Genomic DNA, 288,358 nt, shown 5'->3' with positions numbered 1-288,358 from the left:
ATAACAATCACAAAGGCCAACAGTGATAGAAAAAAACTGTTGTTGATGAGTTCGATGTTCACCTCTCCCTGAGTTGCTAAGCGGTGAGCTCAAATTTCTATCTCGTTAAATTTTACCTTGATAGAATTTCCATCCTCTCCTCCAAGCATCCCCTGTCTCTCAGTTTCATCATGAATATGGTGGATGAAGGAAACACATTTTCTGAATTGAATACAGACAGAGTATTTTGTATTTCTAACTGTACTTCTTACTTATGCACAAGAGCATGGCTAAAAAGCAGAAGTTCTAAATAGAGATTCTAAGGGATTGACAAGCTGTTTACTTTCTCATGTCATCAATTATTATGGCCAATAAATCAATCGGACTGATTGGCTCCCTACAGCACTGTGTAGCATGCATTTCTTCATACATTGATCTACTACCATTTATTGTGACTCTTTAATGATCATTGGCCAGTTTCCAGTACACAGTGAACTGGCAATGCTTCAAAAGTCAACTAGAATAAAATCTTCCTGTTTCCATATTTTTAAATTACTAATTCATTCACTTAACTAAGATCACTACCGTTTCTAACCTTTATTCTAAGCACTGTTCTAGGCTTGTAGTAATTATATCACAGTCCTTGCTTTCATGACAATACATGAATAATTATTATTTGAGCTAGTGTTTACAAAACATTGCACAAGAAGCGCGGTAAAATGTCACAGAGATACAGAAGTAGGAATAAGTGCTCCCATCTGAGAAGATTAGGGAATGTTTCATCGAGGACTTAGTATCTGAGCTTATCTGTAAGAGTATGTAGGTTTTGAACAGATGAGATTAAGAGATGATGGAAGGACACTCCTAGCAAATGGAGTAGCATGGCAAAGTATATGAATATTTAAAAAAAAAAATAAAAAGGCAAGTGGCCTTTTGACTGATGGGTGGGGTACTTAAAGACAGATAGAATAAAATGTAATTTTGGAAATGCAGGTTTGAAATAAGTCAGGGAAAATTTGAATGCCAGCCTAAAAGTTTCAGATTTCCTTTTGCAATCTGTCCAGCAAATAAAATAAACTTTGAAATTTTATTTACTTAAATTCTGACTAAATATGTCCCATTTATTCTATCTGAAAGAATTTCTCACTTGCAAGAAAAAATGTTTTCAAAATCCACAGATTTAATGTTCTACAATATCAATTGAGTGATTTTTTTTAATAAATTGAAATTTTTCGTTTTCACTAAGTACATTATATGTTAGAGAGCGACACCTAATGGTAATATGTTATTTTACAGCTAATTCTATGATTCAGGAAAGATTGGAGAGTCCTCCCAGAAGGGAGACTTCCCAGGACTACTGTAAGGGCTGTGATGGACACTAAGGGCAGTAAGAAGAGATGGCAGGTGATTGGGAAGGGCCCCAAATTTCCTGAATTACCAAGTTCCAACAGGACACCAATTATCAGTTGGCATGTGGGACCCTCCATGCCTGTGTTTCCTGCATCTGCCAGGTGATGACAAGCCTAAAGTATTATTAACTAAGGATAGTATAAGAGTGAAAAATGCGCACCTATCTAATACTAGGTTCTTCAGATCCCCAGGAATTATAATGTATACACAGCAACAAGACAAACCCCAAATGTCCAAATGTTTGTTTAACGCCACACATAAACCGTAAAAATTTATAGGAACAGTCTTACATTCTACTACTGGTGTCTTTCTGAAAAAAGGAGGTAACATCACAAAGTGTCATAAAACGCCTTCAGCCCCCTGAAGTTATTCTTGCGCCACCTCCAGTTCAAATGCCATGGCAGCATCTGCCCTATCCGTGGTCATGGGTTTATGCTGGAGGACCTTCTCTTTTGCTTACATCCTGCAAATAGAGTGGGGGATGATCCAGACTAGGGTAGAGTCTCTGGAGCACGTTGGGGGAACAAATCCAACCCATTAAAAAAAAAGTCACGCAATGACTACAATAACTTTCAATGCACACATTCTCTTGCTCAGCCTCTAATACTGGAAAGCTTAGAAAGAAAACGTTCCGTTGTTTCAATGAACAGGAACTTAGCTCTCACTTACCCTCTGCCTGTGTTTAGTATGAAGACCAGTCATCACTCTAACCAACTGGGACTCCGGGCTGCAATCCATAAACGCTGGACTAGAGAAGAAAAAGTAAAAGTTAGCACAGAACACCTAGGTCATTTCAGGTCCTCCGTTTGTCAACAACACAGCCGTCTGCTCACATCTTCAAGTAGTACAAAAAAGAAAGCCAAAATAATCCAATTTGCTTATATGATTCTAACTGGGTACACTTCATTTCAGCTTTTAGCTCAGGTTTTATCATTTTAGCTCCCACCATGACTTTGAATTATATTTCTATTAGGATACAAGTTTGTGTATATAATTTATTTTCCTAAATGGCATTAATTTAATGCCATGTATTGAATATCTGTTATGTGCCATCACAGAATTATGTACAAGGAAAAAGGCTGACAAAAAACAAGTAACCTTTGTTTCCAACATCAAGTGTTTGTTTTTCCTCTACATATGCATCCTAAGAAAATATTCTTAGGCACATCAGGTTTACTCAAGTCTCTTAGCTTAACTCAGCTAGATTTATATTATATAATGGCTAAAATAGACTTCAAAAATTTTCAATTCCTATTCTTGTTCAAACTGTAATCTCCCAAGAACTTATGAAACATTGGAGGAAGAGACGGATGTTCAAATATACAGGGACTATCCTAAGACATGTACATTGGCTGGCAATGCAAATAGAAATATTATTGTGGAATCTGGAGGGATTCAATGAGAGTGATCAGGGTATATAGGCCCCACCTGCCTTTTCCAGGCCCCAGAGGCGGGGGGCAACCAGTATGGATGGAAGGACCTGATGTTTCCCAAGGTGGCCCTGCATGCTAACGGCCCTGCCAGGACAGGCTCCTTGGTGCATTGTAAACAGAACAGCGGGCAGGATAAGTGCTCCCAGGAGATGCCTACCAGCCACCCCAACACAGGGTTCTTTCCAGCTGGTTGGAAGCCTGCCTCTGTGACAAGATAAATCCTAAAGGGACTGATTCTCCCTTCATCTCTCCTGCTTCCCCCACCTCCAGCAGAATAATATTTCTAGCGAGAATCACAGATAGTAATGCCTTTTGTCCACAAGTTTATTAATTTATTTTAGTATGAACACCCCAAGCCCGATTTGCATTCTCCTTTAAAACCACAGCTTGGGCAACATCGCTTGTAAAATTAGATAACAAACAGCTACATAAAGTCTAAACCACAAGAATACCACTTGTGTACAAGAACTTTCCAACTTTTCTTGGCCACTTTGCAGTGCATGAATTTCTTGAAACAACGTATAGCATATTTTTAAACCAAATCTGAACTTCTCTTTCGATTCATGAATTTAGCCCATTCACATCTTACGTGAAAGAAAATATACATACCTTAACCCCGTTTGTTGATTTTAGGTTTACTCTTTATTATTCTTTATTGTTGTATATCCCTCTGTTCATAGTGGCCTCCAGACACACACTCTAGAGCAGCACCATCCAATAGGACATTCTGTGATGAGGGAAATGTTCTCTCTCTGCGCTACCCAATTCAGTAACCCCCAGCCACACAAGGCTATTGGGCACTTGAAATGTGGTTAGTACAACTGAGGGACTGGAATTTGTATTTAATTTAATTTTAGTTATCTTAAATTTAAATGGTCACATGTGGCCAGTGGCTACTGCATTGGACAGTGTAACCTAGAAGCTTTTGTCAGGCTGGGATGCTGGGAGAGGAGGGTCCCCACTTGACCCACAGGAGCCAGGAGCCTGAGGCTGGCATGTCTGAGTCCAGCCTGCTTTGTCAGCAATTCCAGAGCAAAGGAGGGCCCAGGTAGCGGAGAGGAGAAGAAAATCGCCATCTTAAACGGGCTCTGGGTCAGCTCTCCAGGTGTCTTTTGCCTCTCTGCAGACTACTGGCCTCAAGAGCATCGAAATGTCTCATCTCCAGGACTCTGAAGTTTTCCACAACACCAGGAAGCCCTCTCAGGTATTCAGGGATCTCTACCTGATGTCTTAATGAAGATCATGGGTAGCCAGTCCCCTTCCTCTTGCATACTTGGTTTCCTGCTCTGGTTTCTGGCCCTAGACTTAGAACCGTGGCTCTCAAACTTAAGGAGACAGTGGGATCAGGCAGTTCATCGGGAACCACACACAGCAAGTAGACAGGCCAGCTCCTTTTCAAGAGGGTCCAGAGGCTTCCACTTGCTGGGCCCTGAAGAAGCCACAAAAATCTGCCATTTCACCATAGGCTTTGAGGAGAGACTAGCCCTCTCCGTTTCTGTGTCTCTCAACTCTTCACAGCAGCACAGGGGATTAGCGGCCCAGGGGTTCTCCCAAGTTTCCTCCTTTAGTTGTTATAATGTTCCAGAAGGACGTGGGAATGGGGGCTGTCAAGCCTGTCATATTCCAAGAAACTCCTCCGGCAAATTCTCTGAGAAAATGTTGCATCATTGTCCTAACTACCTTCCAAATGAATAACTAAGGAGTTGGAAATGCTAGACAATTTCAGCCTGGGTCCCAGAAGCCTGTTCACCCACATTTGGATGGCACTTCTCTAAAACTTAGCTCTTCCTACATTCTACTTTAGGCAATCTTTCCCACCTCTAACTACTGACCATACTCTGTCCTCTGTGGCAGCTCCCCTCCTGCCCTTCTTCTTCGTTTTTTGTTTTTGGAATATACCTTACATAGTATTAACATTTTAGAACTATAAGGAGACTAAATATCTTCTAGTCTAAGCCCCTAAATTTACAGGTGAGGAAAAAAGAATCACAGGAAGGACAAATAGAAGGCACGCATGCTGTCACTTTCCCTTCCTCTCCTATACCATGGCAGAGATCACTAATCAATTAAAGAAATCTTTTGGACTGGCCTCCAAATCTTTCTCAACAGAATACTCCAGGCAGCCTCTTCATATTTAATTATGAACATGATTGGCATCATACGTTAAGCCCATTTGCCAATCCAGTGTTAAATGATGTCAAAGTAATCTGTGGCAAAACTAAGACTGAGGTCTGAAGCCATGTCCCCTGTTTCTCAGGCCACTGACCTTTCTACTACTTCACAGTGCTGTGCTTATGTTCAAATGTCATGCTTTACATCCTCCCAGCAACCCTTCATTTGGGTTTAAGTTTTCCAAAAACCATCTAATCATGTTGTTTGTCTTTTAACTTATTCTTCTTGAATAAGGAATACATTTACAGGGCTTAAAAATCAAAGTTTGGGATTAGCAAATGCAAACTATTATATATAGAATGGATAAACAACAAGGTCCTACTGTATAGCACAAGGAACTTTATTCAATATCCTGTTATAAACCATAACGGAAAAGAATTTTTAAAATACAAAAAAAAAAAAATCAAAGTACTATAAAGGTGTGTCCCGAGAAGTCGTGCTCCTACCCCATTCCCACACACACCATCCGTCCACTTTTATTAGTTCCTCATTTATCCTTCCAGGGTTTCTTTGTGCAAATACAAGCAAATCAAATATATATTCTAATTTTCTGCCCTGGTTACACACAAAAGGTAGCATATTATATAAAATTTTAGCACTTTGCTTTTTTTTAAGTTAATATATTCTGGAAATGGATCTTCCTCATTATTCAGCAGGTACAAAATCATGTTACCTTTGATATTTAGCTCTTTCAAACCAGATGCAATCTGCAAGACATGTCTTCTTAAGCCCTGATTTTGTCCTCTCTGAGCTGTGATGCCACTGTTTGGGCAGTTAACGTCTAAGCAGCCCTTTTTACATAAGTTTAAAGATTATTCATGATCCTCCTCAGAACACAGGTCAACTTTTTCTATTATCCAGCAGTTATGGCCAACAGTTTTATTTTAAAATAAACTTTATTACAACCACCACTCTTTTGAGAAACATTTTTTAAAGGCATGGAGGCACACATAAAGTATCATAATGGCATTGATAAGAGTTCAGTATTTTGGAGTTGCCAGGTAGAAACCTGGAGGCTTCAGAATTGATTTTAAGGATGGAGGCCTGGTTATTACACGTCTGCTCCTAAAACTGCTGTCAGTTCCACTCTCAGAAGGCCCAAGGCTTCTCTGGCATACAGGTCCTTGGTAGAGCCCCTTTAGATCTGTGGCTGCTCTAAAATTGACCCACTAGACCGAGCTCTGATGAAGTGGACCCCAAAGTGTCCACCCATATTCTTTTGTCAACTGCCCTGAGTGAGCGCGCCTGATCTATCAGAGGAAAGTGTAGAGTCTTCGGTCCATGCAGCATACTTGCATTTTCTGATCTTTATTACCTTCTATATAGGTACAAATCACTTGTGCATTTTTCAGTTCCTTTCAATTGCCCTGATCATAGAGAATGACCCCTCCTTAGAAAGCCAGCATCTATTTGGGAAAATAAATGCTGGGGACATTATACAAAGCAAAGAAACAGATGTAAGGATATATATCCTCATTTCCTTCACAACACTTCTTGGATGGCCAATTTCTTTGAACAAAGGCTAAGAAAACAATTCAGGCACAGCGTGGATGGAGATAAAGAATAACAAGACCTTGTAGCTTGGATTATTGATGCCAGAGAGGTGGAGATATCACATGGAGATTGTTTTGCCTCTTTCCTACCACTGCTCCCCAGAGAGAGACAATCTGGGAGCCCCGTGAAGAGAGCACACCAGGCACCCTGCAGGGCCCCAGGACGGAGCAGACACCAACAAGTCAGTCTAAATGCTAGACAAAAACATTAGCCTTAATAGCATTAATTAGTAATTTATTTCTTCCTCATGTAGCCAAGCACTTAATAATATGAATCTTGGGAGGTAGCTGAGTAATAAGTCACTGCTGGACAACCCATCTTGACTTTAGAAGTTGCTCTTGTTTTTTACCTTACCCTCAAGTGTTATCATTAGGTTTTAAGTAAAACCGATTCTCTTAATCATCCCCAATCTCCTCACCCCTTCTTCACTAGAATAATATCATCAACAGGCTGCACAAATTGGGCATCTGAGATTTAGCTGGATTAGTAACACCTCAAAAGATCATTTATGGCTGTAGCAATCAACCTCCAATTTCATCTAATTAGAGAGCAAGATTATTTCCCTAAATCCTCACTAATATTTTGAGTTAACAAACAAGGAAGCAATCCTGATAAAGAGAATAAATGAGTTTCATAAAGCCACCGCTTTTTTGCTCCCTCTTCAATAACCTGACCACTATGCCCCATGTACAAATATAAGTGTCAAGAACAGAATACATAAGCATTCGTCACAACAGTCATTAGCCAAGAAACCTCCAAAGAAAATCCCCTGAATCAGAAGCATTTTAACTCTGGGGCTGCCATCCACCAAGAACAACGCTACTGCTTTTATGCTTAAATTCTTAAACACTCAGGGACAGAGACAAATCTTGCTTGGTCCCTCATCATGAGAGTACTTAAGTATTTACTAAAGCTAATTTCTCCCAATAAATTATAGCTCATTCCCCAAAGATGTTATTTCTCAAAGACACTGTGAAGCATTTAAAAAGATGAGGATGTGGCAATCTGACTAAGCCTGCTCTAGCTTGGTAAATGACAACTTTTTTCATCTGAGACAACTATAGCCTATGTCTATTTTGAGCACACATAAGGATATTAAAATGAATGTAAAATTGGATGGAATGTTGGCAAGCGTGCCCCATGGGTAACAAGATGAGAAATAACATAGCAAATACACAGAACAGGGCGTAGAGAAGAACTGGCTGAAAAGAAGAGAAGGAAATAAATAGAAGACAGAAGAAGGGTTAAAGGGGGAGAGAGAGCCTGCTGACGTTGCCTTGACAAAGAGTGTGTGGCCACTTTTGTGCTCCACGAGGGGATCTGGTAGGTCAGAACTTGGGCTGATTGACTAAGTGTCCTGTAAATGTGCCTGGCTTTGTCCCAAAGCTCTTAATGCACAGTGACCCTGGCAGGGTCATTCTATACCTCGGCTTACTTGGCAACATTATTCTGGAAGATAAAGGGAGAGGTTGTATTGGGGAAGCAATAAGAAACCGGGTGTCCAGTGGGATATTGGGGAATTCTGGTTTTCTCCTTCCTCAACAGAAGAAGTTCAGGCAGGGTCCCTTAACATTTGCCCTCAGCAAAATTAAATGTGTCACCCACTCCTGCCATTTGTAATCAAAGGAGTACAATGGGCAGAGTTTGCAACTTGCTTTCTGGAAACTTTAAAATGTCTAGTAATTTATTTTAAAGTTAATCACTCACTTGCAGGTGTGCAAACTTACACTTCCTAGAAATCTGGAAAGCCAACTAAACCCCTTGATTTTCTGAGGACCAATAGTATAGCTTATTAAGGCAAATGTCAACAAAGCAAAGAGAGCCTGCCCATTGTTTTCCCACTCCCCATAAGTGCAAATAGCACCCCTGTGGGAGTCTGGAGACCTGTTTATTTTTCAGCTGACAAAGGTGAAAGCTATTAAGTGGTGGAGTCCGCTCTGAGCTCCATTGTATCGGATTCAGTTGTGTCCCACACTTGTTCCCTGACCTCTAAACCACACATCAGCCAGTCCTTTGTACCCTGATTAATTACCGAACGAATATTTTTCAAACTTCACAGATATCCGAGAAATGCCAACATGCTAAAGAGCAAGTCAAAGGGTCCCGGCTTCTGCGGATGGGCTGCCTACCTTGTGTGAAGCCATCCCCACCGTGGTGGAACTGAGGACCCTTTTAATAGCTAACATTTATTAAGCACTAAACTATGTGCCAGTGTTCTGAACACTGTCTGTGAATCAACTCATTTATTACTCACAACTACTCTGAGAAGTAGTTGTCCCATTTTGCAGATAAGAACACTGATCCCTAGAAAGGTTAAGTGGCCCAAGGCCTCACCACAAGTGGCTGGGGGATGCCTGAATATAAACTGTGGCTCCAAACTGTACCTCCCTCTGTGAGACCAAGCCACCATCTCCCTATCTTCTCTCACTCCTTTTTTAAGGCTGCTGATATTTTTCTTTAAGGTCATACCCCCAAATGCTTAGTTTAGAAACGTTCAAATATGTTTTATCATTGCCATCTTCTACTAAATTTGTACTTTTTCCCAAATATTATCGTGTCTTTCCAGTATTTTGATTTTTACTTAAAAAAAAAAAAAAAATACCCAGGTCGTATACTATAGAATCCCTTTCCTTCCAACCACAGCCTGTGCAATCAAATTTAACCCCAGAGACAACCAGGGCTAACAGCGTGAGGTGTGTATATGTGTACCCCCTATGTATTTATTGTATTGTATCTAGGCACCATATGTATGTATATATGAACTTAAATACATACACAAACACATTTACCCTTTTTAACATAAAGGGATTATACCCAAGATATAGTTCTGCAACTTGCTATTATCAATAAACAAGAGCTCTTGAAGCTCTTTCAATGCCTATGCATATAGATATGTCATTCTTCTAAGAGATGCAAATAGTCAAATGTCACCTTGACCGAGGGTATCCCTGGCCGTCCTATACAAAATAGCACCCCACCCACCTCTGTCATTCTCGTGCCTTACTTTGCTTTATTTTCTTCTCAGCTTTTATCAACCCCAGACACGTATTTATTTGTTTACTGTCTCCCTCCACTAAAAGGTAACCTTTATGAGACAGGACTTCGTTTTTTTACTGGTGTATTCCCAGCCCATAGAGCAGTGCTTGCACCTCTGAGGTGCTCAAAACATATTTTTTTCAGTGAATACTGTTGAGATTACCCTTCAAAAAGACTTTATTGATTTACATAATCACAATAGTGTATGCGTGCCCACTGACCCACACCCTCACTAACATTGCATATTATAGGACATTTAAATTTTTGTTAATCCAAGAGCTCATTTTAATCTACATTCCCTGAGAATTTGTTGAGTAAATTACCTGCTTAAATACTTTTATTCAATGTTTCTGATGAACCTAGGGGCAGGACAAGAATAAAGACGCAGACGTAGAGAATGGACTTGAGGACACGGGGAGGGGGAAGGGTAAGCTGGGACGAAGTGAGAGAGTGGCATGGACATATACACACAACCAAATGTAAAATAGATAGCTAGTGGGAAGCAGCCACATAGCAAAGGGAGACCAGCTCGGTGCTCTGTGACCACCTAGAGGGGTGGGATAGGGAGGGTGGGAGGGAGACGCAAGAGGGACGGGATATGGGGATATATGTATACGTATAGCTGATTCACTTTGTTATAAAGCAGAAACTAACACACCATTGTAAAGCAATTAAACTCCAATAAAGATGCTAAAAAAAATAATAAATAAATACGTTTTTTCTCTTTGGCAGTTGGATTTGATTTCTTCTTACCTACTTGTAGGAGCTCTTTATACCTGCTGGGCACCAATCCTTTGTATTTTATGAGCTGAAAATATTTTGTCCTATTCTGGCACTTGTGTGCCACTGGTTAGGCATGGAAGCTTTAACTGGCTCCTCAGGGAGTCCCGCTACTGGGTGGAGACCAGAAGTCCTATGGACTAAACATCATCGTGAACTGGCTTGTTCCAGATGACCTGGGCTTTCCAGAACCATTCAGTCAGCAGCTACCATTCACTGAACCCTACTCTGAATAAAAAAGATTCCCAAGATTGTGCCTCCTACAAAGCCTTGCCAGAGAGCACAGTGTTGAATCAGCTGCTGTCAGGCGCTCATCAGGTCAAGCTAAAACATTTAAGGAATATTGCTGGAGGACACGCTGCCCATCTAGGCCTTTGTATATTCTATCCAGCCTAATTATCGGAGAGCTGAATTCTTGGCCTCTGCTCTCTTGGAGTCACACTAGCTGACCTCCACTTATCCAGCTAGCTGGTTAACAGATGTCCCTCATTCCCTCTGAAAATGCACCAAGGAGAGCCCAGGGCCAGCTGAATGCTAGCAGCTAGCAAATCCGAGCATTTCTGTCTCCCCAGTTATTTGCTTGCCAAGACTCAGTTGTGTTTTTTCTCAAATCTATTTATACTATTTAATTTTGTTACTATAATTTATAATTTGGTTAAATATTATATAAAGTAATCAAAATGTGGGTGAAAAGAGATTAGTTGTTTCTGTGAAAACCTAGTTGATTGCTTTGGATACTCTCAGTAAATTAGGTGCTAAAAATTGCTGTCACACTATATTTATATGAGACAACTGCAAAAAAAAAAAAACAATGGGAAATTTCCAAAAATGTGGAAATTTAGAATCATTCCTCCTTCAGACTGGATAGTAAAGAAAAGGCCCAGGCTCTACATCAAAAGCCAGCTCAACGACTGCACCTTTAGTTGTAATAAAATGAATGTCACAGGCATGAATTTTTTTATGATTTTCTGCTTTAATACACTTTTATAGTAGCTGATCCTACCCAAATAGTACTCTGCAGATGGCAGCGGCGGCAGCGGCAGTGGAAGCTTATTACAAATGCAGGTCATCAGGCTGGCCCCAGACTTGCTGATTCAGGACCTACATTTTAACAAGTTCCTCAGGTGACTGAGCATGTTGCACTTTGAAAAGCACCAATCTACAGAGTGTGTTCCCTCTGATTTTATCAGGGATATTAAAATAAATCTATGCAGTTGAGGAATTTTCTAGATATTACTCAGCCCATGTCAAAATGTCTTTTAAATTTGGTGGTAGGAAAAGTTTCTTCCTCACAGACAGTAGTAATTATAATATCAATCTTACTTTCCTTTTCGTTTTGACCACAAGGAAACTCATAAGCAGAGTTTTTACTCTGCTATGTCATCTGTTCTTCTTATTTTAATTGGTACTTCCCCTAGTGTGATAGCTGTTATTTATGCTTTGTTATTTCATTGCTTTATGTTTCTTGAAATTTACTTACTTTAGTGTCTTCCCTAACATCATTTACAGAGAAAAGTAGGGAGGTTAAGAGATAAACCCTCCTCAGTCTAGCACTGTCAGTCTAGTCAGAATTTAATCTGACTCCACCCACATCCCTGACCTCAGCTCCTGCTTCCGCCCACATGGACATCAACCTCTCTCCTTTACTCAAACATCCTTTTGCTTTTTTCCTGAACTCTTGATCTCTCAGAGTTCAGCCCAAATTATATCTCCTTTTTTTAAGGTTTTCCCTGATCATTCTGGAGCAAAAGTCCGTTCCCCATTAAACTCCAAAAGCACTCTGTTGGTACCACCCCTCCAAATACAAATTCACATTTAGGCAAGTATTGAGTCCAACTGCGTACGTGGCTTGCAAGAGCACTCTGAGGGGAGGGAACATGTGTCATTTGGGTACCTGCTGCACAGTAAATGCTATATTAATGAATGAATAAATAAATGTGTAATGGAATGAATTAAGTACATATGATGAGAGTTTCACTTGTTTTAAATTCAAAAAAAAAAAAAAAAAAGATTCGGCACAGGTAGCCACCGACCTGGTCAGTAAAATAACACATTATTTTTACATTTTCTGCTTTACTCATCATTCGAAGAAAGTCATAACCCAGAATTTGGTTGGGGGGTCTGAAAATTTTACTCTAAACATGTGAGACGACGTGTATGATGTGAACTTTAACTCAAGACAATGGGATGTTAGGATGTGTGGTAGGGTGGGTCAGATGTCAGATGTCCATGTACAATTTGGACGGGTGATAGAACATATTTCCATCTTTACACAAACAACACTGCTCACCTGGGGCTTCTGGAACGATTTCTAAAGACTCACAGGTCTTTAGCCTTTTAAGGTCAAAAGCTCCCCACAGACTGTCTCACAAGGATCTGCAGGGGAACATGGTCACATTGACTTTGGTGGCTGAGAGACAGTGCAACACAGCAGCAGACAGACAGCCTGGCACACAGCCAGCCAAGAAAATGGAACATCTGTGTGTGAGCAAACAAATACCACCGACCTTGAGCTAAAGGAATGAACCTCTGGCAGGGAACATTAAAAGGCTCAGACTCCCTAAGCAGAGAACGAACTTCACTCCCGTGTACGTGCAGGGGAATGGCTCATGCCACATTCACTCGCCTGGCACACAGCAGTAAATCAACGAGGCCAATTTTGTAATTAGGAGACACAGAGGACAATAAAATTTACCAATTCTCTCACCTTCCATTGAGATCAGTACTGTCTGACAGAAATGTAAGGCAAGCTATGAATGTAATTTTAAATGTTCAGAAAAAAGTTTAAAAGAAATAAGTGAAATTAATTTTAATAATATGCTAAAAATAGTAATAATAAGCTATGTTTAACCCAATGTACATGAACTGTTAGCATTCCAATATGTAATCAATATTTTAAAAATTATTGATGAGACACATTACATCCACTTCACATACTAGGTCTGTGAAATACACCATCTCATTTTGGACTAGCCACATTTGAAGTGAACAGTAGGCACCTGTAGCTAGTGGTTACGATATTGGACAGTGCAGACTTTAGATACTGAAAACACAAAAGTGGTAAAGGAAGCATCCATAAATAATGGGAAAGGTCCTGGCTTTGTAGACCAAGGCACCAAGCTACATTTCTACTCCTTGGCTTACTAGCTAGCTCTTGGCACAAGAGAGGCCATGTAACCTCTCCCAGCCTCTCCACATTAGGGAAATGTTGGTAAGTAATCTCTACCTTCAAGTTGTAGGGATGAATGTATGAAGAGTTCCTAGCAGGATATGGGCCCCATAGGACACTCAGTAAGTGACAATGGATATGATAATATATCCAGAGAGAAGGACTCCAGTGCTAGCTGTGAGAAATCCCTCTGAAGGGTGTGAAATCCTTGTGATTTTCCTGGTTTAAAATCACAGTAATAGAAGAGAAAGAGGACAGTTTCGTTCTATTTTTTTCTAATTTTACAGTACATTATTCCAATAGATTGTATTCGTTTTATGAAAATACACAGATTGGAGAAAACCACATGTTTTGTTATCATCTTTAAATCAAGGAGTCAAAACATTTTGAATGTGCAACAAATCAGTATTTAGAGAAGTTAGAAGATAAATACCTTTCACCAAGGAATGTTTCACCTCATACCATCACTCACACAAAATGATTTCATGATCAAGAACTTTGAAAGAAAGTGGCTAGTGTCAAACAGCTAAGCAGATACCTGAAAATGTTTTCAGACTTCTGTAGTGACCTGGGGCCCAGGTCACTACAGAATTTAACATCTCATGTGCTTAAGTGTCCCTTTCTCTTCTGTCACCAGTGGGTGTAGCTGGGGTCTTGGGAACCCAGTCTACATTTTTGCTGTATTAAAAAGTATTGATCGTATTGGAAAATATCTCAGAAGAAAAGGAAATGAGATTAGGCATTCAACAAGTAGGAAGTTGTTCTAGAAGCAGAGTTGCTTTACATAGATATCAATGGGAAAAAAAAAAAGACTGTCAAGAGACAAATTGTGAAGAGACAATTTCCTGGCCTTAAGCAAAAGGAGAATAGGATCAGTTAGGTAGGTGGAAGCAGGGCTTGGGAGATATAGGAATTCACAGTCTTCCAGAAAAATCTAAAGTCAAAATAATTACTAGAGAGACTAGGAAAGAATATACATTATGATATAAAGACACAGGGTGCAGGGGGCAATGTCTCAAATCACTGTGCAGGAGGAAAAGGGATTGGTTTTCGATGGACAAGCAGAGCAGCAAAGTAAGAGTATGAAGCTAGAAGGGAGATACCAGAGTGACTTCCTGGAGTGCAAGAATAATTAGAAGACAAGAATAATTTCTCCTTTCAGAACAGAACTACAGTTTCAGAGATGCACCAGTAAGAAGCTGGGTCAAAGTCACTGCAGCCCTTAGAGAGGTCAGATGTGAACTGTGGCAAACTGCTTCCATGTGGAAGGAGAAAGAAGGGCTGGGGCACTCTGGAGGCTGAGGGGACAGAAAGAAATCCTGTGTGGTAGAAAGCAGAGAGCAATCTCACTTACAAAAATATTCAGGACAGGATTCTTTTTAGGTTGACATTGTTAACTGTAATTATTAACCATCTTTTACATTCCCCCCTGCCTCTAACTTTCCACCCTTTACCTTTTCTTTTTTCCTTTATGGTTGCCATTGACAACAATTTAAGAAGAACTAGCTCTTGCCTCCTAAGAAGGAAATTCTACAGAACCAACCTATCAAGTGGTTAGATTAGAAGGTACTGCTGGTGGGAAAAAGAGACATTTTGGGAAAATGCTTTTTATTTAGCAAATTTGAAAATAGTACTTCTATAAGAATGATTATTTCCCACATGTTTTTTTTCTTTAGAAAGTTTTCAACTGACACAAATTTTCCAGAAGACTTGTAAAAGTTGTTAGCCAGGTTCAGAACAAGTTTCACCACATGGCTTCTTGAGGTCAAAAGCAGTAATGTGTGACTCTTACAAAGGAACTCCTCTTTCCTCATGTTGTTTGGCCACAGTTTTGTGCCTCTACAGCCCCACAGGGTAAAGCCAAGATAAACTCTCCACATAGTCTCACTCTGCCGTGGTTTACAATCTACACTTACTACAGTGTCAAGCATTTCAAAATTGCTCTGGGTCTTGTTGGCAAGTTATTATCAACCAGGAAGTCTGGAATTAGTAGAGGAAGGCACCACCTAAAGCAGTGGCTTTTAAACCTTTTTCTTACCTCAACCCACAGTACAAAATAATTTTTATATCATGACCCTGCACACACATACATAAAATACACAAAAATATACATAAACTGAATCAAGAGAATCATGAAACTATACTTTATTACCCTAGATGCACTCTGAAATTTCAATCCCAGCTCTATTTCATCCAAAAATAAATAAAACAAACTTGCTGCTGCACACTATAACTCATTACTGTCCATTAATGAGTCCTAACCCTGTTTGAAAAACACTAACCTAAAGGCTTTCCACAATCTGGCCCCATCTCCCTATCTTGTATGAGTTCCCATTTCTCCTAACACAGATTTTAAAATAATATAGCAGTTTTCTTTTATTGTGTACCTATAATGTGACTATGTGTATAATATCTCTATTACTAACAACCCTGTGATAAGAGTATTGATTTCCTCCCAATAGACAGATGAAGAAACTGAGACTCAGAGAAGTTGATCAAGCAAGTAAGTGACTGAACTAGAACTTGAACTAAATGGGTGTAACCCTGGAGCCCCTTCTTTTTCCACTAGAACACATTGGCCTCCAAGTGGGCATGACTCCTTATTGCCCCTCCACTCGCTCTGCCTGGAGCCCACCCATGTTCATGCTGTTCCCCTAACTGGAAGGCCCTTCCAGCCTCTGCTTCTAGCAATTCACCCATGCCTACTGGTATTTCTGGACCCAGCTCAAACCATGCTTTTTCCAAGAAACTACCCAGATGATGTTGACCCTTGTTCTCCTTCCTTCTCACTCTGGGAGGCAGGAAATCTTAGAGGTCAGAGCTGAAGCACAGGAACCAGAATGCAAGTTTTGAGTGTTAGTTCAGCCGTATACAGTCTGGTGATGGTGTTAAACTTCTGTGTCTCCATTTCCTCTTCTGAAAATGGAGATAATAATTGCTCCTACCCCGGAGGATTGTTGCCAGGATAAATAAGTTAATAGACATAGAGGAATTCGTACAGAAGCTGGTACATAGTAGGTGATTAATAAATGTTAGTATTCAGTTGTACCATAATGAAACGTCATCAGATCCTGTCCTATCCCTTAATGTTGCCCAATATGTATGTAGCTTATTTCTTTGACTAGAATGTAAACTCTTCTTGAGCGGGACTGTATCACATTTATATTTATAGAAGTACCCCAGAGTTACACAGTACCAGGCATGCCATATGCATTTAACAAATATCAGATTTAGGAATTACAAAACTGGCAATGCCAGATGAAGAACTTTTTTTTTAGCAAAAGAACAGCTGAGGAAGACCTGCTAGCCTTCACTTTTCTGAAGGTAAGTATTAGTTACCATTGGAGATGATTTTGTTTTGGGAAATTCCTCAGGATGGTTTTTAAGTCCCACACATAGAAGTGCTCTGAGGCCATCTGTGGTGCAGATGCCGCTCTGTACTCTGTTTAGTGACAAAGCAGATATAAATTTCATAGATTATGTACTGAGACTGATGTTATTTTAGTTCTTGAGCTTTTATTTCCACTTAAGTTTACTTAGTCTCTTCAAATTTAATGCTGTCATTCTAAATATGATTCTCTCTCTCTCTCACTTCCCTTTCTTTCCTCCTTCACCAGGACAGTCTAAGTTCCTAAGCCCAACCAGAGCAAGGCTGGAGTGAGAAATAGGCCAATAAAGTCTGCAGATTTTTTTCCAGCTCTGGGCATTTAACGAGGCTGTGAACACGGCTCTCAGAGGTTGGTCTGTTACATGCACCGCTGCAGAAAATGGGACATTTTAAACTCACTCGATATAGCCACTTTCTTTGTCCCTGGTTTTCTTTTTAAGCTCACCCAGGTCTATTCATTCCGCAAAAACCTCTGCCCCCCACAGTAAGTACCTTGCAGTAAAGAAGAGACAGTTGGAGCAAAGGCAAAGACCTCCAGCCTGGCTGACTTTTGCCACCATTTATAATGAGAACACATTTTTTTTTCTTGTACACAGAACACAAAACAGCAAACACACACACAAAAAAAGGCAGAGAGACAAATCTCACAGGAAAATTCATCCAGAACATCTAAGGAAAATCACATATTTTACTGTATTTGTTACCTTTTCCAGGAAGTGAAAGTGTGAGAGCCCTTAGACATCTGCCTTCAGGGAAAACATTTCTGTTCCACTAGAAATGCCCTTACTGATTTTGATGGCACCCAAACACCGGTCTCCCTTCTAGAACTTCACCTGGTAAACGGTGATCTTCAGGATGTGGTTCTGCACTCTTGCTCCCACATTTGCTGGTCTTGTTCAAGGAAGATTGGTGGGTGAAAAGGAAATACAGAGAGAAATGACAGCTCCCTGGAAGCGGCATTTTTTTTTTTTCTAGAAAGTGACTTGAATAGGCCTCAGCTGAGGAATAAATCCTCCCCAAACTCTACCTGCTCTATTGAGGGTTCGTACAAAGTTCTAGAAGAGCCTGGACACTCACTGGATGCTTAGAATTCTTGGTGTTACAACCTGTCATTGTACGATTTCACTACAGAATCCCTCAGTGTGTTATACGGCATGTGCTTATGTTGGCACAAATAGAAAAGTATAAATCAGTGTGCAATCAGCCAGGTCTGAGGATTTTGCAGCCTCCTTTGGAATACTGGTAGCACACTAACATTGCAAAATCAGATTCTTGGCTTCAGCCCAGAGCAATAGGTGCTGGTGTGGTCAGGGTAGTGCTTTAGCACTCAGGTTTATGTGAGTTTGGAGAAACTTCTTTTCAGAACTACATACCCACTTCGGTTTTTGTACTGAGACTTGTTCTCCCAGGCTCCTTGGGACACTTCTGAAGACCACATCTGCTACCCCCAGCCATGAGCTCAAGTGATCAGTCAATATGGCCCGCTGGAGCCCGGGCTTGGCTGCCCATGGAGCTTATGACAAAGACAGACAGTAAGTACTGCAGAGCAGTGTCATTCATGTAAAATAAATAGTTCTGTTAAGAAATCTTAAACAATGAATTTCAATAAGTAAATAATTTTTCAATAATAGCAGAATACAGAACCAAAGCAAACAAAACTTAGTTGCAGAGTAAAATCTTTCTGACTCGTACCAGCTTCATTTTGACTCCCCTTTCTCACAAACTCCACATAGTTATTTTAAAAGCAATTCCATTTCTACTAATTGGTTAACGTTATCTTTCTTCTACGCTGCTGAAAGCTATAGCATCAGAAGGGCCTACTAGTCAGTTTTCAGAGTTTCTACATAATCCACGTGCTCCTTCTAGAATAGTATGAGTACTTCCTCCTGAAGTAAAACTTTGTTGAGCAACATCATACTTCTGAGATTCTTCTTGTCAAAGCAGAACTCTCCCTTTGAACTTCCCTTTCCAGTAATTCTAGTCAGGGATGAACTGACATCAGTGTCTGTTTCTAAGCCTAAAGAAAGATATCCTTAACCTTTACACACCAGAGGCTTATTTTCAAAGAATAAGCATCATTTCATATGGAGTCAGAATACACCGTGGGAAAACAACTTCAGGGAGACTACATCGAACCCCTCAATGAAGCTTTGGAGCAGGGGGCTGGCTAGGAGAGAAAAGGCAAGGACCTATTTCAGGGAGTTGACAGACGGAAGATGGGCAGGCACAGCCTGTAGGCCTGTGCTGAGGGAGAGTGAGGAAGGAGGAGACGTGGGTGGCCCCCCATCTCACTGGGTGCAGTGCGATATGTCTGTCCCAGAACTTGGGCCTGAGCAGTTCACTCCCTGAGAGAGTCACCACAATGAGATGAGGAGAAGGAAAGAGCGAGAGAGTGATAAGCCATCCCAAGGGCACAGAGCCTACACTCAACACCTCCCCGCAGTGGTGCCATGGCCCAGAGATTCAGGGTCAGCTTCAGTCTGTATAAACAACAGCAGGTTGGTGAGAACAGAAAGATCATATGATGTCATTCCCCTGAGTTTAACTCTCCAGTGTCTCCCATTGTGCTAATGATAAATCACCAACTAAGTTCCAGGAGCTTTTAAACCCTGCAGCTCGGGCCTCGACATACCTCACAGGTCCCCTCTCGGGAGACTCTCCCTCTCCAGTCTTGTGCTGCAGCCACAGTCACCTTCTTGGTGCTGTCACGCTTCTCCTGCTCCTCTCAGAACCGTCTCTGTCTAAAATGCTCTTCCCCCCACTCCTCACCAATGCCGGTATCCTTTAAGTGTCATTTATTTCATGGAAGTCAACCGATCTTCCATCACCCTACACTTTCTCTTTCAGCCCTTGATACAATTTTATTAAACCACAATTTGTTTAATGGCTGTCTTTTGACTTAGACTGGAAGATCAGTGAAAATAGGAATCATATCTGCCACTAATTCTCAGCATCTAACACTCATAGCGGGTGCTTGGTAAATGTTTGCTGACTGAATGCCTGAGAATAAATGACGTTGAGCAGGAGAACATGGGAGAGACTTCAGTTAATAACATGTTCTTTTTCTGGCATTCTGAAACTCCCCCCCCCCCAGATTAGTGCTTCCTAAGTACCCATTCAGTTATACGCAGAGATTTTATAAATTATAAACAAAATAGATCTTTTAAGAACTTATAGAATAATTTTAGTCTATCTTCAAAGCCAAAATATGACATTTCTATTAATAACTGTGGGAGGAAAGAGGAAAATACGCAGAAGGATTAAGATACTGTAGCACAATTCATGTGCTATGCCTTTCCACCATTTGATTTAATGGATTAATTTTAATTTAATTTTAAAATTTAGAATTCCAATTACGCTACTTTCTGTTCTCTGTTATTATAGGCAGTTGTTCTGGCATAAATGGAGCAGAAAAAGTATCTGGGCAAGAATTGACTATTACCAGGTAACAGGACTGGAACAGGTATTAGAGTGATCAGAGATAATTACCAAATAGGTAAGATTGATCTCAATTCTTTCCTGAAGTGTAGTTGAGTTTGATCTAGTGCTTCTCCAAATTTCGTGTGCACACAAATCACTTGGGGATCTAGCTAAGCTGCAGATTCTTATTCAGTAAATGTGGAGTGAGGCCCAATATTCTGCATTTCTAACAAGCTCCTAGGTAATGTCTACACTGTTAGTTCAAAGATCACAGTTGAAGAAGCAAGGAAGGGCCTAGAACAAACTGGACTGGTCAACACAGATTGGCACAGGTCAGAGGGCACATTAGTGCCCTGAAGGAAAGGATTTTCTTCACTTAGAGGCCAAAGTGCTAAAGGTAACATACTTCATTAAGAGCCTGGCGGGACCCAGAGCTAAAGGGTGAACAGTAAACACCAGTCGTCGCCAGCAGGGGGCAGCAGAGTGCAGGGTAAATTGCAGAGGACTCCTCCCACCGCCCCCCCCCCACCTCAACAGGCCAAACACCCCTGAGGGTAATTATAATAAAGCTCAGAACAGTACCTGGATAAGAGGGCAGTTGGAAAAGCAAGACACCAAGAAAATCAGCAGCATGGAGGGAGATGCTCACATAGGCCAGAATAAACTCGCAGGAGGGAACACTTTGCAGCAGTGGAAAGCACACCCGTCATGAGATCGGGAGACCCAAGATCCAGTATGGAAACGGCGCAGTGCCTTTGGGCCAGCTCTCACGCCCCCTCAGCCTTGATTTCCTCCGCAGGAAACCAGGAAAAAGTGCAAAGGGTGATCTCGAACGGGCGTTTCCAACCTTCACATCCTGTGACCCGGGCTTCTGGTTCTGGCTTTGAGAAAACTGAAAGGATCCCTATCCTTTAGGCAACGGGTTGGGAGTCAGAGGGAGGCAGAGCCCCAGAGAGCCAGCTGTTCACTCTGCTGGGTGAGGCCCAACAGGGCGTGTGGATGGGCAGTGAAGCTGTTCGGTCTGCAAGCGGGGGCTCCGCGGCAGCTGTGGGGGGTTTTGTTTTTGTTTTTAATCTGTTAAAGATTACGCGCAAACTGGTTAAAAAGTAAATAGGCCTGAAAGGCTTATAACCGAAACAAGCCTCTCATCCCCCTTATCCTCCTCATCCTTTTGCTTGGAAGCAACGTCTTTGAATCCTTTCCGTTTCCTCTTCAGTTTGCCTCCATATTTCCAAATAATATGTATAATATAATCCTACTACTTGATCCAGTAGCTACTGGCTTTTTACTCCAGTGGATCAGGAATTAATTCAATCACACCATCTCTTCCCTTCATTATTCTCCAAATATCATTTTTCTTGTTTTTTGGATCATGTCTATATTTGTCACCAGCAAAGACCATTAGCAATTCTGGGGAACTAAAAATAGAATCTGGGTAATAAAACAAAGTCTAACCTTCTTTTCCTTTGCGCTTCCTCTCGTTTCACTTGTTCATAGGGGGCCTCGCAAAGAAGCCTCGCACCCAGCCCTTCAGACCAGAGTTCCTAGTCCAAACAGCCGCAACTGAGACTTCAGCCCTGCGGACGGACGGTGTGCAGAAGCCCCGCGCTCCACGCTCAGTTCCAAATGGCGGCAGCGGGCCGTGTGCAGAGACGCCGCACCTGCGCTGTGATCTGGAGGCTGAGGAGCGCGCCGGCCCTGGACCCGGAAGCGCTCCGCTGCCGCCACGCCCCGCCCCACGCCGTGGAGAACCCTGTAAAGCAGCCCCGCCCTCAGTCTACGGGTAGAGCATGTGCTCTAGAGCCTGAGCTCAGGACCCTCCGTTCTCTGATCAACGAATAAAGCTTTCCTTTGCTTCTGAACCAAACTTGGTCTCGTTCTGTCGGCTCCAGCGACACCAGGTAGAAGGACCCTTGTTGGGGCCCCGACTCAAAAGGGTTGGTAACATAGTCACTGTTTCTATTATTATGACTATGTAAATATTATTCAAGGAACATACTATGTTAAGGACAATGATATACTGTGATTATATTTAGCTTCTTGTACAACCTTCTGTTTATTCTGGAATTAATAATTGTCTTATTTTTTTAGTTGCTTAGTTTACTTTGACCATTTGACTAAATTTTGCACACACCCCGGCACCTCTATAAAATGTCCCTTCCAAAGACAGTTTTCCACAAAGGAGAATTTGTCAGATTATTCTGTTTCACATTTTGTTGTTGGATCCTGCTTCTTGGATTCCTGTGTTTGGGGGGGGGTTTGTTTTGTTTTGTTTTGTTTTTTCCTCATTTTAGTGGAGCATATCCTCCAGTAACATCCAATACCCTTATGTCAATGCCTCTTTGGTTGTTGTGGTTGTGGTTGTCTAAGGTACATTCTCTAGTAGATTCCTCAGGAAGAACTCACGGAACCAATGCTTCCTGAGTTTCGGCATGGTCATGACAGCGGGTCTGAATGCTGTATTTTGTTTGGCTGGATTTTCCTTAGCTTACATTTTCCTTCCTTGAGTATCCTAATTATGTTATCCCATTGTTTTCTGGCATAACACATTGCTCTCGAATGGTCTGATAAAAATTGATTTTCTTTACTTAACACATGAATTGTCTTTTAACCTGGATACCTTGAAGATTTTGTCCTTTTATCTCTTTCAAGTCCCATATGTTTACTAGACTATGTATCCAGGTTGGCCTTTTGGGGGTCAGTTTTCCCAAGTTTTCTCTTTTAATCTGAGGCTTGAAATCATCTTTGATTTCAGGAAAGTTTTCTTGAATTATAAACTTTAACATTTGTTGTACTGCAGTTATTTGGTTTTCTTCTTTGAGGATTCCTGCCATATGTATATTGGATCTTCTTTGCTAATCCTTCTATCACTAACTCTCAAATTCTGTTTCTTCAGTTCTGCTTGATTTTTAAAAGTTTTCCTTTTCCCCTCTTCTATTTCTCTAAGGCAATATCCATTGCGTTTATTTTCTTTTGTTTTCCTCCTAGTTTCTTCATTTCTAAAATTCTTTTTCTTTTCTTTTTACTTATTTTGTGAATTCTGTTGTTAAATTTAATGGGACATTTAAATGTCCCTTTCTCCAGTATCTCCTGAGTCTTTCTAATTCTGATTTCTGTTGTTCTCTCATAATTTCTATCAATTTCTTTTAGCTTGTTTTGAAATATTAGTTTACAATTGTCATCTGCTTTGGGAATATTTTTGTCATCTGGGAATATTTTTCTAGAATCTTTCATTGAATGGGGATGTTATTCTACTTCTTATTCTCCTTTTTTAAATAACTCTGTATTGATTCACTCACAATCCTTTTCTGTTGCTCATTTTTCAGACGGAGGGGTTTTACTATACTTTTAGGAAGGAGAGGTGAGTGGATAGCTTTTCCAGTTTCATAGCACTAGGATTCCCTCTTGTGTTGTTTTTGAAGAGATAAATATTTACATGGCCTTGAGCTTTCTGAGATGTGCCTTCTGTTACCCTCTCCCCTCTTCATCAGAACTTCTCATTCCTTTTCCATCATTATTTCTATTCTCAATTGGATTCTACTTCCAGCAGTTTCTCCTCAGTGCAGATCTTTGCCTGCACTAAGAAGGGACCTTTTGGTTTTTTGTTTCTAGAGTTGGCAGTACCCAGATTACCCCAAGTTCTCTCTCATTAACTGTAGTCTCCAGCTCTAGTCACAGATTTAACTCAGATTTGGGTACGGAAACTCTAAACACTGTGGTCTTTTGACCACATCTCACTGTAAGCCAGAAAGTGTGTGCTGGTTCCACACTGCTTGTACTACATTCCACTCCCAGGGTTTCCTAAGTATGTGTCACTTTCAGAGGCAAAGTCTGAAAGGATTTGGGGAAAGTGACAATAGCATAATTTATGAAACCCCTTCAATCCCTCTCCATATAAGAACTGACAGAGCAACTATTAACCTTGAGTTTTTCTTTTTCCAGTATTATTTTTTAAATTGGCTACTTACTGGATCCATGATTTTGGCTTTTCTCTCCTAGTTGTTCTGTCCGAGACCTGAGTTTGAGGTGAGCCTATGATCTCGGGCTTACACAATCCACTCTTTCATCATTTGTAAATAGGACCAAGAATAATACCAGAGTTATCAGAATAAGATGAGATGATGTGGAAGTTGACACTTATGAAATTGCCCATGGTTTAACCTGACATGTAAAAAAAAATTATAAACTGTAAAATGATATGCCATCGTTAGTTATTTCAAACTAGATTTATGTAATATGTGAAAACCTATAATTTTATGTTTAACCACATTGTTAGCACCTAATATGCTTTTTTTTTCTTTTCTTTTCTTTCTTTTTTCTGTCTCTTCCCAACGGAATATTGCTTCGTAAAGAGTAAAGATTTTTATCTGGTTTCTTCGGTGCCATATCCTCACTGCAGAGTCCGGTGCCTGGCACATCATAGGCACTCCGTAAATACTTGATGAATGAATGAATGAATTGTGCTAACTTTGCCTTAAAACATATTGTAAAGGATAAAACGAATGGGCAAAAAATAAATTATTATTAGGCCGTTGTTGAATTGGGCCTGTGGAACATGCTCTGACAAACTTTTCCTTCCGCGTCTCCGTTTGCTTTGCATTCTTGCCAAAAAATAACATTGGTCCCTGCTGTGGAGCAGGGACGAGGCAACACCCAGGGCAGCGCCAGAAAGGGCTACTGCTCCCAGCCTCCACCCTCCCGTCCAAAATACAAAAAGCCTGAAACAATGTGGAGAATAGCTGGGCTGAGAACAAGGGGCAGTTCTGTCCCTCTCTCGCTGGCGTTTATGCAAGGAAGGCTGGCAGTCTGTTTTTAAGCAAATAGACTTGCTTTAATGGAGCAATCTGTCAAAATAAGCCGGACTGCTTAGAGGGGGCCGAAAAGGTGCAGCTTCCGTCTCCCATGGGAGCTATTTATTTGAGGAGGATGACAAATGAGAGCGAGGCAGAAGCCTGCGGTAATGACACTCAAAGCAAGAAAAATAATAGCGTGTGGCTTAGACTGGGCTCATCTTCACTCGATGTATAGATGGGTTTTGTGTGTTTAAAGAGCCAGCCCTTTCCATTTGCATCTCAAACACACCCGCCGAGGAGCAGACAACGCAGAGGCATTACCGGGCAGCTAGCTTCTGGTTCGAGGGTTTTGTGAGAACAGGGGAGGTAACAAAGAACAGATTAATGAGCAAAAGTTTAGTCTCTACAGGTTTTCTGCCTCTTTACTAATGGAGGGGTGACAAAACCACTAATTTGCTTCATCGCCACACAGTACTTAATAAATAACATGTTTACATCGTGAGATATATGGGGTTGGACACGGTGCAGAGGGGCGTGGAGGGAAGAAATTACCAGATACTCGCATGAAGACTCATATTTTGGACTTTACTCATAATATTCGCTGCTTGTGAAATGACACAGTGAGAGGGCCAGGTGTAGTTTAACCCTTTTAGTTTGTGCCAGAACCTTGAATTCTTTGGAAAGAAGAAAAGGATTTATTGTGAACTGCAAACGCTTTAATCAAGTGGCTTTCTTCACATACCATGAAAGCATTTTGAAACATTCAAGTAGAAAAAAAAAAAAAAAAAAAATCCCTATTTTCTGAAAATATAACCTCTTAAACACCAAGGACGGGGCCAGACCAAGTCCCATCAAGTAACAAGGCACAATAAGAAGCTTAAAATAGGTAAGGATTAAGTTACATTTGTATGAATAAGCTCATTTTTGTTGTTCTGGTCTCAATCCTTAAATGATCCTATCTCGTGCATGGAAGGTGTCTCCTCATTAAATGATACATTACTATTCTCAGTGTGGGTCCCAGTGAGACCCACAATGTCCCCAGGGCTCACCAACCTTTGGAAATAACTACATCAATAGCAATAATTCAGAGTTTGCGTGCCCATTGTCCCCAGCTGGAGGGCCCTCCCCTCACCCCAGCCAGGTGCTCTTGAGACGCCCTGGACGCATCTCACGTGCAGATGCGACGTCTGCACCTGCTCCCTCCACGTGAGCACAGGTGCTGCCCCACTACTGGCACGTTCTGAGGGGAAGCCATTCCCAAACGCCGTTCTTGTCCCAGGGCTATCCCCAGTCTCCCAGATCTGCAAGGCACACCAGCTGCCAAAAGCTGCACAGCCCCTTCGGGCCTCTCAGGGCCACTCATGCCAGCTCCATGTCCCACTTTGTTTCTTGGGCCTTGAAACAGACTGACTTGTGCCCCCCATTTCACAAAATCTTTCATGAAAACACCTTCATCGCTTCTACCTTCTGCCTCTCTCTCTACCTGTCTCAGATACAGACCAAGGCCCCGGAAATGGAATAAATACCCCTCCTCCAGCACCCAAAGGAGCACAGGTGTCCTCCTTCCAAGAAATATTAACATCCCCTATGCAAATTAACTCCTTCAGGGCCTTCCCTCCCATTTGACAAACATGCCAAGATACACTTGAACCTTAACAGGAGAGTGTCTAATCCTGCCTCTGTCTCTCACACTCAGGCACCAGGTCCTATAAATGAATTTCTCCTTTGTAAAACTTCACCCTGACCTTCCTTTCCTTCTCATCTGCCACCATCTTCATTCAAGCTTCTTATTTCTTTACTGCCGGCTGACCTCAGAAGTTCACTAATCGGAATCACTTTGCTAATTCATCCTAAAAGCCGCTTCCAAAACAAAAATCCTTAGACTCTGTCTTGAGAACATAAACTTCTTGCTGTAGTTTCTGACTTTCCATTGGCTGTATGAATCAGGTCTGTTACAGAAAGAGTGCTAGCCTTGGAATCAGTTACCGTGGGTTCAAATCTTAGTTCTACGCTTGAATAACTTTTGTAACTTTAATTGCTTAAAGCCTAAATGTCATCATCTATAAAATGTGATATTAATATCTGCTTCGTAGGGTTATTGTAAGGAAAAATTAAATAATGAATGTAAAGTGTTTTTTTAATGTGAAGAACAATGTTATGAAAATTCAAGCACTTCCCCTTGGAACTAAAGTCCTCCATAAGCTGGCCACCACCCACTTTTTCAACCTTTTCTCCAGTTAATCCCATTTCCAGCCCTCCTTCCTGGACTTATCAATCTGGTTCTTGCCCTTCAAACACGTGTTTCACTTCCAAATAATGCTACTTGTTATACTAGATAAACCAAATGTCAGTGGCTTAATACAAGAGAAGTTTATTGCTTGCTCACTTAAAATCCAAAACAGGTATTCCTACTCGGCAGGTGGTTCTCCTCCAAATGATGATTCGGGGATTCAGGATCCTTCCATCTTGTGGCCCTACCATCCTTAACATGTAGTTTCCAGGGTCACTCCAAAAGGAGAGAGACCAGGGAGACTCACACAGGGAGCTTATTATGGGTCAGGCCTGGAGGAGGCACATAGCAGAGCTGAGTCACATAACAGCATCTAATATAATTGCAAAGGGTGTCCAGAAAGAGGAGGACACAGGTTTGGTGAACAGCTGGCTACTCTGTGCTACCACCACAGACGTATGTATTTTCCGGACTGTATTCCCCAGATACATCCTTCAAAAACCAGCTCAGGCCTCGCTTAATTCATGAAGTCCTTTTGGAGCAATCTGGCTGATGATCTTATTCTCTGAACTCAAACTCCTAGCATATATTGACTATACCAGCCTTTGACTCCTTGGCCTCTTTTTTGTTAAATCACATAAACTTATATCAAGTCTCTTTCTTCTTAAACTTGGAGACATTTAAATCTGATAGCGCCCTCCTTGATGGAACATTTCCTACATCCATCGACATCCGTCATTTCAGACCTTCTCCTGCCTCCTGTGAGTTCTAGTCATGGTTCAGTGCTTTTTTCCACTGAATAATTGTGAGAGTCCCCCAAAGAATGATTCTTCTGATGAGAGTGGCTGGGAGGCTGCAGTCAGGCCCCAAACCTCAACCTCAAATCCAGAAGGCATTGGCTGGGGAAAAAGCTGACTTCAGCTTAGAGATCTTCCAACGTTTCTAAAGCCTCTTCAGCTGTTAAGTAGAGTTTTTCGATGTTAACAATTCAGACAAAAAACATGATAGAGTAGAATTTATACTTGTTTTTAGCCAAGAATCCATGGTAAGAATTGGGTCGTACTGGCTATAGAGATGTAGTAATAATAGGAGTTAAGTATTTAAGTGACATTGGGAATAGTAGAAGATGAAAAAATGTCTCTGTTCACTTTTTATAGTGTTCATTAGGCAGACATACATAGTCAGCCATGTAATCCATTTTCTCCCTCGAGATGGCAACATGTGTTCTATTCGCTCCTGTCTGTTCTTCATTGCTTTGGGGAACAAATAAGACTCTATGAGATGAAAATATGGGTATAATTTGGAGATGGAAGAAAATCAAGAAGCTGGATTCAACAGTAATTGCTTACAGGAATTTAAAATATGAAAAACAATTTACCAGGATTCCAAAAACCCACTGCAATTGTAAGATAACTTTCAGTTCCCTCTCCTCTCCTCCTCAGATGCCTGGCTCTCACAGGACAGTTTGGGCATCACTAGAGTCTGAAATCTCTATAGAGAAGCCCAAAAGGTAGAGAGTGATCACTGCTCTCCAACCACCTCAGCAGCACAGTGTGAAGCCTGCATGCTCTGGGCAAAGAAGCTGCCTCAGTCCATCGTTTTGAACCGAGACAAACCTCGCTTCTCGTTCCGCTGTTGACGGCAGGGAACGGTGTAAAGACTCCTTCACATTTATTCATGCAGCTCCACTCCTGCCCCGTTGATGTTCCTAAGCAGATGTACAAGTGCCCGATGACAATTAACTGATGATTCATCCTTCAGGACGCCTGCTAAGGCAGGCTGCCTGGCTGTGAGTGAAAACATACTTCTGCAGTAGCTAATCTTTCCCTTTGGTCGAGGACCAAGTCAGACTAGGCATGGCTTTGAAGTTATTTCTGTCTCAGTGGATTAGAGGTATCAAAAGAAGCAGCTCCACAAACCTTTAACAAATATTTACAGTTCTGCACTAAACAACCTCCACCGTTCCTTAACCTTTACTGTCTTGTGAAATGCTTGCCAACTTCCCTGCCAAACACATACACTTGACAGAGTAGGAGAGAGGGCAGCAGCTCAAAGAAAATGAAGTGCAAATCGGTAAGGGATCCACTGTCTTTGCTGTGGAGGAGAACGAGGCCCTTTTGTGCTGACCTACCTGCAGAGGGGGACTCCCTTCCCCTGTCCCCTCCCCCATGAGGGGTACTCCTCCACCCCTGATAGCTCACCTTCTCAACCAGGGTGTTGAAGAGACATGTTCTGTATTCAGCTCACTGAGGTCGTGGGACTGTCCTGAACCCAAAGTTTCCAAATGTGCCAAAGGATGGCTGTAGCCAATGCAGGAAGGACACAAAACAATAGGTTAAACCCCAGAGGAGGCTGCTGGTGTTTCGGTCATTTAGAGGACTGCCACACTTCGCATAGTTTATAGTAAGTCTCCCTCCTCAGAGGTTTTGCAATGAAACTGATCATCATAGAATTCTCTAGTTGCTTCTAAAACGCTGTAGGGATTCGTTAAATAGATGACTGATGTGTTTTCTATTTTTAAGACTCCTTACTGTGAGCACAAAAATCTCATAACAAAAAGAGGTGGATAATTATTTTTAAAAAAGGATAAATGAAAGGAGCTGGCAGGCAGGATACCATGTCTATGGGGTGGAGAAGAGCAGCAGGCCAGCCCCTGCCTCTTCTCTGTCCTGACTTCTCGGGGGGCCACTGCATCTTACCCCTGGAGTCAGGCCCATGATAAGGCACATAAAGGAGACTCATAGCAGGGTCCAAATTGGTGAGGTCCCCCAAGGGGTTTCAATCAGCAACAGAGGTCCGTGGCAGAGAATCTACCAAAGGAAGCTTTAGCGGAACAGCAGCTGCCGACATAAGAGCCACCGAGGTTTGTTCATGAATCTCCCTGACATAGTACTCAGGGACCCCCCCCAGAACTTACTGTGAGACTCTGAGGGGACCTAAATAGAAGCCCGCAGCAGTGATGGAGGCAAGGGTCAAAAGTATGTGCTATACGGTTAACAGGACCACCAGCGGTTACCTCTGGCTAGATGCAGATGAACTCAGAGATATAGTGGCTAGGGTCGTGGTTAGGCATTTCATTCATTCGTTCACTCATTCATTCATTCAACAAATGTTTATATTTCAAGACACTGGGTTAAGTGCTTTGCAAAACAAAATTACACATTGGTTTTGCCATCTAAAAGCTTGCACTAATCGCTACTACAAGTACACAAATATCCATAACACAGGTTAGGAGTGGGTCATTATATAGTCACAGATAAAGTCTGCACTGGCCAGGTGGAAGAGAGTGATGATTTCTGTGTCGGGAGAATTTGGAAAGATTTTGTATAGGAGCTAAGGGTTGAGGTAAAATTAGTGTGTGCAAAGGTGATGCAGAACGTATTCTCAAAGAGAAATAGTCTGAGTGATGGTATTGAGAAGGGAAAGGTTGCACATGCTTAAAAATAAAAGTAGGTTGTTCCGTTGTCTGGGCAATAGTGTACAGGAAAGGAAATAGTGGGAAACATGGTCAGAAAAGTGGGATAGTCAGGAAATGGAGGGCTGAGTGCACCAGGTCAAGGAGTCTGATCTTCTGTATAAAGTGATGGGAAGTCATTTCAAGATTCCTTGGCAGAGGAGAGACTTGATGATTACTTCTGGAAAATTAATCTTTGTTTAACAGCCAAGAAAACTCTTGTATACAGGGACAGGTTTATGATCGAACTTTACAGTAACTCCTGTTACAATAAGACTCAGTATCGTAAACAAGCAGGAAGATCGTTCATCAGTTTTCAATCCTAAACTTATGTTTTCCTACTGCCCAGAACACTGTTACAGGTTACCCACTTTCTGCATGCTCAGGGAGTGAAAACTCGTAAATAATAGCTTATGTCAATCATAATTAGTAAGGTCTGTCTGCTGGAGAGAGGGGCAGGGCAGACACAGTGAATAGCTAATTATTATATAAAAATGACTAACCCATGCTTACCAACAAGGGGCACATCCTCCAGGAAGTCTTTCTGGTTGCCCCACAATCTCTCCTCACCTCGGACAGATTTGGGGGGGAGCTTCTTTCATAGTCCACAATCCCCAGGTATGTATTCTTAATATCTCAAATAACTTACAAAGTCATTAATGCACAACTACATTCCTGAAAATTGGTGAAAACATCTTTTTTTCTACAGGGATATTTTCCTTGTTAATTATGTAAAAATAACAGGAATAGCCCATAGACATTGAGAGTCTTATTCTGAGGCATTAAATATAGCATAAACTCAATATACTTTATTTCACACATTTTAAGAATATGAAATGGGAACAATGGTCATAACTCCATGAAATCTAGTCATCACCTGTTGGTTGTAATCAAAATAATCTCTATTTATAGAAAATGCTTCCATGACTCCTGCAGCAGTTCATGAATATTTGCTTTTAATTTCAGAATTGCTTTACAGTTTCAAAATTTAAAAGACTTAAAAATTCAATGTTGGGCTTCCCTGGTGGCGCAGTGGTTGAGAATCTGCCTGCCAATGCAGGGGACACGGGTTCGAGCCCTGGTCTGGGAAGATCCCACATGCCGCGGAGCAGCTGGGCCCGTGAGCCACAATTACTGAGCCTGCGCGTCTGGAGCCTGTGCTCCGCAACAAGAGAGGCCGCGACAGTGAGAGGCCCGCGCACCGCGATGAAGAGTGGCCCCCGCTTGCCACAACTAGAGAAAGCCTTTGCACAGAAACGAAGACCCAACACAGCCATAAAAATAAATAAATTAAAAATAAAAATTAGTCAAATTGCCTTTAAAAAAAAAAAAATTCAATGTAAAGTTTTCTCTCTTTTCAAAAAGGTAGAAAATACATCTTTATTAGCAAAATTAGAAAAAATATATAAGCAAATTAAAGAAAAATCTTTAGTCCCTTAATCCCACCATTCAAAGATAATGACTATTAATACAATGTTGTACGTATTCCTCTGGATAGTTATGTAAACAGGAGCACATTACCTTGTAGTTGTATATTGAGCAATATATTGTGAGCACCTTTCTATGGAAAAAAATTCAGCTATGATACACAGTAGTTTTTAATAGAGAAATAACATTTTATTGTATAAATAGACCATAATTCATTTAACCTATATGCTCTTGTAGATTTAGTGTTTTCAATTTTTTCATTTTAAAAGCAGAACTTTTATGAGCATGCTATCTAAATATTTACTTACATTTCTAATCACTTCTTATGACACGTTTATAGAAGTCTAATTTCTAGGTCAAGGGATAGGCATATTTTAAAGGGTTTTGATGAGTACTGACAAATCATACAGAAAAGTTAGACCAATTTAATTTCCCTCCTGCAATGAATGAAAGTGGCCATTTTCTTGAACACTGGATATTATTATATTTTATTATTTGCGTATTTAAATATTTTATAATGCATGTTACTCATGTGATTTCTTCCCTTTTGAGTTATGTTCTTCGTCCATTTTAAACTTCGTATGTTTGGGTTTTTTCCTTTTTCGGGGAAAGGGGACTCATATGTTTAACAAGTATTTATATATATTGCAAATATATTTTTAATGTTTTGTTTTATCATTTTTGTAGTATTTTTGATATAGAGTCATTTAAATTTGTACATGGTCATATCTATCCACCTTTTGCTTTCATGATTTCTGGATTGTTGTCAGATATAGAAAATCTAGCACACTCAAGTTTACGTAAATATTTATCAAATTTTTATACTATTCTTATGAATTTATGTTTGATGTTTAAATATCTTTAATCCATTTGGAATTTATTTTGGAACGTGGTGGCAAAGCAGTGGTTTGTCCCCGTGTGTTTTGCAAGTAGTTAGCCAGTTGTCCGAACATTATTTGGTAAACATTTCATTCCCCCGTTTAATTATATATCACATTTTTATAGATGAATGGACCAGTTTGAGGACTTTCTATTTTTTCTTTTTCTTTTCAATTTTCTCTATTTTATTTTACCTTTATAACACCTTGTAATATCTGGCATGGTATGGTGAGAGCCTCATGATTGGTTTGTTTTGTTCAAATAGAAATTGTGCTAGTCTCACCTATTTATCCTTTAACAATTTTCAAGATGTTATGAAAATTTTAAACCACTTTAAAAGGCGTATAGAATAATTAAATGAACATTCATGTACCTAACACACATCTTAAGACTCTTTTGAGTTTATTTATATCCTTACTATGTATGTCAATATATATACTTGTTTAACATTGATAGTGTTCAATATTGTTTGTGAAGTTTGCAACTGATATATATGTAGCTCTAGTCTTTCATTTTCATTGTTTCCTAATATTCCATTGTATGAATGGGATGTATCATTTAAATTATTTATGCATTACCTTGTAAATAAAGTTTTATGTGGTTTCTTTTGCTATGAACAATCTTGTCCCTGTCTCCACATATATATGTAGGTATTTCTTGACAATATATACTGATAAGTAGAATTGCTGAGTTGTGGCATGTATATTCTTCAATTTATACTCGGTGTTCTTCTGTTGCTGTCCAGAGTGGTTATACATTTACTTTGCTACTAGCAGTGTATAAGAGTTCCCATTGCTCCACAACCTCACAGATTTTAGTGTTTTCAAGCTTTTAAACTTTCACCAACCTGATCAATTTATTTTTCCAGATGAACTTTAGAACTGTGTTGTTCTATGACATTGGAGGCAAGAATATACAATGGAATGAGAACCTACTGGGTAGCTCAGGGAACTCTACTCAGTGCTCTGTGGTGACCTAAATGGGAAGGAAATCCAAAAAAGAGGCGATATATGTATACGTATAGTTGAATCACTTTGCTGTACAGTAGAAACTAACACAACATTGTGTTTCTCCAAAGAAGACATACAGATGGCCAACAGGCACATGAAAAGATGCTCAACATAGCAAGTTATTAGAGAAATGCAAGTCAAAACTGCAATGAGTTATCACCTCACACTGGTCAGAATGGCCATCATCAAAAAATCTACGAACAATAAATGCTGGAGAGGGTGTGGCGAAAAGGGAACCCACCTACACTGTTGGTGGGAATTTAAACTGGTACAGTCACTATGGAGGTTCCTTAAAAAACTAAAAATAGAGCCTACCATATGATCCAGCAATCCCACTCCTGGGCATATATCAGGAGAAAATCATAATTCAAAAGGATACACATGCCCCATTGTTCATTGCAGCACTATTTACAATAGCCAGAACATGGAAGCAACCTAAATGTCCATCGACAGAGAAATGGATAAAGAAGATGTGGTACATATATACAATGCAATATTACTCAACCATAAAAAAGAACGAAATAATGCCATTTTCAGTGACATGGATGGACCTAGAGATTGTCATACTGAGTTAAGTAAGTTAGACAAAGACAAATATCATACATCGTATATATGTGGAATCTTAAAAAATGGTACAAATGAACTTATTTACAAAACAGAAATGGAGTCACAGATGTAGAAAACAAACTTATGGTTATCAAGGGGGAGGGGGGAAGGGATAAATTGGGAGACTGGGATTGACATATACACACTATTTTATATATATAAAATAGATAACTAACAAGAACCTACTGTATGAAACAGGGAACTCTATTCAGTACTCTGTAATGACCTATATGGGAATAGAATCTAAAAAAGAGTGGATATATGGATATGTATAAATGACTCACTTTGTTGTACAGCAGAAACTAACACAACATTGTAAATCTACACTTCAATAAAAAAATAACTTAAAAAATAACAGTGTTGTTAAGTTCTAATAGAATTTGTAACTTCATGTATTTGGAAAAATTAGCACACACACACATAATATATTATATGAACTCTGCTTACCTCAGAGCATGATTTTTCTTTCCAATATTTTCTTTTGCCTCTTTGTAGTTTTACACTTTTTCATAGTCGTGAACATTGCTTAAGATAATTCATATGCATTGCATATTCTGTTGCTATTGTGAATGAACTCTTTTTTTCAAAAGTTGATTTTTTAAGCCAAAAATTTACTTTATTCTTTTACTGACTTTGAATATAAGTAGATTAGTGCCCCCCAAAAGATGGAAAATATGTTAAGAACAAATAACTGAGCATATCATAGCATTATCTAAAATGTCAAATAAAAGGTCAGCATTGAAATTAAATTTCAATACCATTATAAACACTGCTGGTCCCCTTCATTTGATCTGCACCACTCTCCAGAAGCCTGATTTTTTTAAAAGTCACTTTCAATGACTCCTCCTCCTAACAGGCTGATACAATGAGGTGATCTAGAATTCATCACATGGAAGAGTGGGCAGAGGGTAGGCAATTCCTTTGGGATCCTCCTGCCCAGGACACTTTGCAACACCTTACTAAGTTTCACTAGCAGTTGTAAGGACAGTGCTTAACCATTAGCTTTAACCATATGCGCAAAACTCAATGACATAAGAGAAGGTAGGCATAAGAATGGGGTCTCCTATCTCAATGCTCCTCCCTTGGTCTCTGAGCACCCATCTCTTCATCAATAGAAGTTATCTACTATGGACCAAGGGTTGGGTCTGATGCTGCTAGAGGGAGAGAATATGAAAAGATCCTAAGACATGGTTTCTGGCCTCAAAGAGTATACAGCCTAGCTGAAAAGAGAACCAATGTGCATGCAGAATTCAGTTCAGTACCCCTAAAGAGTACTCTCATTTTTTTCTATAGTACTCTTAGCTGCATCCAATTATAGAGATAGACAGATCATAGATAGATAGATAGATAGATAGGTAGACAGATAGATAGATAAATAGACAGATAGATAGATAGATAGATAGATAGATAGATAAAGATAGACATATATAAAATAGTTGGGGTATTTTAGTTTCTATGTCACCCTGTGAATTGGAACAATGGAAAATATTCTTTTAATATCACGACTGGAAAGATGACCTAATTTAATGCTGCTGCATCTCAACAGTCACGGCCAGGTACAAAGGATATCATTATTTCTCTTGGGGCTCTGAGTATGTTCCTCCTGCCATCACCACCCACTGGCCCCCAGCTGTGGGTTGTCCTGGACTACAGCACTTTTCTCCCCACCTGGGGGAGATATTATGTTGAGTGCCCAGCTCTGTTTAAGCAATCTCTGGTGTGAAACAGTAAACTCACTTACATCTCAGAACTTTGAAAGGTGTAGAAAAAAAGTCCAGAACCCTGTGTACCTGGGATTAATTTTACCTGTCTTCAAAAAAAAAAATAGTCCCTCCCTCTAGTCTCTGCTTTAGAATGACTTGGCGTAACATCTAGTGGGAGAGAGATTAGTCTGTTCATTTGTCTTGCATTAGGGTGCACATCATTAAACACCTAAATACAAGATTAAAAGTAAATTGCAAGCTATTTTGATTCTTCAGAGGGAATTAATAGTATCACATTCCTTAATCTTTTGTAGAGGATTGACAAAGTAGTTTCATAAATATGATCTCTAATTCCCACAACAACCCAGCTGGGTAGGCTGAGCAGGTTAACTACTACCCCCATCAAATCCATAGAGCTTAAGGCTAGAAGAGACTTGAAGACCCTATCCTGAAAACAGGTTCAGTGCAGCTGAGTTGACACAACTAGTAGAGATGGGACTAGAAAACCTAGTTCTGACAACCAGATCCATTGCCTTTTTACTACACCATGATGCCTCATCTATCTCAAGTAGAGAAGGATGAAAGTGGTCACTTAGTCTGTAGATGACTGCAATGGAAGGAAGGAGGGCAAGGTGCTCAAGAGTTTCAATAGTAGAATGTCTCTATGATCACATCACCTGAGATCCCCACATTCAAGATTATGGGAGTGTGAGGCATAGAACCCCTTAAACCTCCTGTGGTTTGTGTTCCAATGTTACAACTGATGCAGAAGTGAAAAGCCCCACTTCAGCTTCTCCAACTCCAAGGAAACATTGCTTTCCAGTCAATGCATCCCACCTGGCTTTCTCAGGGGATGTCTAGGTCTGGAATTTCAGAATCTCTGAGAAGGAAGGTAATTTCTAAGACTGACTAAGATACACAGGGCCCAAACTTAGTCCAAAACCTTCAAACCCCATTAGAACAAATTCTACCTAGAATGGAACCAAATTTTACATTCCCCCCACCCCCCCAGAACCAAAGCCATGGAAGAATAACAAAGCCAGAGCAAGAATAACTTTCCAGGCCCTGCCTCCTTGAACTAACCCTTGTGTGAGCCCATAGATGTACTGACAAAACTAGACATGCTGGGAAGGAGGTGAGAGACCATTTATTTTAACTGGGGACCCCTGTGTCTACCTTCATAGCAATCAGCTGACATGGGAGATGCAAAGGTGAGACAGGTTGCCCAAGGACTGTACGGCAACCTCCTTCCCTTCGTGAGGCGGGGTAGTGTGTGGCCTCATAGCTAAGCTCTTTATTTGGCAAGCCACCAGGCATTTGGGACAGACAACTGGATCACCATGCCCCCGTGACATCAATACTGTTCAGACACCAGAGCGAGTAAGACAGGAATTTGATCCAAAGATTGGTTTTGGAGAACCATACTCAGACTAGAAGGCTGAGCCTCTGAAAAAGATCTGTCTCGCCAGCTGGCCAAAATAAATACGTGCAAAAATAAAAGAAAAGGGGAGAAAAGCAAATTATGAGTAGTTTTTCCAGACATGCAATTCTAAACCTAAGTCCAGATATGCACTTTAGAAAAAAAAAAGTGCCCTAGTCTTTTGAACTACTTCATCTCTGGGAACAAATTTATTTTACTTTAAATTTGCTTTGATTTAGAAAACAAACATAGAGTGAGATCAAGGAACTTATATGCATTTATGCAGAAGTTTATTATTATGAATATTATAGCACATTAATACAAGACTGAAATGCACATCACTTGATCACTACTGATATGAAACATATTAATACATGACTACTTTCCATATCCTGGCAGTAAACCCTGACTTTTTGCTGTGAACACTGAAATCCATGTTCACATTTTAAATTCTATTTTTTGTTTTGAGAGGTCAAATTTCCCCCCAATATTAAGTTTACTTATTTCTACAAATATGCATCAAATGCCTTCTTCATGCTATGCAATCCATTACTGAATTCAGGACTTCTTGTTTTTTATATTGAGGAGAGGAAGGAAAGAAAGAAAGTGAAGTTTCCCATGGGAAAATATAACTTATTAGAGACTTGACTGTTTACATTGCTAATTTTCATGTAACTTAGAAAAGTACATATCAAATTTGGAGATGTTTTAATTCTCCCATTAAGAAGAGATGGGTATTATTTTGTTCTGCTCATAATGACCATGGTCATATTATATTTTGAAAGGTAGCACACATTGGTTGTTTTCAATCCCACAGTCTCAAGTAAAGACAACATCAGTGAAACAAAATTATTATGAATAATATATTAACTATTATGTGCTACAAGTTTAACAGCAATAATATAACTAGTCAGTAGACCGTTTAAAAGTAAAGTCTTCAATGGTAAAGAAATAATTCATTCAAATACTATAATATTATATAAAATGGAAAAAGATATTTTTATAATTAACTGTTATATTCCCTTGTTCTAATATCCTCAGGCCTGGGAGAGCAGAATCTTTACAACCGGTATTACAATCCATATCCTAAATAGCTTTTTAATGACACTGTTCTTCTTTGGTTAAATTATGTCACATAAAACCTCCCAGAGAAATGAAAAGGAACACAATAATGAACAAGACATATAAAGTTCCCACACTTCTTCAACAGCCTTGCTGATCTGCTCATGCATTACTGAGCAGACTTTCAGAGCAGCCACTCTGACCCTACTAATGAACATCTTTTGAGAATCACAACTGTCATTAAAGGAAAGAGACCTTATTAACCAAGAAAGTTCACATCCCACATAAGCCTTGCACATTAAATGTTGCATAATCTGTTCACAAGGGAGCAGGAAAGATCAATATTTTATGTACAATAATCTCAAATAAGCTTAAATGAATGTTTTTGTATTTGGATAATAGTGACATACTTTGAACCCTAAATTATGAGTAAACATTTTAATACAAAGCACCTAAACACTTTCCGTTACTTTGGACAATTTATTTAAAATTGTTTTTATGCCTTTGATGCCTAACCCATTTATACCTGAGTTATACTGTAAGTGAAAGTCAAAGAGAAGACACCTTTATTATTATGACAGGTTACTGTTTAACACCAAATTTCTGCATCTAAATAGCTAAAAAAATCTTGTTCTGAAAACTCTCTAATCAAAGAAATGTGGATAATAGAAGATGAATAACAACAAAAACATTCAAAAGCAAATCCACTCATGTTGTATTGATGTTGCATCTATATGCTTCATGTGTTTAATTACATCTTAATATGTACTTAGCCACATCAATGATGTGTAGTTTTGTGGTAAATCTCAGATTCATTACTTTTCTTTAATTCTTTGTGGTAATTCTCAGATTCATTACTTTTCTGTGTGTCGAGCACAATATGAAGCCCATTTAATAAGAACCTTTGATGATGGTTACAAACCCATAGTAGAACTCCCAGTTACCACAAGAGTATCTTGTTTAAAAAAAAACCTTTTTAAAACAAACTTACAATCACCAATAACGAAAATTCCAGCACTGACTTGTCACTATTTTTTAAGTACCCTTTTTTCAGTCAGAAGGAAATTCTGTAATCCAGTGCTTCTCAAACTTGAATGCACAGACAAAACACCTATCTATTCTGATTCTTATTCTGGTTCTGGGGTGAGGCCCAAGATTCTGTGTTTCTCACATACTCCCAGGTGAGACCAATGCTGTTGGTCCAGGAACCACAGTTTGTGTAGCCAGAGTAGAGGATTAGTTCTAGGAAACCAGTAAAAAGCCTCAGCACCCTACTACAGCGTTCCTTGGATTTTATTAAGTTTTACTATAAAGATGCTCATCCCAAACACGACCTACCTTCTCAGCTAAATTAAAGAATGATTGTCACTGCTGTGAAGACAGATACTTCAAATGGAAAATATAAAGCATAAACAGGCTAGCTCTGACTTAAAGGAATTAAATTTATCCTTCTCCCACTGAAACATTCATTCATTAATCAAACATCTGTTGCATATCAAGAAAGTACCCCCCTGTGAAGCAAAACAGAATAAGAAAGGTCACAAACCTCATATTTAAGGAGTTTGCTGTATGGTAGGAAAGATGAAACATCTTCCCCCAAAACACAAATAAGTGTATCCCCAGGAGGAAAGGAGTCAGTCAGTGTCCTCAAACAGGTGAAAAGCAGGGGCTGGGGAGGGTCTGAAGAGAGAGATGCATTCATAGTTGTGTGAACCAAGCCTTCCTGAAGGGAGTGGGAGTCACCCTCTGAAGCATGAGCTGGGTTGAACCTGCAGAGATGGAAAGTGAGCAGTGGTCCCCACAGAAGTACAGAGAGAAATTTCAGGGCTTTTGCTAACATTTTAATTTCTACAACCAAAATGCTTAATATTTAACATTTGAGAGCAAGTCATGAAGTTGGAAACCCACTGGACTAGACCTTCTTTGCTTCAGTATGGATAGAAATCTCTCAGGAGCTTATTGAAATGCAGAGTCCTTGGTTCCTTCCTAGAGAACCTGTTTTACTACAATTGAGATAAGGCCTGAAATATGCATTTTTAATAAGCATTCTAGCCTATGCTGACCCAGGTGGACCACAGACCCCATTTTGAGAAACCGTGAGTTCGAGTATGGTCTCAGGACAGGAGATGAAAGAAAGAAAAAGGGATGTGAAGAGAGTCAACAAAAACAGTTAGGAAAAGAAGAAAAAGAAAAGAAAACAGCTCTGTGTTTATCAGTATGAAAGCAGCCAGTAAGGAAAAGGTTTAATTCTGAATGCTCTGGAAAGAAAATGAGATCCAGAAGGCTGATACCTAAGTAACTCACACATTTCATAAAGTTTGATGGACAGTTCCACCAGGATTTTTCATTAGCCATAAACAATTCCTCTTTTATAACACAGGTCTCCGGGTATGACTCCTCTTGGCATTACAGGTGTAGAGAAATCACTTGAGTTCTCCCCTACCCGATGCCCAAGAATTCGATAAGCCATTGCCATTTTTAAAAGACTGTCATTTATTGCTTTTGGGTCACAGGAGAGCTGAATGGCAGAAATTACTCTTAAAGCCTTGTCCTGTTTAGAGAGTTAGGTCACATTAGCCATTTCCTCTCAGAGGGTCCTTCCGTTATCCCGTAAACTTCCAGGGATAAATCTCAGAGAGTCTTAGTATCCAGAAAATAAAGTTCTGGCTCAGTAGAAACTACAACCCTATAGCATAGTGAGGAAAATTACTAGGTTTTGAGGTTAAATTTTATCCTTTAATCTTCCTCATTTTAAGACAAAATTGAATTGCTTACTTTGGGTCTAGGTTATTGTAAACAGAAGATAAAACGTGGAGTTCCTGAAGTCCTCAAGGAACCGCATAATTTCTGGGTTGCCAAGAGATTGAGTTTCCAGGGCATAGATCTCCCTGAAACCTGCAGGCTGCTGACAGGCAACTCCTTTGCAGATGACGGGGCCTCAGTATCTGTCCTCCCTCACACAGCTTAAAATCAGAGGAAAGAGTAAAAGCCCTGGAGTCAGATTGTTCAACCCCTTAATTGATGTGTAACTTTAAGCAAATTACCTAATCTCCCTCTGCTTCAGTTTTCTCATCTATACAATGGGCATGTTAATCATAATAACTGTATGGGGTGGTTGCAATAATTAAAGAGCTAATACATGTACAGCATTTAGAAAAGATCTTGACACAGTAAGCACTTACGTGTTTTTATTATTCCACATATTTTACCTGGCACAGAATGGATCCAAGTAGATACGAAGATGGCACTTAAAATATTAAATAAAAACACATGTATCATTGAATGTACTTTGAGAAATGGATTACTCTTCATCAGGTTAGTCAAAAATGCATTAAACAAACAAACAAAACTCAAAAAAGAGGAGCTTCAGCCTTTTTTATCTGGCTTTCATAGGTATTTCCGTTTCAAAGTATTCCAGAAACACCGTTTCTCAAATTTCTCAGGTTGCCTGGGTTTGTATTATGGCTCCTCCATTAACTGTGGGACCTCTGTGAGCCACCTAATCTTTCGGGACCCAAGTTTCCCCATCTGTAAAATGGGCTCATGGGCACCCACTGTGGAGGGAGTGTCAGGAGTAACGTTGCTGTGTTGCTGTGCTCTGGAGGCTGCTTCTGTGTCTCGGTTCCCAGCAACGGAGGAGAGTGAATGCTGACCCCTACTGGTCTGTGACACATCCCGAAGCATCCACCCAAAAGGGAGAAATGTCTCCAAAGTCTTATGTTTTACTGTTAAGATTCGTGTGAATTTTTAAAGTTCTATTCCATGACATTGCTGTACCTTTTTATGTCTAAATTGCTTTCCAGTTAAATTACTTAAATTTCTCCTTCCTCTCTCCCTCTGACACTCCTCCAGTAAAATTAATATGCATTGGCTACCCACTTATTTCCCTAGTGGTTAAGACATCCCAGGTTCAGAAACCCGAGAGGAAAGTTCTATTCAAAAACCACATTTCGAACTTCCAGGAGAGTGAACATAGGCAGATGCTGCAAGAGTGATGCCCTCAGAGAGAGATGGAAGCTTCCAGCCCTTTCCCTGTGTGCCTTGCCTTGTGCGTCTCTCCCATCTGGCTGTTCCCTGAGTTATATCCGTTGTAAGAAACAGCACACAGTGAATGGTGCTTTTGAGCGCCATCTGTGATTACCGCTCACAACTTTTCCAGGGACACTTTCTTAAAAGAACCAGCAAGCATCCAGTTTACTGAGATATAATCCCAGATTCATGGAGTTGTTGCAGACCAGATACCTCTTGTCTCACTAAGACTGGCCGTGTGGCTGACAGGGTCTTGGTGCTCCGGCCGGGTGTCAGACCTGAGCCTCGGAAGTGGCAGAGCTGAGTTCACGACACTGGACCACCAGAGACCTCCCGGCTCCACATAATATAAATCGGCGAAAGCTCTCCCAGAGATCTCCATCTCAACGCTAAGACCCAGCTCCACTCAACGACCAGCAAGCTACAGTGCTGGACACCATATGCCAAACAACTAGCAAGACAGGAACACAACCCCACCCATTAGCAGAGCGGCTGCCTAAAATCATAATAAGATCACAGACACCCCAGAACACACCACCGGACATGGTCCTGCCCACCAGAAAGACAAGATCCAGCCTCATCCACCAGAACACAGGCACCAGTCCCCTCCACCAGGAAGCCTACACAAACCACTGAACCAAATGAAGCAACTGACAATCTCCAAAATTTACAAGCAGCTCATGCAGCTCAATATCAAAAAAACAAACAACCCAACAAAAATGGGCAGAAGACCTAAATAGACATTTCTCCAAAGAAGATATACAGATTGCTCAACATCAGTAATCATTAGAGAAATGCAAATCAAAACTACAATGAGGTATCACCTCACACCGGTCAGAATGGCCATCATCAAAAAATCTAGAAACAATAAATGCTGGAAAGGGTGTGGAGAAAAGGGAACCCTCTTGCACTGTTGGTGGGAATGTGAACTGATACAGCCACTATGGAGAACAGTATGGAGGTTCCTTAAAAAACTAAAAATAGAACTACCATACGACCCAACAATCCCACTACTGGGCATATACCCTGAGAAAACCATAATTCAAGAAGAGTCATGTACCACAATGTTCACTGTAGCTCTATTTACAATAGCCAGGACATGGAAGCAACCTAAGTGTCCATCGACAGATGAATGGATAAAGAGGATGTGGCACATATATACAATGGAATATTATTACTCAGCCATAAAAAGAAACGAAATTGAGTTATATGTAGTGAGGTGGATGGACCTAGAGTCTGTCACACAGAGTGAAGTAAGTCAGAAAGAGAAAAATAAATAACGTACACTAACACATATATATGGAATCTAAAAAAAAAAAAAAAGGGTTCTGAAGAACCTAGGGGCAGGACAGGAATAAAGACGCAGACGTAGAGAATGGACTTGAGGACACGGGGAGGAGGAAGGGTAAGCTGGGACGAAGTGAGAGAGTGGCACGGACATATATACACTACCAAATGTAAAATAGATAGCTAGTGGGAAGCAGCCACATAGCACGGAGAGATCAGCTCAGCGCTTTGTGACCACCTAAAGGGGTGGGATAGGGAAGGTGGGAGGGAGACACAAGAGGGAGGAGATATGGGGATATATGTATATGTATAGCTGATTCACTTTGTTATAAAGCAGAAACTAACATACCATTGTAAAGCAATTATACTCCAATAAAGATGTTAAAAAAAAAAAGCAAACCACATTTCCAAAACCAAACTATACTGAAAAGTTGAGCATATTAAGCTATTTTCTGGATTGCCAAGGACTTTCAAACATTTTTCCCCCATCTTGTCCACTCACCATCAAAGATCCAATACAGTAAACACACAGCATGGGAATTGAAAGCAGGAGATGCAATACTAGAGAAGCCAGGTTTTGGTGGAGATGAGAATACACTGCAGAGCTATTACACAGCTCATACATTATTCAGGGTAAATTACACCCTGAAAAATTGTGTTGAGATGTCTCCCACATTTCAAAGGCATAGAGTGGTACTATAGAATTCATAAATTTCCTGAATAGGGCTCCAAGACTTTAATAAACTCATTGTTCTATCATTTTTAGGAAAGAAGACCTCATCTCTAGTTTTTGTGTAATAAATCACCTTAACTTAGACACTAAAATTCTTATCCTGGTCTTCAAATTCAAAAGAGAGATTCGTTCCTAGCTTATAAAGCAAACACACCTAAATGGTGGTCTCCCAGTCTGATAAATTCAGATTATTGTGATTTATAACAATTTTTTAAAAAACACTTACTACTGTGTAACAGTCATAATGCCGTAAAATATTAAGTTAAACTCCCAGTTACTTTTTCTTTTTTCAAATATAAGTCAAGCTAAGTTGATTTATAGGTCTCCTATGGGAAGATTATAGAAAAAAAAGAAATGTTTCATGTAACATAACTAGGGATCTATTCCTTACGTCTATGAACCACATAAGTAAAAATCATACTTTAAAGTGTCAAATAGGGGACTTCCCTGGTGGCGTAGTGGTTAAGAATCCGCCTGCCAATGCAGGGGACACAGGTTCGAGCCCTGGTCTGGGAAGATCCCACATGCCAAGGAGCAACTAAGTCCGTGAGCCACAACTACTGAGCCTGCACTCTAGAGCCCGTGAGCCACAGCTACTGAGCCCACGCACCACAACTACTGAAGCCCACGCGCCTAGAGCCTGCACTCCGCAACAAGAGAAGCCACCGCAATGAGAAGCCCGTGCACCACAACGAAGAGTAGCCCCCACTTGCCGCAACTAGAGAAAGCCCATGCGCAGCAATGAAGTCCCATAGCAGCCAAAAATAAAGAAATAAATAAAGTTTATATTTAAAAAGTGTCAAATAATAAAAAATATATATGTAACAATAAATGGAATTGTCTAACCTATTAATCAATTGAAGTAAGATTAAGGAGCATTTTAATATTTGAAATGTAAATGATGCTTCTTCCACTTAGAGATTTATTTCTTTTAAGTTATAAAATTTATGGTTATAAAATTACAAGTATCATCAGAATAAATCACTGGTCTCTTAAGATCCATTTCTCTATTAAAATTTGTGTCATGAAGTTGATACACATGTTGAAGCAAAGTTTTCAGTGGGTTTTTTTTCTTCTCATCAGAGGCTTTGGAGATGTTTCTACTTTCAGAGAAGAGATCTAAAGTAAAGCAAAATCACCACATGAGTACCTGCAAACTAATATCTTCTCCTTTTGCAAGTAAATTAAAGTTGCAGTGCTGAGAAGATAAATGACCTCAACTCACTCACACAGGTTTGGACAGCAAATTTTATATTTTCCTTGGAAATTTAAGTGACTATGACCTTACCGTATGTACCGTAGAAAAAGATTTTTTTTAAGACTAAGTTTTTCCAAAGAGATGGTGATGGTGCAAACATGGACCTCAAATGCTTTGTGGGCAGGACCTGCCTGAACCAGTTGGACCTCTAAAGAGGGCCTGCAGGCCAGATCTAGCTTGAAGTTCACTGTAGGCACCCAGGGAAGAAGGCAATGTGCATATTTTACGGTCATAAATATTGCCTCAAATAAGCTATTTAACTAAGGGGGTGGGGGAGATTATTTTATATTTTTCCTATTATAGAGCCAAGACACGTTCAATGATTTAAAAGTGAATACATCAGAAAATGCAGAAGCATCAAAACTAAAAAATCAAACTGAGCTTCTCTTAAACCTCTCACACACCCTTTACCAACAAACCCTAAACCAGCAATCTCATTCTCCACAGGTACTAACTGTTATAGGCTGGTGTATTAAAATCATTTAAGGCTTTTAAAAAAGATATAATGGGTATATTCTTTATAAGTTTAATTTTACAATAAAGTGGAATTATACTATAAATATTGTTCTAGGGCTTCCCTGGTGGCGCAGTGGTTGAGAATCTGCCTGCTAATGCAGGGGACACGGGTTCGAGCCCTGGTCTGGGAAGATCCCACATGCCACGGAGCAGCTGGGCCCGTGAGCCACAACTACTGAGCCTGCGCATCTGGAGCCTGTGCCCCGCAACGGGAGGGGCCGCGATAGTGAAAGGCCCGCGCACCGCGATGAAGAGCGGTCCCCGCACCGCGATGAAGAGTGGCCCCCGCTCGCCGCAACTAGAGAAAGCCCTCGCATGAACTGAAGACCCAACACAGCCAAAAATAAATAAATAAATAAAGTAGCTATAAAAAAAAAATTAAAAAAAAAAAAATATTGTTCTACATAATGAAAATCAAATTATCACTAAAGGTTTCCGGGCTAGCATAGAATCAGAAAGAAGAGAAGTAGCTGGATTACCTTAATGGTTTAGTGGATTAAAACTATGACAATGGTATGACCCATTTACTTTATGGGGATGAACTAACAAGAAGTCAAAAGATCAGAATGTTCCTATCCACTCTTTGGAACACCAGTTCAGCAGATAGAGCCAGGAACATGCATATAAATGTTTGCACTCTGACCATTCCCTGCCCCAATTTTAGGTACAGTATACACCATGGCCCCTTGATTACTGCAAGATTTCTTTTTTTAAATAGGAATAATTAAAAATTTGTTATAGTCTCTTATTCACTATACTTGATTGGGTTACGGCTTGATTATGTCATAGCATCATCCAATTATAAAAAATTACAATGATTAGCCTGAGATGTTAACACATCATGATTTCAGACATTTCACCCTCATCACCTTGACAGCTACCTACTTGTTATTTTTACAGCAGACTGATCTCATTCATTACATCTTGGTTTTTCCTAATTTCATTTTCTAAGGTATTCATCTTATAGTTCTAAGGGTGCTGTGTGTGTGTGTGTGTGTGTGTGTAAGTTAGACACTGTGAAAGCTATGTGGCTGCTAAGAACCTCTCTACTCACAGGAGATATTAAATAAGAATAGCACTGAGGATGAGTGCTGTCATTGCTTTGACCTTTGAAGAGTCTGTGCCTAGAATCTCACAGGATGCTCACTTTATCAGAGAAATGAATAGTAAAACATATATCTGTAGTGTGTTGGGTCATAATGTCCTGCATTATGAGTGTCCAGACTTGCATTTTATTTAAGTAAATACATCAAATATTTATGAAGCCCCAGCTATGTGCCAGGAACTGTGACAAGCATTGGTGATACCATGGTGAACAGGATAGACCTAATCCTTGCCCTCGAAGTTTCTAGTCTAGTGCGGAAGACAGCCATTAAACAAGGATATACAGATTTGAAGGGTAATCCAAAAGAGTAGGTAGCAGTGCTGTGGAAGTGTAGAGGAAAAAGACCTAAGCCACCCTCCTAGGGAGAGGAAGATATCTCTTCCTGAGAATAAATTAGCCAGGTAAAGATGGGTGAAGAGAAGAAGACAAGTTGAACATTGGGATCTCATAGTAGATGGTCAAAGTGCCTGCTATTTTTGGAAATCAGTGATTCTCAGGCATTGACAAACAAAACATTTTTATGCCACTGGAGAACCTCTAGGAATGAGATCTTGTTACAACACGCTAAGAAGGTAGACCGAGACTCTCACAGCTCAAGGATATTGCTTCTAGCTCCAAGCTGCCTGTCCAGGCACAAATCAACTTCTCTTCTTGCTCATTGAGGAGGCATTATATGTTTTTCCCTCCCTCAATGTGATTTCTCTTCCAGCTACACCCATCTAGCAGAGACACTATAGAGCACAATGTTTCCTAAAATGTGATATGAGGAACACTGGTATAAAAAGATTACTTTAGGTAGAACAAGGACAAACTTATTAATAGTTATGCATTTATTTTTACAAATTCCTTCTCTCTAAATAAATTCAATTAATACTAGCAAGTCAACTTAAAGAAATATATTGAATAAATAAAAATGAAACTACATTTGGATAACATCATTATACTCGGGGTGCTTTAAACCAATTATTTAACCTTTCTGTACCTCATATTTTTCTTCTGTAAAATGAGAATAATAAGACTGTCTCAAGTATAATGGTGAAATGAAAATGTCCTTAAGCCATAGGTGAGTTTCTGGTACTTAGTAGATTTTTAGCAAATGAAGTTTTCTTTTTCTTCCCTTTCTTGCTGCCTACATACTGACCTTTCTACTGTCATTCCTATCTGGTCTGTACTATTAAAGATAAAATGTAAAATGTTGCCCATTGACTATTTCAAATTAAAAGCTCAAGATAATCTTACTACTATCATGCATTTATCTAAGGCTAGGCTAGATACATAGATACTTAGACATAGACATAAATAAATACACATATATGCCAGTACAAAAGAAGTGTTAAAGACTGGAAATCCCTTTTTTGCACTAATAATCATTAGGCAGACAGAGAGCTTTAATGTCATCATGATAAAGGTTATTTAATAGACTATGAGTTCATCTTGTTTTATTTCTCTTTAGGTGAAAAGGAGGAGGAGCAGAGGCTTTTAAACTAGAATAGAGGTTGACTTTCAGCTCCACCATTTACTAGCTGTGTGACACTGATCATATAACTGGACCCTTCTGAGCCTCAGTTTCCTCATCTTATGATACCTGCTACCTTACAAGACATGGGTAAAGAAGTAGAGACAATGAATGTGAGGCAGAGAACACTATACCTTGCCTGGTCTGGCTTAGCCTATGTGTGGACCGAGAGAAGGGCCTCAGGTGGAAAGTTGTAGGTTCTTGCAAGAGGTTGGGGGTCAGTACAGACAGAAACTGTGGGTACCCAAGGGATGTGGGCCCAGGGTCACGTAGCATTTTGGCATGTTAGATATGATTTGCTCCATTACGCTATCATGGCCCTTGGTTTGTATCATTCCTGCCTCTTGTTATAAGTATTTGTATGTTATCAGGAAAAAAATATTAAATTACTAATTGTCTTAGCATGGGTTGTCCCAGAAAGCAGAGCCAGAGGAAAACGTTTCTGGGCAATGACTTTATCACGAAGTGCAAACCGAAAAAATCAGGAGCAGTAATAAAAGGGAGCAAAGCAGGGAAGCCAAAAGCACCAGTACAAGATACATCTCGAAGCTGGCCACCAGTACGTGTGAACTGATTGCTTGATCTCCCAGGACCATCCTCCAGGAGGCTGTATAAACCGAGTGTCTCAGGACACTCCACCAAGAGATGGAAAAGAGCCTGTCTACTAGTTCCTTTCTCTCATCATCAAAAGTTCATTTGACAGGGACTTGGGTCCCCTGCACATCCGCCAGGCACGTGGCTGGGCACTACCGCAGCAGGTGACACCTCAGCTTTAAAAGAGATGCCCAGCGCTGTAGGTGAGAGATGTGTGGCTGGAGCACAAGATGAGCGTCTGTCTGTGGGTGCATGAGGTTGGCCTGAATCTCATCTGTGGCTGGGCTGGGACTAAAGGTTCTGGAGACGAGTGAGAATGAGTCGTATTAAAGGTGTCTGAATCACCAACTGAAATAACTTACTAGGCACGACCCAGTCCTTACGTGGACCCACATATCATGCTAAGAAAACTATCCTGAAAGAGTGTGAAGCATCCCCACAGTGGCTTACGAATAAAAATCAGCTTTGTATTGTGAAAATCTGGTACATCAAACTGAAAACAAAGGAAACTGAGTAGATAGGGGTATTTTTTCCACAATGCCTCATCTCAGTGAAAACAGGTCTCTGAGGAGCTGGAGATGTACTGGAAGAATGAAACGAAGAAGGAAAATAAACTGAGTGAAGCAGATCTAAATGTGTTTACAAGTCAGGAAATCTTGTTACCATCAGTGAGATAAAGGAAAGGGGTTCTCTGGTTCACCAAAGAGATACCCTATTAAGAATTTTTACCGTACGACCCAGCAATCCCACTACTGGGCATATACCCTGAGAAAACCATAATTCAAAAAGAGTCATGTACCACAATGTTCATTGCAGCTCTATTTACAATAGCCAGGACATGGAAGCAACCTAATTGTCCATCGACAGATGAATGGATAAAGAAGATGTGGCACATATATGCAATGGAATATTACTCAGCCATAAAAAGGAATGAAATTGAGTTATTTGTAGTGAGGTGGATGGACCTAGAGTCTGTCATACAGAGTGAAGTAAGTCAGAAAGAGAAAAACAAATACCGTATGCTAACACATATATATGGAATCTAAAAAAAAAAAAAAGGTTCTGAAGAACTTAGGGGCAGGACAGGAAAAAAGACACAGACGTAGAGAATGGACTTGAGGACATGGGAAGGGGGAAGGGTAAGCTGGGACGAAGTGAGAGAGTGGCATGGACATATATACACTACCAAATGTAAAATAGATAGCTAGTGGGAAGCAGCCGCATAGCACAGGGAGATCAGCTCGGTGCTTTGTGACCACCTAGAGGGTTGGGATAGGGAGGGTAGGAGGGAGACGCAAGAGGGAGGAGATATGGGGATATATGTTTATGCATAGCTGATTCACTTTGTTATAAAGCAGAAACTAACACACCATTGTAAAGCAATTATACTCCAATAAAGATGTTAAAAAAAAAGAAATTTTAGCTGTTTTAATGTATTTCTACTCATCAAGTTCTATGATGCACTAATTATAAGTGTATGCAGATTTTTTTATATACTTTTATGACATGTGCATTAAAGAGGCAGAGGCATCTCAAGGAAAGCAGACGCTCAAAATCTTTATAGGTGCTGTTTTGGAAAGGAGGCAACATGAAAAAAAGGGACGTGTTTATCTGTTGGAAAAACATGAGTAGCAGGAAGAATACAGACCTGTGTAGATACTGTTCAAAGGAGGAGAGAGGATATGTGCTTGACTTCAATTTCTTTTTAGTCATCAGCTCTCTATTTTTTTTAATCTGGATACTGTTGATTACATTTAGGTATTGATGAAAATGTCAATGAGACTTTTTCTAAAATCACGCAGTATTATTTTAAAAGGAATTAATTTACTTTAAAGACAATATTTGGTGTTAATATGTCCCTTGAGAAACATTCTCATTTAAATTCTACACCTTGTGAAGAAATTCAATTATTGAGTTGTTCCAAATCTGCAGAAAATGATCTGAAAGTTTTATAATTAATATATAACAAAAAGGTGTTACTAAAATGCATTAAAGAATTATATAAAAGACTAAACATAAAGAACAAAACAATGAAGATAGTGCAAACTTTTTTTAAAGCAACAAATACGTTTCAATTTCTGGAAGAACAGCTGTGTAAACTGCTACAGAATCCATGGTCTATGTAGTCATACCACTGAGGCACGTTCTTGAAGATCAAGGGCTTTGTTATAGTCAGCCACAGCTTCCTCAATCAGACCTATTTTACCACGAACTTCTGCTCTAAGATTATATACTAGAGCATCATTAGGTTTCAAAGATAGCGCTGTAAAAGAAAAAAATTTCAAGATATGTTTTATGCTAGCACTCAAAAAGACTCATTTTTTTAAATCAAAATTTTATAATATAAGAACTTTAGCATTACCTATTTGAAAACATTTTCCCTCATATGTACCTAATTATTTAGTTAAATTTAAAACATTGACTCTTTCTAAGAAAATTAACTTGGGAAAACACAGTACAATGTCTTTTTTGAAAGGCTGGCAATGTTTATGTATGGTTTCCCTAATAATTTTCTATGTCTTAGCTTACCAATGCTGTAAGTTATTACATAAAGGAATCCATACTGATTACATTAAAGATATGATATATAAAACCATTAATTCTAATGTTAGTTTATCTAGGCAAATAGACCTGATGATTTTCTTCTTTTGTCATCTAAAAACAAACAAATCAACCATTGTAATATTACTCAAGACATTACAAAAAAATATACCTTTACTTAGGTCTTCTTCAGCTAGTTCATATTGCTTTAAACAACAGTAGAAGTATGCTCTGTTTAAATATACTGCAGCCCAAAATGGACAACTTTCAACTACATATGCAAAGTCTTCTTTTGCTTCTTCATATCTCTTTAATACTGTATTTGCAATAGCTCGATTCATGGTAGCACATTCATTTTCTGGATCAAACTTTAAAGCCTTTGAGAAATAGTCACTAGCCTATAAAAATGTGAAGATAATGATAATCTGAATATATTTTAATTGGCAGCTATACAGCAACTTGAAACACCTTTAATATAAAACTAAGGCCAGTGGCACACTGAGGAGATAGTGGAAGCATTTCATCCCAGATACAGATGATAAGGAGGTGCCAGCATTTGTAGAGAATGTAAAAGACAGTAATAAAGCCAACCAATAGTTGGTCTGCTTTTTGTTATCACCATGTGTCAGCAGTTTTAGACAGTGTCAGAGATAAAATACTCTCTGCTGAGGTGAAATGTTCCACTACCACCTCCCCCCCACCCACACACAAATCTCACATCCCTGTACAGCACTAGAAAAAAGTAAAATATAAGTTAGAAAAGAAGGTCACACAGGAGGATGAAATATAAGTTCGAAAATTAACATTTTTCATATAAAAGCAGAGTAAGGGCTAAAGAGAGAAGTGAATTTTGAAAATAAAGTTCTAAACCATACCAAAAAGAGATTAAAAACTCCGTTATACTATGAAAAGCTATAAGGAAGAAAGAGAGAAGATTAAAATCAGCTTGTCAAGAAGATCAAAAACTCTAGATGATTTACAACTCGTCATCAAGCCGGAAGGGACCCTCCAAAGTGTGGTCCATTGACTAGGTGTTGGGGTCTTGATTAACAATAAGTTAGAAAATTTTAAAAAACAGGTCCTTCATCACCGATTAGACACCCTACTACTCAAGGTAGGAATCTCATCTCTAACTCTGTGATGGATGGAAAATGTGCCTCCTACTTTAAAACTTCCCTAAAGGAAAAGCCGTTTTTAACAATATGGCTTGCTGCCTCCAATTCCTTACCACTCGACTTTTCCCCAGTACAGCACAGTCTGGGTTCTATCTACCTCCCCCTAGCCCATGAGGTCTGCTCTTGCTAAGGCTGAAGATGTCATCAAGCCCAGTAGGCATTTTCTAGTCCTTTCTTTCCATGGCATTTCTGTGGCACAGATGCTCTTGGTCTCTCCTTCCCTCTTAAAACTCTCTCTGTCCTTGAGACAGGGTGTCTCCCTAGTTTTTCCCCTACCTCTCTGATCATTTTCTATCAGTCTTCTTCATGGAACTATTTTTCTCTATATTTCCCAGGGATGTGTTCTCAGTTCACTTCCATTGTGGGTGAAGTGAAACATTGAGAGCATGGTGGCCAGGAGCCCAGAGCATGGGGCCAGATTTCTAGGTTCAAACTCTGGTTCTACCACTTATTAGCTCTATGTCCTTGGGTGAGTAACTAAAACACTCTGACTCGATTTTTCTCGTCTATAAAATGGAGGCAACAAATCGAACCCTACTTTCAGTGCTGCTATGAGGATTAAGTGACCTGACAGGTAAAGTACTGAGAACAATATGCAGAATATAGTAAGGACTCAGTCAATTTTTATTGATACATCATTTTTTTTTTGCCAGTGTCTACAAATGGAGAGACTTCATAGCCCTCAGGTAATACTCCATGAATTTTACTGCCTGAGACGTTTGAGAAGCAATTAGATCAAGATTGTGTAACCCATCTCATCCCAGAATGGGAGCTATTCTATGCTGTAGTTACGTGCAATTTAAGGATCCCTTAAGATGGCAGCAGAATTGACATCCCTCTGTGAAGAGCTTAAATTAAAGAGAATTCACTCCTGAACAGGAGGCTGGACTCACAGTCATTATAAATGAGGCAAGGGAATGGTTCGAAGCAGAGCCAAGACTTCCTTCAAAAATTAATTTGTTTCACTTTAATTCACCAGTAAATGATCAATAAAGGTTACACAATTCTACATCACAAAAGCATGACTTGCAATCAGGTAGAAGCAAATGCCTACCTCAGCTAAAATAAATGAACTTAGTAAAACACAATAGTATGGTTAACTTTGAACAGTGTAACTTTCTATTACAGCTTTGAAAACATATTACTTAGAAAATGAAAGCCTATAAATTTAATGAGGTTACTTGAAGAACAGGAGTATTAACTATGAAGTAGTTAGAGGCCAAAGACGCCTACCACAATAGATGGCCTTGATTTAACAACTGGTCTAATGCCCTCATATCTGTAATTACTTAGAAAGCAGATCCAGGTATTTTTTAAAAGGCACCTGTAATTCATGACACATGCATGTAGCTCATCCAATTGTGGTTTAAAACCATTAAGTCACTAACCAACCATAAAAGAAGCCAGAACACATACATGTTTTAACCCTTTAGAGATTATCTGGTCTGTTGAGGGACCCTTCCTCCTCGCCCTAAATCTTCTTTCCATACATCAGAAACAAAGGGGGAGGGGGAGGATGGGCCGGAAATAGAAGAATTTGCTCCACAAAGAAGCATAGAGCACGCCAAAATAGCTGAATAACTACTCTCAAAGTCTGCTTGTCTCTGAAGGGAGCACATACTGCAAAGCCCGAGTATCCAGTATATCAAGACAGAGAACGGAATACATTTTAGATCAAATATTTGCCCAGCTGATGTGTCCCCAGCTTGGAGGAGAAAGAGCCATACTTAAAAAAAAAAAAAAAAAAAATCAAAGATCAAACTTCACTTTAGATCTAACCAAATAGTTTTATACATGATGTCCATAGAGTGATTAAGGACAAATAAGTTTAAATGTGAGGGTCTCCCTCTCATGTGGGCCTTAAACACTGATAGAAACAGAAAATTGCCCTGGGCACTGTGTTTGTCTAATGCTCGTTAACTAACTCTACAATGCAGAGAAACAGTGCCAAGACCCAGCCAGAGAGTGGTCTGAGCTTGAGGACGTTTAAGGCAACTGACCCTGGCCTGTCAGCCTAGGAAAACATTAGCCACCGAGCTGTCTGAGGTCTGAGCTATGACAATCTCATTCATGCCTTATATAATAATACCTTTGATAATTCTCTGTCCCAGCAGCTAGCTTCACCACTGAGGTCAACCAGCCTCATCACAGGGGTCAGCAAGCTAACTGATCTAACTTGGGAAACAGCTGAACTAAGGCAATGGCAGTAGAAATAGAATGGAAAGAGCATATCTGAGAAAAAAACTAAGAAGGAAATTTACAGGATTAGATGACTGATTAGATGAAGAAGTTGAGGAAGAGAAAGTTACAATTGATGCTAATATTTTTACTCAGGTGACTCCATGGAATGACATCTTGAATTGAGACAGGGTTTATACAAAGAAGAGCTGGACAGGGCGTAGAGGATAGAGAGATTAATTCAGTTTTGGCTCTCGTGCACTTGTAAAACATCCAGTTTTAGCAACTGGTGATAAATATGGGTTAGGAGCTCAGAAGAAAGGTGGAGGCTGGCATGTAGTATAAGCCATGGGTATAGATGGGCTTTCTGAGTAAGGAAATATGGAGAGAAGAGAAAGCAGTGTGATTCCTGGCATTAAAAAGCTTAATTGGAATGAGGAGATAAGAGACTAACACACAGAAACAATTGTGGAGTGACAGGAAGCCGTACTGAATCTGTATAGAAATAATTATACACAAAGCCGTATGGAGTCAAGATCTCACTTTAAATTGAACCACAACCTCAAGTGAGAACTTGAAGTTGTCTGGTGGTTCTACTATACTTCCCTAGAACGTTCACCCTACCGCTCTCTAAAACAATTATTTCACATTTTCTCTTTTCTCTTCAAAACTGTTAGCCATACTCTCCCCCTTTTTACCTGTCCACCCTCACTCTTAACTGGTAACTGGTACTCATATTCCATGGAAAAATATGTAATCATTTAAGAGAAATACTACTATCAAAATCTACCTATCTATAGCCAGCTGTGCCCCAACTCTCTGCCTTCCCTCATGACATAATGGATAGTGTGTCCTGCTCCCTTCAAAGGCCACCCCTGGAACTTCCAAACTTTAACCCCATCAAATCCTCAAAGATTTTGATCCTAATTATCCCTGCCACTCTGCCCTGCACCAACAATTTCTCCCTTTCTACTAGATCCTTTCATTAACACAGGAGCATGAATCAGCATCCCTCATATTTTAAAAAATTAAAAATACAAACACCTTACTCCACTCTAGCCACCACCCCCATTTCACTACTTCTCTTCACAGAAGAATTCTTCAACTAGTTGAACTGTCTCTAATTCTTCACTTCACATTTTCTCCACAACCCTTTCCGCTCAAGGCTCTGATGCCACCGCGACTCCAACAATGTTCTTGCCAAAGTCATCCATGACTTTCTCCATCCTCCCCTTCCTTGACTTCTCAGCAGCATTTGACACAGGACACATTTCCCTTCTTAAAGTACTTTATTCTTGAGGTGATATCATGCTCTCCTGCTTTCCTTCCCAACATCCTGACTGGATACTCCCCACTCGGTCTATACTCTGGAGTCTCCTCTCTGCTTCACTTCTAAACATTGGTATTGCCCCAGGGCTTGCTCCTTAAACCCTTTCTCTCCATCTATACTATTCACCCAGGTAGTCTCATATAGTCCCACACTATGCTAGTACTGATATAATGACGCTTAAATAAGATGGTATTAGATGTTTGTCACTACTAATATTGTTTATTTTCTATTTCTTCCTCCAGTAAAATGTAAGCTACATCATAAAAGAAGTCTTCCTTATCTTGTTTAGCTCTGTATCCTCGGGGTCTTAATTCCTAGCACATGGCAGGTACATTATAAATATAAGGAGATTGAAAGAATGAAGAACTAAGTAGAATCAGGAAATATCTGCTCAGCTTTTCCAGCAAACTACAGACAAGGACTTTAGCCTCTTGGTAGATAAAGGTGCCCCAAAGATCATTCTTAAGGGGCATGGTGACAGTATCGGGTGTTAGAGGAGAACACAGAGGTTACAGATCTCAGAAAATGCAAGCAATAAAAACAACTTTTTAAAATGAGTATGTTATCTTAGAAGCAAGGACTGTGAAAAGTTCTGAGAAACACAGAGCTTGTGGTAGAAGCCTTCCCAAACCAGGCTAGGCTAGAAAGGACATACTGTAAAGTCCTTTGCAATAGCATCAGTGGTAGCTCAACTCGGAAAGTTACCAGGGCCTATCACCCTATCTCTCACAAGAAAATCTGCTATTAGTCCAGGAAAAAAAAAAATTATCTCATTCAAATATAAGGAACAGAAAAGTAATTTGCCTGCCTTCATTGTAAAACATAAAGATAAAAAAGTAAGAGCTTAATTTTTGGAAAGATCATAAAAACTGACCAGAAAAAAAGTATTCCGACAATGTAGATAAAAATTATAATGTAACATTATAAAATAAACTAGAAAAAAACTGTTAAGGAAGAAACTGCATTTAAGAAATAAATAAATAAATAATAAAGGATCTTAGAAAAAGAGGTGGCCAGGAAGATATGTCATGGAAATGGGACAGAACTAAAAAAAAAGTTTTAAAGAAACCTGAATCATAAGGTCAATAAGGGGATAATAGAAAACACAGTAAAAATTTAGGAGATGCAAAAGAAAATGAAACAGATATTAAAAGATAAAAAACATTTGAAAAAAATAATTGGCATATAGGAGTCAAAAGACATCCTATTTATAATCATTGGTATTCATCCCCAATGAAGAAAATCAAAACAATGAAACAGAGAAAATTATTTACACTGAATTCAACAAAGATTTTCTGAAATCTACATATTGAAAATGTGCACTCTGTACTTGATAACTTTGACCCCAAGAGCTTAACTCTAACACATACTTTTTTTAAGTAAAAAAACTTTTCACTTAAACTAAATAAATAAATAAAATAAAATAAAATAAAAACTTTGGTTATCCTGACAATAAGAAGTCACCAATAACGAAAATCAGGTTTGCATCAGGCTTTTGACACCAACATATGCAACACCAAAAAAATAGTGAAACAACACTTACAAATCACTCAAGGAAAGAAAAAATGAGTCAAGGACTCTAAACCCAGACATGCTGTCGTAAGATATAAAGGCTGCAGGCTAACAGCTGTGAACATGAAACAATTCAAGGAATATTGTTCTCGTGAACCCTTTCTCAGGACTCTACTAGAAGACTACTTTCAGACCACCAAGAAATGATTGGTTAGGAGGGAAACTTTGGCAAAAAGCCTGGTGATGAGACTTAAATATATTTAACTGAAGAACTAAGACTAAACGTGAAATAAAGGTAACAAAATAGTATGCAAATATTAAATACTCTGGCAGTGTAGGAATAACGAAAACACAACAAAATGGAAGAATACAGAGAGAGTGGAAAGCAAGCTGACAGAACAAGCTCAAGCATATTTAAGGATATAAATATAAACATTTTTCAAAAGAGTATACTATTAACTAAAATTGACTAATAGATGAGAGGGAGAAATAAGGGAGGAAGAGATTAAAGGGTCATTTTATTGTTCTTCATAGTAGAGAACTAAAGAAATAAGGAAGTAAGGGTACAAAGGTATTTTTATAAAGGTCATCACTAAAGCAAACTGTAAATCTTCCTAAATATTAGAAAAATTCTGAAATTTTTAAATAAAACAGACCACAGAATAAAATATTTTAAATACATGTAAACAGAAAATATGATGTAAAATAACAGAACTAAGACCAAACATATTGACCATGCCAAAATGTCAATGGGATATAACCCACCTATTAAAAGATAAATATTTTCAGGGGCTTCCCTGGTGGCGCAGTGGTTGAGAATCTGCCTGCCAATAATGCAGGGGACACGGGTTCGAGCCCTGGTCTGGGAAGATCCCACATGCCGCGGAGCAACTGGGCCCGTGAGCCACAATTACTGAGCCTGCGCTTCTGGAGCCTGTGCTCCGCAACAAGAGAGGCCGCGATAGTGAGAGGCCCGCGCACCGCGATGAAGAGTGGCCCCCGCTTGCCACAACTAGAGAAAGCCCTCGCACAGAAACGAGGACCCAACACAGCCATAAATAAATAAATAAATAAACAAATACTTAAAAAAAAAAAAATGGCTCCCATGTATCCATATTAAACTGCCCTTTAAAAAAAAAAAAAAAAAAGATAAATATTTTCAAATTGTCATCTAAAACAAAATCCAGCTCTATGCTGTATAAAAGAGACACAGCTAAAACAAAAGATTCTAAACACTGAAAATAAAAGGAAGGAGAAAGGACTATCAGGCAAAAGCAAACCAAATGAAATCAGAGGTCAGGATCTTCACATCAGATAAAGGAGAATTTATTCCAAAGAGAAACAAAGGAAAGCATTTGTAACGCTGAAGACTACAATTCACAATGCATATGTAATATGTATGAACATCTATACATGAAATAGCAGCAATTTTCATAAAGCAGAAATTACAAGAGATGTAAAGAAAACTATATAGGGCCACACTAATTATAGGATACTTGAATAAACCTTTCTCTGTCCAAGATAAACCAAATTAAAAAAAAAAAAGTATGGATATAGACTAATTATACTCGAATATTAGAAAATATAAAAGCCCTTCCTCCTGAACATTTTAAGTGCCCTATTAATTTATTCTATAGTCAAAGGAGAAATAAACTTTCAAGTGCAATGTTTTGGGAAAACAAAAATAAAAACATTAAAGACCAAAATACAAGGGATACTGCTGAAAACAGTACTTGGGGAAAAGGCATAACCTTAACAATTTATCACAATATAAATGAAAGGGTGACAATAAATGAATTAAGCTTCTGACTCAAAAAGACAAGGAACAAAATAAAATTGAAGATAAAGAACAAAAGAGTGAATATAGATTTAAAAAAACACAAAAAATAGCGTTTGAGTCATGCAATGCATTACAGTTCAAATAAAATAAATTCAAAATATAAAAAATATCATCTAATAACCCAGCACTTTCATTTCAGCCGTTATGAATTGAGGTCCAAAAAGATTTAGTTGTCATGAAAACCAGAACTAACACACATATCTCCTTACTCCAGTCAAGTGCTCATGTGACTGAAACTTAGAAAAGGTAGAAATTAAGACGAGTTAGATAATCACATCATGAAAGAGAGTCTGGAAGGAAATCTGAGATTTGGCTAAGTGGGGGCAAAGAGCAGAGGATTCCAGGCTGGAAGCTGGTGACAATGGATAGCAAGGCGACTGCCGGCACTCAGAGAAGTCCAAAACAATGTTTACTGGACGAGTGCTGAGTGGCTGATGATAATGAGGAGAAAAAATCCATAGAGGTGTAAACATTTAATAAATAATTATAAACATTTTTATGAAAGAGAAAAAAAATTTTGAAGAGCTAATGAACAAATTAGCCTGACATATAAGGATTGCATTTTGAAACTATATGTAGCAGAGAAAGCATTTACGGTCAAAAAGAAAATGTTAAGGAAAATTCACATTACCTGGGAAAACTGCCTGTGGTGAAAGTAGATATTTCCTGCATTAAAGTAAGCCAGCGAGTACGTGGGGTTTAGAGAAATTGCTGCTTGATAGTCTCTCATTGCGTTCTGTTGTTGACCCATAAACTCATGAATCACACCGCGATTTGTTAGGAATTCTGCTCTAGTATTGATCTGCAATATAATAGTATGAGTATTTAGCATCTGGGAATAGTACTTATCTCCAATTTCATGTCTGCAAAAATGGACGTTATGAAATCTCTTTGTGGGAAACTAGTAATTTTACAGGGCAGGTGAAACCCCATTAGAGCAAATATTTTGAGAAACAACTCCAAATGAAGTTGGTTCAGGGTCAACACTTTGTTGATTTGGTTGCAATAAAACAAATAATATTAGTGCTCTACTCAGTTCCTTTCCAAAGAATAGATGCAAGGGGGGAAAAGCTCATCTCTTTAGCTCTGTTAAGCTGGAGAAGAAATTAAATAGTTAACATGTTTATTTGTCCTATGTAGTAGCAATTATCTTTCAGGTCTTTCCTTTTTCTCATCTCAAAGATTACAACATCTACCTAAATTTACAGAAAAAGAATTCGAAATCTAGAAGAAAAAAGGCAGATTTTCTGTCACTGCATTTTTTATTTGCCATTTCACTACAGAAGAAGCTGGGGATTTACACTATTCTTTCTTTAGTTCCTTCAAACCCAGAACGTTATTTTATTTTTTGCATTCATTTTTTATTACACAATAATACTGATGTATCATGAAACTATACATTTGCATTTACTGAGAGGAATCAACATTTCTTAGGAATTTGTTTTTAAATTTTTTAAATGCATTAGGTTATAAAACTGGTAAGCTATAATAACTCTTCAGGAATCTCCTGGGGAAAAAATACAAATATTATTTTCTCTACAAGTCACTTTTAGAAAGCAACAGAGAACTTCTTATTTGATCTTATTCACTGATGATGTTAATTTAATGCTAATGATAATATAATCTGAGTGGATTTTTACCTTTATGGCAGCATTTATATCCTGAATTGCAGCAAAATTATCACCCATCTGAAGAGAGACCACAGCTCTTCCTTCATAGGCTAGGTAGCTCTTCGGATCAACTTCTATGGCAATGGTAAAGTGGTTCCAAGCTTTCTGGAATTTTCCTTGGGCCTAAAATAATTTTCCATTTACACCAAGTAGGAAATTGTCCATATCATGACAAATGTTTATGATTCTAACTTAATCAAATAAATCCTTTAGTAAGGGTATATTTATATTGTGCTTAATCTAAGATATTTTAAACAAGGAAGTAGGCTGTACTGTGAGTGCATTCAATTGACTGATTACCTCTGAGCATTTATGCTGAAATTTTAATTAACTGAAATAAATCTAATTGTCAGAGTCATCTCTTACACCAGTCTTGGACAACATAAAATCTTGACCACGACGGGAAACACCAATGCTTCTGATAATCACCACAAATTTTACATTGAGCTCTGCACACACAGGCAGGAATTGTCTATTTGCTTGGCATTGAATCTCCAGTTATACATACTATACATAATAAAATAAATATGTGTTGAATAAGTAAATGAATAAACTAATGGTGTAAAACCTATTTGATAAATTGTACCAGCATCACACATTCCATGAAAACTGCATGCAAATCTACCAAGCAGGTGTTTATACCAACCTTAGCACCAACTGGAAGAAAAGAAAGAAGGTTAGGAGAGGATACTTAACAGAATGATGTCAGAGTATTTCCTAGAGAAGGCCATTTGGCAACTAAATACCTCATCACAGGAAGGCAGTGAGTTGATAAATTCAGCACAGTCCAGGGACTGTCCTTTATTCCTGTGGGTTCAAAATCCCAACTTGCCAGAGCCTCAGAAGCGGACTCTCACATAAACCAAGCAAAGCCCAGTGACTCTTGCATAAAACTAACATGAAATATAACTAATAAGTTAACTAGACATTGTTCTTTAACCAGTAAAGCTTCTCCCTCACAGTAAATTATGTGGAAACCAACATCATCACCACATGTTCATTTGATAAACAAGGAATTGAACTTGTCTGTTCCTGACAACAATTGTTTTGCTCACTTCCATAACTCTAGTGCTAGGCACATAGTAGGGGTATCTGTTTTCATATTTGCCCAACAAATGGTCACTCTTCCCCCAAACAGGATTTGATGGGCCTCTCTAACTCTCCTTTTTCAGTCCTTCCTTTCCTGATTCAAGTCTTCCTCACACTAATGTGTTTTTCAATCCTCTTTCAGGTTGATATATATCAGTGAGATCTTCATAAAACACAAATCTGATGTCACTACTCTGGTGAGTGACATTCACATTTTTAACTGACCTGGACCATTTAAAAAGACCTTCACCTCCAGTCATTATTCAATTCAGTCTCATCCCATACCACTCTCCCCTTGTCCATAACATTCCATCCCCTTGAGCCCTCTGTCTCTTTCTCACAAGACTTTATAACAGGTTGTTCCCTCTCTCTGGAACACCGTGTTCTAAGCCCTAACTCCTAGTCCTAATTACTAGTCTTTCACACCTCAGTTTAAATGTTAATTTCTCAAAAAGCCTTCCCTCACCCCTAAAATGAAGCTAGGTTCCCTTGTTATAAGTTGTCCTAAAACCCATCCTTTTTCTTTGTTGCACTTATCCTGAATAGAATTAAATAATTATTAATAAGACTGCTTGGTGCTTATCTCTCCAGTAGGTAGTAAACTCTACAGGAAGAACCAGTGTATTTTGGGCACTGCTGTATCACTAGGCCTAGATCAGTTCCTGTCCTATACTAGGTGCTCAGTAAATCCTTGTTGAATGCAATGAATGATGCTGTCAACACATTTCTTTTGATTGCAGTAAATTCTAGCTGTTTTAGGAGTCACCCTGTCTCTAAATTGACTTTGCAAATTTCTACTGTGATCAAATAATGGCTAATTTTATGTTTAACACTCAGAAGGCAATCTTACTTCCCTTATTAACCAGTTCTTGGGCATACCTCACTATAACCAAACCCACAACCACCTCCAATATTATTAATCTTACTTTTAAGTAAGTAAGTAAGTGAATAATCAATATTATTCACTTACTTTTAAATGAAAAAAAATTCAACTTTAATGACAGATTATTAATAGGAATTTCTGCAAATTACCGTAATTTAAACATACTTTGGACCACTGTTTAAATTTTTTAACATTAAAAGGGATAAAAAGATTATTCCTTTCCTTTTCATGGAAAATGTAACACATCTAGCACTTTATTCCACGAATACCACTACATCTTTTGTTAGCGCAAATAGCTCGGTGAGCGCATGGGTCAGGTCAGAGTGTCCCAGAGATCACTCAGAGACCTGCTTGACAACACAACAGAGCAACACCCTTCCAACTTGCTGGAAGGACAAATGCCTGGTCTCTTGCCTTCCGGTACGTTCTAATTCACTGCCATGTGGAAGATGACCTGAATTCAGAAATCCATATACAGTGGTTGTCTGATCCATCGCATAGATCATACATTGTTTATTCCCTTTAGCTTTTCACTGATTTAATAGGCCAAAACCTATGGAGCCCAGGTATAAGCTAGTGAAACAAATTTTAGCCAGGTTCTTATACGTGAAACTCATCAGGCAAGTCTTTAAAGTTGTCTATAAGTGTGGTAGGTATAAGGGGGTGAGGTAGAAAGGGGTGCAGGCGTTAAGGAAACTCAAGTTCAGAAGATCCTCATCTCACTGTCACACCAGGTCTCTGGGTATGCTCTCCAGGCAGGCTCCCTGTAACTCACCAAACCCCTGCTTCTCACTGCTGCTCTGAATACGAATAAGAAAAGAAAGGTAAAATGTTCATAGCCAAAGAAATATCATGTATCCCCATCACCACTAAAAGGCCAAATATACTCTTTTTCTTGTCCAAAGGTGCTTTCGTGGTAAAATGTTGTTATACAGTATTACCTGCAAATTATAGCCTAAACAAATTCTGGCTTTTGTACAGACTGGATTAAAATGCAGTGCTTTCAGAAAGTCCTTCTGTGCTTGTTTGATGGCCTCATCATGTCCATATTCCATGTAAGAATTTCCCCGTCCAATGTAAGCATCCAGAAAACATGGATCAATTTTAACAGCCCAGGTAAAGAAATTGACAGCTTCTTCAAACTCTTTATTTCTGAAAATAAATTAAAATATTGATGCTTTCTGGTGAATAATCTAACTGCTTTCCTGTATATAACCTCTTCATAAAGAAATGCATTGACCTTAAAAAAACTTAATTTTTATTATTTTTTATAATCATAAGAACTAATTGTGTAAGTCCATATGACCTGAGGAAGCCTGATGGATTCTTTAAAGATATTGGTAAAAGGAAAGAGGGGAGGTAAGAGACATTTTTATAGCAGAGTATGCTGGGATGACATGCTAGAGTTCTTTTTCAGAATTATAAAAATCTGAATGGCATTCTTGAACCTGTTTTTAACAGTTATCAGTGGCCAGTATAGAAAAATATATGCTATTATTGATAAAATACACTATTTAAATCAGATTAAAATAAATTCATTGTTATTTATTTAATATGTCCTTTATAATGAAAGGAGCTAAATTTTTATCACATGGGAGTTCTTACTTCAGATCTTCTATAAAGGCAGCCCATTTCATTTTGGACACCAAGAGAGGAGGGGAGAAAAAGAAGTAAAATGCATTTTATTTATTAACTTGTGAATATATGTGACTAAATGATAACTCTGTCTCTCTATCTTCCTTAATTAGTCTCCTATGGTGAGGAGAGGGTTGTTGAAGGAATCGAATATTCCCATGTCCATGGGTATATAAAGTCACTTTTCCACTTCACATGCATATCTAATAATTATTTTTAATCTCAATTAATATGGAGAGTCTAGAATTTTTTTAATAGAATGAAGGCACTAACACTGAATAACTGCTTACTTACCAGGTACTGTGCTAAGTGCTTTACATATGTGATTTTACTTAATCCTTCTAACATTTCTATAAGCTTGTTATAACTTTTTATATTTTATAGATTAAAAGAATATCATGGCTCAGAAAAGTTTGCACATAGTAAATAGCATAGTAAATAGCATGCTAAGATTGCACAGAGTAAATATCTGGGACTTAAACTCAGGTGAGCCAGACTCCAAAATCCATGCTTTCCCACAGTCATCTCTACCCACATTCTTCACCTTTAACATACTTGTAGTTGGTGCACAAGAGCCAGTGAGCTCATATCTCAACAGTGTAGGCAGAAGAAAGCCTTGGAGTTCAAACCTAAGCCCGAACATACAAATTAATAGTAATTTTTCAAAATTGTTAGACGGATCAAATGACAGCATGTGAAAAACCCTTAGCACAGAGACCCTCACCCAATAAAGATTATTATCTTCCTTCCATTCTTTTCATTACTTCTCAAAAAATTTTCAAATTTTTATGAGATGCATCATTACTTTGCTACCTTTTCCTTTGTAAAATACATGGAACCCAGGGTAACTGTTCTAGAAACTATCATCTCTTAGATATTACTCAGCATTATCTTTTAAAATACTGTTTCCCAAACCTCAGCCCCTCTTTTGTGACAGTTGCCCTATGTTCAACCTACACTATCATTTACTTAGTATTTTTCTTTAAGTCAAGTCACTCTTTTACTTAAGTAAATCTATTTTTTTAAATAACTTAATTTCAATACCACAAATACAAAATCAGTATCTCATGCCATAAACAGAAGGCAACCATGAAAATAAATAAATATTGGAGTTGGATAGTGTAGTCTGCAGAAAACTAAACCTGAGAGCTGTACCATCTATTACAAAGTGTGGGAAAGATGTTAAAGACTAACTCTTAGCTGACACCTTCTCCTTGAAGTATTCAGAAGGTTTGAGAAAGAATTCACTTTGAAACTGAAAAGCAATTCAGCTTCTCATAATGTGATTCAATATTTTTTTAATGCTTGTGCACACCATGAAAAATAATGGAGTTACTCATGATATTTGCTCCATGTTTTGGCAAACACTACCCAAAAGCATTCACCAAGTATTGTGTCAGAAGATCACACAAGAATCAACAGTGAAGCACCAGGAAAGCCTGGCCTCTGACGTTACAAACAGGGGAAGGTTAACATTCACATACGTGAGCCAACTGGTATCTTCTGAGTTCACTCTGTGGATTCTCACTAAGAAAACATGGGCTCCCTTCCCTCAAGCAGTTTACAATGAAACTATCCTCCTCCTTCGTGATAACTGGCACTATTTGAGAAGTAAAAGTTCACTGAACATAAGGTCACAATGCTTGTAGCCACTTTCTCACTGTATTACAGAAAAAAATTCTAGCATAAATAACACATTTTTTATCAAGAACAATTACACAGTAGTATTCCTGTATAAAAATGCATTTAGTTGGTAGGTTTTGTTATGCTCAGTATTTCTATCTATGGATAGTGAACTACTTACTTATGATGCATACCTATGGTGACCATGTAAACTGAAGTTTACAGGGCAACCCCAGCTCTCTCATATTTTTCCCACAAAACATTGAAATGCTTCTTGTATATTTACATCCAAATTGTATCATACACATTGCTCCCCTCTTACCCAGAGGGAGATTTAAAATCCTTGTTGAGTACATATGCCGATATATGGTTTATAAAACATAATCTCACCCTTCGAAGAGTCTAACCAATTTAAAAAGAAAAAGAATAAGCAATGAATTGAAGCTATTTTTCTATACATATCTAGTTACCAGCACTAATGTTTAACGAACATCTAGTCTGTTCTGACTAAGTAAATAATCTTTAAACCTTAAACCTGGAAAGGGATCCCGAAAGCTACCTAGCAAGCTCTTCAAAGCTGATGTGAACTAAAAATCAAGTCCAGAGGAGGTGAGAGAGCCAAAGCCAGAGACTCCCAGCCCCCTCCACCACTAGAAAAAAAAGAAAAACTCCATAGACACAGCAACTTCATTTTTCTGAAGATGTGTGTATCACACAGTGCCCTGCAGGTTGGAGCGCCTGTTAAATAATCACATGGCAGTTAGACAATGAAAAAATGTGGCAGTGTCTCTTATACCAGGATACAGGTTCACTGGCACATAAATTGTTAAACATCAATTACACAAATATAAAAGTATATGAAATTAGTTTTTCTAAAACAAAAAGTGTATAAATCTAAAATAACGTGATCACTGACGGAAGGTGCATGCCTCTCATTATGGTGTCTATTAACTAAGAATCGTGTGCTCAGCTTGCAGCCTAGGCCACAGACACCAAGGCCCACCTCATTTTCCAAATTAATCACATAGGTGACCAGATGTGCCCTACTGAGTTGTACAAATAAATCATAAATACCTCCCAAAACTAAAGAATGTGGCTTGCAGAGTCGAAGATCCAGAAATATTTTATGCAAATATAAGAATGGTGAAATAAATGTGCTGAAGTAAAAAAATGGACAGAATATGTAACTCTGAGCCACCAGGCTCTCCCTCTGTGACATTTTTTTTTTAATCTTAAGGTAGGCTTCTCAAAGAGATCTAAAAATTAACTCTACCTTAACACTCTTAGTGACCAAATTGGGCAACAAGTAGGATATTCAGCCTAAGGAATGTTGTCTCCTAGCAACCACAAGAGTGAGAACCAGAGATATACAAAGGCACACTTCAAAAGTCTTCAACCTCACGAGTTCAAAGATCAAAGCCCTAAAATTTAAAGATTTATTACTTTTCAAAAATTTTCCAAATGGGAAAATTTTTACTTTCTCCACTATGAGACGCCAATAGTGAATCTCATTATTTACAAACCATGCTGCTGTAGTAATAAGTTATAGCTCACCTTGAAAAGCAAAAATATTTTTCCTGAAATAAATGTAACCAATCACTAAACATTCCTTATTGTTAAATTCAGTAAAACTGTTAAAACACATGGAATTGGGACTATGAGTTATCAGAGCTTTACTGTTGATTTAAATTCTACTTTTATTAAAGGACAATAGAGATTCTAGCGGGATGATGAAAGGTGGTTGTTTGGAATTGCAAAGCAGTATCAGCTTAAGGAGGCTCCGCCATATATACCCAGTGATTACATTTCATAAAAGAGATCAGGAACTGACACACAGAGAAATTTACTGACTCTAATAGTTGCAAAACATCGGAATGAGGTTGAGAAAAATTTTGGTGTCTATTTTTAGTTTTAAGAGAATTCAATGACCTCAGACATTTTTGGCCTGCACTCGCCTACCAAAACAAACACATCAGTCATCGTTATTCCATTTCTTTTTAAGAATGAAAATTACTTAAAAAGATGAATTGTACAAAGGTTGCTGGATTAAAATAGACAGTGGTGTGACTGTGTTTTGCTGTCTGTATAAAATTAAAGGTCCGAGACCAGTTTAGGCCTTTTAACCAAAAACGCCTTCACAAGTTCCAGTTATTACACTACTATGTTCATAAAATTTTAAAAATCTAATTCTCGTAGGGAAATGTACCTGTACTAGCTATGTCCTAAAAGGGGAAAAAAAGAATTTCAATTTCCTAAATAATTCAAACTATGTTTCATTGTCTAGATTGTATATTTACACAGCCTAGTCTACTATCCTAATTTCCTCATCCAATTAACTGCTATGGTTTCTCTCATGAAAAATAATGCTGTAAACTATTACTTAACCAAATACACTTTATTTCACATTAAAATACTCATGGGCTGCATTTCTATGCTTTTAAAAGCAAAGTGTTTAGAAATTAATTTTTAGATGTCAAATATATGTGTAGAAATGTAAGTATTATAGTTAGCAAAATCAATCTACTATACTCTAATATTATCTCAGAGTAAATTTTAAACTGATCTTCTTCTGTATTTTAGCCTCATATAGCTGTTCTTTTCTCCCTTCTATAACTTACTTATTTTTACAATAATACCAGAAACAGGTAATAATGTTTTAAGTAATATATTTTTTGTAGACTCTATTATACCTTGTAGATATTTACTGGTATTATTTTACTCATTTTTAGATTTAGAAATGCTTTCTAAATGTAAAATTTTCTTGGAAATATAATATTTTTCTAAATCAACCTCTCTTCCAAGAAACAGGCTTTTTAAAAGTTAGTTCCATTTTATGAACAAAGTTAATAACTTTATTTCATTCTTGGATATTTCAAGTTATGCATGATTTCATTCTGTGTATTACCAAGGTCCTTTCCAATAAATGGGCTTGAATCAGATGGATACCTGCAACGCTATGATGCGGGTATTTACTTGCTGACTTGGCTAAAATAGTTTATTAGTAGGTAGAAGAGTGCTGATACAAGGATTCTTTGTGCCTCTCTCCATTTTTGTACTCTGTCACTTCCACAATATTCTCCTCTGTTTCTTCTATTCTATTATAATTATAAATCTGATGGTCTCACTTGCTCTCACTTCAACATAAATTGCACCCCATACCTGTGATAGCATATGGCAGTAGCTTGACAAAGGCTCACATTAGTCTTGCTTATCAGTGCAGCTTGTTTAAAATCCTGAAACAGTTTTACAAATTTTTGTTAATTTTCAGCATTATATTTTGTGCTTTCTTAAACTTCCTTCTAACATTGATTCTACCGTGAATAAAATTTACACAAGCATTAAAATATACATCTTCTTAAAACCCTTATTTTTTCCTTTAGTATCACATGTAGAGCGAGAACAGATGGAGCAGAGGAAACCCATAACCAAAAACTCACTCAGAATCTTGCGCTACTGTCCACTTTTCCTGTGATTTTGCCTGGTATTATAACGAGGTATCAGGTTTACTTTCCTTTTATTGTTTTTTCCCAATGAACACCAGAGACTTCCCTATCCAGACAGAGATAGAAATTTACCTGCAGAGAATCTTATCACTATAGGACAAACAGGCACTCAGGCCCAGGGAAAGGGCATAACTGAGCCTCTATGTGGATTAACTAAAGCAGCTGCTACCTCTGGAACCCACACTTCTAGGGGAAAATGTGTCATTTTATCCAGAGATCCTAGAGGCCTCCCAAGAGGGAGCAATGGAAACGTTAACCACAAGATTTGAAGTCAGGGTAGTCAGCTGGGGTGGACCTGAATGGCACTGGGGAAGAGGTTAAGAGAACTAAAAAGTGCTAAGTCTGCCAGAGATCCTGCCGCTGTGCCACCAGAGACACAGTGTCTGAAGCTCTTTAGCTTTTCAAAGCCCTACATCAACAACTGAAACCTGAAGCAAAATAAGAACACCACTAAACTGAAATAAATAAAATATCGAAATATCTACATATCAAAAGATCATGTCAACTGCAATGAGATATATATGTATATTTGTGTGTGTACATATATACATAAATTATGTGAGATTGATTTCAATGTTTGCCATAAAATGGGAAGGAACCTTCCGAAAGTAAGAGTTCAAAGCCTATGAAGGAATAAAAATGGCTCTGTTTTTTCCCAGAGGACTGCTTCAGCAAGAATCTTCTTGGGCAGTTTTGGTTGTGAGCTCACCTGACCAAGCTAGACTGTGGAGGGTACTCTATCGTCCCCTGGAGTGACTAAAGGAAACCCTTCCAGACTCCTTTCTCATTTCCAGGAGGCTGGGATGTGGGCATTCTACAATCTTAAAGGGCAAGTGTCAGAGTTCTGGTTTCTACCCAACAAGGGAGGACCCAACCATAACGACAGTCTCCCTCTTCCCTCTCCTCCTCCATCCCCTTCCCCTCCCCCTCATCCTCCCACAAACCTTCCTTGGCTGTACTAGAGAGAGGAAGATGGCTGTTTTATGGGGGTAGAATAAGTTTTCTGCTAATACTGGGGGTGGAAGACAGAGCAGTACGGTCAAACTGAGCACTCTTGGATCCTACTGGAGGAGAAGGGTATTAGTCACAGACCCATCTGAGAATATGGACTCCCCACTTAGATTCCCAGCATATTTTGATACTAAATGGAATTATTTGGAAGAAAATAAGAAATTTATTGTCTAATCAAATATGCTACCAGATAACTCCCCTAAGAGAATTTTTTTTTTCTGAAATGGGGGCAAACTTACAGTGTAACTGAGATTTATTACAAACATTCCCATTAACTTTAGGAGTTATGAGGAGTGACCACAAACTTAAAAGGCTGAGAATACCAAGTTTAGTTTTATAATCACATAAAACTTACAAAAGTCAGCTTGACTCTATATATAAAATCATTGTGATGCTACATGGTAATTAGACATTATCAGCAACAGACACAAATGATGACTTAGGATTACTTAGAATAAAGCTAACTGCAGGGCTTCCCCGGTGGTGCAGTGGTTGAGAGTCTGCCTGCTAATGCGGGGGACACGGGTTCGAGCCCTGGTCTGGGAAGATTCCACATGCCACGGAGCAACTGGGCCCGTGAGCCACAATTACTGAGTCTGCGCGTCTGGAGCCTGTGCTCCGCAACAAGAGAGGCCACGACAGTGAGAGGCCCGCGCACTGCGATGAAGAGTGGCCCCCCCTCGCCGCAACTAGAGAAAGCCCTCACACAGAAACGAAGACCCAACACAGCCAAAAATTAATTAATTAATTTTAAAAAAAGCTAACTGCAGTTTTTATGATTTTCCTCTTCTGCACTAGGTTTGTTTCTAATATGGATCATAAATAACAAACCACACAGAGTCACTCACATACAAAGCAAATTCCCTCCACTCCCTTCCTTCTGCTGATGAGTTTATTTGTAAGACTCTTCGCCTGCACCGTCTTCCTGTGTGTCAGAGGATGCGCTCTTGACCTCATCCTTCCCATCTCTGGCAACTTGCTCCATCATCTTCTTCTGTCCTTTGTAACTTTAATCCTTTTCTCACCACCCCGACCTAGTATGCCTTCCCTCAAACCTGCCTGCCCGCAAGCTACACACGGCTTTGTCTTTCTAGTTCCTGTCACTATCAATCTCTGAAGGCAGAGTCAACACTCACCATCTCCATGTCCCCAAACGCCATCAACTTCTTGTTGTTTAGTAAGTCCAATTTCCTTTTGTAATTTGTAAACTGCCTCTAAAGGCATTTTTAAATTTATTTTTATTTTTCTCAAAGTAACTCATGTATACAGGGTAGGGTAGAGGGTCCAATGAAACTAGAAAACTCACAATGCTTACAGGGATGCCCCACGCCACCTCTCCTTATCGCTGAGCCCCGCTCCCCAGGGTCAACCATTTTTACATCTTGCTGTTATTTCTTCTGCTGTTTACCTCTGAATTTCTAAATAACATGAGTATTTTATCATGTTTAACTTCCAACATAGGATAGAACTTAGCTACCTTACAGCATCACTCCACACACCTCCCCTTCTCCCACCATTCCCATAGCCCTATGACAATGTGTTTATTTTACTCTTTATTTTACTTCCCTCAAGTGTAGAATCTTTGGCTACCCACTCATATTTAAGCTTTAAAATCTGGAATGGTAGTTTGGGGTGTCTTGGCACCTCTTCTCCACTACCTTTAACCTTGTGGGATTATGTCTTTTTTATTCCTTTACTGTCTTCCTGGTTTTCAAGAGGACAAAGAAATAAACAAATGTTCTCAATCCAACAAGCTTAACCATTAACTTCCTAAACAATTCCAGTTTAAATGCCGCACTCTACTTCCCGTGTTCTTATGAAGATCACACAACTATCAATTAACTAACATGTGTTCAGTGCTCATCCTACCTGACCTTTCTGTTAATCAATCATTCCCACTAAAAATGTTTCCCTGGTTAGGTTTTAAGACTCTGCTCTCTCTTGGTTCTGCATTTAGCCCTCTTATTATTCAGTCATATATTACTTCATTGGTCTACCTCAGCCAGCCTCTTTTTTAAAATTTTTCAAATTAATTTTTTAAATTTGCAGAGGGGAGAAACATTTTTTTTGCTTTTAATTACAGGCATATCTTGTTTTATTGTGCTTCGCAGATATTGCACTTTGTACAAATTAAAGGTTTGTGGCAATCCTGCCTCAAGCAAGTCTATTAGCTCCATTTTTTCCAAAAGCATTTGCTCACTTCGTGTCTCTGTATCACATTCTGGTAATTCTCACAATATTTCAAACATTTTCATTATTATTGTATTTGTTATGGTAATCTGTGATCATCAGTAATCTTTGATGTCACTACTGCAAAAAACTTACAGCTTACTGAAGGCTCAGATGATGTTTAACATTTTTTATCAATAAAGTATTTTTTAATTAAGGCATGTACTATTTTTTAGATATAATGCTATTGCACACTTAATAGACTACAGTATAAACATAACTTTTATATGCACTTTTATATGAAACAAAAAAGTCACTTATTGCTATATTCACTTTATTTCTGTGGTCTGGAACCAAACCTGCAATAATTCCAAGGCAGGCCTGTAGTGTTTGCAGGGCATATTTTTTTTTCCAGCTTTTTTACTTTTACCTATCTATATCTTATATTTAAAGTGTGTTTCTTGCAGTCAGAATATTGTTGGGACTTTTAAAAAATTCTAATCTGGCATTTTCAATATTTCAATTGGTGTATTTTGACAATTTCCATTTAATGTAACTACTGATAAGGTTGAATTTAGGTCTAACATTTTATTATTTGTTTTCTGCTGGTCTCCTCTGTTTCTGTTCCTTTGTTTTCTCTTTCCAGACTTATTTGGGATTATTTTAATTTTTTAATATTCTGTTTCAATTAAAATACTCTTTTTGACTGAGGAGGTCACATTTGAGAAGAAACCTGAAATGAAACGAGGGTGTGAACCAATAGGAGGAATATTCTACACATAGGGAACAGCTTGTGTGAGGACCCTGAGTCAGGAAGGGAGCCTGGCATTTCCAAGGAATAGCAAAAGGCCAGAGTGGAGTAACCTGAGTGGAGAAAAGAAGAACGCTGACAACGAAGTCAGATCAGTGAGCAGCAGTTAGGTCACTAGGGTCTTGGTTGGCCATAGTCAAGAGTTCAGATTTTATTCTAAGTGTGATGGGAAGTCACTGGAGGGTTCTGAGCAGAGGAATAACTTGCTCTGCTGTATGTTTTTAAGAGGCCTCTTTGGCTGCTGTGTGGAGAACAGCATGTAGAGGGAAAAGAGCAGAAGCAGAGAGGCCAGTTGGGAAGCTACTGCAGTAATCCAGGGGAGAGAAGGTGGAGGCTGGAAGGAGGAGGAGAGCAGTGGCAAAAAATGAGAAATGACTGAATTTAAAATATGTTTTGATAGCAGAGCTGACCACACTTGCTCATGATTTAGATGTGGGATGTGAGGAAAGAGAGGGATCAAGAATGATTCCCACCAGACTATGAGCTCCTCAAGGACTAGAAATCTGTCTTATTGATATTTGTCTCCGTATCTTCAATGCCAATGTCAGTACCATGCCTTGTCTGAAGGAACACAGGATTTGGAATCAAGTGAGACCTGAGTTCAAATCTTGCCCCAGTACTTCCTGGCTGACTAAGACTTGATTTAACCTCTTTTGAGTATCAGCTTCCTCTTCCATAAGTTACAATCATAAATTGTGCAGCATTATTGAGAAGCTGGCAGGTGGTAAGTGTGCGATAACTAGAGTTAATGTTATTCTTAAGTACTAAATAAATACTTACTAGGTGGATAACACAGGCCCTTCATTTAATTCTCCAACAGCTGAGGTCTTTTGCTTCCAACCCCCATTTTCCTCACTTTCTCCACCCAACACTATTGCCCAGAGTTCCACAGATTTTTGCCTATACCAAACAAAGCTTCCCCTACCTGAGGGAATTCTGAGTGGTATACCTCAAAACCAAAACCTAAGGGAGTTCAACCCTTGAAATTACATTTCACCATAGTGTAAATTGCCTAGAATACAGTTTCTCAGACACTTCCTTAATAATAAGTAATTTTGTGGGACAGAATCTCAAAAGATGACTCCAGAAGTTGAAAAATAATATCAATACAAGGAAAATTGTGAATGAGAAAGAGCACTAAGCAGCGAAGTAAATGATACATAAATCATTTTATTGAGTTTTGTCTGTAGCTAAGACACTCCCTTAGGGGAGATGATAGTCTTGATGTTTCATCAACTCGGAATTTTTTTTTTTACATATTGGCTATTTATCTGTATTAAAAAACAAAGTAAAAAAACACTTTTTTTGCAAAGCTTCTATTACTCATTCAAAGTATTTCAACACAATTCTTGCTAAAGTTGAATTATTGCTCATTAATATTGCCATTTGTTATCAAGAAAAATTTTTCACTGGTTTTCAGAAGTGAACATGCAAAATCAAGCGGGTTCATTTTTACAAGTAAACAGAAAGGTTTACCTCTAATGCAAAACTGAACTGCTCTAGTTCTGTGTAGATGAGTCCACGATTAATAAAGGCGTTTAACGTCACAGTTTCTCCAGCATCAAGGAGAAGCACAATTCCATAATCTGTTAATGCCTAAAAATGAAATCATCACTTACAACCTAAAGTCAACTCTTTAGAGCATTACTGCATTGACCATGGACAAACTAGTACCTCATAATTAGTTCTTTCATGTGACAAAATTTATGGCCAAAAATAATCATTTGTTAGATTTAAAGGTTTCCCTTAATTAAATACTGTGGATGTTGCTCCCTCCTAATAAGCAGTGTGCACTGCGCTTGCACGTCACATGTTATCTGTGAATCATCTGTGAACTACTTTTATTGTGTATGGATTGAAGCGGGGATGCAACACCCTTCCCCAACTTAATAGTTTCACCAAATGACTGTTGACATTAAAGCAGAGCACTTGTTACCTTTTGAAATTTAATTTCTTTGTAGTGATTTATTGCTTTCTTCACTGAAACCTAAGTTTTATGGAGGCACAGATTATCCATTTTGTTCACCATTGTAAAGCCAGTAACTAGCACCATGCCTGCACATACTAGGCATCTGATAAATTTTTGTTGAATGAATACATCATAAAGCAATGAAAACAGATCTTAATAAAACTAACAAATAAGCACTTGTTGGAATATTACTTCAATATTCTCGTTTTTTTTAAGATATTAGTCTAAGCTGAGAATCAACTCAGAGGACCTCTCTCCATTTTTTATCTTTTTTTTTTTCATTCAATGAACAGCCAAGTTTTTACTGGTCATCTACTCTGTACCAGGTACTAGGAGCATCCAAAATTTGGGCTGGAGCTGAATCTCTTAATTCATTTCCTTCTGAACATTTTGTCCAAAAGAGCCACATGGTTTCATCAGAAAAGGCCCAAATCATATCATATATGCCTGTAGCACATGCTAACTGAAAATGCAAATAAAACAGTATTTTACTATTTGCTTAGTGGTTCTCCTCTACTGTTTCATGATTGGGCACTCAAGCATCTAAAAGAATTGTACAATTAAATATCCTACATGTATATTGTGGCATAACTATAAATAAACATTGACAAGGCTGTAAAAATAATTTGTAGCACTTGTAAAACAAAACAGAACTAGAATGTTTGCCACTTTCCTTTCACAGAATCACAGAATGAAAACCTGTATATATATCAAGATGCCTTAGAAATCCACTAAGCAGCTGAATATGTGACACAAGAGGAAACAAAAGCTGGGAAATGAGATTTCATGAAGGTCACAATGAGCAGGCTTTGTGTTTTGCCTCTGCTATTATTACTAACCTTTCAGCCTTGGGAAAGTTACTTAACACTAAGCCTCAGTTTCCTCATCCACAAAAACGGGATATTAATAACTCATCATATTGTTGTAGAAGTGCACTTTAAAATATTTTGATTATATGTTGGTAAAGCATTTAGCCCAGTGCCTGTCACACAATAAGCCCTAAATGAGTGGTAACTGTTACTGTTTTTATTAATATAAGGCGATAGGAACCAGAATTCACCTTTTCTAGTTTTTATGAAATCATATCTTGGGAGTGCATTTTCTGCACAAAGTACTTGGGTTTTCTCAGTCTTGTTATGGCAGGAATGCTGAGAAACGGGTGGAGGTAGACAAAAGGGAGGAGGTGACACTGTTAAATGACATCTGGTCCACATGCTGGAGGTCAGATGGTTTCACAAAGCCACCTAAAGACTGTTAACCAGAAGCAAACAAACCTGCGAACACCGATACAGGTCCCTATTGCCTGTGTGACTTGGATGTGTTTCTAACCTCATTTCCTCATCTGTAAAAGGAGCCCATTGGATGAAAAGCGTTGGGTACCTGGCAGCTCTAAAATAACCAGTATGTTCTTATTCTAGTTAGGTTTCTATTTACGTAGTTTTTCGTGTTCTTCATTCATGGAGCACTAGCTCTGTTACACATCAGAGATAACAAAGATAGTAGTTCCCTGCCCCGACCCAGACCACTGTTTGCAGTTCAGGGTTACCCAGAAAAGGCAGGAGTCGGGGTGGGGAGGGAGCTGTCAAAGATACCTGCTGTGCAGGTTACTCTGATAAATGATCCTTTAATTAGCTCCTAGAATGGTTTACAACAGCCTGTGTTAAAAATTAGTTATTCATTTGTCAACATTTCTGGAGGAAACCTGATAATCCGGTTACCAGGAATTCTACATCCTCTTAGAAACAATGTTTCTCAACTTCTTCCTTCCACAGCAAATAAATTACTAAATTTCTAAATGTTTTAAACAGATTTAACTTTCCAAGTTTCCAGGAAACTGGGCGAGTGTGCCCACACACAGCAGCAGGTGCATGATGCAGTCTTTTAAAGAATGCTTCATTGACTATGGAAGTGGATAGAAACAAGGAAAGGGAAACAAGTGGACAGCAGAAAGGGAAGCAAGAGATTGGACAGAACACTAAGAAACGACTGACCTGCTCCCCAGTGAGGGATCCTGACTGGAAAAGAACCAAACCAGCAAGGAGAGAGTGGAGAAGGGGTAAGATTAAAAAATATAAAAGAGGGCTTACACTGGGAGCATCTGCATCAGGGCAAATAGAGAAAAAGGTTTGCTGCAGCCATCAGTCAGGCCTTCAAAACGCACAGATAATCCTGGTCACTGGTCCCTGAGCTGGAAACCATCACTCAAAACTCCCTACTGCATCTGTGGTCTGACCACTGTAAAAAAAATACCTCCACAAACTATTGTAGTTAATGTTGAGATTTTGAAGCAAACAATATTGCTAGTGATCACTGCTTAAAAATTCTGCACACGTTTATCAGTAGAAACGTTTTCTCGAATGAGAATTATGTAATACATTTAAATTTACATAGCCTTTAAATGCTTATATAAGCATTATAAAATTAATTTTTCATTTGACACTGCAGAGACTGTATAAGAAAATTTGGTAAGCACTAAAAAAGAAAATAAATATTCTTTGAAATGGTTCTTTGGTTTCTCAAGTTTTATGTGTATTTCCACAGAATTATTTTTCCAAAATTGTAACAAAAATAATAAGAAAATACTTTACACATGCTTTAAATAAGTTTCCAAATACTTTAAAGTGTTGTTTACTAAGATGGTCATCTTACCATTTGAAGTTCATTTATCTTGGTGTAACATAATGCTCTGTTATAAAATGCTATATAACTGTTTTTATCCATGTTGATAGCTGTAGTTAAATCTGTAATCGCTAGTTTATAAGTCTATAAAGAAAAAATAATTAAGTGAGAAGGGTTAATCATAATGGACTGAAATTTAGTTGTAAAATAAATTCTTGATTCTATCAGAGTTTTGGGAATACTCATTTAACCATCCTGTGTATCATCCGTGAAATTAAGACAATCAAGCTAACCTTTCACAGAATTAAGAAAGTCCCTTGGTAGGAACTGCTAAGTTTCTCTCACCTGCAAATAAAATTCAATATATAAACAACTTTAAATGATTATCTTATTTCTATTGTTGCTATATAGCAAGGAAAACATTAAATTTCTTATGGATAAAAGAGAAGCAAGCCTTATTCATCCAGCAAACATTCACCAGAGCTTGCTTGCTTCTTCACTTGCACTGTCATATCACATAATCGTCATGTTTTCTATCCATGTTCTCTTTTGCTTCTCTTTGATGCTTCTCTGATACCTCAGATGATCCATTTATATAGATAGTAGTTTTCATGGAATTAACAGGTAATGCAAGGTCTTACCTTTGCTTTAAGGTATTATTTGCAAATTATTTCATATGAAGTGGCTACAAAGAAAGTTCAGAAAAGAAACACAGGGAGAAAAAAAGTATTCCTTGAAGCATCAGATATCGATAGTGTTGCTACACCCAGTAATTTCCATTTAGGAACCATAAACTCAAGTAACAATTTTGTTCTGCGTGTATAACTGTATTATTTAAAATAGTAAAATAATAAAAAATTTCAAACAATCCAAATGTCCAACAATAAAGTGGTTAAAAATACACTATGGTGGAATATTATGCAATCATTAAAAATGGTATCTTCAAAGATTAAATATAAGAAGCAGGGCACAACACAGATTATGTAAGTAGCATAGTCACAATTTTGTAAAGTATGTATTATATTTTATTAGGAAAAAAAGACAAAATTCAAATACATCAAAATGCTCTCAGGAATTACCATTTGATGGTGGGAAAACAGGTGATTTTAATCTTCTCTTTTATTCCTCTCTGTATTTTCCAAATTCTCTACAATGAATATTACTTTCCTAATAAAAATATATAATCAGTGCAATTTAAAATGCAAATGTCAAAAATAAATATCACCATTTTATGAAAAATTATGAATTGAAATCCTTTTGATGTACTGTCAAAGTGTAACGCCTTCTATGTAGTTCTGCCTTCATACCATGGCAATTCTCCTCTCACAGAGGAAAAAAAGGAAGTGAGTCCCTCCTTGGCACCTGAGCAGCCACCCACTCTAAAATACCAGAGAACAAGGTAGGAAATTGCCTTACCTTGTTGTAGTATTTCAGAACTCCTCTGTAGATGTAGGCACGCACACTCTGAGGATAAATTTTGATGGCCTCATTACAACTCAAGATTGCTTTGGAGTATCTGCCTTTCAAACCATAGTAGGCTACTCGACTTAAATATGCCTTTTCAGAGAAAGAGAGGAGGAAAGCAGGAACAGATATTTTAGTAAAAGCATCAGTTCTACCCAAATATATGGTAGCTGGAACAAATTTATGCCACCCAAAGATGGTATAAAATATAGACTTTTTGTCACTCTCTTTTATTAAGAAAATTTCAAACATGCAGAATAATTGAAAGAATAGTACAGTAAACACCCATATGCCTACCACCTGGATTCAATAATTATTAACATTTTTCAATTTTGTTGCATCTATTTTTTTCTGAACTATTTGAAAATAAGTTGTAGACATAATAAAACTTCACCCCAAGTCTTCCAGTATGCATCTCCCGTGAAGACATTCTCCTACATAACCACACTACCACTGTATATCTAAGAAAATTAATAGTATTTCCCTAAAATCATCTAATATTTCATCCACATTCAAATTTCATATGCTTTTAAAATCAAGATCCAACGGAGTTTCACCTATTGGATTTTGTGTTGTCTCTAGTCTCTTAAGAGGCAGGAATCAATGTGACAGCGAACCAAGAAGTAAGTAAAATTAATAACATAGTATATAAAATAATTATTAATAGCTACATTAAAATATTTACAATATTTGTATACACCACAATTCATGAAGCACTTTTACCTATATAATTTCCCTGTTGGAAATCATATTTTTAGTTCAAGAGGAAATACAGATATATGGATTATTAAAACTGCTGAAAAGTAGGTAAAACTAACTGACTGTTGCTAACTAATAACAATAACATTTAAAGATTTAATAGTTTTAGCAAATTTAACACACTTTCCAAACCACTGAAATTGTTCACTTAAATACCTGGTAATGTTTTGGATCAAGGGTAATTGCACGATTAAAATCCAGGATTGAACTATCCTTGTGGAGTTTTACTTTACAAAGCCCACGTTGATAAAAGCCTTCTGCAAAATCAGGATCTGTTTTCACAGCTTTTGTAAAAGAATCAAAAGCCTAGAAGAGCAAATCATGTAGTGAGTAGAATGTATTAATTTAAAATGTTAATAAATTACAGTATATAACTATTGTTGAAAAGTTTTCATTTTAGTTTTTGGTCATTTTAAATATGTTTCTCCCAGCGAACCTTGTGGAGCAAAAAAATTTATGAACAAGTCAGATTTATTATTATAGTTTACAGGTTCTCTTACTCCCAGACTAATGTCTGCATAATCCATGTTGTTACAATACTTTCAGAGGTGTAACTTTAATCGTTATTCTTCCTGTTGTGTTTCTTCAAAGAAATCAGAATTAGTACATTTATTTTCCATGTGGGCCAGCAGATATATGGTTATAAAATTTCAAAACAATGGAACTCCAAAATTTTTCCTAATATTGTAAAGCAAAGCTAGGTTTCCTCTGCTTGTCCAAAAGGGCTAAAAACATGAAAAATATTTGTAATTAATCTTATATTTATTGTAATTTCTTAATGGAACAACTAATCAAGTGCAACTCTTTTTTAAAGTTATGAAGATGCAAGTTTCAGACACTGTCCACCCCTATGAATATAAGGACTGGAATGGTGTCGTGTGTGTGTGTGTGTGTGTGTGTGTGTGTGTGTGTGTAGTTGTGGAATATTCAAAAATAGCCAATGGAAAATACATATTTATCATATCATTGAAAACTTTGAAATGGAGAATTGTGTGAAATAGCCAAATACTGGATAAATACATAATAATTGAATCGACTGGTTTTCAATGAATCTGGTTTTATTCTGATTTGAATTGCTCAGTTGTCAATAAGAGAAATCAAACAGTGTCCTAATCATTTTCCATTTATTCTACATTACACTGAAGCACTCAATATAAAGTACTTACAATTTAATAAGTAAATTTATACTAATGTGATGAAATTTTGATATAATAATTTCTTACAATTAAATTTGTTTAGTGGGAAACATGCATTAGTCTTCCAAATAGTGTTGACAAACAAGCAACAATAAAATGTTTGAATAAATACAACAATGTAGTAGGTTTTGCAGGGTGCAGACTGCCTATAGTAAGCCAAGCTTTATAAGAAGCTTTGAACTAGTCACTCACTGTTTAGGTAGCCTTCAGAAATGGAACTGAATGCAAGGAAACAATTTCTAAAACCATAAAATACCTATGCTCTTAAATATACAAAATACCAGTTGTAAGTTGCCTTCCTCCATGTAACAAAGACCCAAGTGATACAGACAGTCTGATGAAGCTGCTACAGCATTTCGTCCTTTATCAGAATGAGAAAAGATATCCAACGCCTTTTTAAACATTCTCATGGCTTCCTATAATGATTTTAAAAAAAGAGAGGGAAGGGAATGTTTCTTTCTAATATTTATTTAACACAACAGCCTTAGATGTTAAAAAGAATCCTGAGCACACAGCCCTACTCTCATTTCACAAGAGGACACACAGACCTGGTAAAGACACAGATCTTGTCAGTGCACCAAGATGGAGGACTTCTGACAGGCAGGAAATCTGACCCACCCAGGTGCCTATCCTACAGGCAGGTACGTAAGCAGGGTTACACAAGTGGACTTTTGGAACTATAATTTCTAAATTCTAAAGGGTATTTTCTCATAGTCTTAAATCAGACTTAAATTTATAGACCAATTTATGACCAATTTCCTAGTAATTCTCCTGAAGGGAATGCCAGGCAGCTATTAGGTAGTAAAAGTTCTCCACTGATAATATCTGAGGTTGTTTTTTTGTTTTTTTTTTTTAATTAATTAATTTATTTATGGCTGTGTTGTGTCTCCGTTTCTGTGCGAGGGCTTTCTCCAGTTGTGGCAAGCGGGGGCCACTCTTCATCGCGGTGCGCGGGCCTCTCACCATCGTGGCCTCTCTTGTTGCGGAGCACAGGCTCCAGACGCGCAGGCTCAGTAGTTGTGGCTCACGGGCCCAGTTGCTCCGCGGCACGTGGGATCCTCCCAGACCAGGGCTCGAACCCGCGCCCCCCGCATTGGCAGACGGACTCCCAACCACTGCGCCACCAGGGAAGCCCTGAGGTTGTTTTAATCAACTTTTATTTTGTCCTGCTATGCTCTCAAGGGGGTTCCATTGACACCAGAAAATAAACTAACATTAAAAATTACCCATTTAAACTATTCTGTCAAAATAGTTGAAACTCTTAATGAAAAAAATTCAATTTTCCAAATAGAAACGCATTTTCATAACTAGCTACTCAATGTATTTACCTAATATATAGAAATACAGCTACTTGTGACTCTTTAGCCCACTTTCTTAATTATATTAAATTGCTAAAGATACAATGAGGTTTAACTTGGATATGCTGTGTCCTTTGTGCCCACCCTTAGTTTACATCACATGTCTACAGCTTACCTCAACATTCATCCTTCCAGCCTCACTCTCAGCACATGCCTTTGCAATAGAAAAAAATGCATCACCTTCTCAATTTCCCTCATTTTTACTTTTCAAAGTCTCTATATCTTCTTCATGTCCATCTTTTTTTCTCCTGTCTTTGAATGGTTTCCTTTCTTCTTTTCAGAGCTAACTCCTCAAGCTGTGCCCTTGACCCCAACTCCTTCTGTCCCGCCTTCTGCTTTTGGATCTCTGCCCCTTCATTGCCTCCTGGAGTCCATAAAGTCTTCCATCACATTTAAATTTAAACGAACACATCTTCACTTCCTCCTCTAGCTGATGTCCCACCTCTCTTTCCTTCACTACTCTAAAAAGTAGTGGACACTCTCGTAGGGCAAATGTACATTCCAAACACAGTACTGCAGCAGCCGTGTGGATAAAAGCTTGGAAGAGTTCAACACTATTATATAATTCAAACAAAATACAAATATGTTCTGGACTAGGGTAATGACCAGAGAAATAGAGAAAGGAAGTGGATTTGAGAGACATTTAGAAAGTAGAACCAAGAGAGCATGACTATTGATTGGGTAGAAGAGGGACACAATCAAAAGTGACTTCAGGTTTCAGGGAGGTTAAAGTAAATTTAAGATTATTCCAAAGAAGGAATTTGATATCATAAAGGTGTCAATTCTCCCAAAAATAATCTAGAGATTCAATACAATTCAATCAAAATTCCAGCAGGGTTTTTAATGAATCTTGACAAGCTGAATTTAAAATCTTGACCAGCTGGAAGAGTAAAGGCCCAAGAATAACCAGGAATTTCCTGGAGAAGAATATGGTGTGGCAACTTGCTCCACCAGATGTCAAGAATTACAATAAAGCAACAGTAGCTAAAACATTGTACTATTAGGCCAGGGATAGAAAAATTGACCAAAGGAATAGAATAGAGAGCCCAAAATCAGATCCACACATACATGAAAGGTTATAATAGGACAGATGTACCACTTCAGATCTTTGGTTTAGGAGAACATTTCAATAAATGATACTGGAACATTTGAGTATCCATATGGGGTAAATTGAAATTTTATCACTATCTCACATTCAAAAATATCAATTTAAGGTAGAGTGAGGTCTTAAATGAAAAAAGCAGAACTTTTAAACTTTTAGAAGAAAATATGGGAAAATATCTTTATGACCTTGGTGTAGGGAGGGAATTTTTAAACAAGAATTTTTTTAAAAGCTGTGACAATAAAACAAAAAAAGATATATTCAACTACATTAAAATTAAGACCCTCTGCTCATCAAAAGACATCATGAAGAAAATTTTAAAACCAGCCACAAATTGCAAGAGGATACATGACACACATGTAACCAACCAAGGACTAATACACAGGACTTATTTTTTTCAATGTCAAAAATCAATATGAACAAGACAAACAAAAATGTGTACAGCAAATTGATAGAACAGGAAATATAAGTGGCTATAAACATATAAAAAGATACCTCAACCTTTGCTCAAACTGAGAAATGTGAATTAAGACCATAACGAGACATTAGTTTTTATCCACCAAACTGATAAAAATAAAGTAGACAGCACCAGTTATTGTAGAGGATGGAGATCAATGGGAATACTCATATACTACAGGCGGGAGAATAAACTGGTACAACCCTATGGAACAATGTGCCATTTTCTTGAAAGTTAAACATTTACATTCTCTACATACCAGCAATGTTAACAGAAGACATGAAAAAGAATATTACCCTTACTCTTAAGAGGAGAAAAAACAAAAGGAAACAACTCAAATATTAATTAACAGAAGAATCAATAAATAAATGGTATGGTTTAGTTTTGTAAAAAAAAAAAATATATATATATATATATATATATATATATGTAAGCAGTAATTCCAAGCACAATATAAAAATTCCATTAATAGGTTTAGTAAACATTACTCAAGACTTTTCACCTTGTTCCTCTTGGCCTTCATTTGAGCTTTTGCTAATAGAGCATACATGGTGACCTCAGGCTTATTCGAAGTGATCCCATCTAAGACCTGAATGGCCTTGTCATGGTTCTCACAAAATGAATAAATGAGTGCTTGCTGTATAGGACTCAACTCAATGAGACCTAAAAGGAAAGGAAAATTTATCAATAACTTTGCCAAGTATCTAGGACTTAGAATATAATTATTTTAAGACAGTCAAGCAATTCAATAATCTATTTTTACAATATGAATTAATAAATCAATATGATACTAAAATCTATTTACTGTCAACAAACAATAAGACATTCCAACTACAAACAAACAGACAAAAAATAACAGTATAAGCGTGGTATTTCCTATAATAATCTCTCTCACAAAATTCACTAGGCTGTGAAGCATTTTACAAATTGTGAAACTGAAGTTTTAGTTTCAAAATCTAACTTTGACTTTCAAATGAACCCTTCATGCTATCTATACAGAGCTACTGAAAATAGTATAAAAAATTTAAAGAAGTATTTCTTTTTAAATTAAGACAATATTATAATTTTACATTGATTATGTTTACCTTCGGTCATTTCTGCTACTTGATAAATAGTGAACTTTGCAAGATCATAGCACTTCATCCTAAGAAGATATTGTCCTCTGGAAGAAATAAAAGCTTTTTAATTCTAAGCAGTTAAAAATAATTTTTCTAAAATAAAGTTTTTTATACTCAGTTGCTTAAAATTTTAAATTATAATACATTTATTCATACTTATTATAATACATTTATTCATACTTATGTATGACAAAAACAATGTGAAAAGTATAAATATTTTATGTAAGTCTAAATAGGCCAATTAGCGTGGGGATGTGAGAAGAAAACAATTTAGGAAATGTGAAGCTGAAAGAAAAATAGTCAAATCTTTTTGTAATTATCGGCATTTAAAAAGTTATACTCTGTTGCTGAGAAATTTTAAAAGCTAAACACAGTTTAACGGGCATACAAATGGAGAAGTATTTACATAAATTGTTAAAATGTGGTTCAAGAGTTAAAAGACGAAGCAAGACCTTATCAGAAAGCATTGTTCCAGTCCATTTTCCCATTTTCTGTAAATCCATTTCCCATGTTAGTAATTATAATATATTTTTGGTAGTGATAACTCATAATTTGCAATGGGTCCTTTTATAGCAAGCTCTACTGCATTTGAAATACAATTCAAAGTATCTTTTTTTTTCACTGAATTATCTGAGGTTTATACTTGGTACCTCTGGGTACACAATCAAAATATATTACCTTACTTTCATGAGATCTGTGATAACTATCTAACCAGTAATCTAGAGAGGCCTCGGAGAACTTAAACACAGACAGTTGTGTTTTGATGCAAGGACAGAACAAAGGGAAAGATCTGTTATATTATGAATTATCTTAAAGTTTAACAAAAACAACTATATCTGACTTGCTGGTTTGGAGATGGCCATTTCTGGGAGATTAAATGTAAAACAAGGAGGCTGGAAGGATCAAGAAAGAACTAAGGATTCCAACAGCTAGCTCAGATACTAAGTTATCCCAAGAAGAATTCTATTTCTATGCACATACCTTATTATATATAATTGGATTCCATCTGGCTGAAGGTGGATAGCACAAGATAACTCTCTTACTGCCTTTTTCAATTTGTGCAACTGTTGAGTGATAAACAGAAACTTAGCTCTTAATAATACTGATTGCTTCCTTTCTGATAGTTATTCCCTCCCACCCTTCAATACAGAAATTTTGCAGGAATCTCTCCTAATACACGTGTTTCTTAAGAATCATCAAAGCAAATGGGATACAGAGAAGTTAAAAAAAAAATTTATGAAGCAAAGTCTTTTGTTTTTTTTAAAATTATCTTTAAGTTTGAAGAATGATTACACAGATCCACAAATATATAGTTTTAAATAAATATGATTATATCATATATTCTAGTTTGTTTTTCCTTTTTGTTTAGCTTTTCAGTTTTTCTCCCTCAACCATAACACCTTTTACACCAAACTTTACTCATGTTAATAAACTAGCTTGCAAAGGAATGTAAAATAAAAAGTAAAAGTCAATTCCACTTAAAAATAAGAGAGGAAAAACAAGCTTGCACTTACTGAGTAAAATGAATGAATAAAACAAAATACAACAATGATGAAAAAGATATCTGTTTAAAATCAATATACAATGAAAAGTAAACAATGATTCTTTCCTTAATACTGGTTACAGAGCATAATCTGAATTTATACAAATTTTTACAAACATTGGGGAAATTACAAAAGGCGGAACTAAACACATCCCAGCAAAATGAAGCTGGGACAACAAACGACTCCTCTTACTATGTTGACATGGTGATCAAAACATTTGTGCATGGAAGTAGACAATACCTGTGAAAATGGTACAAAGTGTTTGGAGGAAATAGTGGGTGGAGTCAAAAGAGGGAATTCAAAAGGAGGGAGTTTGAGATGTTTTTAAATAAATTTAAGAATTACTGTGGAACTTCAGGCCTGCTGCTCCTCAAGCTAACCCTGATCAGGTTGGTATAATTAATAAACCACCTTGTCATATGCCTGCATTGCTCCACCTAGTTCCAATCATACATATCTATGCATTGAGGACACCCTGACTAGGAATGATGGAAGCTCACTCTCTGGTCTTTACAAGCTTTCCTGGGGTTGGACTTCTCCAGGTAGCATTAGATTGGATTTACCCTGGAGCCTAAACCCACACTGTAGGCATATGTATTCTTCTATATACATACACAGGGTTTGGTTTGTCATTGTTTTATCTACATGGGATCATACTGTATACACTTTAAAGTCTTCTAAATCTTGTTCTAGAATATCTCTTGGAAATCCCTCCAAATCACCTGGCATAATTCTAACTATTCTTTTTATTCACTATATAATACTCTATAGTGTGAATACAACATAATTTATTCAACCATTACTGTGAAGAGGTTTTTGTCTCCTCAGAACAATGAGTCTTTGAATATATGTGCTTACACCTTGATATTATGCTAGTGCTTTGGTTTCTAAATACGCTCGGAGGAAATTCCAACTTCCCCATAAGGCCTCAGCTCCATCAACAGGGAGTGAAGCAAAAGGGCCACACACAATCCCCACCCCTTCCCAACAGGGATCAAAAGCAAACCTGCCCTGGGGACAATACCAAAATGGCCCCAGAGTCTTCTGCTTCTATCATCAGGAAGGTAAGGACTTAGTCACACTGCATCCTGAGATGAAGACAATGAGAACAGAGCCTCTAGCAAACTCCCAATGGACATGCAGTGTGAGCAAGAAATGAACCTTTGTTATTTTAAGATGGTGATTTTGAAGTTTTATTTGTTTTTGTTGTTTTCCACAGCATAACAGGCTATCCTGACTGAAACCAATGTGAAGAGAGGACTTGTAGGAGACGAGGGCAGAAAGGTAACAAGGAGCCAGTTCACATGAGCTCTTGTAGGCCTTTGGCTTTTGCAAGATTTGGCTTTTATTCTGAGCACAAAGGGAAGCTATTGAAGGGTTCCAGGCAAAGAAGTGAAATAATCTGATTTATGTTTTAACAGGATCACTATGCTGCTGTTTTGAAAACCCATCAAAAAGGAATAAAGAACAGAAGCAAGAAGACCAGGAGGCTACTGCAATAACCCTGGTGAGAAATCAGTGTCTTGGACAGGACGGTCAGTGATGGAGCAGTAGAAGGGAATATCTATTTTGAAAGGTAGACACAACAGCTAACAGTCTTTATCTCTGGAAAGTCCAAGTTGGTTGGAGTCAGAGAGAGCTCTTATTATTTACTACATTGTTTGAATTTTACACTAAGGATATATTATTTTTTTAATTTAAATAACTTGTAAATTTTAAACAAAATTTAAAGGAAAGTGTGAATGATTTGGACCCCATTCTATGCACAGATTCCATTCTATGAACTCACCATTCACTCCCTCCTCATACACACACACACAAAATTGATGGACTCTAAAATGTTAACAGTAGTTATCTCTAGAGAATGAAATAATGGATGGTTTTTAATGTATTCTTATTTGCATACATATATTACATGTGGTAAATATACATTGCTTTTGTAATAAGAAAAAAACAGGCATTATTTAAAAAAAAAAAAAAGAAAGACAAAAATTCACACCTAATCAGGAGAGGATTTTTAAGTGGGTAATTATAGTTATAATTATACCCACCCATTATAGATCAATATATCTATCTAATATGTATTGTTTATAAATGCATTAGGCTCTGTAATTAGCTGAAAAAGAATACATTGACATATTTTAAATTACAGTGAACAAATATTCAAAAAATTAAAACTTTTTAAAAAAATCAAAGTTCTCAAACCTTAAATACCTTATGATAGGCTTCTGCTCGACAAATATAGCTTTGAATATACATAGGCTCAAGTCTAATAGCCTCAGAAAAATACCAAGTGGCTTCAATGTAGTTATCCAGGTGTAGCAGATATATGAGGCCAATATTTATATAAGCCAAAATAATGGTTCTAAAAAAAATGAGAAAGCAAAATATTCTCAGACATTTTAATTATTCCAGATGTTCTCCAATTATAAATGAACCTAATGAAATACATACATCAATTTATACCAGGGTTCTTTCTCAATGTTTTCCTAAAGCAAAATAAATTAGTTAAATACTTTCTATTAAAAATTATAAACACCTTTATGAAATCCTTAGTTAGGAATAAACATTTGTAAAGTCTGTCCTAGGAACTGATTTCCTGAAGTCTCCTAGACTCTTAGCAATACTTCACTCTTCCTTGACTTAATCTTGACTTATCTTGGATAACAAGCTTAGTTTTCCTCAACTCAAAAGTTTTTGCCTCAAGCTATGTTATATTCGCCAAGAGAAAGGGTGAGGAACAGTAAGAAAGAGCAATATTCTCGAGGCTTAGTGTTAAAAATCCTCTCCACAGAGGTATTAACCCATTTGCTTTTCTATATCAAATAAAGGTTGTTTTTCTCTCTTAGAATCAAACAATTTTCAATGTAGAAATAACCTTACAAATTATTTGTTCCATGCTTCTATTTCAAAATGAGGAAACTACACATTCTGTATCCCAACTGCACAGAAGCCCTGACCCTTTTACCGACTGCCCACTTTCTGGCTTTCTGCAACTGAAACCCATTTCTTTCTCTTCCTGACTCAAAAATATCCCAAAGAAAACTGCTGTGGCCATTGTGGAGCCATGTTCCATGACTTTTCCCAAGTCAAGTTCAAAGTTTACCTTAAATAAGCTAAGTAAGCAGTCTGCCCGTTGGCACAGAATGGGCATGATTTGTTACTCTTTCTGACACCTCCCATTTTAAAGAATACTTCTTTGGAAAGAAGGGGAATTATTTAATTAAATTCTACTTTTTACAGCCTGGCTTTCTGACTAGTGTATGTAACTTTCAGTCTGTTCCTTCCTGAACCTGTGTTCTAATGGTATTTGCTTTTTTATTTTGCTTTACTAAACAAAATGTAGTCAGAAGTTCTAAATAGAGGATTTCTTCCCACTGAGTCGTATATTGTGCCTAGCAACAATATATCAAGCAAATATTTTGCCATTATTTTAAAACTTGATGACAATTTTCCATGAACTTAACTTCAAAAAGTTTTAACCTGGGCATCCCCAAACTGCTCTTAATTACTGGTTGATTTTGCTATCCTTGGATTTAAACTCCTCTCAAACCCATTCAATCTCTAAAGTTTGAAAAAGCATCTGAGGCAAACAGATATTGAGAATAGTTCTTATTTTAGAAGTAATCTTATTTTCAGAGGTAGTATTCTAATTCTAGGATGACTTCATAATTGTCTCATTTTTACAAGGTTATTAATGATGAGGGGAGAAAGCTTTTTCTTTCACCTTGGTATTTTCTTGATTTTATATAAAAGTGAAATCAGTAAGAATAAAAGGGAAAACATACCTTTCTAGAGAAATAACAGCTTCAAAGTCACAAATTGCCAGCAACCAAAGTTTTAGATTCGCATAGAGTATGCCCCGATGTAGAAAACAACTAAGATTCTCATAGCCATCATTTATGAGAGCTTGAAAATAAAGGTACATATCTTATTCAGGTTCTGAACAAACATATCTGAGTTTTATTTTAGCCTATGCCCCTTCCTACTGCTTATTCTTTTTTTTTTTAACATTACATAAAATAAAACATATCTATAATGAGTGTACTTATTTGGTGAGTAAAAAATAGTACTCACATAAAAAAGTGTATTTGTTTATAAGGAACAATGTGACTATGATGGTTCACAATCTCATTAGAGCTGGAAGAAATCCTGGTATTAATCTAGGATAGTCCACTCACTTTACAGATGAAGAGATTAAGGTCCAAAGGGGCCAGGTACAGTGACCATGCAAATCAATCGCAAAGATGGGCCTAGAATCTAACCTCTGATCCACTGCAGTGGATTGCAGTCAGAAAGGCGCCATTGCCCTTGATGGCTTGTTATTATCTGGAAGATAGGAAGGCATCATTACTGGCCAAAGAACAGGTTCTGGTACAAACCCAGACTGGGGCAGACAGCAGAGGTCAGGCTTATACACATAAACCAGGAAGGGCAGATCAAAGAGGCTACTCCAATTGCAAGCAGACCTTGGAGTTAAGGCAGGCAACTTGACTACGCATATCCCAAAGAACAGAAGCGTGGGGCAAAAATAACCTCCTCTCAGGACTCCAGGCATGTGGCTCTCATCAGTGACCAGTCTAGCAGTCTAGAGGTTATCTCGTGTCTCCTCACTTGCTGATTCCCCCTCAACTTTCAAAAACATGCAATGAATTAGATGAGATTTCTACATTTGATCCACATCACCCAAGCTTCTCAAGCTAAAAAGGGAAAGTTCTGCAAAAAATGTACATAATGTTCACAGCCTGGGACACAAATATGCACAATACTAGATTTTGGGACGTATTCCTAGTGGAAGCAGTGATCATACAGATTAAGTAATCACTTGAAGGCCATTTGACGGCTCAGTTCACAGTATGACTGTCTAGCAAGGAGAAAAACAGCTGCAGTTGGTTAGTTGGTTGCTCTAGAAAAATAGAAATATTCTTCTTTTTTTTAATTTATTTTTTTTTAAATTTTTGAATTTTATTTTATTTGTTTATACAGCAGATTCTTATTAGTCATCAATTTTATACACATCAGTGTATACATGTCAATCCCAATCGCCCAATTCATCACAGTACCACCACCAACCCCCCCGCCGCTTTCCCCTCTTGGTGTCCATACAAGAAACATTCTTCTTGAGGAAACAAAAATATTAGAATTACTTATCCTCTCTGTGCTTCGGTTTTCTCATCAGTAAAATGGGGATGATAATAGTACCTACCTCATAGCATTATTCTGAAGAGTAATTGAGACACTCCATATATAGCATTTAGAATAGTGCTTGACAAGTAGTGAAATGCCTAATGAATGTTAGATATTATTATTATTATCTTAGAAAAATATATTGAGGGTCCTTTTTGATTGTGAAAGATAAAACTCCTTAGGCTATCCTATAGGAGAAGATTGAGGCTAAAATAAAGCTGGTCTGCTCTGAATAATTAAATAACAAGGATTTGTATTATTGTGATAGCCTAGAAAAGAGCGGGTGACGAGCCCAAAACTTGGAGAAGAGGGAAATATGAGAAAGCAGCTTTTAGGAAGACCAGGAAGAAAGGGGTTTAGCCAGATGGCAGATGGACAGAGCTGACAGAGACCAATAAAAGATAAACTTACAGAAATAAGGGTATTTAACCTTCAAATTTAAATTATCTGTGCTAACTTTATCCTCTGAACCCTAAAACATTTAGTAACAGATGGTAGCCATGAGCAGTGAATTGGTGAACAAAAATGGAGACTCAATCAGACAGCAGAAATTAGGTACAAAGATTCCAAGAGAATTGAACAGGAATCCTCAGTTCTCTCTTCTAGGAATCCTTGGAAATAGAAGGGAGGGCACTAGACTCCTCTCAGCACATAGGATGGGCTTTGAGTTATTTTATTTGAATATTCATGGGAAGGGTGACCTCAGAAGGCAAATGGATTTAGAGATATCAAGAAACAATCATCTTTTGGAGTTCCCTGGTGGTCTAGCGGTTAGGATTCGGCACTTTCACTGCTATGGCCCGGGTTCAATCCCTGGTCAGGGAACTGAAATCCCACAAGATGCAAAGCACTGCCAAAAGAAAAAAAAGGAGAAACAATCATCTTAGATTGCCTCCCCTGAGGAGCTATGTATTCTCTTCCTAAGAGTCTGGTGGTCTCCTTAATCTCTAGATTCTGCCTCATCTAGGATGTTGGGATTCTAGCACTTTGCAACCAGGTGAACAGAGCCATGTTTGGAGTGTTGCACTCTGGCTAGAATTTGCCAGTCAGGATGGGCTAATTTATTCAGCTGGACACTGTTTACTGAGCATTTATTCTACGCCCAGAATTGTGGACATATTCATATACCAAGAATGCACTGGTACAGGGTAAAGTGGAAATGGCCACTTTTAGCTGTTGGCATCCTCTTACTGAGGATTCTCAAAGCCCATTTTTAGTCTAAGGGTTACAAAACTCTGAATTTGACTAATCCATGGGCTGGGTCTATGGAGTAGGACATAGCCCACCAGGAAAAATCACTGTCATTTTAGCAAGACGACTAAGAAATAGGCCTGGATTTCCAGAAATAGCCTCAGAACTTCATATATAGAAAGAGATTTTTTTGATATGATATTCTCTCTTTGTCACAGTTGTACACACGTAAACACACACACAATCATACACACTAAAAGGGAATATTAGAAACACTTTTAGCTAAATTATTGTAGCTTTAAGTATAAATAAATATATATGCTATATAAATATATATAAGTATATATATATATATATAAATGTATAACAATATACATATTACATTAGTCATCCCACATTAGTATTCCACTCCATGAAAGTGGCTGCTGAACCTCAGATTAAATTCTCATGTATTTGCCATTAAAGGTGAAGTACCTGAAACACTATAATCCTGCAGTGCTCTAAGAGGGTTACTCTTCCTAAATAAGCAGGCTCTGTAATACAATGCTAACCAGTTATTAGGATCTAAGTGAATTGCAATAGAAAGATCTTGAGTTGCTTGTTTATAAAAGTGCCGTTTAAAATATACTCTCCCTCGGTATGTCCTAGAAAAAGAAAAAAATTCATTTTAACATGTACTGCAAAATATAAATTTTCTCTTTTTGGCAAACTTATACAACTAATTTTATATTTGAATAACAACTTGTGATTATTTCTCTTTGCTACCCAGGAAAGTTTAGTCATAATGTTAATAGCAAAAAGGATATGGACATTTTATAAATAAATATGTAAATATATAATAAAATACTGTATTATTATATGTATAAATAATATATAAATATATAATAAAATACTTTATGCTTATTGATAATATATATTAATTATATATATGCTTAATAATTATTATTATATTTCTTACATTTATCAGAGAGGTGTGTCAATAAAATAAATGAGGCACCCAAGATACACTGAAGATACACCCCCAAAATGGGAGGCTGCTCTATCTGCAAGGGTAAAAGCTATTGCATCAGTTTTATGAGTTGAATTCTATCTCCATTAACTCCTGACTTCAATTTCTAAATTTTCATTGACCTATATCAACTCTGAAAATGTCATCTTCGATCACTTAATAATGTAAAACAAATCAGTTTTTACTGCTAAAAAAAAAAGACAATTAAGGAAAAACAGGAAGAATAAGCTAGTAGGTTGCCTGCTCTGAAGAAGTTAAATCCAGGGGGAGGAAAATAGATGTTCAAGAAGGTTATAGTATGAAAACAATGGTAATTTGGAAAAAAGAGTACAGCAAGTAACAGAGGTCTTTCAAAAGCACTAAGCATCCTAAGACTCGGGATATTTTATCGTGGAGCAAAATATTTTTTACCCCACATATAAGAAATGTCTCATATAGTTTCTAATGAATATAAGAATCTTACATTTATTTTTAATAATTTCTGATTGCTAAAGACTATTACTAATTATTTCTAAGTATATATATGATTCTGAACTTAAAATCTTACAGAATAAAACATTACTAATATTTTTTGTAGGATGCCATTAAGTCATGTCGATTCCTCAAACACACTGACTTTTGCATCCATTCCTTCTTTCATTTCTACTGCCTCAGTACTGAAGACCCTCATCAGATCACATCTGGGCTACTACTTTATTCCATTCTTATCTCTAGAGTGATGAGATTTGATCAACAGATAATAAAGATCACTTTTTTCAAAAACTTTCAACAGCCCCCTATTGACAATGGGATAAGGCTGAATTCTTTAAAAAGGCATATAGGCCTCCCATAAGATAACACCACATTATAACACCTTGAATTAACCTTCTGTTCTTCTCCAACTAATTTGATGCCTTCCTGCAAGTAATGCCCCTTTAAGTCAAGAAGTAGACAACCAGAATAGAACAATAACTAGGGATGAATTTTTAAAGAGCTTCAAAAAAGTTTGTCCTCCCTTCAAATGGCTGCAAGCTGAGATAATTTTAGAAGTAAGTTATTTCAAACTTTCAAAGAACAAAAATTATCCAATCCTAAAGGACACGTTTCTAAGAAAAGAAAAAGATAAAAGACTTAATTCATTTTGAGAAAGTAGACAAATCCTGAAATCAAAATCTGACTATGAAACTAGTGAACAATCTTACTATGAATATAGATGAAAAACTCTTAAAGAAAGTGAAGACAAAGCGAATTCAGTATTGTTTAATAATATTCTATCTAAAAATATATGACGGCCAAGAGGCATTTATCCTTCAAAATTAGAAAGCCTATTACCATGAAATTCTTATACGTAGATCATAGGAAAAAAATTTAAACAGGAATAAAGAGATATTCCCTTGAAATAATTAAAGAATAAATGGCTCAAAAATTACAACTGTGATGTTTCTTGGTAAAAGCCAAAGGCATTTTCATTAAGTTCAAAAGATGAAGATTCTTATTATCACCAACATTATTGTTAAGTTAAAGTTGATGCAATGATAAAATGAGTTGGGAGATTAGAGTAGAGCAAAAGAGGTAGAACAGGGAACTCCAAAACTCCACCTTTCCACAAAAGCAATGAATAAGTGGGTAAACACTGTCAGAAGCAATTAAAGAATTAAGAATCTAATTAAAAACTTAGAACCACCAGGGTAATGCTTAATAAAGGAGGGAAAGCTGCTGAATTTTGGTAAGAGAGCTCTGTGGTGTTCTAACTCACCCTATTTCCCCCCCCAACTTCCCAGGCCCATGGTGGTCTTGAAGAAAACAACCTGCATTCCTGATGCAGGTTACTAGTACCAGAGGGAACAATATAAATCTTATTCTCAAAGAACTGTAGCTTTGTAGTTTTGACCTGTCTGGTGGATCACTGAAAGACTGGCTCAAATGTTTCCCTTTGTTTTGACTGCCTTAGAGCTTTCCCAGGGCTGATGTGACTTCCTGGATGGTATTTATCAAAGTCATTTAAAGGCAAATGTATTAGCTGCTGCCACTTGGGGCAAGGGATAACAGTTGGGGCAGGCAATAGTCAAACCAAAAGCCCTTGTAAGAAAGAAGGTGGAGAAGGAGATACCAGGGGGATGAGGTCTTTAGAAAGTTTCCGCATATTGTAGGGAATCTAAAAGGCCACATGCAAACCCAAGGCTGAAAGCATGCACAGAAAAGACCTACGAAGACCCTTAGCTTTCACCTCTGGTTAATTCAGTCTCTGTGCAAGTAGGACATGAAAGCTAAGGCATTGAAGTTGTCTGGATAAGCATTCAAGGAGTGCCCCAAAAGAGAGTCAATCTGCAAAGACTGAGAGAGTTTTTTTTGTTTGTTTCGTTGGTTGGTTTCGTTGGAATCTCAGTCAAATCACTAGCTGACTACCAAGTTAACAGAACACAGACTTCAGTGGCCACACATGACAAAGAATACAGACTTACAAAATATGTTCAGAAAAGTCACTAAACAAACTACATGAACGACAAGAAGCAGCAACAAAAAACACTGGAAGAGGAGGAGGTGAATCTGATATCCAAAGGTGCCACATAATAATATTCAAAGTGACTACTTTTCAACAAAAAATTACAAGTAATGCAAAGGAAGAAGAAAATATGGCCCATTCACAGGATAAAAAGAAAAAAATAGAAACCATCACTGAGGAAGCCCAGACATTGGACAAAGACTTAAAATCAACTGTCTTAAAATCAACTTAAAAGACTTTAAATAAACTATCTTTGGGAAACCCATGGCGGTCCAGTGGTTAGGACTCAGCGCTTTCACTGCCGGGGCCCAGGTTTGATCCCTGGTCAGGGAACTAAGATCCTGCAAGCAATTTGGCCCAGCCAAAAACAAAAAACAAAACAAACCAAAAAAACCCATAAAACTATTTTAAATATGTTCATATAACTAAAAGAAACAGTAAAGAACTAAAGAAAACTAGGAGAATGATGTCTCAATGCATAGAGAGTATCAATAAAGATACTGATAGATAGAACTAGATTGAGAGATAGAGAAATTATTGAAAAAAAGGAACCAAATAGAAATTCTGGAGTTTAAAACTACAAAAACGAATGAAAATTCACTAGAGGTTTCAACAACAGATTTGAGAAGGCAAAAGAAAGATTCAGGAAACTTGAAGTAAGGTCAATTCAGATTATCCAGCCTGAGAAGCAGAAAGAAAAAAAGAGTGAAAAAAAAAAAAAAGGCTGAGGGACCTCTGGAACACCATCAAGCATACCAACATATGCATACATTGCAAGTCACAAAAGGAAAGGAAATAGTAAAGGAGCAGAAATGACATTTGAAAAAGTAATGGTTGAAAGCCTCCCAAATTTGATGAAAGAAATGAGTCTATACAACCAAGAAGCTCAATGATTCCATGTAGGAAAATTCAAAGAAATCTAGAGGCACCTTATAATCAACCTGGTGAAAGCCAGAGACAAAGAAAGAATCTTGAAAGCAGTATGAGAGAAGCAACTCATCACGTACTTGGAATTCTCAATAAGATTAATAGCTGATTTCTCATCCAAAATCACGGCCAGAAAGATCATGACTCTGAATAGTCTATGAATCATAAATACAATAAGTAGAAAGAAAACCACTCTTAGGCACAATGTACCAAAACTGCTGAAATCCAAGGACAATGAGAAGAGCTTCCCCGGTGGCACAGTGGTTAAGAATCTGCCTGCCAATGCAGGGGACACAGGTTCGAGCCCTGGTCCGGGAAGATCCCACATGCCACAGAGCAACTAGGCCCATGTGCCACAACTACTGAGCCTGCGCTCTAGAGCCTGGGAGCCACAACTACTGAAGCCCACGCTCCTAGAGCCTGTGCTTTGCAACAAGAGAAGCCACCACAATGAGAAGCCCGTGCACTTCAACGAAGAGTAGCCCCCGCTTGCCGCAACTAGAGAAAAGCCCTTGCACTGCAATGAAGACCCAAGGCAGCAATAAATAAATAAATAAATAAATAAATAAATAAATAAATAAAAATTTAAGAAACAAAGACAATGAGAAAAGTTTAAAAGCAACCAAAGGAAAAAGACACATTACTTTCAAAGGCATTGACTAACCACTGATTTTTTTCACTTAAAAAAAAAAAGGAATCTATATGACACTGCACTGCAATATGTTCAAAGTGCTAAAAGAAAATAAATGCCAAGGGAGGACCTTCAAGATGGCAGAGGAGTAAGACATAGAGATTACCTTCCTCCCCACAAATACATCAAAAGTACATCTACATGTGGAACAACTCCTACAGAACACCTACTGGCAGAAGACCTCAGACTTCCCAAAAGGCAAGAAAATCCCTACGTACCTGCGTAGGGCAAAAGAAAAAAGAAAAAACAGAGACAAAAGAATAGGGATGGGACCTGCACCTCTCGGAGGGAGCTGTGAAGGAGGAAAAGTTTCCACACACTAGGAAGCCCCTTTGCGGGCTGAGACAGGGTGTGGGCAGGGGGTAAACTTCGGAGCCACGGAGGAGAGCGCAGCAACAGGGGTGCAGAGGGCAAAGCGGAGAGATTCCCACACAGAGGATCAGTGCCGACCAGCACTCACCAGCCTGAGAGGCTTCTCTGCTCACCTGCTGAGACAGGTGGGGGCTGGGAGCTGAGGCTCCAGCTTCAGAGGTCAGATCCCAGGGAAAGGACTGGGGTTGGCTGTGTGAACACAGCCTGAAGGGGGCTAGTGCACCACAGCTACCTGGGAGAGAATCTGGGAGAAAGTCTGGAAATGCCTAAGAAGCAAGAGACAATTGTTTCAGGGTGCGCGAGGATTGGGGATTCAGAGCATCCCCTAAACGAGCTTCAGAGACGGGCGCGAGCCGTGGCTTTCAGCGCGGACACCAGAGACAGGCATGAAACTCTAAGGCTGCTGCTGCCGCCACCAAGAAGCCTGTGTGCAAGCACAGGTCACTATCCACACCGCCCCTCCTGGGAGGCTGTGCAGCCTGCCACTGCCAGGGTCCCATGATCCAGGGACAATTTCCCAGGGAGAACACACGGCATGCCTCAGGCTGTTGCAATGTCACGCTGGCCTCTGTCGTCGCATGCTCGACCGGCATTCTGTACCCCTCCCTCCCCATAGCCTGAGTGAGACAGAGCCTCCTAGTCAGCCGCTCCATTAACCCCGTCCTGTCTGGGTGAAGAGAAGATGCCAGAGGGCAACCTACATGCAGAGGCAGGGCCAAATCCAAAGCTGAACCCCAGGAGCTGTGCGAACAAAGAAGAGAAAGGAAAATTTCTCCATGCAGTCTCAGGAACAGTGAATTAAGTCTCCATAATCAACTTGATGTACCCTGCACCTGTGAAATACGTGAATAGACAACGAATCCTCCCAATATTGAGGCGGTGGACTTTGGGAGCAACTGTGGACTTGGGGTTTGCTATATGTGACTGACTAGTTTCTGATTTATAAGTTTACCTTAGTTTAAATTTTAGGTCTTGTTATCATTGTTGGATTTGTTTATTGGTGTGGTTGCTCTCTTCTCTTTTTTTAATTACCTTTTAAATTATTTTATTCTAATATTTTAAAAAATTTTTATTTTAATAACTTTATTTAATTAATTAATTAATTTATTTATTCTTTCTTTCTTTTTTTTCTTCTCCCTTTTCTTCTGAGCTGTGTGGCTGACAGGGTCTTGGTGCTCTGGCCGGGTGTCAGGCCTGAGCTCCTGAGGTGGGAGAGCTGAGTTCAGCACATTGGACCACCAGAGACCTCCTGGCTCCACGTAATATTGATCAACAAGAGCTCTCCCAGATATCTCCATCACAACACTAAGACCCAGCTCCACTCAACAACCAGCAAGCTACAGTGCTGGAGAGCCCATAGCAAACAACTAGCAAGACAGGAAGACAACCCCACCCATTAGCAGAGAGGCTACGTAAAATCATACTAGGGTCACAGACACCCCAAAACAGACCACGGGACGTGGTCCTGCCCCCCAGAAAGACTAGATCCAACCTCATCCACCAGAACACAGGCACCAGTCCCCTCCACCAGGAAACCCACACAACACGCTGAACCAACCTTACCCAGTGGGGGCAGACACCAAAAACAATGGAAACTACGAACATGCAGCCTGTGAAAAGGAGACCCCAAATACAGTAAGTTAAGCAAAATGAGAACACAGAGAAACACACAGCAGATGAAGGAGCAAGGTAAAAACCCACAAGACCAAACAAATGAAGAGGAAACAGGCAGTCTACCTGAAAAAGAATTCAGAGTGGGGCTTCCCTGGTGGCGCAGTGGTTGAAAATCTGCCTGCCAATGTAGGGGACACAGGTTCAAGCCCTGGTCTGGGAAGATCCTACATGCTGCGGAGCAACTAGGCCCGTGAGCCACAATTACTGAGCCTGCGCGTCTGGAGCCTGTGCTCCGCAACAAGAGAGGCCGCGATAGTGAGAGGCCCGCACACCGCGATGAAGAGTGGCCCCCGCTTGCTGCAGCTAGAGAAAGCCCTCACACAGAAACGAAGACCCAACACAGCCAAAAATAAATAAATACATAAATAAAATTTAAAAAAAAAAGTCATTAAAAAAAAAAAGAATTCAGAGTAATGATAGTAAAGATGATCCAAAATCTTGGAAATAGAATGGAGAAAATAAAAGAAACGTTTAACAAGGACCTAGAAGAACTAAAGAGCAAACAAACAATGATGAACAACACAATAAATGAAATTAAAAATTCTCTAGAAGGAATCAATAGCAGAATAACTGAGGCAGAAGAACGGATAAGTGACCTGGAAGATAAAATAGTGGAAATAACTAGTGCAGAGCTGAATAAAGAAAAAAGAATGAAAAGAATTGAGGACAGTCTTACACACTTCTGGGACAACATTAAATGCACCAACATTCAAATTATAGGGGTCCCAGAAGAAGAAGAGAAAAAGAAAGGGACTGAGGAAATATTTGAAGAAATTATACTTGAACACTTCCCAAATATGTGAAAGGAAATAGCCAATCAAGTCCAGAAAGGGCAGAGAGTCCCATACAGAATAAATCCAAGGAGAAACACGCCAAGACACATATTAATCAAACTATCAAAAATTAAATACAAATAAAAAAAATTAAAAGCAGCAAGGGAAAAGCACCAAATACCACACAAGGGAATCCCCATAAGGTTAACAGCTGATCTTTCAGCAGAAACTCTGCAAGCCAGAAGGGAGTGGCGGGACATATTTAAAGTGGTGAAGGGAAAAAACCTACAACCAAGATTACTCTACCCAGCAAGGATCTCATTCAGATTCGATGGAGAAATTAAAACCTTTACAGACAAAACTTTTACAGCAAAAGCTAAGAGAATTCAGCACCACCAAACCAGCTTCACAACAAATGCTAAAGGAACTTCTCTAGGCAAGAAACACAAGAGAAGGAAAACACCTACAATAACAAACCCAAAACAATTAAGAAAATGGTAGTAGGAACATACATATCGATAACTACCTTAAATGTAAATGGATTAAATGCTCCAACTAAAAGACATAGACTGGCTGAATGGATACAAAAACAAGACCTGTATATATGCTGTCTACAAGAGACCAACTTCAGACCTACGGACACATACAGACCGAAAGTGAGGGGATGGAAAAACATTCCATGCAAATGGAAATCAAAAGAAAGCTGGAGTAACAATTCTCATAGCAGACAAAATAGACTTTGAAATAAAGACTATTACAAGAGACAAAGAAGGACACTACATAATGATCAAGGGATCAATCCAAGAATAAGATATAACAACTGTAAATATTTATGCACACAACATAGGAGCACCTCAATACATAAGGCAAATGCTAACAGCCATAAAAGGGGAAATTGACAGTAACACAATCATAGTAGGGGACTTTAACACCCCACATTCACCAATGGACAGATCAACCAAAATGAAAATGAATAAGGAAACACAAGCTTTAAATGACACATTAAACAAGATGGACTTAATTGATATTTTTAAGACATTCCATCCAAAAAGAACAGAATACACTTTCTTCTCAAGTGCTCATGGAACATTCTCCAGGATAGATCATATCTTGGGTCACAAATCAAGCCTTGGTAAATTTAAGAAAACTAAAAACATATCAAGTATCTTTTCTGACCACAACGCTATGAGACTAGATATCAATTATGGAAAAAAAGCTGTAAAAAATACAAACTCATGGAGGCTAAACAATACGCTATTAAATAACCAAGAGATCACTGAAGAAATCAAAGAGGAAATCAAAAAATACCTAGAAACAAATGACAATGAAAACACGACGGCCCAAAACCTATGGGATGCAGCAAAAGCAGTTCTAAGAGGGAAGTTTATAGCAATACAATCCTACATCAAGAAACAAGAAAAACCTCAAATAAACAACATAACCTTACACCTAAAGCAACTAGAGAAAGAACAACAACAACAACAACAAAAAACTCCATAGTTAGCAGAAGGAAAGAAATCATAAAGATCAGATCAGAAATAAATGAAAAAGAAATGAAGGAAATGATAGCAAAGATCAATAAATCTAAAAGCTGGTTCTTTGAGAAGGTAAACAAAATTGATAAACCATTAGCCAGATTCATCAAGAAACAAAGGGAGAAGACTCAGATCAATAGAATTAGAAATGAAAAAGGAGAAGTAACAACTGACACTGCAGAAATACAAAGGATCATGAGAGATTACTACAAGCAACTATATGCCAATAAAATAGACAACCTGGAAGAAATGGACAAATTCTTAGAAAAGCACAACCTTCTGAGACTGAAGCAGGAAGAAACAGAAAATATAAAGAGACCAATCACAAGCACTGAAATTGAAGTTGTGATTAAATATCTTCCAACAAACAAAAGCCCAGGACCAGATGGCTTCACAGGCGAAGTCTATCAAACATTTAGAGAAGAGCTAACACTCATTCTTCTCAAACCTTCAAAAATATAGCAGAGGGAGGAACACTCCCTAACTCATTCTAAGAGGCCACCATCTCCCTGATACCAAAACCAGACAAAGATGTCACCAAGAAAGAAAACTACAGGCCAATATCACTGATGAACATAGATGAAAAAATCCTCAACAAAATACTAGCAGAGAGAATACAGCAGCAAATTAAAAGGATCATACACCATGTTCAAGTGGGGTTTATCCCAGGAATGCAAGGATTCTTCAATATATCCAAATCAATCAATGTGCTGCACTATATTAATGAAGCGCAGGATGAAAACCATATGATCATCTCAATAGATGCAGAAAAAGCTTTTGACAAAATTCAACACCCATTTATGATAAAAACTCTCCAGAAAGTAGGCATAGAGGGAACTTACCTCAACATAATAAAGGCCATATATGACAAACCCACAGCCAACATTGTTCTCAATGGTGAAAAACTGAAACCATTTCCACTAAGATCAGGAACAAGACAAGGTTGTCCACTCTCACCACTATTATTCAACATATTTTTGGAAGTTTTAGCCACAGCAATCAGAGACAAAAAAGAAAAGGAATCCAAATCAGAAAAGAAGAAGTAAAACTGTCACTGTTTGCAGATGACATGATATTATACATAGAGAATCCTAAAGATGCTACTAGAAAACTACTAGAGCTAATCAATGAATTCGGTAAAGTAGCAGGATACAAAACTAATGCACAGAAATCTCTTGCGTTCCTACATACTAATGATGAAAAATCTGAAAGAGAAATGAAGGAAACACTCCCATTTACCACTGCAACAAAAAGAATAAAATACCTAGGAATAAACCTACCTAAGGAGACAAAAGACCTGTATGCAGAAAACTATAAGACACTGATGAAAGAAATTAAAGATGATACAAACAGATGGAGAGATATACCATGTTCTTCGATTGGAAGAATCAACATTGTGAAAATGACTATACTACCCAAAGCAATCTACAGATTCAATGCAATCCCTATCAAACTAACAATGGCATTTTTCACAGAACTAGAACAAAAAATTTCACAATTTGTATGGAAACACAAAGACCCCGAAGAGCCAAAGCAATCTTGAGAAAGAAAAACAGAGCTGGAGGAATCAGGCTCCCGGACTTCAGACTACACTCCAAAGCTACAGTAATCAAGACAGTATGGTACTGGTACAAAAATAGAAATATTGATCAATGGAACAGGATAGAAAGTCCAGAGATAAACCCAGGCATCTATGGTCAACTTATCTTTGATAAAGGAGGGAAGAATATACAATGGAGAAAAGACAGCCTCTTCAATAAGTGGTGCTGGGAAAGCTGGACAGCTACATGTAAAAGAATGAAATTAGAACACTCCCTAACACCATACACAAAAGTAAACTGAAAATGGATTAAAGACCTAAATATAAGGCCAAACACTGTAAAACTCTTAGAGGAAAACATAGGCAGAACACTCTATGACATAAATCATAGCAAGATCCTTTTTGCCCCACCTCTTAGAGAAATGGAAATTAAAACAAAAACAAACAAATGGGACTTAATTAAACTTAAAGCTTTTGCACAGCAAAGGAAACCCGAAACAAGACGAAAAGACAACCCTCAGAATGGGAGAAAATATTTGCAAACAAAGCAACTGACAAAGGATTAATCTCCAAAATATACAAGCAACTCATGTAGCTCAATATCAAAAAAACAAACAACCCAATCCAATTATGGGCAGCAGACCTAAATAGACATTTCTCCAAAGAAGATATATAGATTGCCAACAAACACATGAAAGAATGCTCAACATCACTAATCAGTAGAGAAATGCAACTCAAAACTACAATGAAGTATCACGTCACACCAGTCAGAATGGCCATCATCAAAAAATCTACAAACAGTAAATGCTGGAGAGGGTGTGGAGAAAAGGGAACCCTCTTGCGCTGTTGGTTGGAATGTAAATTGATACAGTCACTATGGAGAATAGTATGGAGGTTCCTTAAAAAACTAAAAATAGAACTATAATACGACCCAGCAATCCCACTACTGGGCATATACCTTGAGAAAACCATAATTCAAAAAGAGTCATGTACCACAATGTTCACTGCAGCTCTATTTACAATAGCCAGGACATGGAAGCAACCTAAGTGTCCATCGACAGATGAATGGATAAAGAAGATGGGGCACATATACAATGGAATATTACTCAGCCATAAAAAGAAACGAAATGGAGTTATTTGTAGTGAGGTGGATGGACCTAGAGTCTGTCATACAGAGTGAAGTAAGTCAGAAAGAGAAAAACAAATACCGTACGCTAACACATATATATGGAATCTAAAAAAAAAAAAAATGGTTATGAAGAACCTAGGGGCAGGATGGGAATAAAGACGCAGACCTACTAGAGAATGGACTTGAGGACACAGGGAAGGGGAAGGGTAAGCTGGGACAAAGTGAGAGAGTGGCATGGACATGTATAAAATCGATAGCTAATGGAAAGCAGCCACATAGCACAGGGAGATCAGCTCAGTGCTTTGTGACCACCTAGAAGGGTGGGATAGGGAGGGTGAGAGGGAGGGAGATGCAAGAGGGAGGAGATATGGGGATTTATGTATATGTATAGCTGATTCACTTTGTTATAAAGCAACTAACACACCATTGTAAAGCAATTATACTCCAATAAAGATTTTTTTAATTAATTAATTAATTAATTTAAAAAACGAAAAAGATATGAAAAAGACTTCTTTACACAAACTATGAAACATTACTGACCAAAAGGAATGAAGACCTAAAGAAACAGAATGTACCATATGCGTACATGAAAAGACTCAAAATTCTTAGGATGTCAATTTCCCCCTACTGCTCTATAAATTCATTACAACCCCAATCAAAATACAAAGGAATTGCCACAGAAGTTGACCTGCTGATTCTGTTAGGTTAAACCGTATGAAATTTTGAAATTTTACTATTTTGATCTATAAAGAAGTCAATTTTCATATAGTTTAACCCAACTCAATGTGTTTGGAAATGCAAAAAAGCCAAGGAAGGCTCTGACAATTTTGACAGATCAAAAGAACTGTTCTACTGGATTTCAAGACTTACTATGAAACTATAGTATTTAAGGCAGCATAGTATTGGTGCAAAGATAGATTTTTTTAAAACCCGCAAAATAGAAAAAGAGACTGAGAAATAGATTCACCCATACATAGATCTTCATTTCCTACAAAGCTAACACTGCAAAGCAATGGTAAAGGCACAGTCTTTTTATTAAATATTGCTTGGAAAATTGAATATGCATGTAGAAAAAGTGAAATTTGTTTCCCTACTTCACATCATATACAAAAATTGATTCTAGGTGTACTGTAAATCTAACTTTAAAAGCGAAACAATAAACCTTCTAGAAGATCAGACAGGAGAATATCTACACGACACAAAAGTAGGAAAAACTTACTTATAGTACACAAAAAGCACTAACCTTAAAGAAAAAGGTTACTAAATCAGACTATGTTTCATTTTAAAACTTTGTTTACCAGAAGACAATTATTTAAGGAGTGCAGTGACAATCCGGAGCAGGAAAAAAATTTGCTGCAAATATAACCAACAAAGGGCCCGTATCAAGAATACGTAATAGTTCATACAAATCAATAAGAAAAAAGACCAACAACCCAAAAGTCATGAATGACAAAAAAGAAAATCCAAATGGTTAAGAAAATTTTGAAAATGAATAATCATGTTAGTAATGAAGAAAATGAAAATTCAAACTAAATGAGATAATACTACATACCCACTAGGATGGCTAAAATTTGAAAGTTATAATAGTAGCCAGTACTGGTCTGTAGCCTGCATATATTGCTGGTAGTACAACCAGTTTGTAAAATTAGTTTGGCCCTACAGCTGAACAACTGCATACCCTATGTACCAGATGTTCTACCCCTACTTGTGCATCCAACGGAAATGAGTATATGTGTGTCATGTACAAGAAAGTTGAAGGAAACAGTATTTGTGATCATCAAAAATTAGAAACACTTAACTGTCCATCAACAGTAGAATGGATAAGTAAACTGTAATATATTCATATAACTGAATACTATACAAAAATTAAAAGGAGCAAACTACAGCCACATGCAATAGTACATAATATTCAATGAAATAAGTTAGAATTGAAAGAAAACTACTTTATGATTCTCTTTATATAAAGTTCAAAAAAAAAAAGGCAAAACTAAACCAAGAATGTTTAGGGACACATACTTATGTGTTGAAACTATAAAGAAATACAAGTCAGGACAGTGGTTACCTTCTCAGGAAGGCAAAGGCACAAGGGGGTGCTAGAAATGTTGTTTCTTGACCTGATAATGGTTACACGAGCATTTACATTGTGATAAGTCATTAAGCTGTATGTTTGTACTTTGTATACTTTTTTTGGATGCCTGCTGTATTTTTCTATAAAAATGCTAATATTAAACAAAAACTGTGAGTGAAGAGATGAATAGGTATGGCTACATACACATTTTAAGCCTCTTCAAAACAAAACTTAGATGAAAAGAAAAGCTACAAAATGGAAATTGCATTATGCACAATAAGGTTGGAAGAGCAAAGTTTAATATCCCAGTTACAATAAGATAGCACAGAAATCTATATGAACAGTTCTCTGTACTGAATGAATACAAAGTATATGAAAAGAAATCCAAAGAAACAAAATATAGGTTAATACTTCAAAAATCGATAATGTAACTAGTATTCAGGAAATGCAAATGAAACAATTCTAAATTATCATTTCATGCCATTTAAGTTAAACTACCCACCACTCTTAGGGTATAGGTAAAGATTTTCCTTCACTAGTAGCACTAAAAATCGATTCACTACTTTTAAAGGGCTGTCTGATGTATTTCAAGAAATTTTCTTTCCTGGGAATGTATTTCAAAAAAAAAAAAACATTCAAAAGCCATATCTAAAATAATTCTCACCTTGCTTGAGAATTTTGGGGATCTATATTTAACAAGGCTGTAAAATCCTCTTCAGCTGCAATCCAGTTTTCATTTTCATAGTAGAACATCCCACGTTTAAATAATGCATCTGTTCTTCTGGGATCATAAAAGATACACTACACGGGGGTGTGGAGGGGAGGCACAAAAACATATCACATAATGAAAAAATAAACAAGAAAAGTATGTAATCCTATAGCAAACTAAATGGACTGAAAACCATGTTTTTAATTTCAGATTACATAAAACAAACTAAGATGCCAGAACTTTCAGATTTGCATTTGAAGACCATGCCTTTAGGAAGTCCATTTGTCATCAAATTCTAGAAAGGGGAGGTTTTATTAAAAAAAAAAAAAAACAACCAGCAAATACAAGAAGCCAAGGTTTCTGCCCACTAAAATTTTTATTAATAAAACCTCATAAGTAATTGTTCAGCTAGAGTAGGGTTATATTGGATCTATCATAGCATTTTATTCCAATTAAAGATGATATATATTAGATCACATCAAGGCTGATTCAATGAAATTAAATATGGATTAATTTAGTCCCTAAAATGGTGAAAAGAAATGAATTGGTATTGGCATGGTTCATTCATTTCACATTGACATACAAGGCAATAGAGTAACGAGACTAAATCATTGTAAACTCAGCTGTAAAGTTTCTTGCCTATTGATAGTGGGGAGAAAAATGAAGCACAAAGATTATGAAGTATTTTTAAAACAGGGGAAAAAAAACTCTAAAGATTTTGAAGTTTGTTTGACCTCAAGTTGCTGCATTAGTCGATCTTTAAACTATTGGTGCTAGATAAAGGAAATGATCAGAAAAGATATTTTTAATAATTTTAATATCTTCAAAAGAGATTTGTGGTCACTTCTAGACAAGAAGTTACCAAAACTTATAATATTCTCTTGAAGCAAAAGAAAGTCAAGTATGTGGCTAACCATCATAGATTAAGAAACAGCGCAGTTGGGAACATGAAAAGCTAAATTATTTAAATAACATCTAAGTTCTCAATTGTACTAAGAACTAAGAATTTAAAGTCAGGAGTTCATGGTTACAATTCTGCCGCAATCAGTGGAATATCTGCCTGACTCTAGCCTCAAAATACAGTTCAGCTAAAATTCACTTCCTCAAGGGAATTCTCTGATATCCCCCAACCAAACATAAATTGCCTCCCATCATCTTTATTTCCATCATAGCATTCATCACAATTTGTAATTACATATTAGTGTATATATTTATTTCTTTAATATCTGTCCTTTAAACTATAGGCTCCATGTAAGCATGAAACATGTCTGTTTTATTCATCAAGATTTATCCACTACATTACACTACACAGTGCCTTAGTCAATAAATATTTGTGAGTAAATGAATGAATTAATTAATTAATGAGCCAGTGAGCACAGCTTTCTTTTAAAGCAGATAGGTTTGCTGCAGAAGAGAATCAGCTACGTCTCAAGAGTTAAGAAGCAGAAAATGATTTTCTCCATTGTTTCAAAGAAAGAAGCAATCTTCAAAGGTTTCTTTATTCACTGCTTCATAGTCCAAGAGAAGAGAGCTGGAAAAGTCAAGTCCCCCTCAAAGTTGCCTCTTGCCTCAATGCTCCCACACCTGACTCTGATGTAAATCCATCCATTCAAAAAAATCATTGACATACTGTTAATATCAATCCCAGTAACGAATGTTCTAGGGCCTAATCTAAAATAAACTAATTTTGATTGTATAACATATGAAAGAATTTCAACAATTTGCTGTAATATTAGGATGAGCATATCATGCTCTAAAATACATAAATGGCAGAATTATATGTGATACAGCTTACTTTAGAAAAGTCATCAATGGCCAGTACTTTGTTTTCTATTTCGTACATCTCACCCCTCCTGAAATACATATCAGCATCCATGGGCTTGCACTTAATTGCTTGAGTATAATTTAGAATTGCCAAAGTACTGTCTTCTTTTCCTCTGAAAATTTCTGCCCTTGAAAAATATGCCTCTAGAGAAAATTGAAAAAGGTAAAATTTAGTGTTACAGTCCTAAATTTTTAAAGATGAATCCTTCACCCTCCAAAAATGTAGTCTTAGAATAATGTATCTCTATTATACTTTCTTTGCCATTTAACTTAAGATTTGTTTTTTATTTCAACAATGCAAAATTTGTTCTCAAAGCCTGGATAAATACTTATGGTTAAAAGTGTTTTCAATTTCAATATGAAATAACAAAAATTAACTTTTCTTTTTTGTATATCTGAAATGTTTCATAATCCTTTAACGTTCATAGTAAAAAGTTATATTTTGATGGTACAAAATCTTATGGACTTTTAGCAGAGATCAGCATAGATTTAAAAAAACATTTATTAAGCTCATGTTATATTCTAGGGGTATGTTGTGGGTGCTGGAGATACAAAGATGAATATGACATTTTCTCATTCCCCAAAAGTTCCACATCTAGTCATTCAAGTTGGTTAGAGAATGGTACGTAAACACAAATGTAAATGTGAAGTCTTAAGAACACTATAACTCTAATTCAGACTAAATTTGTAAATCATTTCTATAACTAAAAATTGTAAGTTCATATTCCTCTTACAGGATGAGCAGTAAGGAACCAATTTATTGTAATGTATACCAAGGACATTAACATTTCAAACCATGATAAGTATTTTTAAAATAATAGGATCACAAACAGTCCTAAATATACAATATCAAGAGTAAATTTAACTTAGGAAGTCACAACCATTTGTGAAGATGTATATGTCTTGAATTATGTATCTTTATACCGCTAAATGACCAAAGCTTAGGTAAAGATCTAAGTAATATAACTGCACAGACAACCCACCTGCATTATTTTTATTATATTTATTTATATAATTCAAGTCATCCAAAGCTTCATTAATTCTGCCTTGGAAAAGATAAATGAAATGTCGGTGCCAATAGGCATTGAGAAACAATGGCTCCAAGAGTATAGCCTAGAAAATAAATGTATAAATTCAATTTAAATTGATTTAAGGGAAGATATCCCATCAAATAAATTTTCAAACATTATTGATCCCAATGGCTTTGTATGTGTATAGTATAAAATGATGCCTCCCAATCTGACAGACAAAATCAAGTGTTTTTAATGTTAATTATTTGAAAATGCCAATAATCATAATTTCACAATCCCATATGTATAATACAAATATTCATTGTTCAAAATTCTAGTAAAAGTTAATATATAGTTATAAGCAAGGATAAATTGTTAATATTATTATTTTGATTAAATAAAAACTTACTTCCTGTAGATCATTCATGGCACTCTGGAACTTTCCCAGTTTCCTATAAAGAGCTCCACGCCTACAATATAAAAATGCAGGATATTTCTTCTTACTATTTATTTCTTCAGTCAAGATCTCCACTTCGGATTCATAATGTCTAATGACCGCTGGAGGAAGACCAGACTCCAAAGAATCACTCAATTCTATTTTCGGTGTTTTTTTCACTCTTTTAGACAAGTCTTCATGAACAGATATTTTAACAACTGTCTCTCTTGGGGTTGTCTTCTTTTTTTTAGGCTTAGAGAACAAGTCAAGAGCCCATGTTTGAGGACCACTATTTTCTGGAATTCTTCCTTTACTTTGGGCAAATTTGTCAAAATTTAAACACAAAGGTAGACTGGGACATCGTAATAGACGTTCATATAGTGGAACTTTGAGCAAAAATTTCTTCTGTCCAGGAAGGATTCCATGAGACTCTGATCTAGTGTTCAAAAGAGTGATTTTTAAATTACAGAAATATAATTTTTATAATGAATAAATCAACTCAGCCACAGACAAAATTACTATTTCTCTGTTATCAAAATAAAATTACATGGTACTTTTATGCAAACCAAGTCCTCCTGTTCATTCATTGAGATCATATGAAGAATCTCTGTGAGTTTATGAAAGCAGAAGACTGTTATTAAAGATGCAGCCTTTGTAGAGAACTGAAATAAAGGGTCAGTGCTCCCTTCAGGCTTAATTTACACCCCTACCACCAACCAGAGGAAATACAATGGAGAAATGAGGAGTTAAAACTTGATGTGAGAAAGGAAATGACATCTAAATGGTTCACAAGGACATGAACTTGAGGAAGAAGGAAAGATTTGACTCCACAACAGGTTAACAAAAAAAATCCCAGACTCCATCCCAAACTTAGTAGGCTATCAAATTAGATGACATGTAGTAAGCTTTCAAATGGTATGTTTCTAGGATTATCCTCCTCAAACTCTCCATTTCCCACACAGTTTTCATTCAGTAGAATTTATGCATGCCAGTGCTGTACTAGCCACACAAGATAGAATAAACACATTCTATCAGAAGAAAAAAAAAAAATCACACCCCATCATTCCATTAATATTTACTGAGTGTGTACTATGAGAAAGACCCGTGCTAAAAGTAGGAGAATAAAAGTGAGAAAAATCAGTACCCTTCCCTTTCCTTACTCTGTGACACTCCCCACTCCTCTCCACACTCTAGTGCAAGCCACCATCATCTCTTCTGTCTAGAGTACAATAACTTCTTAGTTCCCTACTTCTCCTCTTGGTCTCATCCATTCTCCACATGGCAGCTAGCATGATTTTTTTTAAACAAATGTAAATCAGATCATGTCACTCCCTCCAAGAGTTTTCTCTAGTACCTAGAATACAAATCAAACTTTTCACCACAGTCTACAAGACTCTACATGATAAGACCCCAGCAAGTATCTCTAATAACACTACTTTCTCGCCTCCCACTGTTCCAGGCACAGAGCAAGCCTCAAGGGTACTGCATTTTCCAGTCCTTCTGAGTGGCTGACTCCTTCCCAATTACTATTTCTGGTCAAATGTCACCTTAGAAGGACCATCTGTGCCAAATAGGTTTCGTTTCCACCTGCACATTTATCTCTATCCTTCTCTACCTTGCTCTTTGCCCTGGAGTACTAGTCTGTACAGACTACAGACATAGGATCCCTTGCTGTCTTCTAATCAAATATGTCCAATTAGGAGCCCTGAAAAGGTAAAGAGTGAAGTCAAAGTATTTATTCCTCTGGTCCCCTCCTGAAGGGTTGCCTCACACTGGCCATGATCTTTGACCAAAGTTCACTACTTATTTCAAGGAAATCCTTTCCATACAATTTCTTTCTTCCAGGTTCTAGTAATCACTCCCTCTTTTTGTCCTCTCATACTTAGGGGTAGAGATTGGCTCTATTATTTCTAGTCCCAGGATACTACTCTATCATTTGTGGTTTCCCTATGCCCTGACATCTTTGTAAATTGCCCTTGTTATACCTTCCTAGAATTATTCTAAATTGAGAGTGCTGTTTACTCGTGGGATCCTGACTGATAAATTAATTGGTACCAGAGATGGGCCCAGGAAATACACACACAAAAGGATCCTTCAATGAGTGAATTATAAAATTAAGGCCCAAACCACAATACATTTCTTATTTCTAATGTAACTATAACAATTGTTGATTAAACAAGACCTTTTAAGAGTTTTTGGAGGCTTGGATAACTCATCATACACAAGTGTAAGTTTACTGAGTCTCAATCCTTTCTTCAGTTTCATCTTCTTTTTCTTGGGATAAACAACGTAAGTAATGCCAGCTTGTCTAGATGTTTCAATGAGAGGGAGAGACAGGTCTCTCGAACTGTATCTGCCCTGCATGTTGTCTAAGATAGTATCTATATTTTCTTTCACAGAGACAGGTTCCTCAGTTTCATTTTGCTCAGCCATCCAATGCTCCAACTCCTTTGTTTTTTGAAACATCACCTCTTTCATATTGCATTGCATGTCATCCTTAATCTCTAATGGAGTTATGGTCTCCTCCTTCTTCAACTCAACTGCAGATTTTACTCTCTTATTTATAAGGAGATAAAGAAACAGAAAAAATATAAAATCAATTTAGTTGCTGTACATTTAAAATTAATTCAGTTACAATTGCTATTAATGTAATTTGGTCACTATTGAAAAAATTTAAATCTATTCTTGATGTTTTTCAAAAGTGAGCATATAAGTTAACAGTGGGTTAGTTAAAGCAAAGTGCAATAATTTGGTCACATGACATTGCAATAGCTACATAAAAGTAACACCATAAAGTAGATATGAATTAATTGTGATTTTATATATTCTTAATTAGAAATGAATGCTCTTTACATATCCAAATAAAGTATTTGCTCTACTTTTAGTTTAATGCAAAAAAAAGTGGTAGAATGGGCAAAAATTATTAAAATGCCTTACCTTATAAAATCAATTTGCGGGACTTCCCTGGTGGCACAGTGGTTAAGAATCCGCCTGCCAATGCAGGGGACATGGGTTCAATCCCTGGTCCGGGAAGATCCCACATGCCATGGAGCAACTAAGCCCGTGTGCCACAATTACTGAGCCTGTGCTCTAGAGCCCGCGAGCCACAACTACTGAGCCCATGTGCCACAACTACTGAAGCCCGTGTGCCTACAGCCTGTGCTCCACAACAAGAGAAGCCACCGCAATAAGAAGCCCGTGTACCACAACGAAGAGTAGCCCCCACTCACTGCAACTAGAGAAAGCCCGTGCACAGCATTGAAGACCCAACGCAGCCAAAAGTAAATAAATAAATAAATAATTTGTAAGTCTATTTTCAAAAGCACCCTAACAATATTGAATTTCTATACATAGTATTCAATTATTTTCAATTCAATATTTACAGGCTTAAATAACAGAATTTCAGCCTCATATTCATTTTATCTAATCATTAGAGAACCAACTTAATTTTTAATAATAATATTAATATAATACATTAATAATTTACAATAATTATGCATTAGTAACTTGAAACTCTAACAACACTCATTATTAATAAAAGAGAGATCAGTTCCAATCCTTTGATACAGCATTTCTTGCCTTTTGAGCTATTGTCACTAAATTAACTGCATTTAATTTTCCTAGTAAATAATAATTTGTTACAGAAATATTTTTCTTTATAGTGAATATAGGCCCAAATTCCAAATATAACAATTCCATACAAGCTGGTTATATACTTTAAGATGTACTAAAGTGCAATAGGGATATTGACCCTCTCTGTGACTTACTATATATACTTCCCCCATCTCAAGAAATTGTATTCAACTCAATGTGTAATTAGAATCGAGAATAGAGAAATACAGACTATAGAATAGATGTATGTGTATGTATATGTATATATCAAGAAAAGTAAACACATATGTATGTACCAAGAAAAAGTAGAACATGCCTGAAAAAAAGTAGAATGTAAGATTTTCATATTACCCGCTTGCTGACTAGCTATGAATTATGCAGCTCTGTAGAACACTTGAGAAGGAATTACTGACAGAATCTATAACTATAAAGCAGAACTACCAGGTAGGTTTGGGTTTTTTGTTTGTTTTCCAGCTTTACTGAGATATTATTGACATATAACATATATAAGCTTAAGGTATGCTGTGTAATGATATGATAAACATATATACTGTGAAATGATTACCACGATAAGGTTAGTTAACACCTCAATCCCCTCATATAATTGTTTTTGTGTGGTGATAACATTTAAGATATACTCTTTTAACAACTTTCAAGTATATAATATAGTATTGTTAATTATAGTCACCATGCTGTACATTAGAGCCCCAGAATTTATCTTATAAATGAAGGTTTATACCCATTGACAAACATCTCCCCATTCCTCTTCTCCTGCCCCAGCCCTTGCAACCACAATTCTACTCTATGTTTCTGTAAGTTCTGCTTTTTAGATTCCACATATAAGTAAGAACAGTATTTATCATTATACTTTTTATTATGTAAGTTTCAGGTGTACAACACTCTCATTCAACATCTGTATATACTACAAACTGACCACCCCCAAAGTCTACCGTCCATCACCATAAAGCTGACCCCCTTCACCCCTTTTCCTCACCCCTCAAGCCCCCTTCTCCTCTGGTAACCAACAATCTGTTCTCTGTATCTATGAGTTTCTTTTGGTTTTGATTTGTTTGTTTATTTATTTTGGTTTTGTTTCATTTTAAATTCCACACACGAGTGAAATCATATGACATTTGTCTTTTTCCTTCTGACTTATTTCACCTAGAATAATACCCTCAAAGTCCATCCACGTTGTCACAAGTGACAAGATTTCATTCTTTTTATGGATGAGTAGTAGTCCATTGTGTGTGTGCATGTATATGTATAACACACACACACACACACATATATATGTGTATATATACACATATATATATAATCACTATATATATATATATATGTATATATATACACCACATCTTCTTTATTCATTCATCCATGGATGCACACTTAGGTTGTTTCCATATTTCAGCAATTGTAAATAATGCTGCAATGAACATAGGAGTGCATATATCTTTTCCAATTAGTGTTTTCATATTCTTTGGGTAAACACCCAGAAGTGGAATACCCAGATCACATGATAATTCTATTCTTAATTTTTTGAGGAACCTCCATACTGTTTTCCATAGTGGCTGCACAAATTTACAATCTCACTAACAGTGTAAGAGGGTTCCCTTTTCTCCACATCCTCTCCAATACTTGTTACTTCTTGCCTTCTGGATAATAGCCATTCTAACAGGTGTGAGGTAATAGCTCACTGGTTTTGATTTGCATTTCCCTAGTAATTAGTGATGTTGAACATCTTTTCATGTGCCTGTTGGGCTACCTGTATATCTTCTTTGGAAAAATGTCTATTAAGATCCTCTGCCCATTTTTAATCATGTTGTTTTTGTGTTGTTGAGTTGTATGAATTCTTTATATATTTTGGATATTAACCCCTTATCAGATATATAATTTTCTCCCATTCAACAGGTTACCTTTTTGTTTTGATCATGGTGTCCTTCACTGTGCAGAAGCTTTATAGTTTCAGTAGTTCCATTTGTTTATATTTGCTTCTGTTTCCCTTGCCTTCAGAATCAGAGCCATAAAAACATTGCTAAGACAAATGTCAATGATATTACCATCCATGCCCTCTCCTAGAGTTTATGGTTTCAGGTTTTACATTCAAGTCTTTAACCCATTTTTAGTTTTCTGTGTATGGTATAAGACAGTGGTCTAGTTTCCTTCTTTTGCATGTGGTTGTCCAGTTTTCCAAATACCACTTAATTGAAGAGACTGTCCTTACTTCATTGTGTGTTCTTGACTCCTCTGTTGTAAATTAATTGGCCATATATGTGTAGATTTATTTCTGGGCTCTCAATTCTGTTCCATTGATCTGTGTGTCTGTGCCTATACTATATGATTACTATAATTTTGTAGTATAGGTTGAAATCAGGGAGTGTGATACCTCCAGTTTTGTTCTTCTTTCTCAAGATTATTTTGCCTATTCAGGATCTTTTGTGGTTCTATACAAAATTTTGGAATTATCTGCTCTAGTTCTGTGCAAAATGTCATTGGAATTTCGATAATGATTACACTGAATCTGTACATTGCTTTGGGTAGTATGGACGTTTGAACAATATTAATTCTTCCATTCCATGAGCACAGAATATCTTTCCATTTACTTGTGTCTTCATCAGTTTTTTTCATCAGTGTCTTATAGTTTTCAGTGTACAAGTCTTTCATTTCCTGGGTCAAATTTATTCCTAGCTATTTTAATTCTTTTTGATGCAATTGTAAATGGGGTTGTTTTCTTAATTTCTCTCTCTGATACTTCATTATTAGTTCATAGAAACACCACAGATTTCTGTATATTGATTTTGTATCCTGTGACTACTGATTTCAGTTATTAGTTCTAATAGTTTTTTGGTGGTATCTTTAGAGTTTTCTATATATAAAATATCATATCATCTGCAAATAATGACAGATTTTCTTCTTCCTTTCCAACATGGATGTCTTTTGTTTCTTTTTCTTGCCTAATTGCTGTGGCTAAGACTTCCGTATTACGTTGAACAGAAGTAACAAGATTGAGCATCCTTGTCTTCTTTCTGATCTTAGGCAAAAAGCTTTCAGCTTTTCACCACTGAGTATGATGTTAGTTTTGGGTTTGTCATATGACTTTTTTATATTGAGGTATGTTCCCTCTATACCTGCTTTGTTGAGAGTTTTTTTCATAAATGGATGTTGAATTCTGTCAAATGCTTTTTCTGCATCTATTGAGATGATCATATGATTTTTAGCCTTTATTTTATTAATGAGATGCATCATGTTGATTGATTTGTGGGTGTTGAACCATCCTTGCATTCCTAGGATAAAACCCATTTGATCGTGGTGTATGATCCTTTTAATGTACTGTTGAATTCAGTTTGCTAATATTTTGTTGAGGATATGTGTGTCTATGTTCAAAAAACAATTGGTCTGTAATTTCTTTCTTTCTTTCTTTTTTTGTGGTGCCCTTGTCTGGTTTTGGTATCAGGGGAATGCTGGCCTTATACAATGTGTTTGGAAGGTTTCCCTCCTCTTCTCAATTTTTTTGTAAGAGTTTGAGAAGGATAGGTATTAAATCTTCTTTGAATGTTTGGAAAAATTCACCAGTGAGGGAGGTTTTTGATTACCAATTCAATCTCTTTATTAGTAATCAGTCTATTCAGGTTTTCTATTTCTTCATGATTCAGCCTTGGTAGATTGTATGTTTCTAGAAATTTGTCTCTCTTCTGGGTTGTACACTTTGTTGGCATATAATTGTTCATAGTATTCTCTTATGATCCTTTGCATTTCTGTGGTATCAGTTGTAACTTCTCTTTCATTTCTTATTTTATTTATTTAAAGTCTCTCTCTTTTTTTCTTGGGTAGTCTAGCTAAAGGCTTGTCAATTCTGCTTATCTTCTCAAGGAACCAGCTAAGTTTCACTGATCTTTCCTATTGTCTTTTTAGTCTCGATTTATTTCCACTCTGATCTTTATTTTTTCCTTCCTTCTACCAACTTTCAGCTTCATTTTTTTCTTCTCTTTCTAGTTCCTTTAGATGTAAAGTTAGATTGAGATTTTTCTTGTTTCTTGTGGCAGGACTGTAGTGCTACAAAAGTCCCTCTTAGAACCCCTTTTGCCGAATACCATAGATTTTGCTATGCCGTACTTCTGTTTTCATTTGTCCCTAAGTGTTTTTTTAATTTCTCCTTTGATTTCTTCCATGACCCATTGGTTGTCTAGTAGCATGTTGTTTAATCTCCACATTTTTATGGTTTTCCTGTTTTTTTCTTGTAATTGATTTCTAGTTTCACACCTTTGTGGTCAGAAATAATGTTTGGTAGGATTTCAATCTTCATGAAAGTTGAGACTTGTTTTGTGACCTAACACGTGATCTATCCTGCAAAATGTTCCATATGCACTTGAGAAGAATGTGTATTTTACTGCTTTTGGATGGAATATTCTTTATAAATCTATTAAGTCTATCTGGTTTAATGTGTCATTTAAGACCAATGTTTCCTTATTGGTTTTCTGTCTGGATAATCTATCCATTACTGTTAAGTGGGCTGTTAAAGTTCCCTCCTTATTGTATTGTTTTCAGTTTCTCCCTTTAAGTCCATTAATAGTTGTTTTATATATTTTGATGCTCCTATATTGGGTGCATATATATTTGTAAACGCTATATCTTCTTTTTGGATTGACCCTTTTATCATTATGTAGTGCCCTTCTTTGTCTTTTATTACAGTCTTTGTTTTAAAGGCTATTTTGTCTGATATGAGTATAGCTATACCAGCTTTCTTCTCATTTCCATTTGCATGAAATATCTTTTTCCATCCCTTCACATTCAGTCTGTGTGTGTCCTTACTTCTAAAATGAGTCTCTTGGGCTTCCCTGGTGGCGCAGTGGTTGAGAATCTGCCTGCCAATGCAGGGGACATGGGTTCGAGCCCTGGTCTGGGAAGATCCCACATGCCGCGGAGCAACTGGGCCCGTGAGCCACAACTACTGAGCCTGCGCGTCTGGAGCCTGTGTTCCACAAGAGAGGCCGCAATAGTGAGAGGCCCGCGCACCGCGATGAAGAGTGGCCCCCACTTGCCGCAACTAGAGAAAGCCCTTGCACAGAAACGAAGACCCAACACAGCCAAAAATAAATAAATAAATTAATTAATTAAAAATAATATAAAATAAAATAAAATGTGTCTCTTGTAGGCAGCATATAGATGAGTCTTGTTTTTTTTTTTAATCCATTCAGCCACTCTATATCTTTTGATTGGTGAACTTAGTCCATTTACATTTAAAGTAATAATTGATAGGTATGCATTTATTGCCATTTTAATTGTTTTATGGATGTTTTTGTAGTTCTTCTCTGTTCCTTTCTTCTTTTTTTCCTCTGTTCCCTTATGGTTTGCTGGCTTTCTTTAGTGTTAGCTTTAGATTCCTTTCTCATTTTCTTTTGTGCGTTTACAAGTTTTTTCTTTGTGGTTACCATGAGGCTCAACATAACATTCTATGTATATAGCAATCTTCTTTTAACTTGATAACAACTTTGAACACATCCTAAAGCTTTACATTTTTACTCCTCCCCCCCACATTTATATTTTTATGACACCTTTTACATCTTTTATTTTATGCTTTCCTTAACTAATTATTGTAATTTTACTTAATTTTACTACTTTTGTCTTTTAACTTTCATACTTGCTTTATAAGTTACTGATCCACTACCTTTACTATATATTTACCTGTTCTAGTGAGATTTTTACTTTTATATGTTTTCTTTTTATTAATTTAGTGGCTTTTCTTTTCAGCTTACAGAAGTCCCTTTAATATTTCATAGAAGGCTGATGTCGTTGTAAACTCCTTTAGCTTTTGCTTATCTGTAAAACTCTTAATTTCTCCTTCAATTCTGAATAATAACCTTACAGGTGGAGAATTCTTGGCTGGAGATTTTTCCCTTTCAGCACGTTTTTATATCATGCCACTCTCTTCTGGCTTTTAAAGTTTCTGCTGAAAAATCTGCTCGTAGCCTTATGGGATTTCCCTTGTATGTAATAACTTGCTTTTCTCTTGCTGCTTTTAAGATTCTCTCTTTATTCTTATCTTTTTTCATGTGTCTTAGTGTGTTTCTCTTTGGGTTCATATTATTTGGAACTCTCTGGGTTTCCTGGACCTGGATGTCCTTTTCCAGATTAGGAAAATTTTCAGCCATTATTTCTTCAAATAATTTTTCTGGCCCCATCTCTCTCTCTTCTCCTTCTGGGACCCCCTATAATGTGAATGTTATTCTGCCTGATGTTGTACCAGATATTCCTTAAGGTATGTTCACTTTTTTTTTTTTAAATGCACTTCCACGTTTATTGCAGTATTCGCAACAGCCAAGGTATGGAAACAACCCAAATGCCCATCAGAGGATGAATGGATAAAAACGATGTGGTATGTATACACAATGAAACACCACTCAGCCATGAGAAAAGAGGATATCCTGCCATTTGTGACAACATGGATAGACCTTGAGCACATTATGCTAAGTGAGATAAGTCAGATAGAGAAAGACAAGTACTGTATGGGTATCTTCACTTTTTAAAATTCTTTCTTCATTTTGCTGCCCTGTCTGAGTGATTTCTGTTGCTTTTTCTTGCAACTTGCTGATTCATTCTTCTCCTTCATCCAGTTTGCTATTGAACCCTTCAAGTATATTTTTCAGTTCAGTTTGGTACTTTCTTATATTTTCTATCTCTTTGCTGTTTTCACTGTGTTCATCCATTCTTCTCCCAAATTTGGTGAACATCTTTTGACCATTACTTTGAACTCTTTTGGAACATATTCTTCTCTCTGCTTTTGCCTGACTCTTTGTGTTTTTCTATATGGATTAGGCAAAACAGCACCTCTCCAAGTCTTGAAGGAGTGGTCTTGAGTAGAAAATGATCTGTGGGACCCAGAAGCACAATTTCCCCTGGCCACCAGAGTCAGGTATTCAAGGGGCGCTCCTTGTGTGGGCTGTGTGCACCTGCTGGCTGTAGCAAGGCCACAGCTGCTACACAGAGAGAGCAAGGCTTGGTGCTCTTGCTCACCCAGCACAGTTGTGGCATGGCTGCTGTGGCACAGGGTGGGGGGAACTTGGGGCACTTGCCCTGCCTGACTGCAACACAGTTGTGTCATAGGGTGTACAGGGTTTGGTGCACTCACCCAACCCGGTTCCAACATGGCTGATGTACAGTGTGTGTGTTGGCAGGTACTCAGGGCACTCACCTGGCCTGGTTTCAGCGTGGGGTGGGTGGAGCATGCCCACTGGCGCTAGCAGATTATAGGGAGAACACAAAAAATGGCACCCAGCAACTCCTTCATCAGTAAGTTAGAATGAGATTTTTAAATGGTGCCCACCAGCACTTCTGTTCCCAGAGAAAGTCCCAACAGGTTCCTGCCTCTCCAGCAGCTGCTTTAAGATCAGTAAGTGGGCATCCCTCACTTATGATCTAGGCGTTTTTCAAACTATTGCTTTTGTGCTGAATCTCAGGGCAAATGGATCTGTGCAGGAGCCCTTTAAGAGCAGGTTCTCCATTCCCTAAAGTTCAGTGGTTCTCCTGGACTCAATCCTCACTGATTTTCAAAACCAGACATTTTGGGGGCTCACCTTTCCATTGCTGGACACAAGGGTGGGGGTTCCTGATGTGGGCTCACTCCCTTCATTCCTTGAGGGAAAGTTTTGGGATCCCTCCTGATTGTGGGTCACCATTCCTGGGGTGGGGTCTCAGGTGAGATCATGTCTCTGCTCTCCTACTTACCCAGATGCATCTCTTTTATCCTTGTTGTAGAAGCACTCTTCATCTAGTTCTCAGGTCCTTTTTGGAGGAAAATTATTCCATATATAGCTTCAAATTTGTTGTGTCATGGAAGGAGGTCAGTTCAGGGTCTTCCTATGCTGCCATCTTAAACCCAGTCTCCCTTTCTCTCTCATTTATCATAATGTCCCATGGTCCATGCATGTTGTCACAAAAGGCAAGATTTCCTTCTTTTTATAACTAATATTCCATGAATATAGATGCAAAAATTCTCAAGAAAATACTAGCAACAAATTCAACAGCACATTAAACAGATCATACTACATGATCACATAAGATTTATCCCTTGGATGCAAGGATCATTCAACATACACAAATCAATAGATGTGATACATCACATTAATAGAATGAAGCATAAAGATCATATGATCAACTCAATAAACATATAAAAATCATTTCACAAGGTTCAACATCCTTTCATGATAAAAACTCTCAACAAAGTGGCTATAGAGGGGACATACCTCAACATAATAAAGGTCATAAATGACAAACTCACAGCTAACTTCACACTCAATAGTGAAAGGTTGAAAGCTTTCCCACTAAAATCAGGAACAACAGTGCTCACTCTTGCCACTTTTATTCAACATAGTACTGGAAGTCCTAGCCAAAGCAAGTAGGACAGAAGAAGGGGAAAAGCCATCCAAATCTGAAAGGAAGAAGTAAAATTGTCTCTGTATGCAGATCATAGGATCATATATAGAGAAAACTCTAGAGACTCCACGAAAAAACTGTTAGAACTAATCAATGAATTCAGTAAGTTGCAGGATACAATATCAACATACAAAAATCAGTTGTATTTCTATTTACTAACAATGAATTATTTGAAAAAGAAATAAAGTAATCTCATTTACAATAGTATCAAAAATAATAAAATACTTAGGAATAAATTTAACCAAGGAGGTGAAGAATTTGTACACTAAAAATTACAATACATTGATGAAAGAAGTTGAAGACACAAATAAATATAATAAAAAGATATCTCACATTCGTGAATCAGAATTAGTATTTTTGAATATCCATACCACTCAAAGCATCTATAGAGTCAATACAATACCTATCAAAATTCCAATAGCATATTTCACAAAAATAGAAAAAACAATCTTAAAATTCATATGGAGCCACAAAAGATCCCAAATAATCAAAGGAATTCTGAGAAAGAAGAAAAAAATTGGAAGCATAAGAATTCCTAATTTCAAACTTTATTACAAAGCTATAGTAATCAAAGCAGTATGGTGCTGGCATAAAAACAGACACAGAAACCAATGGAACAGAATCAGGATCTCATAAATTATCCCATGCATATATAGTCAACTAATATTCGACAAGGGAGCCAACAGTACTCAATGGTGAAAGTATAGGTTCTTCAATAAACTGTCCCGGGAAAATTGAATATTCACATGCTAAAGAATGAAATTGGACTCCTATCTTACACTACACACACAAATTAACTCAAAATGAATTAAAAACTTAAATGTAAGACCTGAAACTGTAAAACTAGAAGAAATCACAGGGAAAAGTTCCTTGATGTTGGTGTTGGTGATGATTTTTTGGATATGACACCAAAAGCACAAGCAACAAAAGCAAAAGTAAACAACTGGGACTACATCAAACTTAAAAGCCTCTGCACAGCAAAATAAACAATCTGCAGAATGAAAAGGCGACCTATGAAATGGGAGAAAATATTTACAAACCATCTATCTCATAAGGAGTTAATTCCAAAATATGTAAGAAACTCTTCCAACTCGATAGCAAGAAAAACAAACAATCCAATTTAAAAATGGGCAAAGAAACTCAGTAGAGATTTTTCCCAAGAAGACATGCAAATGGCCAACTGGCTCATGAAAAGTTGCTCAATGTCACTAATTATCAGGGAAATGCAAATAAAAATCACAGTGAGATATCATCTCACACCTGTTAGAATAGCTATTATCAAAAAGACAAGAGACATCAAATGTTGGTGAGGCTGTGTTGGAAGTGTGAGTTCAAGTGTTGGAACCCTTGTACACTGTTGAGGGAAATGTAAATTGGTACAGCCACTATGGAAACAGCATGGAGACTCTTCAAAAAATTAAAAATAGAACTACCATATGATCCAGCAATCCCACTTCTGGGTATATATCCAAAGGAAATGAAATCAGGATCTTGAAGAGATATCCACACTCCCATTTTCATAGCCACATCATTCACGATAGCCAAGATATGGAAACAATCTACCTATCAACAGATGAATGAATAAAGAAAATGTGATATAGATACAGATATAGATATACACACACAAAAGAATGTCATTCAGCCATAAAAAAGAAGGAAATCCTGCCACTGGCAATGACATGGATGGACCTTGAGGACATTCTGCTAAGTGAAATAAGTCAGACAGAGAAAGAGAAATACTGTATGAGCTCACTTATATGTAGAATCTAAAAACAAAACAAACAAACAAACAAAACCCTCATAGATACAGAGAACAGATTCATGGTTGCCAGAGGCAGGAAGTAGGAGATGGGCAAACTGGGTGTGGTGGTCAAAAGGTACAAACTTTTAGTCATAAAATAAATAAGTCCTGGGGATGATTTAATGTACAGCATGGTGATTACAGTTAAAATACTGTATTGTATATTTGAAAGTTGTTAAGAAAGTAGCTCTTAGAAGTTCTCAGCACAAGAAAAAAGGTGTAAATATGTGGGATGACAGATGTTAACTAGACTTACTGTGATGATCATTTCACAATATACACAGGTATCAAATAATTATGTGGTACACCTGAAACTAATATAATGTTATATATTAATTATATGTCAATAGAAAAATCTTAAGGATGGTGTCAGTGTACAGGGATACAAAACAGAACAATCAAAAAGTTGGTAAGAAAGAAGAATGTCAGAAATGAAATAGGAAGCAGGTTAAAGTTAAGCAGGTTAAAAGCAAGTTAGAAGCAAGTAACATGGAGAATCAAGGAAGCTGAGTGTCAGATTTCAGAGAGAAAAACAAAAGCTGGGAGCTATTTGCCAATGCCACTAAACGTAAGATCAGCACTCAAAAAGATTGCCAACAAACACATGAAAGAATGCTCAACATCATTAATCATTAGAGAAATGCAGATCAAAACTACAATGAGATATCATCTCACACCAGTCAGAATGGCCATCATCAAAAAATCTAGAAACAATAAATACTGGAGAGGGTGTGGAGAAAAGGGAACCCTCTTGCACTGTTGGTGGGAATGTAAATTGATACAGCCACTATGGAGAACAGTATGGAGGTTCCTCAAAAAACTAAAAATAGAACCACCATATGACCCAGCAATCCCACTACTGGGCATATACCCTGAGAAAACCATAATTCAAAAAGAGTCATGTACCAAAATGTTCATTGCAGCTCTATTTACAATAGCCAGGACATGGAAGCAACCTAAGTGTCCATCATCGGATGAATGGATAAAGAAGATGTGGCACATATATACAATGGAATATTACTCAGCCATAAAAAGAAACGAAATTGAGTTATTTGTAGTGAGGTGGATGGAATTAGAGTCTGTCATACAGATTGAAGTAAGTCAGAAAGAGAAAAACAAATACAGTATGCTAACACATATATATGGAATCTAAGGGAAAAAAAAAAAAAGGCCATGAAGAACCTAGTGGTAAGACGGGAATAAAGACACAGACTTACTAGAGAATGGACTTGAGGATATGGGGAGGGGGAAGGGTAAGCTGTGACAAAGTGAGAGAGTGGCATGGACATATATACACTACCAAACGTAAAATAGATAGCTAGTGGGAAGCAGCCGCATAGCACAGGGAGATCAGCTCGGTGCTTTGTGATCACCTAGAGGGGTGGGATAGGGAGGGTGGGAGGGAGGGAGATGCAAGAGAGAAGAGATATGGGAACATATGTATATGTATAACTGATTCACTTTGTTATAAAGCAGAAACTAACACACCATTGTAAAGCAATTATACTCCAATAAAGATGTTAAAAAAAAAAAAACGCTTATGGATTCTTGTTGCAGAGCAAAGTCCATTGCGTTTGGTAAGAGAAGGTGTGGGTTTAAGTACTAGCTCTGTCACTTATCACTTTCTGACCTTTGCTTTTTCATATATAAAACAAGGATAGTATCTGTCTCATCTTCCCTCTTATCAGGAGATTGTGTAGCTCAAGACCAAACTGGAATAGAGTCCATGAAAATGCATTAACACTGTGAGCCCAATGCAAGTGTAGATCAATATTATAAGTGACTTGATTTATAATATACCAAGTAAAGCCAAAGTATGAATATGAGACACTTCCAAGAGATGTTGAAAATCTTCAATTGGTACTATGAACAACAATCTTACAGGGGCTACCAAATACACAGTTGAATCCAAAATTTCAGTCAACTCTGGATGAATCAAGTGATCACACTATTTCAGGAAAACCAACAAAAAGCATAGGTGGTGATTATTACTAGAGATGTAAACATTTCTTTTGAATAACAAAAACTGAAAAATTATCATACCTTTAATTGTGGAGATTGCATGCTGAAACATTTTTGCATATTTTCAAATGAGGCAGATTTTCTTAGGAAAAAAAACTGTGAAATAATCAGATGACAAATATACACTGACTCTAGACACTATTTGGTAAACTAAAATATCATATGACAATTGGCTAATAATAACTGTTTAAGTAAATCAATGAAATGCAGAAACACTAATGAAAATACAGGTTCTTACTGATTTTGAAATCACTGACTTCACAGATGGGAGCAGAGCTTAAAATCCATCAATTAATTTTGAAAAGTGTATAATAATGGAAGCTATCTTATTTTTTTAATTCAACATATATAACAAACACTAAAGTTTCCAGAAAGTAGCCCAGGTGTGTGTAAATGTGCCATAGATATGCTGGGCCATTAATCCTCTTAGCCCTGGGGCTGCGCTAGTGGGACCTGGAGCGGCTACTGTTCCTCCTACTTTTCAGTGGCTACTGAACAGTCTCCTCTAAATCGTGAGCAACCTCAACCTTTTACCCCGTAAGGCCACACAAATATTATTACTCACTATGAGAACTATTATACTAAAAGAGTTGTGAAGTACTAACATACCAAATAGAGTAGAAAGTACCAAAAAAAATGACATATTTCATGTATGATGGTGGAAACAGACATAAAGAAGTAATTATAATCCAAAGCAACTGTAACAATGACTGTAAAGATAGCATGAATCAGGTGTAAAGAGAGCACAGGAGAGGTGGAGGTCAATTCAGAATGGAAAGGAACCTGGATTGACCAGCTTGAAGAGGTAGCATTAGGGCTGGCCTGTAAAAGGTAGTGACATTTCCATGAACTGAGAAGGGGTTGAGAACATCCCAGGCCAACGGAATAGCCTAAACAAGCACAGAGAAGTGTCAAAGTGCTGGGATTTTAGTCCCCTAGGACTCTGGTGCAGGCAGAGTACAGGGTACCTGGGGGTTACATGGAAGCAGAAGCATAATGGGAGGTAAGATAGTAAATATAGTCAAGGCCAGGTTATGAGGCTTAGTTAAGCACTCTGACTTTGATAGGTGGAGTTATTCAGTTTGTTCAGATTGAGTGTTGTAATTACACCTGTGTTTTAGGAACATTGCAGGGGACAATAGGGAGGATGGATTAGAAACCGTTAAAAACAGTAATATCTGACAGGTAGGTATAAGTAATGCTACCAGAGTAGTCTATGCATTCCAAACTAGAAAGTGTCATTTGTTGGTTCAATTATGTTTTTAAGTGATGGTCACTGTTCTAGGTGCTGTGGATAAAACAAGAATGATATGACCTCCATATCACTCAGACTAATGAAAAATAAAAAGATAAAACATATATGAGGACAAATATTTAATAAGCAATAGTGATATATGTTAAAAACAGCAAAAGTGATCTATATTAAATAGAAATATTACTCAAAAAAAAAGTATTACCTGACTGTATGGGGAATATGGAAGGAGGCACAGACACATATTAAACCTACTGTAACTGACCAGAATGGGGATTTGATTTGTCCTAGGTCAATAAGGCTCTCTACTATGTGACACTCAGCATCCCAGGATATCACCAAGGGGAGTAAGGGCTGAAGGCCTTAAGGAAAGAAAAATAAAACCCTTTCTTGTTTGTCCCTCATAAAGTTCAAGATATTTATTAAACCACTAATATAAATTTCATACCTTTCTTCTTCCCTCAATCACTATCTCTTTTCTCCCCAATTGTGTTTATTAATTAGTTTATTTAGATACACTGAAGGGATAATAACGTCATGGGCATGAGTCCAATCACCATTTAGAGAATTCAGTTTTACTCTGTTTCATAGCCATAAACAAATCCCTCCCTGCATTTGGTCAAAAGATTCATAAACATGTTCCTTTGATCATTTAAGACCTGGGCAAGCAGTGCTAAATGAGTGCAAACCCAGACATTTTAGGAATTTTAGGAAAACTCACAGCAGATATCCTGCTATTGATTAGTAAATAACATCTTCTGAGTGTCATAAAGATCACAGATTTGAAAGAGGAAACAGGTCCTCTGCAAAGACACTAGTGAATATTCTGAGGCATTTCCCAGAATGAGGAAGCATCAAGAAATTATTTCTGAAATCGCTAGAAATAATATCTGAACTGTAGTCACATAAAGCCACCAACCAATAATTTAGAATAAAAATTATACTTACCCTAGAACTTCTCCTACACTGATTTAAAGTAATGACACTTTCCTTGCTTTCAGATGTAAATTTCTCAAATAAAATTCTGCTTGCTTGCACACTCTGTGATTAAAAAAAAGATAACAGTTTTAAGCTATATAGTGGAATACTTTTAAAAGCCTATGATTACTGTTGCTTCATAGTATAACATTATTACCAAAAGAGCAATATACAGGAAAGGTAGAATTCTAGAAAACACCAGAGATGCATCAAAGTCTGGCTGCAGACTAAGTATTTGGCCAAAACCCACAGTTTGGCTTTGGCATTGGACTTTAGCCAAATAGATACTTCTACATTATTTCTGACATCCCTGGTCTTAGGAGAAATCAATGATCCTGTGACCTCATAGGTTGGCATTGAATCTCTTTAGTATATCAACATCAGTATTATGAACAAAACATATCATTTGGAGTTATTGTAAATATGCAACTATTCACTGACAAATACAAGTAAGCATTCTAAATATTAATTGGAATGAAAATTGCCTTAAATGCTTTATACTTTTAACTCAGTCAATTAAATTATATAAATATTTATTGTTGTAAGGGTGACTTGCTGCAATAATTATGATTATTATTAAATGTGCTACTTCTCTATCTTGTAATCAGAGATTTGGATATATAGAAACAACTACAAGACCTAAGTTTCATAGCCCGATGGATACTTGATGAATAAAATCCTTCTACTGCTTTGTTTGCTGAAATTTTTAGGTCTCAACTAACATTTCAAAAATTTTAAATATTTATTGAATAGAAAATCAACTTTTAAAAGTATCACGTAGGGACCTCCCTGGCGATCCATGTGTTAAGACTCGGCGCTCCCAATGCAGGGGGCCTGGGTTCAATCCCTGGTGGGAGAACTAAGATCTCACATACCGCAACTAAGCCCGTGCGCTGCAACTAGAGAAGCCCGCGTGCCACAGAGCCTGCATGCCGCGACAAAGACCCAGTGCAGCCAAAAAAAAAAATGAATAAATTTTTAAAAAGAGTATCACGCAGTTATCACTGAAAATGGAACAGATATGCAGAAGGCTATGGGTAATTTAGGAATCACCAACATTGAATTTTTGTTCATCCTCTCTGTTGTATTTATGGAAAGTAGTTATAGCACAATGTAAGGTAAGAGAATTACTGGACATTGCAGAAAGATACCTGGTCACTTTCATCATTATTCTTCAAAGACAAACTATGTGACACACAAGAGATTTTGGAACTATTTTATCATATGCTTGCACAAAATATTCAAATATGATGGAATAGCAGCTATTACATACTTAAAACAATACTTTTAACAGTAACAAGGACAAAAATTTTAACACTGCACTTTATAGATATCAGAAAAGCAGAACCTACTAACAATCAATGATTGCTTTTTAAAAAGAGAATGTGGAAGGAGACCTTCAAGATGGCGAAGGAGTAAGACGTGGAGATCACCTTCCTCCCCACAAATACATCAGAAATACATCTACATGTGGAACAACTACTACAGAACACCTACTGAACACTGGCAGAAGACCTCAGACTTCTCAAAACCCGGGTGGCTGTCAGGATCTTGGTGCTCCAGCCAGGTGTCAGGCCTGTGCCTCTGAGGTGGGAGAGCTGAGTTCAGGACATTGCTCCACCAGAGACCTCCCAGCTCCACATAATATCAAATGGCAAAAGCTCTCCCAGAGATCTCCATCTCAACGCTAAGACCCAGCTCCACTCAACTGTCTCCAGCACTGTAGCATCAGCAAGCTAAAGTGTTGGATCCCCTAGGCCAAACAACTAGCAAGACAGGAACACAACCCCACTCATTAGCATAAAGGTTGCCTAAAATCATAATAAGGTAACAGAAACCCTAAAACGCACCACCAGATGCAGTCCTGCCCACCAGAAAGACAAGATCCAGCCTCATCCACCAGAACACAGGCACCAGTCCCCTCCACCAGGAAGCATTCAAAACCCACTGACCAACCTTAGCCACTGGGCGCAGACACCAAAAGCAACAGGAAGTACGAAACTGCAACCTGTGAAAAGGAGACCCCAAACACAGTGGGTTAAGCAAAATGAGAACACAGAGAAACACACAGCAGATGAAGGAGCAAGATAAAAACCCACCAGACCAAACAAATGAAGAGAAAATAGGCAGTCTGCCTGAAAAAGAATTCAGAATAATGATAGTAAAGATAGCCAAAATCTTCGAAACAGAATGGAGAAAATACAAGAAATGTTTAACAAGGACCTAGAAGAACTAAAGCGCAAAGGAACAATGATGAATAACACAACAAATGAAATTTAAAACTCTCTAGAAGGAATCAATAGCAGAATAACTGAGGCAGAAGAACGGATAAGCGACCTAGAAGATAAAATACTGGAAATAACTACTGCCGAGCAGAATAAAGAAAAAAGGTTGAAAAGAATTGAGGACAATCTCAGAAGCCTCTGGGACAACATTAAATGCACCAACATTCGAATTACAGGAGTCCCAGAAGAAGAAGACAAAAAGAAAGGGACTGAGAAAATATCTGAAGAGATTATAGTTGAAAACTACCTTAATAAGGGAAAGGAAAGTCAGTCAAGTTCAGGAAGTGCAGAGAGTCCCATAGAGGATAAATCCAAGGAGAAACATGCCAAGACACATATTAATCAAACTATCAAAAATTAAATGCAAAGAAAAAATATTAAAAGCAGCAAGGGAAAAACAACAAATAACATACAAGACAATCCCCATAAGGTTAACAGCTGATCTTTCAGCAGAAACTCTGCAAGCCAGAAAGGAGTGACAGGACATATTTAAAGAGATGAAAGGGAAAAACCTACAACCAAGATTACTCTACACAGCAAGGATCTCATTCAGATTCGATGGAGAAATTAGAACCTTTACAGACAAGCAAAAGCTAAGAGAATTCAGCACCACCAAACCAGCTTTACAACAAATGCTAAAGGAACTTCTCTAGGCAGGAAACACAAGAGAAGGGAAGGACCTACAATAACAAACCCAAAACAATTAAGAAAATGGTAACAGGAACATACATATTGACCCATTTCAGACCTAGGGACACATACAGACCGAAAGTGAGGGGATGGAAAAAGATATTCCATGTAAATGGAAATCAAAAGAAAGCTGAAGTAGCAATTCTCATTTCAGACAAAATAGACTTTAAAATAAAGACTATTACAAGAGACAAAGAAGGACACTACATAATGATCAAGGGATCAAACGAAGAAGAAGATATAAAAATTGTAAATATTTATGCACCCAACATAGGAGCAACTCAATACATAAGGCAAATTCTAACAGCCATAAAGGGGGAAATCGACAGTAACACAATCATAGTAGGGGACTTTAACACCCCACTTTCACCAATGCACAGATCATCCAAAATGAAAATATATAAGGAAACACAAGCTTTAAATGATACATTAAACAAGATGGACTTAATTGATATTTATAAGACATTCCATCCAAAAACAACAGAATACACTTTCTTCTCAAGTGCTCATGGAACATTTTCCAGGAGAGATCATATCATGGGTCACAAATCAAGCCTTGGTAAATTTAAGAAAATTGAAATCATGTCAAGTATCTTTTACGATCACAACGCTATGAGACTAGACAACAATTACAGGGAAAAAATCTGTAAAAAATATACAAACACATGCAGTTAAACAATACACTACTAAATAACCAAGATATCACTGAAGAAATCAAAGGGAAATCAAAAAATACCTAGAAAAAAATGACAACGAAAACATGATGACCCAAAACCTATGGGATGCAGCAAAAGCAGTTCTAAGAGGGAAGTTTATAGCAATACAAGCCTACCTCAAGAAACAGGAAACATCTCAAATAAACAATCTAACCTTGCACCTAAAGCAATTAGAGAAAGAAGAACAAAAAAACCCCAAAGTTAGCAGAAGGAAAGAAATCATAAAAATAAGATCAGAAATAAAGGAAAAAGAAATGAAGGAAACAATAGCAAAGATCAATAAAACTAAAAGCTGGCTCTTTGAGAAGATAAACAAAATTGACAAAGAATTAGCCAGATTCATCAAGAAAAAAAGGAAGAAGACTCAAATCAATAGAATTAGAAATGAAAAAAGAGAAGTAACAACTGACACTGAAGAAATACAAAGGATCATGAGAGATTACTACAAGCAACTATATGCCAATAAAATGGACAACCTGGAAGAAATGGACAAATTCTTAGAAAAGCACAACCTTCCGAGACTGAACCAGCAAGAAATAGAAAATATAAACAGACCAATCACAAGAACTGAAATTGAAACTGTGATTGAAAATCTTCCAACAAACAAAAGCCCAAGACCTGATGGCTTCACAGGCGAATTCTATCAAACATTTACACAAGAGCTAACACATACCCTTCTCAAACTCTTCCAAAATATAACAGAGGGAGGAACACTCCAAAACTCATTCTGTGAGGCCACTATCACCCTGATACCGAAACCGGACAAAGTGTTCACAAAGAATGAAAACTACAGGCCAATAACAATGATGGACATAGATGAAAAAAATCCTCAACAAAATACTAGCAGACAGAATCCAGCAGCACATTACAAGGATCATACACCATGAACAAGTGGAGTTTACCCCAGGAATGCAAGGATTCTTCAATATATGCAAATCAATCAATGTGATACACCATATTAACAAACTGAAGGATAAAAACCACATGATAATCTCAATAGATACAGAAAAAGCTTTCAACAAAATTCAACACCCATTTATGATAAAAATCCACCAGAAAGTAGGCATAGAGGGAACTTACCTCAACTTAATAAAGGCCATATATGACAAACCCACAGCCAACATCGTTCTCAATGGTGAAAAACTGAAACCATTTCCTCTAACATCAGGAACAAGACAAGGTTGTCCACTCTCACCACTATTATTCAACATAGTTTTGGAAGTGTTAGCCACAGCAATCAGAAAAGAAAAAGAAATAAAAGGAATCCAAATTGGAAAAGAAGAAGTAAAACTGTCACTGTTTGCAGATGACATGATACTCTTCATGGAGAATCCTAAAGATGCTACCAGAAAACTACTAGAGCTAATCAATGAATTTGGTAAAGTAGCAGGATACAAAATTAATGCACAGAAATCTCTTGCATTCCTATACACCAATGATGAAAAATCTGAAAGAGAAATGAAGGAAATACTCCCATTTACCATTGCAACAAAAAGAATAAAATACCTAGGAATAAACCTACCTAAGGAGACAAAAGACCTGTATGCAGAAAACTATAAGACACTGATGAAAGAAATTAAAGATGATACAAACAGATGGAGAGATATACCATGTTCTTGGATTGGAAGAATCAACATTGTGAAAACGACTATACTAGCCAAAGCAATCTACAGATTCAATGCAATCCCTATCAAACTACCAATGGCATTTTTCACAGAACTAGAATAAAAAATTTCACGATTTGTATGGAAACACAAGAGACCCCGAATAGCCAAAGCAATCTTGAGAAAGAAAAAAGGAGCTAGAGGAATCAGGCTCCCGGACTTCAGACTATACTACAAAGCTACAGTAATCAAGACAGTATGGCACTGGCGCAAAAACAGAAATATAGATCAATGGAACAGGATAGAAAGCCCAGAGATAAACCCACACACATATGGTCACCTTATTTTTGATAACGGAAGCAAGAATATACAATACAGCCTCCTCAATAAGTGGTGCTGGGAAAACTGGACAGCTACATGTAAAAGAATGAAATTAGAACACTCCCTAACACCATACACAAAAATAAACTCAAAATGGATTAAAGACTTAAATGTAAGGCCAGACACTATAAAACTCTTAGAGGAAAACATAGGCAGAACACTCTATGACATAATGCACAGCAAGATCCTTTTTGACCCACCTCCTAGAGAAATGGAAATAAAAACAAAAATAAACAAATGGGCCCTAATGAAACTTAAAAGCTTTTGCACAGCAAAGGAAACCATAAACAAGACCAAAAGACAACCCTCAGAATGGGAGAAAATATTTGCAAACGAAGCAACTGACAAAGGATTAATCTCCAAGATTTACAAGCAGCTCATGCAGCTCAATATCAAAAAACAAACAACCAAATCCAAAAACGGGCAGAAGACCTAAATAGACATTTCTCCAAAGAAGATATACAGATTGCCAACAAACACATGAAAGAATGCTCAACATCACTAATCATTAGAGAAATGCAACTCAAAACTACAATGAAGTATCACCTCACACCAGTCAGAATGGCCATCATCAAAAAATCAACAAACAATAAATGCTGGAGAGGGTGTGGAGAAAAGGGAACCCACGAGAATGTAATGGGAATGTAAATTGATACAGCCACTATGGAGAACAGTATGGAAATTCCTTAAAAAACTAAAAATAGAACTATAATACGACCCAGGAATCTCACTACTGGGCATATACCCTGAGAAAAGCATAATTCAAAAAGAGTCGTGTACCACAATGTTCTTTGCAGCACTATTTACAATAGCCAGGACATGGAAGCAACCAAAGAGTCCATCGACAGATGAACTGATAAAGAAGATGTGGCACATATATACAATGGAATATTACTCAGCCATATAAAGAAACGAAATTGAGTTATTTGTAGTGAGGTGGATGGACCTAGAGTCTGTCATACAGAGTGAAGTAAGTCAGAAAGAGAAAAACAAATACCGTATGCTAACATATATATATGGAATCTAAAAAAAAAAAAATGGTTCTGAAGAACCTAGGGGCAGGACAGGAATAATGATGGAGACGTAGAAAATGGACTTGAGGACAACGGGAGGGGGAAGGGTAAGCTGGGATGAAGTGAGAGAGTGGCATGTACTTATATATATTACCAAATGTAAAATAGATAGCTAGTGAGAAGCAGCCACATAGCACAGGGAAATCAGCTCGGTGCTCTGTGACCACCTAGAGGGGTGGGATAGAGAGGGTGGGAGGGAGACATAACAGGGAGGAGATATGGGGATATATGTATATGTATAGCTGATTCACTTGTTATAAAGCAGAAAGTAACACACCATTTTAAATCAATTATACGCCAATAAACACGTTAAGAAAAAAAAAAAAGAGAATGTGGTTCATATCTTGGAACCTGTCAGCATATGGCCCAGGGCAATTACAGCATTGCTTACCTGATATATGATGTAAAAATTCTCCTCCTCTACTACAGGGATATTGCTAAAATTAGTATGCATGTAATAAAAGCTGGGATGCAGATGGAAATGGAAACAGTTTTGCTACCTTAAAAGTCGGTTATGACTTCTGCTTCTAATTATGGCATGCTAGGTACTTCTGCTGAGAACAACTAATAAAGTGTGTATTATGTCAAAGATAATCTTCAAAGCATCAAAAAGCTAACAAGATGATGAAGAAATACTGAGCAAAAATATAGGAAAAAGCAAAAACCTGAAAATGTAAACCCAGTTTTCAAAGATGATTTTGTTTGCAAGATGTTTGCCAAAACTGTTGCAAAGCTGAGCTGCATATCTGCAACTTTTGATGGTAAGGATGACAGAAATCCACTCCCAGATTCTCCCTGAGGTATGGAAAAAGATTTTATATATATATAATATACAAGTATACAAGGCTACAGGGATACTACAGGGTTATACCCTCAGATTAAGAGTGAATGGAAGAAAAAAAAAAAAAAAAAGAGTGAATGGAAGTAAATCAACATTTGTGTATACTTTCAGCCTAGGCTCTGTCACAAGTTGTTCATAGAAACTCAAGCCTCAACCTTAAATTTAGGTTGAGTGGTACAGATCTCAGGTTCTAAAAAAAATTTTTTTCTCTAGAGGAGGAACTGCCATTTCAGGTCTCAAATATTTACTAAAAATAATGTTTTAAATACAATGATAAACATTTAAAGACAGACAGGTACACAAAGAAACAAAACACCAGAACACAATAGGTTTGGAGGAAATATATAAATTCTAAAAAGAAAAATACAAAACCAAATTTAAAAATACAGAGAACAAGTTTAACAATATATTAGACATAACTGAAGAAAGAATTTATGAACCTGAACTAAAGACAGATCAGAAGAAATTGTCCAGGATCCAGTTTCAAGAGAAAAAAAAGTAGCTAATACGTGTGATTAAAGTCCCAGAAAATGAAAGAGAGAATGGACAGAGGCAAAATATGAAGAAATAGTGACTAAAAATTTTACATAGCTGATGAAAGACATCAAACCACAGATTCAAAAATCCCAATTATTCCTCAATACAATAAATAAGAAGAAATCTACAACTAGACACATCATACTGAAACTGTATGGAAGAAAAGAGAATAACTTAAAAGTAAAAAGTTGGGGGGGGGGGGATGCAGAGATTTGATTATCTTCAAAGGATTCATACTTAAGACTCAATTCTCAACAGCCATAGTGAACACCAGAATATTGTGAAACATCATTAGTGTGCTAAAAGTAAATATTTGCAATAGTATTATCCCCAAGTAAAATATCCCACAAGCATGAATATAAAGACATTTGAAACAAAGAAATTACAGGATTTTACCGCTTCCCTTAAAGCAAGTTCTAAAAGATATACTTTAGCAGAGGGCAAAATGATTCCAGACAGGATGGTCTGAGATGCTCAAAAAATAGAAAGGTTCATTGTTATAGTATAATGTTATGTAAGTAATTTAGTGTTGTAAGCAAAAGTGAATAGATGAAAACTTGTGTTAAAAAATAATTTTTGCCCCCAAAAAATTAAAAAATAGAAAGGAAAAGAGAGAGAGATAAATACATGGGTAAAACATAAGGAATATTGCATGAAATGATAAGAATAATGTCTTTGGAATTTTAAATGGATCTAAAAATGTATCAAAGTTAGAGCATATTAAATCAAAAAGGAGTAAATGGAATAAAAGGTTTAAAGTCATTGTAGTTTCCTGGAAGAGTATAAAGGTATTGATTAATATTAGATATTGAGGGACTTCCCTGGTCTAGTGGTTAAGACTCCACGGTTCCACTGCAGGGAGTGCAAGTTCGATCCCTGGTTGGGGAATTAAGATCCCACATGCTGCATGGTGCAGCCAAAAATTTAAAAAACAAACAAACAAAAAAAACATTAGCTACTGATAAGTTAAACATATATATTCTACGGAAACCATCATAGGAATAAGAAACAATATATATAACTTCCAAAGTAGGCATGATAAAACACTATTTACCCAAATATTTAAAAATTGAAAATAACGGCAGAAGACCTTAATAGACATTTCTCCAAAGAAGACATACAGATGTCCAGCAGGCACATGAAAAGATGCTCAGCATCACTAATTATTAGAGAAATGCAAATCAAAACTATAGTGAGGTACCACCTCACACCGGTCAGAACGGCCATCATTAAAAAGTCTACAAATAACAAATGTTGGAGAGGGTGTGAAGAAAAGGTAACCCTCCTACACTGTTGGCAGGAATGTAAGTTGGTGCAGCCATTATGGAAAACATTACAGTACGGAGGTTCCTCAGAAAACTAAAAATAGAATTACCATATGATCCAGCAATCCCACTCCTGGGCATATACCCAGACAAAACTATAATTTAAAAAGATACATGCACCCCTGTGTTCATAGCAGCACTATTCACAATAGCCAAACATGGACATAACCTAAATGTCCATCGACAGATGAATGAATAAAGAAGATGTGGTACGTATACACAATGGAATACTGCTCAGCCATAAAAAAGAATGAAATAATGCCATTTGCAGCAACATGGATGCAGCTAGAGACTATCATACTAAGTGGAGTAAGTCAGAAAGAGAAAGACAAATACCATATGATACCACTTATATGTGGATTCTAAAATATGGCACAAATGAACGTATCTACAAAACAGAAACAGACTCACAGACATAGAGAACAGACTCGTGGTTGCCAAGGGGGAGGGTGGTAGAGGAGGGAAGGACTGGGAGTGTGGGATGAGCAGATGTAAACTACATATATAGGATGGATAAACAACAAGGTCCTACTGTACAGCACAGGGAACTATATTCAGTATCCTGTGATAAACCATAATGGAAAAGAATTTTTTAAATGTCTGTATGTGTGTAACTGAGTCACTTTGCTGCACAGCAGAGATTGGCACAACATTGTAAATCAACTCTACTTCAATAAAAAAATAAATAAATAAAAATTAAAAAAAATTAAATCAGAATATATTATATGCAGACCACTGACATTTTTTTAAAAGGAATAATAAAAAAGATAAATTTAAGATAGGAAATAAAAGGAGAATATAAAACAAACAAAAGGCAGCATCTATGAAAAACAAAAATCAAATGGCAGGATAAAACAAAAAATATCAGTAATCATAATGTATATAAACAGGTAAAATTTGCTTTTAAAAGAAATGAGACAGATCTTTGTATCTAAATATCATTTCCCATTCAAAGAAACCAACAATCTTTGAACAAAGGTCTGATTACAGTTCTGGTGAATGGAAAGTGTTCTGGGCCCTCTTTTTGTACCAGAAAGTCCTGTTGGATCCTTTTCCTTCTGGTCATTGGATGTGAACAACCACCAGTACCAATTTACTTCTGGACTACCTTTCTAATGCATTACTCCATCATCACCAGTTCTAACCAATGCTTCTTTTTTTTTTTTTTTTTTTAACATCTTTATTGAAGTATAATTGCCTTACAATGGTGTGTTAGCTTCTGCTTTATAACAAAGTGAATCAGTTATACATATACAATATGTTCCCATTTCTCTTCCCTCTTGCATCTCCCTCCCTCCCACCCTCCCCATCCCACCCCTCTAGGTGGTCACAAAGCACCGAGCTGATATCCCTGTGCTATGCGGCTGCTTCCCACTAGCTATCTATTTTACATTTGGTAGTGGATATATGTCCATGACACTCTCTTACTCTGTCACATCTCACCCCACCCCCTCCCCATATCCTCAAGTCCATTCTCTAGTAGGTCTGTGTCTTTATTCCCGTCTTGCCACTAGGTTCTTCATGGCCTTTTTTTTTTTTTCCCTTAGATTCCGTATATATGTGTTAGCATACTGTATTTGTTTTTCTCTTTCTGACTTACTTCACTCTGTATGACAGACTCTAACTCCATCCACCTCATTACAAATACCTCCATTTCATTTCTTTTTATGGCTGAGTAATATTCCATTGTATATATGTGCCACATCTTCTTTATCCATTCATCTGTCGATGGACATTTAGGTTGCTTCCATGTCCTGGCTATTGTAAATAGAGCTGCAATGAACATTTTGGTACATGACTCTTTTTGACCTATGGTTTTTCTCAGGGTATATGCCCAGTAGTGGGATTGCTGGGTCGTATGGTAGTTCTATTTGTAGTTTTTTAAGGAACCTCCATACTGTTCTCCATAGTGGCTGTATCAATTTACATTCCCACCAACAGTGCAAGAGTGTTCCCTTTCCTCCACACCCTCTCCAGCATTTATTGTTTCTAGATTTTTTGATGATGGCCATTCTGACCGGTGTGAGATGATATCTCATTGTAGTTTTGATTTGCATTTCTCTAATGATTAATGATGTTGAGCATTCTTTCATGTGTCTGTAGGCCATCTGTATATCTTCTTTGGAGAAATGTCTATTTAGGCCTTCTGCCCATTTTTGGATTGGGTTGTTCGTTTTTTTGTTATTGAGCTGCATGAGCTGCTTGTAAATCTTGGAGATTAATCCTTTTGATTAATCAGTTGCTTCATTTGCCAATATTTTCTCCCATTCTGATGGTTGTCTTTTGGTCTTGTTTATGGTTTCCTTTGCTGTGCAAAAGCTTTTACGTTTCATTAGGTCCCATTTGTTTATTTGTGTTCTTATTTCCATTTCTCTGGGAGCTGGGTCAAAAAGAATCTTGCTGTGATGTATGTCATAGAGTGTTCTGCCTATGTTTTCCTCTAAGAGTTTGATAGTGTCTGGTCTTACACTTAGGTCTTTAATCCATTTTGAGTTTATTTTTGTGCATGGTGTCAGGGAGTGTTCTAATTTCATACTTTTACATGTACCTGTCCAATTTTCCCAGCACCACTTATTGAAGAGGCTGTCTTTTCTCCACTGTATATGCTTGCCTCCTTTATCAAAGATAAGGTGACCATATGTGTGTGGGTTTATCTCTGGGCTTTCTATCCTGTTCCATTGATCTATATTTCTGTTTTTGTGCCAGTACCAAACTGTCTTGATTACTGAAGCTTTGTAATATAGTCTGAAGTCAGGGAGCCTGATTCCCCCAGTTCCATTTTTCATTCTCAAGATTGCTTTGGCTATTCGGGGTCTTTTGTGTTTCCATACAAATTGTGAAATTTTTTGTTCTAGTTCTGTGAAAAATGCCAGTGGTAGTTCGATAGGGATTGCATTGAATCTGTAGATTGCTTTGGGTAGTAGAGTCATTTTCACAATGTTGATTCTTCCAATCCAGGAACATGGTATATCTCTCCATCTATTTGTATCATCTTTAATTTCTTTCATCAGTGTCTTATAATTTTCTGCATACAGGTCTTTTGTCTCCTTAGGTAGGTTTATTCCTAGATATTTTATTCTTTTTGTTGCAATGGTAAACGGGAGTGTTTTCTTAATTTCACTTTCAGATTTTTCGTCATTAGTGTATAGAAATGCAAGAGATTTCTGTGCATTAATTTTGTATCCTGCTACTTTACCAAATTCATTGATTAGCTCTAGGAGTTTTCTGGTAGCATCTTTAGGATTCTCTATGTATAGTATCATGTCATCTGCAAATAGTGACAGCTTTACTTCTTCTTTTCCGATTTGGATTCCTTTTATTTCTTTTTCTTCTCTGATTGCTGTGGCTAACACTTCCAAAACTATGTTGAATAATAGTGGTGAGAGTGGGCAACCTTGTCTTGTTCCTGATCTTAGTGGAAATGGCTTCAGTTTTTCACCATTGAGGACAATGTTGGCTGTGGGTTTGTCATATATGGCCTTTATTATGTTGAGGAAAGTTCCCTCTATGCCTACTTTCTGCAGGGCTTTTATCATAAATGGGTGTTGAATTTTGTCAAAAGCTTTCTCTGCATCTATTGAGATGATCATATGGTTTTTCTCCTTCAATTTGTTAATATGGTGTATCACATTGATTGATTTGCGTATATTGAAGAATCCTTGCATTCCTGGGATAAACCCCACTTGATCATGGTGTATGATCCTTTTAATGTGCTGTTGGATTCTGTTTGCTAGTATTTTGTTGAGGATTTTTGCATCTATGTTCATCAGTGATACTGGCCTGTAGTTTTCTTTCTTTGTGACATCTTTGTCTGGTTTTGGTATCAGGGTGATGGTGGCCTCGTCGAATGAGTTTGGGAGAGTTCCTCCCTCTGCAATATTTTGGAAGAGTTTGAGAAGGATAGGTGTTAGCTCTTCTCTAAATGTTTGATAGAATTCATCTGTGAAGCCATCTGGTCCTGGGCTTTTGTTTGTTGGAAGGTTTTTAATCACAGTTTCAATTTCACTACTTGTGATTGGTCTGTTCATATTTTCTATTTCTTCCTGGTTCAGTCTCGGCAGTTTGTGCATTTCTAAGAATCTGTCCATTTCTTCCAGGTTGTCCATTTTATTGGCATAGAGCTGCTTGTAGTAATCTCTCATTATCTTTTGTATTTCTGCAGTGTCAGTGGTTACTTCTCCTTTTTCATTTCTAATTCTATTGATTTGAGTCTTCTCCCTTTTTCTCTTGATGAGTCTGGCTAATGGTTTATCAATTTTGTTTATCTTCTCAAAGAACCAGCTTTTAGTTTCATTGATTTTTGCTATTGTTTCCTTCATTTCTTTTTCATTTATTTCTGACCTGATCTTTATAATTTCTTTCCTTCTGCTAGCTTTGGGGTTTTTTTGTTCTTCTTTCTCTAATTGCTTTAGGTGCAAGGTTAGGTTGTTTATTCGAGATGTTTCCTGTTTCTTGAGGTAGGCTTGTATTGCTATAAACTTCCCTCTTAGCACTGCTTTTGCTGTGTCCCATAGGTTTTGGGTCGTCGTATCTCCATTGTCATTTGTTTCTAGGTATTTTTTGATTTCCCCTTTGATTTCTTCAGTGATCACTTCGTTATTAAGTAGTGTATTGTGTAGCCTCCATGTGTTTGTATTTTTTACAGATCTTTTCCTGTAATTGATATCTAGTCTCATAGCGTTGTGGTCGGAAAAGATACTTGATACGATTTCAATTTTCTTAAATTTACCAAGGCTTGATTTGTGACCCAAGATATGATCTATTCTGGAGAATGTTCCATGAGCACTTGAGAAAAATGTGTATTCTGTTGTTTTTGGGTGGAATGTCCTATAAATATCAATTAAGTCCATCTTGTTTAATGTATCATTTAAAGCTTGTGTTTCCTTATTTATTTTCATTTTGGATGATCTGTCCATTGGTGAAAGTGGGGTGTTAAAGTCCCCTACTATGATTGTGTTGCTGTCGATTTCCCCTTTTATGGCTGTTAGTATTTGCCTTATGTATTGAGGTGCTCCTATGTTGGGTGCATAAATATTTACAATTGTTATACCTTCCTCTTGGATCGATCCCTTGATCATTATATAGTGTCCTTCTTTGTCTCTTGTAATAGTCTTTATTTTAAAGTCTATTTTGTCTGATATGAGAATTGCTACTCCAGCTTTCTTCTGATTTCCATTTGCATGGAATATCTTTTTCCATACCCTCACTTTCAGTCTGTATGTGTCCCTAGGTCTGAAGTGGGTCTCTTGTAGACAGCATACATATGGGTCTTGTTTTTGTATCCATTCAGCCAGCCTGTGTCTTTTGGTGGGAGCATTTAATCCATTTACATTCAAGGTAATTATCGATATGTATGTTCCTATTCCCATTTTCTTAAATGTTTTGGGTTTGTTATTGTAGGTGTTTTCCTTCTCTTGTGTTTCTTGCCTAGAGAAGTTCCTTTAGCATTTGTTGCAAAGCTGGTTTGGTGGTGCTGAACTCTCTCAGCTTTTGCTTGTCTGTAAAGGTTTTAATTTCTCCATCACATCTGAATGAGATCCTTGCTGGGTAGAGTAATCTTGGTTGTAGGTTTTTCTCCTTCATCACTTTAAGTATATCCTGCCACTCCCTTCTGGCTTGCAGAGTTTCTGCTGAAAGATCAGATGTTAACCTTATGGGGATTCCCTTGTGTGTTATTTGTTTTTTTTCCCTTGCTGCCTTTAATATGTTTTCCTTATATTTAATTTCTGACAGTTTGATTAATATGTGTCTTGGCGTGTTTCTCCTTGGGTTTATCCTGTATGGGACTCTCTGTGCTTCCAGGACTTGATTATTTCCTTTCCCATATTAGGGAAGTTTTCAACTATAATCTCTTCAAATATTTTCTCAGTCCCTTTCTTTTTCTCTTCTTCTTCTGGGACCCCTATAATTCGAATGTTGGTGCGTTTAATGTTGTCCCAGAGGTCTCTGAGACTGTCCTCAGTTCTTTTCATTCTTTTTTCTTTATCCTGCTCTGCAGTAGTTATTTCCACCATTTTATCTTCTAGGTCACTTATCCTTTCTTCTGCCTCAGTTATTCTGCTATTGATCCCATCTAGAGTATTTTTAATTTCATTTATTGTGTTTTTCATCATTGCTTGGTTCCTCTTTAGTTCTTCTACGTCCTTGTTAAATGTTTCTTGCATTTTCTCTATTCTATTTCCAAGATTTTGGATCATCCTTACTATCATTATTCTGAATTCTTTTTCAGGTAGACTACCTATTTCCTCTTCATTTGTTAAGTCTAGTGTGTTTTGACCCTGCTCCTTCATCTGCTGTGTTTTTCTGTCGTCTCATTTTGCTTATCTTACTGTGTTTGGGGTCTCCTTATCACAGGTTGCAGGTTCGTAGTTCCCGTTGTTTTTGGTATCTGTCCCCAGTGGCTAAGGTTGGTTCAGTGGGTTGTGTAGGCTTCCTGGTGGAGGGAACTAGTGCCTGAGCTCTGGTGGATGAGGCTGGATCTTGTCTTTCTGGTGGGCACGTCCACGTCTGGTGTTGTATTTTGGGGTGTCTGTGGCCTTATTATGATTTTAGGCAGCCTCTCTGCTAATGGATGGGGCTGTGTTCCTGTCTTGCTAGTTGTTTGGCATAGGGTGTTCAGCACTGTAGCTTGCTGGTCATTGAGTGATGCTGGATCTTGATGTTGAGATGGAGATCTCTGAGAGATTTTTGCCGTTTGGTATTACGTGGAGCTGGGAGGTCTCTTGTGGACCAGTGTCCTGAAGTTGGCTCTCCCACCTCCGAGGTACGGCCCTGATGCCTGGCTGAAGCACCAAGAGCCTTTCGTCCACACGGCTCAGAGTAAAAGGGAGAAAAAATAGAAAGAAAGAAAGAAAGAAAGAAAGAAAGAAAGAAAGAAAGAAAGAGGCTATAATATAGTGAAGTAAAATAAAGCTATTAGAAAGCAAATCTATACAGACAAAATCTCCCCCAGAAGCATATACATATACACTCACAAAAAAAAAGGAAAAGGGGAAAAATTAATATATCCTGCTCCCAAAGTCCACCTCCTGAATTTGGGATGATTCGTTGTCTATTCAGGTATTCAACAGATGCAGGCACATCAAGTTGTTTGTGGAGTTTTAATCCGCTGCTTCTGAGGCTGCTGGGAGAGATTTCCCCTCCTCGTCTCTGTTCGAACAGCTCCTGGGGATCAGCTTTGGATTTGGACCCGCCTCTGCGTGTAGGTCGCCTGAGGGCGTCTGTTCCCCGCCCAGACAGGACGGGGTTAAAGGAGCAGCTGCTTCAGGGGCTCTGGCTCACCCAGGCCACGGGGAGGGAGGGGTACAGAGGAGGCGGGGCGAGCCTGCGGCGTCAGAGGCCGGCGTGACGTTGCACCAGCCTGAGGTGCGCAGTGCGTTCTCCCGGGGAAGTTGTCCCTGGATCACGGGACGCTGGCAGTGGCGGGCTGCACAGGCTCCCGGGAGGGGCGGTGTGGAGAGTGACCTGTGCTCACACACAGGCTTTTTGGAGGCGGCAGCAGCAGCCCCAGCATCTCACGCCCGTCTCTGGGGTCCGCGCTGATCTCCGCGGCTCGCGCCAGTCTCTGGAGTTCATTTAGGCGGCGCTCTGAATCCCCTCTCCTTGCGCGCCGCGAAACAAAGAGGCAAGAAAAAGTCTCTTGCCTCTTCGGCAGCTGCAGACTTTTTCCCGGTCTCCCTCTCAGCCAGCTGTGGTGCGCTAACCCCTTCAGGCTGTGTTCACGCCGCCAACCCCAGTCCTCTCCCTGCGATCCGACCGAAGCCCGAGCCTCAGCTCCCAGCCCCGCCCTCCCCGGCGGCTGAGCAGACAAGCCTCTCGGGCTGGTGAGTGCTGGTCAGCGCCGAGCCTCCGTGCGGGAAGTGCGGGAACCTCTCCGCTTTGCCCTCCACACCCCTGTGGCTGTGCTCTCCTCCGTGGCTCCGAAGCTTCCCCCCTCTGCCACCCGCAGTCTCTGCCCGCGAAGGGGCTTCCTACTGCGTGGAAATCTTTCCTCCTTCACAGCTCCCTCCCACTGGTGCAGGTGCCGTCCCTATTCTTTTGTCTCTGTTATTTCTTTTTTCTTTCGCCCTACCCAAGTACGGGGGGAGTTTCTTGCCTTTTGGTAGGTCTGACGTTTTCTGCCAGCGTTCAGTGGGTGTTTTGTAGGAGCAGTTCCACGTGTAGATGTATTTCTACTGTATCTGTGGGAAGGAAGGTGATCTCCGCGTCTTACTCTTCCGCCATCTTCTCTCCTCCCCCAATGCTTCTTATAATTGCTACAATTCCTACTTCTGTTCAGACAATTCTGCCTACTCTCAATTCCCTATATTCACACTTTTCTATATACAAAGACAGAAAAATACATGCTCATACTTTAGAAACACATACATGCTCATGCTTTATAAACACACAGTTTAGACAACATTGTACTCATATTGCAGACCCCCCTATTGTGTCAGTTCATTTAGAATCAGATGCTACCAGTGGAGGATAAAGAGAGAGGGAGCAACATGCAGGGGGAGCCTTCAGACCATGATGTAGATCTGACAACTGTGGAAGGGGAAAAGAGAGGAAGGACTCGGCAGGAAGAGCTTCAGATTATGGACCAGTTCTGAGAAAGAGTCAGCCAGGCAGATGGAAAGTCTCTGAGCCAAAGTGCCTGATAAAACAGTCCCACACTGAGCTGGAAAGGGTCAGCTTTAGAAAGCCTCTGTGCTCAGTCACTGGCTGGGAGCAGTCCAGAGGAAGAATGGCCCTGGAGTGAATGCCATGGTAGATCTACAGGACAGCAGCTGGAGGCTGGCCAAGTATGCTCTCCCATCAGATTCTCTGGAAGGAGATGTGAGCATCACATCTTTTTTTGTGAATGTCACACCTATTTACACAATTAATATTCACCAATCTTTTACATTAAGGAATCTTTTATATAATTTGTTATTAATCTTCTCTTTTTAGCTCATGGCATCTTTTCCCCAAAAAATATAATTATTATTTTCTTAAGTAAATGAAAAGTTTAGATTACACTTAAAAAAAGGAAGTGTAAATATACACAATAATCTTCCAATTTAAATTACACATACACTTTGGCCAGGAATTCCAAATAGAAAACTACACATATGTATGCAAAGGTACGTGCAAGTATGCTTTAAGAGAAAAAAAATCAAGATGCAGAACGATATAGATTACCTTATTCCACATATGTAAAAACATTAATCTGCACAAACCTGCATGACATAAATAAAAATGAAAATGTTCGAATAGATACACACATTGCATTTGACAATGGTTGATTTCAGGGAGAAGAGAACTGGGGAGGACAGCATTCAAGGTGGGGAGTGCTCTTTATGCCATACACATCTTTGTATTTGTATTTTTTCTACTACTTGTGCAAGTACTTAAGTAATTTTAATAGGTCTTACCACTCTGAAAACAGCACAGACAATAATATTGCTAAAGAAAATAATGGTTTAACAAAAGACAAACTAGAAAAAAATTTTTGAAAAGAAACCACAAAATAAAATAATGTTAGTAAGACCAAATTAACCACATGCCACTTATATGGTTCATATAAAACAAAACAAACAACAAAGAGATGATTAAAATGAAAATATTCCTGAACACAAACAGATAATAACACAGGGCTGGCCATATTAGAGTAGGATTGCAGCATTAAATAGGCCAAAGTAGGTCATTCAAAACTGGTTAAGAGACAGAATTCATAAGAAAGATAAAACATTGCCAAATTCATAATAAAGATAAACAGCTTCTACTCACATAAAGTAAAAGCTATTAGTAACATATGGAGAAATGGACAAAACACAGGTGCATTGAAAACCCCAAAAAGTAGTTTTTAGAAGAACTATGTCACAGAAGAATGGAATAACAGAACAATATAACAGCTATACCTATTATTAACTGAGCACTTACCATTCATCAGGTAATATACTATATAGTCTTTTATTAAATCCCCAGAACACCCACATTACATACAAAACTCTGAGACTTCAAGAAGTTAAGATACTTATGAAAACAAAGTTAAGATACTTAAGAAAAACTTATGATTACCAAAGAGGAAAGCAGGGAGAGATAAATTAGAAATTTGGAATTAACAGATACATACTACTATATATAAAATATTACAGATAAACAACAAGGACCTACTGTATAGCATAGGGAACTATATTCAATATCTTGTAATAACCTATAATGGAAAAGAATCTGGAAAAGAAAACGCATATATACACACATACATATATATATATGTATAACTGAATCACTTTGCTGTACACCTGAAACATGGTAAATCAACTATACTTCAATAAAAAAATAAAAATTTTTAAAAAGAAGAAGTTAAAATACTAATACAAGGGTATCCAGAAAACAAGTGGGATTCAAATCCAAGACTGTCTGATTACAAAGCCTGCACCCTGCTTAGTGCCACTACAATATAAAAGTCACTGCATATAATAGCATTGAATTAGTATTGTAGACACTATTGGAATATCTAGTAAACCACAAAGCAAATATCAATAAATTCCAAGAAACTGTTACTCTAAAGAACATATTTTCTTATGTTAATAAGGATAAACAATAAAAATTAAACAAAATAATTTCAAGTTAAAAAAACACTTTCCCACATAAGTTGTGTATCAAAAAGATAAAGAAAGCTGCAATAGAAATTATTTAGAAAATAAATGAACACACCATAAATAAAAAATATATGAAATAAGGTCAAAATACTTATATTTGTTAAAAATATGAAAGGTAAAGAGATTAAATTTTCAACAAGAAATTAGGAAAACACCCAAATAGAGATGTCAACCTTCTGCAGAAGCAGGAAACCAATAACCAAAACATTTTCAAAAAGAGAAGCAACAAAAACTCAGAGGGGCAAAAACTGAATTTATAACTAATCCAAAAGTTTTCTGGTCAAATATGGTAGGTTGGACTCATTTGTTTTTCTGGCTGACTGGTCATGATATCTAATAGCTAGGGAATCATACACCATAAACCTTGCTAAAAAAATTAAAGAGATGGTTTTACACTAGTGTGGGTATAGTAATTTGACAAGTAGAGAATAAAGCACTTGTAATTGAAAATAAATGAGAAAAGACAAAAAAAAATACTAATTTCTAGAAAATTCATTCTAGGGAAGAAAAAAATTCCCCAAATATCATTAGAAATGGGAAAGAAAACAATGCAACTTTAGCAATGGAGATTAAAACTAAAGAGAGAATATATACAAACTCTGCATATAAGCTTATAAATTTCAATTGAATAAATGGCTTTCTGTAAGAATATGTTACCAATTGACTTGAGGAAAAATATTAAACATGAATAGCCCAAGAATTAGAAAATAAAAAGTTTTAATTGTCAAAAAATTACCTTCCCAAACTGTTCAAATGTTTCTAGACAGTGAATCCTTCCACATTTTCAAGGTTATTCCTATGCTATTTGAATTCCAGAATATTAAAAAAGAAGAAATGTTACCCAATTAACTTTATAAAGCAAGAATAACCTTGATAACAGAGTCCAACAAAAAAAATACACTAAATACATATTTCACTCATGAGTGTATATTTTAAAAAAACAATAAAATATTGCCTAACAGAATTCAATATAATATTTAAAAATAATACGTCATAATCAAGTAATGCAAGGAATGTAAAGATGTTTCAATATCAACAATGATGTTGATGACCATTTCAAACAAGGGCATATATGGACAGAATTTCTTTAATTTTATATCTGAATTTATTATGCTAATACCCTGGTATGCTTTCCCCATGATTAACTTTTTTGTCTTACTCTTTTCTGATATATGTGTTATCAGTAAGCTATCTAGGATCCTATGCAAATAAACTAATTCTAAATACCATTAAAAATGTATGCACCATGATGTTCATCACAGAATTATTTTAAGAGGAAAATATAAGTAGGAAGAAGAAAAGGAGGGGAAAGGAGAAAAAAAGAAGAGGAGCAGGAAGAAAAAGAATTTTTAACAATGAAAGAAAATGGACCAGAAAGTGGGCAGTGATTGTCTTGAGGGAGAAAAATAACAGATGATTTTGGTTTCCTTCTCTTCATTTTTCTAATTTTTAAAATAAGCCATAAAACATAAAATGAGAGCAAGCAAACACTTTAAAGGAAGAAGAAAATAGATTAATAATTGTATTGGGTAGTTTTAAACTTTCTTAAACATTAACTAAAAATGCACTTTTAAAAGCAAATGAAAATATCATAAAGATCTTCTAAACAACCCAAGAAGCTTTATATCTTGTCAGTCAAATAAATGATTCATTCAGAAAGAAAAGAGAATATTCTTTTTGACTGGCTAAATTAACATGGATAAGTACAACATTTTTTTTTTTAGAAATATACGTATAAGAAGTGTACACATAGTTAGGGGTTATGTGTGTATATATGTATACACATATAACACATACATATAAAAATTATTTATTTTGTATGTATAATTTCTATAGTGCCATCCAATCATTCAATTATGGCAATCTTTACCAACAATTTACATAACAACTGTCCAGTAAAATTTAATGTTATATTCAATTATACAGTCTAATTATTAAACAATACAGAAAAGTCATTCAGTATTTTACCTCATATTTTGGATATACTGTTTCCTTTATGACAGATACTGGAACAGAGAATTTGGGTGAAGTTAGATTCCAAAACAACTTGGTAAATCCTGGATAAGCAGACACCTTTGAAAATAACATAAAAGGCTATTAGAAATTAACAAATGATCCCTAGGGTAAATACCCAAGCTCCTATCAAAATTAGTTCTAGCTGCTGAGAAAATGAGGTGATTGGTTCCACAGTGTCTGCAAATCTGGGAAAGACAATTTATCATACCCATCAGATTAGCAAAAATATAGTCAGCAACTTCAAGTGATGCCAAGGATGTGGGAAATTAGTAGAACCACACTAGAGGCAAACTGGTTATTTCTAGTAAAATAGAAAATGTATATGCTGCATAATCCAATAATTTCACTTCCAGCTATATATTCTAAGGAAATTCTTCCACATATTCATGAAGAGATATGTACAAGGATGTTGATACAGTGTACGAAATAGCAAAAAACAAAGCCCAATTTAAATGTCGATTAATAGAGAAACAGATGAATAAAATGTGGTGTATTCATATAACTAAACACTGTAAAGCCATTCCAGCACAAAAATTACAAACCATAGTTGGATCTTAGAAGCATAGTATTAACAGTAAAATAAGTAACTTTTAGAAAGATACATACAAAATCATGTCATTTATATAAATGTACCTAGAACACACAGAACTATAGTACTTATTGTTTAGGGTCATAAGTACATATAATAAAGAATAAAATCATGGACTGGAAAAAACTTAATTGTAACAATAACTGTCCTTGGGTAAAAAGGAAGAGAAATGGAATTAGGAAGAAGTACAAGAGGACTTAATTTGTTTTTAAAATGTCTTTTAAAAAATCTGAAACAAGTATGACAAAATATTACTTACAAATTTTTGATAACATGTACCCACGTGTTTGTTAGCTTGGTTTCTGTATTTATTTGTTTCTTTAAACTTTTTCAAATAACATTTAATCAGGCATAGAGGAATTTTTAGGGAGGTGAAACTATGCTGCATGATACTAGAATTGTGGCTAAATGACATTCATTTCTCAAAACCATCGAACTTTACAGCACAAAGAGTGAGACAATGTATGCAAATTTTAAAAAAATCATTTAGGAGGTCAAGGGCAATCCCAGGATAGTAACCTTGGAAATGAGTAGGGTATATAAGACTAAAGGCAAAAGAAACTGTATGTAGCACTACACTTTAGTTGATAAAGTTGTTTCCCACAGGAATATGGGTTAATAATTCTGATACTTATATATTGGAATTGAACAATTAAGTAAATGGATGGAGGATGGTGGGAGCCAGGAGTCACTCATTATAGGGAGTTTAAAGATAAGCAAGGGAGGAGGTTAGAATGATACATGCGGTCATGAATTAGAGTTGTAGACATCAGTATGAACTCATGCTTAGCTTAAGTTAGACAAAGATGGTTACATATATGACAATCCAAAACCTGTGGGATGCAGCAAAAGCAGTTTTAAGAGGGAAGTTTATAGCTATACAAGCCTACATCAAGAAACAAGAAAAATCTCAAATAAACAATCTAACCTTACACCTAAAGGAACTAGAGAAAGAAGAACAAACAAAACCCAAAGTTAGCAGAAGGAAAGAAATCATAAAGATCAGAGCAGAAATAAATGAAATAGAAACAAAGAAAACGATAGCAAAGATCAATAAAACTAAAAGCTGGTTCTTTGAGAAGATAAACAAAATTGATAAGCCATTAGCCAGACTCATCAAGAAAAAGAGGGAGAGGACTCAAATCAATAAAATTAGAAATGAAAAAGGAGAAGTTACAACAGACACCGAAGAAATACAAAGCATCCTAAGAGACTACTACAAGCAACTCTATGCGAACAAAATGGACAACCTGGAAGAAATGGACAAATTCTTAGAAAGGTATAACTTTCCAAGACTGAACCAGGAAGAAATAGAAAATATGAACAGACCAATCACAAGTAATGAAATTGAAACTGTGAATAAAAATCTTCCAACAAACAAAAGCCCAGGACCAGATGGCTTCACAGGTGAATTCTATCAAACATTTAGAGAAGAGCTAACACCCACCCTTCTCAAACTCTTCCAAAAAATTGCAGAGGAAGGAACACTCCCAAACTCATTCTATGAGGCCACCATCACCCTGATACCAAAACCAAACAAAGACACTACAAAAAAAGAAAATTACAGACCAATATCACTGATGAATATAGATGCAAAAATCCTCAACAAAATACTAGCACACAGAATCCAACAACACATTAAAAGGATCATACACCATGATCAAGTGGGATTCATCCCAGGGATGCAAGGATTCTTCAATATACGCAAATCAATCAATGGGATACACCATATTAACAAAATGAAGAATAAAAACCATATGATCATCTCAATACATGCAGAAAAAGCTTTTGACAAAATTCAACACCCATTTATGATAAAAACTCTCCAGAAAGTGGGCACAGAGGGAAACTACCTCAACATAATAAAGGCCATATACGACAAACCCACAGCAAACATCATTCTCAATGGTGAAAAACCGAAAGCATTTCCTCTAAGATCAGGAACAAGACAAGGATGTCCACTCTCACCACTATTATTCAACATAGTTTTGGAAGTCCTAGCCACGGCAATCAGAGAAGAAAAAGAAATAAAAGGAATACAAACTGGAAAAGAAGAAGTAAAACTGTCACTGTTTGCAGATGACATGATACTATACATAGAGAATCCTAAAAATGCCACCAGAAAACTACTAGAGCTAATCAATGCATCTGGTAAAGTTGCAGGATACAAAAGTAATGCACAGAAATCTCTTGCATTCCTATACACTAACAACGAAAGATCAGAAAGAGAAATTAAGGAAACACTCTCATTTACCATTGCAACAAAGAGAATAAAATACCTAGGAATAAACCTACCTAGGGAGACAAAAGACCTGTATGCAGAAAACTATAAGACACTGATGAAAGAAATTAAAGATGATACCAACAGATGGAGAGATATACCATGTTCTTGGACTGGAAGAACCAATATTGTGAAAATGACTATACTACCCAAAGCAATCTACAGATTCAATGCAATCCCTATCAAATTACCAACGGCATTTTTTACGGAACTAGAACAAAAAATTTCACAATTTGTATGGAGATACAAAAGACCTCGAAGAGCCAAAGCAGTCTTGAGGGGAAAAAACAGAGCTGGAAGAATCAGACTCCCTGACTTCAGACTATACTACAAAGCTACAGTAATCAAGACAATATGGTACTGGCACAAAAACAGAAACATAGATCAATGGAACAAGATAGAAAGCCCAGAGATAAACCCACGCACCCATGGTCAACTAATCTATGACAAAGGAGGCAAGGATATACAATGGAGACAAGACAGTCTCTTCAATAAGTGGTGCTGGGAAAACTGGACAGCTACATGTAAAAGAATGAAATTAGAACACTCCCTAACACCATACACAAAAATAAACTCAAAATGGATTCGAAACCTAAATGTAAGACCAGACACCATAAAACTCTTAGAGGAAAACACAGGAAGAACACTCTTTGACATAAATCACAGCAAGATCTTTTTTGATCCACCTCCTAGAGTAATGGAAATAAAAACAAAAATAAACAAATGGGACCTAATGAAACTTCAAAGCTTTTGCACAGCAAAGGAAACCATAAACAAGACGAAAAGACAACCATCAGAATGGGAGAAAATATTTGCAAATGAATCAACGGACAAAGGATTAATCTCCAAAATATATAAACAGCTCATTCAGCTCAATATTAAAGAAACAACCCAATCCAAAAATGGGCAGAAAACCTAAATAGACATTTCTCCAAAGAAGACATACAGATGGCCAAGAAGCACATGAAAAGCTGCTCAACATCACTAATTATTAGAGAAATGCAAATCAAAACTACAGTGAGGTATCACTTCACACCAGTTAGAATGGGCATCATCAGAAAATCTACAAACAACAAATGCTGGAGAGGGTGTGAAGAAAAGGGAACCCTCTTGTACTGTTGGTGGGAATGTAAATTGATACAGCCACTATGGAGAACAGTATGGAGGTTCCTTAAAAAACTAAAAATAGAATTACCATATGACCCAGCAATCCCACTACTGGGCATATACCCAGAGAAAACCATAATTCAAAAAGACACATGCACCCTAATGTTCACTGCAGCACTATTTACAATAGCCAGGTCATGGAAGCAACCTAAATGCCCATCGACAGACGAATGGATAAAGAAGATGTGGTTCATATATACAATGGAATATTACTCAGCCATAAAAAGGAACAAAATTGAGTCATTTGTTGAGACATGGATGGATCTAGAGACTGTCATACAGAGTGAAGTAAGTCAGAAAGAGAAAAACAAATATCGTATATTAATGCATGTATGTGGAACCTAGAAAAATGGTACAGATGAACTGGTTTGCAGGGCAGAAGTTGAGACACAGATGTAGAGAACAAATGTATGGACACCAAGGGGGGAAAACCGCGGTGTGGTGGGGATGGTGGTGTCCTGAATTGGGCGATTGGGATTGACATGTATACACTGATGTGTATAAAATTGATGACTAATAAGAACCTGCTGTATAAAAAAATAAATAAAATAAAAATCAAAAATTAAAAAAAGATGGTTACATATAGAAATATTATGTATATTTATTATATTTATTATGTGTATTATAATATGTGTATTTACAGGAAGGAGTTAGTATACAGACATATATTTGTGTGAGGTGAGAAGACCTAGAAGCAACAAAACCCCAGCAGCAACAAGCACATCCAATGCTCTGACCTTAGTTTCTAATTACAGTCTCCAATAAAGGAAACTGAGGCTTCCTGTAGAAATGGCTGACTCTATGGACTGGGGCAGGAAATATGCAAGAAGAACCTGGAGCATCTGTACCACCAGTAATTAAGTGTTAAAAAAAAAAATCCCACAATGATGGGGTCTGTCAAAGGGACATAGGAGACAACTGAAGGAGCTCTCAATGACCAAAGCTCAAACAATTTTAGCAAAATAATAAAAATAATAATAAAGTAGTATTGGAATATAACTCAAAGTATAGCATAAACACCCATGAGTCATACTGATATAAGTAAATGATTGAATAAATAAATAAATGGGAAGAATAGACAAACATCCTGTCCAGATGAATTCAAATTAATCTTTATAGATACTCTGCTCTGAAGGAGGTGGAGCATAGCTCCACATTCCTTAAGTGTGGGCTGCACATAGTGACTTCTTTCCAGAGAACAGATGGAAAGGAGGCAAAAAGAGAAACTTGACAATGAAGAAAACCTGGCAGACACTACCTCAGCCAGGTGATTAAAGTTAACATCAACAATGATAGGTCATATTGATAATATGTACTCTCAATATGATATGATGAAAATGGCACCTTACCTCAGTGGTCTTCCTCCCAAAATCACATAACACAATCAAATCAAAAAAAAATCAGTCAATCCCAATTAGGGACAGTCTACAAAATACCTGACCAGTACATCCCCCAAACTGTCAAGGTCAACAAAAACAAGGAAAGACTCAGAAACTGTCACAGCCAAGAGAAGCCTAAGGAGACATAACAACTAAATGTAATGTGGTATCCTGGAGGGGATCCTGGAACAGAAAATGGACATTACATTAAAACTTAGGAAATCTGAATGAAGTATGGACCTTAGTTAATAATAACATATAAATATCAATTCACTGATTTTAACAAATCTACCATACTGCTCTAAGATGTATTGGTAGTTTCTTAGGGCTACTGTAGCAAATACAATTCGGTGGCTTAAAACAACAGAAATTTATTCTCTCAGAGTTCTAGAAACAAGAAGTCCATCAAGGTGTCAAGAGGGCTATGCTCTCTCTGAATGCTATAGGGAATTCTTCTGTGCCTCTTCCTAGCTTCTAGTGGTTGCCAGCAACCCTTGGCATTCCTTGGCTTGCAGCGGCATCATTCCAATTTGCTTCCATCAGCTCAAGGTGTTCTTCCCTGTGTGTCTGTGTGTTCACAGAGCATTCTCTTCTTATAAGGACACCAGTCATATCAGATTTAGGGCTTACCCTTGGGTTTCGGGCTTACCCTAAATCCAAGATGATCTCATTCCAAGATTCTTAATTACATCTGCAAAGACCCTATTTCCAAATAAGGTCACATTCACAGGTACCATGGGCTAGGACTTGGATATATCTTTTGGGGGCCACTATTAACCCACCATTATCGTATTAATAATAGGGGAAACAGAGTGTGGGAAATCTCCACACTGTCTTTGTAATTTTTCTGGAAGTCTAAGACTATTCTAAAAAATAAAGTTTACTATCAATAAAATAATAATAATAAAACAAACAGTAAAAGAAAAATAATTTTTAAAAATAGGTGGAAGTGAAAAACTTAATCCGGCATTCATGACAAGATTTGAAGAAAATGTGGCAAGATTTTTAAAAATAATAGCTGTTTGAATCCATGGTATTATTGGTAATTATGTTTTCCTTAACTTTCATTGACTTTGAATAATATTTAATTGGACCAAGTACTTTCCCCAAAAAGATTTGTCTTTCACCAGAAAAAAATGAGCGCAAATGATTTTAAAGCATCAACTTGCAAGCATTACTCTAGCATTAACTATGAAACCCTAAGAGTGACCATCTCCTGGAGCATGGTTGCTATACAGACTTCTGACAGTAATATCCAAAGACCCAAACACAGTAAATAAAGATTCACAATTATAAGCTGATACTGAGTCTTCAGCACGTTTATTTCTAGTCAACTATTCTTTGATCACATTTCCTCTCTACCAACAGAGTATTTATTTAGAGAAAGGTAGATTTTGCAGTTGCCACGTTAACTTGTCCACCACAGAAATTCAAAATTGTTTCCATCTCACTCATCCTCTATTTGGTGGGCACACTGCATCACTTTATGCTGTATAGACCTAGAGCCAGGAATTCCTTGACAAAATATGAATAAACTCTTCCAAAATCAGCTGACAATTCTTTTTCCAAAGATCACCTAGAAATTAAGATTTCAGATATTCAAATGATTATGTCACATACAATATGGTAAATCTTCCCTTGTAGTAGGTAGACTTTCAGCAGCTTAAGCATCCAGAATAAAATTATTCCCCTAGAAGAAAGCAGTATACAAGCCTCTAAGTGGGAAGAGAGGAAAATCTATCACTAAACAGAACTATTTTGCTCTCAAGGAAAAACACAGATGCACTTTCAGGAGAGAATGTGTCAAATTAAACTAGCAAAGAAACACTCATCATGGTAAACTGGTTTCCCCAGCAATGCTCAGAACTTTCTAAGAGGAAATCAGGAAAATGGTTAGAAACAGCCGGGTTGGTGGCTGCTAGAACTTGACAGGAGGATAAAGATTGCACAGCAAACTGAATTACTAACTATAAAGCAAGCTAGGTTAATTTAGTAAAACAGCACCTGCACAGCCCCTAAGGTTACTACATATATTACAACCCAATACAATAACTCATGTTCATACTGAAGACTCAATGTCAGAATATTATATTTGCTAAGGGAGAGAGACATGCAAATTAGCTTCAGGGGTAAGTTGAGCTTCATATAAATGAAATATAAGGATGAACAACAGCTTCTAAAATGTGGTCTGAGCTCTGGAGAGCCTCAAGACCTTTCAGGGGTCTTTTAAAGACCTTTCTACACTAAAAATACAAGGAGGTCATTTGCCTTTTTCACTGTGTTGAAATTTGCACTTTGTGTAAAAAAAAAAAAAAAGAGTAAAATTGGTGGACCTTAGCGTGAATTAAGGCAGCAGGATCTTAAAAATACCCCCACAAAGCAAGAAAAAAATGTTCATTTTATTAAATCTCAACTTTTAAGTGAATATCTTTTTAATATTCAGTGTAACAAAATGATAAGTACACATGAAGTGCTTCTGTGGCCATAATGCAGTAGGATGGTGGTTTTGAGGAAAAACATGTGTGCTATTGTTTGAGTTCTGAACTGAACTAGCCACCATTTTTACTTGAGAGGACAAATATTAAACTACCTTTATTCAGACTTCGGTTTGTGGTAAGCATTTTCTTGAAAATGAGAAAATCAGTCATTTCAAATAAAATAATTGAGAGTATGTGTGTCAAGAGAAAAAATTTAAGCTTTTAGCAAAAATTAGAACTTTGGAAAAATTGTGTCCCTCACCATGAGCTTGCCAGGTTCCCAGTGCTAAAAGACTTTTCTGATAATATTAAAATTGAGATATTTTGACATTATATATTAGTGAAATGTGTCAACATTTGAAGATCTACGTAACTTGAGTAATAGTATTTTCTAAATGACCAATACAAAATGTTACAAAATCATGCATGGGTAAAAGAGCCATTCAAAGTACAAAATGAGACCCCACGTCCAAGGACAGAGGAGAAGCCACAGTGAGACGGTAGGAGGGGCGCAAGCAGAGTAAAATCAAACCCCGTAACTGCTGGGTGGGTGACTCACAGACTGGCGAACACTTATACCACAGAAGTCCACCCACTGGAGTAAAGGTTCTGAGCCCCACGTCAGGCTTCCCAACCTGGGGGTCAGGCAACGGGAGGAGGAATTCCTAGAGAATCAGACTTTGAAGCCTAGTGGGAATTGGATTGCAGGACTTTGACGGGACTGGGGGAAACAGAGACCCCACTCTTGGAGGGCACACACAAAGTAATGTGTGCATCAGGACCCAGGGGAAGGAGCAGTGAGCCTGGGGGAGACTGAACCAGACCTACCTGCTGGTGTTGGGGGGTCTCCTGCAGAGGCGAGTGGTGGCTCTGTTTCACCGTGGGGATAAGGACACTGGCAGCAGAGGTTCTGGGAAGTTCTCCTTGGCGTGAGCCCTCCCAGAGTCTGCCATTAACCCCACCAAAGAGCACGGGTAGGCTCCAGTGTTGGGTTGCCTCAGGCAAAACAGCCAACAGGGAGGGAACCCAGCCCCACCCATCAACAGTCAAGTGGATTAAGGTTTTACTGAGCTCTGACCGCCACAGCAACAGGGAGGGAACCCAGCCCCACCCATCAACAGTCAAGTGGATTAAGGTTTTACTGAGCTCTGACCGCCACAGCAACAGTCAGCTCTACCCACCACCAGAGCCTCCCATCAAGCCTCTTAGATAGCCTCAACCACCAGAGGGCAGACAACAGAAGCAAGAAAAACTATAATCCTGCAGCCTGTGGACCAAAAACCACAGTTACAGAAAGATAGAGAAGATGAAAAGGCAGAGGGCTATGTACCAGATGAAGGAACAAGAAAAAACCCCAGAAAAACAACTAAATGAAGTGGAGATAGGCAACCTTCCAGAAAAAGAATTCAGAATAATGATAGTGAAGATGATCCAGGACCTTGGAATAAGAATGGAGGCAAAGATTGAGAAGATGCAAGAAATGATTAACAAAGACCTAGAAGAATTAAAGAACAAACAAACAGAGATGACCAATACAATAACTGAAATGAAAACTACACTAGAAGGAATCAATAGCAGAATAACTGAGGCAGAAGAACGGATAAGTGACCTGGAAGACAGAATGATGGAATTCACTGCTGCGGAACAGACTAAAGAAAAAAGAATGAAAAGAAATGAAGACAGCCGAAGAGACCTCTGGGATAACATTAAACGCAACAACATTCGCATTATAGGGGTCCCAGAAGGAGAAGAGAGAGAGAAAGGACCAGAGAAAATATTTGAAGAGATTATAGTCGAAAACTTCCCTAACATGGGAAAGGAAATAGCCACCCAAGTCCAGGAAGCGCAGAGAGTCCCATACAGGATAAACCCAAGGAGAAACACGCCGAGACACATAGTAATCAAAGTGGCAAAAATTAAAGACAAAGAAAAGTTATTGAAAGCAGCAAGGGAAAAACGACAAATAACATACAAGGGAACTCCCATAAGGTTAACAGCTGATTTCTCAGCAGAAACTCTGCAAGCCAGAAGGGAGTGGCATGATATACTGAAAGTGATGAAAGGGAAGAACCTACAACCAAGATTACTCTACCCGGCAAGGATCTCATTTAGATTTGATGGAGAAATCAAAAGCTTTACAGACAAGCAAAAGCTAAGAGAATTCAGCACCACCAAACCAGCTCTACAACAAATGCTAAAGGAACTTCTCTAAGTGGGAAACACAAGAGAAGAAAAGGACCTACAAAAACAAACACAAAACAATTAAGAAAATGGTCATAGGAACATACATATCGATAATTACCTTAAACGTGAATGGATTAAATGCCCCAACCAAAAGACATAGACTGGCTGAATGGATACAAAAACAAGACCCATATATATGCTGTCTACAAGAGACCCACTTTAGACCTAGGGACACATGCAGACTGAAAGTGATGGGATGGAAAAAGATATTCCATGCAAATGGAAATCAAAAGAAAGCTGGAGTAGCTATACTCATATCAGATAAAATAGACTTTAAATTAAAGAATGTTAAAAGAGACAAGGAAGGACACTACATAATGATCCAGGGATCAATCCAAGAAGATATAACAATTATAAATATATATGCACCCAACATAGGAGCACCTCAATACATAAGGCAACTGCTAACAGCTATAAAAGAGGAAATCGACAGTAACACAATAATAGTGGGGGACTTTAACACCTCACTTACACCAATGGACAGATCATCCAAAATGAAAATAAATAAGGAAACAGAAGCTTTAAATGACACAATAGACCAGATAGATTTAATTGATATATATCGTACATTCCATCCAAAAACAGCAGATTACACGTTCTTCTCAAGTGCGCACGGAACATTCTCCAAGATAGATCACATCTTGGGTCACAAATCAAGCCTCAGTAAATTTAAGAAAATTGAAATCATATCAAGCATCTTTTCTGACAACAACGCTATGAGATTAGAAATGAATTACAGGGAAAAAAACGTAAAAAGGACAAACACATGGAGGCTAAACAATACGTTACTAAATAACCAAGAGATCACTGAAGAAATCAAAGAGGAAATCAAAAAATACCTAGAGACAAATGACAATGAAAACACGACGACCCAAAACTTATGGGATGCAGCAAAAGCAGTTCTAAGAGGGAAGTTTATAGCTATACAAGCCTACCTAAAGAAACAAGAAAAAGCTCAAGTAAACAATCTAACCTTACACTTAAAGAAACTAGAGAAAGAAGAACAAACAAAACCCAAAGTTAGCAGAAGGAAAGAAATCATAAAGATCAGAGCAGAAATAAATGAAATAGAAACAAAGAAAACAATAGCAAAGATCAATAAAACTAAAAGTTGGTTCTTTGAGAAGATAAACAAAATTGATAAACCATTAGCCAGACTCATCAAGAAAAAGAGGGAGAGGACTCAAATCAATAAAATCAGAAATGAAAAAGGAGAAGTTACAACAGACACTGCAGAAATACAAAGCATCCTAAGAGACTACTACAAGCAACTTTATGCCAATAAAATGGACAACCTGGAAGAAATGGACAAATTCTTAGAAAGGTATAACCTTCCAAGACTGAACCAGGAAGAAATAGAAAATATGAACAGACCAATCACAAGTAATGAAATTGAAACTGTGATTAAAAATCTTCCAACAAACAAAAGTCCAGGACCAGATGGCTTCACAGGTGAATTCTATCAAACATTTAGAGAAGAGCTAACACCCATCCTTCTCAAACTCTTCCAAAAAATTGCAGAGGAAGGAACACTCCCAAACTCATTCTATGAGGCCACCATCACCCTGATACCAAAACCAGACAAAGACACTACAAAAAAAGAAAATTACAGACCAATATCACTGATGAATATAGATGCAAAAATCCTCAACAAAATACTAGCAAACAGAATCCAACAACACATTAAAAGGATCATACACCACGATCAAGTGGGATTTATCCCAGGGATGCAAGGATTCTTCAATATACGCAAATCAATCAATGGGATACACCATATTAACAAATTGAAGAATAAAAACCATATGATCATCTCAATAGATGCAGAAAAAGCTTTTGACAAAATTCAACACCCATTTCTGATAAAAACTCTCCAGAAAGTGGGCATAGAGGGAACCTACCTCAACATAATAAAGGCCATATATGACAAACCCACAGCAAACATCATTCTCAATGGTGAAAAACTGAAAGCATTTCCTCTAAGATCAGGAACGAGACAAGGATGTCCACTCTCACCACTATTATTCAACATAGTTTTGGAAGTCCTAGCCACGGCAATCAGAGAAGAAAAAGAAATAAAAGGAATACAAATTGGAAAAGAAGAAGTAAAACTGTCACTGTTTGCGGATGACATGATACTATACATAGAGAATCCTAAAACTGCCACCAGAAAACTGCTAGAGCTAATTAATGAATATGGTAAAGTTGCAGGATACAAAATTAATGCACAGAAATCTCTTGCATTCCTATACACTAATGATGAAAAATCTGAAAGAGAAATTATGGAAACACTCCCATTTACCATTGCAACAAAAAGAATAAAATACCTAGGAATAAACCTACCTAGGGAGACAAAAGACCTGTATGCAGAAAACTATAAGACACTGATGAAAGAAATTAAAGATGATACCAACAGATGGAGAGATATACCATGTTCTTGGATTGGAAGAATCAACATTGTGAAAATGAGTATACTACCCAAAGCAATCTACAGATTCAATGCAATCCCTATCAAATTACCAATGGCATTTTTTACGGAGCTAGAACAAATCATCTTAAAATTTGTATGGAGACACAAAAGACCCCGAATAGGCAAAGCAGTCTTGAGGCAAAAAAATGGAGCTGGAGGAATCAGACTCCCTGACTTCAGACTATACTACAAAGCTACAGTAATCAAGACAATATGGTACTGGCACAAAAACAGAAACATAGATCAATGGAACAAGATAGAAAGCCCAGAGATTAACCCACGCACCTATGGTCAACTAATCTATGACAAAGGAGGCAAAGATATACAATGGAGAAAAGACAGTCTCTTCAATAAGTGGTGCTGGGAAAACTGGACAGCTACATGTAAAAGAATGAAATTAGAATACTCCCTAACACCATACACAAAAATAAACTCAAAATGGATTAGAGACCTAAATATAAGAGTGGACACTATAAAACTCTTAGAGGAAAACATAGGAAGAACACTCTTTGACATAAATCACAGCAAGATCTTTTTTGATCCACCTCCTAGAGTAATGGAAATAAAAACAAAAATAAACAAATGGGACCTAATGAAACTTCAAAGCTTTTGCACAGCAAAGGAAACCATAAACAAGACGAAAAGACAACCCTCAGAATGGGAGAAAATATTTGCAAATGAATCAACGGACAAAGGATTAATCTCCAAAATATATAAACAGCTCATTCAGCTCAATATCAAAGAAACAAACACCCCAATCCAAAAATGGGCAGAAGACCTAAATAGACATTTCTCCAAAGAAGACATACAGATGGCCACGAAGCACATGAAAAGATGCTCAACATCACTAATTATTAGAGAAATGCAAATCAAAACTACAATGAGGTATCACCTCACTCCTGTTAGAATGGGCATCATCAGAAAATCTACAAACAACAAATGCTGGAGAGGGTGTGGTGAAAAGGGAACCCTCTTGCACTGTTGGTGGGAATGTAAATTGATACAGCCACTATGGAGAACAATATGGAGGTTCCTTAAAAAACTAAAAATAGAATTACCATATGACCCAGCAATACCACTACTGGGCATATACCCAGAGAAAACCGTAATTCAAAAAGACACATGCACCCGAATGTTCATTGCAGCACTATTTACAATAGCCAGGTCATGGAAGCAACCTAAATGCCCATCAACAGACGAATGGATAAAGAAGATGTGGTACATATATACAATGGAATATTACTCAGCCATAAAAAGGAACGAAATTGAGTCATTTGTTGAGATGTGGATGGATCTAGAGACTGTCATACAGAGTGAAGTAAGTCAGAAAGAGAAAAACAAATATCGTATATTAATGCATGTATGCGGAACCTAGAAAAATGGTACAGATGAGCCAGTTTGCAGGGCAGAAGTTGAGACACAGATGTAGAGAATGGACATATGGACACCAAGGGGGGAAAACTGCGGTGGGGTGGGGATGGTGGTGTGCTGAATTGGGCGATTGGGATTGACATGTATACACTGATGTGTATAAAACTGATGCCTAATAAGAACCTGCAGTATAAAAAAACAAACAAAACAACTAATACTAAACTTTCATTGGGTTATTTGTATGGAAACATGTTAATATAAATGTTTCAGACATTACATGAAATTTCTAAAAATCTTATATTTGTATTTGTATGGAAATATGTATGGAAATATGTTAATATAAATGTTTCAGACATTAAAAAAAAAAAAAAAAACAAAGTACAAAATGAGGCAATAGATTTTCATGTAATAAGGTATAAAAAAGTCATTGACATGGTTTCAGATTTCAATTGCAGCAAACTTTTTTACCTGTACAAATTATCATTTAATACATTTTCTTTTCAACTAAGTTTAATTTTTCTCTCTTTTTTTGGGGGGGTACTGGTCCAACAACCAAAATTTTTGTATTAAGCTTTTAATTTTGAGATAATTATAGATTCACAGACAGTTTTAAGAAATAATACAGAGAGACCCTATCTATCCTTTACTCAGTTTACCTCAAAGGTAACATCTTGCAAAACTGTAGTACAGAATAACAAAATATTGACATTCATATAGTTAAGATGCAGAACATTTCCATCACCGTAAGTGATCCCTCATATTGTCCTGTATAGACGCACTCCACCCATTCCCACCCACCCTCATTCTGAAACCCTGAAAACCACTAATCTGTTCTCCATGTCTGTAATTTTGTCATTTCATGAATGTTATATAATAAAATCAGCCAGTGTGTAGTGTTTTGGAATTGGTTTTTACCAGCATAATTCTCTGAAGACTTATCCTTATAGAGTTTATGTATTCATTCTGCAACATGCTTAATAGTAGTTGCATGTTTATTTTGGTTTTTTAACTGCCAAACTATTTTTCAGGGTTCTGAGAAGGGAGTTTTGTTAATTAAGCATTCACTTTTCTTAACATTATAGAGCTATTCAAAGTATCTATTTCATATTGAGTGAGTTGTGGTAGCTTGTGTTTTTTGAGGAACTGCTCTCTTTTGTCTAAGTTGTCAAATTTATGTGTGTAGTTGTTTATAGTATTCCCTTATTATTATTTTGATGTCTGCAGGGTCTGTAGTGATATCTCCTGTTTCACTTCTAATATTGGTAATTTGTGTATTTTCTGGTTTTTCCGTGTCAGTCTTGCTAGAGACCAATTTTTTCTAAGAACTACTTCTTTGTTTCATTGATTTTCTCTATTGTTTTCATGTTTTCAACCTCATTGATTCCTGCTCTTCATTATTCCTTCCCACTGCTTGCTTTGGGTTTGTTTTGCTCTTCTTTTTCTAGGTTCTTAAGGTGGGAGCTTAAATTATTGATTTGAGACTTTCTCTTTTTTACTTAAAGCATTTAGTGCTATAATTTTCCCTCTTGGCACTGCATTATCTGTCTTCCACAAATTTTGATATGTTGTATTTTCATTTTAATTCAGTTCAATTGATTTTCAATGTATTTTTTAAATCCCTTGAGACTCCCTCTTTAACCCATGGATTACTTATACCTGTATTGTTTAGATTCCAATAGTTTGGAGATTTTTCTGTTACCTTTGTTATTGATCTCTAGTTTGATTTCATTATGGATTTGTTTTATCTTGGTATATGTCCTGCAGGAACGTGAAAAGAATATGTATTCTGCTCTTGTTGGGTGTAGTGTTCTGTGCATTTCAATTAGATCCTGTTGGTTGATGAAGTTATTGATTTTTCTATACCCTTGCTGATTTTCTAAGTGTTCTACCAACTATTTAGAGAGGGGTGTTGAAGTCTCCAAGTATAATTGTGGAATGGCCTATTTGTCCTTTTAGTTCTACCAGTTTTTGCTTCACATATTTTGCAGCTGTTTTGTGCACACACTCTTTAAGACTACTATGTCTTCCTGGTGGATTGACCTTTTTATCATAATATAATGCCTCTCTCTGTCTCTGACAACTTTCTTTGCTGGGAAGTCTACTTTATCTGATATTAATATAGCCACTCCTGCTTTTCTTTGATTAGTGTTTGCATGACTTATCTTTTTTTACCCTTTTACTTTCAACTTCTCTAAGTCATTATATTTGAAGTCAGTTTCTTGTAGACACTAAATAGTTGGTCATGTCTTTTAACCCACTCTGCAAGCTCTGTAACTTAACTGGTGTATTTAGACCATTTACATATATATATATATATATATATACATATATGTTTTACATCTTTATTGGAGTATAATTGCTTTACAATGTTGTGTTAGTTTCTGCTGTATAACAAAGTGAATCAGCTGTATGTATACATATATCCCCATATCCCCTCCCTCTTGAGCCTCCTTCCCACCTTCCCTATCCCACCCCTCCAGGTGGTCACAAAGCACCGAGCTGATCTCCCTGTGCTATGCTAAGCACTGAGTTGATCTCCCTGTGCTATCTCCCCATGCTATGATCTCCCTAGCTATCTATTTTACATTTGGTAGTGTATATATGTCATTGCTACTCTCTCACTTCGTCCCAGCTTCCCCTTCCCCACAACACCGTGTCCTCAAGTCCATTCTATACATCTGCATCTTTGTTCCTGTCCTACCCCTAGGTTCAGTACCATTTTTTTTGTTTAGATTCCATATATATGTATTAGCATACGGTATTTGTTTTTCTCTTTCTGACTTACTTCACTCTGTATGACAGACTCTAGGTCCATCCACCTCACTACAAATAACTCAATTTCATTTCTTTTTATGGCCAAGTAATATTCCATTGTATATATGTGCCACATCTTCTTTATCCATTCATCTGTTGATGGACACTTAGGTTGCTTCCACATCCTGGCTATTGTAAATAGTACTGCAATGAACATTGTGGTACATGTCTCTTTTTGAATTATGGTTTCCTCAGGGTATATGCCCAGTAGTGGAATTGCTGGGTCATATGGTAGTTCTATTTTTAGTTTTTTAAGGAACCTCCACACTGTTCTCCATAGTGGCTGATGTATTTAAGTTAGGGATTTTGTTTGCCATTTCATTTTTGTTTTCTTTCTCCTTGTTCTCTCTGGTTTCTTTTGTTTCTCTGTTTTCTTCTTCCTGCTTTCCTGTTACATGGACATATTTTAGAATTCCACTTTTATTTATCTATGGTATTTTTGAGTATATATCTCTTTGTGTAGCTTTTTAGTTTTGCTCTAGGTATTACATTATATAAATATAATAAGCATAACTTATCAAAGTCTACTGATGTCTCCAATTTACCAGTTCAAGTGGTGTGTAGAAACCTTACCTCCCTTTATGTCTCTTTATTCTCCATTTATAATACAGTTGTCTTAAACATTTCCTCTATATACATTTAACAGTATAATTTTTTTTCAACTGACAGACATAATTTAGAAAACTCAAAAGGAGAAGGAAACGTTATTGCATTTACCTGTGTTTTTGCTTTACAGGTTTTTGTTCCTTTTAGATATTCCGAGATTTTTTCTTTCATCATTTTTTTTTTCCTGTTTAGAGAACATCCTCTAGCCTTTCTTGTAGTGTAAGTCTGCTGGGTGACAAATTCTCTTAGTTTCCTTTCATCTGAAAATGTCTTGATTCCCTTTCATTCCCGAAGGATATCTTCTCTGGATATAGGACTCAGGGCTTACAGTTCTTTCCTTACAGCATTTGAAAAATGTTCCACCACTTACTTCTGGCCTCCATGGTTTCTGATGAGAAATCCACTGCCATTCAAATTGTTTTTCTCCTGTAGGTAACATATTACTTCTCTCTTGCTGCTTTCAAGATTTTTTCCCTTGTTGTTAGTTTTCGTAAGTTTCACTAGTAAGTGACTTGGTACAGATTTCTTTGGATTTTTCTTGCTTAGAGTTTGCTCAGCTTCCTGAATATGTAGGTTTAAGTCTTTTGCTAAATTGGGGAAGTTTCCAGTCATTATTTCTTCCTATATGTTTTCAGTCACCCCTCTTCTTCTTCTCCTTCCAGGACTGTGATAACACAAATGTTAGATCTTTTGTTTTACTCCCACAAGTCCCTGAGGGTCTGTTAATTTTTTTTTTCAGTCTGTTTCTCTTTGTTGCTCAAACTGGATAAATTCTATTGTTTTATCTTCAAGTTCACTTCCTGTTTCATCCATGCTACTTTTGAGCCCATCTGCTGAGCATTTTATTTTCATTACCATATTTTTTCAATCCTAAAATGTCTTCAATTTCTTTACTATGTATCTTCAATGCCTATACTAAGACTTTCTATTTCCTTTCTGAATCCTATTTTTTTTTAATTTGTTTCAAGTGTGTTCAAAATTATCACTGAAGCATTTTTAGGATGGTAGCTTTAAAATCATTGTCAGATAATTCTAACATCTCTGTTATCTAAGTGATAGCATCTATTGATCATCTTCTTACGTTCACTTTGAGACCTTCCTGGTTCTTGGTATGATTAGTGATTTTCAGTTGAAATTTGGATATTTGGGGTATTTTGCTCTGAGGCTCTGGATCTTATTTAAACCTTCTGTTTTAGCTGACACTCTGCTAGGCTTCCTCTGGTACCACCACAGTGGGGAGGGAGAGGAGTGGCTCATTACTACTAGGCGGGGATGCAAGTCCAGGATCCCCATGTGGTCTCAACTAACACAGTAAGAGGGGAACCTCATTACCACTTTATTATGGTGAAAGTCCCAGCCCCAAACAGCCTTCATTGATACCACCCTGGCAGGGGTATTATAGTGCCTTCTTATACTCTGGGCAAGAGTAAAAGTCTAGTTTTCCTACTAGGCCTTTGCTGGCAGAGGTGAAGAAAGGACCAGGGCCACCATTTTTTCTGTGGTGTTTGGCTAGGGTAGAGTAGTTATTGTTGAAAAGTTCTGTCTTGCTAGGCTGTCCCTTTCCTGGTTCTTTGGCTAGAGGGAGTAGGCTTTTGTTTGGACTTTTTTCTTTTTTCTGTCTTTACCTAGTTTTCTTTCTAGGCTACCAATTTTTTCAACTCTAAGTCTAGAATATGTGAAGCAAAAAACAAAACCCAAGGAACAAACTCGCCACTGTGCCATTTGTTGGGTCCCAAAGTTCCTAGTTACTGCCTTAGTCTCTCCACCTTTTAGATCTGTCCTGTTTGTAACACCCAGGTTTTTACCTGTACTTAGCAGGAAGAATAGGAAAAAGTACTTCTACTGCATCATCCCCAGAAGTGGAAGTCTCACAAGTAAGTTTCAAGAAACTACCACTTGTAAAGTTTTGGTATATTATTAAAGGAGAATATCCATAATTACGTTAAAAGTCTATTAAAATAATCTCTTCTTTTCCAACTACATATCTTCATGAAGCCAGAATCTTCCTCATATATTTCAACCAAAACAACCTACCACAAAATTGAATGCAGAAGCAAACATAAGAATCCAGCTAACATCTATTAAGCCAGACGTTAAAGAGATTTGCAAAAAAAAAATACAATCCTAGTTTTACACTACTTTTCTGTTTTAAAAAATATAACTATTTTTCATAAAAATACATTATGTTAGCATATATTACTTTATTACTGTTATTTTTAATTTTAAAAAATAAACATTTAAGCATTTTCCCAGCTTTAATTTCCAACATTGTAAATGTCAATAGATATAACCCACATAAATAATTATTGAAGTCCTCAAAAATTTTTAAGAGTATAAAAAGGGTCCTGAAACCAAAAAGTTTGACAGCTTGTAAGACAGAGAAAACTAATATTAAAGGAAGTTCTTACTTCCTCTCCCGAGAGTTGTAGGTGTGGCTTGTGAGCACTCCGTCCAGTTCCGGGTGCCAATTCAGGCGGTATCCCTGGTCTTGTTGGAAGGTCGGCAACATATTCTTGGTTGTCACCCGTAACAGGAATTCCTTGCAGTATTCTACAGGGTTTTTAATAACAACAACAACAAAAAATGTTCTTTAAGTCATTGATAAATCAAAGGGTGTTTTCTCTCATTTTATATCTCTACCGAAATAAGCACACTGACATTTGATATCTGTATTAAATAGATTAAATTGTGCAGAAGTCAGATAATCCAAAATGGGAAATAATTCAAGAATGATTTGTTTGGGCTTCCCTGGTGGCGCAGTGGTTAAGAATCCGCCTGCCAATGCAGGGGACACGGGTTCGAGCCCTGGTCTGGGAAGATCCCACATGCCGCAGAGCAACTAGGCCCTGGAGCCACGATTACTGAGCCTGCGCGTCTGGAGCCTGTGCTTCGCAACAAGAGAGGCCGCGATAATGAGAGGCCCGCGCACCGCGATGAAGAATGGCCCCCGCTTGCCACAACTAGAGAAAGCCCTCGCACAGAAACGAAGACCCAACACAGCCATAGATAAATAAATAAATAAATTTAAAAAATAATCTGTACTTAAAAAAAAAAAAGAACTCTATAAAAAAAAAAAAAAGAATGATTTGTTTGCTTCTGAATGCATTTTAGTAGTAATCTTTTGGTGGTTTTGTTTTATAATATTGGAGTAATAAATTCACTCTATGAAAGCCTCATTATAAGAGAGGTAAAAAGTTCTCTGCTTTCTGATCCCTAACCTGCTCCTCACTCCAAGTCACAGGAAACGGTTTCATTTCTTAGACTGAGGCAAAGCATCAGCCTAAGCAGAACTGCCTTCTCACATGAAGGTTTTCCCTTCCTGATTCATATCTTGCCAAGATGAACAGAAAACTGTTATGACATTAGGTCTTTATTTCTAGGCTACAAACTACATATACATAAGAATATACACAGGAGGTTTAAAACTTATCAACAAAAACCTAACTTAAACCAAGAGATGAGGTAAATCAAAATCTGAAGGCAAAATGTGTCATTAATGACTGACTTACAGACTCCTTGAAAATACATTAGTTTTTGTATTGCAGCACTTACTGTAAAAGAAATATAAAACGAGTATAAAGTAGACCTACACAGACTATAGCTATATTTCAATTTCGCTTGGAAGTAGAGCCACTGTTCCAACTTTTTGTTATACCATTATATGAACAGACAATCACTTTATGAGCCACCAAATGTGAAGACAAAGCACACACATATCAAACTGACTACTTAACGATATGCTGAAATCCTTAGATTCCATCAAACCACCTCTTAAAAATCAGGCCCACCCAAAGCTAGGCTGGAGAAGACAGGGCTTTGCCAAAGTAGGTTTACAGGAAAAATCTTCCTATCTCATCCAGTCAAATATTTGAATTCAAAGAGAAGATAAAGCTCAACTCCTGGCACAGTGGACATAACAGACTGCCATTCAACATCCAGCCCATCCTCCCTCCAATACACTTTCCCCAACTGCTGAGGATGGGGAGGTGAAGACCCTCCTGCAGCCAGTGTCCTAGATGTGTTTTAGGATCTACTAACCACGTGCACTCACATACAGTTTGGAAGGAAGAAGGTTCTGACGTTCCTGCTGGCAAGCAGTCATGGCGACCTTGAGTTCTGTGGCAGGGTTCCAGTTACTTCTTTTGTGGGTAGCCTTTTTTGCCAGTGAGCATTCAAACAGACATAGCAAGGCTCCAGAGTCAAAAGCTGTGACACTAGAGGCCACACGATCCCTGAATTTCAGCTAAGGTGGTTTGTTGCCAATGTTGGCTTCCAGATTTCCCACCTTCCTGACTATGCCAGAAGGAGCAGCAGCTTTGGCCGCCAGTTAAACGTGCTGTATGAGTCATTTTTGGAAAAACCTCCCTGCTTACAGCCCATTCTTCCAACCTTTCCATTGATTTTAAAAGCATCACATTCCCATTATTATAGATCCCCTTATGCTTAAAATAGCTAAAAATATTTCTGTTTTCTGCAACTGAATCCTGACTGATATATCCAGGAAAAACAAAAGAGCAGGGTATTCTATTGTCTAGAATAATAAGCGAGAGAATACATATATCAAGATCAAGGAGGAGAGGGGTGATTTAAGAAGCTATCTTGAGGCACTGCTATATTTTTATCTGTCCATAAGCCAAAATCAAAGTAGTCAGAATCAGTCACATATTATTGTCTTTTCACATCCCAAATGTGCCTCAAAGAAATAGAAATTCTATTTGGTTGGAAGGAAAGTGAAAGAAGTCACTGGCCATTTTAGAGTGCATAGTTCTGGTAGACATAAACTGGGGGCCTTAGTGGAAAGGCTACCCAAGGTTAGCAACTGTTCCTGTCTGACAAAGATGAAATCACTTGCTTTGAAATTTTTGTCCAGATTTTCCCTGCTTCCTTCTTTATTTCCAGAGAAAAGAACCAATCCTTTTTCGAGATCTCCCCTTTGGAGACCACCACCATCTCAGTGGTTTAGAATGAAAATCTCTTCCTCTCCAACCTCTCCCTCACCTCCAACAGTAATCACTAGTCCTGACCCTTCTCCCTCCAGTGTCTCTCCATCCTGTTGCATTTTCTCTCAGCTGAGTCCTATGATAACCTCTTTGCTGTCCCTCACCTCCAGACTTTCACACCTCCGATCCATGTTACAGATCCCTGCCAAAGTTGTCATCAGCTACCCCCTTCCAAATACTTTAATGACTACACACACAGGGTAAAACCCAAGCTCCTGAGCCTGGCCATCAGGGTCCTCCACAGTCTGGGAACCATCTACCTTACCAATCCTACTTCCCTCCCCAACACCTGGCCCAACCTATATTCACTGCACAAAAGATGCTCTAGGTGCTGAGATTACTATAGGTGCAATAGGGGAGACAGGCAAACCGAACTACAATGCAGTGTGGCTATGAAAGTGTTGAAAATAAGACATTCAGACCTCAACTGTTCCATGAAGCCTTTACAAATGTCCCTCTGCCCAGCCAAAATTCATCTTTGCCTCCCTAGTTTCTCTGGTGCATTTGATCTGCAAGTTCATTATAGAATATATTACATTTTATTCTGTATATTTTTCATAGTAGATTACAGGCTGGTTGGGGTGGGAGAGGCGTGATTCTTATTCATTTTCTGTCGTCTCCCTTGAATGTGAATATAGTAGATACTGAATATGTATTGTGTAACACTGTGCTTGAAAAATCTCACAGCCAAAGTTAGCCCAGACCCTGTCCTGAGAAACTGAGATTCATGGGTTAGCATGATGTACTGCACTGCTTCTCAAAGTGTGTTTCCTAACCAGCATCATTAGCATCACATAGGAACTTGCTAGAAATAAAAATTCTTGAGCCCCATCACACTTAATGAATCAGAAGTTCTGGGGAGGAACCCAGCCTTCCGTGTTTTAACCAGCCCTACAGTTAATTCTGATGCACAATGAAGTTTGAGAACCACTGATGTACTGCAATCTTTCCTAAAGGAGCCTGATCATAAGACTATCCTGGGATACTTGTCAAATCTATAGCTTCCCAGATATCTCCTCTGGAGATTCTAGTTCAGTTGGTTTGGGATAAAGCCTAAGAACTGATACACTTAAACAACCCAGATGGCCCTTATACTCAGGAGAAGCCTAAAAAGCACTGCTATAGTGAGAAGAGCTAGCCTTTGGAATGAGGTTAAAAACCAGGATTTTAGCCTTAGTTTGGCCACTTGATGTGCTGTGTTGGATAAGTCACTTTTCCTTCTTAAGTCTCAGTTTCCTCATCTATGAATAGCAGCAGCAATGGGATCTTTCAGGGTCTAACACTTAGAAATAATATATGTGAAGAGTTTGCACAAATTACAAAAAAACCCAGTAAGTGGTTGATATTACAATCATTTTTGTTATTATGACAGAAGAGACTGAAGTCAACAAGCCCATCTCTCTCAGAGTGAGTTAAACCTCCTTCCGAGTCAACACTGGTCTCCCATGGGGCCAGAGATATAAAATGTTCTTCTTATTATAGGTTGTGTCAAAGAAGTTTAGAGAACATTTGCTCCAGGCTGTGAGCACTCTTAAAAATCTCTGCCCACATCTTTTATGAGTTACACAAATGTGACTGTGGGCTCCATCTTGTGAAGCGTAGGGAAGGGTTCTCCCTCCTGCAACCCTCTCCCCTCCCTGGTGTGACTCTAACAGAGAAGTTCCCCCATCACATCTTCCTTATCCCTTCCTTAGAAAATGTACTGTGCTCCTTGGGGTACTAAACATGGGGGAGCCTTCGCAGGAAAATGCTCACAGTCACTTTTACGCAACTCAGAAAAGATGTGTTCAGGGATATTTTAAGAGTGTTCAGGGACTTCCCTGGTGGTCCAGTGGTTAAGAATACGTCTTGCAATGCAGGGGATGCTGGTTTGATCCCTGGTCAGGAAACTAAGATCCCACATGCCGTGGGGCAACTAAGCCCCCACGCACCACAACTAAAGAGCCCGCAGCCCGCAACCAATAAGCCCGCACGCTCTGCAGCCCTCACGCCACAACTAGAGAGAAGCCCGCACACCACAACAAAGAGTTGGCGCGCTGCAACGAAAGATCCCGCATGCTGCAGCTAAGACCTAATGCAGCCAATAAATAAATAAATAAATAAATATAAAACAATTTTTTAAAGTGTTCATGTAAAAAGCTTTGCCAAAGTAATACTTACATGCAATATTCTATCCCAGACATCATTTCTTTAAGGGACTAGTAGCAAGCCATTACATTGATTGCACAATCCACTTATTGGGTCACAATTGACAATTTAGAAAACAGTAACTTAAAAGAATGTTGTTTGAAAAGCAAACTCCTAGGTCTAGAAAAGACTTTAGGAGTTCATCTTCTTGAAGATGCTAATCTACAAAAAATTTTTTTTAGTGAAGTCTTTAAAATCTACAGTAGAAGTAATGAATACTTTCAATACTTTAAAAAATTCAGGGAATATAGTCTTAATAAATAATAAATCTAAAGAAGGATAAGAGTGAAATTATACAGAATTTTTTTTTTTTACAAAATATGATTAGAGAGGGGGTAATTTTATTTTTAATCATTGTAACTTCATTGCTACATGCAAACAGTGACATCTGGTGGAATGACATTGCTTTGCTTAAAAAAAAATATTCCAACTTTCAGATATTGGCAGTTATGCCAATCACACAAATTGCCAAATAATCTTTGTTTTTTTGGTATTTTCATATAAAACAAAAATACACTAATCTAATATCTTATGAAATATTGATAGTACATACTAATATAAATTTGTCATTCCAATTTGTATTTTTTAAAGTATGCTTAAGGCTTACTTAGGTATAGGGGCTATTTGTTGAAAATGAATATAAATAACCTAGGGCTTCCCTGGTGGTGCAGTGGTTGAGAATCTGCCTGCCAATGCAGGGGACACGGGTTTGAGCCCTGGTCTGGGAAGATCCCACATGCCACAGAGCAGCTGGGCCCGTGAGCCACAATTACTGAGCCTGAGCGTCTGGAGCCTGTGCTCCGCAACAAGAGAGGCCGCCATAGTGAGAGGCCCGCGCACCGTGATGAAGAGTGGCCCCCGCTTGCCGCAACTAGAGAAAGCCCTCACACAGAAACGAAGACCCAACACAGCCATAAATAAATAAATAAATAAATAAATAAATAAATAAATAAATAATTTTAAAAAATAATAATAATAACCTAATTGAGGTTACCGTTGATTCTAGTCCTAACTCTGCCAAAACTGATGTGGGGTGCAAAGTTTTGCCTCTGTTTCTTCATAATATGAGATGGTTAGGCTAGGGGAAGGCTAAGATCTCTTACAGCTCTGCTATATGTGCTTCTGGCACACGTATCACCAGCTAGACCTCAAACAGGGATTAAGTCCTATACTCTTTGGTATCATTGTCGGGATCATGCAGCAAGGAACAAGGCCAAGTAAGGGGTGGGGGTGTGCTGGGGCCAGGATTAGACCTGACCATTAAGGAATGGCAGACAATGCAGGAAATAGGGACAGTGGGGGAAAGTCAGTCCCAGATATCCACAGTGGAAGGAAATGTGAAGCAGAAGACAGAACACACTATTCCAAAGGCAGAGCTATAGACCACGGGTGGTGGTGCACTGCAAACAGCATCAGAAAGGGCTAACATGGGATGATGGCACATTCTAGTGGGAGCAACCAGTGACAGGGAATACAAATAAAGGCAGTAGTCAGTGAGAGCTATTAATAATTAAGTAATTGATATCAGGACAGTCTCCCTCAGTTTGCAAGGCCCCAGCCCTGGCCCAGGACTCAGAAACAGGATTTCAGTTCCTAAGAGGGAACAAACAATACAAGATAAAGCCCTCACCCTAATAAGCAGAAACCTTGCTTCCAAAATTGGGTCACAATAGACCAAATACAAAACATCAACGGTGAGTAAAATATGATTCTTCCTAGTTTATATCAGCATTGGTTCTGAAAACAAGATGAGAATGAGTATTTGGAATGAAACATAAAGAGAAAATAATAAGAGGCACTTTCACAAGTTCACAAAACAGTGGGATATAATGGAAATCACATTTAGAAACAGAGAGACCTGGGTCTGAATTCCAGCTTTTACCAGCTATATAAATATGAACTAGTCAACCTCTGAACCACATTTTCTTCATTTGGAAAATAGAATGATTTTATCTATTAGATAGAGTTGTTGTTAATACTAGATTATGCAATAAATGCACAACAATACATTTTCTATTAGATAATTTTCTGCTTTCCTATTCAAATATTGCTATTTGGGAGGGGGGCCAGATAAAATCTTTCTAATGGAAGCTCATTTTATATAGTTAATTTGTAAACTATAAGTAGTAAAGATAAGTCAAAATAATTACCCATATGTCTGTCCTTCAGTTTTAAAATAAAAATCCTCAAAGGATTATAACCTGTCAAAACAACATCTTTAATGTCATTTTTGTAAAATGTATGTATATGTAATATATGTACATGCACAGGAAAAAAACCTAGAATAATCTTTACCATAGTAATATAAACCTGCATCTCCTGGTTCTCCTACTTAAGATCTAAAAGTAGTACTCGGGCTTCCCTGGTGGCGCAGTGGTTGAGAATCTGCCTGCCAATGCAAGGGACACGGGTTCGAGCCCTAGTCTGGGAAGATCCCGCATGCCGCGGAGCAGCTAGGCCCGTGTGCCACAACTGCTGAGCCTGCGCGTCTGGAGCCTGTGCCCCACAACAAGAGAGGCCACGACAGTGAAAGGCCCGTGCACCGCGATGAAGAGTGGCCCCCGCTTGCCACAACTAGAGAAAGCCCTTGCACAGAAACAAAGACCCAACACAGCCAAAAATAAATAAATAAATAAATAAATTTAAAAGTAGTACTCTAATGCTTCCAAAATGAACAATCAAGAATTTCCAGGTAGGCAAGCCCCACCCCTCGTGGAAGATTCGCTTCTCTCCCTGCTCAGAGGCACACTGGAACAGTGCCTTGCCCCAGGGGCCATCTAAGAGGCCAAAGGCTTACCTGCAGCGAAGTGGCCTTCTGGAGGTGAACCTGGGGCCCCAATCTGACATCTGCCAAGGGCATTTTCCTGGCTTGTTCAGCACTTCAGACAGGTCACTGCAAAAAGAATCCCTGAGAATTGCTGGACAACCTACTTGATCAAATAGTACTTCCAATACTTGCAGTTGTTCATGAGCCATGTGGCTGACAGGGTCTTGCTGCTCCGGCCGGGTGTCAAGCCTGAGTAACTGAGGTGGGAGAGCCGACATTCAGGACATTGCTCCACCAGAGACCTCCCAGCTCCACGTAATGTCAAACAGTAAAAGCTCTCCCAGAGATCTCCATCTCAACACTAAGACCCAGCTCCACTCAAAGATCAGCAAGCTACAGTGCTGGACACCCCATGCCAAATAACTAGCAAGACAGGAACACAACCCCACCCATTAGCAGAGAGGCTGCCTAAAATCATAAGTTCACAGACACCCCAAAACACACCACTGGATGCAGTCCTGCCCAACAGAAAGACTAGATCCAGCCTCATCCACCAGAACATAGGCACCAGGCCCCTCCACCAGGAGGCCTACTGAACCAACCTTGCCAGCTGGGATCAGACACCAAAAACAACGGGAATTACAAACCTGAAGGCTGCAAAAAGGAGACCCCAAACACAGTAATTTAAGCAAAATAAGAAGACAGAGAAATACACAGCAGATGAAGGAGCAAGGTAAAAACGCACCAGACCAAACAAATGAAGAGGAAATAGGCAGTCTACCTGAAAAAGAATTCAGAGTAATGATAGTAAAGATGATCCAAAATCTTGGAAACAGAATGGAGAAGATACAAGAAATGTTTAACAAGGACCTAGAAGAACTAAAGCGCCAACAAACAATGATGAACAATACAATAAATGAAATTAAAAATTCTCTAGAAGGAATCAATAGCAGAATAACTGAGGCAGAAGAACAGATAAGTGACCTGGAAGGCAAAATAGTGGAAATAACTACCACAGAGCAGAATAAAGAAAAAAGAATGAAAAGAATTGAAGACAGTCTCAGAGACATCTGGGACAACATTAAACTCACCAACATGCGAATTATAGGGGTCCCAGAAGAAAAAGAGAGAAAGAAAGGGACTGAGAAAATATTTGAAGAGATTATAGTTGAAAATTTCCCTAATATGGGAAAGGAAATAGTCAATTAAGTCCAGGAAGCGCAGAGAGTCCCATGCAGGATAAATCTAAGGAGAAACACGCCAAGACACATATTAATCAAACTATCAAAAATTAAATACAAAGAAAAAATATTAAAAGCAGCAAGGGAAAAGCAACAAATAACATACAAGAGAATCCACATAAGGTTAACAGCTGATCTTTCAGCAGAAACTCTGCAAGCCAGAAGGGAGTGGCAGGACATATTTAAAGTGATGAAAAGGAAAAAACTACAGTCAAGATTACTCTACCCAGCAAGGAATTCATTTAGATTCGACAGAGAAATTAAAATTTTTACAGACAAGCAAAAGCTAAGAGAATTCAGCACCACCAAACCAGCTTTACAACAAATGCTAAAGGAACCTGCCTAGGCAGGAAACACAAGAGAAGGATAAGACCTACAAAAACAAACCCAAAACAATTAAGAAAATGGTAATAAGAACATACATATCAATAACTACCTTAAATGTAAATGGATTAAATGCTCCAACCAAAAGACACAGACTGGCTGAATGGATACAGAAACAAAACCTGTATATATGCTGTCTACAAGAGACCCACTTCAGACCTAGGGAAACATACAGACTGAAAGTGAGGGGATGGAAAAAGATATTCCATGTAAATGGAAATCAAAAGGAAGCTGGAGTAGCAATTCTCATATCAGACGAAATAGACTTTGAAATAAAGACTATTACAAGAGACAAAGAAGGACACTACATAATGATCAAGGGATCAATCCAAGAAGAAGATATAATGATTGTAAGTATTTATGCACCCAACATAACAGCACCTCAATACATAAGGTAAATGCTAACAGCCATAAAAGGGGAAATCTACAGTAACACAATCATAGTAGGGGACTTTAACACCTCACTTTCACCAATGGACAGATCATCCAAAATGAAAATAAATAAGGAAACACAAGCTTTAAATGATACATTAAACAAGATGGACTTAATTGATATTTACAGAACTTTCCATCCAAACACAACAGAATACACTTTCTTCTCAAGTGCTCATGGAACATTCTCCAGGATAGATCACATCTTGGGTCACAAATCAAGCCTTGGTAAATTTAAGAAAATTGATATCATATCAAGTATCTTTTCCAACCATAACGCTATGAGACTAGATATCAATTACAGGAAAAACATCTGTTAAAAAATACAAACACATGCTGGCTAAACAATACACTACTAAACAACCAAGAGATCACTGAAGAAATCAAAGAGGAAGTCAAAAAATACCTAGAAACAAATAACAATGAAAACACGACGACCCAAAACATATGGGATGCAGCAAAAGCAGTTCTAAGAGGGAAGTTTACAGCAATACAATCTTACCTCAAGAAACAAGAAACATCTCAAATAAACAACATAACCTTATACCTAAAGCAATTTGAGAAAGAAGAAGAGCAAAAAAATCCCAAAGTTAGATGGAGGAAAGAAATCATAAAGATCAGATCAGAAATAAATGGAAAAGAAATGAAGGAAATGATAGCAAAGGTCAATAAAACTAAAAGCTGGTTCTTTGAGAATGGATAAACCATTATCCAGACTCATCACAAAAAGAAGTGAGAAGACTCAAATCAATAGAATTAGAAATGAAAAAGAAGAAGTAACAACTGACACTGCAGAAATACAAAGGATCATGAGAGATTACTACAAGCAACTATATGCCAATAAAACGCACAACCTGGAAGAAATGGACAAATTCTTAGAAAAGCACAACATTCTGAGACTGAACCAGGAAGAAATAGAAAATATAAACAGACCAATCACAAGCACTGAAATTGAAACTGTGATTAAAAATCTTCCAACAAACAAAAGCCCAGGACCAGATGGCTTCACAGGTGAATTCTATCAAACATTTAGATAAGAGCTAACACCTACCCCTCTCAAACTCTTCCAAAATATAGCAGAGGGAGGAACACTCCCAAACTCATTCTACGAGGCCACCATCACCCTGATACCAAAACCAGACAAAGATGTCACAAAGAAAGAAAACTACAGGCCAATATCACTGATGAACATAGATGCAAAAATCCTCAACAAAACACTAGCAAACAGAATCCAATAGCACATGAAAAGGATCATACACCATGATCAAGTGGGGTTTATCCCAGGAATGCAAGGATTCTTCAGTACATGCAAATCAATCAATGTGGTAAGCCATATTAACAAATTGAAGGAGAAAAACCATATGATCATCTCAATAGATGCAGAAAAAGCTTTCAACAAAATTCAACACCCATTTATGATAAAAGCTCTCCAGAAAGTAGGCATAGAGGGAACTTACCTCAACAAAATAAAAGCCATATATGACAAAGTCACAGCCAACATTGTTCTGAATGGTGAAAAACTGAAACCATTTCCACTAAGATCAGGAACAAGACAAGGTTGCCCACTCCCACCACTGTTATTCAACATAGTTTTGGAAGTTTTAGCCACAGCAATCAAAGAAGAAAAAGGAATAAAAGGAATCCAAATCGGAAAAGAAGAAGTAAAGCTGTCACTGTTTGCAGATGACATGATACTATACATAGAGAATCCTAAAGATGCTACCAGAAAACTACTAGAGCTAATCAATGAATCTGGTAAAGTAGCAGGATACAAAATTAATGCACAGAAATCTCTTGCATTCCTATACACTAATGATGAAAAATCTGAAAGAGAAATTGAGGAAACACTCCCATATACCATTGCAACACAAAGAACAAAGTACCTGGGAATAAACCTACCTAAGGAGACAAAAGACCTGTATGCAGAAAAGTATAAGACACTGATGAAAGAAATTAAAGATGATATAAACAGATGGAGAGATATACCATGTTTTTGGATTGGAAGAATCAATATTGTGAAAATGACTATACCACCCAAAGCAATCTACAGATTCAATGCAATCCCTATCAAACTACCAATGGCATTTTTCACAGAACTAGAACAAAAAATTTCACAATTTCTATGGAAACACAAAAGACCCCACATAGCCAAAGCAATCTTGAAAAAGAAAAACTGAGCTGGAGGAATCAGGCTCCTGGACTTCAGACTATACTACAAAGCTACAGTAATCAATACAGTATGTTACTGGCACAAAAACAGAAATATACATCAATGGAACAGGATAGAAAGCCCAGAGATGAACCCACGCACGTATGGTCACCTTATTTTTGATAAAGGAGGCAAGAATATACAATGGAGAAAAGACAGCCTCTTCAATAAGCGATGCTAGGAAAACAGTTACATGTAAAAGAATGAAATTAGAATACTCCCTAACACCATACACAAAAGTAAACTCCAAATGGATTAAAGACCTAAAAGTAAGTCCAGACACGATAAAACTCTTAGAGGAAAACATAGGCAGAACATTCTGTGACATAAATCACAGCAAGATCCTTTTTGATAGACCTCCTAGAGAAATGGAAATAAAAACAAAAATAAACAAATGGGACCTAATGAAACTTAAAAGCATTTGCACAGCAAAGGAAAACATAAACAAGATGAAAAGACAATCCTCAGAATGGAAGAAAATATTTGCAAATGAAGCAACTGACAAAGGATTAATCTCCAAAATATACATGCAGCTCAATATCAAAGAAACAAATAACCCAACCCAAAAATGGGCTGAAGACCTAAATAGACATTTCTCCAAAGAAAATATACAGATTGCCAACAAACACATGAAAGGATGCTCAACATCACTAATCATTAGAGAAATGTAAATCAAAACTACAATGAGGTATCACCTCACACCGGTCAGAATGGCCATCATCAAAAAATCTACGAATAATAAATGCTGGAGAGGGTGTGGAGAAAATGGAACCCTCCTGCTCTGTTGGTGGGAATGTAAATTGATACAGCCACTATGGAGAAAAGTATGGAGGTTCCTTAAAAAACTAAAAATAGAACTACCATATGACCCAGCAATCCCACTACTGGGCATATACCCTGAGAAAACCATAATTCAAAAAGAGTCATGTACCACAATGTTCATGGCAGCTCTATTTCCAATAGCCAGGACATGGAAGCAACCTAAGTGTCCATCGACACATAAATGGATAAAGAAGATGTGGCACATAGATATGGCATAGAAATGAACAAATTCTTAGAAAAGCACAACATTCTGAGACTGAACCAGGAAGAAATAGAAAATATAAACAGACCAATCACAAGCACTGAAATTGAAACTGTGGCATATATACTCAGCCATATAAAGAAACAAAATTGAATTATTTGTAGTGAGGTGGATGGACCCAGAGTCTGTCATACAGAGTGAAGTAAGTCCGAAAGAGAGAAATAAATAACGTACGCTAACAAATATATATGGAATCTAAAAAAAAAAAAAAAAGGTTCTGAAGAACCTAGGGGCAGGACAGGAATAAAGACGCAGATATAGAGAATGGACTTGAGGACACAGGGAGGGGGAATGGTAATCTGGGACGCAGTGAGAGAGTGGCATGGACATATATACACTACCAAATGTAAAATAGATAGCTAGTGGGAAGCAGCCACATAGCACAGGGAGATCAGCTAGGTGCTTTGTGTCCACCTATAGGGGTGGGATAGGGAGGGTGGGAGGGAGACGCAAGAGGGAGGAGATATGGGGATATATGTATATGTATAGCTGATTCACTTTGTTATACAGCAGAAACTAACACACCACTGTAAAGCAATTATACTCCAATACAGATGTTAAAAAATAAATTAATTAATTAAAAAAAAAAAAGAATTGCCAGGTAAAGCTATCTGATATTAACTTTGGGCAGCCAGAAATGGCCTATCTTCATTCAAAGACGAGTACACTGGAAAATCCAATATGAGTTATATGAAGAGAGTCTGCAAAGCATAAGAAAGAAATATAATATTCAAAAAATTATATGAAGAACATTCTTTTAGAAGAGTTTTATTATAGAAATCAAAAAATATTTTGAAAGGGTCTACTCTGGGCTATCAAAATAAATTTTTTTAATGCTTTCATGAAACAGGTAAAAGTTCAGATAAAACAAAAGACTTGGATTTTTCTTAAGAGTCTGATAGAATTAAGAACAAATAAGAAAAATGCCATAGTGATAAAAAGTGGTAATTAGAACAAATTTTTTAAATTTACATCTCAGAAAATGAAACCATTGATATAGAACATAGGTTTGAGAGATGAATGTAGGCAAGGAGATGATAAATGTAGGTGACGGATAGTGAAGATGCAACATATGGCTAACTGATATTCCTGAAGAAATGTACCAAATAAACAGAATGAAAACACTACTCAAAATAAAACAGAAAAAGCCCTAAACTGAAGAGCTGTATTTGCATATCAAAAGGGCTTTCCATGTACCAGGAAAAAGTAATTAGAAAACAATCCACTCCCAAACATATGCTAGTGAAATTATTTAATTTAAAGCAAAATTTAAACCCTATCAGCATCTAGGAGTGGAGAAGAAATAAATTACATGCAAATAAAATAAGATTTAAATTTCAGATTTCTGTCTCACAATATTAGATATAAGACAATGATACAAACAAAAAACACATAGACAAATGTTGACAAATATGTCAGATTATAGGAAAGAGCAAAGAAGCAAAAGAGAGAGACTACAAAATAAGATGACAAGAATAATATCAAATGCATCTGATATGACAATAAATGAATATGGGGTGATCCAACCTACTATAAGAGAATTCATTTCTGATTGGCTTAAAAAATTGTTCAATACTATGCAATCTACAAGGGACACAACTAAGAAAAATTGAAAGTAAAAGAAAGGGCAAACATATACCATATAAATAAAGCAAAAAATAAGTTGAGTTTCACTTTTCATCCATTTTGTGTACAATCTACAAGGAAAACAGAAGGATCACAGTTAACAGTTTCCTGAATTTTCTTCCATGTAAAAAATTTGTTGTGCATAATCACATATCTGTTTATATACTTAGTTCTAACTTGTTTCAGCACACAGAGCTCTACCTTATCCTTTACTGCAATTCCAATACATCCTATCATTGGATGCACTATAAAATGTCTTCCATTGATGGACACTTAAGTTGTTTTCAGTTTTTAGTTATTATAAGGACAATTACAGTCCTTAATCATTTATCTTAGTTAATAATAGTTATCAGCATATAGATCATATTTAAAGCCATAGTCCTGGATAAGATCACTTTGAGGGTATAGTTAGAGGAGAAAATCCTAGGTCCAAGGATAAGCTTTGGGCACTCCAATGTTTTGAAGTCAAGAGATGAGGAGATACCAGCAAGAGAGACTAAGAAGACATAGCAAAGGAGGCAGGAATAGAACCAAGAGAGAATGCAGTCCTGAGGCCAAGGGATAAAGGTGTTATATGGAAGAGCAAGGGATTAACTGTGTTAAGTGCTACTGAGAAGTCACGATGAGGACTGTGATATCTTAAAGCAAATCTGATCATGTCATTCTTCCTCAAAAAATCCTATCAGTGATGTCTCCATATACTGTGAATAAAAATCTCTCCCCCAAGTCCTCACAGACATGCTCTCACATACACATAGAGAGCATCCATAAATCCTACATAATCTGACTCTTGTGTCCTCTCCAGCATCAACTGCATCACTGCTCTTCCTATTCACTACTGCTTGACATCTTTCCAATTCTCAAATGGGTTCCAACTGTCCACAGCACAGACTCTCAAACTTCAATGTGCATACAAATCACCTGTATTTTTAACAAGCTTCCAGGTGATGGTGATGCTGCTGGTCTGTGAACTATACTTTTGAGTAGCAAGAAACTAAAACAATTCTTTCCCCTCTTCCTAGCTATCTTCTATTTATTCCTCAGATTTCGATTTAAGTATCATTTCCTCAGTCTCCCCCAGATAATTGGGAACTCTTCTTACATGCTTCCATACACTGCACATCTGCATATTAATTGTCACATTCACAATAATTAATTCACCACCTTTCTTCTCTGCTAATCTCCAAATTCCCTGAGGGCAGGGATTACGTTTCCCTTGTTTGCAGATGCTTACCTAGTGCCTAACTCAATGCCTGCCACACAGTAGGTACACAAAAAATATTTACTGATCAATTTAAATGATTATTCAGATCTGTACTTCGTGACATAGAAAGATAATTACAACATAATAAGTTTTAAAAATCAGGTTACAAAACATTATTTACATAGCATTATCCAAGTTTTGTTCCATATGATTTATTTGCATACAGATAAGTCTGGAATCATATACTTAAGAATAGTATTATCTCTGGATGGCAGGATTTTGAGTAACTGTTTTCCTTTTTTGTATTTTCTTGCATATTTGTATTTTTATTATTATTTTGTAGCAAAATAATAAATGAAATTAAACTTTGAATTCTGACATTTAACTTTTGCTTTTCTAATTTTTGTTGTTGTAGTCACTGCTGTTTTAATGTATAAAACTGTACATGTTTTTCTAAAATGTGACTAGGAATTTCCCTTGTAATTTGAAGTTGAGTTGAGGGCTAAATCTGGGATCTATAGTCTAAGCACTGCTTACCACCAGAAGCTGGCTATAAGGGTACCTGACTTGAGAAGGTCAGCCAATGTTTGCCAAGACAGCATTTTTGCCACCAGCTCTCTCTTGATGGTGGATCAACAAAATACACAAGCCATTTTACATAGAAAAATCAGTGAAATAGAATGTAAGTCCATAAATAGTCTTGATAACACATTTGAATTTAAGGTATGAAAAGCTGGCATTTCAAATTAGTGAGAAAAAGAGGATTTATTGAATAAACGATATCGTGCAATTGGCTAGTCATTTGGGAAAGAAACATTAATGCTTATTCTTCTTATCAAACTAATTAAAGATGAATCAAAGATTTAATTTTTTAAAAGAAAGCCATAAAATTACTAGAAGAAAATATGACAGAATATATTTATTTAAATTTATTTATTTGTTTGTTTTTTGGCTATGTTGGGTCTTCATTGCTGTGTGCTGGCTTTCTCTAGTTGTGGTGAGTGGGGGCTACTCTTCATTGCGGTGCACAGGCTTCTCATTGTCGTGGCTTCTCTTGTTGAGAAGCACGGGCTCTAGGCGCACAGGCTTTAGTAGTTGTAGCACGTGGGCTCAGTAGTTGTGGCTTGCGGGCTCTAGAGCACGGGCTCAGTAGTTGTGGCGCACGGGCTTAGTTGCTCCACGGCATGTGGGATCTTCCCAGACCAGGGCTCAAACCCATGTACCTCGCAATGGCAGGCAGATTCTTAACCACTGTGCCACCAGGGAAGCCCCAACAGAATATATTTAAATCGAAGTGTAGAAAAGCCCTTTCTAAGAATGACACCAAGACTAGAACACATAAAGGGAACTATTGCCAGTTTTCACTACTTCTGTATTAGCATACAACTTCTGGATAGCATAAAACAACATAAACAAAACTGAAAAACAAGCAAAACAATTTTTTAAACTCTACATTATATATGATAAAAATCTTTAATATAAAAAGATCACTTATAAATCTATAAGAAAAAGGTGAATGATAACAGAATATGAATTGGTAATTCTCAAAAGGAGAAAAACAAATAACCAAGAGACATCCAAAAGTATGCTTAATCTTATTAGAAATGAATAAAACAATAAATAAAGAGATATTTCTCTTCATCAGATTAGGAAAAGATCCAGAAGACTGACAATTAGTGGTTTGGCCAGGTTGAAAGGAAATGAACAATATCATAAATTGTTGGTAAGCATATAAACTGGTATGATTTTTCTGGAGAGAAGTTCAGCAATATGCATCAAAATTTTTAAACCAAAAATTTTAATAAATAATTCCACACCTAGGAATTTTCTTACACTGCAGCGTGGTTAATTTAGCAAATATTATGAAGTAATTTAAATGTTCACACATAACCTAGAGTGGAAAATATAAGTCTATAGAATGCCATCTATGGTTTAAACACATGTTTACACAGAGATGTTCAGAAGGTTACTCACCAAACTGTTAACACTAAGTGTTTAAACACTTTTAATAATTTCCCTTATTTTAAAAACCCAAAATCTAAAATTCCATGCTAAGAGTTCTAATTCTTAGATGTCTATAAACGTCTCTTTACAATACAGAAACTTTAAAAGCAAAAATACGATCAATATGGAATATTTTTATAGTTCTAATCAAAACTGCTATTTAGCAAAATAAACATGTTTGAACAGTACATTGCTATTTTAAATAAACTTATGCACCCACACTATCCCATTAAAATATCCTTGGTGTTTCCCACAAATAACAGTTACTATGTGCAAAATTAGGAAAGCATTAAAACTATATAAACACAAGTATTATGCTTTGTGGAACTGTTCATTGCACAGAAAAACCAAAAAGCCACCAAGTGAAAGGGTATTCATTTTGTATTCACAATTACCTTTCTTGAGACAATTTATTAGTGCAGAAAATATTATACATTTCTCTGAACTTGTAGGCTCAGCAGACAGATATATTTTGAAAAGGTTAAGCTATGTTTAGCAAGGTAATCCTCAAGAGATGGATGCCAGAGAATTAAATATTCAGTACTTAAATTAACTTCTTATTTGGTACTTAGGAACAAATTGCCAAGAATTATCATCATCAAATAGAACATTTATTGACTCTCTTGGAAAAAGAAAGTGAGACCTACTTGAAAAAAAAAATTTAGAATTGGAAAGAAATCAGTATTTTTAACACTTTGCATGAATAATAGAAGCTGTAAGCCAAGGATGCTTGACTTGCAGAGTGCTAATAGAAATGACTCAATATAGTAGTTTCATAACTACTGGATTATGTTTACATCTTTATGTCCACTCTCAGCTTTAGGCTTTTCAAAGACATTCCAAAGAAGTCATATGGAACTTCTATAATCTACCAGATTATAGAAGCAATTCTATAATTGCTGGAGCAATTCTGAAATTTCTAAAATTCTTCACATATAATTTTATTCATAAAATTATGAATAACACATAAATCCCTTAAAAAATCTTTTTGCCTAACAGAAAATAAACGTGAGAATGAACTTCTTTTGGGGATTCATACTGAATGGCATTGTGATTACTAAACACAGGGAAACCATGACTTTAAGCCTTAAAAGAACGCAGTAAAGTGTTAACAATTTTTACTAAAGGTAAAGTTTGAGGAAATGGGATCAGAATATAGCATGAAAAGTGTGGATTAGTTACTTACAATTTTTTGATAGTGTTAATTAAAAGTGATCTTTTAAAATATTATTCTTATATATCTAGAATAGTTCAAATATAACACTAAACATACATCTACTTAAATTTAACTTAATATTTAATATTTGAGTATTTTAAAAACCTGTTATAGATGATTTTTCAGGATTCTTACCAGCTCTTCTGAAAGACAAGAAACTTTAGAGTATGCATTCTCTATGTGCAGGTGATATCACCCCCCAAGGGAGTGAAAATTAGTGGCTGGGGAGGGCAGGGGGTGAAAAAGCTTACTCTTTTTATGTATAAGTAAGGCACAGATATACATACAGTACCATAAACAGATATACAGTATATCTAGAGCACTACAATATAATGGAGAGGGGAAGTTGGGTGGGGGAGTCTAAAAAGCCTTCTTACTGGGGTGATAATGAAAAAAAAAGTTTGAGAAAAATTAAGTTAAACAAATCTGGATTCTTTTTTTTTGGCTGTGTCAGGTCTTAGTTGCGACATGCGGGATTTTTGTTGAGACATGCAGGATCTTTCGTTGTAGCTCGTGGGCTTCTCTCTCGTGGAGTGCAGGTTTTCTCTCTCTAGTTGTGGTGCACAGGCTCCAAGACGCATGGGCTCTGTAGTTTGCGGCACACGGGCTCTCCAGTTGAGGTGCACGAGCTCAGGATTTGTGGCATGCGGGCTTAGTTGCCCCACGGCATGTGGGATCTTAGTTCACTGACCAGGGATCAAACCCGCGTCCCCTTCATTGGAAGGCGGATTCTCTACCACTAGACCACCAGGGAAGTCCCACAAATCTGGATTCTAATCACTATCTAGAGATAAAACTTGGGCAGGTTACCTGACATTATAAAGCCTAAGTTTCTCCATGAATAAAATGGAAATTATGACTTCTCCCTTATGATTGAAGATTTAAACAGGAAAGATGCAAAGCACACAGCACAGTGCAAGGAATACAGTTCCTGTTAAATAAATGTTAGTCCCCTTCCCTTTTCTCCTCTCATTTGAGGATGCTATAAATTATATACTCTCCATAAAAGAATACTCACATTCCAAAGGAAAGTGAGACACAAGGAGAAATGGAAAAAGGTCCAGAGGAAATGATATTTGTACATGATCCCTGGACCCAAGCATGCCCAATGATGGTGAAATCTAAAAACTGGCTTCAACTCCTAAATCTGTGATGTTCTTAGTTGTATAAGCCTGGCAAAGTTGCTTGGTTCTTATAAGCTTCAATTTCCACATCTGTACTCCACAGAGTTGTTACAAAGAACAAATGAGATCAATTATGTGACACTCTTTGGGAACCATAAACCACTAAACTAAAGTTACCTTACGATAGGGCATGGTTCATGTCAATAATGGCAGAAAATGAAGACACTGACCTAGACTGTGTATGTACTGGGAAGGAATGGAAAGGACCAAAACTGCTCCTTTCAGAAGCAAGTCTTCAAAATCTAAGCCTCAAAGGCAGAAATTCTTTGGCCGTTTAAATCTAGTCTAAAACAAAATTACCAGTGGAGCTCTTACCTATCCCTTTGCTCTTCATCTGTATAGCGATCATCTAAGAAAGAGGTTCCACATACTCCAAGTACAGTATTGTGGCCTTTATTGTCGGCTGTATGATACACTCGAGAAGCCAGGCGCAAGTCAATGGGCAGCTCTTGGGCTGGGATAGTGGCACACAGATCGTGAAGGGTCCGAGTGGAGTAGTCTCTTGGAATTCTGCCACAGAGATAAGAAAGCGGGTCTCTCTTTATCATTTTGTGCTCTTTAGATGCAAAATACATTCACATTGACAGTTTAGTTCAGGCTCTAAAAAAAGAGGTCTAAATGTAGGAGAGATCACATTTAAAACTAGTATAGTAGTTTACAAAAAATTTAATATTACAATCTCAGGCCATTGACCACATCTTCAGCTATATATACAATTGCCTGCTGAAGATCTCAACCTATATATCCTACAGATATCTCAGAATCAACAGGTCTAAAAGCAAACTCATTATCATCCCACCCCACCCAAATCTCTTCTCTCCTGAACTCTGTAACTCAGTCAGTGACACCATAACCAGCAATCATACATTACTTCTTTGCTACTTTGCACAAATGCTCGTGTCCCTGAAGAAGCACAAGAATACAGTACATTATCCATTAACTAGCATCAGTGGAAACCTGGGTCTCTCTAAGTTAACATAGCACCTTCTTTCCCACCATGCTAGAACTTGCCTCTTTCCTGCCTTTCCAAAATAGAGAAGAGGGCATGACGATCTGCTTTCTTAATCCCCACTGTCACACTTGTCATCCCATCCAATCAACAAATACTTTTTGAGCATCTGTTATGTACCAGACTTTGTGCTAGGCGATCCACACACATCGTCTCTAACTGCCACAATGAAACTACATGGGAGGTATTATTATCCTTATTTTGGAGCAGGCTTATTTTGCATAGGTCACAAAATTAGTGAGTGGCTACTAGGATCTACACACAATGCTGCTAACTATAGTCAAATTTCTTTCCTATTAACGTCTATTAATGACCCCTGAGGAGAAAGTGGCCCTTAGCCAGTACTACTCCATCCCCACCTCCCTACTAAAGTTATATTCTTACATTAACCAAATGACCTTTTCATCAAATCAAATCAAATGAACTTTAGATCTTTAGATTGTGGTCTCTGTGACCTCCAAGCCACAGCTGGCAATACTGTTGACTCTTCTTGAAATTGCTCTTCCTCCATGAGCTTTTTTCAGCCTGCACTATCCCAGCTCTCCATCTGCCTTTCAAATCCATCATAATTTGACTTAGTCACTGGTTTTTCTTTCACTATCTTCCGAACTGGTATGGGGCTTCCAAGGTTGAGCTACTCTTTCCACATTAGAAAAATCATCTTCAGTGTTTCAGCTCTTTCCTCTGTGCTGAGGGCTCCTAAATCCCATGTCTGGTATCACTATCTCACCTAGATTCCTCACCTTCAAGATACAAAACTTTGGGATCATCTTTGTCTCCTCTGTCCTTCACCTGCTTATCCAATGAAAAACTGAGCTTCTCCCTTGGACAGAGCTGTTCAGGTGTGCTCCTTCTCCCCGCTCACTTCTACCACACTCCAGTCACCTCATCACCTCAGCTTGCGGAGCAAAGGTCTTCCAGTTGGATTGAGCACTGCACCCTGTCTCTTCCCCCTTCCATACATCCTGCAAAGTTCTATCACACTGATCTTCAAATACTCCTCTCCCCAGCACAATGGTTTTTTGTTGCTTGCTGCATGCATCTAACTTCCTCTTTCTAAGTTTCAATTCTCTCAGCATCTGGCCCTACTTTTAGCATAGTGTTTAAGAATGTAGACTCTGCAGTCAGACTTCCTCTGTTCAAATCCTGTTTAAAGTTATCACTTGGCAATAAGCAAGTAATTAATTTCTTTATACCTCAGTAAGTTGAGAATAACAACATTTGGTAAGCTGGGAATTACAACATTAGTGCATCCTAGGTAAAGGTGCGTTAAGAAAGAAAGGAATGAATGCATTTAAAACAGTGTCTCGGGGCTTCCCTGGTGGCGCAGTGGTTGAGAATCTGCCTGCCAATGCAGGGGACACGGGTTCGAGCCCTGGTCTGGGAAGATCCCACATGCCGCGGAGCAACTAGGCCCGTGAGCCACAACTACTGAGCCTGCGCGTCTGGAGCCTGTGCTCCACAACAAGAGAGGCCACGATAGTGAGAGGCCCGCGCACTGCGATGAAGAGTGGCCCCTGCTTGCCACAACTGGAGAAAGCCCTCGCACAGAAACGAAGACCCAACACAGCCATAAATAAATAAATAAACAAATACTTAAAAAAAAAAAAAGCACAAGCTGAAGCCCTTAAGAGTCAACAGATCAGAGTAAAATATGGGAAAAACATTTCTCAGACAAAATCCATCATCTAAATAAGTTCCTATCATGGCATGTTATCAAGCTTAATTTAAAAAAAAAAAAAGAAAAAAAAAAACAGTGTCTCTCACATGGCAGGTGTTGTCTCCAGGACAATTCACAGGGCCAGAAAGACCTCTCAGTTCTTTAAGTTATGGACATGTTGCTTATCTTTTTGTCCATGTCTAAACACTCTCCAAACAATAACTCAAGGACAAACTTCTCTGCACACTTTACTTTTTTTTCTTTCTTACAAATCTCTTTTCATACATTCCCCCATTCTTGTCCCACCCATTCTGACCCTTTATCTAATGGGTTAATGCAGATCTGTCCACTGACCACTCCACGTACCTGGATAGAAGCATAGTATAAATATGCTAGTATAAAGCAAAGTATAAATATAGACTTTGCATAGTATAAATATAGACTTTGGAGTTAGCTGGGCCTGGATCAGAATCCTAATTCTAACACTTGCAAACTCTATTACTGGTCTCTCTGAAGGTCTTCTGCAAAATGAGAACAAAAATTCTTAACCCTTGCCTTATAAAAATTGATAGCAATAACAGTTCCTGGTCTCTGGAACTCTCAAGAAATGCCTGTTTATTTTTATTGCTGTTGTTATTTATTTGCACTGCACAGCATCTAACCCGTTGCTAGGCACAATATGTACATCATTGAATCACTAATAGAGAGTGGTTTATGTCATTTCCAAAACAGCATAGGGCCCCCAAAAAAAACAGGACATGAAATTTGAACATGTTTAAGTGGGGGAGGAAAAGAGAGGTAAATCTAAAGCATTTGGAAATGTCCGAGACAAAGAGACATAACTCAGGGAGTGAAAATGGGTCTCCAGGAAGTCAAAGATCCCAGGCACTCAGGGTTCCTAAGAACGGACTGGGAAGAAAAAGAGGAGAGAAAAAGGTGAATTCTGATGTCAAGCTCACCTACATCTTCATTCTACCTGGGACAGGTCCTGGCTAGTGGAATGTTCTTGAGATTACATTACAGATTTTCTTTTTTCCTTAAAAAAGCATCAGAACCAATCTGAATTCCTATGTTCCCATCATACTCTAATAATATAGATCTGCAAGTGAATCTCCCTTGGTTATTGAGCTAAATAACACTGTGTTTTCAAGGGATGGCTGAATTCCTAAGGAAACAATTTAATTTGGAAGCTAGTCACTGGTGAGAAGAGCTAGGTAAAAAATTGATTAAGGAAAAAGGAGCAGTGAATAAAAGATTTTCCAAAATTCTCTTTTATCATATAAACTTTTTAAATATCAGATTTTTATTCCTCTGCACCTCATTCTTATTTCTTTGTAATGGTGATTTCTGATTTCAGTTTTAATGAATTAACACACAGTAAGTGAATTAACACAGTACTATATATATCAAGAAGATCTACAAATATTTTTGGCATGCTCAAGAAAGGCTGTGTGTTTTTATAGCACACTCTCCTTAAACAGGACTATTTGTCATTCTTTGAAACACTAAGACATAAAAAAGAAAAGACTCTGTCTCTGTGTGTGGCCACACTACTTTGCCTAATGCACTAAATGCAAGGTTTTTTAGAAAAAAAAAATCAAGAAGTTTCTGCTTCATTGATAATCTGACAGTAACTATTTATTGAAGGTAAAATACTTGTTGTCTGCTGTCACTATTTGTTTTAATACATAATCTTGCTAACTAAATGAGCTTAAAGCAATGCAGATAAGCAATGGCATGTACAGGGTCACTTAAATGCCAATTTGACTCTTTCATAAACTTTGGAATTCTTTTCCCATGAGTCTACTCTCAGCTACTAAATTGTGAGTAATATCCATTTACAAAGTTTAGGCTGGCCATAAAAAGGTTGTCTTCCATGTCCTGCACACCTTTCAGTGCCCTAAGCAACAACAAAAGCTAATAATTAAAGCTTCTTTAAGCCCCCATAAAGAGTTAAATGAAGAAGAATCTAGAATAAACCAACCCATAAAAACCTAGTGGAAAAATAAGGAGAAAATAAGTTTCAACAAGATGACTGGCAAAAGATAGACCATAAACCTAAACTGCATTTACACAGTATTATTCAAAATTATGGTTGCACCCCTGTGTAATAAGAAATCCTATTGAAAATATGTGGGGGGGGGGGTGGGAATGAAACATGAAATGATAGCAGAGAAAAATAAGGCCGTCTGAATTTCCAAATCGACTGGCCGATGGACATTTTGTGCTGGGTTGTCTTTTATTTTATCATAACAAAATTAACCAATATAATGAGCAGTTAATCCAAATCAGGCACTTCAGTGACCAAAAATATCAAGTCTAATATGTTAACATTTTTATTCTAGCTATTGCTATGTCATTGAATAACTTCTCTTCAGACACTTAAATTTGTAAAGTTAAGGAAGTTACTTTTTTTTAGGTAGGGTTTGATCACACAGAGGTTTTGAAATCTTTCTTTGTCTCTGTTGTGTAATTCCTAATTTACTTTTCCGCCTTCGCTTAACTTCTTTTCCTTTGATTTGCAACAATTCTGATGATTTCACCTTGGAAAAAACATAAAGTGCGCCGTTAAGGAAAGCTGTAGCCAAGCGTTAGATCTTCCTCTCTATTTAATGGTGCACAGTATTTTTAAACTCCTAATTTCTATGTGTATTTTATAACAGAATATAAATCCTAAAGGTGGAGTTGATATTTTCCTCTAAATTTTGTCCTAAATTCTACCATATACACCTTCATAGCAATAAAAATACGAGTACCATATTTATTTATAATATTCTATTTATTGCCTTAAAACTATTAAAAAAATATATAAGATTTTTTTCCCTCCATAAATCTACTCTTCTTGATTGGTATTTCTAATAGAACTTACCTTTAGCTACTTAAAGTTTGGCATGACTGCTGGTTGCAAGCACAAGCCAAAATGAACTTTAATGCTTTATAGAACTATTTTGAACAATGTTTACCAATTTATGCTTCCTACAGTTATACTGTTTTTCTATTTCCACTGCTTGGGAAAAATCAAATGCATTTTTGTCTCTTAAATAATTGCCTTTTAATCATTATAGCTATTAGGAGTATTGTTTTCCTAGATTCCTTAGGAAATTTGCAGAATTCATGGCAATAGTTCATCTAAAGATATTTTTCTCTGTGGGTTGCTCTGTCCTTTTCTGAGACTAGATTTAAGGAAGAAAGCAGGGAGGTGTTCCTTGGGGAAAGCAGAGAATGACTGAGTAAATAGAAGGATACCAGATAAAGGGAGGTTCTTCTAAATTAGGTAGAGGGTTTGGGCTCCATGCAGTTGTAAGCAGAGAGCTATTGCAATGTCTTCGGTAGGAAGTGATGATGAATAAGGAAAGCTCAGAGTACGGGTATTCCATCTCACCATCCAGTTCATGTTTGAATTTCCTCTATATTATCTCCACCAAAGGCCATCCATCCTGACTTGAACATGATCAGAAACAGAGGACCTGGATAAATCCAAAGGTAGCCACTTTCTCTTTGAAATCTTTCCAGTTGTTAGAATTTTTGTTTGTTTATTATTGAGCCTAACAACTTTCATCCACCAGTCTCAATTCAAACATCAGGATCATACAGGAATGATCTGGTTCTCTTCCATTTGACAGACAAATATTCGAATACAGTTGACTCCCCTGGGTGTTCTTTTCCCCCACATAAGCATCCCCAGTCCCTTCAACTCTACCTCACATGACACGGTTTTGAAATACTCTGTCATCCTGAGCGCTCTCTTCCAAACAGTCTCCAGTTTGTCAGTGTCTCTCCTGGGGTTGGACACTCAGATCTGAACACAATATTTGAGGTGTGATGTGATCAGATCCACCAGGAGAAAGATGATCCTCTTTTATGGTAATCATCAATCAATGCAAATTATGATTGCATATATCTTCCTATCACAAACCTAAATTATAACTTAAAACCGTGAAGTCTTGTCCACATTTGCTCTAAGTCATGCCATCCCATATCTGTGCACTTAGTTTGTGGAACCAAGGAAAGAACCATACATACATTTATCCCAATTAAATTTCATCTGAGGTCTGACCAAGCAAATCTTACCAGTCACATTTTGGACATTACCTGCAAATCCAATCAGTAAATCTTCCATATTCTCAACCAAATTATCAGAAAATAAGCTGAACTGGAAACAGCCCTATAACAGTCCACTAGGGACTTTCATGACTAATTGTCCTTTGCATAACTAGTTATAAATCCACCTGGCAGTTCACCCGATTGTAGTCTTGTCTACAAAATTGTCATCAGGAGGCTTTCATAAATGGATTGCTGAAATCCAAAAGATAATAACAATAACTAATATTTATTAAGTTTTCTGGCATGCCAGGCTCTTCCCCACGATACTCGTGTGTTGACCCCCAGGTCTGACACTTTTCTTATGTTCGTTCTAGTAATTCTCAAAAAAGTAAATAAATAATAAGGTTGGTCTTCCATGGCTTGCCCTTAGGGAACCCATGCTGGCTCCAGGTGATTACTCCTTCCTTTTATAAGGGTTCAAACACAATTATTTTAATGATTCATTTAATCATTCCAGAGTTTTGTCCAAGATCAGTGCACACATTACAGAAACCATAACTCCTACTCTTAAAAGAAAAAATAAAACTCAGATTTGCAGTTGCCGGTCTCCAGGCTCCTAGCACCTCTCCCATGGCAGCAGCACCTCAAAGCCGCTGCTGACAGGGGCACAGCAGGCTTAAACCTATCTATCTAAGCCAACAGGATCAGATATCTAAGTTAACTCTTAAAATCTTTTACCAATCTCGGGCTTCAAGTTTCTTTTATCAATTCTTTTCTCTTCTTTCTAAACTAAGGATCATCCTCCTTGTCAGATTTAAGAGAAGCAAAGTACCATTTTATCAGCTTCCCTTTCTCTTTGTCATAGTTCTGTTTATTTAAAACCTCAACCTTTCTCCAAAAATAAATTAAGACCACTCTGTCATCCGTTGTCATCACACTATTCATCCATAATGACAGGGTTATCCTTCCTTTTTTCTCTCTTTGCTCCAAAACTAACACCAAAAAAAACTTTCTTATTCTTAGCATTATGCACAGGCCTCAACCCATTTTGGATCTTAGCTCTCCTGATATAATTGTTATAGCCACATGCCACTTTTATGTTTATCTATGGATATGTGTTTCTTCTTTCATCTTCTGTATACTTTTAAAACTCTGAATGCAATAGATCACTCAAAATTGTTTTGTGAAAATTTGCGGGGTGGCGGGGGAGTGGGGTTTGGGGTATCCCACATCTCTGAAACATCCTTCCCTTAGAATCTCAGGACATGTGCTAGCTATATATTTTTTTACAGACTTTTTCCCTCCTAAAATGCTCAACAATCCTCTCATGGGTTCTTCTGTCAGTCATTTCTTCACAGAGTCGCTATTATCTAACTTCTCCTTTTGTTGGTCATGACTTAGACCAGAGACCTAATAAACTTTATCATACTAATGAGCTTCTAAGGATAGAAATGGTCAATAAAGTAACAACTGATTAAATTCTCTACTTTTTTTGCTGAATGAGACTGTCTGGCATGCATCTGAGCAGTGAAAGTCCTGCATTTCTCCTTTATCACACCTCTGTGCCACTTCTCTGAGTGATGTCAGGGGAGGTTTTCTTGCCCCCCCCAGTCCGGCCTGGCTTGCCGGAGTATACTGTTCCTCATTGCTGTGCCAGAGATGCTAGAGACTAATGTTATGGTCTCAAATGTCCAAACAGGGTAAAGCTCACGGGTAAGGACTGATCTTGACATGTTACCACAAATAAAAGAAATCCAAGGTGAAGATTTGGTGGGATGAGTCAGAAAACTTCCAGCACTGTTTCCTCTGGCATTTCTGATGTGTCCCACAACTATAAACCATAAAGTCTTATCAGACATTCTCTTCTCCTCCTTTTGAAACACTTCTGGTTTCAGTTTAGAAATCCTCTTAATCTGTTCTCTAAGTCCCTCTCATCAAACCATTCCCCCTAGTTAAGTGAGGAACACTCCATCCATAGTCATTTTTTGCCACTGTGAGTCTTGTACTTAACCAGATACCTGTTAATTGTTGTTATGAAAGGGCAGTGCTGCAAAGCGGCAAAGAGTGAAGGATCCAGAATTAGACCACCTCAGTTCAAGTCCTGACTCTACAACTTAGCCATATGGTTGTACCTGGGCAAATTATTTATCTTCTTCATGACTCATTTTTTTTAACTATAAAATGAGAGTAATAATAGGGTTGTTATCAGGGGAAAAAAAAAGATAACATATGTAAAATACTTAGCAAAGTGGCTGGAACATGGTAAGCACTCATGGTAATTCTAGTTACCTTAGGAAATGACTGTTTTTACCAAAAATAAATAATTTTGCATATTTCTTAATAATAGTTAATATCAGCCACAGCAAACCAAAAGAATGAACATTATGGGACTTTTTCAATGAGGGATTCAAATTCCTGACAGGCCATTGTGGTTAAATCACTGATCAGAAAATCCATTTCCTTCTTTGACACATTTAGTAGCTAATCATTTGCCCCTCTTTTTATTTCCAAAGTCCCAGCGTTCAGGTAGGAGAATACATAAAAACACTACCTGTACCCACAAATCTAACACTCTTTCAAGATGCCATTGTTTTAAAAGATGCCTTCTAAGTTCTCCACACCTAGAAGGTGTCAGCCTAACACACAGGCTGCACCTGCAGTAGTTAGCAATGAGTGGGGTTACTCAGCCTTGGCAGGCTTCACTTCATACCCCAAATGTGAGCTTTAGGAAGACAGCATGACTTCTGATGAAGTCATTCACCAATCACAGCATAAGTCCCTTCCCCCGACAGCAGTGGTGTCACCTGTTACTTGTGGATCTTCCTTATGATCTATTATTGCAGGAAGATCTGTATGCTAGTGTCATGCAAGATGAACCTAAGAAAGTAGGACTTGAGAAATGAATAAAAACCAGGAGGCAACTGTACTAATCCAGACATAAGGTCAACTGTAAAAAGAAGAAAAAAATTATAAGCAATAATATTTAGGAGGAATCTAGGCCTTGGAGGCTGATATTTTGTGAGAGGCAAGAAAACAATAAGGTCATGGATAAATCTAAGGTTTCAGAGTTGGGATTTTGAAAAAATTTCAAGTTTGTAAAACTTGAAGAACTGTTAATGGCTAGTTCACTTGGGCGAAGCACAGTAGTAGGATCATGGTCATTGGTGGAGAGAGGGAAACCCAGAAGGAGAAGGACTGACTAGAAGAGTTGTTTACCCAAGAAGGGGTATCCATCTAAATCTGTCAGAATAGACTGCTGGAGATAATACCAAGACAGTAAGCTGTGGTTCAGGAAAAAGTGGCTTTTTTAAAAATCCTAATAATAATGTATCTATTTTTAAATAAACTCATTTATTCAAGTCAAAAAGTGACTCAAATTAAAGAAATGTACTAAGTAAGTAATAGTAAGGCAATATACAAATATGGTAAAATTATGAAAATTATGCATAAATAAAGTGGAATAAAATTATAAATAAAATAAAATTCTCACAGTAGGAAAAAACTCAGGGAGCAGGATAAACCTAAATGGGGCAACGGCTACAAAGTTCAGTCCAGGTCCCTGGGCTACAGTTCCTGACTCTCTCAAGATGGTAACAGGAAGACTCTTGGTCAATTTCTGAAAGCCCTGAGGTTCCCTCACTCCTTAAAAATCTTTATTCTCTCCCTGGAGTTGCAATTAGGTTTGAGACTAAAATCTCTGAAAAAACAGAAGTCCCCTTTTCCCAAAGGAGCAGCTTTCACATATAAGGCCCTTTTTTCAGGGTGAACCCTCGCACAGGCCTTGGCCCTTTCTGGGCCATATCTTCACACCTACACATCCTCAACTCTCATAACTCTGTTTCCAACATAAGTAGTGTTTTACCTTCAAAGACAGCCGCTTGGTTGTTTCTGAATCACCAATGGGCTGTTCACCTTCCAAAGGTTTACTTGATTCATCTGCTGACTGAACTTCCAAAGTTTCCTGAGGTTTAAATAATATGCTTTCTGCATCTGGGACTCCCCATTCCGATACGTCCTCTTGTTCAATCTGGAAAATACGTGATACAGCTTCAGGAAGCTTCTCAAGCACATTCTGTTGGGAAACGTAAATGTACAAATATGCTCTTTTTATTGGTCCTTCCAAAGTTTTAAGTTATGCAATGTTTTCTCTCTGACAACGAATGACTATGAAAATGTGTGACTGAAATTAAGCAGAGGTAATAAGTGAAGATTTAGAAAAAGAAACTCAAACTGACTTAAGAAAAACGTGAAGCATGGCAAATTATTTTCGTTGGCCCTTGTCTCAGAAAATATTGCTACCCCCCTGTATTATGCAACAACTCTAAGGAAATAACAAGACTCCAATCTTACCCTGATTCTCACCCACATTCACACAGAATCAAGGCCCACTGAACTATATGACCTCTGCCCAGCCTGAGGTTCTTTGGTCCTAAGCAATGAGATGCCTGCTAGCCAAATACTCTTCCAGAAGCATGACTTCAGTCCCTCAGAGAAGAGCTGACACAGAGGCCCCAAGAAGACCACCCAGACACCCCAGCTCTATGCCAAGTCCTAATGAAAAATTCTCACAAAATATCACTCCTACACCTGTTTTGTGTTTCTTTTTTTTTATTTTATTTATTTATTTATTATTATTATTAATTTTTGGCTGTGTTGGGTCTTCGTTTCTGCGCGAGGGCTTCCCCTAGCCGCGGCGAGCGGGGGCCACTCTTCATCGCTGTGCGCGGGCCTCTCACCATCGCGGCCTCTCTTGTTGCGGAGCACAGGCTCCAGACGCGCAGGCTCAGTAACTGTGGCTCACGGGGCCAGTTGCTCCACGGCATGTGGGATCCTCCCAGACCAGGGCTCGAACCCGTGTTCCCTGCATTGGCAGGCAGATTCTCAACCACTGCACCACCAGGGAAGCCCTGTTTTGTGTTTCTTAAAAACGTCTCACTGACTTAATGTGCGTCTCACCAAGCCTTTAAGAAAGTATCTTTACAGACATATTTTGGGTATTACCCAAATTTAAACCAAGATTATTTGGGATTATGAGCACTGCCTCAAATTAACAGATGAGAAAACCAGTCTGATTTACATAGAATCTGAATTTTATAGAATGACTTGAAAATGCAATTGTATCACTTTGCTCTCTGGCACACTCATTTGCTAATAAGTAAAATAAAGGGTAAAGATGGCATATAGTAGTTCCAAATACTATTTAAGTTTCTTTATTATGAGGAAAGGATGGCTAAACCAAGAAATATACTTTTGTAAAACATAACTTTAATCTAGAGCTCATGTTTTTATAAAGCTACTCAATGGTGCTGGGGAAAGAGTAAGAGCTTGGTAACTAGACAAGACTTAATACAAATCCTGGATGTGTCTATCAATAGATGTGTAATCTTGGTCAAGTTACTTAACCCTTTTTAGCCTCATTTTCCTCATTGGTAAAAAAGGGGTTAAAAAAAGGTCCTTCCATAAAATGGCAGAATAGCTACACAAGGGTAACATGTGTTATGAGCCTTTATTGTCTACCTATGACAAACTCATTCATTTTATGTTCCATAGCTTTCAGAACTGTTCATCACTCGCTTTCTTTTGACCCTGTCTGCTCCTGGCTTCCTCAACACACTCTCCCAGGGTCTAGCTGGGGGGACTGAATAGATGAAGTTTCCACCCTTCAAAAGTTTGAGAGGGAAAGGGTAATCCTCCAGCTTCAACTGACCCTCTCAGGACTCTGCCAGCCTCGCCTACACAGAAAGCCATTAGTGATCTTATCACTACCCTGTGGCCTGCTCTATTTTAGCATATATCACACTATATTACATTCGTCTAAGTAATCATCACTATAATTGTCAACATATATGAGCATTATCTCATTTAATTTTAATCTTCACCACAACTCCATGAAGTAGAGGAGCTCTTTGTAATCCCATTTTATGGATGAAGAAACTGAGGCTTAGCGAAGTTAAGTAACATGCCCGAGGTCATACTGAGACTAAGTAGCAGGACAGTGTTTGAACCTAAACAACCTGAATCCAAATTGTACTCTCTTACCCTTTTTTTAGCCCACACGATAGACTACTGGTTCTCAAAATGTGCTCCACAGACTCCTGGCAGTTTAGGCCCTTTCAGGGGATCTACAATGTCAGGACTATTTTCATAATAATATTAAGGCTTATTTTCCTTTTTCACTGTGTTGCCATTTACATTGATGATGGAAAAGTACGGGGGAGTAAAACAGTGAGTCAATACTTTTCAAGTAATTAACACATGAGGTACAAAATCATGCAGGGCGTTAAAGGTCTGTTCAAGGAGCAAGGTAGATCAATTAATTTTAAAGTAATGATACACAATAAGTTCATTTATCTGGTTTCAGATTCTCCACTGCAACTAATCTTTAAGAAACTATCACTTGTGGAGTTTTGGTGTATTAACAAAGACGACCATCCATAACTATGTAAAAAACAGGTTATTAAAATGACTCCCTTCTAATCTGTATCAGACTAGACTTACTTAATATACTTCAACCAAAAGAACACATACAACAGATTGAATGCAAAAGCAGATATGAGAATCTAGCTCTCTATTAAACCAGATATTAAAGAGATTTGCAAAAAGTGTGAGACAATCCTACCCTTCTCACTGAATTGTTTTGTTTTGCACATTATTTTTTTCCTAAAAATATGTTTTATGTTAATGCGTAACAGGCTGGTTATTATTTTAAATGAATGAATAAATAATTTCTGTTTTTCTCAGTTTCAGTTTCTAGTATGGTAAATATTGATTGATTGAATCCACACAAACAAAAACTCCTTTGGGTCCTTAAAATATTTTTTAAGGGTTTAAAGCCATCCTGAGACCAAAAATTTTGAGTACTTCAAAACCTTCACGTTTGAGAATTCCTTAAAAAAGAAATTGTGTCTCACCTGTCTTTTATACCTCAAGCACTTAGAACATTGTAGAACTTGTGCAATTATTTGTGAATGAATGAAAGGAAATTATATACATTTTTTCTCTACTATGTAATTAGTCTCTATTTAGAATATTTATTAAACAGTATTGTACTTTGTCTCTTCATATACTGGTCTACTCTATACAATGAGTTCCTCAAGCGCAAGAGCTGTATTTTCTATCTTTGTATCAACCATGTCTAAAACAATGCTCACCACATCACAGGAAAAGGAATGAATGAATTCCTTGATTTTTTTGATAAGTATGAGAGGAAATCATTCTCCATGATGATTCAAAAACAATTATATTTAAAATGGTGGGTACTTGGAAAGATATTGCATTAAGAATGTTCTTTTTTAAAAGAAAATAAATTACATCAAAGAACTAAGAGCACTCTGGCCTGTGGCACTGAGATGCTCACAACTGAGGCTGCCATGCTCTAACGGTAGGGTGCCTGGTACCACTTAGAAAGAGCAGGCCCTCTCCAGATGGGTGCTTGTTGGCCAGTGCTGCACAGACAAATCTCAGTCCAGGAAGCATCTACAAGTCTAAGGGATAGGTACAATGAACAGATAGAGTTCTGTTCTCTGGCACAGAGCAGGTACCCAAAAAATGTGTTTGGAATTAAAGATAACCACAGAGGAGCTTTTTTACCACGGCCAGGTATCAGCTTAAAAGGTATTATACATCTAAAGAAGTGGGAAGCTTCCTCTTAAAAAGCCAGTGACCAGAAGAGGTCCAGTAATTGCTTATAAATGTCAAAGCTGAGGGTATGGTTCCTACAGAATTACAAAGCAATTAATATTTTTGCTTAAATGTTTATTCTAAATAATCAAGATGATGTATAAGCTAGGTATCTGGTAATTGGCCTTTTTCATAGTTTCCTTCAAAATGGAATAATCTTTTCTTATACTTTATGTGAATATTCAGTGAATGGTATTAAGTCAAGTTTATCCTACTAATGAAGATTTCTATTTTTCTGAACCTAGCTGATCTTGTATTATCAGTTTACTATACCTATTAGAAACTTACAGTTCAGAGGTTTTGATATCTACTTGTAAATGGTGTCACCTAGAGGCAGCTACCCTAGATATCAGTTTTAAGCCCATAGCATATGTGGTAACGTTTCAAAATTGATTTATCCACATATTGTGCCATATATCCTAGGTCTTGAGACAGATGATGAGAATACAGAGGACAAAAATACATGATCTCAACCCAGAAGCATCTCAAACTCTAGTAGTCAACCATTTGTAGTAACTCTAACATTACAGGATCCATGATTTTTGGGAAAAGAAAAGATTCAATACATTTTCTAAACATGATATATTATCCTAAAACTGAATTGTGATGTGAATTTTTATGTGTGTGGAATCATATTTTCATGAAATAAAGGAGCTTGTTATTTAATGATATCATTTTACAAATCCTTTGTAAAAGACGGATCATCGTGCCATCATTTGTTTGATATAAATGTGGATTTCTACACACAGGGAGGCACTTCCCATTCACAAGGAATATGTTCCAGATTGCTTTGAATCCTGTAAGTATTTTGCCAATGATGGATGAAAAGGAAGTTCTATTTCTGAAACAAACTTCTGTCACCAAGTGTCCATATTTCTCTACAAAACACGCCCCTTGTCAATGCTTTTCACAATTCTTCTAGGTAAATAAAGAATAAGGTGATGCTTTCTTAGAAGCTAATAATTTTTAATTAATTCTCCAGCTACCTTCTAGATCTAAATGTCTTTAGACCAGAAGAATTGTTAAAATCTTTTCCTTCCAAAATGAGTTTTGGGCCTTAGCTCCAAAGGTCTATGATAGGCAGCAATGGTGAGTCAAAATAGCCAAGACTCTCAACGTGGTATTAGATTAGATGTGCTTACAGTTAAACACGCCTCTAAAATAAGTCAGAGGAGATTTTTTTTAACTCTCTAGATAAACATTCAAGCAACAGAAGCAGACTATTACTTCAATATAGTCAAGGAGGATTTTTATTAAAGACTTTACCATTTGAGGTTCCTTAATACTTATCTGCAGTCCTTGCTCTGCTTGCACTTGCAGTGTTTTTTGCCAGTACACTTTTCCCATTAAAGAAATATCCTTGAAGCAGAAAAAGAAAATAATTAAAATAATGTCAATTTTAAAAATCACTGAGACATATTATTCAATGCAGTAAAACGCTAGTCAATATAATGCAGTAAATGAGAAATATAGAACAAAAGATACAATAAAAATATTTTGCCTATTGTTCCAATTTTAAGGCTTTTTAAATTACTGGTCTCTATAGATATATCATCAGATTTAATAAGACAATTAGGTAATATTAAATCAGATACTATAAAACACTGCTTTTAAATGGCTGCGCAAGAAAGATAAAATCAAAAGTAAAATTTAATCTAACCAAGAGCAAGAAGGAATATAAATATACTTTAAATGTTAATGGGGGGACTTCCCTGGTGGTCCAGTGGTTAAGACTCCGTGCTCCCAATGCAGGGGGCCCGGGTTCGATCTCTGGTCAGGAAACTAGATCCCACATGCCACAACTAAGAGCCTGCATGCCATAACTACAGGAGTCCACATGCCACAACTAAAGATCCCACACGCCAAAACAAAGATCCTGCACGCAGCAAGAAACTGCATGCCGCAACTAGACCCAGCACACCCAAATAAATAAATATTTTTTAAAAACGTTAATGGGTAGAACTGCTAGTGTCATTTTTATCATTACTAATGCTAATTGCTATGATATATTCTCAAATCAGTTGAAGTGGTAAGAAGATAGTGCACTACAGTGTCTAACAATGAATAGGAATAAAGAGACCCAGCTTCTGCCCAATTTGTAAAGTCACAGACCAGACAGCAACAGGCAAGTTATCTTGCTTCCCTTTTCCTCAGTTTTATCATTCTTAAAATGGATGCTCATGACTTTTTAAGGTCCCTTTCTCCTCTAGCCTTTTAGTAATGTCAGCAGCAAAATATGAGCATTCCTTGTACTTTAAAATACTGCTTTTCTAATTTTGCTTAATTAAAAAGATTCAACTGAGGTTACTATCTTCTACTTCTGTTCACTTGTCAAAAATAACTATAAAACTAGACAAAATATAAGGACAACTCTTTTAGGGTTGGACAACAGGCAATGCAAGACTAAATGACTAAGAGAATGGAAACAAAAAAGGCTAAAAGCTAAATCACCCCAGATTTCTGCCTTATACAATTTCTAGACCACAACACAAGGAGCGAGAAATCACACAAAGCCCAGGTATCTCACTGAGTTAAAGAGACAGAAATTAGAGTAAGGAAAAGACAAAGAGGGTAGAATTTGTAGGGCACATTATGGGGAGGAGGGAGCTGCATAGAGAAAGAGCTCCAGAAATCTGCATAGAATCCTTGAGTCTTTGGCTGAACACCAATCTGCTTGTACAATGGTGAAACCCATGAGGCCGGACAAAGAAAAACTGCTGGGGGAATAAAAGCAATTACCAAAGAGCTGAAGCCACAATTCCCAGAGCTCACACAATGCTAGGAATCATTAGATCTCCCACCAGACATTCTTAATACATGGTATTGGGTTGGCCAAAAAGTTTGTTTGGGTTTTTCCGTAAGATCTTATGGAAAGATCTTCATTACAAACCTCAGACGGATCGTACATTAGTCCTAGAGTAATAGTTTCTCTGGACATTGACAACACTTTAAAATAATACTTAAAAAGATCAAGCTGATCTTCAAGTAGCTTAACTGCCTAACAGAACAAACTCTGACCCTTTGTAAAGGAAGACAACAAAATCCAGTACTCTACAATGTAAAATTCACAATGTTCAGCACCTAATCAGAGCTGCTAGTCATGTGAAGAGGTATGAGTATGTAACACATAACCAGAAGAAAAAAACAGAAAGAGATCCAAAAATAGCAGAGACATTGGAATTAAGAGATAAGGATCTTGAAACTTCTAACATAAATATTATAAATTTCAAAGATGTAAACATAATGAGGAGCAAATGTAAGATAAAAAACAGAATCAAATGGAATATTCAGATAAAATGTCCACTATCTGAAATAAAAATTCCACTGAGTGGCATAAATATCAGAGAAAATACTGCAGAAGAAAAGATCAGTTAAAGACATAGCAATAGAAACCATACAAAATATATCACCTAGAGAAATAAAAATTGAAACAAAATTAACAAACAGTCAAACTGACATATATTTAATTTGAGTCACAGAAAGGAGGGTGTGAAGAGAGCAGAAAATATTTGTACAAAAAATAGCCAACATTTTTCTAAATTTGATGACAACTATAAACCCCTGGTGCAAAAAGCTCCATGAACCACAAGGATAAACACACAAAGAACACTGTGCCAAGCACATTATAATCAAAATGAAAAAAAAAAAAAAAAAACAGTAATACAGGAAAAAATCTTAGAAGCATCCAGAGAAACAATAAGTACAAAGACATAAAGAATTACTGGCAACTAATTGCCACAAATTAATACTGCAGGTTTATGTCAGAACAGTGCAAGACAGAAGACAATAAAGCAACATATTTAGAGTACGTGTACTGAAAAAAAACAACTGTCCACATAGAATACCATATCCAGCAAAAATATCTTTTAAAACTGAAGGTGAAATACTTCTGTAGCAAACAAAAGGTGAAAAATTTATTGCCATCAAACTTGTATTGCAAAAAATGTTAAAGGAAATTCTTCAAGCAGAAGGAGTAAAACTTGAATGCACACAATGAAAATAAATGATAAAATGATTTTAAAAGTGGGTAAATAAAAAAGACTTTTTCCCTTTTTGAAGTTTTTTTAAATATAACAGACTGTTTAAATTAAAAATGATATATTTTGAGATTTATAACTTATATAGATATGAAATATACACAAATGAGATCACAATAACAGAAGAAGGGAAAAAGAAGTATACTACTATCAGTTTCTTATACAATATACAATTTACTGGGATAAGTTAAATATGCATATTGTAAACCCCATAGCACTCACTAAAACAATAAAACAAAAAGGTAAATAAGCTAACAGTATGAAATAGCATGAAATGCTAAAAATTAATCAAAAGAAGGCAGGTAAAGAGGAAAAAGGGGGAAAAGAACAAATGCGACAAATAGAAAGCAAATAGCAAGATATAAATACAAACCCAACCATATCAATACTTGCATGTAAATTGTGCTAACCACTCCAATTAAAAGACAAAGATTGTCACACTGCAGAAAAAACAAGATCCTACTATATGATTGCTATGGGAAACCTACTTTAAGTATAAAGACACAAATAGGTTAAAAGTAAAAGGATGAAGGAAAATATAACATGCAAACACTAGCATAAGAAAACTGGCATGGCTATATTAACATCAGACAAGGCAGACTTTAAAACGTGAAGTATTAGAAGGAAAAATCGGATCACTGCATAATAAAAAAAAAGAGTCAAGTCCCTCAGAAGACATATAGTATGCACTGATGACAAAGCTACAAAGGGCATAAAACAAAAACTAAAAGAACTGAAAACAGAAGCAGAAAAATTTGCTATTATAGTTAGATATTTCGAACAAAGACTATCTGGCTCAAGAGACTACACTTTTTACAAATATAATAACTAAACAGTTAATTTTAAATGTGAAAGCCTACAAAAAATCCTTCACCACCTTTTAGCTTTACAAATACATCATTAAAGTATAAAAACATGACAACAATGAACACCAAATTCAGGATATTGTTCACATCTGAGGTGGAAGAGAATTACTGGAAAGAGATACAAAGGGGGCCTCTACTTTACTTGTAATTTTCTATTTATTTAAACAATCTGAAGTGAATGTGGTAAAAAAAAATAAATAAATTTTGAAAAATCTGAGTGAAGAGTATGTGTTCTACAATTGAAATATATCATGATTAAAAACAGAAATTTCTCGGGCTTCCCTGGTGGCGCAGTGGTTGAGAATCTGCCTGCCAATGCAGGGGACACGGGTTCAAGCCCTGGTCTGGGAAGATCCCACATGCTGCAGAGCAACTAGGCCCGTGAGCCACAACTACTGAGCCTGCGCATCTGGAGCCTGTGCTCCGCAACAAGAGAGGCCGCGATAGTGAGAGGCCCGCGCACCGCAATGAAGAGTGGCCCCCACTTGCCACAACTAGAGAAAGCCCTCACACAGAAATGAAGACCCAACACAGCCATAAATAAATAAATAAATAAATAAATAAAGGAGTTCCTTTAAAAAAAAAAAAAAGAAATTTCTCCACATATTAATGTAGGTAACATAAAAATGTCAAAAATGGATAAAAACATCTTAATAAAGAAACCTACAGCTTACATCACTTGTAAACATAAATGCAAAAATCCCCAATTAAAATATTTGCAAATCTAACTAATCAGCATATTTAGAAACAATGCATCTTGACAAAGGAACTTATTCCCCGAACTGGATGGATAATTCATTGCCAGTTTATGAGAGTAACAGATTAACATGGAAATTCATATGATCCTTTTAATAATTGCTGACAAAAATCATCAATAAAATTCAACCTATTTCTGAGTGAAAAGTAACTAGAAATATATTAATTAGACCGTATATTTGGTGGAAAAAAGAAAATCAATTGAAAAACTATCAGACCAGTGTAGAGGTAAAAGGCATGCCTAACAAATTCAACAAATGAAATTTCATACCAACAATAACCAGTTAAGATCCCATTCTCAAAATAAAAGTTAGCTATTAATATAAGCAATGAAATGAATGAATCTCAAAACCATTGTGTTGAGCACAAAAGGCCAGGTTTAAAGGGCATCAAAATGGCCAAAAATAGCCTCTCCAAACTACCCAATAAAATAAGTATGAAGACAAAAATATATGAAAATTTAAAGTATTTGTCTAATAAGTCCAATGTCCTTCTTCAACAACAGTTTCTATTAATTTTTTTCTGTGTGTGGGCCATATTATCTTATTTATCTCTGTGCCTCATAATTTACTGTTGAAAGACTTATAGTAACCCAAGGAGCACTTGTTCATCAAAGACTAATGAATCTCAGTAAGAACAATGAGTTTTTTCTATTCCCATACTCTTCTGTCCAGCTCAGCTGTAGCCTTGAAAAAGAAAGATAACAATAAAATAAATATTTTAGTGACTAGGCCATATAAATGTGTAGTTTGATTGTTCTGAGTCAGTCTCAGCCTATCAGTAGTGATGCTATCACCTAGAAATGCTTGTGAGCACTCAACTGGGCTCATATTATTTGTGGCAAGCCCCCACAGACATTTCTTTGACTGGAGGCACCATTATGATTGCAAGGTATACCTCAGCAAAACCATCTGGGAACTTTGAAAAGACAGGCTTATTTATGAGTCCTGAAAGATACACAGCATACCTGGGGCCACACAGTGAGATCACAGGCAGATAGAGAGAGGGGGGTAGGGGGAGAACGGACCTGGGGTTCTGCCTTTATTAGTATAAAGGGTGGGGTGCCCAGGGTTTTACAGGTTTACTCACTATTGATGAATTTAAAACATAAGGGTGGGAATCAAAGTGTTCAATCAAACAGTCAGTTATCTAGATCAACCAGAGATTTCCAAAAGGGGGAACTTCATGGGTGAGGTGGTCTGGCTCTTAATCTAGTTGTGTAGCTGGCAATGTGTTTAGTCAAGATGGATGTCTTTGAATTGGATGCCTCAGGAATCAAAAGTTTAATGTTAGGCAATTACATTAAAATCAAAAAAGCTAATTGTCAGGTGCTTGCACTACACTGAAGTGCATACCAAGGGCTATGCACATGCTCAGAAAAGACCTAGAAGCCCTAAGTTTTCACATCTGACTGACTTTGAGGCTCTAGGCAAGTTGGAAGTGAGGGCTAGTGCACAGTTCTAAACTGCCTACCTGGGCACTGAAGGTGTGTCCCAACACACAAAAGACCCCCTTAGCAAAAACTAAAAGACATTGATTGGTTCCAGGCATTCAAGGAAATCTATATTCAGTCATCACCTGATCACTAAGCTTAGCAAGCAGAGACTTCAGTGGCCATACATGACTACAAATAAAGACTTTACAAAATTAGTTCAAGAAAGCCACTAAAATTTTTTAAATGATAACAATAAAAATAAGAACTACAACAGCAAAACAGCAACAACAACAAACCCTGGGGGAGGGGAGGAGGATCTTATTTTCACAATTATCACATTATATTATTTTAAATGGCCAATTTATAACAAAAAGTATGAGATATGCAAAGAACAAAGAAAGTATGGCTCAACACAGGAAACAAGACAATCAAAAGAACCATCCTTGGGGAAGCGCAGACATTGGACAAAGACTTTAAATCACCATGTCTAAACAACTGAAGGAAAGTATGACAATAATGTCTCATCAAACAGACAATATCAATAAAGAGATAGAAGTTATAAAAATGAACCAAATAGAAATTCTGAAAAGTTCATTAACTGAAATGAAAAATTCAATAGAGGTGCTCAGTAGAAATTTGAGCAGACCGAGAAGAAAAATTGGTGAACATGAAAATAGGTCAGTTGAGGTTATTCAATCTGAGGAACAAAAAGAAAAAGAAAAAGTAATGAAGAAAACTGAACAGAGCCCTAGAGACCTGTGGGACACCATCAAGCAAAATGGGAGTTCCAAAAGAAGAGGGGAGGGCAGAAAGGATATTGGAAGAAATAATGGCAGAAATTTTCCCTGGTGAAATCATCTACATATCAAAGAAGCTAAACACACCATAACCAAACTGTCAAACTATTCAAAAACAAAGAGAGAATCTTGAAAGCAGCAAAAGAAAAGCAACTCATCACCTATAAGGAATCCTCAGTAAGATTAACAACTGATTTCTCATCAGAAACCATGGTGGTTAAAAGGCAGTGGGATGACATATATAGAGTGCTAAAAGAAAAAAAATGTCAACCAAGAATTCTAAATCCAGGATAGTTCTAAAACTATCCTTCAAAAATGAGGGAGGAATGAAAATATTCCCAAATAAACAAAACTAAGAGAGTTTGTCACTAATATAATTGCCCTACAAGAAACACTAAAGTGAGTCTTCAGGCTGAAATGAAAAGACACTAGACAATAACTCAAATACACATGAAAAATAAAGAGCACTGGTAAAAGTAAATAGGTAAATATATAAGACAATACAAATAAAATTTTTGTTTGTAACTTTTCTCTCCTATCTGATTTAAAAGAAAAATGAATAAAGCAATAATTATAAATATGTATTGATGGACACATATTGCATTAAAAATGTAATTTACATGACAAGAGCATCACAAAGAGTAGGGAACAGAGTTATACAGGAGCAAATTTTTTATATTATTGAAATTAAGTTGTATACATCTGAACCAGATTATTATGTTAGGATGTTAATTATAATTTCAAAGGTAACCATTAAGAAAATAAGTTAAAAATATAAAGTAAAATAAATAGGGGATAAAAACAGTACAAAAAGAAACCTAGAGCTTTTCATACTTTTCATTAGTTCAACATTTTAGAAAACCACACCATGCGTACTGAAGATTACACTACAGTGAAATAGAGATTCCATAGTGAAAACTTGCTAGAACCAGGAAGTGAGACTCAGAGATTGGCAAGTCAACCTACTCAATAGATAGGGCTCTGGAAAACAGTGCAGGGTAAAAGAAGCCCACAAACGCATTCAGTTCATAAACTTCTAGACTTTTTTTTTAAGGTCATATAATTTTAATGATTTTTTTAAACTTTTTAATTTTATATTAGAATAAACTTCTAGATTTAAAGAACATACTCATTTCATGAATAAAGAGAAAAAGGCAACTTAAGGCCTATGGAAAACCATTGCAGGATAAGGGAAAAGTGACAACACTTTGAAATACCAAAGGAATAAATTTTTTTTAATTGTGTGATGTGCTCACAAGATGCAAGAAGATATGATTTCTGCCAAAAAATATAGAAATCCATGCAGAGTAAAGATAATGAGTTGAAAACTTCAAGATAAAAATGAAACAAACTGAATCAACTAAGAAGGTTTGAACAAAAATAAAATGCAATAATAGTATTAAAATATTTAAATACATATTAAAAAGCAGATTTTAAAATATGTTAATGAAGAAAATTAAATCAGATGGTAGAGGACAAATTATAAGGTCTTCCAAAATATAGAGGAAAATGACCAAAGAGCGATGGGGGAGATGGAGGTGGAAGCAATGGGAAGATAGTAATAAAATCAGAGAAAATGAAGAGACAATGTGAGGATAATTGATGTTTTTTTAATACAAAAGTAAATTAAATAAAAGCAAAAGTGAGTAGCTGGATACAAAATGATTTAACTGATTTTTTTAAAGGTGTAGGTAAGTTAAAAGGGTTTGCGTTGTCATGTTCCAGGAAAAAAAAAATCAGTGAAAATAAAAGCACACCTAAACATATGCTATAAAATATTTAATTAGAAATGTAGCAGATGTGTAAGTTTGTGCCCAGAAAAAGATATTCTGACAGATTCTGGAAGCAAATGCTGACCTGTCGGCAGAGCTCCCAATGGTCAATTTGGGCAGGAAATGCAGAGAGGGTTTCAGGCAGACAACAGTGGGAAGGTTGGATGATTAGGAAAACAGTGGAATCTGTCTCAGACACTGGTGCCTGGTCCTTAGAAGCTTCTACAGACAGAAGCTAAAGGAACACTTTTCACAGGTGACTCCATGAAGCTAAGAGACACACAAAGAACTCCTTGACAATGAGCCTACACAAGAGAGAACAGGGGCATCCTCTCCTTTTGGCTCAGAACTCTGCATGTCTCCTCTGCAGTGGGGATCACAGATATACGCAGCTCAGAAAACCCACCATACATGAAATAACCTTCTAGAAAAATTATTTGCAGATGCAATTAAGTGCTCCAAAATAAAAAGTTAAAGTATAAAAATAGATGAGTAAAAGTGGTATGCAATGAAACTATTTAAACATAAATAATAGTCTAAATAAGTTTTAAATGGCTAACAAAACTGAGTGTAAGTGTCAAGAATTACATTTTAAAATACAAGCAAACTATTAAAACCGACCTAAGAAAAAGCAGAAAATTTGATCAGACCTATAGCAAGAGATTGAATCAGTAATCAAAAACCTTCCAACAGGGCTTCCCTGGTGGCGCAGTGGTTGGGAGTCTGCCTGCCAATGCAGGGGACACGGGTTCGAGCCCTGGTCTGGGAAGATCCCACATGCCGCGGAGCGACTGGGCCCGTGAGCCACAATTGCTGAGCCTGCGCATCTGGAGCCTGTGCTCCGCAACAAGAGAGGCCGCGATAGTGAGAGGCCCGCGCACCGCGATGAAGAGTGGCCCCAGCTTGCCACAACTAGAGAAGGCCCTCGCACAGAAACGAAGACCCAACACAGCCATAAATAAATAAACAAATAAATAAATAAAATTAAAAAAAAAAAAAAACAACCTTCCAACAATTTAAAGTCCAGGACCAGATGGTTTCACTGGTGAATTCTACCAAACGATCTTTCTCAAACTTTTCAAAAAATAGAAGAAGAGGAAACACTTCCTGACTCATTCTGTGAGGCCAGCATAACTCTGATACCAAAGCCAGATAGAGACATTACAAGAAAAGAAAACTATAGACAATTTTTGTTATGAATATAGATGCAAAAATCCTCAACAAATTACTGGCAAACTGAACCAGCAGCAAATTTTAATGATTATAAGACATGACCAAGTGGGGTATATCCCAAGTGTGCAAGAATGGGTCAACATACAAAAAGCAATCAATGTAATACACCCCATTAATAGAATGAAGGGGAAAAAACAAAAACCATGATCACTTCAATTGTTACAGAAAAAGGATCTGACAAAATCCAAAACCCTTCTGTGGTTAAAACAAAAACAAAAACAAAAAACACTAAAAAAACTGGGAATAGAATGGAACTTCCTCAACTTGACAAAGGATATTTATGAAAAACCAAGAGCTAACATTATACTCAATGGTAAAAGACTGAAAGTTTTCTCCCTAATATCGGGAACAATGATGCCCAATTTCACCACTTCTATTCAACATAGTACTGGAAACTCTAGTTGAAGGAATTAGGCAAGAAAAAGAAATAAAAGGCATCCAAGTTGCACAAGAAGAAGTAAAATTATCTTTATTCACAGATGATATGATCTTATATATAGAAAACCGTAAATAATACCAAAAAACTATTAGAGCTAATAAATAAATTCACTAAAGTTGCAGGTACAATATAAAAATATTTTAAAGTATTAAATTTCTATATACTAACAATGAACAATCTAAAAATGAAATTAAGAAAACTTTCCATTTACAATAGCATCAATGAGAATAAAATACTTAGGAATAAATTTAACCAAGTAGACACAAGACTTCTATAAAACATTGCTGAAAGAAATTAAAGAAGACCTAAATAAAAGAAAAGACATCACAGGTTCATGGATGGGAAGACTTAATATTGTTAAGATGGCAAGATTCCCCATAGCAATCTACAGATTCAATGCAATCCATATCAAAATCCTAAAGGCCTTTTTTTGCAGAAATAGAAAAGCTGATCCAAAAATTCAAATTGAATTGAAAAGGACCCTGAATTGGCAAAACAATTTTGAAAAAGAAAAAGTTGGTGCACTCACACTTCCCCATTTCAAAACTTACTATCAAGCTACAGTAATTAAAAACTGTGGTGCTAGCATAAGGACAGACATCTAAATCAATGGAATAGAACTGAAAGTCCTGAAATAATCTCATCCAACTGTTAACGTTTACAAGGGTCCCAAGATCATTCAAAGGGGTATAAATCATCTCTTCAAATAGTGCCAGGACAACTGGATATCAACATGGCCCCCCATCTCACATGTTATACAAAAATTAACTCAAAATAGATCAAACACCTAAGCGTAAGAACTATAAAATTATTAGAAGAAAATGTAAGGGTAAATCTTCATGACCTTGGATTTAGTAATAGATTCTCAGAAATGACACCAAAAGCATAAGAAAAAAAAATTTGGACTTCATCAAAATTTAAAATTTTCGTGCATCAAAAAGTGAAAAGACAACCTATAGAATGGGAGAACAACCTATTTACAAATCATTTATCTGATAAGGGTATGTATCCAGAATATAAAAAGAACTCTTAGAACTCAACAAAAACAAAAAAAAAATCCCAATTAAAAAATGGGCAAACGATCCCAGCTTTGAAGTTAATAATACTCTGGCAATAACACTAGTAATTTTGAAGTTGGGGAAAAGCAAAAGGAGGGAATCAAAGGAGCTGTCCTGATTATTTAGCTTAAGAATTTCCCTCCTTCCCTCTTCCTACCTGTTGTAACTCTCCTGACCACCCCACTCTCTCTGACCTTAATCCTAATACTAATCATTCTTTAGTGTCAACGATTTCAGCATTTCTCATACAAGTATGCTTTTCCTCTCAGAATCACTTGTTCATCATTAATATTATAATATTACCATGCAACAGAAAACCATCTAGTGTTCTTTCCTTTGGCACAATCTTGAAACTAATATTCAATAAAAATATTCCGGGAGTTGAAGCACTAACTCTCTGCTTTAGAAAACCCTGTGATTTATTTAGTAAAAGTGAGAAGGAAATCACAGGAGAGAAAATAGCCAATAAATTTTCATTTTTATACAGTCAAAAACAAATGTGCAAAGGGCTCGAATAGACATTCCTCCAAAGAAGATATACAAATAGACAACAAGCATATGAAAAGATATTCATTAGGGAAACACAAATCAAAATCACAATGAAATACAGGGACTTCCCTGGCAGGCCAGTGGTTAAGATTCTACAGGGTGCGAGTTTGATCCCTGGTTGGGGGAATAAGATTCTGCGTGCCACGCAGTGCAGCCAAAAAAAAAAAAAAAAAACAATGAAATAGCACTTCACACAAGATAGGATGCTATAATAGGAAAAAATACAGACAATAGCAAAAGCTGGTGAGGATGTGGAGAAATCAGAACCTTATACATTGCTGGTGGGAACGTAAAGGGTGCAGCCACAATAAAAAAGTTTGGTGGTTACTCAAAAACTTAAACATAGAATTACCATATGATCCAGCATTTCCACTTTTAGAAAATGCCCAAAAGAATTGAAAGCAGGTATTCAAACAGACATTTGTACATCAGTGTTCTTAGTAACACTATTCACAATTGCCAAAGGGTGGAAATAACCTGAATGCCTATCAACTGACAATGGAATATTATTCAGCAAAAAAAAAAAAAAAGAAGTGAAGTACTAATACATGCTAAAACATAAATGAACCTCAAAATTATTATGTTAATTGAGACACCAGACACAAAAGGTCATATGTTGCATGATTCCATTTATATGAAACATCCAGAAGAGGTAAATCCCTTGAGACAGAAAACAACTTGTGGTTGCCAGGGGCTGGAGGGGGGCAGTAGATGGAGAGTGACTTCTTAATGCATGTGGGATATCCTTTGGGGATGATGAAATCGTTTTGGAACCAGATGGAGGTGATAGTTGCTCAACATCGTGAATGTACTAGATGCCACTGAATTGTGAACTTTAAGATGGTTAATTTTATGTTATGTGAATTTCACCTCAATGTGAAAAAAAAAGTGATTGGGTTTGATGAGCACCTGAAAATATTCCCTGCTCCTTCAACACTTCCTTATATAGCAATAAAATTTATACTTGATAATTCTAAGACATTGTCCAATAACAAAAGAACTTATTTTGCTTGTCTGTATTATAGTAAATTTATAGAAATAAAATTCACATTTGACATTTTTAAAAGACATGTAATATAAAAAATAATGATTTATTGATAAAAATTTAGCTAGTGTTAGATCGAAATTTTAACATAAATTTAGTAACATACATGAACGTGGAGGTAACAGGTAAGAGTTACTACCATGGTGGTCTCAAGTGAGAATCACATAGGAAGGCACTGTGATAAGATGACTGAGTACACATGCTTTGTAGTCAAACTGCTTCAATTCAAATCTTAACTCAGTCACTTTAGGGCAGATTTGAACAAGTTACTTAATCTCTCTGGGCCTTGGTTTCGTAAAATGGAGATAATAATAGTACATATCTCTTATGTTTACTGTGAGGAATAAATAATACATGAAAACAAAAAATCTTATATGTAGTAATAGCTATTACTGTTCACATTGAAATGAAAAACAAAATAAGGATGCCTATTGTCACCATCATCATTTGTTATTATACTGGAAATTCTAGATATGAAATAAATAAAACATAAGGTTATAAGAAATGATTTAACCAAATTACTGTGATTTAAAGAGGCTATGACTATATGCCTAGAAACCCCAAAAGAATCTATTGCAAAAGTATTATAAATAGTGTTATTTAGACATAAAATCAATTCACAAAAACCAAATTTAGAAAACGAGAAAAGGAACAAAAGTCACAAAAAGCAACAAAAAATATAAACTACCAAAACAGAGCCTTAACAAATGTGAAGAAAACTAAAAAACTTTACTGAGATATAAAAACCGCCTTGAATCAGAAATCTTGGATTTAGGACTAAGAATAAAAGCAAAGATAATTCTTTAAAGAAACACAATTAGTATTTTGCCTAACATGTATTAATTCTATTTTGTCTCCCCAACTGAGTCAGAAACTATAACAAGTAGCATTGTTCTGCATCTTTCACAGGGTCTGGCACAGTGTTGAACAAATGTTTTAAAACTTGAAAATGTATAAAGCCATGAGCAGTCCAGCTTCACAATCCTAGATACATTTTTCATGTGCTTCTCAGGGCAGTTTCAACCTGTGGTGTCTAACTTAGAATCCAAAATGTCAGAGCTGGAAGGAACTTGAAAGATTAGTAAAGTCTGAAGGAAGCCCCAATTTCACAGACATTGAAACCAGAGCTTTAAGCCCCAAAGAGTGCTGGGTAGTATTCAAAACAAACAGAGTCTGTGGTCTTTCCCCTAAACTGCTTCAAGCAGACAGACCAGCAACAGAAGCAGCAGTGTTCCGCTGGCCTGTTAGGCAGGGCCAGTAGTTTTTCAATCATCTTTTAAAAGTGATGGGGAGACCAACTTCCCCCCACTCTTCCTCAAGCAATCCAGTTCTCCCCAAATGACGCCTGCTGCTAAATAGAGGCCAAAGTGTATTTCTACCACATACTCTTTTATGGTTTCATCAGCACTTATTCAAGGTGCACTGCCTTTAACTCACTATGAAGTTCAAGTTTCAGAAAGAAGGAAAGAAAAGACATTTTTATGGCCCTAAGCAAATACTTGTCCACACAGGTTATTTTCTTGAGAAACTGCCCTGATTTGCATTGACTTTCTCTTGCTTCCCGCAGGCAAAACCCTGCCGGCATTGGCCTGTAGAATCCTGCTTACAGGCACAAGAATGTGTCAGAGCTGCTTTGCATTCATTCTTAACCACATTTGACTTTTTTTTTAATTAAACATTTTATATGATTGCTCTGGATGGCTGACCCCTGTATTCAGTAAACTGTCTGTTCTAAAAAATATGATTTAAAAAAACTGAACCAGAATGGCAGCCCTATAAATGTAAACATCAAAATTTCTACAGACACTATCTATAACTAAATATGTATGGTAGCTTTTCCGCAAAGTCCTAACAGAATAATGTCCATTACTTAAGCCTGTTCAAAAAAATATATTTCCAGAATACAGTGTTTCAAGTGGATTTTCACTTCTTATATCACATTTCTGATAGGTGCTATATACTATAAAATTATATAGTACTTTTAGAAAAAAATTATTGGAGTATTCATAAAAGACTTGTTTAATCCAGGTCATTTAAAACAGAGGCAATCAATAAAATATCTTCAGAATATGATAAAGCCTACAGTCAAGTAACACACTATCCTTTACTCCCTGACATTCTTACTAGGGAAGACAACACAAAATTTGGGCTTTTCCTTTCAGAAGCCTAAAAATAAATTTTAGTTAATATGCCTGCTTCTAGCTTATAGTATCTGCTGTATCAGATATGACATTCCTTTGAATTAAGCACCAGCTATTTAGTGAGTTATAGCCAGCTATGTGACAGCTCTATGCTACAGAGCATCAAGGCTAGGATTCCCTGAGAAATATGAAGCAAGATGTTTTTCTTCAAGAAGTTTACAATCTAGAGACTTCCCTGGTGGCGCAGTGGTTAAGAATCCGCCTGCCAATGCAGGGGCCATGGCTTCGAGCCCTGGTCCAGGAAGATCCCACATACCACAGAGCAACTAAGCCCGTGCGCCACAGTTGCTGAGCCTGCTCTCTAGAGCCCACAAGCCACAACTACTGAGCCCGCATGCCACAACTACTGAAGCCCGTGCACCTAGAGCCTGTGCTCTGCAACAAAGAGAAGCCACCGCAATGAGAAGCCCGCGCACCACAACTGAAGAGTAGCCCCTGCTCCCCGCAACTAGAGAAAGCCCACATGCAGCAGTGAAGACACAACCCAGGCAAAAATTAATTAGTTAATTTTTTTTTAAAGCTTATAATCTAGTTAGAGAGCTGAAAATAACAGACTAGAAACAATGTTTTTTAAAATGCAAAGCAATGTATTCAATCAAGCATAATTATTATGCACAGGCTCCAAGTTCAATAGGGATTCAGTTTATATAGAGAGATGAGGATAAGTGTATAAATACAAGAAAATGCACCAGTTCCAATTATGCCATTGGGAAATAAAATTGGGGAGGAGCTGGGTTCTTGGGTTGGAAGGGCAGAGGAAGAGGGAAGGGAGAATGGCGGTTCTCATTTCATGTCTTAATATAAGACCACCTGAAAATATGTGCTTGTGTCAATTTGCTTTGAAAGTTCCTATATCCCTCTTTTGTTTACTTAGTCAACAGGAATCTATAATACTGGAACTTTCAAGACACAAACTGAAGAAGGATGAAAACATATTTGTTATGGTTTCTTTCAGTTTTCACTGTTCTAAGTCAAATAATAAGTTCAATTAATTTTCTTAAATGTTTTCTATTGTAAAATCATTCAAAATTTTTTAACTAAAATAAAACTCAACAAGTTACTACACAGCTAACCTATCTCTAATATTCAGCAAAAACATTCGTAGTACCATTTGCAGATCTTAGTACAAAAAGGCTCTGAAAACCAGTGTCCCAGATGGCCCCCAATGATTTCCATCTGGTGATAATCATGCCATTCAGTAGTCCCCTACTCAGTGAATACGGCAGACCTGTGTCATTAGTAAGCTAGAGCGGAAATGACAGTGTGTAGCTTTATCATAAAATATACTGCAGCTCCAACCTTGCTCTCTCTTAGAACACTAGCTCTAGGGGAAGCCAGCTGCCATGTCATGAGGACACTCAAGCAATCCTATCAAGAGGTCTACATGGTAAGGAATTGAGATCTCCTGGCAACAGCCAGCACCAAACAGCTAGTCTTGTGATTGAGGTATCCTGAAAGTGGATCCTCCAGACCCAATCAAGTCTTCAAATAATGGCAGCCACCAACAAGATCTTGACCACAATCCCATGACCTTGAGCCAGAATCATCCAGCTAAGCTGCACCTGAAGTCCTGACCCACAGAAACTATGTGAAATAATACATATTCAATGTTTTAAGCTGCTAAGCTTTGGGGTGATTTGTTACAAAGAAATAAACAACTTTAAAAGGCACTAAAGGTAAAACTCTAGCTCTTCAGATATTTCATGGCATTTCCTAGAGAACCTAAGATCCCAAGATCTCAAAACAATTACAATTCTTTATTTAGGTAATTATGTGTTTTCTTCCTTATTACCTATAATTACATAATTTTTCTTAGCCCTTTTAAAAGATATATATTGTTTAAGAAAGTCCATTAAAAAGTTAAGTATTTTGTGCTAGATCTTTAAGCAATACAAAAAGTATGTGCATTAGCAATATATACTGGGCGATATTTAACACGCCTTTCTTTGTCCCACATAATTATCCTGTACATCACGAAACATTATCATCTAACATTTCATTACATATGTCAGCAACTTTAAAAGACACATGCTATGCACCATTACTATAGTATTTGTGAAAACCACAGAATTAGAGAGAATTAAAGAGCTTACTAGAAGCAGGACACACCAACACCAAGAACACCAAGAACATGGTTCTTTGTCCTATTACTAGGTAAAGTCAATGAAGGGAAAGTCTGTAACTCCCCTGAGAAACACAAATCTATAAATAATATCCAATCTATGTTTATATTTTAGGCAATGTATACACCTTCCTTAGTTAAGATGAAGAATGACTAATATCATCCATAAAGGAGAATTAATAATCAGATTTCATTTATCTCTTCCCCATACTAAACTCCAGCTCCTGCAAACTTTTCTCATATGGATCTGGGAGTGGAAATGATAAGTTTTCAGAAGAATCCATAAGAATATTCTTGAAGCCTCCTCAACTCACACATGATTTAATAACATAAATACTTCAATAATAAAAGTCAGGTCTCCAAGAGTAAGCTTATTTTTATTTACAACATTCGACAAATATGTATTTATAGTGACTACTAAGTACAAGGAATTATGTGGGGTGATGTGAGGGATAAAAAGACAAAAGATAAATAATGTTGCCTCCAGGTCATTTACAGTCTTACAAGACAGATTTGGCATTCATTTGATCCATCCTACTAAAAATAGAAAGACAAGTAAGACTCGATTCTGATCACTTGGGTATTCAGAGCCTAGACAAACACATATATTGGTGTGTATGTAAATAACAATAATACATGTCATAAGAGAGGCAGAAAGTAAATTTGTACCACGGAGTTAGGGCAAGGAGGGGGCAAATTAAATATTCTTAGAATAGAAGGCAGTATTTCCCTAAAATGGGCTATGAGAGAAAGGTAGGATCTAAATGTGTCTGGGGAATACAAAGGGCATTTCATGTGGAGAAGGACTCTTTGGGCAAATTTTTAGGTCCTTTCTCTTCCTCGGGGGCAGGCACACACATGTCACTTACTGAAGATAAGCAGGGTGAGGATGGAAAAGATCTTCATATTGGCTCCCTCACTTCCCCCACATCTATTTCCAAGGGATGGTAATGAGTCTTTTGGCTGTGTGTGCTCACCTGATTCTCTAAAATGGCTTTTCTGACAAGCAGGTTCCAATTCAAAAGGGAAATCACTCTATTCATCTGGTTTATATGAAGTTGTAAGAACTTGTACCAGATTACCTATGTCCTTCATTTCCCTCCTCCTACTTCGCAAATTTCTGAAGCAAGAAAGTTCATCTCTGGGGGGAAGCAAGGAGCTTACTCAAGTCATCAAGTGATTCAATCAACATTCTCAGTCAGGAGCATCAGAAACAGACTCTTGTCATACAGGAGGCATTGAAAGACTGGCAAGACTCACAGAATCAATGGGAGAAGGACCAAAGGAGTCACAGAATCAAGAAGAGAGAAGCATCATAATAGTGTTTCAGCAAGAATAGTCTTGCCAGGCTTCCTCATGACACAATGGCTTTGAATGAAACCTTACCAATTGTGCCATTACTTGGCACAAGTAATGATGTGCCAATTCCAAGCCTAGGGTTCAAGGGGTCTTGCATGTTGCTCTCTTGAGCTTCTGCTGTCACCATGAGAAAGGCATGCTTGGTCAAACCAATGGCTCCAGGGTGAAAGCATGCATGGATGTGCCTGCTCTAGATGTTGGTCCCAGAGGGGAGACACAGGGCAGAATTGCCCCAGCTAAAGTCTCCAGCTGACCCACTGATACATGAAAAAGCCAAATGACTCACAGACACATGTGCAAGTCCAGCCTAGATCAAGTGACTTGAGCCAATTCACAGACATGAGAGCTATAATAATACTGTCTTAAGCCACTAGATTTGGGGAGCTGTTTGTTACACAGCATTAGCTGACTGATACATCTGGTGATTGACATGAGATTTCCAGAGAAAAGTATGAGGCTAGTAAGGTTAAATCATGAAGGATGCTCTATGCTATCTACACTTTGGAGTTGGACACTATTCTGTGGTCAGCAGGTATCCAGCCAAATTTTTAGTCAGAAATAACGTAATAACAAGTTTCTGGTAAATAAACTTAGTGGGGGCTAAGAACTAGCAGTTGGTACTGAAGATCTTGAAAGGATCCACGTGAAAGCTGATGAGGGTCTAACTTAAGACACAGTCAGTGGAAATAAGGAAAAGGTTTAAAAGAATATTCTCTTTAAATTCTCATTCTCCATTCCTTAAGGATATCCTTACAGATCAAAAGAAAAGATTAATAAAAAATAACCCTCAAGTTTTTGAAATATAGGGAGGCTCTCTTGAGTCTAAATGGAGTTCAGATATGTTTGGACAGTCTGGCAAAGTCTGATGGGACAGACTTCCCAAAATCTCATCTGCATGAATATGGAGTCACTTGTGGAAAAAAACCCAAAGAATAAAAATCCTAGACATGATGAGCAGAACCCCACAAGAAAGCCTTGATCTGAGAGAGGTGACAATTCTGTCTCTCAAATTTGTCTCCTCGTCCAGCCCATCAGGACTCACGTCTGATTCATAGTAGGTATGTGTTTGGGGGGATGAGTGTTATAAATAAACAACAAATGAGTTAATTAACTTAACACATCTCACTAAGGGATGAAGAAGAGTCCTTCTCTCCAACCCAATCCCCCTGCTCTAACCAGGGATAACTTGTTTAAAAGCAGGATCTTTGTTTGTCAAACAAATTCATGCTTGAAGGTCCAGCATGTAAAATAGATCAAAAGGGAATCCTGGGACTTCCCTGGTGGTCCAGTGGTAAAGAATCTGCCTTCCAATGCAGGGGACGCAGGTTCGATCCCTGGTCAGGGGACTAAGATCCCACAAGCTGCAGGCAACTAAGCCAGTGCACCACGTCTACTGAGTTTGCGTGCCTCAACTGGAGAGCCTGCGTGCCGCAAACTACGGAACCCACACACCCTGGAGCCTGCGCACCACAACTAGAGAAGAGAAAAGAAAACCCGCACGCCACAACTAGAGAGAAGCCCGTGAGCTGCAATGAAAGTCCCGCATGCCTCAACAAAGATCCCGCGTGCCGCAACTAAGACCCAACGCAGCCAAAAATAAATAAGATAAATAAATAATAAATAAATCTTAAAAAAAAAAATCTATCTATCTAAAAGGGAATCCTGCACTTAGGTGAGGGCTGATGGAGAGTGCTGGGAGGGCCAGTGCCCTGTCCACTCATTCCTCCTGCCCACCTCCACAGGATCCCAGGACTCCCTGGGACACTGGAAATCACTGTTCTTACTAAGTTACAACACAATATAGATGGGCCGATCGAAGAACAAATTTACATTTAGAACTCATTTCGTTTGTAAATTGCTTTATAATTACATATTCATTTGGCTCCAACATATTTAACTATTTATGCTGGAGTAGGGTAAGAAAAAGAAGTAAGCTATTTAAATCAAGGCTCTTGCATGTGCGTGAGATGACAAGCTTAACTTGGCTGCTGCCTTAGTTCCTGGTGCAGCCTCAGAGTACGAACATCACACCTAAGGAGTATGATTCCGGTTTTAAGGACATGTACAGCCCAAAACATTAACCAGCCAGGTCATCTTGGGCTCAGCCTAGCTCCCCTGAACTTACTTGGAGACTGTGTGGCTGTCTCATAAGGCCCCATTTCCTTCAAGATATTCAAGGGTAGTTAGGACTGTTCATCGTTTTCAACTTAAGTGTTGATTTGGGAACCTGACCCCCTCGTAAGATAAAACTCCACATTAACTTTCATCATGGCAATTCTGTGATTTTTTCAAACAGTCAACAGTGGTACAAATGACACTGTTTTCTCAAAATTTTATCTATGTTAATACCATGAACATCACGTCTGAAGCAATTGGCATAACTAATAAAGTAAAAAAGTTTCAATTTGATAACGTAAGAGAACTGATGATTTAGACTAACACTTGAAATCAACATGTAAATCTTGGTAATTAATCATCATATAATTTATATTTCAAAAGAAAAAATCATATACTTCAACGATTACAGTTTTGTGAGACCAAGGTCTAAATTTTAGAGTGGAAGCATAGATATATTCTCAAAAATGTCATGAGTTTCCATAATCATTTCACTTCACATCCATTTCTAAAGTGAAGGTGAAAGACTTTTTCAGATATTTTACTTATCCAGGGCTTTTCTAAAAACAGAAAGCCAAGACTAGCCAAACCAAGAATAACCCCAACCGCAAGTCCCACCAGCTCACATGCACTTTTAAATAACAATGGCCAAGGGACTTCCCTGGTGGTCCAGTGGTAAAGCATCTGCCTTACAATGCAGGGGACGAGGGTTCGATCCCTGGCCAGGAAACTAAGATCCCACATGCTGCGGGGCAACTAAGCCTGTGAGCCACAGAGCCACAACTATTGAGCTCGCGTACCTCAACGAGAGAGCCTGCATGCCTCAACGATGACCCGATGCAGCCAAAAAAAAAAAAGAAAGAAAATAAATTAATTTTTAAAAAAGCAATGGCCAAGGTCCTTGCAGTCTCTCTTTCGTTCAAAAGAGGAAAACTTGATCACATAAAATGACAGAGTCTTTCATAATACAATGTAAGTCAAGATTTGGCAAAGGATGGCCCACCTACCAAATCTGGCCAGCCACCTGTTTTTGTTTGGTCCATGAGCTAAGAATGTTTTTTACATTTTTAAGTGGGTTTTAAAAATCAAAAGAAAAATATTTCATGATGTGAAAATTATGTGAAATTCAAATTTCAATGTCCATTAATAACATTTTTAATTTCATCAATAAATATTTTTGGAAATTTGTATTCTCTCATTATATAAGTACCTACATACTATTCCTGATTTTGCCTCTTGGCACACAAAGCTTAAACTATTTACTACCTAGTACTTTACAGAGAAGTTTGGTGACCCCTGATGTAAATGACTGATAAGTAATAAGAAATCACCACTCTGTGGGAAAAATGTATCTCTAAAGAGCACCAAAGGAATGGATTTTTCACTCTGAAATTTCAGACAAAACAAATACTTTTAAGAGTTGGTACATATCAACAAAAGAAATCAAACTATCTCCTTATGTAGAGTTACATGGGTTAAACTGATTTTATCACCTCACTACATACCATATTGTCTGAAAAACAAGAGAAATTGGGATCTCCTCTCAGAAATAACTTTACTGGGAGTTTAAGTCAAAGAATTAAGCAACCGCTCTACTTTTCCTTTCTGCTTTAAACTTGACAAGATTTTTATTAATCAAAATAATATTTTATAAAATTGATATCTGTGAAAAAATCTACTTAATGACAAGCAACGTATTAAATAATTTTCAATTCATGACGCATACCAATACAGGTATGCCTTGTTTTATTGCACTTTGCTTATTGCGCTTTGTAGATAATGCATTTTTTACAAATTGAAGGTTTGTGGCAACCCGGAATCAAGAAAGTCTATCGGTGCCATTTTTCCAACAGCATTTGCTCACCTGGTGTCTCTGTGTCATATTTTGGTAATTCTTGCAATATTTCCAACTATTTTCATTATTATATTTCTTACAGTGATCTGTGATCAGTGATCTTTGATATTACTATTGCAAAAAAGATTACAGCTTGCTGAAGGCTCAGATGATGGTTAGCATTTTTTAGCAATAAAATATTTTTTAATTAAGGTGTGTACATTTTTTAGGCATAATGCTACTGCACACTTAATAGACTACATTATAGTGTAAACTAACTTTTATACTCACTGGGAAACTCAAAAATTTGTGTGACTCACTTTATTGCGATGATCTGGAACAAACCCGCAATATCTCCGAGGTATGACTGTAAACGTTTTATTTTTCTTTATAGATTGTTCAAATCATTCATACTGGTATAGTTTCCCCAATATACTGGGTCCTTTGCCTGGTTCAGTACCCTTGCTTATGTTTGTCCCTCTGTCAGGAATTTTCTTTCTGAATACCCTCTTGCAGTGGTTCTTTCCATGTAGCATATGTAGATAAATAAGACATTTGGGAGGTTTGGGGGAGGAGGAGGTTTTTTTTTTTTACTGGAAAGCTTCCAAACCTTCCAAAAGTTTTGAAAACAATTTTTTACTGAAATACCTCTTCTCCTTGAATGTTCACTCAGAATTCATTGTTCTCACAACGCATTACTTATACTTCTATTTTGCATTTATGCCATTCTATCTGATTAGAATGTGATTTTAGAATCATCCACCTCTACGTCTTTACAGATTTCAAGAAGCTGGTTGTTTTCTGGTGTTCCTCATCTCCAGAGTGGCATCCCCAAAGTGCAAATGCAGAAAGGAGGAGCTTCTTTGACATCACTCCTCTCCCTCACCTCCCAAATCCAGTTCACCACCAAATCCTTAAATTGCTGCATAAATATTTCTGGAACCCCTACCATAGCATCTTAACTGTTACAACCCACAACCAATCTAACCACCTCCTACCACAGCCATTCATTCCCCACACTACAGTCAGGATAATCCTCTTAAATCAAACTCTCATCCATATACACACACACTGACATCCCTGACTATTTCATCTACCCATATCACAAGGGATCCTAGCACCATGTGGCTCGCAAAATTGTGCCGGAGTTTGAAGCCTGTCTCTGCCACTAGATCATAAGGGTATGATCTGTTTACAGTGGCCGCTCAAAGACATTTTGTGACTGGATTAATGCTCGGCAACACCTCATTCTTTGCATTCTCGAGGTTGCCAACTACTTTAAAGGAGTGCATTTTGGAAGTTCCATACTTAATTCTATAATTTTTGGAATATCTTTTGGAACTGCCTTCAAAGACAGTCTGCCATCCATAAAAGAAAAATTGTCTTTGTTTTCATTGCTACACCTGGATTGTTGACCCAGAGAGGTTTTACTCCAAAGTGTTCACCCATTTTATTTGAAACACATTGCTTTAAATGACATTTGCTTGTTTCCAAAATATCTAACCCACCTTCAGAAGCTAGATACTTGACAAGAGATAGGCAAAAGAATGTGCCATGAACTATGAAAGCTAAGAATTACTGAGTGCTTAGAGTGCTCCAGGCATCACTGAACACTTGACAAACATTATTCAACAAACCCAGGTGATAATGACAATTATCGTTCCAACAGTTTTCATATTAAAAGAAAACAACAACAAACTGAAATTAAGAGCAGTGGTTAAGACTTTGTAGGAAAGTACCTTATGAATACCTGCAAATGAAATATTGGGTGATGGTAGGTATTGGGTAGTGGTAGTATCAGATTAATGTTTATCTTTGCATTTCCTGGGAATCTACAGCCTTATTTCATTATCTTTTGTTGATCCCTGTTCAAAGTATTTTGAGTCCCTGCATGATACTGAATCATGCTGAATAAGCCTGGGAGGAGCTGTTAGAAAAATAAAAATCTAGAACAGGGATATGATATGCCTACATTATAGATACAGCAAAAATTTGAAAGAAAAGGAAGGTTACTTCAAATTGACACAAAGGTAGTTCTGGAAGAAAAGAGTCATCCTGGTTGGCTGTTCATACTCTAAATTCAAGATATCATAACTCATATTAATAGTGTGGTAGCAAAGTAGCAATACAGAAATTAAAACACAAGGTTTTATTTTTAAACTGCTGGAAATAGCTTAAAATGCAGAAGTTAAATGGAAAATAGAGGAATTAATGTGAGAAAATATCCATTTTATACATAAGGGTTTTTTTTTTTTTTAGTCTTTGCTCTTCTGGGTACCATTCAGTTTCTCAATTTAGATAAACATATTTGTCATTTTAGGTTTTATCATAAATATTCATCTTTACAGTATCAAAATTCAAGGGTGGTATTTGGCCATGATTCTTATTTTTCCAGTCTTTATGTCAAAACCTCTAGGCCTGCTACACTAGACATGAAAGTGGTTTAAACAGCTAGGGTGTGAGGTGGGGGTGGGGGTGAAAGGTGTCAGTGGCACATCCTAAGAGCGGCCAAAACAACTCACTCACAGAGTTTCCAAACCCATCCACAGGGTAATGAAATCACACACTTAGTGTGGATTTAGAAATTATTTAAGGAACAAGTTGATAAATGGAAAAGCATAATCTCTAGATTAGCATTAATAGATTATAATCAACTATAAAATCTAGCCTTATTCTCTATAAATTAGAAAACAAAAAATTTTAATGACTCAAATACCTGACTTACCCATATTTCTGAGAGTGCTAAAATACAACCATACAAAAATCTATAGGATGTGGCAAAAGCAGTCCTAAGAAGGAAGTTCATAGCAGTAAGGCCTTCCTCAAACAACAAAAAAATCTCAAATAACACCTAACCTACCATCTAAAAGAATTAGAAAAAGAACAAACAAAACCTAAAGTTAGCAGAAGGAAGGAAATAATAAAGATCAGAGAGGAAATAAATAGAGATCAAAAAAACAGAAAAAAATCAATAAAACCAAGAGCTCATTTTTTGAAAGGGTAAACAAAATCAACAAACCTCTGGCCAGGCCACCAAGAAAAGAGAGATGACCTAAATAAACAAAATAAGAAATGAAAGAGGAGAAATAACATCCGATACTGCTGAAATACAAAAAACCATAAGAGAATACTATGAACAATTATATGTCAACAAATTGGACAACCTAGAAGAAGTGGACAAGTTTCTAGAAACATATAGCCCACCAAAACTGAATCAAGAAGAAATAGATAATTTGAACAGAGCAATCACTAGAAGTGAAATAGAAAATGTAATTAAAAACAAACAAACAAATGAACAAACAAAAATCTCCTTGCAAACAACAGTCCAGGATTGGATGGCTTCACTGGGGAATTCTACCAAATATACAAAAAAGAACTTATACCAATTCTTCTCAAACTCCTCCAAAAGACTGAAGAGGAGGGAACACAACCAAAGTTATTCTATGAAGCCGCCAACACCCTGATACTAAAATCAGACAAAGAAACTACCAAAAAAGAAAATTACAGGCCAATATTTTTGATGAATATACATGCAAAAATTCTCAACAAAATATTAGCAAACAGAATCCAACAACACATAAAAAAGATCATACACCATGATCAAGTTGGATTCATCCCAAGGTCACAAGGATGGTTCAACATATGTAAATCAATGTGATATAACACGTCAACAAAAGAAAACACAAAAACCACATGATTATTTCAATAGATGCAGAAAAAGCATTTGGTAAAATTCAACATCCATTCATGAAAAAAAACTCTTAGCAAAGTGGGTATAGAGGGAACATATCAACATAATAAAAGCCATTTATGACAAACCCACAGCCAACATAATACTCAATGGTGAAAAGCTGAAAGCCTTCCCACTAAAATCTGGAAAAAGACAAAGATGCCCACTCTCACCTCTTCTATTCAACATAGTATTGGAAGTCCTAGCCACAGCAATCAGACAAGAAAAAGAAATAAAACGTATCCAAATTGGAAGGGACAAGGTCATTATATGCAGATGACATGATACTATAGAGAGAGAGAATCCTAAAGACTCCACACAAAAACTACTAGAACTGATAAATGAATTCAGCAAGGTAGCAGGATAAAAGATTAAGAGACAGATAACTGTTGCATTTCTAATAGAAAGGGAAAGTTTAAAAAATCCCCTTTAAAATAGCATCAAAAAATAAAATATTTAGGAATAAATTTGACCAAGGAGATTGAAAGACTTATATGCTGAGAACTATTAAACATTGATAAAGGAAACTGAAGATGATTCAAAGAAATGGAAAGATATCCTATGCTCTTGGATTGGAAGAATTAATATTGTTAAAAGCAATCTACAGATTTAACGCAATCCCTGTCAAATTACCTGTGACATTTTTCACAGAACTAGAACAAATAATCCTAAAATTTATATGGAACCATAAAAGACCCAGAATTGCCAAAGCAATCCTGAGGATAAAGAACAAAGCGGGAGGCAGAACCCTCCCAGACTTCAGACAATACTACAAAGCTATAGCAGTCAAAACAGTGTGGTAGGGGACTTCCTTGGCAGCGCAGTGATTAAGAATCTGCCTGCCAGCAAGATCCTTTTTGACCCAGCTCCTAGAGAAATGGAAATAAAAACACAAATAAACAAATGGGACCTAATGAAACTTAAAAGCTTTTGCACAGCAAAGGAAACCATAAACAAGACCAAAAGACAACCCTCAGAATGGGAGAAAATATTTGCAAATGAAGCAACTGACAAAGGATTAATCTCCAAGATTTACAGGCAGCTCATGCAGCTCAATAACAAAAAAACAAACAACCCAATCCAAAAATGGGCAGAAGACCTAAATAGACATTTCTCCAAAGAAGATATACAGATTGCCAACAGACACATGAAAGAATGCTCAACATCACTAATCATTAGAGAAATGCAAATCAAAACTACAATGAGATATCATCTCACACCGGTCAGAATGGCCATCATCAAAAAATCTAGAAACAATAAATGCTGGAGAGGGTGTGGAGAAAAGGGAACCCTCTTGCACTGTTGGTGGGAATGTAAATTGATACAGCCACTATGGAGAACAGTATGGAGGTTCCTTAAAAAACTAAAAATAGAACTACCATACGACCCAGCAATCCCACTACTGGGCATATACCCTGAGAAAACCAGAATTCAAAAAGAGTCATGTACCAAAATGTTCATTGCAGCTCTATTTACAATAGCCAGGACATGGAAGCAACCTAAGTGTCCATCATCGGATGAATGGATAAAGAAGATGTGACACATATATACAATGGAATATTACTCAGCCATAAAAAGAAATGAAATGGAGGTATTTGTAGTGAGGTGGATGGAGTTAGAGTCTGTCATACAGAGTGAAGTAAGTCAGAAAGAGAAAAACAAATACAGTATGCTAACACATATATATGGAATCTAAGGAAAAAAAAAAAAAGGTCATGAAGAACCTAGTGGCAAGACGGGAATAAAGACACAGACCTACTAGAGAATGGACTTGAGGATATGGGGAGGGGGAGGGGTGAGATGTGACAGGGTGAGAGAGTGGCATGGACATATATATACACTACCAAATGTAAAATAGATAGCTAGTGGGAAGCAGCAGCATAGCACAGGGAGATTAGCTCGGTGCTTTGTGACCACCTAGAGGGGTGGGATAGGGAGGGTGGGAGGGAGGGAGACGCAAGAGGGAAGAGATATGGGAACATATGTATATGTATAACTGATTCACTTTGTTATAAAGCAGAAACTAACACACCATTGTAAAGCAATTATACTCCAATAAAGATGTTAAAAAAAAAAAAGCTCTGAGAAGAAAATGTCTATAAAATATCATGCAATTGCCACAAATCTGGTCCAATTTGGGAATCATTTTCTAAACATCCTTTCTAGAGAGTAAGAAAACCAGGGTTAGACAGAAATGCTTAATGTGTTTTCATTATATTAAAATATGTCATTGTTGTTTTCTAAGGAATAATCATCACCACCGCCCCTCCCCCAGCTTTACTGGCTATTTCTTTGACTTTTTTTATTTGGTGGAAATAAACTGATATTCCTCAAATATGAACATAAGTATTTTCAGGTTTAATCTAGCCCTGCATGTCATAAGTGAATTTAAAATATATAGAGTTGAATTATTGACAGAAATCACGACATAGGGAACTTTTCCCTCTCATTTTTCACTCTTTGCATAGAATTAAAATCCATCCATTTATTCTGTCAAAAAAGAAAAAAGAAAAAGAAATAAAAAGAATCTGCCTGCCAATGCAGGGGACCTGGGTTTGATCCCTGGTCCAGGGGGATCCCACATGCCACAGAGCAACTGAGCCCATGTGCCACAACTACTGAGCCTGCACTCTAGAGCCCACATGCCTCAGCTACTGAACCTCGTGTGCCTAGAGCCCATGCTCTGCAACAAGAGAAGCCACCACAGTGAGAAGCACGTGCACCGCAACAAAGAGTAGCCTCCACTTGCTGCAACTAGAGAAAGCCCATGTGCAGCAACGAAGGGCCAATGCAGCCAAAAATAATCAATAAGTAAAATAAATACATTTATATATATAAAAAAAAAAAACAACGGCATGGTATTGTCACAAAAACAGACATGGGGATCAGTGGAACAGAATAGAGAGCCCAGAAATAAATCCACACATCTATAGTCAATTAATCTTTGACAAAGGAGGCAAGAATACACAAAGGAGAAAAGACAGGCTCTTCAGCAAGTGGTGCTGGGAAACTTGGACAGCCACATGTAAATCAATGAAGTTAGACCACACCCTCACACCATATACAAAAACTAACTTAAAACTGCTTAAAGACTTAAATATAAGACCTGACACCATAAAACTCCTAAAAGAGAACATAGGCAAAACATTTTCTGACATAAATCCTAGCAACGTTTTCTTAGGTCAGTCTCCCAAGGCAATAGAAATAAAAGCAAAAATAAACAAATGGGACCTAATCAAACTTACAAGCTTTTGCACAGGTAAGGAAACCATAAACAAAATGGAAAAATAACTCACATAATGGGAGACAATATTTGCAAACAATGCTACCAACAAGGGATTAATTTCCAAAACATACAAACAGCTCATACAACTCAATAACAAAAAAACAAACAACCCAATCAACAAATGGGCAAAAAACGTAAGTAGACATTTCTCCAAAGAAGACATACAGGTGGCCAACAGGTACATGAAAAGATGCTCAACATAGCTAGTTGAGAAATGCAAATCAAAACCACAATGAGTTATCACCTCACACCAATCAGAATGGCCATCATTGAAAAGTCTACAAATAATAAATGCTGGAGAGGGTGTGGAGAAAAGGAAACCCTCCTACACTGTTGGTGGAAATGTAAATTGGTGCAGCCACTATGGAGAACAGTATGGAGGTTCCTTAAAAAACTAAAATTAGAGTTACCATATGATCCAGCAATCCCACTCCTGGGCATATAGCCAGAGAGAACTCTAATTCGAAAAGATACATGCACCCCAGTGCTCATAAAAGCACTATTTACAATAGCGAAGACATGGAAGCAACCTAAATGTCCACTGACAGATAAATGGATAATGAAGATGCGGTTTGTGTGTGTGTGTGTGTATCACAAAAGAAAATTACTCAGCCATAAAAAAGAATGAAATAATGCCATCTGCAGCAACATGGATGGACCTAGAGATTATCATACTAAGTGAAGTAAGCCAGACAGAGAAAGACAAATATCACTTACACATAGAATCTAAAAAAAAATGATACAACTGAACTTAAATAAAAAACAGACATAGACCCACAGACATAGAAAACAAACTTACGGTTACCAAGGGGGAAAGGGGTGGAGGGATAAATTAGGAGTTTGGTATTAGCAGATACAAACTACTATCTATAAAACAGATAGACAACATGGTCCTACTGTATAGCACAGGGAACTATATTCAATATCTTGTAATAAAGTATAATGGAAAAAAATATGAAAAAGAATATATATGTATAACAATCATTTTGCTGTACACCAGAAACTAACATAATATTGTAAATTAACCATACTTTAATTTTAAAAAAAGAGTAAGGGACTTCCCTGGTGTTCCAGTGGTTAAGACTCGGCTCTTACAATTCAGGGGGTCTGGGTTCAATCTCTGGTCAGGGAACTAGATCCCACGTGCCGCATCTAAAAGATCCCACATGCCACAACGAATCCCGTATGTGGCAACGAAGATCCCATGTGATGCAACTAAGACCGGGTGCAGCCAAGTAAATAAATAAATAAATAAGAGTAAAAAAAAATAAAACAATTATCTCAGACAAGCTTTAACTATAAGAAGACATTGCTTTAAATAAACACTCTTCTAATTGGGAGCAAATATATTAAAGGAAGTTTACTTTGGACATGACTCAAAAGACAATAAGAACCTCAAAATGTGTTCTGCAAGACTGTTATTTATTCTTGTGTCTTACTATTGTAATGCATATAGTAAGTTGCAAATAAATAAATAAAGGCATACATTAAAAACAACAATAAACATTGAAAAGGTGACCTAAGAATATCTTGTAAATATTTTATTATTTTATCAAAAATGCTCTATGAAATGTAACCTCACTTTACAAAAATGAAAGCCCAGAAGCAAAAGAAGTCAAACTGCAGAACCTCAGGAAGATTTAGGAATTGGAGGCAACAATCTCCAAAAGTGAGGGTGCAAGTGAGGCTGAAGGTAGCCCCCCAGACCCCCCTTCATACAGCCAAACAATTATCTCTCCCACACCAGAGCAGAGGACAGAAAGGGTTGAAAATAAAATACACCAGCAAGAATGAATACATCAATACAAAAAAAGAAAAACTGAGAAAATTCTCCCAGAACAAAGAGGCGACAACAAGGTGGAAAATAGTAGGGAAATATATAAAAAATAAAAGAATCACTCCAAATAATAGGAGAACCAACACCCAAATAATAGGAGTTCAAGAGAACCAACATTCAAATAATATGAGTTCCAGAGAGAACTGAGAAAACACAGATGAAGACTTTTCTAAATAATAAAAGGAAATTTCCCAGAACGGAAGGGTATGAGTTATTAGAATGAAAGGGCTATGGAGGGCCCACCATAAATGAATGATAAAGGATCCACATCATGTCATTGTGAAGTTGAAGAAAACCTGGGGTAAAAAGCTTTTGGAGAGGGGAGAAAAGGTCGCTAAAAAGGAATAGAAATGAGAACATCATTGAAGTACTCACCTGCAACCACAGATGTTAGAAGAAGATGGAACAACACTTCCAAAATTCTGAGTAAAACAACTTGCAACCTAGCATTCTGTGACCAGTCAAACCATTAAGTGAAGGTAAAATAATGAAATTTTCACAAGTGAGATCTTTTATAAAAAGTACCTCCCATGTATCCTTTCTTGGTAGTTAGTAAATCAAGAAACGGGAAAATATGGGATTCAATCAATGGATGATGAAGGCGAATGCCACAGCTAAGTAGCAGCCCAGAGAGCAATTAATCCTGATCTTACCAGGAAATCAAGGCACTCCAAAAGGAATGTCTCAAAGAAAGAACATGAGAGATTATATGACGTATCAAAGAGCTCAGGAATAAATTAGTGATGTTTACATAAAAAACTAAGAAATTTGGGAAAAAAAGAAAACCTTTGCAATCGTCAATTCTAGGAAAAAGTAGTTACTCAATAAAGAAAATGTTAGTTGTGATATCTTCCTAAATAATATATTTCAAATACAAAAAATTATGATTAACTATATTGAGAAGATAGGAAAGTGTATGTGCCATGGGGTGGGGGTAAGTGGTAGTAAAAGCACTAAATTGTCATATTCCATAAAGGAAATCAATAGATGCTATCTAATATAAAAAAATCAGAAATAGCAGCATTAAAATATTATTTAGAAATACAAAGATATATGTAAGATGAAATAGCTAAAAGGTTGAATAGTAATTTTCTATGGGGAGTAGAAATGGGAGGTATGGAACTGTTGTTATAAACCAAGTAATACTATATGACTTTTTAAACTATATTTATGTATTATTTTGACCAAAATTAAAATTAAATTAAAAATAAAGCAATAAAACAGCAACAACATTAAATCCATTTCTTCTTATGTCTTCAATCTCTCTCTCTCCCCCTCAGGTCTTTCCCCTTAGCATATAAACGTCCTTTCAAAGAAAATCCTTATATAACCTCTTCCAGCCATAGTCCAGATTCTTTTCTTTCCATCACAGCCAATTTTCCTGCAAATTATCCTCTAATCTGCTGCAATAGATTAAGTTGAACCATATGGAAAAGTGTTGATCTCATCATTTTTTACCTATAAAAAGAGCATTTCATATGGTTCAACCTAATGGCTTACTCTCATTACCACCAAATTCTGAGTCCATCACCTGAATATGTCCTGCCATCTGTTTCATTTGTACCCTGCTCTCCAGCCACACTGCTCGGCCTTAAGTCAGACATTCTTCATTTCTTTCTGGATTAAGGCTTTAACCTCCTAACGCTTGCTTCCCACCAGGCCATGTTGGCACTGCTGCTGGACTGGTCTTTCTAAACACTCACTATATCATGTCACTCCCCTACTTAAAATGCATCCCAATACCATCAGATTCAAACCTAAACTCTCTCCCACAGCGAAACGCTGACCACTGTCTACCTCTCTTGCTTATCTTCCTCCATTCTCTGTACCCATCCTAGACTGACCACAGCTTTGCATTCTATACTTGAGTCATACTAAACATTCAGTGTTTTCTTAAATGATCCCAAAAGTAATCACGGATGAAAAATATATAAAAATTCAATTTCTTCTATGGGCCAAGTCAATACTGAAAAGGCTGATTATGTTTACTAAAATATTCAAACGCATAGTGACAGGGAACTAAGAACAAGTCATATTGAACGAAGGAGAGAGAGAGAAGGAAAGAATGAGAGAAAGAAAAAAGAGTGGGAAAAGGCAGTGAGGAGAGGAGTCTGGAAGAAAACAGCTTCACCTCAATTTTACTGTGTAACAACTATGTGAAGAAAATTTGCAAAAATTACAACTAATCTGTGTGCAGGAAATTGTTCTCCATTTTCCAAAAAATGATAAAACTAAGACCAACTTATGGTTAGCCTTAAGGAATATATGTACCAAGTATTAGTATTTCTATTTATCTTTTGGTGAAGAACTTCGTCATTAAATTTTAAAAGCCGTCCAACCAGTTCTCAAACTAGCACCTCATCCAACAAAAGTTTAATTGGGTTTGGAGTTTTGTTTAAACTGACAGCTGTGGTTCAAAAAGCCCCCAAGGTCCGCAGTATAGTTTACATCAAATGGCCCAAAGGTATCCTGTGGTTCTGTGGTGGTTATTTTTTTATTCTGATTTGCAACTATCTAGTTAATAGCTCTCTGCTAAGAATGTGGCATATTCAAATGCAAAATATTTTTACAGTACCTCTGAATCAATAAAAAAGAAAAGAAAAGAAAAGAAAAAAACCAGTTGTTCCTCACCTGTTCACTGCGCAGACATCCTGCACCCTCACGGATCTAGCCAAGACAGGAAGCAGGATGTAAGCAAAAAAGGCCTTTGAGCAGGTAAAGAGATGTCAGCAAAGGCTTGTGCAGAGGAAGCTCACAAACTTTCCCATAGGAAAGCTTGGGAGGCCCTCCCTCAGAGGCTATTTACTCTCACTTTACAAACAATATTACCAGGCTTATTTACCTAGTTTCAAAGCCTAGGGCAGAATAGAAATAAGATATTAGGAAGAGAGCTATGAGAGAGGAGCTACTTATAGCATACTGAAATACCGACTGCAAAACAGAGACAGTTGTCAGCCTAATGGGAAGGAGGAAACAAAAATTATAAAAAGAAAATGAGAACTCAAAGCACAGTTGGATATAGGGTGTGGGGGACAAACACCCCACTCACCCAATAAGACCATGGCATCACTTTATTATAGCGTAGGATAAGGAACAACTTCCAAAATGGCGTCCTTTGTCCTCAAGAAGAGGATCAACTTAGCACCTCTGCTAGGGCATACCTGAGCTAGGTAATGGGAATGCAAGGCGGAACAAGTCCTGCCCACTTTTACAAAGGGGAAGAAGTATAACAGATTTTAGAATATGTTCCTACTGGAAGAGTAAACATTTTAAAAGGGCATATTTTTCTTGAATCCAAATTATTTAGAAAATTCAGCATCTACAATGGTTCATTTGCTAAGGGACCCTCATGATAACAGTTACAAAGTATTTGAAATCTAGGTGAAATATATGTTGAGTTGTAGAATCTAAACTCCATACATGTTTCAAATAACTGTTAAGATAATCTATAACATCAAAGAACACAAAAGTAGTAGTCAGAGGATCTGGAGTTTGCTCTCTCTGCTCCAGCGCTAACTGTATATGACCTAGGCAAGTCAGCTGAGACTCTGTCTCCTCATCTGTCAAATGAGGGTCTGAAGAGATAGTTTTCAAGAATCCACTGACATTTCCCCCCATCCCACATACCCAATATTCTCCCTTTATTCAACTTGGCAATTCTGGGCCCATGGCCCTAAGCAAAAGGTGCTATTGCAGAACATAAAATGATAAAACAGGAGTCCTTTTCTGGCTTTCGGGTTTCAAAATCCGGGGAGTCTTGTGGAAAAGAAGAACATAGGACAATAACAATGGATTTGGGAGAAAACAAGACGAGTTTATCTGAGTAATATGCCCCTCCTTCACAGATAGGAAAGAATTGAATTCCTGGACCAGAAGAAGTTTGTGGGGAGGTGATGAAAACATAGATGCTGGTGGATCCCTGGGATAGGGACTCATACCCAGCTCCCCAGGGCTAAGCCCAAAGGAAACCTCTTGAGGGAGATGTGTTTGTAGGAATGGAGAGCAGAAAAGATCTGAGATCACGTCCCATGGAGAATCCAAGAAGCAGCAAGATCCCTGAGAAGACATGACCATGTGGGAGCATCAAGGCAGATGGAGCACTGTATAATCTTACAGAGTTTACCAGGCCCCAGCGTGTCTTGAGAACAGCAAAATGACTTCTGTATACCCAAGAGTGGCAAACACAGATGGGAAGTCTGGGGAAACTGAAGGAGCCTTAGAGATGGGAACAAGGGGCAACTCAGAAGGGACCTCTGTAGACCGATGATGGAGGGGAGATCTGTCAAGCAAGTGGCATCTGTTGCCCATCACCAGGAGTAGAAGTCCAAACACTTCTGCCCACTGCATCTTGGTACTGGAGGAAAGCACAACACAGTCAAGCGCTGGAGGGAGGGAACAATGTTACATAGAGAAGAGACAGAGTAAGATCAGCTTCACTAGTGCCCGGAGGTCCGCCATGGCCAGCAAGTCCCTCCCAACAGCCAAAGCAGGACCATAGGCCTTCCTACACCCCTCTTTTGCTGTACAACAAAGGGCCCCTTCCCCGCCCTGCAGTGGGCAGATAAAGTAGTGGGGCTGGTCACATGCCATATAATACACACACTTAAGCAGAACAAAGACATGCATTTTGAGTCTGAAACAGGAAAAGATATTCCCACACAAGGATACAAGTCCAACACAAGCTGTGAGGACTCTATCTTTTGGTAGGGAAGTATTCCAAGCCCAAGGCCCATTCTTATGTGGCTGAGTTGGAGGGTCAAGAGACTTCATGTATGAGACTCCTTGTCTCAACATGACCTAAGTGGAGCACCAGATGGAAGTATGTCCCAGCAAAGATCAGAATGGGATGTAATCTTAAGGGACTCTGTAAATATCCCTATCCCAGAGATAGGGAATCCCCAAATTGCCTAAGACCAAATTTCTGTGGTCCTGATGGAATGAGAACTCCAAATAAAGACTAAATTGAGTTCTAGAGAATAAACATATTTCTTGCACATCTGTGTTTGGAGACTGAGATTCATACCCACTACATGCTGAGACAGACTCCACAACTATAAAATCAAAAGACTAAACCACAGAATAAGAAATAATCTATGAATAACTCCATGCCAATAAGTGTAGCAAAACTTAATTTAAAAAATTATTGTCTAGAAATACATGTCACAAAATTGACCTAGGGGGAGGGAGGGAATTGAAAGTCTGAATAAACTAATAATCATTACAGAAACAAATAATTTTTAAAAATCTCTCTTTACCCAAGACACAAGCCACAACATTACAAGTGAAAACCACCAAAGTTTCAAGGAACAAACAACCCCTCTCTCATACCAACTGTTTTGAGAAAACAGAAAAAGATAGAAAGCATCCAACTTATGTGGCTAGTACAACCTTAATACCAAAAATGGACAAGGACTGTACAAGAAAAAAAGTATACACCAATCTCACATATGAACATAAATGCAAACACCCCAATAGAAATTCTCGGTGTATAAAAACATACTGTAACATAAACAAGAACTTTCTCTCAGAATGCAAGAAGAGTTCAGATGGACTACCACATCACAACAACAGAATAAAGAGGCAAAAAAAGAATCCAATAAAATTCAGCACTTGTTAATGATAAAAATTTTTAGCAAGCTGATAAAGGAAGCGAAAATAAAGAGTATCTGTCAAAAAGCTATAGTAAACATCATACTTATTGGTGAAACTAAAAACCAAGCCTTTGTTTTAAAGTCAGATATAAAACAGGGAGGCTCACTATCACCACTTTTATTCAACACAAATTTTATTAAACAAGAAGCTCTACAGGCTAACTATTGGAACAAATAAGAGAGTTAAGAGAGGTTATGGGATACATGATCAACACATTAAAACAAATATGGTAATAAACAATTCAAAAATGTAAATAGAAAAAAATCTCATTCACAAGAGCAATAAAATCTATAAGGTAGGTATAGTTACGTGTGTGTATAGCTAAATGTTATAGTTAAAACTTTATGGTTAAACCTTACAGTGGTCATCTAACTTGACCCAGGAGGATGTGACACAGTTATCACATCCTTCTGGAAATACTTCCTTCACTTGGTTTCTAAGACCCCATATACCTTCTCCTGGTTTTCCTCCCATACCTGGCTCCCCTTCTCAGTTTCTTTTTTCATTCTACCTCTTCTCCAGCCTCTAAACATTGGTGGGCCCCCGGGCTCTTAGTCCTTAGATTTCTTCTCCTTTCCAACTATACTCTTCCCTTTGGTCATCTCTTCCAGTTTAATAAATTCAAATACCACCTAATCCCTGATGAGTCCCAATCTTTCTAGCCCTAACCTTTCCTCTGACCTCTAGAATTATAAGTAATTACCTATTCAACATCTCCACTTGGAATTACATTAGGCACCTCAAACTTAAATCAACCCCACAACCTAGCTCACCTTTGGTCTTCTCCATCTCAGAAAATGAAAACTATATTCTACCAGTTAGCTTCACCCACCAAAAACCATACAGTCATCCTTTACTCTTCTCCCTCCACATATTCAACCCATAAGTGACCTTCAGAATGCATGCTTAGACCATTTCTCACCTCCTTTCCACCACTATCACCATAGTTGGACAAAGCCACCATCATCTCTCATGTGGATTACTGCAGTAGGCACCTCACTGGTCTTCCTCCACCACTCCTTCCCCTGTAATTTACTGTCCACACAGTAGCCAGTTGATCATTTTAAAACAAGGTCAGATCATGTCATGCCTCTGCTCAAAACCCTCCAAAGTCTTCCCACATCACTCAGAGTGAAATCCAAAGTTCTTATGAAGACTACAGCGCTCTACGCATCAGTGATTCTCAGCAGGGATGATATTGCTTCCTAGGGAACATTTATAAATTGCCTGAGGGTGGGGGCAGCATTTTTGGTTTTTACAACGGGAAAGTTCTACTGGCATTTAATGTACAAGGAAGGACTAGGGATGCACCAGACATCCTGCAGTTCACAGGACAGTCCCACAAAACAAAAAATGTCCCTCATCATGTATAAATTTTTCAAATGTCTGAGAAGGCTTTCTTGTGGGTGAAAAGCATTTTATAAATATCTGAGACCAGACTCTAACCCCATTTTAAATATTAAAGCACAAAATATTCCCCTTATTTAACCCACACTATATTATCCAGGAATGCAACTACTTTGTAAACCAAAGAAAGATTGTACTTTATTTTCTTGGGAACTTCAACAAGAGTTTCTTACCATTTTAGAATATCAGGTCAACCAAAGGCAACTCTGCTAAAAGTTTGTTCACCAGAACAACACACCTGTTTCATTATGCATCGTTAGCAGTTGCATACAAATATATACAAGAGGATAGATGAAGTTCATTTTGTAAACTTAGAACTGAACATAATTAATTTAGCAAAGACATGTGAAATACAGAAATAATATTTAATTAATAAAGGGACTAACTATATATCATTACCAATCTATGTAATTCTTAAATACTTTTAGCAAAGGATAATAAATTTGTCATAAAAATTACATGTTGAAGTTATTTTTTTAATTTTGAATGGCCTGGTTTGGTTTTTTTCTTTGTTTGTTTGTTTGTTTTACTCTCAAACTGTCCACAATGGTCCATTTCTCCATGTCTTCTTGTATTACTCTTTTTTTTCCAGTCCATCCTGTAGTCTCATCATCTACCAAAAGATATGGACTGCAAGCTCTAAGTTCCAGACTCTGAATGTGTCCTGACATCTGTTAAAGTTTCAAGTTGGGAGATATGGGGCTTTTTTTTTGATGCTTTTTCACTTTGTCTCATGTCACAAAAGAAATTTATTTTGACAGTACACTTATAAAGAGGCCTAGCTCATTTTCTCCATTTCAAAAGTCTTTAATTGTTCATAGCATACTTCCCCACTGCACTTAAGGTTATTTCCCATTTTCTCTTATCATACACACATAAGTCTAGTCTGCTATTATTTATCTTAATGTGTATTCTAGTGCCAACTGTGCTGCTTTTTCATTTTTTGGTCTTTCTTATAAATTATGACCACTTATATTCCTACACAAAGCACATTTATTATCAGCAGATACAAGCAGCTAACAACTTTATTATGTCTTCCAGTGTAGTCATTTATAATTATAATTTAATTATTCATCACTCATTTTTTTCTTTACATTACAAATAGGGCATTATATTGATTTTTGACATTACATAGGTAGGTAGATGATAATTATTAATTTTACTTCAGGTTACTAAAAGGGGTAAAATTATATGCAAAGTACATGCAATAAGAAGGGAGTGCTAAGTCTGATAGTATTGAGAACCACTGCCTTGGCTGATCTGGCTCTTGGCTTCCTCTCTGACTTTTCTCCTACCATACCCCCCCATTCAAAGGCCCCCACCTTGCTGTTCCTCAAACACCACAGAAATATTTCTGCCTTGGAGGTTCACAATGTTTCTTCCCTTTGCCTGGAATGATCTTCCCCCATACATGAAGTATATGGCCCGCTCCATTACTTCCTTCAGACCTCTGCTCAAACGCCATGTTCTCTTACAGTCCTTTCCTGACCGTCCAATTGAAACATCTCTCCATTATTCTTCTTTATGTCACTTATTGCCACCTGAGGCATTACTGATTTGTTTACTCTCTGCTTCATGTCTCTAGAATGCAAAGTGGCCCAAGAAAGGGGCTTCATTTGTTCATTGCTGCTTCCCAGTGTCTAGTATGGTGCCAGATATAATAGGTACCCAATAAAACTGAATGGATAGGCGAATGTCTTAAAGGCCAAAGAATGTGCTGGTAGGAGCCTGAACCTAGCAGGTTGGTTCCAGGTCCTTCATTCCCAATTGACACAATGCTGCCATGCTATTAAATGTTTGGGATATTGAACATTTGTTGAATATTTCCTCTGAAGAAATGTTCCACAACTGAAAAGTACTGGAAAGTCACTGGCCTTTCAAATTAGCAAAAATTCAAAAGCACAGTAATACACAATGCTGGTGAGGATGTAGAGAAACAGATTGGTATTCATTATTTGTGGTAATATAGATGGTTCTCTGTTACTGGGAGGAAATATGTACTGAGAGCCTTTAAAAACTGCAGTATATTTAACACGTGCTGTTTTATTTAAGATCATTTTACTCTCACAGTATTGTAAAATAAGCATTATTAACTCCACTGCACAAATGAGAAAACTGAGGCACCAATAAGTTTAAGTAACAAACAAATTACAAGTCAAGGATCTCTATCTAGGTCATCAAGCTGCAATTCCAGGGCTTTCTCCACCAGTTTCCATTGTCTGTGAGTTCTCTTGTTAGGTTACCTAACTCCTCAAAGCTAAAAATTGTGTCACATATAAAATTTTTCAACACTTAGTACCTAGTACACAATGCTAAACATTGCAGGTGCTCAATAAACCTTTGCTGCAAGAGAGAATAACTCTTTCAACCACAAAAGTCTCCATAGACAGAGCAAGACCCATAGAGACGATAACAGAAACCGACCCAATATCTCTTCTACCCTCATACTAACAGAATGTGAACCCTGCCACACAGCTGCCCAGAATAGTGACTTCATTTTCATCATCTTTTGTAGGTAAATATGGTCACGTAGATAAGTTCTGGCTAATGAAATATAAGCAGAAGTGCTGGACAACTTCAGGCACATGCTCTTCTTGCTTAAAGGCTTCCTGCTGGCTGGAATGCAGATGTGATGGCCAGAGCAGCCAGACTGGACCTTGAGATGACCTTGGTAATGAGGGGTATACTCAGAGAAGCAATAAGAAGGCAGGATCCCTGACTCTGCAAAACACCATATCAGTCCAACATTACCTTTCATATGACTTTTCTATAAGAGAGAAATAAACTTCCACCTTGTCTAAGTCACTATTATTTGGGGTTTCCTGATTATCTTGCACCCATTAGCTGCCCTGAACTAGTTCTATTACGACTGCCACTTACTCCCATTTCCTTGATACTTGATATCGGGCTAAACTGATTTGGCATTGTACTAGTGACAACCTATATGAATTATGCATTCCATTTAGCATTTTCAAAGATTCCATTGTAAATGGATATTTAATAAGCTTTTTCACTTAACCCTAAAGAGCAATAGAACAGAGTCATGCATAAAAAGCCATAATTCAGTGAACTGTTTAATAATCACTTTCCAGAGTAATAATTGATTGTCAAAGACTGTACATCTAGGCAGGTCTCAACAGCATAATGAAATCAGAACAATGAAAAGTGTCCCAGCTGTCTCAATCTTTCATTTCTTCAAAACCCTATTTCCAATGATTAAGAGATGAAGAGCTTGATACTAGAGATGTTCTTGAGGGGAAATCTGGCTGAAATGATGAGGTCTGGCTTTATTATAATCTTCTCCTGTGTGCCTAATAAATTTGTAGTAAGCCAAGCAAAGGACAGGAATCTTATTTACTGTATTATCTATGAGATCTAAAAAGAAGATAGACTACCAATTTAAAAGGTGGGAAAGGGGTGGAGGATGCAGGGGATTTTACTCATTATCAAGACTGGCCAAATCTGATGACCAGAATGCCAATTAACAGTTAACCATGTGATCATGGCAATCCTGCAGTCTTACTTAGATAATATCCAAAGCGTTGACTCTTCCTCCTAGCTGTTGGGAATTCTTGGTAAGGCCACTGACACACTCCATTCTCTCAAGTTGAGGAGTCTCAACAAGACCCCAATCCAACACAGATAAGATTTCAACTATGTCAAAAGAAGCTCTCCTTCCCCAAAAGGATGGGGACTCATAACCTATACCACTGGGCTAGAAAGAAAAAGTACATGCAGGCATTTCTTCACCTTGAGAATAGCTAAAAGATTTTAAAATAAAATAAAGCTAATAAGATGAAGTAGACATGGGTCAGACTGTTATTCTGCCATGAGAGATGGCAGATAATGGCAATTTCATCTTTTATTCATATTAACAGCAACCTAAGTTGGCAGAATCAGTGGTACTTGATTACGTATAACTGGTTAGTGATCATATAATCAACTGCTAATGTCATCACTACCTATAATTCATCCCACCTGTATTCTTTCCCTTTATGACACAATCTTAGCCCAAGTCCCATTCCACACACACCATCTCTACCACCACCACACTGCTCTGTGAGCAGCAAATCCTTGCTTCTTGCTGACCTTCCCAGGCCTAAGTGTGTTGGGTTTAGAAGTCACCAGCAAGAGGCTATGGGTGGCCATCTCAGGACAGGAGAGTGTGATGGGCCTCTCACTAAATGCAGAGTCATCACAGAGATCTGAGAGGGGAAAACTCATAATGAGAAGTAATTCTGGATACCTGGGGTCTGAGTCTTAAGACAGTGAGGAGGGAAAAAACAAAGGAAGATGGAGCAAAAGAGGAAAAGGAAGTGCCATCAACATGATGTAGTAAGAATAAAAACAATTCTGGTCTCGTTGTCAAAGGAACTAAATTGGTTCTGATCCCAACTATGCTAATTGGCTGTATGGCCTTGCAAAAGTCACTTTCTCCCATTGGGTCTCAGCTTTGTTATCTATTGTATAATACAAAGTTAATTAGGTTATTTTCCAGCTCCAGACACTATTTTAATGAAAAATGAAGGTAAGAAAACACTATGGAAAAATTTATCACAGGACTCTGAAAGTCCTTTTCCATATAAGAACACAAAGTAAAATATGTAAAAGAAAATTTACTAAATGAGAATGTATTATTTTTAGTTTCAATGTAATAGACTAAGAATTTAACCTTTTTCCTACTATGCTCAGAAAAACTCGTACAGATAATAAATATGGCTGATTTGTCAAGCCATCCTTCTCTATAGTGAGACCAAGATGCAGTGCAGCCCTCTGTGGGCTCCCGGATCCCGGGGGAACCCCTCCTTTCTGGGGCCTGAGCTGAGCTCTCCTTTGCGGATGGCCGCGGCCGGCTTCGCCCACTGTCCCACTGAGAACGAGCCTGACCTGGCTCAGTGTTTCTTCTGCTTCAAGGAGTTAGAAGGCTGGGAGCCAGATGACGGCCCTATAGAATAACATAGAAAGCATTCATCTAGTTGTGCTTTCCTTTCTGTCAAGAAGCAGTTTGAAGAATTAACCCTCAGCGAATTTGTGAAACAGGATAAAGAAAGAGCCAAGAACAAAATTGCAAAGGGAGCCAACAATAAGCAGAAAGAATTTGAAGAAACTGCAAAGAAAGTCCGCTGTGCCATTGAGCAGCTGGCTGCCTCGGAGCGACGCCACCCCACCGTCACTGCCTCACAGAGACACAGACACATCGTTTCCAAGGCACAGCCCTCAGGGTTACCAGCTTTACTCTGGGGCCTCTTAACTGTGCCTTAGGAAAGGAGAACATCAACATTTTGAAATTAGAATATTTAAACTGTATTTTTGGGTTTTTTCTTGAAGGTGGTGCCAGGAGCTATTTCTGTTGTACAGCTGGTGCTAAGTACAGTGAGGGATTCTCTCTTTTCAAAAAAAAAAAGATGCAGTGCACTTTACAGTGGACTAAGGACACCAGGTACTTGTAAAAGAATATTCTCCCCCAAAATGACATACATATTCAGCACAACTGGATAATGTGCTGCACAGTCTATTAGATTACTTCTATTTGGGATGAAAGATGCTTAAACATGATTGTAGTTGGCTAATTCTCAAGATTTTGATTTTTTCTGTCAAAACTATTTATCTACCCATCCTTAAAACCCACATGTTTACCTATTATACTTTAAAACAAGCATTGTAAAGAATACAGCTGCCTAGCTTCAGGCTGTTGACGGCTACAGAATGACTGACTTAAATCACAACCAAATACTGTAGTTTTCAGTAATAAAAAATAAACGACTTACTGTGTACAATAAGTCAACATGTAACCTAACTGGGACATTCAGTTGGTTCAATCTGCTGTCAAGGTAGCCATATTATTCTAAGCCCTAATATCAACTTTATGTTTTTTAAAACTGCTTTGAATTGCATAAACTCTTTCCTCTCATTTTACACAGAATAGGTAAAAATCATGACTTGAAGGTATCACAAATGGACCCAAACTCTACAATGTTAAGGTGGCAATTAGTGCTATATTTTAAACATGTAGTTTATCAGGTGTACCCACCTCACCACCCACTGAAAGAGATTCTAAGCTCTTGGACTAGTCCTAAAAATTTAAAAGCATTAAAAAGGTCTACATTAGGAAATCAAAGTTAAAATTGATTTGTGTATTGAAATAACAGTCCACAGAGGGGAAATGTCTTAATCCTAACTACACAAATATCCAGTGAAAAACAATTTTAATAAGGTAAATAAAGAACTGTATCTGCAGATGGAGAGGGTAAACTGAAAGTTAATGAAAATATACCAATACTCAAGCCAGGGATTCTTAACTTGACGTTCTCCATGGATGAGTTTCTGGTTGTTAATGAAATTTTTAAATTAGAGCAAAAAAAGTATGATCATATTTTATCTACCACATCTTTACACTAAAATTTTATTGAGATATATTAAAATCAGGGGTTCTTGATCTTTTTTGTAGGCCCTATATCCTTATAAGGATTTAATTAAAGTTATTGATCCTCTCCCCCGGAAACTGTACATATATTTACTATTTACCAAATGCCACATGATTTTATTACAACAGCACCCCACTTCCAGGTACCAATTTTTCTTTCAGTTAAATATCACCATATAAGAACTGTAACAAAATTTTTTAAGATTTATATGGAAACACAAAAGATCCTGAATAGACAAAACAATCTTGAGAAAGAAGAATGGAGCTGGAGGAGTCACGCTCCCTGATCTCAGACTATACTACAAAGCTAGAGTTATCAGAACAGTATGGTACTGGCACAAAAACAGAAATATAGATCAATGGTACAGGATAGAATGCCCAGAGATAAATCCATGCACATATGGTCACCTAATTTACGACAAAGGAGGCAAGAACATACAATGGAGAAAAGACAGCCTCTTCAATAAGTGGCGCTGGGAAAACTGGACAGCTACATGTAAAAGAATGAAATTAGAACACTACCTAACACCATACACAAAAATAAACTCCAAATGGATTAAAGACCTAAATGTAAGACCGGACACTACAAAACTCTTAGAGGAAAACATAGGAAAAACACTCTTCGACATAAACCACAGTAAGATCTTTTCTGACCCACCTCCTAGAGTAATGGAAATAAAAACAAAAATAAACAAATGGGACTTAATTAAACTTAAAAGCTTTTGCACAGCAAAGGAAACCATAAACAAGATGAAAAGACAACCATCAGAACGGGAGAAAATATTTGCAATGAAACAACAAACAAAGGATTAATCTCCACAATATACAAACAGCTCATGGAGCTCAGTATCAAAAAAACAGACAATCCAAATAAAAAATGGGTGGAAAACCTAAACAGACATTTCACCAAGGAAGACATACAGATGGCCAAGAGGCACATGAAAAGATACTCAACATCTAATTATTAGAGAAATGAAAATCAAAAGGCAATGAGGTATCACCTCACACCAGTCAGAATGGCCATCATCAAAAAATCTACAAACAATAAATGCTGGAAAGGGTGTGGTGAAAAAGGAACCCTCCTGCACTGTTGCTGGGAATGTAAATTGAAACAACCACTATGGAAAACAGTATGGAGGTTCCTTAAAAAACTAAAAATGGAACTACCATATGACCCAGCAATCCCACTACTGGTCATATATCCTGAGAAAACCATAATTCAGAAAGAGACATGGGGCTTCCCTGGTGGCGCAGTGGTTGAGAATCTGCCTGCCAATGCAGGGGGCATGGGTTCGAGCCCTGGTCTGGGAAGATCCCACATGCCGCTGAGCAACTAGGCCCGTGAGCCACAACTACTGAGCCTGCGCGTCTGGAGCCTGTGCCCCACAACAAGAGAGGCCGCAACAGTGAAAGGCCCGCGCACCGTGATGAAGAATGGCCCCCGCTTGCCGCAACTAGAGAAAGCCCTCGCACAGAAACGAAGACGCAACACAGCCAAAAATAAATTAATTAATTAATTTAAAAAAAAGAAGACATGTACCACAATGTTCATCGCAGCACTATTTACAATAGCCAGGACATGGAACAAACCTAAATGTCCACCAACAGATGAATGGATAAAGAAGATGTGGCACATATATACAATGGAATATTACTCAGCCATAAAAAAAACGAAATTGAGTTACGTGCAGTGAGGTGGATGGGCCCAGAGTCTGTCATACAGAGTGAAGTAAGTCAGAAAGAGAAAACAAACACCATATGCTAACGCATATATATGGAATCTAAGAAAAAAAAATGGTACTGATGAACCTAGTTGCAGGGCAGGAATAAAGATGTACACATAGAGAATGGACTTGAGGACACGGGGTGGGAGGGGGACGCTGGGGCAAAGTGAGAGTAGCATCGACATGTGTACACTACCGAAAGTAAAATAGTTAGCTAGTGGGAAGCAGCAGCATAGCACAGGGAGATCAGCTCGGTGCTTTGCAATGACCTAGAGGGGTGGGATTCGGAGGATGGGAGGGAGGCTCAAGAGGGAGGGGATATGGGGACATATGTATACATATGGCTGATCCACTTTGGTGTACAACAGAAACTAACACAGTACTGTGAAGCAATTATACTCCATAAAGATCTATTAAAAAAAAAAGTCTACATTAGGAAATCAAAGTTAAAACTGAGTTATGTATTGAAATAACAATCCATAGAGGGGAAACGTCTTTATCCTAACTATCCAAATAACTGTACCCGAAGTAACCAGAAAAAAGCAATTATTTCGCTAACATTTAAAAATTCTTGGGAATTCCCTGACGGCCCAGTAGTTAGGACTTGGTGCTCTCACTGCCAGGGGCCGAGGTTCAATCCCTGGTCGAGGAACTAAGATCCTGCAATTTATGTGGTGCGGCCAAACAAATAAAAATAAAAAACCTCACGTGTACTCAAACCACGGCATATGTGAAAATGTATTACTTTCAAGATTCAAATTCATTTGTCCTTTATAGTCTAAATTAAGAGACTTTATTACACAAACAGGCAAAAGAAAAAAATCATTGCTGGGCAGTATCTGTATTAACAATCAGGAAAAAAGTACACTTGAATTCTATAATAAATTAGCATTTCATTTTTCAAGTAACTCTGTATTTCAATCTTGAAAAAAAAATCCTCATGGAAAATAAAATGTGCTTGTATCCAACCAAGAATAAGTTTATTTTAAAGGAGCAACTCCTAGCTTGGTTCAAAATTATTATTACAACCCAACCAGCTAAAGGAATACGAATTCTCTCTCAAGAACTAATAAAAATAATATTTTCCACCTTTTAAAAATGAATGAAATTAAACACATAAGCATTTTGTATTTATTGAAGGCATCTAAATGTTATCTGAAAGACTTTAAAACTTCACAGGAAAAAAAACTGTAAATCAAGAAACTTCTTAATCATTACATCATTTGTACTACTTTAAGCTGTTAACATCTATGAGAACAATAAAGTACTGCACAAAGGGAATGTGTAAAAGAAAAGTGTAATAAATGCGTCTGTCACTCTGAAGAGAAAAGATTTGTCCAAACTAGTTCCTCCCAATTCTACTGGTGACATTCAAACAGTAGATTGCTTTTCTTTGCCCAGATCCCGGTAGGTTCCCTGATTTATACCTCCAATGAGCAAAACTTTTTTCCTAGGATAGGGAAACATAAAATTTGAAAAGCAAAGAGCCTAGGAAATGTTTAAATACTATTTAAAATGTTTAAATACTATGCAGCTATTTAAAAGAATAAATTAAAAATCAATCTCCATTGATATGTGTCAAAAAATAAGCTGCAGAATAATGTGTACCATATGTTCTTATTTTTATAAGAAAAACCCCTATATATGTACGTATGTGTACACATTTGTACTAAACACTTAAGATAAATAGAAGGATAAACAAGTATTGGTTACTGTTAGTGAGTTAAAGGGGATTTAGAAGAGAATTTATTACTGTTTCCTTATGTTTCTTCTTAAAACTTGTAAAAATAAATTTTATAAAGAATCTGGTAACATTTTAATTAAAGTTTCTGTTTTTTTAGTAATTGTAGATTCATATTCACTTGTAACAAATAATACAGAGATATCTCATGTACCCTTTATCAGCTTTCCCAATGGGAATATCATGCAAAACTATAATACAAAATCACAGGGAGGATACTGACACTGACACAATCAAGATACAAAACATCTCCATCACCACGAGGCTTTCCCATGTTGCCTTTCTAAAGCTACACATACTTCCCTCTCACCCTCCCCTACTCCAAGCCTGTCCTCAACCCCTGGCAGCCACAAATCTGTTCTCCATTCCTATAATTTAGTCATTTTAAGAATGTAGTATAAATGGAATTATACAGTATGTAACATTTTGAGATTGGATTTTTTGCTTCAGCATAAGTTTCTGGGGATTCATCCAAATTGTTGCAGCTATCAATACTTTATTTCTTTTTATTACTGAGTAATATATGACCATTAACCCCTTGAAGGACATCTGGGTTATTTCTAGTTTTTGGTTATTAAGTACTACAAGCATCTATGAACATTCATCTCAGGTTTTTGTTTGAATATAAGTTTTCATTTCTCTAGTATAAATGCACTGCTTTACCTCCGTCCCATAAATTTTGATATTTTGTACTTTTATTTTAATTTAGTTCAATTTTTAAAATTTCTCTGAGGCTTCCCCATTGACCCATGGATTATTTAGAACTCTAATGTTTAGTTCCCAAGTGTTTGGAGATTTTCTTATTAGCAGTCTGTTATTAACTTCTAGTCTGATTCCATTATGAGCAGAGAACACACTCTATATGATGTCAATTCTTTTTTTCTTAACATCTTTATTGGGGTACAATTGCTTTGCAATGGTGTGTTAGTTTCTGCTGTATAACAAAGTGAATCAGCTATACATATACATATATCCCCATATCTCCTCCCTCTTGCATCTCCCTCCCACCCTCCCTATCCCACCCCTCTAGGTGATCACAAAGCACTGAGCTGATCTCCCTGTGCTGTGTGGCTGCTTCCTGCTAGCTATATATTTTACATTTGGTAGTGTATATATGTCCATGCCACTCTCTCACTTCGTCACAGCTTCCCCTTCCCCCTCCCCATATCCTCATGTCCATTCTCTACGTCTGCATCTTTATTCCTGTCCTGCCCCTAGGTTCTTCAGAACCATTTTTTTTTTAATTCCATATATATGTTAGCATACGGTATTTGTTTTTCTCCTTCTGACTTACGTCGCTCTGTATGACAGACTCTAGGTCCATCCAACTCACTATAAATAACTCAATTTCGTTTCCTTTTATGGCTGAGTAATATTCCATTCTATATATGTGCCACATCTTATTGATCCATTCATCTGTCAATGGACACTTAGGTTGCTTCCATGTCCTGGCTATTGTAAATAGAGCTGCAATGAACATTGTGGTACATGACTCTTTTTGAATTATGGTTTTCTCAGGGTATATGCCCAGTAGTGGGATTGCTGGGTCTTATTATAGTTCTATTTTTAGTATTTTAAGGGACTTCCATACTGTTCTCCATAGTGGCTGAATCAATTTACATTCCCACCAACAGTGCAAGAGGGTTCCCTTTTCTCCACACCCTCTCCAGCATTTATTGTTTGTAGATTTTTTGATGATGGCCATTCTGACTGGTGTGAGGTGACACCTCATTGTAGTTTTGATTTGCATTTCTCTAATGATTAATGATGTTGAGCATCCTTTCATGTGTTTGTTGGCAATCTGTGTATCTTCTTTGGAGAATTGCCTATTTAGGTCTTTTGCCCATTTTTGGATTGGGTTGTTTGTTTTTTTGATATTGAGCTGCTTGTAAATTTTGGAGATTAATCCTTTGTCAGTTGCTTCATTTGCAAATATTTTCTCCCATTCTGAGGGTTGTCTTTTCGTCTTGTTTATGTTTTCCTTTGCTGTGCAAAAGCTTTTAAGTTTCATTAGGTCCCATTTGTTTATTTTTGTTTTTATTTCCATTTCTCTAAGAGGTGGGTCAAAAAGGATCTTACTGTGATTTATGTCATACAGTGTTCTGCCTATGTTTTCCTCTAGGAGTTTTATAGTGTCTGGCCTTACATTTAGGTCTTTAATCCATTTTGAGGTTATTTTTGTGTATGATGTTAGGGAGTGTTCTAATTTCATTCTTTTACATGTAGCTGTCCAGTTTTCCCAGCACCACTTATTGAAGAGGCTGTCTTTTCTCCATTGTATATTCTTGCCTCTTTTATCAAAGATAAGGTGACCATATGTACGTGGGTTTATCTCTGGGCTTTCTATCCTGTTCCATTGATCTATATTTCTGTTTTTGTGCCAGTACTATACTGTCTTGATTACTGTAGCTTTGTAGTATACTCTAAAGTCCAGGAGCCTGATTCCTCCAGAATCCGTTTTTCTTTCTCAAGATTGCTTTTTCTTCCTCCGTTTTTCTTTCTCAAGATTCCTTTGGCTATTCAGGGTCTTCTGTGTTTCCATACAAATTGTGAAATTTTTTGTTCTAGTTCTGTGAAAAATGCCAGTGGTAGTTTGATAGGGATTGCATTGAATCTGTAGATTGCTTTGGGTAGTATAATCATTTTCACAATGTTGATTCTTCCAATCCAAGAACATGGTGTGTCTCTTCATCTGTTTGTATCATCTTTAATTTCTTTCATCAGTGTCTTATAGTTTTCTGCACACAGGTCTTTTGACTCCTTTGGTAGGTTTATATCTAGGTATTTTATTCTTATTGTTGTAATGGTAAATGGGAGTGTTTCCTTCATTTCTCTTTCAGATTTTTCATCATTAGTGTATAGGAATGCAAGAGATTTCTGTGCATTAATTTTGTATCCTACTTTACCAAATTCATTGATTAGCTCTAGTAGTTTTCCGGTAGGATCTTTAGGATTCTCCATGAAGAGTATCATGTCTTCTGCAAACAGTGACATCTTTATTTCTTCTTTTCCGATTTGGATTCCTTTTATTACTTTTTCTCTGATTGCTGTGGCTAAAACTTCCAAAACTACGTTGAATAGTAGTGGTGAGAGTGGACAACCTTGTCTTATTCCTGATGTTAGAGGAAATGGTTTCAGTTTTTCACCATCGAGAACAATGTTGGCTTTGGGTTTGTCATATATCGCCTTTATTATGTTGAGGTAAGTTCCCTCTGTGCCTACTTTCTGGAAGGTTTTTATCATAAATGGGTGTTGAATTTTGTTGAAAGCTTTTTCTGCATCTATTGAGATGATCATATGGTTTTTCTCCTTCGATTTGTTAATATGGTTTATCACATTGATTGATTTGCATATATTGTAGAATCCTTGCATTCCTGGGATAAACCCCACTTGATCATGGTGTATGATCCTTTTAATGTGCTGTTGGATTCTGTTTGCTAGTATTTTGTTGAAGATTTTTGCATCTATGTTCATCAGTGATATTGGCCTCTAGTTTTCTTGTGACATCTTTGTCTGGTTTTGGTGTCAGAGTGATGGTGGCCTCGTAGAATGAGTTTGGGAGTGTTCCTCCCTCTGCTATACTTTGGAAGAGTTTGAGAAGGATAGGTGTTACCTCTTCTCTAAATGTTTGATAGAATTCACCTGTGAAGCCATCTGGTCCTGGGCTTTCGTTTGTTGGAAGATTTTTAATCACAGCATCAATTTCAGTGCTTGTGATTGGTCTGTGTATATTTTCTATTTCTTGCTGGTTCAGTCTCGGAAGGTTGTGCTTTTCTAAGAACTTGTCCATTTCTTCCAGGTTGTCCATTTTATTGGCATAGAGTTGCTTGTAGTAATCTCTCATGATCCTTTGTATTTCTCCAGTGTCAGTTGTTACTTCTCCTTTTTCATTTCTAATTCTGTTGATTTTAGTCTTCTCCCTTTTTTTCTTGATGTGTCTGGCTAATGGTTTATCAATTTTGTTTATCTTCTCAAAGAACCAGCTTTTAGTTTTACTGATCTTTGCTATTGTTTCCTTCATTTCTTTTTCATTTATGTCTGATCTGATCTTTATGATTTCTTTCCTTCTGCTAACTTTGGGGTTTTTTTGTTCTTCTTTCTCTAACTGCTTTATGTGTAAGGTTAGGTTGTTTATTTGAGATGTTTCCTTTTTCTTGAGGTAGGATTGTATTGCTATAAGCTTCCCTCTTAGAACTGCTTTTGCGGCATCCCATAGGTTTTGGGTCATCGTGTTTTCATTTTCATTTGTTTCTAGCTATTTTTTGATTTCCTCTTTGATTTCTTCAGTGATCTCTTGGTTATTTAGTAGTGTATTGTTTAGCCCCCATGTGTTTGTATTTTTTACAGATTTTTTCCTGTAATCAATATCTAGTCTCATAGTGTTATTGTCAGAAAAGATACCTGATATGATATCAATTTTCTTATATCTACCAAGGTTTGATTTGTGACCCAAGATATGATCTATCCTGGAGAATGTTCCATGAGCACTTGAGAAGGAAGTGTATTCTGTTGTTTTGGGATGGAATGTCCTATAAATATCAATTAAGTCCATCTTGTTTAATGTATCATTTAAAGCTTGTGTTTCCTTATTTGTTTTCATTTTGGTTGATCTGTCCACTGTTGAATGTGGGGTGTTAAAGTCCCCTACTATTATCATGTTACTGTCTATTTCCCCTCTTACGGCTGTTAGCATTTGCCTTATGTATTGAGGTGTTCCTATGTTGGGTGCATAAATATTTACAACTGTTATATCTTCTTCTTGGATTGATCCCTTGATCATTATGTCGTATCCTTCTTTGTCTCTTGTAATAATAGTCTTTATTTTAAAGTGTATTTTGTCTGATATGGGAATTGCTACTCCAGCTTTCTTTTGATTTCTGTTTGCATGGAATATCTTTTTCCATCCCCTCACTTTCAGTATGTATGTGTCCCTAGGTCTGAAGTGGGTTTCTTGTACACAGCATATATACGGGTCTTGGTTTTGTATCCATTCAGCCAGCCTGTGTCTTTTGGTTGGAGCATTTAATCCATTTACATTTAAGGTAGTTACCAATATGTATGTGCCTATTCCCATTTTCTTAATTGTTTTGGGTTTGTTATTGTAGGTCTTTTCCTTCTCTTGTGTTTCCTGCCTAGAGAAGTTCCTTTAGCATTTGTTGTAAAACTGGTTTGGTGGCGCTGAATTCTCTTAGCTTTTGCTTGTCTGTAAAGGTTTTGATTTCTCTGTCAAATCTGAATGAGATCCTTGCTGGGTACAGTAATCTTGGTTGTAGGTTTTTCCCTTTCATCACTTTAAATATGTCCTGCAACTCCCTTCTGGCTTGGAGAGTTTCTGCTGAAAGATCAGCTGTTAACCTTATGGGGATTCCCTTGTATGGTATTTGTTGTTTTTCCCTTGCTGCTTTTAATATTTTTCATTGTATTTAATTTTTGATAGTTTGATTCATATGTGCCTTGGCGTGTTTCTCCTTGGATTTATCCTGTATGGGACTCTCTGCGCTTCCTGGACTTGACTATTTCTTTCCACATATTAGGGAAGTTTTCAACTATAATTTCTTCAAATATTTTCTCAGTCCCTTTCTTTTTCTATTCTTCTTCTGAGACCCCTATGATTTGAATGTTGGTGCGTTTAATGTTGTCCCAGTGGTCTCTGAGACCGCCCTCAATTCTTTTCATTCTTTTTTCTTTATTCTGCTCTGTGGTAATTAATTCCACTATTTTATCTTCTAGGTCACTTATCCATTCTTCTGCCTCAGTTATTCTGTTATTGATTCCTTCTAGAGAATCTTTCATTTCATTTATTGTGTTGTTCATCATTATTTGTTTGCTCTTTAGTTCTTCTAGGTCCTTGTTAAACGTTTCTTGTATTTTCTCCATTCTATTTCCAAGATTTTGGATCATCTTTACTATCATTACTCTGAATTCTTTTTCAGGTAGACTGCCTATTTCCTCTTCATTTGTTTGGTCTGGTGGGTTTTTATCTTGCTCCTTCACCTGCTGTGTGTTTCTCTGTCTTCTCATTTTGCTTAACTTACTGTGTTTGGGGTCTCCTTTTCACAGGCTGCAGGTTCATAGTTCACATTTTTTTTGGTGTCTTCCCCCAGTGGCTAAGGTTGGTTCAGTGGGTTTTGTATGCTTCCTGGTGGAGGGGACTGGTGCCTGTGTTCTGGTGGATGAGGCTGGATCTTGTCTTTCTGGTGGGCAGGACCGCATCCGGTGGTGTGTTTTGGGGTGTCTGTGATCTTATTATGATTTTAGGCAGCCTCTCTGCTAATGGGTGGAGTTGTGTTCCTGTCTTGCTAGTTGTTTGGCCTAGGGTTTCCAGCACTGTAGCTTGCTGGTCGTTGAGTGGAGCTGGGTCTTATTGTTGAGCTGGAGATCTCTAGGAGAGCTTTTGCCGTTTGATATTACGTGGAGCCGGGATGTCTCTGGTGGACCAATGTCCTGAACTCGGCTCTCCCACCTCAGAGGCACAGGCCTGATACCTGGCTGGAGCACCAAGACCCTCTCAGCCACACAGGTTTTGGGAAGTCTGAGCAACCAAACCAAAAAACACATCCACCAATGATAACAAGTGCTAAAAACCATACTACAAAAAAACAAACAACAAAAAACGGACAGACAGAACCCTAGGACAAATGGTAAAAGCAAAGGTATATAGACAAAATCACACAAAGAAGCATAGACATATACACTCACAAAAAAGAGAAAAAGGAAAAAAATATATATCTATATATTTTAAAAAAAGAAAGAGTGCAACCAAATCAATAAACAAATCCACCAATGATAATAAGCTCTAAGTACTAAACTAAGATAAACATAAAACCAGAAACAAAATAGACGCAGAAAGCAAACCCCAAGTCTACAGTTGCTCCCAAAGTCCACCGCCTCAATTTTGGGATGATTCGTTGTCTATTTAGGTATTCCACAGATGCAGGGTACATCAAGTTTATTGTGGAGGTTTAATCCGCTGCTCCTGAGGCTGCACGGAGAAATTTCCCTTTCTCTTCTTTGTTCGCACAGCTCCTGGGGTTCAGCTTTGGATTTGGGCCCCCTCTGTTTGTGGGTTGCCTGAGGGCATCTGTTCCCCACCCAGCCAGGATGGGGTTAAAGTAGCAGCTGATTAGGGGGCTCTGGCTCACTCAGGCCAGGGGGAGGGAGGGGTACGGAATGTGGGGCGAGCTTTCGTCAGCAGAGACCAGCATAACATTGCAACAGCCTGAGGCACGCCGTGTGTTCTCCCAGGGAAGTTGTCCCTGGATCACGGGACCCTGGCAGTGGCGGGCTGCACAGGCTCCCAGGAGGGGAGGTGTGGACAGTGACCTGTGCTTGCACACAGGCTTCTTGGTGGCTGCAGCAGCAGTGTTAGCATTTCGTGCCTGTCTCTGGTGTCCGTGCTGATAGCCACAGCTCATGCCCGTCTCTGGAGCTCATTTAGGTGGTGCTCTGAAACCTCTCTCCTCGTGCACCCTGAAACAATGGTCTCTTGCCTCTTAGGCAGTTCCAGACTTTTTCCCAAACTCCCTCCCGGCTAGCTGTGGCACACTAGCCCCCTTCAGGCTGTGTTCACGCAGCCAACCTCAGTCCTCTCCCTGGGATCTGACCTCCAAAGCCAGAGCCTCAGCTTCCAGCCCCCACCCATCCCAGCGGGTGAGCAGACAAGCCTCTCCGGCTGGTGAGTGCTGGTCGGCACCGATCCTCTGTGCAGGAATCTTTCTGCTTTGCCCTCTGCACCCCTGTTGCTGCACTCTCCTCCGTGGCTCCAAAGCTTCCCCCCCGCCACCCCCCGTCTCCGTCCTTGAAGGGGCTTCCTAGTGTGTGGAAACTTATCCTCCTTCACAGCTCCCTCCCAGAGGTGCAGGTCCCATCCCTATTCTTTTGTCTCTGTTTTTTCTTTTTTCTTTTGCCCTACCCAGGTACATGGGGAATTTCTTGCCTTTTGGGAAGTCTGAGGTCTTCTGCCAGCGTTCAGTAGGTATTCTGTAGGAGCTGTTCCACATGTAGATGTATTTTTGATGTGTTTGTGGGGAGGATGGTGATCTCCACGTCTTACTCCTCTGCCATCTTGAAGGTCTCCCCCGATGTCAATTCTTCTAAACTTACTGAAGTTCATTTTTATGGACCAGATATGGTCGTAGTATATGTCACATGGACAGTGACAAAAATGTGCCTTCTGCTGCTGTTAGGTGCAGTGTTCTAAAGATGTAGATTAGATCCTGATGTCTGATGGTGTTGTTGAGTTCTATATTCTTGGGAAATTTCTGTCTAGTTTTCTATCAATTGTTGAAAGAAGGGTGTTGACATCTTCAACTATGACTGTAGATTCATCTATTTCTCCTTTCAGTTTTTACTTCACATATTTTTTCAGCTCTGTTGTTTGGTTCATACAAATTTAGGGTTGCTTTGTCTTCTTAATGGATTGAAAGTTTTATCATATTATAATGCCCACTGTGTCTCTAGTAATTTTCTTTGTTCTGAAGCCTACTTTAACTGAAATTAATTTAGCCCCTCCTATTTTCTTTTGAATAAGGTGTGCTTGATGTTTTTTTCATGCTTTATTTTAAACCTGCCTATATCATTATACTGGAAGTATGTTTCTTGTAAACAATATATAGTTGGGTTATATATGGAATCCACTTGCCAATCTCTGCTTTCAATCAGTATATGTAGACCATTTACCTTTAATGTAGCTATCGATATATTTGAGTTTGAAACTGCTACTTTATTTCTTGTTTTATTTTTATTCTCTGCTTTTTGCTTATGTTTATTTTTACCTACCTTCCTGTGGGTTACTTAAAATTTTTTAATTCTATTTTGATTTATCTATAATGTTTTTTGAGTGAATCTCTCTGTATAGCTTTTTTGGTCATTGCTCCAGATAGTACATTATATATACATAACTTATTACAGTCTACTGGAATTGTTATTTTCCAATTAGAGTGAACTATAGAAACCATATTCCCTTTATATCTATTTACCTTCCCCTATTTATAACTGTCTTAAATATTTCCTCTACATACATTTAAAATCACATCAAACAGCATTATAATTTTAGCATCAACCATCAAATACATTTGAAAAGCTCAGGAGAAGGAATGTCTATTGTATTTAGCCATAGTTTTTGCTTATTATATTCTTTCTTCCTTCCTGGTGTTTTTTCCAAGTCCTTTCTTCTAATCATTCCTTTCTGTTTAGAGAACTTCCTTTAGCCATCCTTTTAGGGTAAGATTGCGAGTGACAAATTCTCTTAGCTTTCCTTCATCTGAGAATGTCTTGATTTTCCCTACATTCTTGAAGGATAATTTCCCTAGATACAGAACTTTGGGTGGACAGTTCTTTTCTTTCAGCATTTGAAAATGCTGTGCCAATCCTTCTGGCCTCCATGGTTTCCAATGAAAAATCCCGTCATTCAAGTTGCTTTTCCCTATACATAACACATTGTTTCTCTCTCATTGCTTTCAAAGACTTTTTCTTTTTCTTTAGTTTTCAAAAGTTTGACTATTACACGTTTTGGTGTGGATTCCTTTGGGTTTCTTTGATTTGGGCTTTTCTCATTTTCCAGGACTTTGATGGCATGAAGGTTAGATCTTCTGTTATAGTCCCACAAGTCCCAGAGACTCTATTTTTTTTCCCCAGTCTATTGTCTCTCTGTTGTTCAGACTGAGAAAATTGTATTGTTCCATCCTTGTGTTCACTGATTCTTTCCACTGTCTCCCCTCCGTTCAGTTTTTGAGCCATCCATTGAGTTTTATTTCAATTACTGTATTTTTTAGTTCTAAAATTTTTCTTTGGTTTTCTTTATATGTTCTGTTTCTTTACTGAGACTTTCTATTTCTCTGCTAACACTTTCTCTTTTTCTCATTGTTCCAAGTGTGCTCATTATTATTGCTCATTGGGGCTTTTTTTTTTTTTTTTTTTTTTTTGAGGGCCTCTTTAAAATCTTTGTCAGATAATTCTAACATCTCAGTCATCTCAATGTTGGTATTAATTGTCTTTTTTTCTTCCAAGTCTAAATGTTACCAGTTCTTGGTATGACAAGTGATTTTCTATTGAAACCTGGACATTTGGGGTATTATGAGAGTCTGGATCTTATTTAAACATTCCTCTGAAACTGCTCTAGTAGGGGCAGTAGGAGGAGGGCCAAGGCTGCCTCATTACTGCCAGGTAGGGGTAGTGGTCCAAATTCCCAGCTTGGTCTCCACTGGCACCAGAGGTCAGGGGCTCCTTGCTATTGCTGGGCAGGAGTAGGAGTTCTGGCCCCCACTAGGCCTCTACTGATACCATCCTGGTGGGGAGGGATAGAAGTCTCTCATTACCGTTCCCTACAAGGCGTCCAGTGACACTACAGGGGTGGGGGGGGGGTGGGTAGGGTAGCCTCTTTACTGCCGGGCAGCGTTGAAAGTCTTGACTCTCCACTAACACCACATCATTAGGGAAGGAGTTTGGGTTCCTTGTTTCAGCCTGGTAAGAGTGGAAGTTTAGGCTCCCCCCTCAGCCCTGGCTGGCAGGGGTGGGGATAGGGCCATAGGTTTTTCTTTGGTGTGTGACTAAAGTAGCACAGTTATTGTTTAAAAGTTTCACCTTGCTAGGCTGCCCCTTTCTTGATCCTTAGCTAAAGAGAGCAGGCTTTTGCTGGGGCTTTTTCTGTCTGCACCCATTGGCATTCTTAGGTTGCCAGCTTCTTTAGCTCAAAATCTGGCAGACATGAGACCAAAAGAAAACCTGAGAACTCATTAGGTTGTGTGATTCCTTGGATCCCAAAGTCCCTAACCAGTCTGCTTCTCTCCACCTTTTGGAGTCTTCTCATGTTTGTTTTATAAATAACATCTAAGGTTTGTACTTAGTTGTACTCAGCAGGAAGAAGAGGTAAAAGTACATCTATTTCATCTTCCCTAAAGTTAAAGCAGGCATAAGTTTTATGATAAAACATTTGCTTGTGAGCTATACATTATTTGTTTATAAAAGACCTTGGGACATGAATTCCCTCTTACCTGGGTTATGTTAAGCCATTTTTCTTTTGAGCTATATGGCCAAAAACAACTACACATGACAGAAGCCAGGATGGGCTGATTCCTTCATCCTCAATTAATATCTGGAAGGTAGTCTCTGAACTTCAGTCTCATATAATTAGAATGTATTTTGTGAGTGATAGTATTGAACTCCTCAGTAGAACAAACATAGGACCTTATAACATTTCTATCCCTCCTGCCATAGTGTATGCATACTGTTTAAGACAGTAGTTCCTAACTAGATGGGAGGTTGAAAGGGGAGCGATTTTGCCCTTCTCCCCAGGGTCTCATTCGGCAACATCTAGAGATATTCCAATTGTTATGACTTGGTGGTGGGGAGGGTGACGAGAGGATCATACTACTGGCATCTACTGGGTAGAGGCCAGGGATAATTCTAAACATCCTACAGTTACAGGACAGCCACCCACAACGAAGGATTATTCAAACAAAAAGTTAAGTGCCAAGGTTGAGAAACGCTGGTTTAGATGTTTGACCTACATTTGACAGCTGAGTTTAATCTTTAGATATTCTGTGCACCTTTTGGCCTCTGTAATTGTTTGTGGAACTCTGAATGCTAGGTCTGAAAGGGCCCTGCCCAAACTCTAAACAGAGACAGCACACCCTGCCAGGACTGTCTTATCCTTTGGCTTTCCCTCCAGGGACTGGCTCCAAATTAAGATGTCTAAAGTAAAGAACCATATTCCTTGCTTATCATGGAGAGAACATTGTTTATATAAACTCCAAATGTTTAAAACAAGTGTCCTTATTGTAATCTTAAGAATTTTTTAAATCATAATTTAGATACCACTTTTACACTTGCATTCTCATTGCTTTCTCTTAACCTACCCAGCCACAGCCATTTCGACAAATTCCCCATTGTTCTCTTCTCACCCTAATAAAACATCTGAAACCAAAATAATGCAAAGCTCCATCTTCTGGAATTGTTGGGTGGGGGGCAGGCAGAGGCAAAGTTTTAAAAGCAAGAACAAAATCTAGCTACACAAAAAAATCAATACAATGGAAGGCAGGATGGGACTGAGGCATTTGAAACTGGCCAAGTCTTACAATGCGGGGCTAGTTAGTGACCCTGGCTTCTGACCCTAATCCTTCAGGCCACTCTCCTACATAAAACAATTCAGGTAACTGAAGCACCAGAAAAGGATACACAAGAGAAATGGATTACCAGAAAGAACAGAATTCACTGTCCCAGGGCCCATTCATCACTGATACACTCCCTTCTTATATTCTATTCTATCTGAACCCTTCAAAATGTACTTTCTCTATGGGGCCTTGCTCTAAAAGTGTAACTTTCCCCAACTGTACAGGACCTCGAGCCAGCTTCTAATATAGGCCCCTCTTCATGTCACATGCCTTGACTATGTCACAGAGTTCTTCTCACAGGGGCAGGCAATGAGGCTTTGTTCTCTCCATTGAGGCTCTCCAGTGTGCATCCCTGATTCATTTTCTGTTAGGCCCACAGAAAACCTAATTAGAAATACCCATTTTGAAACGGCCTGAGCAGTCACACTGATCTTGTTCAGTAACCGTATCGAGGTATGGGTCTTAACTGAAAACATTTGTCCCATTCTGCCGACAAACATTAGGTCAAAGACGACACTGGGGACTCTTGTCGTTACACGTTTTTGTTTCCCTAATGGGCTTTAGGATCACATTCCTTAAATCACAGCCAAGAGTATATTCGGGGCTGAAACTATTTTAAAGACATAATGTGGCAGCAGTATTCTGTGTACTAACAAGAGGTTTGGAGCTGCAGCCAAGAACAGTAATAGAATCTTCTTCCCCCCTAAGTGCCATTCTCATTACCATTCTCACACACACAAAAAAATCTCTCTCTCTCTCTCTCTGTCCTTTCCTCCTTCCCTTCTTCCCTCCCTCTCTCCCTCTCTCCCTCTCTCTCTGTGTGAGACTCAGATTCCCCTGTTATTATTTTTACTTTGAAGGTCCCTGTCAAGGCGAAGTCTATATAATGAACAAAATACCTTAAACTATGACCCTATCTAGCTTTGCTCCCTGGGGACACATCACAATCAACAAATAGCCAGCCCTGGCATGGTTCCAGTTTACTCTCTGGGGTGTGACCCGCTGGGGTGGAATCCCAGCTCTGCTCTGCCTTAGTTGCAGGACTGTGAGCCAATCCTCTTAACCTCACTAAAGCCAGGAAGCCTCTTATGTAAAACGGGGCTCTTATGGGTACCCACCTGATGGGGTTGTCATTGGGACAAATAATCACTTATAGTCTCTATAATTGGGAAGACCTACAAAGTAAATTCTTCAAAGATATTTTAAGAGAACGGTTTTCACTGAAAATAGTACAGAACTCTTATAAATTCAACTTATTAGTATTATATTGATCTTCTAAAGATATAGATTCACTGTTAATAATAATAAACTGTACAGAAAAAGACTGAGTCTTTCATATAAAACATCTGCTAAATCAATACTAACTAATCACAAAGACTTTGAAAGGAAAGGTTACCGGTGATGCATTACTCAGGTCAAAAAACTAATGTTCTTTGTACCAGTTTTTGAAATATACTCTCAATTATTTTCACTTTTTAAAGAGGATATACTCCCTCGATGCAAAATTCATAATTCAAAGAACCTGAATAACACCCCAGCGTTTTGTCTAGCTTGTCTAGCTTACAACACACCACATGCACTGATTTTATGTTTGTATCCTTAAGTTACATTTACCCAGGAGAAATACTACTCTCCCTTTGGGTCACCTACTTCCATTTTAATGTCGTAGTTCTGGCCGTGGACGCTCTGGATGAGCTCTCTGATGCTCTGGTCGGAGGCCAGCTGGGCCTCGGACTGCAGCGAGGCGATGAGCTCCTCGATGGAGGTCGGGATCGCTCGCACGGGCTGCGGGGCCTGCGGGGCGGCCTCCCGCGCATCGCTCGGCGGGTTGCTCTCGCGGTCGGTTTTGGAAACCGACACGGGGGCTTCCCGCGACTCGCCGCGCGACCCCTCGCGCAGGAAGCGGGTGTGAATCCTCACTCTCCTCCGCCGGCCGGCCGCCTCCGAGTCTCCCCCGTCGCCGGACAGGGAGCCGCCCTTCCTCTCTCCGGCCTTGCGGGCCTCCGCGAGCCGAGCCGGCTCCTGGCTCGCGTCGCGGCCCCCGGCCGGGTCGAGGACCGACTTGGAGCCCGCGGGCCGTGGGCTCCTGGCGCCCCGGTGCGCCCGGGCCTTCCCCCTGGGCGCAGGTGGCGGCATCAGGACCACGGGTCTGGACGTGCCCGCCCTGGAGGCGATGACCGGCGGCTTCTTCTGGGGCCGGTGCCGGAGGAACGCGGAGCTCCGCAAGTATAAGTCCTGGGGGCAGAAGGGCCGGGTCTTCCCGGGAGCGACCGCCTCGCTCGGGCCCGGGGGCCGCGCTGCGCCTCGGGGCGCCGGCTGCGGGAGGGCCGCAGCGAGGGGCGCATGGCCTTTGGCCCGAGGGGAGCCTGATGGCTTTTGGGGTCTGGCGCGGGAAACGCTCCACTCCCCCCCATGCCGGGCCGGGCCGGGGACCCGGAGGCCGAAAACAGGGACTTCACCCACAGCCGGCTTGGAGGCCAACTTCTCCTTGAATCGGAGAAATTCCTTTTTAGTCTCCTTGCGAACCTTCTCAAGCTCTTTAAAGATGTACGATTCTTCTTTGTATTTCAGTCCAAAGTGCTTAGAAATCGTGGACATCTGGACTAATTTGTCCTGTGAAATAACAATAAATTAATATATACATATATACATGAAAACTACTGATAAACAAAATTCCAGCTCAAAAAAGCTTCTCATGGTAGAGCGCTCACTGTGCTTGCTGAAGCACGATGGGTAGTATTCGTTTATATCATTTTAAGTCCAACTATTGGCCTTTTCACAGGAACAATGAAAAACCTTTACATCAGTAACATTTTCACAGTGAGAGTTTCCGAAACCCCTACTGGGTTTACTTTAATGTTTCTTTAGACTATAATGTAGTGCCCCAATTCCAGGCAAGAGAGATCACGCTCCACATAGGCATAGAAAATCTAAAGTAACCCTGCCAAGAAGAGAGAACAGAGGTCAAATGTGGCCTGGATCCTACCTGCAAACATGTTTTTCAATTGCTCAGGGTTTTTCAAAAATATTAATTCATAGCCAACAATTTTAAATTGAGAGATTTTCGTATAAAAATGCAGATTTGCAGTTTCTCTGGAAAAAAAAAAATGAAGGCTCTGGCAATTCAATAGCCAAATCCCTACTGTTGTGGCAGGGTAGCAATTTCCCTTTACGTCTCCAGCTGGTCTCAGGTGTCTCCATTTCTTACCCTGCCCACTTGCCTCAATGTTTGACAAGAAGTAAAGCAGAGTGTATGAAGGGAGAGAGGTGATCAGCCACAAGGTAGGCTGTAGTGAGATCAGGAGGCCTTGAATGCCAAGTGTTTGTACTTTTTCTGTGGGCTACTGGAAACCATTCAAAAACTTTTAACAGAGAAGTGGCTTGATAGGTTCTGGGGCTTGGGGGATACTAATGTTAAGTGGGAGAAAGAATAGAGAGAGGGCAAGTATGAGTCTGCAAGGCCTAAGGCCTGGGTTTGGTAACAGAGCCAAGTGAAAATACTATATAAGGTAAAACTGATAGGATCTGGCCAATGACTAGGAATAAATAAAAATAGCAACTTTGAATCGCTTTGATGGAGTCTTGGTCATAACCAAGTACATAAGAAAGCTGTTGCTAGTCACTGAACTTTACGCTTAAAAACTGTTAAGATGGTAAATTTTATGTTTATGTGTATTATCACAATATAAAAGAAAAACTTATGCTACTCAGCAGAGCCAGCTATCTATGATTACAAGTGAATTTTGATATCTTGAAGGCTCTGGGATCAATACCAAAAGCCAGGATAACAAGAAATACAAATAGAGAATGGCTAATAACAGAGTCTTCCGACAGTCACAGGTGGGAGGTAGGAGGAGCTAGAGCAATCACAGAGCTGGGAAAATGAGAAGAGAGTTCCACAGAACCCAAGGAGAGAAGAGTGTCAAGAAATAAGGGTAAAACAATGAAAATAAAAGCAGAAAGTAATGAATTAGAAAAACTAATTTACTTATTTCTTAGAAAACCCAAGGCCAAGGTTCTTTGAAAATAAAATAAAATAATAAAGCAGAAATACCTCTGGAATATCATCATTATTTGCAAATGTGATTATCTACCTAGAAAACATAAGCACTAAAGAACTGTTTAGAATTATAATAGAGGTCTGCAAGGCATTTCAATTTTTTAAATTAATACAAAAAAATACCAATAACTTCCTTTACACCAAAAGCATAATGGTAAAATTCCATGTATAATTTATTTAAAGGAGTAAATATCTAGGAATAAACATAACAAGAAATGTGCTGAAACTGCATGAATAAATTTTTTAATTTTACTGAAGGACATAAAAGAAAGACTCTACTAAATAGGCAGTTAATGTTCCTTGGTAAGAAGACCAAATATTTTAATTTTATCAGGTCTTCCCAAAATACTGTACTGGTTTAATGCCATCATAATCAAAACTGAAAAATGATATTTTGAAATTTGAAAAGTGATTCTGGATTCATTTGAAATAATAAACAGGGTAGATTAGCCAAAATTTTGAAAAAGAGAAATGAGGGAGCACTTGTCCAGCAAGATAATTAAAACTCATATGGATATAAGAATTAAAATTGAAACACTGCCGATAGAATCCACATGTAAACTGAATGAGCAAAAGAATTAAGAATAATATGGGTTATATTATAATAACAGCATTAAATTGGTGATAAAAGAAGAATTAATCAATAGATTGTGCTGAGGCAATTGGTTGACTATGGTGGGGGTAGGGGTGGATGGTGAGGGGGATTACTGCATTTTATGCCAAAATACAATGGGTTAAAACAAATATGGAAAGAAATATTTTCTTATGTTCCTTTGCATTTCTTTGCTTATCACCTGTCCACATTTCTTGGTTGAATTTCTTTTATATCACCTCATAAGATAGTTATTTTTACAATTAGATTTCTTCGTTTATCATGTAGTGAGAGCAATATGAAGAAAACATCCTATTTAGCCTCTAAATAAAGTCATATTGCTTTTAGTCACTAAAATAGCCATTTTTGGTTCTCCAATTCAAGACCCTGCTATATGACAGAGCTCTCATCTGGGAATCAGTAGGCTTTCTTTCTCCACCCAGCTCTACCACTGACTAGACCTTGGACAATTTAATACTATCCATAACAAGATTTCTTATTAAAAACTGAAAATAATAATCTGTTGCCTCTTTTCCAAGCCATAGAATATGAACATTAGAAATGACTTCTAAAGCCCTTAAGGAAGTTTCCTTATTTAAAAAATGCTGTAAAATCCCCCTCATAGTGTTTTGGCTGTTTATTGTTTGCACAGGTGGTAATATGCTCATACTGACACCATCTGCATTTCTTCCTACAGAAGACTGAAAGGTAGTAACTGGAACAGAGTACAGACCAGAAACACATTAGTACCTGATGGGAATCTGATTTGACTCTCTCAACTGCACTTCCCTTTTGTTTCTTAGTTCCTGCTTTGTATTCCTTTCCAACTTCTCTCAGGCCCTTGGTTTGCTATTGAAGTTTAACAAGTAGGTCATTGTTTAACACTTCTCAGTACATTCCCTTGAGTTCTTCATAGGAAAGTTGTTCTTTATATGTAAAAATGAACCAATAGGAAATGGAACTTCTATTGTGTTTTCAAGGTAGGTGGTATCCCATTGTTAAATGGGCCAATCCATCAAAGCCAGTGCCTTTATCACCCCTAGCCACACCTTAACACTACAAAATGTATAAAATGATTTTTTAACATCCAATCTCATGGGAAAATAACATGTTCTCTTTTTTTTTTTTTTTGCTAGCAATTTATTAAAAGAAAGAGACTAGTTCTGGTTTGGAGATACTCAAGGAAAAATAATGTAGCTGTCCCAAAAGGAGGAAGTACTAATCTACATACAGGGTCACACCTGCTGCTCACAATCTAGGTTGACTGTTCACCCTGCACTTTGAAATGGGACAGAATGTGCTTGAAATCTTTGCAACCTGAGCAGTAATTTCACTCTCCTCTTCCTTCCCAACTATTGGAACTCTCTGCCTTTTCCTTCCTCCTCCACCAGGAGGTTCAATGCCTGAGCAGTGAGGTAGTCAGAAAGGCCAAGAGCCAGCCTTCTCTCCTATCCCACCAAGTCTGGTCAGACAGAAAAAGGAAGCTCTCGGCCCAAAACAGCTAAAGGTCCAGGGAGGGCTACCTGTGTGAATTCTCTAGACTCTGAGACAGGTTGCTCTCTGGTTCTTGCAGGTGTGGTTGTTCCTCCTGTTAGAACAGAAGATACAGAACTCTGCTCTAGACTCTAACTAAAGGAGAAATAAATAAAGCAGACTACCAGATGACTTGGTTCCAAGCCGCATGAACACCTCACACAGGGCCTAGCCCATCAGAGTACTGCATTGGGAACTGAGCCAAAGCCCCAGCTGGTTATGCGAATTAGTTGTCCTTGACCTCTTCCTATAGTCACCTATATACAGGCACTTCGGTGGGAAGAGTGACCCATTAAGGACAAGATTTAGGTTCTCTTGAGTCCATAGCCAGATATCTCAATTCACTTCCTAAATTTCACACCAACATCAACTTCCAACACACAGCACCAAAGTTCCAGAAGAAATGTCCAAAAACAGCCTATCTCATCTAGTAAAATCTTCAGCATTGCAAGGAAGATAAAAATATTCTGAAAACCATATTTGTTTTTGTAACATCAATGGTAGAAATGAGATCTGTTTGCAGACTGATTATAATTTACGAAAAAGTCTAAAAGGAAATATACAAATATTTTAATGATTTTGCTAAGACACAGGATAACAGCAATTTTTTCTATTATCCCACACTTTCTATAATACGTGTTTTGCTGTCTTTAATCCTAATAATATCAATAATAGTAATTAACACATATTGTGCTGGTTAAAAATGATATAGAAAATAGAGAAAACCTGGGCTTCCCTGGTGGCACAGTGGTTAAGAATCTGCCTGCCAATGCAGGGGACACGGGTTCAAGCCCTGGTCCAGGAAGATCCCACATGCCACGGAGCAACTAACCTGGTGAGCCACAACTACTGAGCCTGTGCTCTAGAGCCCGCGAGCCACAACTACTGAGCCCATGTGCCACAACTACTGAAGCCCATGTGCCTACAGCCCGTGCTCCACAACAAGAGAAGCCACCGCAATGAGAAGCCCATGCAGCTCAACGAAGAGTAGTCCCCACTCTCCACAACTAGAGAAAAGCCCACGCGCTGCAACAAAGACCCAACGCAGCCAAAAATAAAAATAAACAAATAAAATAAATAAATTTAAAAAACAAACAAAAAAATAAAATAAAAGAGAAAAGCTGTTTTTAAGCTCAGAAAAGATTTTTTTCTTAACTATTCAGAAGCCCACAGAAATTTCAATGACTATAAGAACATAACTTATTTAACTCTTTATAACCAGTAACTAGAGTATGTCCATACCCTGTGAATACATATATATATACATACAAAATACATGCATACATAAATATCTAATAGGTAATAGAACAGCAAAATGCTCTCCCTGCCTTTTTCTTCTCCCCATGTTTTATCTTTCCTTCTTGGACTTCCTTCATCTAATTGCTTAAGTAGGCAAAATAGGAAAATGAAAGGAGAGGTTTTTTTCTTAATTATTATCATCATGCTTTTGACATGTTAAATGTTGCATGCTCTCAATTTCAAAAACACTTTGTTGGAGTTTCACATCTACATCTTACAGACCAATCCCACATTAACAATAATTTATAAACTCCAGACAAAATATAAAAAATAACTACCTGAGGATTCTTAGAAGTAAACAAAAGCAGGCAGGTTGTGGAGAAGAGTTAAAACTTATAGAAACACTGACCTGAAGGTGAGTTTCCAGGCTTATTGTGGCTTTTCCCTAAATGCCTTCCATACCGAAGGATGGCATAATGCAGGTGGCAAAGACTTTGATAGAAAGCTCTTCCTCATTCTGGCCAGAAGAATTAGAGAAAAGAGCCCAGGCAACAACCACCACTAAGGAGTGAGAGAGAAATCCCAGAGGAGAGAGAGCCAGAGAAGTTAATCCCCCAATTCTGTGCCTAAACCCCACACAAGTTTAGACTGACCTCTGAACATTACATATATGGGACAAACTCAAAGGTCAATAATAGTACCTAACACTCATATTGTGCTGGTTAAAAATGATATAGAAAATAGAAGCAAAGGCTTAAAGAGCTGGACTGAGATTTAGCTGAACTTAACCTCCAACCACAGAGAACGAGATGGAGCTTACAGCGAGTCTAACCTGGTGAACTGCCTGCTAAATGAAAAAAGTAAACATTCTTCAGAGGGATATAACAGAACCCAGAGTTTACACAGTCAAACATTCACAATGTCCAGGATATAATCAAAAAATACTTGGCATAAAGAGATTCGGGAAAATGTGACCCAATGTCAAGAGCAAAGATTAACAGATGCCAGTCCAAAGATGACCCAGATGTTGAAATTATTAAACAAGGACTTTAAGGCAGCTCATAGCTTAACTATGCTCAATGAAGTAAAGGAAAATATGTTAAAGAGGAATAAAAAGAGAAAATCTTAGCAGAGAAATAAAGAAATAGAAATTTTATATCTGAAAAAATATAATATTGTCAATAAAAATTTTACTAATGGAGTGGAGATGTCAGAGAAAAGAGTCTGTAAACTGGAAGATAAATTAACAGAAAGTATCCAATATTTAAAAGAGAGAAAAAAAAGTTTTAAGAAAAAAAAAAGTCCTCAGTCCTTGATATTTGTGAGAAAATATCAAAAGCTCTAACATATGGATTATCAGTATCCCAAAAGGAGAGGGCAGAATGGAGTGGAAAGAATATTTGAAGAAATGATGTCTAAGAATATCCCAAATTTGGAGAAATACATAAATTTATAGATTCAAGAAGCTTGGAATAAAGAAGTTTTTATTCCAAACTGGGTAAAGAAAATCCATGTAAGCTGCTAGAAACCAAAAACAAAGGTAAAATGCTGAAGGAAACAGAAAAACAACACATTAATTATAGGGAAATTATTCAAATGACCATGGACTTCCCACCAAACATCCCTGAGACGAAAGGACAGTGAAACAAGATTTGTAACATGCTAAAAGATAAAAAAACTGCCAACCCAGAATTAGATATCTAGCAAGCATATTCTTTAAAAAATGAAGGCAAAATGAAGACACACTCAGATACAGGAAAACTAAGAGAATTACTCACCAGCAGACTAAAACTACAAGAAATGCTAAAGAAAGTTTTTCAGGCTGAAGGGAAATTAAAGGAGTGGAAAATCAAATTTTTCAGGAATGAATGAAGAAGATCAGAAATGGCAAATATCTGGGTACATTTAAAAAACCATCTTTTATCATGTTTTTTAAAATTGTATGAACATTGTCTCATGGGGTGTTTGTATACATATGACAACATTGTCTCATGTGATGTTTGTATAGATAGATGTAATGCATATGACAACTAAAGAGACTGGGATGGGGGTGGGTAAGGGAACTATGGTTGTTAAGATTTCTGCATTTTATGTGAACTAGATCAATATTAACTCTAGACCATGAAATGTTAAGGATATATATTGTAATTCCTAGAGAAAAAATTTTCTTGTGGCTTGTGGGATCTTAGTTCCCTGACCAGGGACTGAACCCAGGCCACCACAGTGAAAGCACTGGGTCCTAACCACTGGACTGCCAGGGAATTCCCCGAGAAACAATTTTTTAAAGTAGTCCAAAAAGGTGTAACAAAAAGTTAATAGATAATAAAATGGAATACAAAAAATTATTGAATCTTAGAAAATATTTTAGACTTAATAATAGTAAAAATACAATATATCAGAATGTCTGGGGTACAGCTAAAGCACTGATTAGAAGGAAAAGTACAGCTTAAATGCTTAAATCAGAAAGAAAAAAAAGGTCTAAAATCAATAACCTAAGTTTCCACCTTAAGAATCTAGAAAAAGAGGAGTAAAGTATACCCAAAGTAAATAGAAGGATATAAGTATAAGGACATATATCAATTAAATAGAAAACAGAAAAAATAATTGAGAAAATTAACAAAGCCAAGAGCTAGTTCTTTAAAAAAAAAATCAATAAAATTTGTATAACCCCTAGCTAATTCAAAAATTCAAAATAAAAGAGAAAAAAAATCAGCAATATCAGCAATGAAAAAAGGATTTCACAACAGATCCTAAAGATAGTAAAGGATAATAAGAGACTATGATAACTTTATGCCAACAAATCCAATAATTTAGGTGAAGTGGGCAAATCTCTGAAAACTGCAACTTACCAAAATTAAAATAAGAAACAAAAAAAAAAAATAAGAAACTGAAAATCTTAATAGTTCTATACTAATCAAGGTAGTCATTGCCAAAAATCTTACCACAAAGAAATCTCCAGGACCAGATAGTTCTCTCAAACACTCAAGAAACAAATAACATCAATCTTACACAAATATTTTCAGAAAATAGAGGAGGAAGGAACTCATTTTTTGAGATTTGCATAACCCTAATACCAAATCTGACAAAGACATTCTTTTAAAAAAGGAAAATTATGTACCAATATCCCTCATAAACATAGATGCAAAAACTTTTAATAAAATATCAAACAAATCCAAAAATATATTTTTGAAAAGAATAATATATCCTGATCATACAGAGTTTATCCCAGAGTTAAAAAATTGATTTAACATTTAAAAATCAATATAATTCACAACATTAACAAAGTGTAGGAGGAAAAAAATATGATCATTTCAATAGATAGTGGAAAATCACGTGAAAAAATCCAACACCCTCTGTGATAAAAATAAATAAGTAACTCTGGGAAAACTATGAATCATAGGGAATATCCTCAATCTGATTAAGAGAATTTACAAAAAACCTGCAGCTAACATTTTATTTTTGCTTTCCCCCTAAAACTGAAAACTAGCAAAAATGCTTCGATTCTTATCACATCTATTCCACATTGTACTAGCGGTCCTAGCCATTGAAATATGACAGGGAAAAGAAATAAAAGGAATTAAGACTGAAAAGGAAAAAGTAAAACTGTCCCTATTTGCAGGTGACATGATTTTTAGGTTAAAAATCTCAAGGAATCTACAAAACAATTACTAGTGCTAATGAGTGAATTATCTAAGTTGTACAATACAAGGTTAACATACAAAACCAATTGTATTTTTATATACTAGCATCAAACAATTGGAAAATAACGCCCCCCCGAAAATAAAGTACTTAAGAATTAATCTAAGAAAGATGTCTAAAATCTCTACACTGAAAATTACAAAACATTGCTAAAAGAAATTAAAGATCTACATAAATTTAGGAACCATGTTCATAAACTGGAAGACTCAATATTGTTAAAATGGCAATTCTCCCCCAAAAGATCTATAGATTCCATGCATTCCCAATCAAAATTACAGCACAGCAGGCTTTTTTCTAGAAATTACAAGCTGATTATAAACTGTATACACAAATTCAAAGGTCTTAAAACAGCTAAAGTGATTTTTAAAAAGAAAAAGTAGAAGACTTACACTACCCAATTTCAAAACTCACAGTTTATTCAGTAATCAAGGCAAAGGTCCTGGCAAATCATTATGCTGCGTAAAGAAACCCAGACACAAAAGAGTATATATTGGATGCTTCCATTTATATAAACTTACAGAAAATGCAACCAATTCTATGGTGTTACACAACAGATCAGTAGTTGGTTGGGGGCAGTAGGAGACGGTGAGAGCAGGGGTGGACAGCAAAAGCAGTAGAAGAATGAAAAAGGTTCTGTTATTTTGATTGCAGTAATTGTTTCAAAAGTCTACACATCTGTCAAAACCCATCAAATTGTACACCTGAACATCATACAAGCCATAGATTCTATACAGCTTATTGAATACAAATTATACCTCTATAAAGGTGTAAATAGGGGAAAAAAATGTTAAACTTTTATATTTGAATGTTAACAATAAAAAAGAATTATTGAACTTCTTTATATCCTAGCAGTGGTAGTCCCCAGTAGACTGACTGTGGATCTGTGGCCTTCGATACCAAATAATTCTTGAATTAAGCCTAGAGTGTCCCACTGCCTACCGAAGAGTTTTAGGACCACACTCAGGAAACAACTCCCTATTCCGAAGTTAGACACACTGACCTCAGTGGGGGAGGTCACTTAACAGTGTTTAAGGTTTGTCCAAAACAACCAGCCCCCTGTCAAGGGATAGCAGAAAAGGTCAGGGAGTTGGATAATTAAATTCCCTCCACTGTGACCTTTCGCCCTCCCCACCGCCCCTCCGATTCCTCCTCCTTTTTTGCCTTCCTTACTCATTCTTTTCCCTACAGCCCAGTCATCACAATCTACCCATTATTCCCTCCCACCAGATTTTCACTCCTCTCAGCTCCTCCTCAACCCTTGCTCCCAGCCCCAATCCCTTCTCCAACCTCAGCCCTATTTTCCGTCCTGATTTTCGTGGAGATTAGAGGGGCGGAACAGAGAGACAACTTCTCCGCCCAAATATCGCAGCCACTCCTTCCCACAGCCTCCCAGACGAAGTTACCTGCGCCCCAGGGCGCGTCCTCCTCTCACCCGCCTCCCGGGGCGCCTCTGCTCCCATTCAGGTGGCGGGGAGGTTGTCAGGACCACCGCCCGGCCCAGTATCCAACCGGCCTTTCCCGGGCTGAGCTGCCGGGTGAGCTCGCACCAGCTCTCGGGGAAGGAAGAACGCGCGCCGTCGCCCAGCAACAAGGCGCGCGCGCACCTCCGCGCCGGCCCTCGCCCCGGGTCTTGGCCCTCGCGGATTCATCCGCGCTGTGGGCTACTACTCGCGCGTTTCTGCCTCGCAGAACCAGCTCCAGGACCGCCTTGGAGTCTGAGCCCAAACAGTTGAGAGGCCTCACCTCCTCGGGTGGTGTAGACGCTGGCTTCAAAGAGTCTCCTGGCGTAGTCTCCTAGATCGCTGCTTTTGCCCAGCTTAACCCAGCTGCTTTCTTGGCACTCTTGTGGTTCTTTCTACGTTTAAATGAATACTGGACTACAAGAATAGAAGTATTCTTTTCTTTTCTTTTTTCTTATTATTTTTTTAAATATTTTTAAGCTGTATGTCTACACTACATGCCAGTTAAGGGTACATCTGGGGGGCAGGGGTTGCCATGCTCTCCACCTAGAGCCCAACTCTTAAACATAATCTTAAAATCAAAGGCATGATATTCAGACTTCTGCAGAGTTTCTATTAAAGTACGGGGTTCAACCATATTCAGAGTTTTTGATGTCCAAGATAAGAAAGGTTATAAGGAGCAAAAATTGGCATTAGCAAAAATTGGCATTATCTATTAAAGTTGGATATCCACAAACTCTATGACCCAGCAATTTCACTCCCAACAGAAATGCATGCACATGTGTACCAAGAAACATGTACACCAATATTCATAGCAGTTTCATTCATAATAGCTAAAAACTGGTAAAAACCCAAATATCCATCAAAAGTAGGATGCGTAAATTAATTGTGGTATATTCTTAAATGCAATACTATACTTGAAGGAGATGAAGAAACTTTCTCCGTGGGGAACAACAAAGATGAATCTCTAAAAAATGTTACGTTGAACTAAGAAGCCATACCCAAAGGAGTACTTACTGTACCATTCCATTCAAATGAAGCTTAAAACCCAAGCCAGCAAAAACTATAGTGCTTATGGATGCATGCTCAGCTGATGGAGTACAAATAAACGCAAGAAAGTAATAACTGTAAGACTCAAGATAGTAGTCAGCTCAGGAGGGGAGAAGGTGATGGTGAGTGGGTGGACAGTATAGGCGGAGTCTTGAGTTGCTAACACTGTTCTAGTTTTTAACGTTGGTGATGGCCGTTTGAGTTTTTTCTTTAGATAAAGCATTCTCTGTCTTGCTCATTTTCCTGTGTTATATCTCATCATCGTTTAAAAAGGCAAAAAGAAAAAGAAAAACCACTAGATGAAATCATATAGATGATAGTGCTTTGCTCAGTGCCTGGCACTCAGCAGGCCCTCAAATGTTTATTTTACATTCCTCTACTCTCTACTAAACTGTCTTTCTCCAAATACCCAAGCAGCTAATAAACGAGATCAAGAAAGTGGCAAATAAAACCTTCTGGAAGTCCTCCACAGGACTCCAGATGCTGGAAGGGGGCAATATGCTTCCCAGGAGTTCAAGATAAAAGAATCCTGTGTACAATTCCCTGGTGCTGGGACTCAGAGCAGCCCAGCTGTGGCGGTGGATGCACTCAGGCATCCTTAGGCCTCCCTGAGGGAAGCTCCTGCTCTATAGGCATACAAAGCTAGGTAGGGATGACCAGCTTTGTCATTTGGGCAAGTGGCTTCCCTCTCTGGGTTTCTGTAACCTCGTCTGTAAAATGAAGATAATACTCTTACCTCGTAGGTTTGTTGCTTTACCCCCTCACATTATGCGTTCAAAAATTGTTGCTGAATGCCCACAAAATGAGAAGCATCCTACAGAGAAGGCCCTGCCTCCCACATCACATCTCACGCCCTGTGGGTGTTCCATGAGGGCAGCTTCATTCTAAGCATGGGAGTAACCCCTTCAGACAATAAGAAAATTACTTTTCTGTGCCAATTAAAATAATAAGCAAATAACCAAGTGCTTAGGAAGTGACTGATTGTTCTTGGTACCATCCTGGATGCTGCAAAAAAATAACATATAGGACATGTTTCTAAACTGGAAAAATTCAAAAGTTAATGTAACCTTGAAATATGTATAGCATATGATCAGGAAACAATTTAAATGGTAAATAAATATTGTTCATTAGTGCTTTTAATAATCAACCACAGTGCTTAAGTATTCAGATATCCATATCATAGGATAATACAATCCATAAGCTAGATACTATTAACTTCATTTTATAGATAAGGAACTAATGTTCAAAGAGATTAAGGATTTACCTTGGGTCCCCTAGCTAGTAATCAATCCTGTACTAGGAACTCTATTCTAGGTCTGCTTTCACCAAAAAAAGAAAAGAAAGGAAGAAAGAAAGAAAGAAAGAAGGAAGGAAGGAAGGAAGGAAGGAAGGAAGGAAGGAAGGAAAGAAGGAAAGAAAGAAAGAAAGAAAGAAAGAAAGAAAGAAAGAAAGAAAGAGAAAGAAAGAAAAAGAAAGAAAGAAAGGGAGGAAGGAAGGAAGGAAGGGAGGGAGGAAGGAAGAAAGAAAGAAAGAAGGAGAAAGGAGGGAGGGAGGAAGGAAGGAAGGGGGAGGGAGGGAGGGAGGAAGGAAGCAAGGAAGAAAGGAGGAAAGAAAGAAAGGAGGAAAAGAAGGAAGGGAGGGAGGGAGGAAGGAAGGAAGGAAGAAAGAAAGGAGGAAAGAAAAAAGGAGGAAAGGAAGGAAAGGAGGAAGGGAGGGAGGGAAGAAAGGAAGAAAAGGAAGGAAGGAAGGGGGAGGGAGGGGGAAGGAAGGAAGAAAGGAGGAAAGAAAGGAAGGGAGGAAGGGAGGGAGGAAGGAAGAAAGAGGGAAAGGAAGGAAGGAGGGAGGAAGGGAGTCAGGGAAGGAAGGAAGGGAGAAGGAAGGAAAGGGAAGAGGGGCAAGAGAGAGAAAGGAGGAATACAGTTAGTTATTAATCTAAAAGCATTTCAGATTCATTGTTGATATTGTAATGCCTTCGTATGAAAATGTTAGTACTTCTGGTGCCATCATAAAGAGAGAGAACTTAAACTCAAAGAGCAACATAAAATTACTCATCAATCACTGGAACACTGATTTCATCTAGTTCTTGTCACTCTCAAACTGCCACCTACCCATCCTCTTGTCATCTAGTTTTGGAGCCCCCTATTGGTTCACTACATAGCAAGTAAAGAAAGGTCCAGTGTAATATTCAGCTTCTGTACCTCCAACGTATCCTCACGGAACAAATTCCAAACAAAATTTTCCAAAGAGAATTCAAGGCCCCTCACAATTAGGGCCTGCCCCAAGGTCTAACTTTTTGGAAAATAAATGATTAAGGTTATACCTTCACTTCATATAATAAATTCCAACTGGATAAAAGATTTTGTTATATGCAAGAGTGGCAGGTGTAGAAAAGACTTGTAAGCATTGAACTACAAAAGGCAGAAACTATAAATAAAAATATTGATGGATGTGTTCTTCAAAATCCATGCATTTAAGAATAAGCAAAATTATAGTGTAAATGAAAACCTGGTGAAAAACTCACAGTATTTATGGCAGACATGGGATTAATATTCTTTAAATGATAAATAGATAAGCACTCAAAACTTTAAATTGGCTAAAGAAGGTGCGAACAGAGATCCCAAAAGAAGAAACATATAGGATCAATAGAAATATAAAAATATTCAACTTCAGTAGTAATCTCTGAAATGCAAATTAAAACAATCATATGTAATTTTTGCCACACTACAAAGTTACGGGGTACATGCATAGGGGTGAGGATTTCTGTTGCTGTTTTGCTAGGTGTTGTGTAGCAAAATGTCTCAGAAGTCTTAAACACTTACGTCTTTTGATCCAGAAAGTTCGCTTTTATTAACTTTTCCTAATAATAGAGATATGCAAAAGTTAACAATAATGATGCTGAAGAATTGTTTCAATCATTAGAAGGCAAAACTCTTGTCTTAAATTGAGTCTCCTTAGTGTCTAGCACAGAGCCTGGGACATGGAGAGTGCTCATTGATAGACACACCTAAATAATATCACTGACTTAGCATTAGTCAAGACCAAGTTGTTGCCAGAGCACAGGTGCAGGGAGAACTGAGCTCAAAAAAAAAACAGGTTGGATACTATCAATATTTGGTTTTAACATCAATTACTTTCACAATGATATCAAACGCAAATTAGCAAATTAACACGGCGAATATAAAACAAATATACTCAGAGCTTGCTCCCCTGCTAGACCCAAAGGCAGCCTTGCCTGCAGAAAGCAACCACCACAGAAACCCTGGAGCCTTCACAACTGCACCCCACCATGGTGACAAGGAAAGAGTAGAGCCTTTTGATGAGTTATATGAAGATCACAATGGAAAGAGTTAAAGACATCGTATTTGACTTCCATCCCTCTGCTCATCAGTTAGATCCCCACAGGAGACAGATGGCATGATCGAAAGGCAGGGGGTTGGGGGGATACACGCAGAGAATGGAAAGAACTGTTTACAGGGTATAGGCGGGGTTAAAGGGAACTAACATTCAAGGTCTAGCAACAGCAGGAAGGTATTACCACCCTTGATCTGAAGGGGAAAAGGGGTAAAAAAAGAGGTGTTAGCAGAGCCCGGTGAGAGCTGAAACTGGGAAGAGGAGCTGCCTGACAGGAGCTATAGACACAGAGGCAGTTAAGGACAAAGCCACACTGATGCAGGGAGAAAGCAGGAGGAGTAAGTACTCCTACTGTTCTGTCCTCCTGCTCTCCATGCCTGCATCATTATCCCCACGTTGGCCAAATCCAACTGGAAGTCCCATGGCAAGGAAAACTGGGTAATGTGCCCCATAGAGATTGGCCTCTGGGGCAGAGGACAGAACAGAGGAGGGAGCTCAGAGGAATAACAGAGAATAACTAGCAAAGTCTACTACCCAAAGTTGCCTGTACTGCTTTAATCCACAGAAACTAATGAACTGAGACAGCTTCCCCTGCCTTAGGGTCCTCCCTGGCATTGCTCACCCCAGCCTGCTCACCTACTTTCCCCGTGGTGACCTAATTAACATATGCCAGGCTTCCCTCCTGACCCTGAACTCTGATTTGACTCTAACACCTGAGCTTACGGAGTTCAGGAATGGACCCCTGGGAAGCTAGCCATCACCCTTCCCTGGGGTGTCTCAGAAGTCTGGCGCCAGGCCTGATCTCAGGGTTTTTAAGGTAAGATAAAAATAGCAAGCACAGAGCAGAAAGAAAAGTCTGTGAGTAAGACTATCCACTTGAAAAGAAAAGATACAAATAACACTAATAAGCCTGGTCCAAAGCAGGTGTACCTGGCTGAGAACTAAGGATTTATTTTTCTTGGAGGTAGTGGATGGTATTTGACATTCCAGTTACACTTTACACTTCCAAAGGGCTTTGCTTAGGTGTTCTCCAAGTATGGTAATGCACTAGAGATTTTGCTGAGTTTGGGGTCAGACCATTTTTTTCTAAAGGTAAGCATATAAGACTGTTGGATATGCTTTGTAGCCTAAACACTGAGCTTAGAGAACCAATGCTTGGTTTATGCTTAGAAAAACTAACAACTCTCCCTAAGTAAGCTGTAAAAACAGAAGCTGCATTTAGCTAGGGATCCCTTGCTGCCTGAGACTTCTGTGTACCAGCCCACTTCCCCTGAATGCACCTCCCCCAATACCAATCCAAGGAAAATTAATAAGCTTTGAAGATGTGTTGTTTTTCTGTCCTCCAGTGAAGGAAATATTTTATTTTATCTGCCTGGTTCTTATTACTAAGTGAAGCAGAATTCAAACACTTACTAGAACCTTGTACACAGGACCTTCTTAGCCCATCCAAGCTCTGTCTGAAATATGTGGGCTGTTATTCATATGAGCTCCAGGGATTCACCCCAAAACTTTAGCTCTTCCAAGCCTCCTCAGTAGGAAGGGTTAATCAACTCGTGAATTTTCACCTCATCAGATGAATCTATATGTATCTGGCAAAGTCCTTTTGTGGCTTGGTCTTTTCATATACTATAATTATTTGTCTTGATTACACCTCAGTGCCCCACTAAGCTTTCTTGCACATGCAAAGTACTGTTTAGGGTCTTCAATATTTGAAGGGTCAGACCTAAGTCCAGCATGCTTGCTTCATTTCAGATGGACTTAGACTACCAGAAAGAAACTTTTTTATAAGGGAATCTATACCAAATAATGATAAAAGACAGGAACTAAAGTTTCCTTGCAGTAGTATTGTCTCAGGTTTTGAGGACTTTAGAAAATGTCTTAAGTGATACTTCTCCAAATGAGTCCTAAGTGGTTTCTTCTAACTCTGTCCATGACAGGGACAGTGGAAGTGGAGAGGGTGATCCCAGGGAGAAACAAAAAAAGTGTTTGGGCGAATCAAGGGTCCTGCTTTCTCACCTCAGTGCTCCCCAAGTTCAGGTGCTGAGTGTGGAATAGCTGGAATAGCCCCCCAGAAGCCCAGACTCACTCCCTTCACCTCTCCCACAGGGATGCTTCCTGGATCCAGGCCCCAGGTCTTGCCTGAGGTCACCGGAGCCAGGGCGATGGTTTAGGTCCACCTAGTGTGCCTGTGCCCCGTCGACGGTGGGGAGGGAGAGAAGCAAAGAAGGACTTCTGGAGCTGGACCTCCCTC

At 37.5% G+C, this 288,358-nt stretch overlaps 1 protein-coding gene across 1 annotated transcript; it reads right to left on the bottom strand.

Moving 5' to 3' along the window:
- Positions 1–52,042: 52,042 nt before the first annotated feature.
- On the bottom strand, positions 52,043–271,736 carry TTC6 (tetratricopeptide repeat domain 6). The gene is made up of 31 exons (XM_059915675.1): positions 270,774–271,736; positions 208,861–208,953; positions 203,777–203,986; positions 198,280–198,413; positions 193,517–193,711; positions 173,072–173,213; positions 153,221–153,325; positions 131,143–131,235; positions 128,964–129,038; positions 115,260–115,633; positions 113,051–113,513; positions 112,615–112,744; positions 111,603–111,775; positions 109,763–109,899; positions 95,373–95,542; positions 92,309–92,429; positions 90,735–90,885; positions 87,958–88,040; positions 86,944–87,020; positions 86,361–86,521; positions 83,223–83,357; positions 81,902–82,051; positions 80,939–81,079; positions 79,553–79,666; positions 76,411–76,530; positions 70,600–70,673; positions 65,124–65,334; positions 62,181–62,333; positions 61,172–61,342; positions 52,678–52,903; positions 52,043–52,227 (listed from the first exon to the last, which is right to left on the bottom strand). The coding sequence occupies exons 1-31, from the start codon at positions 271,719–271,721 to the stop codon at positions 52,091–52,093; spliced, it is 5,667 nt and encodes a 1,888-aa protein (XP_059771658.1). The 5' UTR covers positions 271,722–271,736; the 3' UTR covers positions 52,043–52,090.
- Between the last annotated feature and the right edge of the window lie 16,622 nt (positions 271,737–288,358).

This window comes from Balaenoptera ricei, chromosome 2 (genome assembly GCF_028023285.1).
Source record: "Balaenoptera ricei isolate mBalRic1 chromosome 2, mBalRic1.hap2, whole genome shotgun sequence".
Classification (NCBI taxonomy): Eukaryota; Metazoa; Chordata; class Mammalia; order Artiodactyla; family Balaenopteridae; genus Balaenoptera; species Balaenoptera ricei.
Note: the sequence above shows the minus strand (reverse complement) of the source record. Positions and strands in the feature narration are given on the sequence as shown.

Bases quoted from the DNA above. Each gene is read 5' to 3' on its own strand.
- TTC6 (XM_059915675.1), bottom strand. From the start codon at position 271,721: ATGTCCACGATTTCTAAGCACTTTGGACTGAAATACAAAGAAGAATCG. The intron at 153,326-173,071 runs GTAAGAACTTCC...TTATTTTCAAAG, and splicing joins TACAACTCTCGGGAGAGGAA to GTGTCTGCTTATCCAGGATT. The intron at 52,904-61,171 runs GTAATGTGAATT...ACATTTTTATAG, and splicing joins ACCACAGGCAGTTTTCCCAG to GCTAGTGACTATTTCTCAAA.